This window comes from Leptonotus elevatus, chromosome 1 (genome assembly GCF_054856555.1).
Source record: "Leptonotus elevatus isolate MCC_2025b chromosome 1, RoL_Lele_1.0, whole genome shotgun sequence".
NCBI lineage: Eukaryota > Metazoa > Chordata > Actinopteri > Syngnathiformes > Syngnathidae > Leptonotus > Leptonotus elevatus.
The window spans coordinates 27,383,893-27,672,250 of record NC_141239.1 but is presented as its reverse complement, the minus strand read 5'-3'; the positions used below and the strand labels follow the sequence as shown (position 1 = coordinate 27,672,250).

The following is a 288,358-nucleotide window of genomic DNA, read 5'->3' as shown; positions in this document are numbered from 1 at the left end:
GGTTCTGGGTTCAAATCTCGACTCAAACTCTTATTAACCTGTCTCATACACATATGAGCACTTCTTATTAGGGCTGGCACGATTGAACATATTGAATCGGCCATTATACCGATAATCCCATCGATTATCCAAGTAATCACATACAACATTTTTTTGTGTAATACAAATACAAATATGCAGTGAGGTGCAGGTGTTCATTTTGGCCGGCTTGGGGTCTCCATCCACACATTCTACAATGTAGTATTTGCAACTTTGGTAAGTGACGTGGAAATCAGTGAATGAGAGTGGAGAGTTGTCTGTGCTGAGTGAACCAAAAGTGAACAGCGATATGATTATCTGATTTGAGATTTTATTGCTATAAGCTGCCTCAAATTTTGCATAGTTTTACACACCAGTCAAAATCACACAGTGCAAAGCGATATGTTATGCAGCATTTCTTTCTGTAAGTTTCTTTTAAAGACATCAGATTGTATGCATGCACGGAAGACAGATTGCCATTCACCAACTTGGTAAAAAAATTAATAAAAAAATCTTATCATCAAACGCTGAAGACGAAACCTTTAGTGCAAAACATTCAGGGTTGTCCCAGAGAGATTTGAGCCCTGGTGGCTTCTCGCTTTTTCTGCTCAGTTTTCAAGTCTGTGTGCGGCTCAGAATTTCAAATGAGACACTGAGACATTGGCGCCGCTCCACTGTAACACAGCATCTTGGATGCCAGGATCATATTAGTATTTTATTCATTTCCCAGCGCTGTAGGGGCTATTTCATGCAGTAATGACTTTTGCTTGGAGGAAAAACTAAACTGACGTTGGCACATTTGTCCTGTTATTCTCAATCCCTGATTGTGTGTGTGAATTTTTTTTTTTTCGCGTTTGTAATTCATCCAATTACACATTTACAGCACTGCAGAGTTGCCCATATGACAGCGGCCCAGTTTCTGTTTTCAGTCTTTGGAGGAAATGTGATCTTCCTCAATGGCTGCTGATGGTAATTATCGTTACAGCATTGTATTGATCTAATGGGCTGACTGTGCAAAGCCCCAAAGAGAAGAAAAGGGATCCTTTATACATGCAATTATATTTGTAATACATGGCCTTTGCGAATATGTCACAGCCAAAAAGAGTATCTGCAGATTAAAACTGAACAGTTCAAATGGAAAACTGGAATTTAAGGCATTCATTCACACGTGCCATTATATATGGTACATACAGGCCACTACTTTAGGTACACCATCCATACATTTAATACAGTACTCATTAGGGTTGCAGGTGAGCTGGAGCCTATCCCAGCAGCATGACGCGGGAAAGCAACAATGAATCGACACACAGACAGCGAGGAGACAAGAGACTATATACACGCACACGAATGACAAAACGAGACACACCTGGGGCAAAACACGAGTGGCTGAGGGCACTGATTGGTTGACAAGAGTTGGGGCAGGATTACACTTAACAAGGCCAAGGGAGACATACAAGTAAAAATCAGAACACAGCAGATGACAGAAACTTAAAGACTCATGACAAAATCAAACAGAACAAATTAAGTCTCCGTCCACATGAAAGCCAATTTCAATGTATCCAAGTTTCTTAGTGTTTAGGCCGTTCGTCCACACGATGGGGCGGTTTCGGAGCTTGAAACCGATCACTTTTGAAACCGGGCTCCAGAGTGGAAAGATTTCAAAACGCGCCCCGTGCGCGTCCGTCTGGACGCCATATGCAGGATACTCCTCCAGTGATGACGTAATGGTCGCAGCTCGATGACGTAGGCGCCATTTCTTGCGCGACTGCTCGCGTATCGTCAGTCTGTCAACAACAATGACGGATAGCCGCGTCGTAGTCGTTTTGCGCAGCCTCCTTATGCTTTTGCAACAAAATATTTTGCTTCTTTATTCCCACGTCCAACAAGCAGTGTCGTACTTAAATCACCCGCCATTGTCACTTCTCCTGTGTTTGTCTTTTTCATGTTGTTTTGATACATGCAAAGCCATGTTTGTTCTGTAGATTGCAATAAAGTTTGGCAATACATTTATTCGTCGTTTTCACAGATTCTTCTTCTACGCTTTCCTTTAACTCCCTGTGACTGCGCTGCAGCGCCACTCCAGACTTGGCATATACATTACAGCCGTTAAACGTCCTCAGCGTCTTCTTTTGGACACATGCCAGTCTTGAAATGCTTCTGTGTGTACAAGATTTGTTTGAGGAACCAAGCCGGCTTTGCTTACGTCAGGACGGGGGTTAAATCTGAACCATGACAAAAGTAAAATAAAAAACGAATCAAAACCTAACTCAAACCATGACATAATTAAATAGAAAGTAAATACTTTAATAGTTTGTGCATCATGATTTAATGCTGCAATCCAATTCATGTGCTGCTCCTTTTGGTGTGCCCACAATGGCCACTGAAAGGCAGCATAATGCAGACACAAAGTAGTACTTCGACTACTTCTTTACGATGCTCTAATATTAGACATTTTTCATAGAGGATAAATAATGCACTATACCTATATGTCTACATGTGTTGCTTCTCCGTTTGTGTTCAAATATTTGTTGTTTCTGAAACTGTAACTGTCGATGTTATCGATTCGAAACCCCAGCCTCAGAACTTTGAGGCAGATATGCTAACCACTCGGCAATGTAATTTAACAAGATAGCGTAACTAACATAATTGGCTGTTCAAGTCATTCTGAGCATTGATTTCTATTCTGTTCTTCAAATGGTCAGCAGGGGGCTACTGACAGCTGAAGACCACACGCTTCATTTGATGATTTATCGCTTCCATCTGGGATAAAGTTGGCAATAAAGGTAGAATGTTATTGTGACTGGCACCATCATCTTGTCAGTGCCCCATCCAGACTTAAGACCTGCCGAGACCTGCCACTTATTTTCTCTACGGCTTCGCACAGTGGGCAGAATGCAACTGTATGGCATTGTGTTGTTGTACCTTCAAGGGCTCTACGCATAAAGGATTCATCATCACGATGGTTCTGCTACTGTTCTCTTTACCTTTACAGCTTTGAAACAAACCTGTGTGTGTGTTTTGAAAAAGTTATATTGTAGTCCGAAATTATACCTGTGGGGTATTTGAGTGTGTATTATACCTTAAGGGACAGAAATGGACTTGCTATATCTGTTGACTTTACGGCGGAAAAGCTGTTTTAGGGCAAAGATACACCTCTAAAGGCAAACAATAACCAAGTGTTCAAACCGATTACTTTAGCTCAGGACATTGCTGGTGTCAAGTTGTCTTAACAGTGCATACAATGACTTCAGTTCTTCAATGTATTATTGCTTTCCATGTCAAAAGTAAATAAAATAAATGTTTATTTGGCTTTATCTTCAAATTGGATTTTGTTGGGGTTATGAGAACAGTAGAAGTTTTCTAGTAGTGCGTCAAATAAAAACGGTTGAGAATCACTGACTCCACAGTGTTCTTTCTTTATTTTTTTTTTTTATTTGATTTTTTTTTTTTTGCTTTATTGTCACATCCGAAAGTGGTCGTCCTGACTGCTCAGTAGAATAGGACTAAAGCAACAGGTCAACAATAAAAATGAAATAAATTGTACCTTCCACCTTCTTGGCACACATTTTATTGCTTTTACGTGTTATTACAAGGGTTCCTCTCTCTCTCTCTCTCTCTCTCTCTCTCTCTCTCTCTCTCTCTCTCTCTCTCTCTCTCTCTCTCGCTCTCTCTCTCTCATATATTTCCATTCTTTTGGGGACCATGCCTTCAGTTTCTTGGCCCATATCCGGTGGAACTTCCTCCCTGTGGACATCTGTAGCATTTCGTCTCAGACTCCTTCAATCCACTCTCATCTGTTCAAACTGGCCTTCAATCAATAACTTCACCACCATAACTTACTCTATTCTTTGTATAATTATTCTCTTAACTGCATGATTGATTTTTTGTTCCATGTACAGCACTATGTATGCAGCGATGGGTGTTTTAAAGATATACAGTAAATAAAGTTGAGTTGAATTGAGATAACCTTGGGTTTCTTGAAAGTTCTTATATACATTTCAGTTTTTTTTTTCTTCAGTATTTGTATAAAGAACACTTATGGACCATTTGTATCCTCTGCTGTATGTCAGCATTATCATCATACATTGACTTCTTTATACACTTCTGGAATTTGGAATGAATGACTTCCGTTTCCTACGGTAGTGATTCTCAAGTCTGTTTATTTAATGCTAACAAACAATGCATAATGCCATAAACGGACGAATGAATAGCCTTGGTGTTGTGGTGTTATAACACTTTCAAGGTTTCCATTGCTGTTTGTAAACACAGCATTCAAAACTGAGGGCTCTAAGGAAGCCGAGGACAGCAGCCAACCGAGAACGAGCATGAAACCAGCCCACCAATCAGGAGTGGGGGTTTGCACAGAGGAATTTGCATATGCAGACAAGATACAGGAATCAAACTCCTAACAAGTCTGCGGAAACGATATTTGCATATGGAGGGATGCATATGTTGAGTCTCCGCCCAGAAACGTCCCGGACAGGCCAAAACAAATCCTTCGAATTAAGCAATGGATGTTTGAACACATATAGTGGCACAACATAGACAGATGATTAATGATTCTTATAGGCATATGTATTCTTTAATTTCTGCCAAGAACTACTAATATTACTGTGGCTTACTTAGCTTTGTTGTGCATATCTGTATGGTACGAAACCCAGATGGCCAAGACGCAAACACCGGAAAGATGATTTTAGTTACAAGTCTTTTGTGTTGCGATTGTGGTCATCAGATTGAGTATCATTTTTGGTGAACACATAAGCCTCCAAACCCTATTGGAGTTCAACGCTGGTTATTTTGGTGGAACTTGGAGAGAAAGTTTCTTTATGTAGTCCCAGGTGTAAAACGTTTGAGAAGCGGTGTCCAGTGGGAATTGTTGCAAAACCCAGTCAAATTGGATGGATCGTAATCGACCTTCGTGGTTGCACTGTATCTGAATGTCTGGCTCACCTCTGGCTGTGTAACCGCCTCATTCTGGGACTGTGCTCTAAATCAATATGTCTCAATGAATCCTGCTGGCATTTAATGTCTTACATGCGGTGTGACTAGTGACAAGTTTTAGGAGGTCACAGCGGTTGTTGGCCACAACTTTATCGTCTGGAATCCCTAATTGACACGGCCCGTAATGAAGAATCTCTATTAACGACACACACATCCCAGCTTGTTTTTGCTGCCAGCCTGATGTCCTTGTATTGTCCAGGTTCCCCCATAAATGTTGGGAATTAGCATTGGATATGCATTTGGCTCCTCTCCAAGTCCTCACCAAACACCGCAAACTCCGTCTGACGCTCAAGTTGCTTTGCATAATCAAAGCTCACCTGTCAAGCATCGCATGAAGGCAACTCCGCGGGACAATAGACGCGCCCGCGCTGTGCAGCTGCAAGGTCAGCCACCCCGTCGGCAGTCACTTCTATAAGCACGGAGGTACAGTGTCGGTGTAATTGGCAATATCAGACGGATATAAGCTCAGCTGCCAAGGCTGCTGGCCCTTTCATTACTCCAAAGCCGCCTGTTGATTTCGGCCATCCGTGACATATACACTATTTGTTTTGGAATGGCTTTCCAACACTGGCGTTGTTTGGAGTTTTCGTAGCAGACGTTTCATGTTTGTGACGCTGCCAGGTGAGGGGAGGGAAGTTCTGACAGCTTAATTGAAAACTGCTGCCACCTCACACGCGGCAAAACAATGTGTTTGTAAAATCGCAGGCCACAATATTAAGTATATCTTTACAGTCCGATGATATCCAATACAAGTGCTGCCTTGTATTTAATTTTCTTAAGCAGGAGTGCATAATACAATAATGGTCCTCATTCACGAGCAGTGCGTATGCGCAAATGTCATACAAACATTTGACACACATATCTGTGATTCATCAATATGTGCTGACTCTGCAGACAAATTTAGAACCTCGGATCAACTTTAGAAATAATGTTACATCTGTGGAGTGAGATCAGGTGGTCCTTGTCCTCCTCCACTTTCCTTTTTTCTTCTCTGGTCCGCTATCATTTTCTTTTCAAATCACTTTTTCTGCACCTGAGCCACAGTCTGGACCTCAGGTGACACTGACTGCATTGACAGCTGTGGTGATGGGCCCAGGTGTCCAGGTGTCTTTTTTTTGTTTGTCATCGACACGCCAGTGGACACATTTCAAGTATTGTTTTCTTCGCGTCCAACACTGACAAGATAACTTTTTCCCCTTTGGTAACATTTTGGTTTGATGGTGTATCATGTGATTTTATTAATATTAATAAAATATGTGCCTTGGCTTAGGTTGGTAAACGCTGCCTTCTAACACCATGCTGCCCCCACAGGTCAGTCTTGGTATTATGTGTATATGCTGTTAGGCTTCTTCCGTATACCTTACGCTGAAAGAGCAAAAAGCACACACGTTGAATTTCTCCTTGTTATGTGTGGTGTTTTTCACATTTTGTCAATCGGTTAAAATGATAAAAATCAGTATGTGTGTACACTTTAGTACAGATGGATCCAACCTTCTGCGTCCATGAATTTCTACTATCATCGCATCTGTTGCACGTATTTAGTGTCATATTCACCTTTGGGATGGGATGCAATGCAAAGCAATATCTCACACTTACCATGCCTCTCGCCCTTATCATAATTAGATCTACAGCTCAATGCTCCTGTCGTACATCTTACGTCGCCACCACTTTCCATATCGAGCCTCGGTCCTTCCCACCTGTGCATCGATGACCATCGACCGCCTGTCGATTCTACCGATTGTTTCGCACTGAGCCGTGTGTTTAAGGATGTGCTGAATGGATTATGTACTTTTCCCGTGATGCTGTAATTTAAGAGGGTCACTGAGGTGAGAGTCAGTTATGTTTTCTATTCACTGCATAGTGTTTCTTACTTCACTGTAATGCATTTATTACCATAATAATAAGATTAATTATCATATCTTTATGTAGTGGAACGCTCATCTCGGCCTGTTTTATACATTATTGGATGGCTTCTCAATATTGTGAAGACTGGTCAAGGAGCTGTCCTTGTCAAGTTCCTGCTAAGGCTAAGTAGAGATCCTAATCTTCACCTTGTATCTTGTAAGCGCAGACAATATCCAGGAGAGGCATTTGGGTGGTCTGCTTTCTCCCCAAGAAGGTGCGATGCATATACGACAAGCAGGGTTGGGAGGGTTACTTTTAAAATGTAATCCATTACAGTTACAAGTTACCTGCTAAAAAATGTAGTTCGTAACATAATCCAAGTACCATAATATTAAAGTAATGTAACTGGATTACTTTTGGATTACTCCAATGTGGAGTATGCTCATGAAGAAAAAATAAATATCACCACAATATATATTCTATACAATGTACTCTCTCTCATTGTATAAATTGTAATCCCGAGAAGTAATCCCCAATTTTAATAAATGTACCTGTCAACTGATTACATGTTTTTTTCCCTGTAACTGTCATGGAATACAGTTACTTTTTTTTTGCAATCTGATTACGTAACGGCGGTACATGTATTCCGTTACTCCCCAAGCCTAACGACAAGGCGCCAGTAAGTGTGTTAATGACAGCGAGTACAAGCATGCATCGAAAAAGGACAAAGGCCCGGATTTTTCCTCACCTCTCGTGTCTTGTCTGGGTGACATAAGGACCCTTTAAAAACACGTGCATCATAAGAGATGCACAATGGCACAAAGAGTTGGTGAATGAGAACCATTGTGTTGTTAACATTCAGTCGTGTACTCCCCAAACTGCGGCTGTACTTCAGCCAATGACTTGAATTTCAATCAGTCCTGTAAGTGCTTAAAATGCAGCGTATTGTATAATTGGAATAGCCACAAATGCAAATCAATGGAGTGTAAAGTCAGTGGTTAATTAGACAGCGAGGACTCCTGGTTGAATGATGTGCAATTGTTTCGGGGATATCAGGGGGATACATGAAGCTGCAGTGAGGGAAATTAAGCATTTTCTATTGAGTGGAAAATGATTATTTTAGTTTGGGACAATATCAGAGTGATTTAAATGACTCCCCCAATGCATTAAGCAAATAAAGCAGATGCTGAAACGTTGAAATCAGAAAAGGTCGCAGGATGCAGACACATTTTACATTCTGCCGAGTGTCACTCTTTGGCTCCTGATTGATTTTGCGACATTTTGGATTCACAGGGTGCTTTTGTGAATTTGATTTAGCTGACAGAGCACCTGCAATCAGGAAGGTCATAATCAATTTTTCGTGTTTATGTGCACACAGCAGCACACGTGTTTTAGTGCGCCGGTTTCAAAGGACACATCCTCTGCAAATGAGAGAGGCTTAATGGCCACCATATTGTACTCACTCATGCACAGATATTGACCATGCTCTTAATGACATTTCATTTTTCACATCACTCTCCGTTTTCCATCTTTCTCCTGCTCACCTTAACCCAGGAGAATTGTGAAGTCTACCCGCTCACACATTACGAGAAAAGAAGTAGCCTAGATGTTGACAGCTTGTGCGTGACAGTTGGAATCTGCTGTATACTTCTGCTCACTCATTCACATGGATATTGACGATCAAGTCCCCGGCATCATCTCGGCCCAGCGTGACTTGACACTCCTTTTGGCTTTAAATGTGAATCTGGATACTACACTTGTACACTGTTACTGTAATGATTTCGGGAATAACCGGAGAGTGGATCCCACAAACGCAGAGACACAAAGGGTGTGGATTGACAAATTTAATTGTACACAACGGAATTCTACGACACAAAGCGCTGGGCGAAGCCAGGAGAAGAACAGTTAACAAAAGTCGCTTACAAAGTATGCAAGGAAAACAAAGTAACAAAAACACACCCGAGGGCTGAAGAAACGCACAACGCGAATAAGAAAAAACAAAATACAAAACGAGCTATACAAAGCGGATAAACTAAAAGCGACGTGGGAAAAACAACACGTGGATACCAATCACTCAAGTGTAAAGCTGAGGCAACTACGGAGCAAAAAAGGCTCAACGCGTGGTTAACAAGCACTCAGGCGATAAGCCGAGGAAACAACAACATAAAACTACGTGTCAAAAAGACTCGCGTGAGAAACTGGAAACAAGAAACGAAGCTAGAGATAGGAATTTGGAACACGAAGTAAGCATAACGCTCTTGGGCAAGGACGTAGCCAGGTCAATGCTCCGAGGAGGAGTGTCGGCAGTTCCAGTCCTTATAAAGCGTTGATTTGTGAATGAGAAACAGGTGCGGCGCAGGAGGACACGCCCCTCTACTCAATCAGAGACTGGAAAAAAAAACACAACGCAATGAAAGCACAACCATAACAATTACAACAGCGGCCCTAATTTTCTCCTTAGTTTGTACTTTTCCACTCTTTTGTCATTTAATATTTGTCGTGTGTCGTGCTAACCTGTTTCCAGTTTTTTTGTCCGTGACATTCTATGATGCAGGGTATCGGCACTTCTTGGGTGCACCTTCCAAGGCAGCTCAAGGGTTGCTTCCTTACTTTATTTATTTGACACTTTCCACCATTTTTTTGCACCATTGCAGCCTTTTGGCCACTGTATTTTGTTGAGCGGATGCTAATACCGCGATGACCTTCGCTGAAGTCAAGTGAAGCTAGAGAGGACTGAATGGGAGAACGGAACCAGTCCATCTGTATGTGTGTTACGCCACAATGCACAAACTGTCGGACGTTATAAAACTGCACTTGTTTGTTCACATTCAAACTCAGCTTGCAGCCAACTTGAGTGACATCCTGCATGCTGTGATCGTGAGATTGATTATAATTTCAGCATCCTAGCCGTAGACTTGACTAGCCAAAATACGATTACTATGGTCCTCACACACTTAACGCACATGCAAGAGGAACCAATAGGGCAGTGCAATTCTTTAAAAAAATTCACAATTATATGATGTCAAAACGGCATGTACTGGGTAACGCCTCTGTTCCGACGTCAGTTGGGTCAATAATGTGGCCCAGTCAAAACGGGGCCAGATCTCATTTGGACACTTGCCAAAAACAGTGCAGACATTCAACCCTAAAAATTTATCAGATTTGAGGAGGAATCTAATTGGAATCAGATATGCCTGCAGTCTGCACGCAGCCTTTGATCTTGGGGCCCTTGTGCAGGTCACTCGAGACATCGATCTTGCTTTTTTTCTCTCATCAACTAGCAGCTTGACACAAAAAGAATTCTCTCCTGCATGCTAAATGCCGATGTAAAGGGAGCGCTTTTATGTTTTAATTGGAAAATAATATTTTATTTTGTCATTTATAAGTGTTTTGTTATTAGTTTACTTATTGTCTTTTATGTACAGCACTTTGTGGTTAAAGTGCTTCTCTTGTGTATATAATGTTTCTCTTCTCATGTTCGACTTTTCTTCTCCTCACATTCAACACCCCATGGCCTTATTCTGACGTAAGTGTCCTAAAGAAATGTCACCCAAGACGACGCATTGACTTCCAAGTACTTGTGTGACTCATTTTCCAGACAATATTGGTCCAATTTTTCATTGTACGACCATTGGAACACTCCAATTCTGAGGTACCACTGCAGTTGATCCCCCCCCCCCCCTCATCTCCTGTTGATGATCAATTTTCATGTTCTTGTGCTCCACAGTCCATCACCTTGATGAAGAGCCACGCGCAACTAAAAGATCAACCGGTACGACCCCGCGGAACATTCATCAAGAGCCCGGGAGTAATAATCAGAGCAAAGCAAGCTGTTACTTCGCTTCCAAGAAAAAAGCTGACAGAGTACACCACGTGACGAGGCGCTGCGAGGCAGACTGATACGAGACTACCCTGGCGGACACGCTGCACCTTTCTGTGCACTCATTGAGCTCCCGGAGCTCTGCTAATAATTCATACGAGCGTCTGGAAGATGAAGCGCAGTGTGGCTGCGGGCACGGCCCTTCAATCTTAAGAGTTGTGCTTGGAGAGATGGGCCCGAACCTGTGCGCAAAGATGATCTGTACATCATCACAAGCCCTCTCAGCGTGCACCTGATTACTGTTCACCTGGGCTGTCAATGTCAGAAGCACTGGTGTTCAATTTAACATGACAGGCAGCGCAATTATAAACATAAGCCACCGTTGGACTATATAATATAGGCACAATAATGTGAGTCCCTGAAGCCAAGGCTCCCGCGCCTCTCATTATAGCAGAGACGGGACTGGATGGGAGTGATACTGCACATAAACTGGACCGTGAAATAAGAGCGGTACAGCTAGTTTATTGCGTGAGGATGAGATGGGCGCAACTGATTTTCACTCATTGAGCAGCTGTGTGATGCGAAGCATCTAGCCCAAAAAAAAACAACAACACACACACCTCCACTCACGGCTACCATCAAGCCGGGAGAGATGATAAGCAAAAAATGATCCATTAAGATGAAAACATGTTGTCACATCACCAACAAAAGCTTTGGAAAACTGCAAAATGGGAACCCTTTTTCCTCTATATAGCAATCGTAAACATGCAGTCAATAATGATTCCAAAGAAGACGGTGAATCAACCTCATTTAATTCAGTGGGATTTATGCACGGGTGCATTGTGTGTAATCTTGAAGCAATTGAGGTCAAATCAAGTTCACAATAGACCAATGAACGGCCTTTCCTTACATTCCAATGGGAAAAGATGATTTGAGATAAAAGTGTGGTAACGATTCAACTTAAAATTCATATCTCAAGGCAACTGTATTGTGACACTGCAACGGAAGCAGGAGTTTATGCTCAATTCACCTATTTTTTTATGTTTATCTCCTCAATTAGTCAAGCAAATTTAATCTGGTTGGAATATTCCTCAGTTAAAACATTTTAACAGTACTATACTTTGACCTTCCAGAAATATTCAAATGTATTTTTATCTAGTTTTGTAACTTTTTTTTTTGTCTGCAAGCCATCAATGTTTAACTGGGAAAAAAATCCAAGGTCTTGGCCAAGATCAGGGTCATCTGCATGAATAAAATCCCCATCAACCGATGTGCAGTGATGAGACATTTTCATGCTGGGTTGAAGACTCCCGAGAGCAAGGATCCCGTGAGCCCATTTTATTATAAGTCAAGCAACAACAACACTGGTAGTATTTCCCCATAAACAAATGAATTTGGAAAGCATGCTAACATATCCTAACTAATTTCCACAAAGGTTAAATAATCAGTTGTTTCAGTGAAACCACTGTGTTGACAAAGATTTCAATATTAATATATTAGGTGACAGTGATATGCCTGTAAGGTATAACACCGCCACAAAGATGCTAATTGTTAGCCCATGCCTATTGAGTTTCCCTTTATTTTAGCATTAAGCTAGCAGAGGTTATGTATATTTTTAAATACACAATGTAAATTTCAGTCTTTGTTTAGTTTGACAGTAGTGGAGCCTGGGGCGAGTTGTATCATGGGTAAGTTGTCACATTGCAATTTTCTTCTCCACCAGAGGGCGCAATGAAAATGTGGAATACTAGTTTTGTCCGTATAAATGGTCAGGGGTTGTGTTGTGTTTGAAAAGAGAATAGCACATTGTGAGCTGACATGAGTGCCAGTTATCTGTTTTGCACAACCCAAAGTAAAAAAATTCAACTTCATATATTTTGAAACAGGCGTTGTACATAGACAAATTCTAGCAGCAAATCATGTCATTAGAGAGATTCAGGCATCTTGTCATGCCTCAGTCACTGCTCTCTTTTAACCCATTAAGGCCTAAAGTGCCTGGCAAACCATGCCTCTAAAATCTATGGGTGACTTTTGAATCACCCCTGAAAACCTGAAGTTTTCCTGGAAATTCAACAATATTAAAAATAATTGATATCTCAGTTACTGAAGCAGATAGAAACATAATTCCCAAAACATTTTAGAGCTTACACCTGTGGCGTTCACACAAACCTAAGTTTATTATTATAAACCTTCCAATATATATTTTTAAATCAACAATTAAATGTCACATCTGCGGCTGTATAATTCCAAATATATTTACCTTCAACACTGGAGCGCAGTTGTAATAACCTCGGGGGATCGGGGTAATTATTCGCCATCTGTTCCGTTACAAAGCCGTCAAAATTGTCAACATCCTCAATGTCTACAAACATATTTCTTAACAATATGTCAACTGTCGACTCGTTACACTGATTCAAATTCCTCCTGCAGCGTCGCCAATCGCGTCATTTATTTAATAATTCCCGCAAATCTGCGTCAACCATAAACACTTGAATAAAATTCCAGGACATGCTATGAGGCCCACGTCACCCTATCGTGCATATTCTGATGTACTTAATCAACTAAGAGACTAATAATTGGTCAAAACACAACAAAATGACATATCCACTCTGCCGGGTTTAAAGGGAGAAGAACACAGGAGCGTTCACGGCTTTAACGAGAGACGCGCGGTCACACACTGCCGGTCTTAATGGGTTAAGCTAACATTAAACTAGAGCAAGCATTAGCTAACATGGTAGTTTGGGGCAACTTGTCTCAGTCATTTTGGGGTTTGTTGTCACATATACAAAGAATGGGCCAATGAAAAATGCACCTCTGGCAATTCAGTTTACATACGCCAGAATTGCCCTTCAGATGATGAGTCTGAAGAGTGAGGAAATTAATTTGCCAGGTTTTGATTTTCCAGAACTACAGTATGCCCACATGTCAGGACTGTTTTAAATTTCATGATGAACCATCCATTCGTTAACCGAAATGCTTCATTTTTTTTTTTAAAAATTCCATTTAATCTCAAATTTCCAGTTTAAGGGAAGCAAAACTGGCATTTGAGGCTGAGAGCTATGATCTACATGCCAGCAGTTCCTAAGGACTCTAATCTATTTCATAATATTTGATGTTTAAAGTTTGCTCAATGATTATGGTAAATTTTCAAGATGAATGCTAAACAATGTATCTGGCTGTAAAAACAAACAAAAAACAGGAGAAAAAGGATAATTTTGTCCTTGTTTTATGAGTTGAAAAATCCAATGTGACATCTTACCCCATATAGTGTGACTACTTACCCATTGGTGGGGCAACATGTCACATGTTCACTATCTCTATTTGATGGCTTCTAACTCTGCACTTACACAAAGTATGAAAATGGCATGAATACAAAAAATATATATCTAAGACTTTGGTCTTTCATCTGGTATACATTTTGTTTGTCTCTGATTGATTCCAATAAATATATATATGTATACAAAGTGATACAACTAGCCCCAGTCTCCCCTAACCTTCAACTGGGAGTAGCAATAAACAGATTGAAGCCTATTTTTGAAGACTAGTTACTAATTCTACCTGCTTGTTGTGAAGTGAGTTGAGTCCCTGCTACCATATAGTGTTCCTATTTTGGGTTTGCCTTCACAAATCAAGGCAAAAAAACAAACAAATTGTCTCATATTGGCAAAAACTTGGATCACTCGTATCTCAAGGCATCACTGTATTTAGTGTAAGCACCAACAGTGACTGAAGGGTTGTCTTTTAGCATGACTTTTTTCACATTAAGTTTTGTGAGACGAAAAACAAACAACAGTAATGGTTTTTCCATCGATCCAATCAAAGTATACTTTAACAATAACATACTGGATTTGAGTCCTGATTTGACAGGTCGCAAGAAAACATTCTTTATTAGAAAGTATAAACTATTTGTGGCCACCTAAGAACACACATCCAAACCGATGAATCATTGCAAAAGAAAATCAATTTTACACCCTCTCTGTATTTTTTCCATTCGTCATAGCAGCGAAAGCCTTTTTCTCCCGCCGTCTTCTCTTACTTACTCGTCTCTCTCAGCATGTCATTGCAGTCTGGGTGACAGTCCCACAGGTGCAGAGTGCAGATTGCTTCAACTTTACGTGTTGAGGCAATTCTGTGCGCCTGTTCGCTTATCCGCCCTCCCTCCCTCCCTCCCTCCCTCCCTCCCTCCCCCGTGCTCTGCTTGCAGGTCAGATTGCAGCACGTCAGGTGACTGTTATGGCAGAATAGCAGCGTCCTGCCTCCGGCGCCATCCCGGGGTGGCTGAACCGGGCCTGGTGTCGGCCATAGGTGGAGGAGCCGTGCAGCACCTCAGCTCATTTTGATTAATGTACCTCTCTCTGCCCCTGAGTGAGCAATTATCAGAGGGTAGGCAAAGTCGTTCATCACTGTAACCCAACGCCGGCTTCGCTTCCACCGACGAAAGTCATACCTGCGGGGCTACCGGTGCACGTCCTATACCTCCTCCTCCCCACCCGCCATGCCCCCTTGTTTCACCGGGAAGGTCCAGCAACAGAAGGTGAGAAGGTCAGTTTGAGATGGTTCAGTTCTCAGAAGATCTTGTAGAACTTTGGACAAAAGGTAATTTACAATAACTTTGGCTTGTTTTTGTATGTGTGTCTTACCATATCAGAAAACATTTGTGGAGTGAAGTGACTAACTTTTTCTGACAAATTTTTTTCAAGAGCTTTGTTTTTTTAGGTATTTTTTTTCTGTTTTTCTGAATATTTTTTTCTGTCAAATAAATATGCCGAAAAACAGGCTGAAAAAAAATTCCGAAAAACAGAGGGGGGGAATTACGGAAGCGTATTGCATTCACTTGAAGAAAATAAAAGTCCTGTTTTTCAGACTAATTTTTGGGGGGAGCTTTGTTTTTTTAAACATGACCATCTTATTGCATATGGAGGTATACAAGTGTCGGTTATTAGCGAGTCTGCTACAAGTCACTTGGAGTTCAGAGGTTAAAAAAATAAAAGAAAAATCCGAAAAACAGAACACCAGCTCTGTTTTTCGGGAAAAAAAATTATTTGTATTTTGGGGGGGGGGGGGGGATTCTGTTATTTTGAATTAAAAAATAATCTGGTTTTTTTTATATATTTTTTCCCTGTTTTTTGGAATAAACATGTTTCTGTTATTTTGAATTTAAAAAAATCTGGGTTTTTTCGAAAAAAAATTCCTGTTTTTTTAAATATTTTTTTTCTGTTTTTTTAAATACTTTTTTTTCCATTTTTCTGAATATTTTTTTACCAGCCTGTTTTAAAAATATTCAGTAAAATAGAAAAAAATATTCAGAAAAACAGAAAAGAAAAGAAAAATACTCAACAAAAATAAAGCTCCCCCAAAAAATTTGTCAGAAAAATAGGAGTTTTTTTTCCCAAGTGAATACAATACACTTCCGTAGGAAATAATAATTTAAAAAAAACCTAATAAAAATTATTTGAAAAAAAAAACAGGAAAAAAAAGTATTAAAAAAACTGAAAAAAATATATTCCGAAAAACAGAGCTGCTACTCAGTTTTTTTTTGAGTATTTTTATTTATTTTTTACCTCTGAACTCCAAGTGACTTGTTGCAGACTCGCTAATAGCGGAAGCAGACACTTTCCTGCATACCTCCATATGCAATAAGATGGTCATGTTTACTGACTGGCTCTCAATAAAGGAATGAATGTGTATACTGTATTGTGGTTTGTTCTCTAATCTCTGAGGGAAAACAGAAAATAAATACTCAAAAAACAAAGCTCCCCCCAAAAATTAGTCAGAAAAACAAGATTATTTTTTTCAAGTGAATGCAATACGCTTTCGTAGAATATATATATATTTTTAAAGAAAAAAATATATTCAAAAAAATGAATGCAATACGCTTCCGTAACTAACCAAGGAAGAAAATGAAAAAAATCGAAGTCCTGATCCAGAAATGTTTTTAAATAAGCATTCTAGACATCTAGAAATGTGTCATATGATAACAGTATTCTGCTCTGGGAATCTTTAAATCTTTTCACACTGATGTCACACTTACTTCCAGGTGGCAAAAGATGGATCTTTCTCAGATGGCACCGTTGGTAAAAAAAAAGACCCTAGCACAGTCGTGCCCAAGTCCGGTCCCCAAGAACCCCTATCCAGCCTGTTTTTCATGTCTCCCTTTTTCAGCGCAGCTGAATCTAATGTTCAGCTAATCAGCAAGTTTTGCAAAAGGCTGATGACGATCCTGATCATAAATCAGGTGTGTTAGTGGAGAGACATGTGGCACTATGGTAAAAGTAAATATACAGAAATAGTTGTCCCCACCCCAATATTTCATTTCCATTTATGTTTTTAAGCCATTTTCAACTGAGATAACTACTGTTTAGTGTCTATTTGATACCAAAGTGCAATATACGTTTTCGCCAGTAGATGGTGCTTAGAAGCTTGCGTATCAAAGAGCAGTGTATGACTGACGGCGGTCGAGGAAGACGAGTCCGTAGATGATGACGCATGACATGGTCGCACACCGCGAACGCTGTTTAACTTGTGTATTATTGTGCTTTGACAGGTAAGATATATTCTAAGTAGAATGTAAATGATAGACAGTAGTAGAAAGTGATTATAAGTGTTTGAGAATGTCACACATGTCGAGCTCGATTGTAAATGTATATGTTTAAGAGCTTGTAGAAGTGACGTACGATGCATACTTGTAATGGCGGACATGAAGTCCGAGGCGAACGCCAACATGAACACGATGTCCGTTTGTGTTGAAATAAGAGAAGTTATTGAAACTACTGCTGAGTAACGCATATGATGCATGTGAAGAATAACAGAAGCCTATGTTTAGCATACGTGTCATGTAATGAGACACTAGTCACGAGTGTTACTTGTATGAGTGAGCTACATGCTAAGCGAAGCGTATTTATTCTAGATTGAGCCAATGAGCACACGTATAGGTTTGTATCAGCGCTAATTAATTTACTAGCCAGTGATGGATGCCATAACTGTCCACATTTTGTGGTTTGGATTAATGAGGAACTATATATTTTCTTGTTAACCAATAGAAAATATATTTGAGCATTAATAGTTAAGAGAAGAGTATAATGGTGAAAACTAGTGAATTAAAAGAGTAAAAGGAGATATTAGAAGAGTAAAACAGATTCTTGGAACAGGATTTAAAAACACAATTAGGTGTTGGCCCATCATTCTCGTCTGTGTAACAGACACATGGAAAACAGGCGGAAAGGGGCTCTTGAGGACCGAACTTGGGCACCCCTACCTTAGCATATGTCATTTAAACAAATGACATATTCAAATTTCAAAGAATAGTCAATGAATATCCGAGGGTTTGAATACTTTTGACTCCTTATTGCTGCTAAACAAACAAAACAAAAACACTGAAACTTTTTTTTAAATATGTTTAAGAGAACAGATCATGCGAGGGATTACATTTCATCATGCACAATTAGATTTCAAGGTCAACTAAAACAAAAGGTAAAAAAGTTACTAAAATATATACCAATCTAATAAATGATTGCAGATTTGGAATCCTTGTTAAATTCACTTTTCAACAATACCGTTTTTGTGATGATTGACCCAATAGTCCCTGAAATAGAACGGTTCAAAGAAAGATGGCCATGCCTCTTTTTGGCAAAATATTATTATTATTGTGTACAATACCACCTCCTACAGGACTGGAGTGAAATAGTATTCCCGAACATCATTATTTTTTAATAAAATAAGTGATGGCTTAGACGAATACCTCTGACACTGATTGTAAAATCAATTTTTGGGGGCAGAATATTCACCTTAGACTCACCTTAGTATTTCAAGCTTGTAAACGCTAACTGCGCTGAGTCCATTATCCCGATCCAATTGATATGTGCACATGACGGTGAGAACCATGAGCAGCCTGAAATTCACTTCACAAAAAGGGCGGCTATGCACTGTAACCTCAGTGTGTCGAGCATGACAAGCGCGTGAGCATCCATTGTCCATAGTTGTTAGAGGGACGTGCTCAGCATCCTAAGGTTCCCACACTGGCTTTAAGAAAACTATGGAAGCAGAACCTTAATAGTCCTCCTGCTGCTGATAATTGTTTTGTACCTGTAGGTATGGTTCATAAAGGTGTAATGGAAAGGCGCGACTTCGCGATTGAACTAAGTTGTGTGCAGAGTCGGGTAGTAACAAACTACATTTAGTCCATTACTTTTTGGATAAATTGCACCTATTAAAGTAAATGTAGTGCAAAACACTTTTTACTCAGCTCACTACTTATACTTTTATCGACAGGTTACTTGAGTCATTTTACTCAAAAGCAACAGTACTCTTACTTGAGTATACATTTTGGTTACTCTACCCCACTGGCTGTATAATCAATATTGCTCTACAATTTCAGTTACCAATCCAGTAGGAACTTAATCACCAAATATATCGCAGTTAGATGCTTATGCTGATCAAATTCTATATCTAACAGTAAAATATATAAAAACACACACACACTCTCTCTCATACCCACATACACACTGCTCCTGTTAGCATCCATTAGGGTGACTGACAGTTGGCCTCCGAGGTTGTGTTAGTATTCAGTGGACTTCAGTTTATTTCTGGCTGAACAAACTGACCTTCATTCTTGCAGAACCAATAACCGCAGCGGCCGCTCTATCTTTCGGAAACAGGAACAAAGCGACATGGCCGTATTCTCATTCAGAACATCACCGCATAGTCTGGAATAAATGAACATATGCCGACAAGACGTATGAGGAAGCAACAGGCCTGACTCCCGGGCCGCGGCACGCGGTGCGATTTCCCCGCACCCCCCGCGCGATAAAAAAAATGCAATTAACAAAAGTGTTGTTCCTCTCAGGAAAGCAACAACTTCTTTGGAGTTGACCTGAATCTTCAGGTCAACTAGCAGTTTGTCTTGAAGTACGATCGTGGCGGCTAATGGATTTGGATGATTGCCAGGCCCTGATTCGATTTTAATGCTGTCTAATGGCCGCACCGCTGATATATCACCAATGCAAACTCACTGAACAATTCTGTTTCGCTAATGATTTCCCGCTGGTTGCAGGCATGCCACTATCTGTTCAACAGTGGCTCCAAAAAGATGAAAGGAGCTTTTAAGTAATGTGTTTTGAGAGACAACCCAGTTATCTAATAACGCGATGCATCCTAGATGAGCAATGTTTGTCGTTTCAAATTCACCTGAGAGGGGAAGCAGGATGTTTTCCAGCCAAAATGTGATTGCACTAATTATATTATTTGTCTTTTTGACATGCTTCAGTGCATAATTGCTACTTTGTTTGACGGGTGAAAACTGTGGATTTTCCACGTGTGAAAGCTACTGCCAAAATAAAAAAATAAAAAAATCTATTCCTGTGACCTGGAAACGCTCGAGTCGCCGCACCAGCACCACCTTGTCCGCCCTCCATCGCTTTGCCTGAGCCCTATCTCGGTGTCTGCATCTCTCGCCGTTCCTTTGCCCCCTTTTCTAGCATCTCCTCCATCGCTTTATACATCAGTGCAATTTCCACACTGCCAGATGGAAATTGAGTGGGAGTACTGGGCTGCCGGATAAGATGGAGGTCTCTGACCAGACAAATATGAAAATTCAATTTCAGCCTCCCCTCCACCTGAAAAATGTGTGCCCTTCTCCACTCAGCATGCTCTCTTTTCACAGTCTATGCACTATCATGTCTCAAAAAGTGGATGGCAAAAATGCAGGGCAACCCACCCTCCATTATCAACCCCTATGGCTTGGTATCAACTGCTACTTTCAGTTTTATAGCTAATGTACTCACCAGATATTGGGTACACCTCTGCCCACAACCAATGAGATACTACACCACAACTTTATCAAACTAGTAGGGATGGGCGTGTACCGATACCAGCTTTATTTTAAGGTATCTGTACTTGTGAAGGCAGCTGATACCTCTTGTGGCCATTTCATGATTAGGAACTCGAAATGAGAAATTAGAAGAATAGACAACTGTCACTAATTTCATGCATTTTAAAGCTGGTCAATTCCACACAGTGGAGTCAGACTCCCAGTTTTAGCTGCCGCGTTTAAAGGAGAAGTCAACGTTAAACACTTCTTGACAATAATAGTTTATATGTGACCACAGACCTCACTAGTCTAAACATTGTTTAATTTTTGAAATATGAGTTATGAAGCAAAATCCAGCTGTTTTTCTCCATCTCCAGCTCACCTGTTTTCTGAAGCTGCCCTGTGATTGGTTGTTACCTGAGACCTGTGCAACGTTGATGTCATCTTCAGTCGACAGCAAGTGGCAAAATGGCCGCCCACTGAGATGGATAAAAACGGCTGGACCAGAATACCATATTGTCCCAAAAAAATTGGGGGTTAACTTCCCCTTTAACAGCTAGTATTGATTGGCAAACTTTTTTTAAAAAGAGCATTTATACTTGTAAAAAATTCCTCATACCTCATAAAATTGCCTATAGGCCTACATTAAGTTTAGCGATTCCGACAGCGCCCTTAAAACAACCCGCAACAGACTGTGTTCAGGCTCCACTATATTAGGCATTCTGTGTCCACAAATCTTCAGCAACGACAAGCATCTCCTTTGCTTTGACTTACAAAAGACACCGCTGTAAACCCGGCAAGGCCAAACATGAGTAAGCCGACAACCCCAGTGGGAGGTTTGACAGGGAAACAGAACAGCGACAAATCAAACTAACGGGATGAAAGCGTTGTGTAACAGGTGTCTGATTACCGTCTCCCTTTATAGCTCAGATGACATCTCCATTTCGTGCAGGTTCTATAAAGCACAGGGGTTTGTTGATAGCACCTTTTTATTGAGTAAAATTCGGATTACGTCAACCAACTCACCCGCTTATGGTTGATTCAGACACAAACTCTCAAAACAAAAACGAGACGCTTCCTGACACATCTGGCCGGCAAACTCTGAAGCCATCGACTTATTTTTGGAGGCTTGAGGAATCACGATACAGAGGAGCTGTAATCTTCTTGACTGACAGCGGCACACAATGCCTCTTCTCCACGCCCTAATCAGAAGACATCCGCTAAAAGCAACGCGATTCATGAGCGCAGAACACAGACAGCCAGCGAGGTAACAGAAATTGCGCTCAGAGATAAGGTGATGAAAGACTGTGAAGGTAGGATGAAAAAAACAACTTGTGCTTTGTTCTACCTTTTTGGGTTAGCTCAGTCATTTTTAGGCCTTTCCTATGTTTTTCTGTTGCTGGTGCCACATTGTAAAGCCCCCCCCCAAGTCCCAAATATTTAAACATACAATGATTTATTTTATTTTATTACACAAGGCCAAGCTTTTCCGCAGTTACATTGTAAGCAATCTTGAGTTTGTTAAGCTCAGTTGTGAACAGTAAAAAAAAAAAATTCCTTCACAATTCTTTACTCGCTATATGATTCGGCCATTTATGCACAAAATGTGAGCACATCATATTAGATTTATGTGTTTGCCGCATATCATTGGTACATAATAGCTTGAAATGTGGAGAAAGCTGTTTTGTAACTATGCCATGGCAATGTGGTGTCACTGTACACTGCTTAATAACAATCAATCCATCCATTTTCCAAACCGCTTATCCTCACGAGGGCATGCTGGAGCCTATCCCAGCTGTCAACGGGCGGTAGGTGGAGTACACTCATTCGTACACACAATCACACCTACGGCCTAGGGCCTACCATGCATGGTTTTGGAATGTGGGAGGAAATTAGAGCACCCGGAGTAAACCCTCGCAGACACAGGGAGAACATGCAAAATCCACACAGGAGGGCCGGAGCTGGAATTGAACCCTGTACCTCGGAACTGTGAGGCGGAGGCGCTAATCAGTGCACCACCATGCCGCCCACTTTATGACAATAAAAACAGAAAATGTCAATACTCATGAAACGTGTCTTCTTTGAGATGGCAGAACCACAACGACCCTTCCGTCTCCAGAGTTTTTGCCTCCAATTCAGATACAGCCACATGAGCTACCAAACAAAACAAACAAACAAACCCTAAATTAAAGACACCGCATGTTACGTGAGTACTGGTACAGGCACAGTTCTGTTGACTGTCATCTGAACGGGATGAACAAAACTCACTACCATTTATACTGGTTCTGATCATTTTAATGCACCTTCAAAAAATACATTCAAAAATGAATTTCATTGGGGCACGGAAGGAAAAACAGAAAACGGAAAAATCTTATTGGCTGTGTATCCCCGCCACGGTTCAGTTCGTATCTGTGCTCAAGGAATATTGTTTGGTTCCGTATGTGTTAGAAAAAGCTTAATTAAGTTAAGAGTGAATGTATATGTTCATATCATTATTATTAAAATGATTGTTACTTCATCTGTTCATTCATGTGACATGCCCACACACACACACCGCCACTTCTAATCTTTTTTACTCTAAACACCATCATAATGGATTTGAAATTAAACAAATGATGAGATGTGCTTTAACTACAGGCTTTCAGCTTTAATTCGAAGTTGTTTACAACCAAATCAGGTAAACTAGGGTGAACATATTTCAATTTCCAAAAACCTCGAGATACATAAAGGATAGTCATAGTTCACTCAAAGATGCCACATATTATATATTATATAGTAATACATCCTTCCTCTGTATGGGTAGAAAAAACAAACAAACAAAACCTCTCTTTTGAAATCTTACTTTAAATGTTCTAGGCCCAATCTTTTGATCTACTTTTCAAGCAGCCAGCCTGCACGATTGACTTTCCTTGTTTTAATATAATTTTGGGAAAAAAAATACCGTGACCATATCTCCGGTTTGGAAGTGTAGAGCGCTACCAGTGAGCTAAAATTCTGGATCACCGATGCAACTCAGCATCTCCTTTGAATGCGCAGGAAGAAAACAAGTAGAACCGTTTTAATGTACCTAACTTTTTCTTTAAAAAAAAAAACACTTTTTAAAATATTAAAATAATAACACACACACATACAAAACCTGCCCCCCGCCCCCTACATCCCTCGCGATTAACTTGAAAGCAGTCCGCGGTCTACCAGTTACGGCAACGCCACGGTGCAGTGCACTCCACCTCCCATTTGCCGCGCAAAGCATCAGTCAAATTCATCACGTTATTTGCAGAGGTGGGCACTTCTGTCTCTCTGTCAGCCCGTCATTGACGGATGTCCACATTTTTGTTGAGTGCTATATGACGCAAAGCCTCGAAAAAATGCATGCACTAAAAAGGACCATCTGTACTGACCCAGACAAAAACCTGCTTCAGGTGGTGCCCAGTCCGTGTATTTTTTCAAGGCTTTGCGTCATAAAGCACTCGCTAAAAACGTCGACTCTTGCTGAAAATGTGCATCCGACAACGTCAAAAATGAGAGAGACGGAAGAACACCTCTGGCTATTTGGTCCTGTGAAAAACATTGAAAACTGGATATTTTCATTCATTTATAAACATTTTAAAAAACACGGACAGGATGTAAAAAGTGGACAGATGAGTTTGGTTTTTCGTTTATTATAAATACAGTACATATATTTTTATAAATAAATGAATACATAATTTATCACACAATTTTCCGTAATTAATTGCGATTAATCACATTTTTCAACTTCTGCTTCTACTTTTGTCTTCAACGCTTGTAACAGATACTTACTTGAGTCAAATTTTAAAATTTATGTAAAATCATCAAATAGAAAGTATATTTATCATCAAGGACTTTTCTAACAGGTTTCTTTGGTACTTGAATAAAATACTTTTATAAAATACAACTGTTAAAGCAATTTACGATCAAAATGGACTCATCTTTACAGCCCATCTTTTTTCTCATAGAAGCAAATCTCAGAACTTCTCACTTAAAGGTCTAGTTGTGCTCACAAGCAGCACACTTCAGAAGGGTTGATTATGCCCCGTGGACAGAACTTGAGCAGGGCATTTTGCTCTGAGATGAAATATAGAGATACAGATAAATAAAACCGAGTTAATTGCGTTTAGTTTTTACGCTTCAAGGAATTTAAATTTAGATTCAAAGTTGACGCTTTAATTTTGACAGCTCTATATTTATATTAAAAAAAGAAAGAAAAAAAATCTAAACAAGCAGAAAACAAGATATGAATCAAATCTTAACCTTGGTGTGCCGTACTTTTTAGGCCTGTAAAGCTTTAGGTTGAGCTGAGCAAAACGAAAATACCTCCTGTTGTGTTCAGGCTAACATTGAACAATGCTGTGCAAATGCTAATTAAAAGACTTCTGTGAGTGATTAGCATTGTCAAGCTTCTGACCACGGGTCCAATTTCTTTTGCTCATTGTTTTGATAGTGAAAGAATATTTCATGGCTTGCTAGTGAATTAAACAAATGTGCGGTCTGCATACAATACAAAGGACTCTTGGCAAATAACCAATAAAACAACATATTTTATTATTCACTTTGTTACGTGTATAAAAACAGAGTATATTCATTAAAAACAAATGATATGAAGGTACGCTGCCAAATCTGTGTGTGTGTGTGGGGGGGGGGGGGGGGGCTATACAAATTGAGTAAACACCAAGGTGTAACTTGACATACTGGGAGTCTATCCATATTTTTATTCCAGTGTGAAGCCACATAATGAGCTTACGCTGTGCATGTGTGTCGACAATCCACAAAGTTTCATGGAAATTTCTATATTCTGAATAACTAAAATACAAACCCACCAAATTACTAGTTTTGACAAACTCCAGAAAAAATTGTGAGCCAATCTATTGCAAGGATTCTCCTTCTATAAGAAATGAAAGTCATTTTCAGGAGGAAATTGGGTGTTCTTAGAAAATCCACTAAAAAGTAAGTATGATTTAAAAAGTGAATACAGACCGAATACAGACAGAGTATATTTAGGGACAAAAGGCATTTCCACCATAATCTTCGTTGTCAGGTTCTTATTTTGATGGTCTTCTGATGTAGAGAGGGACATGACCCTCAATCAATCAATTTTGTCACGCATAATAAAATGTAATAATTCGGTTGCAGCTTACACTGCCTCACATTCGCGGGCAGCCTTATGTCCAGGGGAAAAAAACAACAACAACAAAAAAAACCACCAGAGCTTTACACTGAACGGGAGCAAATTATATATTTTTTTGCCACAAAGGGCACAACAATGAGTGCCGCTTGCTAACGAGAACAGTCGTTTTCGTGCTATAGTTTGTATGCTAAAGGTGCAAAATTCTGCCCTTTAACTTCTGTCCTTTATTGAAGGACAATAAGTGACCTTAGTGATCCACACATCCACAGGTATAATCCATGAGGCTGGGAGAGTTTGGTCGCGGGGCTTAAGATGAGTAGATTGAGGCGGTTTTGTTCGAGAGCTTTCATTTAGCCAGAATAGCTCCGATAAGATGGTGCTGATTGCAAATCCCGCTGTTCTAGAAATAGCCCAACACACAAACCCTGCTTGTAATGCCTCATGCAGTCGCTCAGAATCATGTTTGCATTAGCAAAATATGACATTAACAGGACTCTTGAGGGGAGGGACCTCGCTTGTTTGCTCTGCAATCACGAGCAAATTCTAAAGTTGATGTAGTCTGATCTAAACGACTTATCTTCAGGTGTTGATCTTACAAATCCACGCGGGGATGCACACTAATGGCAACGCTCGTCTCCAGGCGGTCCCAGCTGGTGCATCCAAGTCTGATGGGGGACCAGTGTCCATCGACTCCTCGGTCACAGCCAAAAGAAGCAAGCAGGCGTCTCGTCATTGCAATGAGTCTATTGAGCTGGGGTAAGAGAGAAGACACAAATAATTAATTGCATGCATGGAGGAGGGTCTCGCCTTGTCAGAGAAGTTCAGATTTGTGAACCACAGTAATGACAAACTAATCCTTATGGATGGCTGGGTTGCACCATTTTGTATTTGAGATTATGAGGGAGAGAAATCTCAAAATGTTGGAAATTGGACAAATTTAACTATCAAACAGAATATGTATTTGGTAAACAGTGTATTAATCGCATTAGGTAGACAGTTCATGGAATGAATGAGGAACGGCATGAAAAAAAGAAAAAAAATCATCTGATCTTCAAATCTATCCATGCGGTGAGTCTGCATCGCTCGCGGCGCATTTCTTGTATATTTGTTAATCTTTTTTTTTTTTCCCACCAAAAGCTATTTCTCAGTCCTGTGTTTGCTGTTTTATAGTTGGAGTGTCATAAAAGCAAAACACAGCAGCACTGTTCTGCCCATTTTCACTGCTTTTTGATCGGAAACTTCTTCTTTTTTTTATGAAACCAATTTACTGCTTGTTCTCAACGAAAGACAAAGTGAGACAACCTTTTCAACTCTTTCTTGTGGTAGTTGTCACTGAAGACAACGTTCTTGACAGATCAATCAAAATGCTCTCAAACTAAACCTCTGCTTTGAAAACAGCTGGCATTGAATGAGTTATGTGAGCAAGCTGACAGCAACTCATTCTGCAATGGCAGTGTTTCCCACACCATGTTAATACTTGGGCGGACCACCCAAGTAAACTGGCCACCACCCAAGTAGATTTCAAGAAAATGTAATTCAAATATATTAAAAAACAAAACAAAAACATGGCACGACCAGATATACCGCATATAACATTAGTTTGCCGTCACTTACTTGTGGATCATGAACTTAGAGGAGACGCAAGTAGCAGGACTGGGATGTAAGTGTAAGATGTGTGCATTATTGATGATACATTGTATACTAGATATAAATCAGTTTAAGTAAATGTGTAACAGTATTTTTTTTTAGTTGAGAGCAAAATGCCTTTATAAAATTGTATCATTTCATTACACAGAAATGCCTTGTAAGAGATTGAATTTTGTGTTTGTTATTTGAATGTTCTGTAAATGTTTGCTGCGGAAGCAACACCAACATCACTGTCGTGATTATTGCTCCCTGTTCTCAGCCAATTCAGGGTACAGCATCTGCATCTCGACACTCATCGATTACGTTCTCGTCATCGGGAATATCCAATTACGCATCATCAGCTCAGTGTCTGATAAGTGTCCCTCATTTCCCTTGAACCCTCTCTTCATAATGATTGACTCACCCCAACCCAACCCTTAAATCCCTTTCACACTGCCCGCCAACTGTGCAAATAGAAATCTTTCAAAAGCCTCTCATTGGATCACACGCATTAATCGCTAATGTACACGCATTAATCGCTAATACTAAATGCTATCTTGGTTGACTGTTCAACAGCGCTAAACAAGGCAATGCATGTCTACAAAAGTAGGGCCTTTGTTCTTGTTGATCTGTACAAGACAAAACGCCACAGACAGAATGTCCATCCAATTATCATCCTATATATAATATTGTACAACAAATACTCTTGGGTGTGAGGTAAGACAGCAGCTTTGGCAAAAATGTCTATTACGTAGTAAAAGGGCAAACACAGGTTGCCCTAAACGACTTCCATGTGCTTGTGCTTCCATGTTTGACCCTGGCTATCGGGTTATTGCCGCTTTTGCGAGGCAATTCCACTATTGTCAAATCGTCTGGGGATCAGAGTGCTTCATAACACTGAAACGTACTTATACTATCACTGAAATGCACTTGCGAGTGAACAATGGCAGCGTCTGGATATATTCCACACATTGCTTGGCAAAAAATTCAGAGGTCAGTGTGGATTAAGTAGCTCAAATGAAAAATCTTCTCATTTTGTTACAGTGCGGCTGAACTTGGCTGCGTAATCTCGTCTTTGCTACAACAAAGGTTGTATTGAAATCCCACGATACGCGTGTGCCAGCGGGGAAACTGCGAAAACTGTGCATCTAAAAATTAAAATATATTATGCAATGTCTGCATGGCATCTCGAAATTACACTTCTTAAAGTGGTCAAATGTTCCTTAAACATGCTAGTGCGGAACCTCCACTGTCTTGCAAATAGGTTGGAAATATTCATCCATTTTCTATAGTGCTTAACAGTGCTTATCCTCATTCAGGATGTGGGTGACCTATTGCCTATCCCAAATGACTTTGGGCAAGAGGCGGGGTATTCCCTAGATTGCTGACTAGCCATTTGTACGGCATGTAAAAGTACCGTACAAACAAAACTGACCATTCAGTCACTTTCACACGGACAATTTATAACCTTCAATGAGCCTGACATGTGGCTGCTCTGTCCATCCTCATCTGGATTTTGAACATGTGCCACCATCGTATCACCAGGTAAGAGTTGAGTGTGCTAACGTCTAGGCCAGGGGTGTCCAAACTTTTTCCTCCGAGGGCCAAATATAGAAAAAAAGAAGGATGCAAGGGCCATTTAGATATATATATATTTTTTTTTAACTTTGATCTAACCAGCACAGCAAAATCAGTCAGTCAAAAAATTGCAAATGGTTTATATATTACAGTGTTTTTGAAAACCTGCTACCTGGACAGCTTTCTATATGGGAAATAGTTTAGGATTTTACAAGATTTAGGGATTGTCGAGACCCGGGTTTGACTGGCCTGCATTGTGCAGCACTGAACAACTGACGAATCCCATCTCGACATTCGGAAGCAAAAGACAAGCAATCTGTTATAAGATGTCAGTTTTCAAAGCAGTTTCTAGGGAGTCTTCCATGTGGTATTTTGATTATTTGGACCTTTGCATAGAGCAGAAAATGGAGGGAAAACAATTTTTGCTTGTAGAAATTCCTTATCTGTATACACCAAAGTGTTCTGAAGAGAAATTATACTACTTGTTTGATTTTGAATAGTTCATTTGCATATTTACAAAAGGTCTATACAGTATATAAAACAAATGTATTAGTAGGAGATGTGACTTTTAGTATGTCTTTAAAATGGATGGCGGGCCACAAATGGCCCCCAGGCCATAGTTTGGACACCAGTGCTCTAGGCTAAAAGTACATCCATTGCACTTGAATATGTCTAAAATGTGCGAAGAAGTCACAACATTTAGCGAAAACCAACACAAATAAAAGGAGAAAAAATTCAAGCCCTGGCAGATAGATGTGCTAACCATGAAATTTCTGTCTCGTTGAAAAGCTAAAGCTAAAAATAATAGCAGCTATCAATAATGACTTACATGGTAGTGCTGACCTTTCAGTATGCTGAGTGGTAAGAAATGAGAAACAGTTTTGAGCCAGGCCAAAGCAACGAGTGTAGAAGGTGTAGCCGCAGTCTCCCGAACACAAAACAGAACACGTGTTGACACACAACTGGCAGAAGACGTCACAGCAGTGGTCCGAGCAAAACCTCCAGTCATGGCGCGTGCAGCAGCAGCCGTTCGCATGGTGTTCCTCCTCACTTTGTTGCTTGCAAGTGTGCGAGCCCATGGCGCTGCCTGTTAAACGCACTCTTAGACACCAGGAGGCGGGATATTGAAGGAACTCACTATCTGGAAAAAATCTCTTGTTTGGATGTCCGGAAACACAGCGGAGAGTAGAGAAATTCAATGGAGAGAAAATGTTGATGGTTGGCTGGCTGGCAGGCAGCAAACGTTGCCTCATATTGCAAATAAAGTCTGACGGCGCATTGTCGAAGTCACACAGCGTATACCTCCTGAGGTCTTATCCAAGTCCGCTTTGACGTCATTCGCTGGATGTGTGACGAGTCTTAGGATCAGCTCCGCGAGAAAGTCAGCTGTTCGTTAAGGCATGACAACCTCAAATGTTAACATCAATTGTGTAACTCGACCAAAGTCAGATAAAGACACTCTTTTAACGTCACTGAACCGTTGCAATAGTACGAATGACACGTGAGATGCAATTTTTTTTTTGAAAATACAGACTGCTACTAACATAGTGAATAGAAGAAGCATATACAGAGTTGTCAATGCAGATCTGTCAAATCTCATTCTCAATCTCTCCATTGCTAATCACATTAGAAGTGTGCAGTAAGAAAATCTTTCCATTACTAACAGTATTAGAAGAGGAACTTCCTGTCTCATTTTCCGTCTCTCTTCCTGCAGTCTCAGCCAAGTCCCCGCTCGAGCTAAAAAGCCTGAATTGAACCGTCATGCTACTGCTTGGCAGCTCTTAGGGAATTTATAAAACATTTTTCAAAGCTCTATTGGCTGTCAGTGATGTGACAAGATACACAAGATGTACGGCATGAGCGGAAACCCTTGGGAGGGCGGTCGTCTGAAAGCAACGGTTGTTTAGGTATACATTTGCGGCGCGAATCAATACAGCTAGAGGACACTGGCCACGATTGATGAATTTATGAACTCGTTGAAGAACACGACATCACAGTGCACTCATTCTCCCGTTCTTGACGTAGACCGCTTGTGACTAGGGGAAATCAAGTTTTCAGAAAAAGGATCTTGTTCTCAAGTCTTCCAGTGACAGAACAGTTTGGACGACAAACTTGAAAATTTCTCCCTGTGGGACAAAACTGCCGTTTGTTGAAGCTGTGTATGACAGCGCTGACTTTTTGAACCCAAGTGTTACTCTAAATGTATTCATGCAATTTAGAAAGCATCTGAATATTGCCTCAGAAGTTCAGTGAAAACTGAAAATGCAATCATTGGTGACGTTGGCATATCATAAGAGACCTCAGTGAAACCCCATTCTGGATTTTATTTGGGTAAATTGATGAGTGACCAGTGTTCTGGAATGCTTTGTTTTGTTCTAGAGCAGTGGTTTTTAACCTTGGAGGTACTGAGCCCCATCAGTTTCCGATTCACTAAACTGAAAAATAAAACTGTGATTTAAAGTTGACTTTTTTTATTTTTTATTTTTACAATAATATATTCTATGCAGCCCCACTAGTCTAATTATGGTATTCTGGTTAAAATTGTGTTAGTGGAATAAGAGTTAAGCAGCAAAATCCAGCCGTTTTTATCCATTTCAGGGGGCGGCCATTTTGCCACTTGCTGTTGACTAAAAGTGAGTCCTCCGATTGCAAATACTGAACTTATTGATTATCCCACGGATAAAAGCGTTAAAATACTTGAATTTAAGGGTGAAATGTGGGGTTTTGGTTCTCTTGACAAAGTTACTGTACTTGCTGATTCTGGTGCTGACGATTGTTTTATCGATCCTGGCCTAGTTAAGTTTTTTGAAGTGTCCTACTTTTCGTTTGTGTAAGCCGCGTCGGGTGTTGGACTTGGACGGACGTTTCCTAGCAGATGCTAAAAGGATTTGCGTCTCACAGCCGGTAAACTGAGGCCTCTACCTGTTTCTGCGCACCCATGGTCACATATAGCCCTGGATTTTGTCACGGGGTTGCCGGCATCACAGGGGAACACGATGATTCTCACTGTGGTGGACAGATTTTCGAAGATGGCCCATTTAATCGCCTTGTCATGCCTTGCGTCAGCCCTGATGACCGCCAAGCTACTAATCGAGCATCTTTTTCAGGATTCATGGACTACCTGTAGACATTGTCAGACTGCGGTCCCCAGTTTGTTTCTCATGTCTGGAAGAAGTTTTGCTCTGTTTTGGGCTCCACGGCCAGTTTGTCTTACGGCTACCATCCCCAGACCGAACGGGCTAATCGGGACATGGAATCCACCCTTTGTTGCGTCTGTCTCCGCCACCCCACATCCTGGTCGTTGCATCTCTCCTGGGTGGAGTATGCCCACAACTCCTTGGTCTCTTCCGCAACGGGCCGCTCCTCGTTCATGGCAGCTTACAGGTATCAGCCACCCTTGTTTCCCACCTAGGAACACAAGATAGCCGTACCATCAGTCCAGAATCACCTGAGGGCCCATAGTGTTTGGCAGAAGACGTTGGTACGCACGGCAGTCCGAAACCAAGCCATTGCCGACTGATGCAGACTACCAGCCAGGCCAGAAAGTGTGGTTGTCCACCTGTGACCTACATTCAAAGAAGCTGGAGCCACGATTCATCGGTCCCTTCAAGATCCTGTCCTGGGTCAACCCCGTCTCAGGGAAACTTTAACTCCTACCTACCATGAAGGTACACCCCGTAGTCCTCACTTGTGTTGTTGTAAGTCCAGTTTGAGCCTGATCTGCAGTGGCGCCCATGAGACTCTGCACAGCTGCTGCCCATCAGCAATTATTCTTGGGTATTTAAGAGGCAGCTTCTATCCTGTTGTCGGACTATTCGTTTGCTCATGCCTCAGTCAAAGATAGCCTCGACTCCTAGAGCTCGTTTGCGACCTCGACTTTGTCTCTTGCCATTGCAAGCTCTTTCTGCTGAAATTTTTGCTTGTGTGCTGAGTTTTTATTGTAAAAAATATATTTTTGTGAATTCACTTGTCCTCATTTTTGGGATCCACTAAAACCTTACACCGATGAAATGCCATCACTCGCAACGCGCGTTCCCTCACAAGCCTGGGCTGCTCAGTGGGACACGGGCTTAACTGACAAAAGTAATAAAATGTTAAATGTAAAATAGTGATACCTTGAGACATCTTCAGGCATATGAAGACATCTTTGGATAATCTTCATATTTCCAAAACATCTCAAATTCATATTTCCAAGGCATCTTAAGACTCGAGTCTCAAGACGTCTCAATACATGTCTAAAATCACATCTTATAGACATGTCTTGAATTAAGAAGACATCTCAAAAATATGTCTTAAGACAGAACTTAAGATGTCTTGAGACACATTGATGGCTGGGTATGCATACATTCAGTTATACATGTGAATTCATATTCTACATATTCATCTAACCACTTTATTTTTTTGGGCTCAACATAGTATAAATTAATTACAATAATAAAATTATGACGTAGGCCTACCATCACAACAGTCAACAGTGTTTTGACCTGCTGAGTGACTCACTAAAACCCCCGGGGTTCAAATTGAACCCAGGCTAAGAAGCACTGTTTTAGAGATGTTTTCAAAGCATGTATAGCATAGCAGTTATGTTTAATGACATTCATACTCAGCCATCAATGTGTCTCAAGACATCTAAAGTTATGCCTTTAGACATGTTTTTGAGATGTCTTGAGATGTCTTCTAAAGTCAAGACATGTCTATAAGATGTGTCTATAGACATGTATTGAGACGTCTTGATAAATCAAGATGTCTATATGCCATGTCTATAGACTCGAGTCTTAAGATGCCCTAAGATGTCTTGGAAATATGAATGTCTTGAGATGTCTCAAGATATCTTGAGATGTCTCAAGATATCTTGAGATGTCTCAAGATTATCTTAAGATGTCTTCAAACGTCTGAAGATGTCTTTTACTGTATCACTATTTTACTGTTCCTCTTTATATTTAACATTTTATTACCAGTACTTTTGTCAGTTAAGACCGTGTCTCACTGAGCAGCGAAGGCTTGCGAGGGCGCGCGCATTGCGAGTGATGGCATTTCGTCGGGTCTTTTTCAAGACTGATAAACATTGCCAAGAGTGTTTGCCAGAACCGTATCACCCATTTTTCTGCTTGCAACCCGTTTTTATAGTGGCAAATATATTTTTTTTAACATGTTCAAAATTTGATGGCGACAAGAAAAACGGAGCACAAAAATGGTTGCGGAAGGTCTGTCGAACATCTTGAATGAAATCTGACGAAACAAACTCGCTACGTGTACGGACCCTCGCAAGCCTGAGTTGCTGAGTGAGACATGGGCTTAACTGACAAAAGTAATAAAATGATAAATTTAACTGATTAAGAGGAACAGTGAATAGTGATACCATAAAAGACATTTAATCCTCACACTGACTAATGTCAAAAAAGAATGAAAAGCCATGTTACACAGCATATACAGAATGCTAATGTTTGTTACCGCTGAACATATTTGGTGAGCATACATTAATTTGCATCTTGCTACTAGTTTTCTTGTAATTACAGTATTTTGATTGAGGCAGAACCTAGAAAGACATTTTACGATCAACACATTCAAATTGAACATTTATTAAATGGCAACATTTTCAACTGTTTGACAGGGTATGAACACAGAGAATCCAACAATATGTTTTTTTCCCCTACCTTGTAACTGGACATGTTGAAAGCAAGGTGAAACTGGATCTAACCCTAAAAACTTTGATACGCAAAATAATAACAAATAATAATAATAACAATAACAACGATAATGACAACAACTATAATAATATAACGAGAGTCAAAGCAAAACTGCTTTATGTGTGTTTTGTCAAAAATATTCGCTAGCTATGGTGCAAAAAAGTTTGATCAAAAGAAAGTGAGAAAAATACAAATATTAGATATTCTAAATATAAAGATGCAACAAATAATTATTCATATTTTTAGTCAATAGTATCAACTGCAAAAATATAAAATATTACACAAAATAGCTTAACATACACAGTACAAAATAATACACATATATTGCATATAAGAAACAACAATCACGTGCTGTCAACATCAGTTCAGACGATTGTTTTTTGTCTGAATATTGCTCACACTCTCCACACTTCACTGTAACAGAAACAATCACTCAACAACAGTCACGTATATTGGCTTTTATAAAAAAAAAAAAAATATATATATATGAACAAATACTTACTCTTATACTGATTCTTTAATCTTCACTCTAACTTCAACCTATAAAATATCTGTATGTGAGCAGCATGAACGCAAGAAATAATGAATCATTTTGTCAACAACAGTTCAGAATACTGGCTTTTGTCATAACTGTATTGAGAAATACTTACTAGTACTGCATCTTCATACTTCCTTGTAACTTTAAAATAACATGTATAACACAACACCAAAAAATAATCACATCAGTTCAGCCTACTGGCACAAGTTAGTCATCCAAGTTGACCAGATTTATGCAATGTAAGCGGCACTGCTATTTTGTGAGCACCAAAAAGTTGGACAACTGCCCTGAGTACTCAACAGTACTACACAACATCTTACTGAACCTGCTCCCTCATACACACGCGCACAAGCACAACGTGAGATAAAACAACACCCGAAACATGCATTTGTTTGAGGGTAACTCAAAGTAACACGACAGAAATGCTCTACTTTATATTGCAATAGCTATTGTTGTTAGCTAGCTATTAGCCAGAGGACGTGGGTGAGAGACAAACTGTTTGATTCCCACCCGCCTTGACTCAAAAACCACGTTCGTAACCACAAGAATTTAAATGTGTTTGTTTGTAGCCCACGGTAAAGCGATACAAATACTCACTTTTACACTGAATTAGCATACTGTAGCTAGTTAGCGAACACTGCCACAACAGTGATGGCAGCTGTACCTTGCACTTTGTTATCTCGGAGTATTTCAAACAGATACACAGTACGAAGAAATAATTATTTTACTCACCTTTCCATTCACCGTACGGTTGCCGTCTGGATTGTCGAACTGCATGAAAAACATTAGAAAAATTATAACATTATATAAGGTCTTACAGCAAAATATCAATTGATCGTTATCATCATAATACTGCCATTGAAACAAGATAGCTTGACCATTTCTTTGAGTCATCCAAATCATGTCTCAAGACACCTTAAGATATGCATGTCTTAAGTCAAATGAAATATGTCTTAAGCTGCCTTAAGACGTTCAATGTCTTCAAAACAACAAACATCTGTTTGGGGGGGCATCCCATGTGCTGCTCTGTCAAGGAATGGTGTCTTCAAATTTTTGTCTTAAGATGTCTTGATGTTCCAAAATGTCTTGGGATGTCTTGATTTTGCTTAAGACATGTTGAGACACGTTGATGACTGAGTATGTTATGGTTGTTTACCTCGTAAATGACATGTCTTTCACAGAATCCTCATGGGGCTGTGTGCTCACAGATTTTGTTACAGCATCAGACAAACCATTTCAATCACATTCCAACAAAGATATTTTTCAAGATTTGTGATGAAGTCCCATGGAGACTGAAGCCTTTGTATGAACACTTCACCCACATCTTATAAGAAGCCATTACTTTCCAATGATCGTTTTGGGTTGTTGTTGTTTTTTGTTTTGGTGTCCGTGTTTTTTTTTTTGTTATTTCCTTGCGATTTTACTCCTTGATGCTATCGAATTTGTTAGCAACTCCTTACTATTGCTAGATTTCAGCTTGAAGTTAAAAGAACAGCCATTTCTATTGAGTTATTTTTCCCAAAATAAATGGTTCCGGCAATGAAAAATCCTTGTGAGTAAGAAAAAAAGAACAAAAGAAACCCCCACAAACACACTAAAAGATTGCTTGGTATTCGCACTTGTTGTCCAGCCTTCTCTCGGGAGCCGTGCTCATCGCGCTCAATCAAGGAGCGCATCTGTCCACACGGCAGCTCTCCTGACGTTTCATCATTTCCCTGCCTTCACCGCTCTGACTGTCATGCCAGTCTCCTCCTTCCGCACGAGCTCTCCGTTTTTGACACAGCCAAACACAAATGTCAGCCGGGCCGAAGTGACAGGTGAGTGACAATGAAGCAGATCTGACCTTGACGAGTTCCCAGTTTGAAGTGACAGTAATAAAAGGCTGGAGTGAGCTATTGTTGGCCCTGGGGCATCCATTAATGAATGACATGAAACGGGACAGGCAGAGGAAGGGTGGGGGACGAGGGGGGCGGGGATGAAATGATGGAGGACAGGTGACAGCAGCCCACGCATGAGCCTCAGGGGTGCGCAGAAGGTTCACTCTTAAACATGCGCTTAATGGCGCATGCCCACACCTGCCTGTGCCCGCTAATGTGCACAAGAAATGTTGTGAGGTGTCAAAACACACAACCCAGACAAGCCTTTGCCACCCAAAGACATTTTGGTGAAGGGTGTGTTTACACTAGAATACATTGCCCGCCATTTCATTTCATTATTTATATGCTAAGTCGTCCCTTTAGCACCTCACAGCATTTCCCACTGACTATGACTCTCCTGCCCGATCATGCACTGATACGAACGGCAATAACTATTGTCTTAATCCGCAGCTGCAGAGCATCCTGGTTGAATTGTCGAAAGCTACTTTGAGGCATTGTGGCATCGTAATGTATCTTCTACTGCAGCGCTGTTCTTATGAATTTAACATCATTTGTTAGTCTTTTCAACCAATCGTGGGGTCAATTTGGATAATGAATTGATAGTGGTGATAAGTGTCAGACTTGCTAATGGAACGAAGTGCTTAACCTCCGTAATCCCAATGCACCCTTCACTTAATGTCAGGATAATTAGATTACTGCCGCTAATACTTTATTTGCCCACAGATACCAGGTTTGACATACAGCTGTGGTCAGTTAAATGTATCTACGTTCATTATGGGCACGAACGTCTTCAATTGGGGGCTACTGTGATTTATTCCAACTCTTATTTTTGCATGGCGTGATGTTTACGCATGCACATTTTCAATGGTTTTTAAAATCAGATATTGTGATAGAATTTTTGACCCAATTTTTTTTAAACTGAGTTTGAGTACAAGTACTTATATTTGAGTACTTGCCAATAGGCTACTGAGTACAGGTAGTCCTCAATTTACAAACATAATGGGTTCCGAAAGGTTGTTTGTAAGTCGAATTTGTTTGTAAGTCGAATCACATGAAATTTTGTTTCAAAATAAAATTGTATAATTTTTTAAAATAAAATTATAAAAATATGTAAACAAAAATAAAATAAACAATTACATTATATATCTTACATACTTTCTATTAGGGATGCGCTGAAATGAAAATGTTTGTCCGAAACCGAAAATGAAGAACGCTTGGCTGAAAACCGAAACGGGGGGGGGAGGAAATTATGCCAATTTTTACTATCATTGCATTTATTATAATTAATAAAAATTATAATATTATTATAAAATATGTATTTCACACTGGCATTTTAACAAAGCACAATATAAATTGAAATGTGCCCGCACCGCAGACATGTTGGCTCATGGTACATTAAACACCAAACGAGGGTTGAGCATTTTCTGGCGGTGCGATTGCACCTTATAGTCAATGTAGTTTGCAGAGGCGGGCACGGATGTGTGCGGCGGGACAAGGTGCGGCGCACTTAAAATCGGCACATTCACATATTTACCGTTTAAAAATAAATAAATACATTTGTTCGCACAAGTTAATCGGCTTCGGAGATAAGCGGTAAGTGTAAGTAGTTGAAATGCGCAAATGGCGCGGTGCTGCTCGGCGGGGTTGTGGCAGAGAGGGGCACTACAGTACAATACTGTAATATAATGTATGATGTGGCGCGCACTTAAATATTAACTTGCACGCAAAATACAGCTTTTATGGACATCAGTCAGCCATTGTTCGTATCTGCGAATGTTCGTAACTAGAGGACTACTTGTACCGATACTTGATAATGCCATTACACTTTATATTGGTAAATGGTAAATGGACTGCTTTATATATAGCGCTTTTATCTACACCAGCCAAGAAGTTTTCTAGAAAATTTATCGTGTTTTCAAGACTATAAGGCACATTTAAAAGTCTTAAAATTGTCTTATGTGTGCACCGAGTTCCGGAGATATTTTTCTTCAAGACAACCCTCGGGGCAAATTTTTCACGGTTCTGATTGGTGGACTGGTTCACGCTTGTTGCTAGTTGGCTGCTGGCTTGTATTAAGGTACTGTGGCGGACGGAGGGAGGAAGGCAGAAGAGAGTTGCAGCTGCATGTACTCGAATGTGGAGATGGAACGAGAAAGTGAGTAAAAAGAGAAAATAAAACGCCAAATTGCAGTGTGACTTCCTGTCTTCTGTACATCATTTCGTCTACCGCATTTGGACCCCACCTTTTTGGCGACTCGAACACCGGCCGAAACCGAGCAGGAACGGATAACAAAATAGTGCCGGTATTTTGCATTGTGCAAAACAACATTGGTTTGGCTAAGAAACTCCGGAAAATGGCGTCAGCTAAGAGACATGCTTACGAGGCACAATTTGAACTGCGAGCTATCAGTTACGCCGTTGTACGTGGGAATAGCGCAGTCGCGAGATAATTCCACCTCAATGAATCCATGGTTCGGAGTCATAGTCATAGTTTAGTGCCTTGCTCAAGGACACGCCGACATGGTCACCAGGGGTGAGGATTGAACCCACAACCTCACAGATGGGATATGACCACTCTACCACTGGACCACGTAAACTGTGGGTACAGATTACTAAACGGGGAACAGATTAGTAAACTGTGGATATAAATTAGCAACAACAACAACAAAAAATCATACCCTGGCAGCTGAGGGGCTCCGTAAATTTGACAGTACACTTCAGCTGGGAGTGCATACTTGAGATATATATATATATATACACTTTTAGTTATTTTGCAAACTCACTTTATCAAGTTGTCATATATACAAAAGCACAATTAAATACACCGTTCTCTGGCGGTTAAAGATTGAGGCAGTCACAATACTCAAAATGCTGTTCTCAGGAATAAAAGTTCCCATGAAGTCCCATGTTGGATTATTAAAATCACATCACTTTTATACGCGGGCTATGACATCTGCGACGTTCTCCCTTAACATCCTTTGGGATGATAGCTCAAGACAATCGATGACACTTTAACGATATAGTTTAAACAATATAAAACAGGGGAGATTTATTCAACCATGGCTAGATATCATATGGCAGCGGCTGTGTGATATAAGAGGGGGCACGCTGCGTTACAGGCGACTCCCACATTTCATTGCAAATGACGAGACGGTCGTATTTCATCCCGGCCGGCCCTCCCCGAGGGCCCGGCTACAGCGCCCCGCTACTCTACATCATTCCTATCAACGGAAAGGGAAGCCAGGACTAATTGGCAGGTAGTTTGTCAAATTCAGGGCTGACATAGGGAAGACAAAGAGTCTTGGTGCATAGAAGTGAAACAGCTTGTGTCAATTTTGGTCGGTGGAGCACCGCAATGCGGGTTAAGCTTCATTAACGGCAAACTGTCAACCCAAACTTTGTCACCTGTAATTTCGTGACTTAATGGTTGTCAAATTTGCACTCTAGTGGTTTTTGCTGGTCCTCCCAACTCACTAATGTTATTTGTGTCACTCACCGTGTTAGACGCTGTAAAAATGCCATCCATTTACTTTTACTTTTTAAGTTTGGAATATTTGTATGTTGGGGGTGTTCCATTCAGGGTCTTATATTGTTGATTCTGATATGATCATCCATTAGTGAGAGATGATATTTTCGATGCAATAATGTAATAGTCATGTGGTTGTTACATAAGCAGAGAAAAAATCCATTGAAATCGGAAGTCCGATTTTTCTTGTTAGATTTTTTTTCAATTTATCCATCCGTATAGAAGACCACATGTATGTGGTAAGAAAAAGAAAAGAAAAAAAAAAGACCACATGCACACCTGTTGGTATCTGTCACTATCCCATTTATGCCCTTTACGTAATTCTATCAAATCTCAGTTGGCACAGTTCAACAGGTCTCCAAATTATGTACATATAAGTTCCAGTAGAAACAATAACCAAATTAAATAATAATCAATATAAAGGCATTTTACTCAGCAAAACCGGTCATTATCTGTCGGGGAAAACTCAACGTCAATAAACAGTTCATAAACGTTAAGTTTATCTTTGCATCCGTGGTTCAAACAATAAAGCAAATTCGTATTTTGCCAACTGGTTAAAATAAACATTTAATTAACAGTAATTCTAAGATGTTTAACATAACTTTAGATCTTACAATGTAGCTGGCAAACTCATCACTGGCATTCCAGTATCTCAAAACCGGATTGGTCAAAACTGTTATTTACTTCCTACTTTGTAACATGGGTCTGACGTCTGATTGGATACAAACTGATTACTTCAAAACAAGGTAACCAGGGGGCGGGGTTTGCTCAGAAAATTGGGCAAACATTTAACTTAAAAGCTATTTAGCTCCCCCTAGCGGCCTGCCAAGTAATTGCTCAATAAGTCATGAACAATGGAGCCGTTATAGTGGCTGTATATTAACTGCAAATATCGCGATACATGAGAAGGCGTATCGATAATCTATCGGGAGATAGTCACGCTCTTACTCATAATTATAACAATATTAAGCATAACTGTCTGTAGTACCCCTAAATGCTATTGGAATTGTTTTCAACCTTAACATTCATGAGCTGTGAAACAGAAAGGAAACTAAACTCGAATTGAAAATGTATCCACCATCACTTGCTAGAAATGCTACGTGCAAGCAGTAATTTGAACGTGAATAATTGCTAGCATGTGCCCTGGGATTGGCTGGAGACAAGTTGTGGGTGTAAGTGGATGGATGGATGATGGTGCTATTTTGAACATGCATTTTAAATATTCCTCTCCTTAATTTTGTCACATAGATTTTAACATGCAGCACTCGTCTCCAAGTTAAACTTGTCGGACGATGGCCATTCATGTACAGCCGGGTCTTGGCGGTGTCATGGGACACTTGTCGGCCAGCTCTAACATGAAAGTAAACACGCATCTTTCTGGCTATCCTGATATGGCCTTGGACTGTCTGGATGAACAGATGCGTGCGTGCACACAGGCCGTCAATGTAGATCTCTGGAGTGCCCTGTCAAGTATTGATAAAAATGGAGACGTTCCTGCGACATGTGGCATCGAGACATTGTTCAATTTTCAGTGGCTTGTGCGGAATTTATTGTTACTTTACTGCATCTTGAAGCAATTGAGGGAAAATGGAGTGCACTATTTGGCTGCAACAAGCTGGGGTGCTGTTGATTCAGTCCTGGATATGGACCAAACTTAGCAACCGCAGAGCCATGTGGGCAGTGATGAGATCTCAAACAGCTGCACCTCTTTTTATAATTTGGGATGTGGTTGTGTTCAGATTAGCGTTAACCAATCACATTCAAACTCATGTTAAATTGGAGGCAGAACGCATCTGCCACCATGTTAAGAGCGTCTGATTAACCCCAAGTTCAGATGTTCTTGGAGGCTTTTCCTGACACTTTTGTGGCCAGCACAAGCCAAGTGGGGGGGAAAAAACATGGCACAACAGTGACATTACCAAGAACTGGACGTGTTATTTAGATAAACTTCACTGATCTTACATTTTAAATATTTTTCCCCTTATAAGAGTTCAGTTTGTGTTTCAAAAACCTGCCGTTTGAACAGGGGTGTGTAGACTTTTTTTAAGAAAATGGATGGATAATAATAAAAAAAACCATAAAAAGGTAAGCATTAAAACTAATGAATGAATCATTAATTTTATTTTTGGATCAAGGATATATCATCACATCATATGTCCAACCTCAACCACGCAGCAATATGTTCACCTCAAATGCCATCCTGTGTCCTCTTTCCGAATCTGCTTTGACCCTTTCAGCCAGATCGACACCGACTCTATCATCACCTGTCGTGCCTTGACGCTGAAAGCTGCGATGGAAAGGTGCCACGGAACGCTTTATATAGAGACTGATGTCATCTGTCATACTTTGATGCGCTCTTCAAAGTGATGGACAAATGCCCAGAGTACGCCTCGGGACCGTGTCATCAAGACGTCTCTTTGAAGGAGTGTTTCTGGCGCTTGACAACCTTGCCTCGTTTCTCTCCCTTTCCGTCTTGGCTGAGGAGATCGATTATGATTGGTTTGTGTGCAAGCGTTGGGATTGACTTGGTAATGCCTGTCGACGTGGCGATCAAGAGAGCAGGCTGAAGCAGCTGCTCGTAATGAAGAGCAAGATAACCGTTTGTTAGCTAGCGACAGTAGAGACCCCTGAGACCCTGCTGATTATTAAGATCACTAATGGCAACAGGGTCGCCCTGTCTGCAGGCTGGGTGTCTTTCCTCTAAAAAGCTAATGCTTCTCACAGTTCTCAGTGATTCACAATTCACCGAAAGACTCACCTATCCACATCACCAAGTGTATTTTTTTTCTGCTTATGTAAGATGCCACAAGATGGTGGCAAAAAGGCGAACGTGAAGGGAGTTGTTAGTGGAAGTTACAGAGAGTCTATTATGTTTTTCATCAGGGTGTCTTGTTAATTTGATCAAATCATCTGACTATGTAACTCATTCACTGCCATTGACGGCTATAGACGTCAAAAATTCATTTGAACTATTTCTATTCGTTTAACATTTTTTTTCCACTTTTGTTAACAAGAGTGTGAAAACCTAGATTTTTTTTATTGTGCATTTAGAACAGATATAAAATTTTTGATTAAATTGTGAGTTAAGTAGTGAAGTCATGCGATTAATTCCAATTATAAAATTTTTAATAATATTATTTTCTTAAATCGCGGCAGGCGATTATTTTTTTATTGTAATTAATCACGACTTCAATAATTAAGATTAATCACAAATTTTATATCTGTTCTCAATGTATTTTTTTTTTCAAACTCTTACTAACAAACATCGAAAAAGTGTAAAACTAATAGAAATAGTTCAAATGAATTTTTGATGTCTATAGCCGTCAATGGCAGTGAATGAGTTAAGCATAATGTAATGTTATAAAGCCCGTATCCCACTGAGTGGTGAGTGTTTGCGAAGGTAGTGATTGTTGATTTTTGTCAGTTTGTGTAAATTCGCAAACGTTCACTAGACATTTGGCATATAGCACTGCGACTATTAAATCTTGGCGAACTTTTTTCCAATCGTTTGGGAACTTGATCGAACCCTGATGAAAAATCATCATTCCACACTTGCAAACAGTAGCAAATATTCGCCACTCAGTGTGATACGTGCTTTATGGATGAGTTTGAAATGATATTAAAGGATCTTTGTGCATTCAGTCACTTTTTTACTCGCGACTGCCACCTCTGGCGCAGAGCGTAACTGCAGCATCTATGTCAGGCTCGTTCATGGTGCGCGTGCGAGTACGTGCACGATCTTAAAACAACAGCCACAGTTGACAAACGAAGATATGACTTCAAAACGGTAAGAAAAACTCCGCCTCTCCCTTTCCCAAAGAAATTGTGGACTACTATAAAGAGAAGATAAAACCTGATAGGTGCAGTCAGAGTAAAAAAGTCAGGGCTCTTTGTACTCTTCTGGACATTGGTGGAGCATGCATGATGTAGAAAAAGCTTTAATATGACTTTTTTAAATGGCACAATGCACCTTCAACTCATCCACTGACAGCCATTTTCATAGGAGAGTACCCCATATTGACAGCAATTTTAGAGCATTTTGACAGATCTTTAAAGACCCACAGAATACAGTGATCCCTCGCTACTTCACGGTTCACTTATTGCAGATTTTTATTTGGGTCCATAACTCATACATGGCGTGGTTTACCTGAAGTTGTACCTCGATATTTCGTGTTGTTTTTTTTTTATTATCCCCCGCTGCCCCCCAATAGTATCCCATAAATGTATTGATTTATGCTGCTATTTTTGTCCCTTTTTATAATATTTCAGTAAATATAAACAGCTCATTCTTTAATTCAACACAATCTATTACATGTTTAAACAAAATAATATCATATTTGGTAAAACCATGATTAGTTTTAAAAAGAAATTGACATTTTTCTTCTTTTCTTAGCAAGTCAGTGTTCCATCACTGGCCATCACCAGAAACAAATGTTATTTGTGTTTTTATGTACTTTGAGGGATGCATGGGTAAGATGTAACCAAAATTATTATTTACAGAATTTTATTTATCTTTGCATTAAATGTATTTTATTTTTATTTAGGTGAAAAAACACCTCTGGTTCTGGTCAATTACAGCTTTGTTATTGTGATTTATGTTGTTTTTGATACGCCTTTGCCATGTTTCTAAATTTAAAGAAGGAGATGAATAAAAAGTGAATATTTTTCATCCGTAATTGTTTGAAATGTGTCCGTATCAGCTGTTTACATAATGTTGCATAATGTGTCTGGCCCGGCTACATTTCTTGATTGGAAAATTTGGTACAACTGAATTAGTAATAGTGTGCCGCACGATTCACGTCACCACACTTAATTAATATTCATGATGATAGCGACTGACGCAAGGGGGATCAAAATCGGCGGGTCCGTCATGCTAGACTCATGTAAACAGACTATGAGCGAGATTTCTACTGACTTAAACCTACTAATTCTGTCCAAGGATGATGTCCCCGGTGCCAAATTCACTGATTTAGATGTTGAAGAACATAGGGGAGACTGGGGCTAATTGTATCACTTTTTATACTTTTATATATTTTTTGGAATCAATACATCATATATAAACAAAATGTATACCAGATGAAAGACCAAAGTCTTAGGTATATTTTTTGTATTCATGTCATTTTCATACTTTGTGTCAGTGCAGAGTTATAAGCCATCAAATAGAGGGACTGAATATGTGACATGTTGCCCCACCAATGGGTAAGTTGTCACACTATATGGGGTAAGATGTCACACTGGATTTTGCAACTAATAAAACAAGGACAATGTATCCTTTTCCTGTTTATTTGTTTGTTTTTGTTTGTTTTTTACAGCCCGAGAATTTTTTTAATCATTGATCTTGAAATTTTTATTTGAGCAAACTTTAACATAAAATATAGTGAAATAGATTAGAGTCCTTAGGAGCTGCTGGCATGTAGGTCCTAACTCTCAGACTCAAATGCCTGGTTTGCTTCCCTTAAACTGAGAGAGAGAAAAAAAAGCATTTTGGTTAATGGATAGATGGTTCATCATGAAACTTAAACCAATTCTGACATGTGGGCATATTGTCGTTCCAACAACTGGAAAATCCATTTTTAAACAATGAAACAAAACCTGGCAAACTAATTTCCTCACTTTTTAGGCTCGTCATCTGAAGAACAATTCTGGCAAACGAAAACAGAGTATTACAGCATTTTTCATTGGCCCATTCTTTGCATATGTGACAACAAACCCCAAAATGAATGGGACAAGTTGCCCCAAACTACCATGCTGCCTGATACTTGCTCTAGTTTAAAGTTAGCTTAAAACAGAGCAGTGACTGAGGCAATCACTCCTCTAACGAGTCCACACAGAATTTGTCTAGTATGTACGTTGCCTGTTTCATAATATATGAAGTTGAAAATGATTACCTTGGATTTTGCAAAACAGATAACTGGCACTCATCTCAGCTCATAATGTGATATTCTCTTCTCAGACAGTACACAACCCCTGACCATTTAAACGAACAAAACTAGTATTCCACTTTTTCACTGCGCCCTCTGGTAGACAAGAAAATTGCAAGGTGACATTTTACCCATGATACAACTCGCCCCGCGGTCTCCCCTACTAATGTTCAATTGAAGAGATGGTTTGAGTGTAGAGGAAAAATATGGGAAAAAGAGCTGACTCGATCCAGAGGTAAAGTTTTTTTTCTCTTTCAAAACATCGCCCTTCACAACTGACGGACAGTTATCCTTTACCACCATACTACTATTTATATAAAAGGCCCCCAAAAAAATCAGGCAGTAAGAAAGACAGATCCAAGCAACAGTGGCAAAGCCATTTTAGCATTTTTCCTCATCATTCATTATTGTCGTCCGGCATTCGGGGTAGTGCCAAACACCAATCAAAAAGTTAGGAAAATCACTTACCTCTTCGGGGACGGCGGTTGCCAGCAAGGGATCAGGATTGTCATCTGTAGGAGCATGCATAGCCCCCAACAAAATGTTTACTACACATCTCACTGGCGTTAAACTGGTCTTTTGGACATCTGCACAAGTTCACCCCGTTCACATTTATCCTTCTGAGTTTTTGGCTTCGGGAAATGATTTTTTTTTTAAACACCTCCTTTATGTTTGGACGGTCGAAGTGTCCGGAGTTGTTTCTGCAAGTTCCATAGCAGCAGTGTGTTAGAGTAGACAATATTTGTATTCTACTCTTTGCATGTTCAATTAACTGAATGGTGAGATTCTGGTGAAGAAGTCCCTTTGCAAAGGTAATTAGTCAGAAGCTTCTGATCACACAATTGAAGTCACCCAAGCAGTGTTCTGTTCAAAAGTGTGCTCCTCCTTCAGCCCACAGTACATTTATTTGCAACTCAGTGAATACAAGAAAATCCCCCTTCTCCTCCCATCAGCAAGTTCAGCAAGTTCCCATAGGTATAAATCAGATTAGAGAAAAACAATAATACATCAGCCTGTCCTTGGATTCTTCAACCGACTGAGACCGGCACTAGGCTAAACTCCCTTGTAGATAATAGTAGAAGAGAAACCCGTTGCCCTTCTTTTCTCATGAGAGACAGATAAGAATACAATACTATTCATTGAGCCATACTGAGTTAACATAATTATACCTACATCTACACAGTTATAACTAAATTCAAAATGGTTAAAATATAAATTGAAACTGAAAAACAATGTTAATAATTCAACAAATGTTTACTCAAATGTGTATTTTTCATGAGATGAGCGAGAACAAAAACAAGCAGCGCTAGCATGGGTTGTTTGCAAACGCGCTTCTATGTCGACCCCCTTCCACGTCACACGGCATTGCGGTCTAAAAATAGCACTCATGCGGCATCCTATTGAATAGCCCTTCTGGATTGTGTTATCTGACAATATAAGCACTCAATCACAAAAAAAAAAAGGATATAAGCCTTTTCCCTTTCTTAGTAATGGCTTGAGTTGAAGGTCAGTGGCTTTTTTTTACATGCTCCTCCGTCACTCCATAAATCCTATAACATGCTTGCAACACACACTTTCTACTCCTTCCCGTGTCACATATTCTGTTTATATGTTTTCATGACAGTGGCTTACAAACCTGAATTTCACGGACAAGCTGGGCGAGAGCGAGTAGTAAAGTATCATGCTTTAGTGTGTATGGAGTTGAGTAAAGTAGCATTTGTAGACTGTGCTCCTTACGCATGCAAAGGCTTAAATCAAACTGATTTAATTTCTGTTTATAAGTAAAGTTCCACAATATGCATTGTTTTGCATAGTGTGTTTATCAATTAAATGCTGTGTTCAATATGCTGTTGATGTTTGTTGCTACCCCTTGTCCAGTGCTTCCTTGGGGAAAAAATTGAAAATTTAAACAATAGAACACACTCTTTCTCTCTCTCTTTTTTTTTTTTTTTTTTTTTTTTTACCTTGAACCACTGTGGACCTTTCCCTTATTGTTAATACAAGTTATACAACTAAATACATTTAATAATACCAAAGTTAAAGGACCACATCTCTTGGTACATTGTTACACATTCTCCACATTAATTGATTCTCCCTTATCTTTTGACGAGAGGTTAAACAAATGGTTAAATATAGCTATAGATTTGTGGTGATGTTTTTTTTCTTCCTGAATTGCTTTTATGTTGTGAACCTCACCTGAGTTTATTAAATTCTACTGCCTGATACATCAACAAGGTCGTTGTATTGATCAGCCATTGTTATGGGTGTTCTGTACATTCATCTCACTTTTTTTTTTTACCTGGCCACTCTACCTCATAGTGGACAATTTAGTCCTTGAGAATTGTTATTCCACTTGAACTTGGGTCACTGGAATGAAAAACACATCCTTTAAAAAAAATTACAATCAAAATAAGAACACAATTCCGCAACATTGCAGTATCCGCGTGGCATCTGTCTCTTGAGTTATTACACTGTTAGAGGTATTAAAGAAAAGTTCCAAATAAATGGAATAAGAGACACACAGTTGCTGAATTTAACACTGCTGAAAGTTAGTTTGTGTGGGTGAGTGTTTGTGTTTGGAAGGCATGCCTAACTGGAGCTTGCTTGGCATCCGGTCCGCCCCCTTGCCCATTCATCAAAAGGACCAGCGCTCTGGTGAATGAGGAGATTTATACACCACGGAAAATAGGTGTAGAATTAGCTCAGATTTATGAGTGCAGGCCGCAATGGCGAAGCGCTAGCAGCTGCTACTTGACATTTCAACAGAGAATATTGGAGACGGCTGGAAACAGGAAATTGGAACAACAAGGCTGAGGAATGACTCCGACCACAAATGGTCCGGAATTGGAAAAGTTCAGGTGGGATCATTTCTGGCTAGATTGAGTCTAAACTACCTTTCTTCATAAAGAAGACAATAATTGGCTGTAATGCACGCTATGGCCACATCTGGCTACCCCACTTCTTACCCAAAGTCAGCTGGGATCTGTTCAAGATCACTCGCAACTAAGAGCAACAAGCGCTCAGGAAGCTGGATTGATGGAGGAATTTATTGTTAATTTTCTCAACTGTACAGTGGCATATGCTTGTACTGTGTGTTGGTGACATAACGAGCAGGCCTTTTGTCCACCACATCTCCATCAACTTGTCATCACTGACGTGTGACTCATCACCGGGGGAGGCCAGTCAGCTCTTGGCCTTGAGCCATCTACATTGGATCCGCATCTAACTCACGAGGTCCTTTTTTCAGTTACCATTAGTTGGCTTCTTCCCTGCTTTCCACTGATTTATCCATGGTGATGCCCCCCCCCACCCCCCCATCCTGTTAGCCATCTGTGAACATTAACACACAGGAGGCTACTGTCAGGCAGGTTGAGCCCCTGTTGCTGCCGCTGCTGCAGTTCTAGCTTTCCACGCCAACATAGCAAGGCTTTCAAAATGAGCTCACTGACAACGTTCCTGTCAAATGTGCTTTTTGGTGGAGATGAGGCCAGAGGTGAAGCAGCTGGGGAGCCTATTGTGGATCTTTACCTTTTGCTGATGCGGCAGCAGGTCAGGAAGACGAGGAGAGTACAGTGAAGTCCTTTTGTGAAGAAACACACTCTAAGCCCAACCAGTAGGGATGGGAATCGAAAACCGGTTCTTGTTGAGAATCGGCTCCCAGTGTTTCAATTCCTTGGCATGGTTTGCCGTTTTTGCTAACGATTCTCTTATCGGTTCCGTGTGGGACGATGACGTCACAACGCGCACGACATTTCCGTGCGCGCCGAGCAACAAACATAGCGCCACACTCGAAAGTTTGTTGACATCTTTCAATAAAAGCTAACAACAGGCCAACTTGCAATGTTTACAAATTGGATATTTCGTCTAAGGGAGGAAACACTAGCACTGTGCAAACGCATTTGCACACACAGCATGCGATGACTGTCTGTCGTGTTTGTGAGCGCTCCGGAGTCTCGGTGGGATCAACACAGCAGCAACGCCCGCCAGCTATGCAAGCGTTCTCTCCTATCAACACTCCAGGAACTGGTAGTAACTATATTAGCGCCAGTTTGCCTAAAAGCCGCGGCCCGCAAGTGTTGTTATTTTTTTCCCATCAGGGTTCATTCAAGGTTGCAAAACGTGCAAAGATGTACATAACGAACCATGACTTAAAAGCAACACTTTCTACTTCCACACGACCACACTGACTCTGCTCACGGGAGTCACACACCAGTCTATTGGAGTTGGGCATTATTGTCACAAAATAATCTAGGTTATTTTGTAGATTTCTACAGAAGATAATAAAAAAAAAAATGGTTGTGTTATTTTCAAATCTTTTTTCTTTTCTTTTTTTTCTGCAGACCCCATTGAGGAGTCCTCGAATGTGGACCTTAAAACTTCACTTCACAACTAAGACATAAAAAAAAGTGGATGTTAATCTGTTTATTCATCTTTTTTCCAAATAAAGAATCAATAAGAGAATTGAATCGTTAAGCAGAATTGAAAACGGAAACGGAATCGTAAAAATCCTATCAATCCCAATCCCTACCAACCAGCGAATGGAAAGTGAGGCTTTCTGCTTTTCTGGCAGACCACTACACTCTGAGTCCAAAATATCTCTGCCCAGAACAAAAGTAAACAAATTGGCAATCCACATTTGTACGCAGGCTGTTAAGTAGGGAGGGAGCATGACATGCCTGTCGTGATGAACTGATACCACTTTTTTTTTTTTTTTGAAGATCAAATACAAGAGCATACATTTATGTACGGATACTTGATAATGCCATTCCTTTTTCCACCTGTGTTTTCAAATGAAAATATTGTTCAAAACACAAACTTTTCTTGAACATGGCACAAGCAACTTTTCACAATAACCTATAATGAGACTAGCAACTTGTCATGACTGATATTTCAACATCCAACTGCCTGTTTTCCAATCAGTTTTGCCACACATTTCACTTCAATGTAGCCTGTCACACAAGGTATTTCGGTCGTGTGGTTACTCAGTCTGATCAGTAGGGGGCACTATGTGACAGGAGTAAATTCAGTAGATAAGAAATAAGAAACGAAGAATAACGTCGACTCTGGTGTATATACTACGATTAGCAATATGGATGCCATGTGTACCTCTGCGTGTTAACTCCAAAATAAACCGACTCAAAGAAATACAAGAACACCAGTATGAACTAAAACTGTGACAAGACAACCTAAGTGATACTTTATCACACATGCCGCACTGCAGTGGCTACGTACGTGATGGGAGCACGGCTGGCTCATTCGGAGCCGAGCAGTGCAGAACGGAGCTTGAGAAATTTGGCTGGACGGCCAGCTACTGCACTGGGAGGAGTTCAGCATGCATTTTACAGTTGACTTACAAAGTGTCTGACATGGCTTCTACTGTATATGCCTGGAGGTTATGTCGGGCTGGTAAAGTGGTATCGCTGTGTTAATATGAGAGCTTTTTTTTTTTTTCTAAGGTCAAAGTATGAGTTCAGACATGCAGTAATGGCAACATCCAGCCTAGCCTTAAGGCAAATTTTGCCTACCTTGTCATATGGCTAACTTTATTGATACTTAACAAGGAAGGTGAGTAGACTAGGATGGGCTGGTCGCCGTGCGGGGACGGGGCGAGAGTTGGCTGGCTTGGCAAAACGTGGGCAACTTGACTGAGACAAAGATGGGCTAGCTTTGGCAGTGAGGACGAAGAAGACGTGGACGACTTAACTATGACGAGGGCTTAGCTTGATGCGACGAGAAACACAGACTCCCCCACACGTGACATCGACAATGCTCCCACACAGACGGGACAAACACAACAACAGACTAAGGCTAAGGCCCCGTCCAGACGGAAGCAAAGCCGGCTTCGTTCCTCAAACAAATCTCGTACACACGGAAGCATTTCAAGACTTGCGTGTGTCCAAAAGAACACGCTGAGGACGTTTAACCGCTGTAATGTATATGCCAAGTCTGGAGTGGCACTGTAGCGCAGCCACAGGGAGTTAACGGAAAGCGAAGAAGACAAATACTTTTTTCCCCCCCTAACTTTATTTCAATCTACAGAACAAACACGGTTTTGCATGTATCAAAACAACGTGAAAAAGACGAACACAGGAGAACTGACAATGGCGGGTGATTTAAGTACGACACCGCTTGTTGAACGTGGGAATAAAGAAGCAAAATATTTTGCTGCAAAAGCATAATCAAGCTAAGGAGGCTGCGCAAAACGACTACGACACGGCCTTTGTTGTTGACAGACTGACGCTTCGCGCGCAGTTACGCGAGAATTGGCGCCTACGTCATCAATCTGCGACAACGCGTCGTCATCGAGCTGCGACCATTACGTCATCGCTGGAGGAGTATCCTGCAAATGGTGTCCAGACGGATGCGCACGGGGCGCGTTTTGAAATCTTTCCACTCTGGAGCCCGGTTTCAAAAGTGATCGGTTTCAAGCTCCGAAACCGCGCCATCGTGTGGACGAACGGCCTAAATGGTGAGAAACTTGTGAGGATACATTGAAACTGGCGTTCATGTGGGCGGGGCCTAATTCACCAACACTAATGAGACACACCTGAGGAACACAATAGGCTGAGGGCACTGATTGGTCACACACACATTGGGAAGGGAAAAACACACAGGTGGAGGTGATCAGACATAACGAGACAAAGGGAAAGACTAGGAATACACATGACAAACACCAACCACAGACAAAAACAACACCGAAAACTAAACAAAAACCCAAACACACAGAACCAAAACATGACACTGACATTTTTAGCAATTTTGTGGACATATAGTAATTTTCTGCCTCTCTTCTTCTTTTTTGGGGGGGACATTTTTGGGTTATTTTTTTTTGTTTACTTTTTTTCTGCCCTTTTTGCTATAAATTTTCTGACATTTTTGCCTTTTCAAACATTTTCGTTCCTAAATAAAGTTTCTGACTTTTTGTGTGCATTTTATCGTAATTTTCCGTCTTTCTTTTTTATTTGGAACATTTTACGTTTACGTTTTGAATGTTTTATGAGTTTTTGTCTTCCTTTTTGACATTTATGGTCACTTTTTGGTTATTTTTAGGTATTTAAAAAAAACTTTTGTCTCTTTTTCTGACAACTTAAACATTTGGACTATGACATTTTAAAAATATTTAATTATTATTATTATTATTATTTATCCAAACTATTAATTCACCTAAAAAATATTTTGTCAAAAAAAATTTTTTTTTTTAAAAACTAATTTTTACAAAAAAATTGGGGGGGAGAACCTCAAGGATCCACAGGAGAGGGACTAAAGAGCCACATGTGGCTCCAGATTTGCAGGTTGCAGACCCCTGGTATTTGCAGATGTGTTCAAGAACAAAAGCAGCAATAATAGTTAGCTGTATTGTATGTGACGTGAATGTTTGTATTAAAGATTCTATCCGTGTGTGCAGTTTAAATGTAATAGCCTACACTGTACCTAACGTAAAAAACAATAATTGATGGTTATTTTTCCCTCACAGACTATCAAGGAAATTTTGTCAAAGAGCCATTCCTAGGAATCATGCATTTATGTGTTTAATATGTTAAAGTCTGATCCCTTCATGTAATCTATCCGAAATCTCAAAATGGTTGCATCAAATAGAATTGATGAGGGCTCACTTCAGAGGCTGCTGAAGCCTCCAGGCTGTTTTCCTGCAGGTCGGGGGGTGGGCGTAACATATCGCCTGATGAAGGGGATCAGATCAGAATCTGCTCTGTTACTTGCCTGAGGGGACAAATCCCGCATGTGTGAAGCCGGAATGCGATCGAGGGATCGATCAATTCCCAACTGCTGGGCCTGTTCTTGCGACAAAGACGGCCACGGGCCTGCTTTTCGGTTACGTTTTATGGACTTGCGGGACACGATTGCCTGTTGGCGCTGTACCAAATTTATGCGGGAGCCATATTAGGGTGGCTGAGTAAAAGGTCCGACTGTTCGCCCCTTGGGAGTGACAAAAGTAGTGAAGTCCCTGCAGCTGCCGCAATTTCAAAGCCCTCCATGTCCGCCTGACGTCACAATGACACTAATTATGTTTTTGACATAATCACTTCATAAGAGCTCTCAGTGATTAGCTCAAGTGGCTTATCTAATGAAAATGATGTCTTGCTTTGTTAACCTTGTGTGGCTTTGGCACTCAGGTGTTAAATAGCGGCCGACGTGAGGCGCATGCAAAAAGGCTGTCAACCTTTATCTCGCCGCGCTCGTGCTCTTGTAACTAAGTTATGGCCGCATCTGCTTTACAGTCGACTTTACGGTGGCCGTATGAAAATCAATATGGCACCTTACGAGAAGAAAAAAAAAACGGACAAATACTGTCAATAAAACATTAATGGCTCATCTATTCTCCTTTTATTCTTGACAGAGTCCGTTTTTCAAGCCTTATTTGCTGAGAAGGACCGTGCCGCTTGCATTTCAATGTCGTTCACAAGAGCAGGCCTAATTTTCTTCTCATGGCTGGCATTAGAATGCAATCGCAAAACGGGTGAGACATTATGTGTTTGTTGATGACTAATTAGTAGTACATGCCAGTCGCTGCGTTTCAGACAAACACTGCGCGCTTGACCCAACCTGACAGAGCTCATTTTACAGTCATCCAATTCCATTTTGTAATCATGTCAACAAATAAGAGCACAATCAAGCTTTCGCAGTATACTGTCAGTGGAATAACTCTGATGTTGTCAAATTCAGGAACAAAATAGTTGTAAAAAATATGCCTGGAAAGGTGCACAAATCGTTGAATCTTGAACCACCCTCATGTGCTATACAGCGTATTTCTTATTGGGTTGAAGATGAAATCTGGTCACTGATTTTTCTTTGACTTGTGGCTTTTCACTTTTTACCGATTCTAAAATGATGGATGACACTAGATGTCATTTTGGGAATGTGCTCTTTTCTCAGGGTAAAAATACACCCCCAAAGTCTCACAACACTTCTCTGAGTTTTCTTGGACTTAAGCATGTATACTGTATCTTGGGTTACCAATGGATTAACTGTTCCCAGACGGAGACTTAACACTGTGATGTCATTTTCAATTTACAGTAAGTACAAGTACAGTTGTACTTAAAAGTTGACATGTTCCGTGTTTATATAGCAAGAACACAATATTCTATGGGCCTTGCAAGATCAGTCCAAATCCAGTAAAACGGCTGGTATTGAAAGGGGTTGCTCCAATGAAAATGGCTGGGATTAAATGAGTTAACGGACGCATGAATAGTTTACCAAAATTCACATGCACATCTCGACTCATGTCAACTTCAACCTCTAAAAATATCAAAACAATTGCCACAGTATTTGGGATTTTATGGGCATTAGGGAACTTGCATCTACAATACTATGAACCCAGTTTACCCATACATGTTGATCGAAAATTCAGGCTGAGCATTTTGTTGTTTTCTTGCTTTTCAGTGCTAAACGTCTTTTGGGAAAGAAAATAATTTTGTTCTTGTTCTGTGGATGGCAGCCCCAACAATGCCTGATCCCTCCCACTGGCGCATTGCCGCATCCAGCACATTTGTTTACATTATATCGCAGCCCACTCCCCTAAAAACCTCATAAATCACGCTGACAGCGCAAAGTTAGTGGGGCAACTCAATTGCCACACTTTTAGTCAACTAATACTGTATAATGGCAGCCATACAGAGTAATCATTCAAAGCCATTGATCTGATTGCAAGCTCTCAGCCTTGTGTTTCGCCGTGCACTTTAATTCACCTTAAAGCAACTGTATACATAAGAAAAGGAGTAATTGATTTTTTTCTGGATTCCCCCTATAGTGACATGTCATTTATTTTTCAAGCCACTGTCATAAATTCTAATTGACTGGAGTAAATTTGATTCCGTTGACCAAGGTGAAGTTAGTCAAATGTTATATAATGGAAGGACATCAGCTACTGAAAAAAACACACAAACACATATATATATATATATATATATATATATATATATTAGGGTGGGAAATTGTTTAATGTCTCACGATTCGATTCCGATTTTTGGGTGTGCGATTAGATTCAGAATCGATTTTTGATTGAGAAAGATTTTTTATTCAAAATGATTTGATTGACAATGATTTTTGCTTCAATTTATAGATGTGCAAGGAATTGTAAGGATCTACTCCAGTCTGTCTTGCTAATGCTAATTAGCGTGCCACTCGCAGCACTTTTATCACTCAAAAGTACGGCTCCACGCTGCAAAAAAACAACTTTTATTGGAATAACTTGATCGTGATTTTTTCCTTCTGCTCTCTAATGTGGCTACAACTTAACAGCGTATCAGACCTCGTGGAACCACACTGCCCCTCGGTGGCCAAATCTATTACAACATGAACAGCATTCCCAATAAAGGCACACACAAACAAAGGGAAGACAGTATAAAATAATTTAATTAAAATCGATTTTGGGACATTTAAAATCAATTCTGAATCGTACTTATGGGAATCGATTTTTTTGGCACGTCCGCCTTCCTGGGAGGGAGTTTGCATGTTCTCCCCGTGCTTGCGTGGGTTTCCTCCGGGTACTCCGGTTTCCTCCCACATTCCAAAGACTTGCATGGCAGGCTAATTGAACACTCCAAATTGTCCATAGGTGTGATTGTGAGTATGGATGGTTGTTTGTCTCCGTGTACCCTGCGATTGGCGGGCAAGCAGTTCAGGGTGTACCCAGCCTACTGCTCGAAGCCAGTTGGGATAGGCTTCTGTGCCCCCAGCGACCCTTGTGAGGACAAGCGGTTAAGAAAATGGATGGATATACTGAATCTGTATGTGAACATTCATACTATTGAAAATACATTCAAAAAATATTGATCAGTAATTCATCATAATAAATCAAAGTAATTCATTCTACATCGCGAGCTGCAACCGCTGCATACAACTATGACGAGCAACTAAAGTCGGTCCATAGTCATTGCAACTGTTTTGCATATTATTGGAAGTTTGGGGGAAATCATTTCCTTTGTAAATCTCACACTCAGAGGGTCACCCTCCCATCCATAACAACAGCAGGAGGTCCACTGAGACCCCCACACTCCCCACCTCAGACAGGATTTCAGCATCTTTTCTGTTGAGGGTTTTTAAGGTGTGCTGCAACAGCATCTTACACAAAGGTGACTCAGGCATGGTTGACTTCCGCAGGGAAGAAATTCGCCAGTTAAAACCGCCGTGAAATTGTAAGAAACCTCTGGCTTATATATCTCTTTTTATCCCACCTAATCTTTTGCGGGCCCAGGGTCTTTTTTTATAATGCCATACTATTCCATTTCGTGCAGAGGAAGGAGGGGCGTGGATGGGTTTATGGGCTCAACATTTTGCCAAGTGGGAAAGTAATGAGGCAAAATGATTTTTGCTCTGCATGGGGAAAAAAAACAGCTTTTAATTACCTTCTGAAAGAAATGCATTACAGATGACAAAGATGACCTTTTTCAGAAGGTCATCTAAAACCATCCGGGGTGTACTTCTCAACACTTTTTCCTGTTACCATTTCCGTGTTGTCCTCCATAATCTTAGCTGTCACGTGAATTGCTCAGGATGTACTCGTTCATCCATATGTGATCATTATTATTACATGCGCCCGCAAGTTTATGTTTCGCTGGTATTTGCGGTGATGACGGCACCTGCAGTGCTGGAGAGGTGAGTCTATTTACATCAAACGGCGGAGGGAATTGTGAACAGTTTAAAAAAAAGCAGTCAGTTTTGCCACAAACTAAAAAAAAAAAAAATGTTAGGACAAGCCTCCAAGAACTTCTACATGGTTGCTAGATTTGTTAATCATTGCTTCTTAGAAATAGTTGCTCAAGGGTTTGGAGAAGTTTATACTTATATACAGTATATAGCAAGACTTAGTCAGCTTGTTATGTTGTATGCCTTAGTTCTGCCCAGAAGTAAATGTTTTAACCCTTTATCCTTTTTGTGTTTTGACCAAAAGAGACCTTCTATTAAGAGTTTGGACATTATTTGGAGAAAGAAAATGCTGTATTTAGTTGTTTGTGCTTATGCTCAGTGAGAATTGGCAAATCTGCAAGCACACTGTAATAAATATGTACTCTTTTAAATCTATTTCACTACTAAATGATCACAGCCATCTCCCTCAATGATCCGATGCCGGGGAGATAAGAGAGACAAATAAAAAAGAAAAAATATATATTTCTGAAATAACATCTTCATAAGAAATCAGTCACGGGGGAAGCGAGTTATAAAAGGGGAGAGACATCTTGCAGCAAACAAATGTCATTCCATCGAGTGCCGTGTGTCGGATTGATGAAAAGAAAGGTGATGAAACAGGCGGAGAAATTGGTCCTGGAGTGCTGCTTTGCCACATAACGTACAGATATAAATGCACCTGCGTGACTTTGTATTGTCCATCACATTTAATGCGTGTGTGTCGGAATAGCACTCGGCGTGTTGCTGAAATGGCCCCGCAGCAAAGCGCACAATCAATCCCAGTAATGTTGCGGCTTTCAGGTGACGTCTTGAATGAAACGCGGGCAGGGCGTCTGTGGCTTTAAGACTTTTCAATTTGCAGCGGCTTTCCGCTCGGCGGCGGGGGATCAATGCGAAACGACTGGAAAATTGCTAATGTTATTTACATCAAAGTGAGACTGGAGGAGACCAATTATGTTGGTGAGTCGAGGCAATATTCTTAAGTGGCTTGTCTCCTGGGTAAAGATGCCCTAATATTTTCAAATCATTATTGGGGTTATTTTCTTCTTCCAAAAGAAACTCAAGAGACATCACAGGTGTTAGATAGAACGCTATATTTTATGAAGCACGTCTGCACAGGTTAATGAGATTCCATAGGAAAGATGTATCAAACATGTCTTTACAATAATAATTATACTAATTTATCATTGAGAAAGGTATTCATTTAACAATATGTTTATTTTGGTGTGTTGTCTTTGCCTTTATACACGTTCAATGTGGTGTGAAAGTACTATACAATTATACCGTAATGACGTGACTAAATAAAATGTGAACAATTTAACATTTCACCACATTATTTGCTTCAATTCATTGTACATTGAGCTTGTATGTGCGCCTTGGCCACCTGGGGGCAGCATTGTACATACATGGAGACACACTCGAAGAGGAGTTTCACACCAGACTCAGCATCGACGCCATTCAGAGTTTTCTGCAGAGTTCTGCAGATTCCTGATAACGATGCTGATCATTACAGTCTGCTGTGTTGGTGGAAGGAAACATCTAAAAGGACTCTGGCCCTTAAGGACCAGGATTGCCCACCCCTGCTCCACACGGTTTTGTTCTCGGTCATTTGTATCCTTGGCAGTGACTCCTTCATTTCCAATAAATACTGTGCTATAATTATATGTTTAATGTGCGAGAAACAAACATACAGGTAGATAGTGTGAGTTAAACAGCGGAGCTAAAGTAAAAAAAAAAAATGCTGGTAGAATTTCTGATTGCTGGTACTTTAGGGCGTCAACAGCCACATTGGCTGGTGATAAAAAAAAAAGTTAATTTAGAACCCCACTAGTCTAAACACGGCATTTTAATTACGGTAATATTGTGTCTGTGGAATAGGAGTTTAGCAGCAGAATCCAGCTGTTTTTATCTTTCACAGGGTGTGGCCATTTTGCATCACAGCTCAGGTAACAACCAATCACGACTCAGCTTGAGAAAACAGGTAAGCCGTGATTGGTCGTTCCTGAAGCCCATGTCACACTCATCTCATCAGGGTTTGTTTGAGTTTGCATCGTTCGCTCAACGTTCACCTCCAGTTTTATTTTTTATTTTTTTACACAAATTTCTTTGAGACTAGAAAACCCATTAAAACCCGAGGCGAACATTGTGAACTTGAATGAACAATGACACAAGGAAATGTAATATTTTTTCTTCTTGTTGCAATTAGATTTTGAACATGTTCAAACTATTCCATTAAAACTTTAGGCGAACGTTTGCGAACCTTGAACAAACCCTGTCGGGAGAGTGCATTTGCTATCTTCGTCGACACTCGCAAACGTTCTCCCCTCAGAGTGATATGGGCTTGAACCCTGATCAACTGTGCAGGTGGCAAAATGGCCGCCCTCTGAGATGGTTAAAAATGGTTGGATTTTCCTGCTTAATTCATATTAAACCAACACAATATTAATCAGAATGGCATGTTTTGACTAGTGGGGCTGCATAGAACATATTGTAAAGAAAATGTTTAGGTTGACGGTTTTATGATGCCTGTTCTGACCCTGAATGTTCTACTTCCCTATGGGGGAGCATTGTGTGTGACCATCCTAGAAACGACTTTTGTTTGAGGTTTTAAGTAGGCCTATATTTTTCATGCAGGTCTTATATTGCATGTCATGATGGAATATGGCAAGGTACACTTTATAGATTTGATGTAGTGTATAGCAGTCTTAGTGAACAGAGAGACGGTATCCTGTGTGCTTTGCAAGCAAGGAATATACTTTTTACTGACTCTACTCAGAGTCTCATCTTTCCATCTACCGGCAGCAGTTTGGTTGTATTTTTCATGTTTCCATTTGCAGTTACAACTGTCTCAAGCAAAGGCCTGCGAGTTGATCTGTTGCCAGGGAGGGACCCGATGTTGTCTGCGAGCAAGCCACCGCCGATGAGGCGTTAAGACCGATGTAGCAACTAGAGAGGGAGCGTGGCCTCCTTTGCCAAGGAGAACGCATCCAATTAGGCAACCCGCAACGGCAGCGCCAGTGCAAATGTCAGCCAGAGGAGTGTGGACAATTAAGAGGGAAGCTAAAGCGAAAGCGCTGACTGCTTTTCATCTTACACTTGAAACAGTTGATCTCTCACATGTGACAAATGGTGTACGTTTCCTGTCCTTATTGTTTGCTTTCACTCTCCCAGACCCTACATACGCAAGTGAGGCGCCTCTCAAATGCAACTCATTTCAATCAAATCAGCGGAGCTGATGCAAATTGGGTGGCTGGTGAAAGGGCATGATGCTTGTTCCCAATCTCCACAGCACTGATTTTGTCACATTTCCACCAACTGCTTCTCCCGGAATTCAACTTTATGCACTTACATCTACTTTTCAGGCAGGATTAAAATGCAAAGTACACGTGTGAAGTTAATGAAGTGAAATTGTTGTTACCTGCTTCGATTGCCCAGGAATCAAGTCACCTGTCTGAAGCACTAGGGGTCATGGTTCCAACGGGCACCAGGTTGCTCCCAAAGACCACATGAGTAGCCTGTGGGCCTGTTCTCAAAGAAGCTCACCAATAATGGGGCATTGTGATTTCCAAGGAATGTTGCAGATGTAGCCTTTGAAAGTGTAAATACTTTAAGAGATTTAGAGAACTAAATAACTGCATTTTGATATGTATCTGTTTAATACCTCGTTAAATCATTCTTGCTAATTATTGTGTCAGTTTTGGCTACGAGCCAACACGAGGATGCCAAAGCATTCAAGCTCATTGTCGGAGATGTTCTCAAGCAATTTTCAACACTAACAAATTTGTGTGATAATAACAAGGTGAAGACAGACCACTCGCATCAATTTTAAAAAAAAAAAAAAAATTTAATTGACCATATCTGGACATACAAGGTTTGTGCCCACCAGCGAGGATTCATTTCTTTAAAAGGATAATGCTCTCACTTTCCCTAGTAAAGCAGCATATTAATACCACCAAATATGTTCAGCTTGTCGTGACACCACCATCATACGTTGTTTTCATTCCCCCATGCACAGGCTTGGGGAGTAACGGAATACATGTACAGCCGTCACGTATTCAGATTACAATTTTTTTTAACTGCATTATGTTACAGTTACAGGAAAAAACATGTAATCAGATTACAGGTACATTTATTAAAAATGGGGATTACAATTTCTACGATGAGAGAGTGCGAAAGAGAGAGAGAGAGAGAGAGAGAGAGACACACACACACACACACACAGAGAGAGAGGCACACACACACACACACACAGAGAGAGAGAGAGAGAGAGAGAGAGAGAGAGAGAGAGAGAGAGAGAGAGAGACAGAGACAGAGACAGAGACAGAGACAGAGCGAGACAGAGTGAGAGAGAGCGCGTGCACGCCCGCGCGAGTGATGCCGTTGCTACACGTCAGGGAAGTGGGAACGAACGAATTTTGACTAGTCGTGTCCTCCACACCACACGCGGGCAGTTTGAAAAAGCTTCACGGACGGGAAGAGGAAATGGCGACCGGTATTCACTGGAACTTACTCGGAGCGAAAGTTTGAGATGAGAGTCCAGCGGCATGCTACGCGCTGTAGCTTCTTGCTAGCCCGCTAGCCCGCTAGCCCGCTAGCCTACAACCATAATGTGAGTTACACCGTCCAAACAAATCTTCCTCCCACCAATTCACTATTTAAACATCATACACAACATATACACGGCTAAACTTGTGACAGGGATAAAAGTTAATTTTGCAGTTGATGTCACGCATCGTCATCCTCATTGGATGACTCTATCTATCTATCTATCTATCTATCTATCTATCTATCTATCTATCTATCTATCTATCTATCTATCTATCTCCGTCCGTCCATCTTGAGCATACTCAATATTGGAGTAATTCAAAAGTATTCCAGTTACATCACTTTAATATTATGGTACCTGGATTACGTTAATAACTACATTTTATAGCAGGTAATTTGTAAGGGATTACATTTTAAAAGTAACCCTCCCAACCCTGCCGATGCATGACTTGTAGCATCAGCCAACCTCTGTTTCCACTGCACTACAACACTCATAGAGACAGAACACCTGCCCTTGCGGCCCCCAGAGCGCCGTCCCCCAGCAGCTTGCTAATGTCAGCCTGTCTGATATTCACAGTGGGAGGTGGTGGCGGCGGCGAAACCTCCAAGACGGCGGCAATTTTCCACAGCACGCCAACGAGGCTGGAGAGCAATCTGCCAGCCCAAGAGTCTCATAATCAGTACATCATTATCGGGAGGGGGGTGGCTGGTCCTCTGGGCGGCGAAGGAGATGGGACATTTGGATGACACCATCCACTGGAAGCAATGAGACAATAAAGCACTACAAAGAAGATGTGAAGAAGGACAGCGAGAGGTGACATCCCACCAGTGGAGCTACCACCTGTTTACACTTTGAACAGCAGCAGCTCTTAGCATGCTGCCTGGCCCTGATGTTCCTTAATAACTAAACATAATGGATTTGTGTGTGTGTGTGCCTGGAATCATGGCGCTTTGAAGCGCATCTTCATTGCCCTCAAATGTATTTTTCATTAAGTTCAAAGAGGCCAAAAGTAGATATTACATCCCGTATTTCCCCATGTGTTTTTAGCAGACGCCAGGTGTCTTCAACAGGCCGAACTCCGGCCCAGATTTGTATCCTTTCCCTATAGACCTAAATTATCATTGCGGCTCAACAGTCCATTTTTAACTCTTTATTTTGAGGTTTCCTCTTTCAAAATTATTCAGAAAAGATCTTATTGTATGAGTGTTTGACTATACTTGCATACAGTTTCCAATATTTGAATGCTTAACTGATCGCAAGCATTCCGACTTGATAAGTGATAGACTTTTTGTTTGTTTGTGTGTTTGTTTGTTTGTCTGTCACTTTTCTGCTATTCAGCAGTGAACTGACAATACTAGCACAGTTACGCTTATGCTTAGCAACAATAGCTGTAGTAAAGTGCTCCATAAAGTTGAGTTGAGCCGAGTTGAGAGATGGACAGACGCAATTTGTTTGTCTGTTAGCTGTTTAGCTGCAATTTGGCGGCTTACTGAGAATGCTAACAAGTCAATATTTGTATGCTTAACTGATTTAAAAAAAACTTTCAGACTGTTCAGTAAGACATGGACAGACTCTGTTTGTTTGTATGCCGCTAATCAGTAGCTAGCTGACAATACTAATATAGTATATTATGGTTGCCAATACTGATGATAATGCTGACAAAACTACTGTGCCAATATTTCTTTAACTCATTGAGACAGACATCTTACAGTTGGCTAGCAACCAGCAATTGTTCATTTGTTAAGTGATAGGCGGCGGCTAACTGACAATTTCCTTCAGGCAACCTTTTAAGAGCTGCTGCTCGTTTGTCAGTTGGTGCAGTTTAGCTGCTCGTGGATGGCGAATTGACAGTACAAAGTGTGCAATTGCAAATAACTGGTTATAAAACTTTCGGAGTCTTTGTAGAGATGGGCACATGCAATTTGCTTGTCTTGGCCGCTAATCCACATTGCCAAAAATTGAAAGTTTAATTGATGAGAAAATATGTGGTTAAAGACAAGTATTGATTGTCTGCTAGCCGTTTAACCGCTAGTTGCCAACTAAAATATTATAAAACTTTCAAATTAGAGAAAGACAGAAATTTTTGTCTGTTAGCCTTTAGTTGCCAGCTAACTGACTCTACTACTTGGTTACTTTTGAATGCTTTACTGATTATAAAATGCTCAGGCATAGAGTCAGATCAGTTTTCTTTGTTTCTTAGCAGCGAAAAGGTGGTTAACTGACAATACTTCAATACAATTGGCAGACATCTTGTTGAAAGACTGACGGCAGTGCAGTTTGTGAGTCACTTAGCCGCTAGTCTGCGCCAGCTCACAATGTTTTCATACAGGAACCAATATTTGAATAGGCTACTTAAATACGGATTATAAAACGTTCAGACATCAGACATTGTTTGTTTTTGTTCGTTATCGTCTTGTCACTGTTTGTTGTTATCCACTTGTCAGCAATTGCTACTGTGAATTATAATGGCAGAGTCAGGAAAATGTAAATTAAGAACACAAATACCAGGAGAACGGGACTTATTTTTGTGCTTCTTATTTCTGGGGAGGAATTTAGGACAGGGAAATGCCAAGTAATAGAAATAGCCTGATTGTGTAACTAATATACTGGATGTGTGTTTGTTTGGATTGTTTTGTAAATGCTTGAGGCACTTTAGAATGCCTTGTTCATCCATCCATTCATTTTCTATCATGCTTGTTCTCATAACTGCTGTGGTTGAGCCGGAGCATATCCCAGCTAACTTTGGATGAGAGGTACTGGTTTACTCCCTGGACTGGTCGCCAGCCAATCACCAGGCATATTGGCCTTTAGACAGACACCAAACAACACTAGAACCAAAACCGCTAGTCCACTGAGCTTGCCTTGTTCTAAATCATTTTACTTTCAAATAGAAACTTTACTTTCTTCCTCCTCGTTTTGTATTCCGCCAGGCTCCTTTGAGTTAGGCTATTTCCTGCTTGTTTAATAATCATTGGCAGTTATGGGCATTACTCCAGGATCATCTCTGCAAATACAGCATAGAGCTTTCACAACCACACACAATCATTGCTTAATCCTCGAAGGCATTTAAAATGTTTTTGAGGACTTACTTGTTCATTGAGGGATTCTTTTTTTAAATTCAAATCCAGGCTAAAACGCAATCACAGCAATCCAAATAGGAAGGAGGGGGATTCATACCTGTGTCTGCCGCATGGTGGCAGTAGCGTACAGAGCTTCTGTGGCTATCAAACCATAATAAAATGCACTTTTAGTGCATATAAGTGCATGATGATGCATTCTTAGCACGGTGAAATTTAAGAGAAGTCGTTTATCTTCACCTAAAGTTGGAAACCAACACTTAAAAACGCAATTAAATGACTAAGGAGTAGTTCATTTGATGGTTACTCCTTTATATTTGTCTTTCTCACCCTTTAGCCAGGGCACATGCTTTACATGAGAACAATCTAAGATCACTCAAACGTCACAAAAAAAATTGATTAGGGAAATAATGAATAGACGGTCTCAAATTTAGATACATTGTGAAATCTGAACATGTTTAATTGAACACAAAGCTGAAACATTTGCAAACCGTTACTTATTCTGTTGTATGAATGGCAACAGGTGGATACTCATGTTTATTGTACCTTCTGTCATATAAAAGAGCATTCATGCTGCCCATCACTATATATCGCTAGTATAGATAGATGAACAAGCATATACTGTATTTTTGATTAATATATAGTTTTTTTTTGGGGGGGGGGGCAAATTAAACAAAATTGGATAATTTTCCTCGGTTGCACCGATGATCACTTACAGCGCCCTGGTTGAAATAAAAAAATAACACACAGGTTAATTATGTACGTTCTGCAATCTTGTGGAGAACACTTAATTGTTCTGCCTGTCCGTATACGTAGTAGGCATAGATAGATGCATTATTTGTAGTCAATATACTAATTCCTGGACCAATTGTTGAAACTGGATAATTTCTCTCTCAGCTCAGTGGTCAGTAATCACTCTAACTTATTCATACGTAAGTGGTCAGTATAAATGCGTTCAAAGTGACATTCAAGAGCGCGTTTCAAAATTCAATTGGGCTCACGCTGCCTGGCTCTTCCCATACCTTGCGTGCGTGCGCGTGTGTGCGCGCGCGCCAGCCGGGTCTCTCCCTCATCACCAGTCTGACGCACAAGAGCAGCCGCGACGGCAGCACAGCAGCGTCAAGCGACAGAAGCAGAAGCACCAGCCAGGACGCTTGTCTCTCTCCCCGGGAGTGTGCGTGCGTACGTGCGGCCGCTCCAGAGCAACACGTTTCCTGCGTGGGGACGCGGAAAGAAGCGCTCCGGAGTCCAGACTGTGGCGGCGGTAGTGGAGGTGCCGCAACAGCAGCAGCAGCAGCAGCAGCATCAGCAGCAACGCCGGACCATGGCAGCTTCTGGACGGGTCAGGAAGGTGTGGGTCTCCTGTTGGATTCTGCTCTCGGCGATGTGCTTCTGCACCAGGGCTCAAGGTAAGATGTGCAATTAGTGATTTATTTGAAATGAAAGTGTCTTGCAGGATATAATGAAGTTTGGAATGCTTTTTTTTGTGCCAGTGAAGTCTCCACTGAAAGACTCGCAATACTCACTCACTGCCACAGCATTAGGTACAGCTGTGCTGACCAATTTGATGAGATGTGATATAGTGCAAATCATCCCTTTACAAATACCGTAGGGGTATTAAAATGTGCCTTTTAATGTTGTGGTGGTGGAGTGCACTCTTGAGTTGTCCCAATGTTCATGTCACTATTGAGATGAGCCAAAATATGTGATAGAATGACACATAACCATTAAATGCCACTCGTAATTAAAGTATTGTCTTTAAATCATATAAAGACAAGTTGAGCTGTACCTAATGAAGGGGCCAGTGACTATGTAAATATCCATATGTGTGTATACTAGTAGATACGAATCATTCAAAAAAAGATTTTTCCTCCCTAAAAAAAAATATCCACAGCCCCTGTTTCACTATTTCAATATTAGATTTCTTGATTGCTTAACATAATGTATTTTTGCTCAAGTGAGATCTATAAAGCCCAGAAACCCGTTTCTCAGTGAGAAAGCTCAATAAACTGTCGCTCTGATTGTAGATGGAGCCTCACTTTCTGCCCAGAGGCCACCTTAATGGCCTCGCAGAAGCGGCCATAATATTGCCAGAGTACAACTATGAGCAGGGTTATTATTTGAAAACTGCATTACGTTTTGTCTAATGACCATTCTTTAAGCACATGCGTCGCAGAATGAATGATTACATCACACATGCAGGGCAGTATATGTGAATGTAGAATATGAACTGCTGTAATTCACAGTAAGCGTGTGCTTTATGAGCACTAAGAGGTAATTAGATATAAAATGGACAGCCAGTCAGGTCATTTGTGGCCTTTCGTGTCATGATAAAAAAGCCAATGAGTGGTAACCCCCCCGTTAAATACAATAAAATGTACATTACTTCCAGCTGTTGCAAGAATTGAAGGTAAGTTTGTTGAGGCTGTGGGCCTATGCATGTTGGATGTACAGTGGACCTTTAATATCTCAGGGTGTCTTATTTGGAATCAGAACTTTCACATGAGACATTATTTCTGATGCCACTAAAGGATGAACTGAAGTGTGCATTCTTTGCAACACTGAAATAAAAAACAAAAACTGTACAGCACGCGAGAAGAGAAAAATATCTACATGAAGTTAAGTACTCAAGTGTCTTTGTCCAGCATTAGCAAGGGTTTCAACGTGTCATGCTAGTCAGACATTATTGCCAATGCCTTGTGTCCGTCTGCAATGTTTTACATCACGACAGGTATACTGCCATGTTAGCTTCTTGACGCTACCTCGCTAGTTGCCGACTGGCAACCCCGATGTGTGTGTTACTTAGGTAGTATTACATTTTAAGTTACACTTGTGTGACAGTTGGGGGTGTTAAAAAAAATAGATTCGGCAATATATCGCGATATTACGGCGCGCAATTCTCGAATCGATTCGATATGCTGCCGAATCGATTTTTAAACATGCATTTTTTATGGGAATATTCAAAAAACGTCTTACTTAGGGTTAGGATTCACACATTAAGCATGGAAGAATGTTATATTAATGGCACATTAAGCCATAATATTTTATTTCAGTGCTGTTCAAAGTTCAAACATGAAACAGACTGCAACCTGTTTGTTAAATGCAGTGGCTCACTTATAAGTCTGAATTTTCAGATAAATACATTTTCATACAAATCTTACAGTGTACATGTACAAGTTAACTGATTAGTATTTTTTTTGAGTAAAAAAAAAAAAGAAGAAAAATCGCAATAATCTATTTTTAGATTTGTATCGGGATTAATTGGTATTGAATCGAATCGTGACCTATGAATCGTGACACGAATTGAATCGCTAGGTACTAGGCAATTCACACCTCTAGTGACAGTTTATCTCAACTATCAGAAATGAATGACATTTCAATAAAAGTTAGATAAGAGCTATACCCTTCCTCATTTGTTATTAAAGTTAAGAATGTTAATTAAAACATAAATGTAAGCTTTAAAGGACCGTTTTGAATCTGGAACTAAAGACCAATTTTTTTAATGTTTTTTTTTTGTGTGTCTCCTCTGCTATATACACATACCCACTTTTCAGAGATTGTTTATTGGAACCCCAATGTCTAAATTTTTCACAAAATGTAACTATTCACTGTCAGGCTCAGTCTGATATCTCGAATGAAAATTGCAAATCTGTGTACCGACATGAGATGTCTGGTGTAGGACCAAGACTGACCACTATGGGGCAACACAATGCCACATAAGGCACCCAGGCTACCAGAAATGCAAAGAAGAAGAGAAGTATTGTGGCAGAAGAAGAAACTGAAGAAGTTAGGCTAACTGTTAGCGCATCTCTTTTGGTTGCAAACTCTTCTCTTGACATTTTTACTGTGGCAAATGACTTGATCAACACGTTATACAAACACAATATAACCAGTTGCTCCTCTTTTTGTGTCTGGCAACATTGCAAGATTCAGGTCCAATTTCTGTTTGCCTAGCGTTCTGCCTCACGTCGCAATTGCGACATCCGTGACTCGACCGCACTCAATGTTGACTGCGCAAGGGGCTTGCTTGAACAGGTAACATTTACGACTGCTCATCCAGATTGTTGAGTTGGAAAAATCGCTCTTAACATCTCAAATAATCAGTCAGGATAATCGTTCAGGACATCTGACAGTCAGGCCTTTTCTTAGATTTCAAGGCAGGGGAAATGCTGTATGTATGTGTGTGTGCCTATGGTTAAGTCTTAATTGACATCAAGAGAGAATTTTGTTTTGAAATTGACATCATGGAACCAATTGTGTTTGACTATAGATAGTCCACTACATTCCTGTTCGGTGTAATGCTTTTAATAGAAAGAGGAATTCTCCCCGACCTACAAGACAGACATGTGTTTAATGTATTCGATAGCCAGAAGACATGTTATTAGTTAATTCATACAAGAGGTGGCTTGTCTGTCTTCCCGTCGCCATTCTCAGTGCGCCAAAGTGCTAAAAGCAGCATAATCCCTTTGCTTGTTTGTCTTCGAGCAGGTTGCATTGCTCCAAAGTGCTCCCAACCTTATCTGAAAGGAGTCTCTGGCGTCTCTTAATATTCAGGGCACAGTTCCTCTCGCCGTTATTACCCCCCCCCCCCCTTTTTTTTTTTAAGGTAACACGCCAGTGAGTCAGTGAGGAACTGTTGAGTGCCTCTGGGCTTCTTCACAGGGTTTTACCTCCTTCCCCATAAAACAGACCTCTTTCGCATCCTTTGAGTTTGCTTGCATGTCTCCTTGCCATTCACCTGTCTGTCTGGTCCTTCCTCGTAAAATGATTCGCTCTCTGCTCGCACAGTCACGACTTGGGTGAAGAAACGCTTGCTATTCTATTTCACAGTCACAGAGATCTTGTCTGCTTAAGTGGGGCGCAGATCTCTTCCTCGTGGGGAATGCGTGTTTGCAAATGCAAAATGCCGGTGTATAAAGTCAGCTCTGCATCCTTCCTGGGGAGCGAAGGATGCCAAAAATTAGGCACATGAGGTGCCGCCGCCCTCCCCCCGAGGAGCCTGAGGTGGCATGTGCTTGTTTTCGAGCAGCTTCCTACTGCGTTTGACACTGCTGCCTGCGTCGACGCAGTAGAGGACACCCGACAGAGTCCACCACGTTTGTCTTGCCTTAAGCGCCTCTCAGCAGGCCATTGGAAGACTCATTGAGTCCCAATCTCGCGTCTGTGTGCCAGCTAATAGATGTGAGGGCAGGTGGGTAGCGTGACTGATGGTGGGAAATAGAGATTAACTTGATTACTTGATAATCGATCAGGGTTCTCAGTTCATGATGGAGTTCTGTTCTTATGGAGGTCATTTGGAAGTGACACGCTCACGCAGTAGTAAAGTGATCATTTCAGTTAACATTAGTATAAAAAAACACTTCTATGCAGTGGTGTAGTCCAGGGTATACGTGGGGTATATGGAGTATACCCACTTCTAAATTCCCCCTGATGCACACCGTTCAGCCACGGCCTACCCTCCTCTGCCTCTAATTGGTTGCCCCCCCCCCCCCTGCCTACACTGATTAGATGTCGAAAACGATGGTGACCAAGACATTTAGCTCAGGTGAACCGATTTGCCCTCGTACACGGGATACTTGATCACGACGTGGGTTCGATTTCCGGGGTGGACGCGTTTTATAGTAGCTATAAGCTGCTACTTAATTTTAAATTAAATTATTAAATTAAATTAAAATTAAAACGCAAGAATGGGGACAATTAGTTTAAGATTCAGCACAAAATAATACTGAAGTCTAACGAGACTTTTCACTATTTTTGTCCATTGTTCACTAAATATTGTAATACAATTTTATGTGGCGCCCTATAAATTATAATTTAAAAATTTATAAATTGGCTATACCTTTTAAAAAAATAGGTAAATTGATTATAATATGACATAATTCATTTAATTCATTCAGAATATTATTTGTGTGCTTGTGTAATTATTTTGATACACCTTTAAGAGACACACAAAGTGACTTCTGGGAATGTGAGTCCAGAGTGAAGAATGAATGGAAAACTGTTTGACACCACTGAACCGGGGATTGGAATAAAAGTTGGATATCATCATATGCTTTGGGCCTCCTCTATAGGAAGATAACCCTCTCAGGTACATCACAATACCTGAACTCAAAATTGGGAAATCTTATTGAAGGTTGAAAAAGATGATCAAAAATGAGTTATTGTCCCTGTAGATGTCATACCCCAATTAGTTGCTGGTGCGTCTTCCACTTATGGTAAACAAACGCATCTCCTTTCCCATGAGGGAAATAGGCTGTGACAGTTTATTGGCACTATTATTCACACAAGGACGGTAAGGAGTTAACTGCTGAGCCCATTGGCACACTGTTGCTAACCAAATCAGCAGCTGTTAAAGCCAATGTTTTTTTTAGCGGTCCCTATGCGGATGATATAATCGATTTATTGGTGCCTTTAACATCAAGTTATAATTACAGTAAACATTGGTATAAAAAACATTTCTCGTTAATAAATTGAAAAAAAAAAACAGTACGGCGTAAACCAAGTGTGCCTTCTACTTCGAAATTTCATTTGTCTGTACCATTGTGTATCTGGGACCCACAATGCAAGAGAACACTCTCCAATACATCGTAAAATCTGAACTGAAGAGAGGAACTCTTGTTGAAAGAGTCTTCCTTCAAAATAAGCTTGCAAAAAAGAAATACGGTATTTCTGACAATATTTTCTGTCCCTCTGATAGACACCATGCCCTAGTTAGCAGGCGGATGCCTTATCCACTTAAGATAAATAAATGCCTCTCTTTTCGCATTAGAACAAACGAACGGCTGTGACTATCTCAATCCGTAGACACTATTATTCACACAAAGGCAGTAAAGTGGTAACTACTGAGCCCATTTGTACTCTGTTGCTAATCAAAACAGCAGAAGTGACAGAAGAAGAAGTGTGGAGTTTTAACGCACGTCCTACACGAGTTGCCTTCACAATTTTGTAGGACTCCATGTTTATAACCATGTGAAGCTACATACGACATTTATCAGTTCCACCCAGTCTTGTTTAGTTGTTGTGTTTTTGCTGCATATCCCCATGAAAGTCACTTTTGTTTGGACCTTGAGATTGATTTTGTTTCGTGACCATGCTCATAACTCAAAAATCTTGTATTTCAAATCATCTTTACTCGTTGAAAAAAATTGAAATACTATTAATCCCTTCCAACAACCCGCAAAACACACAAAAACAATTGTAATGTATTTTTGGGAGAGGAAAATAGCACACAATTGTACATTGTACTTTATAAAACATATAGTGTTTACATTATTAAATATAATGTAAAGAATTAAACAGTTTGTTTATTATAATTAATCCATTGTGACACCTGGTGTGTGTTGGAGATGGCCACTAGGGGCAGTGTAAAGCACTCATGAAGACACAAACAAAGATGACTTTCACAATTTCTGTAAGCATCTCAGTAAGCTGTTGCAATATTGAGCATTTTTTGCAGAGCAAAAATAATTTATACCTTTGAATATTGTTATGCTGTAACCCTAAGGCTGGTTACAGGCTTATATCATCGCAATTATCGATGCCTTTTGTTAGCCAGTCGATATAACATTTGCATTGTGTGTTCGAATTGAAATTCTCTTTTTTGTTAGCTTTGTAGCAAACATCAACTGGGACTGGCAACAAACAGCTTGAAGCCTCTTTTGAAAAAAAAAAAAGTCACTATCTGTATTGAGTTGAGTTCACTGCCACGATACCGTGCTTGTATATTGAATTTTGGTTCGCAAATCAAAGAAGAAGAAAAAACAGCCAAAATACAACTCATATCTTGAAAACATCATAAGTCGGCTCACTTGTATATAAAATAAACCGTTGTATAGATTACGGATCTATCATTTCGAGCCAGCTTGTATATAATGCTTGACTGATAAGTCTACGTCAAGGCCCAGAATATGTAAAGTATGTTACTCTGTTGGTTCTCGTAGCTTGTGTACTCATTCACTGCCATTGACGGCTATGGACGTCAAAAAATCATTTTAACTATTCCTATTAGTTTAATGTTATTTTTTTTAAACTTTTGTTAACATGAGTATGAAAACCTAGACAAAAGAATTATTGTACATTTCGAACAGATATCAAATTTGTGATTAATCGTGAGTTAACTAGTAAAGTCATGCGATTAATTACGATGACTAATATTTATTGCCTGACGCCCCTAATTTTAAATATTTTTTTCTTTTTTAAAATCCTTTTATTTAAAAAAAGGAAAGAATAAAAGATTATAATAAATTTGGGGCGTCAGATGATAATTTTTTAAATTGTAATTAATCACATGACTTCACTAGTTAACTCACGATTAATCACTAATTTTATATCTGTTCTAAATGTACAATAAAAACAATTCTAGGGTTTCTTACTCTTGTTAACAAAAGTAGAAAAGAACGTTAAACTAATAGAAATAGTTCAAATGAATTTATGGCAGTGAACGAGTTCAAATCAAGTGTAAGTGGTTATGACACAACATCAGTAGTGTTGAATGTGGATTTGAAACCGATGCAGTATGATAGTCATCAGAGTCAGAGATGAACAACAATGTAATACTGACTATCTTGTGAGTCTTTGCCTCCGGATTTATTACCAGGTTCAGATCATAGAATTGTGTGATGCTTTGTCTTTCTCTACATCTCAGCAGTGTGTGTATCCCCTCGAACCTCCTCGGAGTCAAAACTATCCCTTTGCCAACTGCCGAGTTTGTGCCCGCATGTTCGGCGGCGCTTATGTTCCTGTCTATTGAGCTTTAATCTAGATAGCCGCCTTGACTTTCTGCCAAGCGGCTGCTGCCATAATTTTCTGGACGTGCATTATTATGCAGCCTGACAGCTGTCAGCCATTTCCAAATCTGTAAATCTTATGATAATCCGCCATGCTTACACACAAAAAAGCATTTGTTTAAAACACTCACAATCCGCGTGTGATTAAAACTGCCCGCCTTGGATCATAATTCCTGTACATGACGGGCTCGCAAACACACCCGCAGACAGATAGAAAAATCAATGGGTACAAAATTATCCTGCGCCATCAAGAGAAATAGAATACAGTTTTGATAGAATCAAAGGCATCCCCTCGTTCCACAAAGACTGATGACAAACCCACCCACACGAGCACAAACACTTTCCCAAGTAATAGAAAGCGCTTGCATGCCACAAATAGACCATCCATCCATGCCACATTGGCCCCCGGCATCTGATTGGAGACATGATACTACAGCCCTAAAGGTGATGAAATTATTGTTTGGGTTTTTCAGTACTTTTATTACATGACAATTGTCATGTGACTAACAAGTGGGTGTGTGCTGCTGTAACTTGGGAACGATGATACCGCACGCTGCGCATCATATGTGTGGGTGAGTGATTAAAAAAAAAAAAAAAAAGAAGATGTTTGAATTAGAGTAGCATCATAGCAAGGCAAAGCATGCTGATTGCTCATGTTGGCCTTGTGGATTTACACGCCGCTAAGTAGCAACATTCCGATTTTTAGATATGGGTCATAGCAGCATTAGGAAATCTGGTACGCTCAGATCACAATAAGGACTGCTCCAAATGTGGATAAAAATCGCTCATGAATTGAATAGATGCCCAACGTATACTGTAGATCAGCTCGACTGTCAGCGTGAGACTGATGTCATTGAAATATGATTGATGCCATACACACACATGGGATTTCACCGCATTTTCCAAAATACTTAAGTCACTCAGAAATTGTATATTATTGAGGGACTATGTTTGTCCTGCATACCATTCCAAATCCACAAAAAAAGAGGCCGACTCTTGTTTGTATTATGGAGCAGTATAGGACCCGGTTTAGGTGCAACTAAGCCTTGTCTGCCATCTATTGGTGAATGGATATTCATAGTTCAGCACTTGCAAATTTGCGGATCTTTTTATAATATTTTGTTTATTCCAAATTGTTTCTCACCATTTACCCTCCATTTGTCATGGAAAATGTATATTGAATGTTTATCAGTATTTTGTGAAGAATTCTTTGGGTTTGTAGAATTATATTTTTCTTCAGGGTGGGGGTGGGGGATGGCCCCCGGGCCGCCATTATCCCATCCCTGTTACAAGTACTTATGCCCATTAAGTTAGAAAAATGATTGGAATAAACTAATGGGAAGTCATTCCCAATCAATCCCACTGAATAATTTTGTATTTATTTCTGTATCTGTAAGTGTTTCATGTATTCAGTAAAAATAAACACAGTGATTCAGTCACGTTACTTGAAAATGCACAATATTAGTAAGATATGTTTTACAAACAACTGAACTCTCTTATCTAATATTCGATAACTGACCGTTGATGCAGGTGAAATGATCTGCTCAAAACAGCTGTGAGGTGGACCGATACGAGAAGTAAAAAAACCGCTGTGGATTATACTGGATACTGTGGCAAATGTATCCACGTTTGGAAGAGACCTAATGGAACTGGTGTTGTTAGACTCTGCGTTGTGTATGGTTGAGATGCTGCACACCACGCTTGTTCCGGAGTTGCACGTTGTTTATTTTCCGTAGCCTACCTGACAAATTAATTCCTGCGCTCAGATTGAGGCCATTTAACGTGTCCCGACACATATTCAAGTGACACAGGAATAAGTTAGAATAGCCTACCTAAATAAACTTGTGGTTGGAAAATGCTAACCTTCTTACCTCCTCCATTGGAAAGTTAACGAAAGGGCAAAATTAACTTCAAGGGGGCAGTCGCATTAATTAATGCAGTTAAGAGTACTACATGCTGAAATTAATATTCTACATGACATATTTTTTCTAATTAGGAAGAAATAATGTGATACATACAGTATTTGGAAGAGCCTAATTGACCTCGTTGAACTAATTCCAATCAGAGGATATCCAGATACATGTTTTTATTTCTCATTGCACTGCCGTGACTCGTTTCCACATTGTGTGTCTCGGGTGCAGACAATCTGACTTGTGTGACTTGAACCAGACATGGAAAACCCAATAAGGGGGCGGCCATCGCTTGTATATGGCTGTCATGCAGTGTTTACTTTTCCTGCTGTTGTGGCAGAATGCAGTTAATTGTATATGTTTACTGCTCCGGGAACAGCGAGCAGGTAAAGTTTGACTTAAATGCTTGTTTTCTCCCTTCCACATGGCTGCAAAGAGCAGCAAGTGGCTTGCTGCGCCTCAGGTGAAACGCAGAGGCAGCTTGACTTCCAAATCTGCTCCACTACCTTGTGTGTCTTCCACGCTCGCCTTCCCTTTCTGCTTGCCTGCCTGCTTGCTTGCTTGCTTACTATCTCTCTCTAGCTCGCCTCCCCCTGCTGTCAAAATGCCATCTCCACATGTTTATTCATGTTGCCACGGGATACTTTATTCACCAAGACGGAACGTATTGCAGCAAAATCATTACCCCCAAAAAATATCGGGCTCACTGACAGGAGGGCTATAAATTAATGAATGAAAAAAAAAAAAGGGAAGCCGGCTGTATTGCAACTGAAAAGGAACCGGCGCTTTCAACCTATTTAAGGGTGACAAATGATTGCAATCTCCCTAATTGTGGAAGAACAATACGGCTGCTGCGCTGTCAACACTTCTTAGCTTTAGGAGGCCTTTAATTGGCTTAGCCAAGCAGCAAAACTGTGTACATAGTTCATAATGGAAATGTAATCAAATTAAGTTGAACCGTAGGGTTTTGGCATTCGCCCTTTGCCGAACAATCGGCCAACGGGTTATGATGGTGGGGGGGGGGGAGCAAATAGTAGCGCCTCACACCGAGCGTCTGTCATTTTGCCACATTAGGGATGCCGGCTGAATTTGTTGCTCACCGTGGAGGAGTTTCCTTGTGCTGTCTTATTATTCCCTTGTCAATTTGCACAGAGAAAGCCATCATAACTCAAAGCTAACCTCAGAAAAACAATAGAATGTACAAGCAGCAGTTTGCGGGTAAAATCATCATCCACATATGACATGCTTTTTGGAAAAAGACCATTCTGTTTTTTTGTTTTTTACTTGTGGTGCCTTGAGATACGAGTGACCCATCTTACAAAGTTTTGAGCTGCCATTCGGCTAATTCTTTGCTTTGATTTGATCCTTACTTATATCAAACAAGTACAATAAAAGTAAACAAAAAAGCTTATACAAAGTGTTCGGGCAGAAGGAAGCCAAAGCTTGACTTGCAGTATAAACACAAAATTGAAATACAAGCGCTGTATGGTGGCAGTGAACTGAACTGAACTCACTTGACGATAACAAGCAATTCTTCAAAAAAGAGGCTTCACGCTGTTTAATGCCACTTCAAGGAGAAGTTTATTGGCTAACTAAACATAAAACAAAGAATGCTATCATTTCACCTTGTGTATTCCAAACTAATAAATAACTCCTCCTTAAAGTGACAGTGTGTAATAAGCGACCGCTAGATGTCGCTTTATTATAGAATGCAGCTGAAACGCATGCATTTCGAAGTACGCACACTACGGTGGCTCAGAGAGACCACACTTTGCAAGTCTACCACCAGTTCTTATTTTGTGTGAGACAAACGAGCATTTCGGTGAGCGACGGCTACTTGGCAGCCGGTGTGAAGCCCGGTGAGTGACCCCGAAAGACCATGCGAGCAGGATTTAGCCGGAGCAGCTAACAAGATCAGCTAGCGGGAGAAGCTACTTAAAAAAATAAAAAATAAAAAAAAGCGGCGGTGGACCCATTGGGTCCGACACTCGATGCAAGCGCCACCAGGGATAACTACGTTCACAAAGTTGTCTTTTGGGCATCCATAGAAGGAAGATGGCGCCAAAAAATGGCAGCCTCTTTTAAGGTGAGACTCCAGCCATGTAATATAATTAGTGATTACTAAAAAAAAATAAAATAATGTACGTTGAAAAGAAAGAAAGAAAATCTAGAGACAAAACAACAATAAACAACTTAGGTTCAAATTTGTCTGCTGGCCTTTGTTTTTTATTTTTTAAATATTAAAAACATTGCATTTTGTTATGTGATATTTTTTTTATGATTACGCATGACGGCAACACAACTATACCCCCCCCCCCAAAAAAACCTGTTAAACAACCTGCCAGACTGCCACACCGGCATCTACTAACGTCAGATTTACATACGCAAGTGTGAACAATAACAAGTCTAATAAAGTGCTTCTAAATAGTTCCAATTTTCTTGTGTAGCGTCATCAGTTTCTACTGATATTTATTATTTATTCATTCGTATTCTGTACGCCGGCTCCCTCAGTGTATGACGAGTTACGTCAACGTGCGCATGCGGAGACTGACACGTGATCAGCATGGTTTGTTGCTGAGCTCTGATTGGTTCGAATGCTCAACAAAATCTGTCAGTCAGGGAGTTCCGGCAAGAAATTCTAACCACTTTCACCCCTGGTTCTAATGCTATAAAAACTTGGAACCTACCAAAAGAAAGATTAGAGTCTCTTATTTCATCAGGAAAAAAGTATGTTTCTATCTGTTTCCGTTTTGCAGCAATTAGCATTAGAATATAGCTAAGTTTCATCATTATTCACAAATCAGTTTAAAACAGTGGGGGAAATAGCTTTTTTTTGCAAGATGGCCCTGGTTGATCTCTTATACTCTGCTGTCACTTGCTGGCTGTTTTTTTTGTAATAACTACCAATATTTAAAATGTTTTTATAGGTTTTGGGGAGCAAATGAGTTAAACAATAGAACGGGTCGCATTGACCCATGAGCATTGTTAAGAAACAAACACAATGGAGGGTTGAACCAGAATGCATTAACAGTCTAATTCTTATTACTCAATGATTATATAAAGTGGGCTACAATATTATAGAATGCTATTTTCGCTTATTAAAAAACACATGGCAGAAATATAGGTTATTTTTGTGGCAGGGAAGCTGGAACAGATTTGTGGCATTTCCATTGATTTCAATGAGGAATAATTATTTGAGATGCAAGTGTTTGGAGTTACAAGCTTGGTTATGGAACAAATCAAACTTGTATCTCAAGGCACCACTGTACCGTGCTGCTAAGTGAGCAAGTTCACTACAATCACGTCGTCGAGAGTGATTGTTGTTTGTGTGTGTGCTGTTTACTGATGAGCGTGGAGGAAGAGGCACAACACCGTGGTCACGGGTGCCAGTGTGGGGTTTCAGGTCGCATATCAATTCCCTCTATGCCTGAAGGAAGTCCTATCTGTCTCAAACCAAATAAGACTGTAACTCTTCCGCTATCAAGAACAAAAGTCTCAGAGAAGCACTGCCGAGCAATGACAGAGAGAGGAAATTATCTCCAACATTGTGGAGAAGCGGGAGGACTCCATGCAAAGCGTCTGTGCTCATTTGATTTGTCTAATAACATCTCGACAAGGGAGTAAAGATGTTGCGCTGCTTCATCAATGCATCACTCGAAGAAGCCATTTGAAAGCACTCTGAAAATGGTGTCATTACTTTCATCCTAGGAGTGGAGGAATTGTTTTCCGAGGCAGCGTTCTTGGACCGTGCATCTGTCTGCAAAACCCCCTCAAGCTGTTCCATGTAAACATTTAGACAACACAAAGACAACTTGAGCAAAAAAAAGTGAGGTGAGAAACAATGCGGCATAATGTGAGCCGTGAATCTCTGCTTTCATTCTGCCTGGCCCTCGTGGGGACCGGCGAGTGAGTGTATTCTTGTGAATAAAACGGCAAAAGAGGCAGCGGTAGGCGGGAGAAATTGTTGTGGGCCCAATTTATCTCTCTTTGCCAGTAAAACAACCGCTGGTACCAATCTATTTTCTTTGTACGTTTGCGGGATTTAACTCATATCTTGATCTTTCGCTCCATTTTTATGCTGACCTTAAAGCAAGCCCGGGAAAAAACAACTTCCACGGTGTCAAATAGACTCTTCCAGCTTGCTCCTTCATGCTCGGCTTGTCTTATTCCCACTAACAAGGCACCGCTTTGGCCTGGAACAGACATAGTGAGATGTCACTTAGTTTGGTTTTAAAGCTATACGTCTCAACATAAAACTCAGCATTGATGTCGATCAACAGTTTGTGCAAGGACGATAAAGAAGCTACTATGAAGAGAGAGGAGACTGCCCCAAAAAACGAACACACGGATTTGGTCATATAATAAGTGGGGGGTCTGAATAAGGCCTTATATTACTGTCTTATTTTATTTTATTTATTATTGGTTTTTTTTAGCAGGGGCACAGTGGTAAGTAATTGTTCCTCTCATTTTCACAATACAGTTCTAATAAATGGTACTACAATGTTTGATTGTGCAAGTTTTGATGCAGCATAAACATGATGAGCAAGTTATACAGCGTAAATGCTAAAAATGGCAAGCTAATGTTTAAGACGGCAGTAACAGGATTATCAGCAAATTTTGTCTTCCCGCATGTTGTGGTTATCGAGGCAGAATTTGCAGTTCATTGAATTTGTCGCCTTGAAATCCCTCAGCTTGCTGAACTTGCAGTCACTCATCCCCAAAACAGAATTTGATACCTTTTTTCACTACCATCGTTTACTTACACGAGTCACACTCGTTATCAGGATTTGTCTCAGGTTTTTGGGGAAAAGTAAGCAAGTAAGTAAGAGTTGTTTGCAAGAGTTATGTGAAACCTGTGGTTTCCTGCCACTACCCTAAGACACGCCTCTTTTCATGCATATTCAAAAATAAAAGTGGTCATTTGAAAAGGTGGTCACTGTCTGTAATCGTTATTTTAACCACGCTTCTATCATCGCTAAATACATTTTTGGGGACTGTTGCGCCAGTAACAGCCAATGAGTGTTGAGAACGTACTATTACATCACACTCAGGGCATCACAGAGCTGACATATAGCCAAATAAAGTAAAAAAAAAAGAAGAAGAAAAGAAGACAATCACGCACACACACAGTAGTGTTGTGGAGCGTCGGGACTTTAAGGGAATTTATGAGGATTCGCTGGAGCATCTCATCCACACAAGCACTCAAGTTAAAGAGTGTGGCCAGACACAGTAGAAGAAACAATTTGGCTTTAATAGTGGCTCAGTTCCGATTTGCAAAACTCATTCAGTCCGCCTGATATTAACAGACACAGTCCGTCCCTTCATAGGACCTTTTAGCTGACAACATGCCTGATGTAAAATACACAAACTCAGCACGTAACTAATTATTGCATACAGTCTGATAGGTCGGTCGGTACTGACCCACTCAGTGACGATTCCAGTGACGAACGAAAACCCACTTCCGTCGGTGCACAGTCCATCAGTTTTTTTTTAAGTTCCGCGTCTTTAGTGACAGACTTACGGACCTTCCGTCTTTACTGCACACCTCTGGTCATTTGCCACCAAGCTCTCACACCTGCCTTCTTCTTTGGTGTTAAGCTTGTCTTTTTCAAAATATATATAAAAAAAAAAAGGCAAATATAATGTTCGTACTTGTGAGTAGATTACTTGCACTGGAATTTTAGGGGCAGTCTAAAAAGAACTGTGGTTACAGCCAAAAGCGATTTTAATGCAGTAAAAACATTGTTAAAGGTAAAATAGATGGGTTGTTTTGATATACATATTGTTTTTCGTATTTTGAAGTTCCAAACCGCACGCAACGGTAAATGGTAATGTTGTAGATTCCACAGTGGAGTTAGAATACATGCTCACACAGCACAAGAAGGTATACTCAGTCGAGTCACTGCTGTGTCACTATAATTTTCTGTGATCTTGCTGTGTTTTTACCATCTTGACCAGAAAGATGAATTTCAAACAGAATTTCATACCCACAAGTGAGCCATCTCAGATGAGCTACTGTGAGAAGTTGTAAATCTATCAAGAATAACGTTCACCACTAAACCACTGAATTGACGATACAAAAAGGGACACTATGTGCTTATCATTACAATAACAAGTGAGTGCAAGCTTATAAACAAACCCTTGATGAGACCACTCTCCCTTTTTCCGACAACAGCCTCTTTTCTTTTTCTTTTTTCTTTTTAGGAATTTGTTGTGATATTAGAAAGGATGCTTTGACTCAGGCTTTGTACTTCTACTTGATTAGATTTGACATACTGAAGGGTGCAGTCAATTGTGATTAAAAAAAAAAAAAAAAAAAACTGCCCTTTTACAAACATGTTGTCGACTTGATTTCCACGTTCAAACAAACATTCTACACTCAAACATAGATGAAATATCAAAACGTACATAGTGACACTAGGCGTCCAAGCGATGCTGGAGATCTCTAACGGCCGGGAAGTGGGCCACAGGTTGGGATCCGAAACCCACTTGGTTGTTCTGAATGGAAGGCAGCTCCTTGAACGACTACACAACTAGTTACAGTACTTGGTAGCCATGACGACCAAGCCACAATGTTAAGCATGACCAGGTGTTGCTTGGAGGACAAAATAATGGCAGAGCTGTGTTGTGTGGTGGTCACCAGTTGGCAGGGCGTGTTAATCAGACAGTTTGGAGCATTTGTCCCATCCGAGGACATATTCCCTTCTGGAGTGGCATAACCCAATGCTCACAGTCTGTAAAGGGGGGGGGGGGGGGGGGGCTTATGCAGTTTCTCATCTCAAAAGCTGCCGTTTGTCACCTACAATTGATTCTTTATAGTGTTTTTTTGCCACCTTATTTTTCTTGCCCAACATCAAACTACGCTAATAACTTTCCAGTGCACACATTCACTGTAAACAAACAGCTTGAGGTGCCGATGTGCTAATCTTTGCAAAAACACAATTTCGGCCAGCAGGTAGCTCTTTTTTTTTTTTTGTGTGAACTTTTTGTATTCGCAGACTTGTCACCGTAACGCCGGCATCTCTTTGAACACACTTGTAGTATATCTTTTTGATGCGTCCTTGCCCCAAACATCAGTGGCGTGTCAGTTTAGAGGCATGACAGTGACGGGAGCTGACAGAAGCGGCGACGCTGTCCGCTGGCATGTGCCATATGTGGCTTCACGTCATACTGTACATGAGAAAGAGAGAGAGCGCATCGGGTTTGAGGTTAAAAACAGGAGGAACTCAAAATGCTCAGTTTGAGTTTGATGAGTTTTTGATGAGCAATGAGTTTTTCTTACCTCATTTGAAGTCACGTCTTCGTTTGTCAACTGTGGCTGTCGCTTTAAGATCGCGCACCATGAACGAGCCTGACACAGATGCTGCAGTTACGTTTTGGGCCAGAGGTGGCAGTTGCGAGTAAAAAAAGTGACAAATAGCACAAAGATCCTTTAATATTGTAACATAATATTGTACAAACAGTTTTTGTCACACTGTTCTTGTTGGTGCGCCATTCTTGGCCACCTGGGGGCAGTATAAGACAGACATAAATAATAAAAATAGATAAACTGTTCATTGAGTCATCTCAACTCCTCTCAACTCGTTAGTATGACACTAATTTTGGCCATTCTTTACAGTGGTTAAATAATATGCCTCAGCACTGTTTGATTGTCTGTCTACCTGTGTTGCTGCACTGTTTATGTTCAGTACTTTGTAGATGCAATAAAGCTAGTGGGCAGAAATGCTAAGCTATGTGGTTGTTTAAAATACACAAAGTCTTTGTTGCTTAATTTGACTGTAAACTGCAAGTGTCCCTAAGCAGGTTGAAACCTCTTTTTTGCAGGATTCTCCATTATGTGCCCAAGTTCTGCTCAACATCAGTTGTGTTGAGTTTCGTGCCACATTTTAGTCAAAGCAAAAAACAAAAACAAAAATCGGCCAAATGATGGTTTGTATCTTTAAAAATGGAGTCACTTGAATCTGTCTGCATTAAGAAGAGTAAATGCTTATGTAAGTGTAGCAAGTCATATTATGTGCTGTAACTAGCTTGGTAAATTGACACTCTTTCAAACCTTGTATTTTCTTCCAAAAAATAGAATGTCATAAGATTGAGCCAGCCTAATTAAAACGCACAGTGCTGCAGAAAAGCAATTTGACAGCATGAATGATGGACATTATTCAAGTGTCAGGTACATATTTAAATCAATATAGCCCAGCGGTGCCTATTTGAAACTGGCTATTCAACCAATTTCAACATTCTTTGAGAATGAATCGGCGCAAGGCCACGTGTTTTGACAATGACGCATAAATCTGACAATACCCAAATTTGGAGCGTCATGGATTTTTGCCTCAAATGATTTTGGGCGAGAGCTTCTCGGAGGTCCAACGAGAGCCTGCGATGCGTATGTGAATGCAAGTCATACTGACAAGAATGGAAAAGTTCCTGTTGAAGGAAACATTGCCCATTTGTTTGTGTTTGCAAGGCAGCTTGACGGACTAACCCAATAACAGAAGAATTAATTTATTTATAATGGCGCATGTACGCGAATACATTCTCCTCGTCTGACACGCATTTGGAGTGCACGTATGCACGCGAGTGATTTCATTATGGTTAAATGGAGCTTTTCATGAAAAAGCAGCCGCCGCTTTTTTGGCCGCTTAAAGTGAAGCCACGTGAAAAGACAAAATCAGCTTTTTCCAGCAGCGTGACGCGACGGCCCTTTTTCCAACCGATTCAAGCCGTCTCGCTGCCACATCAAAATAGCTGCCAACTTCACTCAGGTGTTGTGGGGGGAGACGGAGAATGAATATTGTGATGGACATTGTGAATGAAGCACAGGTGTAGGGGAGGGTGGTGGCGGCAAAAAAAATGGGAGTGGGGTAGAGCTCAGCGTGCTGAACAGTAGCATAAATCCCAAATTCTGTGCGGATCTGACGGTAGCTAGGAAACAGCTGACAGTCAAATGGGGGGATCAACGGGATTAGTGCACCCATATTGAGCACAAACACAGACCCGCACCCTCCCTCCACTCCATTTTGTCCACTGCCAGACTTAACCCGTGATTCTGTCAAAAACTCTTGAGATTGGAACATTTTGGTAAAAATACGCATATTAAATTACTCAAACCGGTTGTATTTTTCCAGTTTGTCAATATTTGCCCTGCAACCCACACATTTAACCTATTAGAACCGCAGCCTGACACAAAACTTGCAAATAAATGCATTTGATTTCACAAAGCTGTTCTCAAGGAAAATATGTCCGGTGCTGTATTTGACTCTAAGCCAAAAATGAAGAATGAAGGAGACTGTTGTCACATATTAAGACCCAGCCAGTACTTGCTAGAAATTTCAGCAACTTTTTTCAGCTACATATTTTGCACTCCAACTAAAACCAACACTTTTAAAATGTATCTGAATGAACAAAGGATATGGGAGATTGTCACAAGTAGGACAAAGCCAGTACTTCCTGCAAGTTCGTTCATGTTGCTTTCCACCTATTTGCAGCCTCCCTGGCTTGGTTTTCTCACATCTTTTCATCAATTTTGAAACACTTGGACACTGGAATTAATTATTTTCCATTTCTATTTGTGAGCCCAACTGCTATTTTTTGTGTTTTTGTTTTTTGGAGGCAGATGCTAATTACGATTTTGTCAGAATCAAATTCAGATGGCAGATTAATTGGCGGATAAATAAATAAAAATATTCTTGGTCCCTTAACACTTACAACTATATGAATTGCATGCAGAACATTTGAATATGTTGCATTACTTCATCATTTGTAACAAGGAAATTTGTGAAGAATCAGCTGTTTTTTCCCCTCTATTTTTTCTCATTGGGGGGCGAAATTTAAATGTCATAAGCCTTTAGCCAAAAAGCTAATCAAGCAATTCGGTCTATTTATTAATTTTTTAAAATGTATTTATTTATTTATTTGATTAGATTTTTTTATTAGTGCGTAGACATTTAAATGTCATAGCTTTGTTTTTATGTTGTACTGTACTTTGTTAATGCAGAATGAAAAGGGACCCCAAAAAATCAGCTGGTTTTATTCAAATAGTTAATCAAGCTAACCGGCCGAATTTCTATGTTTCTATAGGAAAGCTAGTTTATAAATGTAAACATATCTGAGATTGACAAGCATTACAGAATAAATGATCTTTGACCTTACCTAGGTGGCATTTCACTGGTGTGGTCAACCTGTTTACCACAATTGATTTGGCTCTTACATGCTCTCAAGGACATGTAGAAAATGTCAATAGTAGCAATTTAAGATGAGAAACAAGATGAAGGCCATTCGAACGCACGATCCACACAAAAAAATTCAAATGCGAGTCACCCGAACAACAACAATAAAAAAAAAAGACATTGCATCTGAGTGAGGGGGATTTAAATGTCAGAGGCAATCAGCGCAGCCGTTGGTGATCTGAGTGAGATTTCCTGTCACTGGCCCTCCAGACACAGCCTCTTTAATTCTGCAGGGGGCTGCCATGTCCCCAATACCGCGGCCTCTGTCGTCTCTCGTCTTTGTATACCTAAACAAACCCGAGTCTTAGCATCCCTCTGTTGGTGTGTGTATGCTCCGGGAGGACCTCTGACAATGCTACCACCCCCCCACCGCCGGAGAGGAGTTGGACATGTGAACGCACTCCGCACTGACACAATGCCCCCCCCCCCCCCCCCCGCAAGAGAGTCAAGCCAGATCAGATATGCGTCACATGTGACATATACATTTGATGGCTCCGCACTGATTTGTGATGCTTGACTTGGGAGCAAGACAGCTGCAAGACTGTCACAGTAGTTGGAACCTCAAACGTATGTATATACAATAGAACCTGAAATGGAAGTGACTTCTTACGGCTGCTTGCAAGCAGCACATTTTGCACATGTGCGTGAGTATATTTATTCTTGTTTACTTTGATTTTATGTTAACTTGAATGGCACTTAGTTCATGATTACCATAGAACCTGAAATTGAACTTGTTGCTTTTGACTGCTTGCAAATCTACAGCAGACTCTCCATAGCATATGTTAACAACTAGAGTTTGATTGACAACCAACAACGATCTTTTTCGCTATAATGTGACCAGTTAATTACTTAACTCACAGGAAGCTTGTCTAGCCATCAAGTTTGAGAGCGTGCGAGAACTTGATTGCACCTCTCTCTCCCCCGCATTGAAAATGTCAGCATGCTAAATAATCCACATTTTAAATTCTGATTCTGAATGAACTTTTTTGATCACCAGCCAATGTGGCTGGTGTCTCTCAAAAGTTGCCAGCCAATCAGAACTTTCACCAGACAATTTATTTTATTTTATATTTTTTACTAGGGTTGTCATGTTAGAACTTTTTTCACTACCGATATTGCTGCCTAGAGTACTGTCGGATACCAATATCAATCCGATACGATATCAGCAGGAATGATACATGCTGTTGTGTGTGGTCTTTTTTCAACTGCGAGTTAGGCATCGTTTGAATTTGGACAATTCCTGTTTAACAATCAAATGACACATTTGAGGATTTGGACCATTTTATATCAAGCAAGGTCTCGTGATTTATAACTATTCAAAACATATCATTTAATTTGATAATAATTGCACCTCTATTTGCAAAAGTTGTCCATGCTACTGCAGTCATTTTTAGTCACGTTTAGTCGAGTCATCTTTATTTATATAGCGCTTTTATAATGGTGTGGCTAACTGCCTTTTATACTTGCATGACAGTTAAATGTGTTCAAATGTTAAAACGTGTTGACAGTAAAAGTTTGATGCGAGGGCAACTTTTGAAACAAGCTAATTAACTTTCCATTGTTTCCTCTAGGAACTTTAATTTTGAATTGGAAAAAAAATGGGAAAGATTCGTTTGGGATTTGTATTTTAGACTTTGCCTATTACCTCAGGCTACATTTCCGCGTCCTTGTCCATAAGGGTTACACCTTTTTCTTGGTTAAGTCATTTCAATTTGGAGTAGAGCAGGGAGGGGGCTGTCAAATAATAATTTCCACTCCATCAAAGGAAATATTTGAGCACACTTTTTTATTGTAGCCATGTATTTCGCCTGAAGGTTCAGTCAACGAGTTGAAGGGACTCTATCAGTTTAATGAAGTTGCTCAGGCGGATGTTTAATTTAATGGGGGGAAAAAACAAGTTTATTTCCATTTTGGTAGTCAGTCACTCAATGGGCCAACATGATTAGATCATAAAGAGAAAAAAAAATACCCCAAAATATTTCTGTGAGTGCCTACTGTGCAGAAATGAGTTTTTTAAAGAGGCAAAATCAGGTGAGTGGGTTTGAAGCTTATAAAAATGCACAAAGAAGTATAACCATTATGCTTGGCCACAATCATTCAAGCACAGCAGCTACTTTCTCCGCCTTTTATTCATTTATTATTTTATCTTCCTCGCCGGGCCCCCGGAACTTGATGATCTCATTTCACTGCACAAGCTCCTGTTATTGCTATAAATGTTGTAAAGTGGACGCAGCATTTCTGTTGTGCATTAGCGAGGAATAGTGACGAGGAGAACAGCAGCCTTCCAAACGCACACACATGCACACACGCGCAGCAGTGCTGACATGCAAACGCAAAGGGTGGTGGTGTTTAAAAGCTTTAATCACACCGCTGCTCCGAGCCCCAATGTGGCAGTGCACTCTGCATCATTGAAGGCTTGTTTTATTAATGTTGTCCAGAGTGAAGTACGGTGGTATAGTGGGATGGTGGGGTTGCTGTGGGGTGTGGTGTTGGTGGTGGCGGTGGTGGGGTGTGGGAATGCATTGTGCTCTTGATTTAAAGTGGGGTGGAGCAGAAACAATGGCCATGAAAAAAACATGGAAAGGCTGTGTGCCGCAGCCCACATGCTTTATAAAAGCAGGCACTGAGGCCAAAATGACGCATGACAAAGTGGATGCTCGGTGCGGAAACATGCAGGAGCTCTTCGCCATTGTCAACAAATGCGTTTGTTTTAGCACAGTAGTTGTAAAATACAAACATACTCTGAGTGTAATGTGAAAAAACAAAAAACAAAAAAAAAACTGTTGCTTAACCTTGTTTGTGCAAAACAATAGGTCCATAGAAGTCCAAAACAATCCGTTACAGGAATTTGTTATGATTTTCAATGAGGACGAACCATTAAATATGGATTTTTCCATTTTCAAAATATGACAACTTTAATAGGCTCTTTGCACATCTACTACTTCTTGAACTCAGTACCACTTCTTAATTTCCTGTCTTTCATGATTGGAAAAATTGATTAATCCAGGTGTGGCTGACCTCGGTAACCACAACGACAATGGCCAGACACACCTGGATTAATCAGTTTGTCCAATCATGAAAGACAGAAAATGAAGGAGTGGTATTCAGTTCAGGAAGTAGTGGATGTGTGCAAAGAGCCTATTCAGTGATGGGGGAGTCATATGATTTGACTTGAGTCAGACCCAAGTTACCATTTGTACAACTTGTGACTTGCTTGCCAAAAAGCTGGGAAATGACTTGCCATGACTTGGTATCTGTCTCAACTCACCTTAAACTTGAACTACAGGGCTTGAACGGGTCATCTTGTTGTTTATGGCTGGAAATGTTCATTTTGACAAAATGTGATTTTTTTCAGGGAGGAAAGAAAACAATTTGTTTCATTAGTGCCACATGTCAAGCCATTTAGCGTTGTGACGCAATTGCTACAAGTTGCTAGTGTGAAGTTGTTACATTGAACACCGACAGCAACGGAAGGAGCCCCGAGGACGCCAATTATGTTGTTGATGAATTTGCAAAGAGGATAAGAACGAATTTCACCGTTTGCATCGATCATTCCGAGTATATCGAGTATATTATTATCTCAGTATTGTGAATGACTTTTGACAACGGCAAGCTGAGTACATCGGACCAAACGGACCAATCACAAGAGATGATCCGCGCGACATTCTACGGCCAGCAACAATTTGTGACGTGTGCGCGGCATGTGTGCGGCAATCATGTGATGCGATGCGGCAGATGTCGCCTGCGCAAACGTGGAAGTAGAAAGAGGCCTTTAGCCTCTTTCAATGCTAGCAGTAATAGCTTTTGGTAGTATTGCCAAACTTGTTTGGAAATGGCCTTGCATGAATGTGAATATCAGTGAAATACAAAAAAAGAAGAAGAAACCAACGCAACTAACGCTGCATTTAATCAGCTTCTCCCGCGCTCTTCACATGGTGCCAAAGCTATAAACAAATGCCACTGGTGGTTTTATAGTGTAATCATTCAGACTGTTTAAACTGTTGCTGTTGCACTTGCGTGAATTATTTATTTATATGAAAAGACAAACTATTCATGTTAGAGCTACCTAAAAATAAATGACAAAGCTGTTTACTTTTTATGTATTAATTTTTATTTGTGAATGTTTGATTTATGAGCAGTGGCGGAGCCAGACTTTTATGAATGGGAGGGGGGGCAAGGATACTTAGCAGTGACGTGCGGTCAGGATAGGCAAGGTTGACACTGCCTACCCCGGGCTGAACTGAAAGTTGAAACCGTTTGGCTTTTTCTATTTGTTTTAATTATTTCTTTCATTTCAGAAAGCCTACACTACCTATAGGTTTAAAAGTGACATTTGGTGATTTTCATACCTCAATTTAAAATTACTCTTTACTTTGTCTGGCCTGCAGGCAAAAATTATACTGAAGGCACACCACTACTGTGCTTTCCCCAGCCCTGTCCGCGTAGCGATGTGTGTTTGCGCATGCGTGGTCAGTTTCCCAGTAGAAAAGTCCTTTACGCACATAGGCAGATTGCGGTAAGATGACGCCACTGTTGAGTGCTCTCCTTTTCACAGTTACACAATATACTGTATGTGATTCTAAATATCGCTATAACATGCTATAATTTGGTATGCGTGTACACGTTGTGAACCTAAACATGACCTTAAAGTGGAAGTCAACCTTAAACATTTCTTGACAATAATATGTTATATGTGACCTCACTAGTCTAAACATGACTTTCTGATGAATATTGCATTTATGGAATATGAATTATGAAGCAAAACCCAGCCGTTTTTATTCATCTCAGGTGGCGGCCATTTTGCCACTTGCTGTTGACTGAAGATGACATCACAGTTGCTCAGGGCTCAGGCAACGATTAATTTCAATAATATACAAAAAAAAGTTCTATCACATCAACATTATTATTTTTTTTATAATCGTATTTCGAATAATCACTATTTATATTACAGGAGGCTAACTGTTGGTTGCACGTGCTTCAAAATGCAACCTTAGGTCATTGCATTCTATTAGTTCACCACTAGATGGGCCTGAATTCTACGCTCTGTCTCTCTACTACGTTCAAATTACAAACCCTGTCTTGAGGAAAAGCCTACTAGAACATCTGAATTCAATTTGGGAACTTTGAATGGTGGCATATAACATGAGTTTGAATGCAGCACCAATTAAAAGAGGGTGTGCGCACTTGTGCAACCACATTATCTTTATCTCAATTGTTTATAGTTACTTCCATCACCATGTTTTGGGGTTATTGAGTTGTACAGGTTATAGGTCACATGGTGGAAAGTTGCTGTCATTTTTGAACGTCACAAAATCCTGGTATTTGAGCAGGGGTGCGTAGACCCCCCCTCCTCTGCACTGTATAAGCAATGGACCGTTAGTACTTCCTTGTGTCAGTTTGTCATAAGAGGCTAATGGAAGTGGCGAGTGGGCGAAGTTGCATCCTATGTAAGCGTGATGAGTAATTGCCCTCATTAGCGACCAGCGTTCACACCGCATTCGCTGCACACTTAACCAGCTGACATGAGATGTTATGAGGCAGGATATTGCGGTCGGCCGGGAGACAAAAGAGTTGTAATTAATTCTCCCTTAAATGCTCGGACTTGTATATGTAAAATATTGGTGCAGTGGCATTTATTGCACATATTTCCCTTTGGGAAAGAGAAAGGCGGGTGCTGTCGCACTGATTACTTTTCTTTTCATATGTCACCAAATGAGGATGCACGTGCAGTCGATGGAAATCAGAAGCCATTGTTGTTTGACAGTAGGCACCTTTACTGTGATTGCGCGTGTTAGTAATTTGGGAGATGAGAGCAGGCAGATTGCTCCAGCCTCGCCACATTAAAAAATGCCTCCGTGAATGACACTTGGGTCTAATGAGTATGAATACATACATATAAAACTAAATAGGCACGGGGCCGCCCTGTCGCTGCCGATGGGGAATGACAGTCGCGTCGGCTTGGCCGCCGCTGATGAGAGAGCAAACTGTTGTCCCTGGAGATGGAGCGTGCCGCGGGATCAGACGCAACAACCTCTCACTCATAAACACACACATACACACACGTGGTAGTTTCCACCATTTAAAATGCTGATTTACATAGGTGAGAAAAGTGCTCACACAGTACTATAGTAGAAGTGCAAATACCTATGTAGAAGTTAAATTTAGTAATTTAATCCAGTATGGATTTTTTTTTTTTTTTTAGGCAAATGCCAATTCCAATTTTTGGCAAAATAACATTCTGATAACTAATTAATCAGCCGATTAACTCATTCACTGCCATTGACGGCTATAGACGTCAACAAAAATTTATTTTAACAATTTCTATAAATTTTTTACATTTAGACCAGAAATAAAATTTGTGATTAATCATGAGTTAACTATTGAAGTCATGCGATTAATTACAAATTTAAAAAAATAACGCCCTAATTTTAATAATTTCTTTTTTTGAAAAAAGATTATTTAAAAAAAGAAAAGATTATTAAAAATTGTGTTTTTGAAAAAAAGATTACTTTAAAAAGATTATTATAAATTAGGTCGTCAGGCGATAATTTTTTTTTTTTGTAATTAATCACATGACTTCAATAGTTAACTAAGGATTAATCACAAATGTTATATCTGTTCTAAATGTACAATTTGTTTTCATACTCTTGTTAAAAGTGGAAAAAATGTTTAACTAACAGAAATAGTTCTAATGAATTTTTGACGTCCAAAGTCGTCAATGGCAGTGAATGAGTTAATTACAAAAATATATACATAAATATGTTTTTTTCTTTTTAGTGGTGAATGTTATGCTTAAATTAATTAATTCTTGACTTCCCAGAGAAGTTCAGTGAGTTGGCTCCAGTGTGGGCGTTAAATGGTGAAATCAGTTTGAAATTCCTCATTCGTGGTCAAAATGGTACAAATGCAGATAGAACACCACAATCAAACTGAATTAAAACATTTCATGATGCTGGATGAAACAATGAGACCAAAAGATGGTCTAAATACATGTATTAAGGCCTGTAAGTGGGGGTCTCGGTTTATGACCGTTCCTTGCCCCAATTAGGAATTCATTGTATCATGTATTCAGATGTCAATTGACCTTCAAAAGTCAAACAAGGAAAACGTGTTTAACTTCTAAGACCAAAGATGAAAAAATGTCTTATAATTTTTTTTAATTTCAATGTTAGGCCTGGACTGAATTAGATTTTAATATTTAATTGGTTGGGTTTTACATGAGTTTGTTCACTTGCTGTCCTTTGACCAAAATGTTCAGGTAAAATATGACTCTAAAGTATCACAACCATTTTTATTTACTAATTCATTTAAAAAATCTCTATTATCAGGCGTGTACCGGAATTGAATGTGTTTGTTTAAAGCTCTACTAATAAACTAATTAACTTTTCAACCTTCAATTCTTATTTTCATAATTCTGCCAATGAATCATTGAAATACAGCTAGATTAATGAGACCTTTGTCATTGCCTGAGGGGGTCTGTATTATTTTTACTTCCACTAAACAACTTTGAGGAGGATGGTGGGGTCACTGCCACACACACCCAAAAAAAAACCTACAAATGTGCAGACTGCTTTACGGCATACGTCACGTCCCCCTTTCCGCATTTGTTCCAAAGATGCAACCCACCCAGCAAAAATTGGTTAAAATGACGTTGAAAAGACGTCACTAGTGCCCGTCCAAAAGACATCTGAATTTGGTTGAAAGGTGAAAAGACGTCCTTAAAAAGACGTCCTTTTACAGCCTAAATTTGATTGAAAAGTTAACCAAAAAGTCTAAATTTGGTTGCCAGGATATCCCTAAATTATTCATAAATTGTAATTGTTACGATCTAATAAAATATTTAAGCACAAAGTCATGACTAGATTTTCAATAAGAATCAGACATTAAAAAAAAAAAGTAGTTATTGTCAACATTACTATAAATAACAACTACATCATTTTATAACTTTTCCCCAAAAATATTAAAACATAATTTTTAAGAACATTATACAAACATTAAAACACTTGAAAATATAAACCTTTAAAAATATAATTTCCTTTTATTAAAATATATATTTTTTAAATTAATTAATGTGTTTTTTTGGGGTGTAGCCTATGCACCCCCAGACTGTGCAGGGGCAAGTTTCAGATGGTCAGCCATGGCATTATATATTTCTTGTTTTGTGGCCTTCCATCGCACTTTTTGACAGCAGCTGTAAACACAAAAAAACAAAACAAACACAAAAAGCATTTATTCCTGAAAACTGACATATAGGTTTTTCGTAGATTGGCGCACGTGTGCTGGACGTAAAAACGGGCACATTTAAATTTTAGAGTTAACGCAACACAAAACTGTTAATAGACGGGTGCGCCTTTCTGGTCTTTCCGGCGAACACAGCTACCGCTCCTCCAGCGCATCTGACAAACAGAAGGCAGACTGCCACTGGCTTTAGCGGGCGCATCTCAATTTTCGTGCTGGGGCAAGTGAGTCCAGCGTGTTGTCCATAATGAAAGATATGATAAATATTGGAGCTGTAGTAGTTAGTTGCACACCATTGTTATCTACTACATCAATCGGAATGACAAAATGTGTTTTTGTTGATTTTTGGTGAATATTTTGGAAATTTTTTGTCCTTTAAATGTCCTCAAATTGTCCATATGGACAATATTAATAAATGATAAATAAATAATAAATATTGGAGCTGTAGTAGTTAGTTGCATACCATTGCTATCTACTACAGCAATCGGAATGAGAAAATTTGCTTTTGTTGATTTTTGGTGAATATTTTGGAACATTTTGTCCCTTAAATGTCCTCAAATTGTCCATAATGAAAGATATGATAAATATTGGAGATGTAGTAGTTAGTTGCATACCATTGCTATCTACTACACCAATCAGAATGAGAAAATGTTTTTTTGTTGGTGAATATTTTTTAGCATTTATGGTCCTTTTTGCTCCTTAAATGTCCCAAACTTGTCCATAATGAAATATATGATAAATATTGGAGCTGCAGTCAGATAAAAAAAAAAAAACAACCTGTATGGTGATTTGATGATATGTCACTCTGGAGAATGTAATTTGTAGACGGTCCCTAAATTAGACGGTGGGAGTGAATATCAAACATCGAACGTCAAGCCAACTTTTTCTCGCTGACTAAATCTAGATTGCCCAAAAGGAAGTCCATTTTGAAGTGCGCATCTTGTGATGTTTGTGCATTTGATGGAGGCGCAAGGAAACAGATCGGCCGCCGCGGGCAGACGAGTGAGGTCATCTTATTTCAAATTTGACAAAAGCGTGGGACATCAATCTGAATCATAGTAGGAATCAATTCATTGAACGGATCATCCTATAAATATTTTTAATACGTCACCCCCTGACCATTGAGTGCAAGGTTCAATTCACGATCTTGTGTGTGTGTGTGGTCTTGTTTTTATGACATAGTGGGGCCAACATGCGAGGATTTCACGGAGTTGTGGGGCCCACCCGTCCATGTGGGGTCGTTTTGCTGGGCCCCACAAGTTTAGACCTCTTTTTTGAGGGTCTACACTTGGTTTTAGAGTTTAGGTTTGAATTTGGTTATGGTTGGGGTTAGAGGAAGGGGCTAGGAATTGCATTATGTCAATGATATGGCCCCACAAAAATAGTAAAACAAACCTGTGTGTGTGTGTGTGTGTGTGTGTGCGTGCGTGTGTGTGTGTGTTTGTGTGTGTGTGTTTGCGTGAGTGCGTGTGCCCATGTGTGTGTTTGTGTGTGCTTGGTGTGTAGTGATTCAAGGTAAAGGGTAGCAGGGGAGTCAATTTTCACTCCCGTCCCATGAAAAAAATCGGAGGGAAAAATAGCATGAATGAATGAATACATAAATAAATAAAATTATGTACCGTCCCGCTCCCGATGAAAATGACTACTGTTGCGTCATGTTCCCATTCAGAACGACTCCCACTTTGAAGGTCTGCTGCATCTTAAAAAACAAAACAAAAAACAACAACAACAACGCAATGAAATTACACAGAATACATTAAATCTGAGGCGGGAAAATATGGTAGCTTTCGGAGCTAACAACGCAGAAGTCAATGAAACCAGTTAGCTATGGCTACTAAATAACGACAAAGCGATAGTGTCGTTATTGGGTTCACAAGGTTGACACTAAATTATTAACTAATTAGTATGCTAGCTACTAATTTAAACGCAGTGTTTGAACACATACAATGAGCCATAACGTGTGGTGCTAGTTATCCAAGCACTGTAGCATAATGTTCAGTTGAATTAAACTGCCTCCAGACACGTTTAGCTTGACGCACGTCCTACGTTGAAGAATGCATTCTTAACTATTTTCTCATTAGCATTACATTAACACAGTAGTCAACATTACAAGACCCCAAACGTAATACTTACATCTTTCTCTTGTTCTTTTCTTTCTCATTTCTTCTTTCGTCTGTGTCCAGTCCAATCCACTAACGTCCGCCGAAACGACAGGTGCCGATATTGCCGTTTTGCGCATGCGCCATGTGTGAGGGAGAACCTGTTCAGTGAAGGTGGCTGCTACCGTGCCTGCCAAAATCCTCATGAGTAATATTAAACAAACAACAAACTACCATTCACACTCACATTGTAAAAATAGTTATAATATTAAGTACATACATACATAAAATACATTATGACATACGAAGTGGAACTGGAGGGAGACAAGGGTCTACTAAAAGTATTACAGTGCATACCATACCATGGACTTATATGTTATGATAATTAATTAACGCAACAAGTCATGATTGGCTTCAAAGAGGCTATTTGGAAAATTGTATGAGCTCTCTAGCCTACCAGCAATCCTGTACCCATTACTCTCACGTGATCCCAGTAAATTTAGACCTCATTGGACAAGCAACTTAATTTTTGGGCTAAATTTGGACCACATTCAGCTATATACAACCCAATTTCAAACAACTATTTTTTGGCTATTGGACGGGTTATAACACGACCCAGTTTTCAACGTCCATTTTTGGACAAAATCAAGTCTAAGGCGGACGGACTGGATTTAGCCCAAAATTAAACGTCCAAAAGACATTTGGTGCTGGGTGGGAAGTCGCGCCGAACGTCTACTCGCGATTACTGTTGTCATGGAGAAGCTGCAAAACAACCTGTCTGAGGAAACCAAAAAATAAAAAATAATTAAAAGGGAGCCTACCTAGATAAAAGCACAGTACAGGATTAATATTGTCAAAGACGAGGTGGGATTTCCAACCGACGCTGCCTTTGCGGGACTTGGCTCTTTTCCTGCCAGACTAGTAGGTGGGTTACCATGCTCAAATCAAAATGATTATGCTAATGTTAGCTATCGGAAATTTGCGTGGTAGCAATGAAAGCCACCAGCTTGATCGTTCGCCCTTCCACACTGACCCGACCAGCCACGCACTATGACTATGGTTACTATTTTTTAAGTGGTTATGTGCTGCTTTGAAGATCCACTTTTTCTTTTATTGCTCAGTTCCTTAGACCCCAGTATTAGATTTCGCAGAGGCATATTTTGTTGAATTACAGGTATAATTCTTTAATCAACATTTTACTTTCTTTGCTTTGCGCAACGCCCACGAAACATACAGATAGGTTTTAAGCCGATTTTTAAAATGGACTCTAAATTTCACAGGTTGCTAGATCTCTGCGTTTGGTCACACAAGCCATAAATTCTTGAATAAACATTTGAAACAAAATGGGGGGTCCTTCCTGCAAGAAATCGTGGAAGAGGAGGGAAGCAGAGAGGTTAGAGGAAAGGAGGAGGAAAAGAAAAAAAAGCGCCACAGCGGGTCACAAACCCGCACCCTGTTGCTTTTTGGGGCGAGTGCACTATCCACTACACCATCCATTCATTTAAATACATCAGCGCAAATGTTTTACTTGTAGTTTACACCAGTGTCAGCCAATCGATTTTAATATAGCCAATTATCATTTCATTGCACGTTGGCATTGCAAATGTGAAGAATGATTGATTGCTTTGAATTCATTTGGACAGAATGTTTATTTTTTTTCCTAAAAGAGCTCAGTATTGTTCATTCGGTAATGTCATCATCATTGCTCTTTTTTTCTTTTTTTTTTGTATGTGAATGAGTATGTGTATGTGTATGTGGGTGCGTGCGTGCGTGCGTGTATTCGTTAGCTCACCAAAAACCTATAAAAAAAAAATCCCATACTGTTCACCTAAACCGAACACTGCCGTCAGGAGACCCGAGGAAGGACCAAAGAAAACAAAGGTAGGTGAAATCCAGCACCGACCAGACACCACCCACCGGGCCACCAACCAGAGTTCTTCACCAACCCCAGAAACATCTAAATTCCAACAAATCCCAAAAATCAGGGAGACCTCAAGAGACCAAAGGAGATACTGCGGAAAGGAAGGAAGGACAAACGAAGCAGAGTGAGATCCACAGACACCAGCCTCCATCGATTCAATGACTTGAGGAAGAAGCAGATTGCGTCTGAGTTTCGATAGATGCTGGTGTGGTGGATCTGGCATGCATGAAAGGCACCCCACCGGTCCACAGCCCCCGCTCCCCCCACGACCCCCCCGCCCCCCATCCACCCCCGCCATCCATCACCAACCCAGCCCCAGCCGGCCCCAGACACCCCCCCACCCCCCCCCCCCGACCCCACCCTGACCAACCGGCAGCCCCCGACCCCCAGCCACCGGGGACCCCCCGCACCCAGGCATCAGCGCCGGACAGCGGAGCGGAGAGGGCACCTGCGCCCACCCCACCCCACCCCCCCGCCGCGTGGAGGGACGGAACACCGGGGGCAGAAGGGGAGATGGGGGCACCGGAGGACGGCCGGCACCCCCGAACCCCAGGCCCAGCGGGGAAAGGCCACGGTCGTCACTCCAGCGTTCTTAGTGAAAGCTAACCCCTGTTACTGAGTCCGCCAGCTCGCCGACTGGCGAACTCTACCCCTAAACCTTGAATGTGACCCCACCCAGTGTGTGTGTGTGGTACATTAAAATTGGGAGCAGGTGAACCGGAGCAGAGGGAAATGATATCCCCACGCTCTGATCCACCCGCCTCCCAGGTATGTCAGTGAGTGTATGTGGTGCATTAAAAAAATAAATGGGGGGGGGGGGGGGAGGGGCGGCGGGGACACGGACAGGGGACCGCAGCACTGCTCTATACTGCGGTCCCCAACCGATGGCACCCCCCTCCCCCCACGAGGGTGACGAGGGAGAAGGGACAGGGAGGCGGAGGACGGGCGGGGAGAGGCGAGGAGGTAGAGGCAGCAAGGGGGAAGAAGGGGGGAGGGGAGAGAGAACCACGGGGCACCCCGGCGGCCCACAGGCCCCGAACCATGTCGCCGGGCCCAGAGCGACGGACCGCGCCGGAGCGGCGCCGCCCCGGACACCAGGGAGAGCCCCGCAACGCAGCACCCCCCAAGAGACCCAGGGAACGGCCAAGACGCAGCCGCCACCCAGCAGCCAACAGAGGGGCAGACCCGCCCACGCCCAGCCAGGGGGGGCAGCACCTATAGAATTAACCCACTGGCATGCAGTGAATCCGAATATTGACCCTTAGTGCCCATTGGAGGCGAATCTGCTCGATCCCGCTGGCAGCAGCCGGGTTCCTGACTATAAAAACACACAACCATTAGTTACAAATTGCCAAATACAGAAACATCAATGCAAGTTATAACGCTGCTGTGGCTCTCGCTAACAGGCAGAATTAAGTAACCAGGTTTAGGTTAAAAAATTCTATATACATCGACCATGTTTCTTTAAATTTTAACATTTGGTTTTTATTTGAGGCAGATATTTTTTCCATTAAAATGTGATTTATGAGGAGGTTAGACCATTGGTCGATATTCAGAGTTTGTTTATTTTTCCAGTTAACAAGAATTGTTTTTTTGCGATAGTAAGGGCTACAAGTATAGATTGAAATTATTTATGTGGTAAGTCAGTTGTTGTTAAGTCACCTAGCAAACACAAGTTTGGAGAGAACGGTATCCTACAGTCCAAGACAGCGGAAAGTTTTTCTAAGACTTTAGTCCAGAAATACATAACCGGAGTACATAACCATAAAGCATGAAAATAAGTGTCTGTAGTGTTTTGTAAACACTGGAGACAAATGTCGGAGTCTGAGAGTCCCATTTTCTTCATCATATATTGAGTAATGTATGTTCTATGAATAATTTTATATTGGATAAGTTGTAAATTTGTGTGTTTTGTCATTTTAAAAACGTTTTCACAAACTTGAATCCAAAAGTCAGATTCCGGAGCTATAGACAAGTTTGTTTCCCATTTTGAGATGGGTAAAGATGTTTTATCAGTATATGAAAGTAACTTATATATTTTTGAGAGTTTTTTTGTTGTTGTCGGAGAAAGCTTGATAATATCTTTAGCTAAAACAGGTGGTTGGAGCGTACGTGTTGGAATTTGTTTCTTTATCTTACTTTTAACTTGCATATAATGTAAAAAATTTCCGTTTTTTATTTTGTATTTTTGGAGCAAGGATGTATATGATATAAACATATTATCTGAGAAGAGATGGTGGAGATGTGTAATTCCTTTCTGCTCCCACACACCTAAATAAAACGATTGGTTGTTAAGTTGAAACTCGGGGTTATGCCATAGGGGAGAAAGCCCGCAGGGCTCCACTTTTTGTAATTTCTAGTGCCTTCCACCAGGCAGTCAGGGTGGCGGAAATCATTGGATTTTTAAAACAATTATGTCGCTTAATCGATGTTGTAATAAAGAGTAAATCTAGAAGTCTGAGGTTATTACAATCCTCCTGTTCTAGTTCCAGCCAACAGTTAGTATCTCTGTTGGGTTGTGCCCATAAAATGATATATTGTAGCTGGTTAGCTATATAGTAATGCATAAAATTTGGTGCCTCTAGACCTCCTTTGGATTTATTTTTCTGAAGAGTAGATAGACTAATCTTTGCTTTTTTTTTATTCCAGTAAAATTTTGTAACGGCTGAGTCCAACAACTGGAACCAGTTAGCCGTAGGTTTAAATGGAATCATTGAGAAAAAAATAGTTTATTTTGGGTAAAACTTTCATTTTAATAGTGGCTATTCGTCCTATTAGAGAAATAGGAAGATTATTCCAGCGCTCCAAGTCACTATAAATGCTATCCAGAACTGGAGTAAAGTTTAAATGAATTAAATCAGTTAATTTAGGTGAGATTTTTATGCCTAAGTATTTTAAATTACCTATAGGAAATGAGTAGTGTGGGTCCTGGCTTGTAGGGTTCCATTAATTTTCTGTAATAGGTAGAAGTGTTGATTTTGTCCAGTTAATAGAATAATCTGATAAGTGTGAGAATTTAGTTATTAAGTTAAATACTTCCCCTAACGAAATAGCAGGCTTTTCTAAATAAAGTAAAATATCATCGCCATATAGATTAATTTTATGTTCTGTTACCCCAGAGTGAATTCCTTGAATCCTTCTTTCCTGGCGTATGGCTAAATGGACAAAATGTTTATTGATAAAGGGCTGCTTTTGTCATTATCCCATGGAGGGAGGTCTCAGAGAAAGTGGGCGTGCGTTTAGTCCGCAGAGGCGGTGCGGGGGTGGGGCCACACGCAATGACGTCAAACCGTGCCAACAGCTTGTTTTCTCAGGTTGGGAGGGGCTGGTGCTTGGAGAGCAGAATTACCTAGAATTGAGGAAAACACAACTTTGGTCATGTTTTTGGTGAGGAATTAGCAAACATGGCTACAAGCTGCAAAAGCCTTCTTGTTTATGTTTAACAAATTGAAAACAATTATAAATCATGCTGTTTCGACTAAGTACTCTCTCAAATTTTCTCCATTGTCAATAATGTACATGTATAGGATTGTCGTCCGAGAAACGTTTCGCGCCTTCAAAAGTCTTAGCCTATCTGCTATCCATTTGTATACACAGATCTGTGGTTTACGGTAAAGAAGGTAAGATCACCAACCAACGTCTGCTGTTAATATAGGCCTACTTGAGAAACATTACAGTATTGTCGTAAGACCAAATTTAAAATAGATGAATTACCTCATCGTTATACATCCTTCACACAGCCACTGCAAACATAAATGTATTTCAATCCAACTCCAGACTATTGGGAGATGAGGATTTCACGACGGTATGTGCTGGTCCTCACGGGAAATCCGGTCTTCATTCAAGGCAAAACACTACCGCTTTTGTCCATTGGTGCCACCATAATCAATGAAAACGGAAACGACTTTTGTGCTGCTACATTTGAAAAAATGTAAGCTAGAAGACGAAGCGCAGTGCCCTAGTGCTTAGCACATCTGCCTCACAGTTCTGGCTGCTGCCTTCCTGTGAGAAGTTTACAGTTTTTAGGCTATGTCGTCACAGGGGTTCGTGCAGTGTACACTTTTTTTAGCCACAGTGACCCAGATGAATGGGATTTCATGTTCCCTGCTCAAGTTTTTGCATAAAATTGCCAACATCCAATCACATGTGCATAAAATAGCGCAGTGTTGTGTTCAATTTAGTTTAAACAAGCGGGCACATTTACATTCCGCTGTCAACTAAGTGGTTCTGTTTCCAGTGGTGAATTATGGTGCCATTTCATTACTCTACAAATAACTCAGGGGCATGACAATATGCCAATTTATCCCTGTGAGGTTGCGGTGTGACATTTAAGCACAGACGTCGCCTTACATGCCCCTTCTTATAATGAACACCTGTGTACGAGTAAGTCTTCACATTGTTCGGAATGTGCTTTATGTTGAAGTGTTTTTTTCTAACACCCCTTCCCCACTCTCCATTAGCAATGTACATTTCCTCATGACGAGCAGCCACTTTGTCATCCGTCACGTGCAGACGCTTTCACGTTGACGCTTTCATTTGTCTTTTTAACGGGTAGCGGAAAGTGTGACCTCGCTAAAAAGAAAACCCATCAGAGAAACTTGTGAGAGGCAAACAAGAATATGCAAATGTGTTCATCTGTTTCCCTCGGCGGTCCACAATTTTAATTGATTAATTGAAGTTGTTTATTTGATTGGTTGCAGCTCAATAATCCACAATCTTATTTGTCAGGCTGTTGAGTTTAGTCAACCCCCCCCCCCCCCAACCCCCCCCCCCCCTCCCCCCACACACCCCCGTCCGCTTCTTTAGTTTCCCTCTCCTGAACTTTGCAGTTTGAATTGCAGGCAGCAGCAATCCCTCAAAGATTTGCGCGAGGCTTTTAATGAGCGACAAGCAGACGGAGGTAACCTTGGCGAGTGTTCTCTGGCAGCCACTTGAGGAGCAAGGGTCCGGACGCCGGCCATGATGGACGCAGTGGCGCTAACCTTGAGCCGGGCGCATGCGGAGCACCGGCTCGGTATTTAAGGGCGGCGAGGCGAACGTGCAGAGCGCCTGACTTAACTGGGTTAGGCGGCGCCTTTGGACGCAGGCCATCAAAGTGAAACTCATTAGCAGGCGAAACAACCTTGAGAGCTGAAAACAACAGTGGTAGTGGCAACACTTAACCGTCTATCTCCCCCCACCCTCATCTTCGAATCATTTAGTTTCTTATTATTATTTTTATTCCGCTAACTATGTAATTCGCCTTTCAAGGAGATATTTTATGCATTTACAAATACATTTCACAAATTAAAATATTTCCCAGGTGTCTCTGACATGTTTCAGGCAAAATATGATCAAGGATCAAGGAGTATTTAGAGGGCTGGTCTATCTCAAGCAAATGAGCCACTGCTCATACTGCTCCCACCATCAACTACTGTGTTTTCATGACATCTTGGTGCTAAAAGCGGTTCTACCGACTACGGGCCTTATTTTCGTGCCCAGCACAGCCTAGCACAAAGCACAGTCTAACCATGTGCATGTGTGGACTTTTCTTTCTTTTGGCATTTTGCTAGTCTAGCGCTTAAGAAGGGAACGCAGCTGACTCCTGGCCAATCGAAGCGGCTCCCCTCATTAATCCATTAAAATTCTGTGCAGAGAGACGCGTGGGGTGACTGCGGTCTACATGGTGAACGGACTTGCTGTAGTCCATGCAGGAGATCAGTGTGCGCAAAGTACATTTACAGTAAAAGCAACTGCAACAACATCTCCACTTGCAGATGATGTACTCAGCCGTGCATGTGACGTGGGTAATAGGAGACCGCCTTGCGCCGACTGATTCTGTGTCTGTGTATGACTAACAACTCCACCCCTTAGCACCCATAGTTGTGCCGCGCAGTTAAAATTATTAAAATATTTTTAAGATGATAATAATAATTAGGGATGGGTGAGTACCAATTACAGGTGTCAGCATCGGGCCGATACCAGGCCTTTATTACAAGTTACTGGTATTTGTGATGGCAGCTGATACCAGCAATAGCAGCGTGACGAGTCAGCCAGTATAAGCAAATGTAATATTCTTTGCTACAACATCATCAGGACTCTCAAATCTCACGCATTTAGCGTGTAACACACTGGTGCTGGGCTGATTTAGGGGGCAGAGGTCGCAAACTGTTGAGCCCGATGGGACGAGCGTCAGTTTTGAATGTTGTTTACAACGGATTTTTTTCTTTGGAGCCTACGTTTAAATCCACTGTGTTACACCACAAGTTAGACCTGGTTTTAGGTAGTATAAAATCTATTCTACTTTTGGTCACCAAATTGCCAGATTCGCCTGAGGTGTCCGATAGAATATGCTAAAACGCCTAACAAGGCGTTGCGTGGTCTACCAAATTCAGGAACACGCTAAACAAGACTTGCTTTGGCATGAAAATGAAGATGTGCTTGTTTTTACACCGAGTACAGTCTACCATCTGTCATCAAATTGTCTGGTGTGCCAGCTCCATCTGCCGGAATGCCCAGGAAGGTGCAATGCAGTCGCAAACCTGGTAAACTCGACTTGTCCCGGGACGAAAATGAAGATGGGCCTGTTTTTACGGCAAGCACGGGCATCTGTCTACAAAAGTAAGGCCCTATACCCACTACTGAAAGGAATTTAAGTAGTAAGAGAAGTGTCAAAATTCCCACATGGACACTTGGATGTCCTTTAACAGCTGTACATTTTGCCTATTAATTTTGTGCTCATAAACAGTCTGTTCAAGATCGTTTCCCCAGCAGCTCAGAAGTACTTTGTTGGAAATTAGTTAGGCGTTCCAGACAGATAAAAGCACTGCATGTTGCCCTTGAAAAGTTTGAGAGCTTCAAGAAGCAACCTAACGAAAGCACACATTGCTTGGTGAAGAACCACTTGATCGGATGACCTCATTTGCGTGTTATTTATACTCCGCGACATGTAGAGTGTGTGTACATAATGCAGGTTGATGTTTTTGACTTTAACTCTTTCAAAGGAGGATTGCCTGTATGCTTAAAATTTGAAGCAAAGCCTTGGTTGTCTGGATGAGGACTTTGCCAAGGGCTGCTATGCAGTGGTCAGGGGCCATTTCGGCATTATTGAATAATAAATACATTGAAATGCGTTTCTGTGGCGGCTGATCCCTGTTGTACGCGCTCACGACGCCAAAGAGACAGCAGCTGGTACCTTGTATTCCCTGTAATGGCCTGTATATATGCAGGGTTTCATATTTCAATCACCGCAAGCACAGAAGAAATTGGGGGTTTAAGATGAAGTGGAAATTGGAAAGTGGCTGTCGCATCTGCGTGAGCAAAGACATTCAAATCACCCACCAGCGTTCAAAGTTCAAGCCACAAGTCCTTTCTGCGCCTGCGCCTCAGCCCAAATGATTTCCCTGCAAAGGTCGCACCGGGGACGGGAGGTTTTGAGGAAGTATTTCATAATAGGCCCCCGTAATCAATGATTCATCATCGGAAATATTAACGAGGCATAAATGATGTATTTGACTGTGATGAGGTAGATCTACAATCGCATCGTTAAATGTCACCGGGCTGTTCATTCACGGTAATAAGGTATTTGTAATAATTAATGCGTCGTGTTCTCGGACTGTAAAATCTGTAGCTAAGAACGATGCGCCCGCTGCACATTCATTTGTTTTTCGGTAATTGTGCCGCCGGAACGCCGATTTTTCGCCGTCCATTGCTGACTGTCGCCGGCGTCGCCTCGTCGCTCCCCCCCTGCTACATTAACTGAATATTCATTACGCGGCTAATAGTGGCGCCTTTTGAAGAGGAATGATCATATTTAATTTTCTTGCCTAAGAGCCAGCAAAAAATAGGGTGGTGGGTTTTGGGGTTAGATAAGGCGATGCCTGGCGTCGATGGAGAGTTGACAATTGGGGTCACCGGTTGCGGTGAGAGGATGAGTCTCTCCATTGCAATATGATTATATCAATTTGTCTGTCTGATAGCATTGATTGACCCTGGGTGTCCACAACGCTGCCATTGCTCAGTGCCGGCACTCTCTCTAGAAGGAAGCATAGAGGAAGCATTCTTCTGTTCAGCCCTTCACTGTTGACAAGAAATGGGTAGGATCAGAGTTAGCGTGCAAAAAAAAAAACAACCCTAGAAAATCCTCAACCGGTGACCGTGGCCGTAACTCTTCGTACCGGCAGGCCACAGTCTCCCGGCTGCGTTTATCGCTTTATTGATTAGCATCACGCGGCAGTAATTTGCCGGGACTTGTGGGGACGTGATTGAAGATCCGCAAAGCAACGCGGCCAAGTTGGCGGCGGGTTGATGAACACGCATTGACATACATGCGCGGCTCCTCACTGTGGGGAGGCGTTCCTGTCATCCACATCAATGGCCTTAAATCTTCCAAGCTAACCTTTTTAAAGCTCTCGGATCCTCACGGCCGGATGGATAATTGATTGTGTTTGGTCTAATGGGATTAAGAGGCAGCAGCGGCCTTGAGCCGGACCCAGAGAGGCTGATAGTAATCATTGCGCCAATGAAGTGTGGATGGTGCTGAAGGTGTGCGAGAGTGACAACATGAGATGGGGTTACAGTCAAAGCAAAAAAGCAGCACTTTTCAGAAAAAAGGCTAGATAGATAGCTGCGGGTCTGTTGCTCAGTCCATCCCTAATTAGCTCTATGAGAAAACGAGAGAGCGGATGGTATCCCCAAGTGAAAAGCTTGTTAGCGTAAGAGATGCTATCTGGCGGCTATTGGTTTTGGCTGCTCGCTCCATGAGTCACTGCAGCCAGATGAAAGTGCCGTGGAAATTAGAGCCAAGGTGGAGAGGACCCTTTCGCCCTCTTATCACCCGGGACAGAGACTGCTGTCCCAGCCGGACTTATCAGCCTCATCCCGTTTGAACGTGTCGCTTTGCTTGGCTGGGTTTCTTCTCAGAATTATTTTTAACTCCCGTTCTCACTCGGGATCAAAGGGAAGCAGTAGTGTTGGTTTGTTTTAGTGCGGGAGTAATTTGCCAGAGTATTTTTTTTAAATGTGAGTCACTGCAACTTCCGCTAGATATTCTCCTTTCATGCACATCATAAGTCATGAAAGAGAAGTAGCAAAACACACGTCTATCCTCCATTTTCAAGTGAGCTTGACCTCAATAAGATGCTGCCTTTATTTGTACATGCTAACATTTAGAAAACAATGTTTCTATCCATCTGTTTTGATTGTGAACGGAAAATAACTCACTTAAGATTTCCAAGATTATAAAAGTTTGTATAGAACATGTATAATATTCGGTGGACATGTATTTCTATGCCTACATAGGGTGAGCAGATGTCCCTTGTTTTACTGGGACAGTTTCATTTGAGCCTTGTGTCCTAGGTACAAGAGGATTTCGCAAGCCCCATTGTCGGCGTTTTAGCGCAGTCAGCAAGCCAACTGCTTGGGGCCATGTGTATGCCAATCACACAGTTGTTATAGCAATTCATACAGCAAATCTAATTACATCTAATCGCTAACACGCATGATTTTGTCATACTGGAACTACAACTATGGCCTGCTTCGGTTTCTAAGAATCATGTGAAATGTAGTCCTGCTAGCCAAATGCTGCAATCACCGGTCAGACCTAACGCAAGCTTAGCTTTTCTAGCGACATATTTCCAATGTTACAATGAGGGACCGGCGCAATGGAAAAGGCACAGCCAGGTTTCAATAGGTGCCGGGACAGAGCAAAAAAGATTGGATAAAGGTGAGTGCTTTGACTTGTTTAGCACTGCTGAACTGTCAACCAAGATAGCATTTAGCATTAGCTAAAGTAATAACATAACCACCGGTCACCAGATTGACTATTGATTAAATTTGTTATGATTTTGTTCCTTGTGAGAATTGATTGTATACAGTACTTGATTTTCACCAAAATTGTACTGTCCCAGTTTTTACTTTTGAAAATCTGGTCACCATATGCGTACATATTTTGGTTTGGTGCTTATTCAGATGAATGTATGTATGAATTTTAATGTTGCTAAACCAAGACCAGACTATTATTCTCTTTTGCACAACAGTGCTACTACAAACTCACACATCCCCAATCAATAGGAATCCTTTGATGCTAGTTGAAATTAGTTTGTGTGCGGTGCCCCCCCCCCCCCCCCCCCCCACACAAGCACAAAGCTGTCAACAGAAGTCCTCCTCCCCCGTAACAGCACAGCAGCACCTGCCCCTCCATCAGTGTCGCATGCAGCCGGGTAGGCCTCACGGGGTTAACAAGGTCGCTCGCTGCCGGATTGCTATTCAGTGCTAACGCCATCCAACTCGTTTTTGTCGCGCGCCAATAGATGGAACGGTGGCCTTTTCTATCGGAACGCCTTTTCACTTTGGCTTCCAATGTGCCGGGTCAGGATTAACCGTTGCCACTGCAATGGTGCTTTGCCACCTTCCTGTAGCGGGAGGCAGGATGTAGCGTCTGTACTTGTGACTCAGTGGCTGCCTGCCTTGGTGTGAATGAAAGATGACAAGAGAGCAGGAAGTCAAATGAATCGATGCAGTCGTTGGACACTTCATTAGGTACAACTGCACAAAATATCTATCACAAGGGTGTGATACTGTACATGATGAATCGTTTCTGTGCAATATTATAATGACTTTCAAAGGACTGTAATGTACTATTACTGTCTCTGAATGGTAATGCATTGCACTACTTTGGTGTTACTTCAGAGTAATGAGTCATTGGAACTACCGTGGAATTCTAGAGTATGACATTTAACTTTAATACATTGATGGCCTTTAGCAAGACCACAATACCAGAACAGTGCATTACAAATGAGTCAATATCACCAGAAGGTGCCCTTGAGACTTCCCCACCTTCACCCCGAAAGTGGAGATTTTTCATAAAAGTTAATTTTACAAATGATATTGGTCAAGCTCCCACACTCTTTAAAAAGTTGAAGACAGACAATGTACATGCAAACAGCACAGTATGTGAGCTTGCTGTCAGGGTGGACATGAGTGGCTAATACTGGCATTTAATGAGCACATGGTGGACATTTGCAACATTATTCCAGTAGCAAGTGGACTCTCTACTGTTGAACAAATATATTTTGAATATGAAAAAGGTTTTTTAAAACAGTAACACTCTGGACAACTTGACAAAATCCAACTAAAATGAGATTCAAACCTTCTGAGGCAGATGTGCCAACCAGTAATTAACCATGTTGCTCAGATTGACGCAGTCCAATTCTGTATTAGTGCAAACTAGAACCTACAACAAATTGATTTATTAATATCTCTTGACAGTGTCAGTCAATAATACAGTAATGAGGAAAAAAAATAGCTTTCTAAAGCCAGATTCTAGTTTATGCAGCTCTTTAAATGGGTCTCATTAGCTAATGCATGTATTTATGTATGAATCTATATATGCGGTGTATAAATTGGTATGCTTGTGGGAGTATGACAGCAATGGGGATTTGCGTTGCGCTTTAAAAATCCTCCCGACGGAGCCACATGTCATTCTGACCTGGCTGCCTGCCTTCTCCTTTCAAGGAGACGACAGGTGAGGGGTTGCTATAGTTACCTTGGGGAACAGTTGGAGAGATTCTTTTTATATTTCTATTTTTTCCCAGGTCGCCATAAACATTGATTTTTAACACCACGTGTGTTCGTAATGCTGTTTAAGTGATAGGCGGTTGCGCCATATGGATGCAGCAGGTGTCACAGCTATGAGTCTGTGCCTTTTCTCGGCCCGGAGAGACATCCCATAGAGCTGCGTTGTCCCTACAACCGCCAGATGCTGCCTGGGTTTGCTCGTGCCGACGCTCTCCGCCTCCCTTCCCCGTCGTTGGCCGCATCAAACATGCCGTCCGTCTCCCTGCGCAGCTCTAAATCTCTTTAATTCCATCATCTGTTGCCCATTGAGAGCAGCAATTTAGTCTTTACGCAGCATTTTAGTGAGCCATTAAAAATTCTGCGAGGTTGCCACGGCCTGGCCTCGTAGCAGAAGAGATGGCCCGTCGTCCAACTGGGTCTCAGTCTAACCTCTACATTGCTGTCCCCCGCGGGCACATGCGGCCATAAAGAGAGTGTTTGAACAACTCGGCCCGGCTACATAGAGAATACATTACATCCGACCAAGTTGCCAACTCGGCATCTCCGTCCAGGGGGGCTGGCTGCTCTTGGCTGTCTTTTTATTTTGACTAAGGCTGCATTTACAGAAGAACGGTGTAGTAAAAAAATAACACCTGAGGACAGTAACCTTTCAAAATGCTTGTGTTTTCCATTTTTCACTGTCCTGTGTCAAAGGTCCTTATGTGGAATCGGTCGTTGAAGTCAGCTTCAGAAGCAGGACGATGGTTGTGCGAAAAGATTGCAATTAATCATTGCGGGGCCGCGGTTGTGAAGTTTAACACTGCTTCTTCTATTACTTTGTCGCAATGTGGCAAGTGTCGTGAACAGCAGATTTTTGCTATTCTCTGTCAGGCTCGGGCCCTATAACCTGTGAATTGCAAAATCATCCGTGAATAATTGATGCTCTGTGAAAAAAGAAATGGGCGAAATAGTAGGACATTGTGTAAAAAAATAATGCAAATAAGGGGGGAAACGGGTAAAAAAAGAAAGAAAATAAGTAAGGTTTACTGTGAAAAAAGGAAAACAATCTGCAATATAGCTCCAGCACATCAGCGACCCTAATGAGGATAAGCAGTACAAAAAATGCATGGATGCATGATTAACAAATTCCAAACCACCACTATAAGGATTCCACCTTGCATCACACGAGACCTTACCATGACAATTTACCAAGTTTGCTTGGTTTTTTTGTGAAAGGCACAGGCAGATTTATTAGGGCTCTGCCATTACCTCGCAAATTTGCAGAAATTATGTGCGAAAGGAGTTACTGCTACATTGCGTGCCAGAATACCAGCTGATATGATGTTGTTGGTGATAGAACCAAAATGATGGCTGCTCATTGGTCAGTCAGATTTGACATAATAATTGACAACACATGTCCAAAAATGGCAAAACATAAACATTTGTTTGTATTCATCGCCTTCTTAAAAAAAATGACCCCAGAGATGTCTGGGATGAGCAACCACAGTTTTTCGTCAGTGCTACTGGACATTTATCAGAATTTTGTGAAGAATATTTTGGCTTTATAAAAGTCAGAGGGGGGTATTAGTCAAGGGGCCGCAGTTGCCCACCTGTGGCCTAAGTCATATTTTGACAAAAAATATCTCCTCGGGGAAGTAATGTAATTATTAATAAATATGACATTATCAGTATTTGGTATTTGGTTTTCTGAAGAAAAAAAAAACATTATTTTAGGAAGGTGACAATATAATCTGCAGTCTCCATTTTGCTGCAGCGGTTTTCGTTTCTGCAGGCATCAGTCTTTAGTTGAATATGTTTTTCCTCCTTAACAAAAATTGTTTTCTCCTTAACAACATGCTTATTGCATTGCTTCCCTCTATACAACTTGCAAGTAAAAAAATAAACAATGTGCAAATGTACAATGGAAAAGGAGCAATTATCTCCCCTCTGAATCTTCCTTCTTCAGTTTGCCAGACATTTTCCGATCCTGCTTCACTGGATTCTGTGTGAAATTCACAGGCAAATAAAATTCTAGCTTTATGTGTCTCTGATGTAGCAAATGTTGATGGTTCCTGTGTAAAAGGGGCTGCTGAAATAAACATTCCATGCCAGAACTCTCTTTCTTTTTAATCCAAAAGTTATACTCTATTCAAGTGTACTTGGATTGACAATTTGGGTTATAGGATTAACGTTGGTCACTGAAGGTGCACCCTTTGCCTTTTAATTTAAAACAGCTCCTCGGGCTATCATCAGGGGTACTTGAAAGTTTTGAATGGTGCACAGTGAACTTTGCTCAGCGGCTGAATCTTATATCTTCAAGCCGCACAGAAAGGCCAGTTCAATTGCTGATGTGATTATTGTTGTTGTAATTATGACTTTACTGCTGCATCAGTCAAGGTTAGTGATAGACTATGGCATGTTCAGTCCCAGCTGGAGATACCAAATGATAAATTATAAATGTGGGTTAGGTTGCCATCGGAATGGAACCATGTTGTAAACACTGGGGACCACTTGTATCTGGCTTCCATATGAGATTTGAACTGAACAAATGTGGATAGGAAGTCTTTATTCATAAGCACTGCGGCATGGACTCGTATTTTATATAATTTCCAGCCATTCCGCCATTACTTTTAACTCTGATTGGAAGCCGTCTGTGCTCACTTAAAGTCTTATCTCCCAGATGGCGCGTGACACCCACACTCAAAACAATGACAGACCTAGCTTGTGCAAGAGAACTTGCAGTTAACACATACCCGGTCGCAATTGTTTGCATCATTAGACTAACCTGAATCTGCTCAAGTTTAATGGCCTGGCAGTATTGGGTCAAGGGTCCTCCGAGGTTAGGTTTTACTCCAACTAATTGAGGGCTGGATGACTGGCGTTGACTTTCAGCTTCTCTGGCCAGCTCGTTTCCTCCTGGAAAGGTGAAAGAGGGGCTCCATCTTTAGTAGGGTGAATGTGATTGGCATGTCTTAATCAGCAGGTTGCCGGGCGCAAGGAGAGACACCTGATCCGTACTACTCCCCGCTTTGGGCTACAGATCTTCTTCACACTTCTACCCTCTCCAATCCCAGCTGGAGATACCAAATGATAAAATAACAATTGCAATACACCATGGTCTTATCTAGACTTACTTTGAAGTATTGTCACCGCGACCGGATGAGAGATCAGTGTCAAGCGTCGCCGGAAGGCATAACATAACCCGGGAATGTTCCCGTATTGAGTCACAAAGATGGGCTTCATCATCAAACATGGAATGAATCATTACTTTATCCCCAGCACTGAATGAATCATTCGCTTTTGGACTGTTTAAGTGCGTTTTCTTGGCATGGTGTTCCTATCACCTTGCTTTTAGTAGTTTGGATTCAGAACACATTATTCCCACCGGGCCATCTCAAAACTGGAGCCTCTATTCATCTGTTTGATGAGATTATTATTGGTAAATATTTCCCATCTACTTATTTACTCTGGTATCTCATTGGCAGCAGCCAGTTCACAGCTGGGACTGCGTTTTTCCCCACCATGTATCTCATGGACAAATACAAACACTGGTGTTATTTGCTGGTGAGATGATCAACACTCGTGATGTAGCAAACAATGATGCAATGCAGATCGGCAGCCTGAGGTGAACAGGGAGATGTCCGACTCTTTAGCCCCTTTTTTGCTTTAAGGACATCTTGCTAACAGCTGTCCTTCCACATGTCAGGCCCTAATCCCAAACTGCCCGGCACCTTTGACACTCTGAAAGCAACAACATGTGGCCCCTCTCTCAAAGGACGCGGTAGATGCCGGATTATTTTGTCGCGTGGCGGCTCATCTGCAGCCCTCTCACCCACCCGGTCAGCCTCCGAGGTGGATTAGAGGCTTGATAATCTGACTGTGTGTGGTGACACATGTCAGCCGGTGAATGTCTGGAGAGCGGCGTGAATTAGACATGTCGGGGTAATCCTGGCAACACGGTCATATGAATTTGGAGGCCCGTATTGCGTGTACACGGGGCCCGTGGGCTTCCTTGACATTACCTCTCTGACATTACCTCCTCGGCTCAAGGCCAGTCCGGGATTCTTGTCACATCCTTCCACGGGAAAGACTCACATTTTCATTATTATGAGCCAGTGGCACCGCACAACCTTTCTGCTCTCTTCCTCTGCCTCCCTTTTCCCCCTCTTCATCGTTGTGTCAATCATCCCGGTGCTGTCACTCTAGATATGTCTCTCGAACTAAGCTGTCTCTGAGCTGAGATCCAGACACACTTGAAAGAGCCTGCTAGACTACTTTTACACACGTCAAATCGGAGCCAAATTTCTCTCCTTTCTACCGCTGACTTTTTTACGCCGGAATTCCTTTTATATATTACCGATGTCATTTGCAATATAATAAGTTGCCCCGTGCAGGCTTCGTATTTGATGAAGGCTCCACACGTGGAACAAAGTACACATAGCCGGGGAATTGGAAAGTGCAAATAATTCCCTCATGTGGAAAGGCTGCAATTAACTGGGGGATGTCAGCCTTTGTAAAATATAATTGAGTTCACGACGAAAGCAACATCTCTAATCCGGCCGATGGAGCTCTGTCAGTCAGCTTTCCTCGCATCCGGCTCCCCCACCAGCCACAAACGCTCTCTCGTGCTTGTTTGTGTCTGAGTCTCCACTGAACTTTGTGGACACTAATGCTCTGGCAGCTCTTTAATGCGTGGTGAGCTGGGCGGCTCTTTGCATGCCCAATGAGACGTCGCACACTCCGCGGGAGACACTGGACATCTGTTAGTGTGGTCGGCGCGGAAATGGGGTGTTGCACTGCTGCGTGTTGTCAAACACCTGTGTGACTACATGACATTGCATCTGTTATTGAGATTGCATGCTGTAACGGATATCAGCAGGAAACAGCAAAACTATGTAAGCTTTTACTGCACTTTAATTCATTTTGGCACAAAACAATACTTTGATGGCCTGGCATAGAACCAAATAGCTAAAAAGACAGCTCACCATTACAATAAATGCCGTTGCTGTAATTAGTGGCAGTACAGTACTTGTTTCTATCCATTTTGGGGTTATGAGAGACAATAATTATGCTCAGATCTTAATACACTGTAAACAACGATTTTGGAGAGAAGTAAATATAATCCACAAAAATCATCTCAAATTTACCTGATTACTTTAGAAAGCAAATAAATTATCAAATACAGGGTACATTTAACTTACACTATCTTTTATGTAACAGTATAAAGTGTTAACGATAAAAACTGAATAAAACATAAAACAACACAGAAAAATGTAGTAAAATATACCCAACTGCCACCGGTCTGCACCACAATATACACATGCGTCATCACTGAGTTTTAACGAGCACATAATGTGGTCAGGTGAAATGTTTTTTTTTTTATAAACTAAAAATTATTTTAGCGAAATTTCACATACACAAATCTAATGTTAGTCATTCAAAACTATTGTTTTCAGTTTTTGAAATGGAAACCCAATTGTCTAATATTAAAGTATACCAACAAGGAAGCGATAAGAACTGTTGCTTTATGCTCTTTTTATTTTATTTTATTTTGTATGTTTTTATTTAAAATTACCCCTGGCTTATTATTTTGTTCTCTCTGTATTAATAACTTATTTGCTCCTAATTGTTCAATAAAAAAGTTATATGAAAAAAAAAAATCTGTAATGTAGTTTGTCTGATTGGAGTTGCCGTAGTGTGACGTCATCGGCTAGCGGAAGTCTTCCGCCCAGAGGAGGAATGATTAGTATTTTCAGGCTAAACAGCCAATCAGAGTGATCTCCATTTTGTGCACTGCAAATTGTTACCCTACATTTATTGTGTAAATTCTATATATATATATATTTTTTTCAGTGTGCTCGACTCGGTAGCTCACATAGGCTATATGAAGGCGGGAGATTGTTGGCATGTGCAGGACACAGCCAATACTTGCTAAAAAATATCTGCTTGTCCATTAATGTTGCCTTGGATGTCGTCTGTTGCTTCAAACTCATGATAACAATTCCAGAATCATTGAACTTGTGTTGTTCTATTGATGTTTTTCACCATACATACCTGGAACTATGGCCAAAATGATCAACGTTGGTTTCGTCTGACTGTAAAACACATGCTTTTGAGAGGCTTCACTTGTGTTTTTGCTGTAAGACTCTCCTCAGTAGTTCAGTCAGTGGTACATTTATACAAAAAAAAATCTACTGAATAATTGTTGTGTTTTTGAAAGGTTCCATATCCATACTCACATTCATAATACGCCAGATGGAACATTTCTCCTTACTGAGACCTCAATTTCCCACGTTTTTGTAAAAACGTGTCTCGTTCTGACTGATCCTTTCCATGCTCCATACTTTTCTCAGTTTCCCGGCAGCACACACATCTTTAAATGGAAAACCAATTGCCCAAAACAGCGGCAAAGAGAGCAGAACTGGCTACTGTATTATGTAAAAGTGCCCTGAATCTGAATTCTTCAGTTTAACCCATTAAGGCCGGGAGCGCGTGACCGCACTTCTCCCTTTAAACCCGGGAGTGCGGATATGTCATTTTGTTGTGTTTTGACCGGTTCTTGGTCTCTCAGCCGCCATAATGCATCAGAATATGCACGATAGGGTGACGTGGGCCTCATAGCATGTCCTGGAATTTTATTCGAGGGTATATGGTTGACGCAGATTCACGGGAGTTATGAAAATAAATGACACGATTGACGACGGCGCGGGAGGACTTCGAATCAGTGTAACGAGTCGACGGTGACATACTGTTAAGAAATGTGTTTGTAGACAATGAGGATGTTGCAAATTTTGACGGCTTTGTAACGGAACGGACGACGAATAATTACCCCGATCCCCCGAGGTTATACAACTGCGCTCCAGTGTTGAAAGTAAATATATTTGGAATTATACACCCGCAGATGTGACATTTGTGTGTTGACTTAAAAATATATATTGAAGATTTATAATAATAAACTTAGGTTTGTGTGAACGCCACGTGTAAGCTCTAAAATGTTTTTGGAATTATGTTTCTATCTGCTTCAGGAGCTGAGATATCAATTATTTTTTAATATATATATATCTATATATATTTTTTTTTATAAAGAGCTCAGTATTGTTCATTCGGAAATGTCATCATCATTGCTCTTTTAAAAAAAAATAAAATTTTTTTTTTTTTTTTTATATATATATATATATATTTTTTTTTGTATGTGGGTGAGTATGTGTATGTGCGTGCGTGCGTGCATGCGTGTATTTGTTAGCTCACCAAAAACCTATTAGAAAAAATCCCATACCTGTTTCCTCCTCAGGTTATTGAATCGGTGGAGGCTGGTGTCTCGGATCTCACGCGGCTTCGTCTGTCCTTCCTTCCTTTTCTCGGTCTCTCCGTTGGTCTCTTGAGGCCTCCCTGATTTTATGTTTTTTGGATTTGTTGGGGTCTGGATGTTTCTTGGGCTGGGGAGGAGTTCTGGTGGGGGGTGTCTGGTCGGTGCTGGATTTCACCTTCCTTGGTTTTCTTCGGTCCCCTCGGGTCTCCTGGTGTTCGATTTAGGTGAACGGTATGAGATTTTTTTTTTCTAATAGGTTTTCTGGTGAGCTAACAAACACACGCACGCACGCACGCACGCACGCACGCACGCACACACACATACTCACCCACACACACAAAAAAAAAAAAATGTATGTATGTATGTATGTATATATGTATATATGTATGTATATATGTGTATATATATATATATATATATATTTAAAAAAAAAAAAAAAAAAAAAAAGAGCAATGATGATGACATTTCCGAATGAACAATACTGAGCTCTATAGAACAAAGAAAAGAGAAAAGGAGAGAAAAAGAGAAAAAAAAAAAAAAAAAAAAAAAAAAAAAAAAATCCCATACCGTTCACCTAAACCGAACACCGCCGTCAGGAGACCCGAGGGGACCAAAGAAAACCAAGGAAGGTGAAATCCAGCACCGACCAGACACCACTCACCGGGCCACCCACCAGAATTCTTCCCCAACCCAAGAAACATCTAAATTCCAACAAATCCAAAAAAAAAAAAAAATCAGGGAGACCTCAAGAGACCGAAGGAGAGACTGAGGAAAGGAAGGAAGGACAGACGAAGCCGAGTGAGATCCACAGACACCAGCCTCCACCGATTCAATGACCTGAGGAGGAAGCAGATTGTGTCTGTGTTTCGATAGATGCTGGTGTGGTGGATCTGGCATGCATGAAAATTATTTTTTAATATTGTTGACTTTCCAGGAAAGGTTTTCGGAGGTGACTCAAGAGTCACTAATAGGTTTTAGAGGCATGTTTTGCCAGGCGCTTTAGGCCTTAATGGGTTGATTAAAACATTTCAGAAATCAGATATCTCAAATATTACTGACCTAAAAAAAAAAAAACTTGCACAAAGTCTTCAGAAAAGTGAAAGCTGTTGGCTTATCAACTCCATACTGTCACATTACCTTCTCTTTTGGGTACAATGGCCCAATGTCCCAATTCTTTTGCAGTCATGCGTCAGCACTCATTTTGATTGGCCAATGAGTCTATCTGAGTCAAAAGGCCTTTTCATGCTCTCAAAGATTCTGTATTACCTTAATCATCATTGCGCTTGTGAGGAGCACCTCGGAGAAATCCTTGTCGAGCTGCCAGACATTTTAAACGCTCATATTTTCCCTGTCATGGCAAAAAAGAGATGAGTGCTGACCTTTGGTGTGTCTGGATAAATGAGTCCTATTACAGAACAATCATTTTCCGTCCTCTTTAATTCCCCTCCACCGGTCGAGTAAAACGTCACATGCTTCAGGCGCTGCTCTTTGGCCTTTTCCATAATGAACTCTTACTGAGCGGCAATAGATTGAGTCACACACACCACTATTTTATTGTTAAAATCTTGTCACTTTTTTTTCCCTTCTCTGTCACATGACTGGGACTATTCTGTGACATGCACACACCCTTCCAATGGCTAGCTGTTAGTGAGGATAAATGACTGACAAGAGGCACTTAAATTTGCTTGAGATTGATAAACTGTCTTTACTAATCAGTCTACAATAGAGACCGGCCACCTCGGCATGTGGCTGAAGGGCCCTTGGGGCCGAAATGAATTGTGACCAGCTATCAACCTCAGTCGCTGTGCTGTCAGTGGAGGCTATGCCTCTCCACCCCAGACAAAATCTCACTGGTCCTCTTCAAAGCCCTTATCTGCTAAGAAAGGCATGATGTGTAGGGCTTGATGGTCAGCTTCCTCATCCCGCTTCAAAGTCTGCCTCATGCTTTTCTCGATGAAATTTGACAACATGTTCTTCTAAATGAAACCGAGCTAGCGTGGGTGAGTAAAGCAATAAAACACAATGTACTTTCTTTGACCCGCTGAAGACATTCTGTACAATCCAATGTAATCATCAAGACTGTTGTCTTTACAAATATAGTGATGCTTTGTTTTATTTTGATACAGTTGGAGAATTATTCATTTAACAGCATGTTTTTCGGTTACACTCATTATGATGCAAAGCAGTTCTACACCAACGGTACCTACAGCCCAAACAGTAAACATTCTCACATTTATTTACTTTGTTACTTTGTTGTACTTGTACTCATTAGTGACCTTGACTAAGGCCCCTGTTCAAGCTGAAGAAAACAGTTTGAAGCAAGAAGTTCCAACCACCATGATTAGCGGATGGTAATAAGTGAACATTTGGGTTTCATTGAACCGTAACACATTTTCCCACATCCATTTGGGTGTGCTCTTGCAAAAATGTAGCCAGGCTTGGATGTTTTTCTTTGGAAGGTAAAGCATCCATCTTGACACTCTACAGCATAGCTCAGACATACTGTATGAAGAAGACGGGAGATTGTTGCCACAGATGCGAGACAGCTAGTACTTGCCAGAAATTCTGCTGCTTCTTCAATGCTGCTGTCTCTTTTCCTGAGTAGTTTTCTTCTCATCTTTTGGAGGGACATCCACTTCTTGATAATGCCACAGTTGTGTCTTATTTTCTTCACTTTATGATGATGGTCTACACTGTGTTTTGTTTTTTGTTTTAATCCCTCTCCTGACTGATACCTTGGAACAATCAGATTCTTCTGCTGTGGACGCTCTCTGTAAGCTATAACGTATGCTGTAAGATGTGACTGCAAAAATGTCAGGAAAAGACTACTAGAACATCTGAACTTTATTGGGAGCTAATCAGATAAACTTGAAATGGTGGCAGCATGTGTCCTGTCCCTCATTTAACATGAGATTGAATGGCGAATATAAATTTGTATTTCTGATCACAGCCACATCCCCACTTTGTAATTAAGTAACTGTAACCGTAACTAAGCAACTGATTGTATCTAAGTACAGGCTTGGGGAGTAACAGAATACATGTACCACCATTACGTAATCAGATTACAATTTTTTTTAACTGTATTCTGTTACAGTTACAGGAAAAAAAATATGTAATCAGATTACAGGTACATTTATTAAAATGGGGTTTACTTCGAGGGATTAAAATTTCTACGATGAGAGAGAGCGAGGGTGAGAGAGAGTGCGAAAGAGAGAGAGACAGAGGACGGGAGGAGGAAATGGCGACCGGTATTCACTGGAACTTACTCGTCTTGATGAAGCAGCGAAAACTTGAGCTGAGAGTCCAGCGGCATGCTACGCGCTGTAGCTTCTTGCTAGCTAGCCCGCTAGCCTACATAATACTCAACAACCATAATGTGAGTTACACCTTCCAAACAAATCTTCCTCCCACCAATTCACTATTTAAACATCATACACAACATATACACGGCTAAACTTGTGACTGGGATAAGATGACTATCTATCTATCTGTCTGTCTGTTTGTCTAAACTGTGAGGTGTGGATGCTTTCAGTGACAGTTCGAAAACAGCATATGCCAATCAATCAATCAATCAATCCATCCATCCATCAATCAATCAATCAATCAATCAATCAATCAATAAGCAAATCTATAGCCGACATACTTTTTAATTACGCAAGGATTTGTTATAGGAAGCTATTTGTAGGCTCCCCGGGTCCCTATCAGCCCCACGGGGGCAGATTGTATAGAATATATATTGTGGTGATATTTATTTTTATTTTGTCTTCATGAACATACTCTGTATTAGAGTAATCCAATGTAATCAAGTTACATTACTTTAATATGGTACTTGGATTATGTTACTAATTACATTTTTTAGCAGGTAACTGGTAACTATAACGGAATACATTTTAAAAGTAACCCTCCCAACCCTGTCTAAGTTACTGTAACTATGTACAAAATCACTGTAACTAACTATGCAACTGTAGCTGAGTAAATGTAACCAAACAACTAACAAGGAAACTAACTGTAATTAAGTAATTAACTGTACCAAAGTACTGTAACTGTTACCAAGTAACTGTACTCACTAAGTAACTGTAACCAAGACTGCGTGATGCCCAATTTGGATTTTTTGTTAAATCCGATCTTTTTATATACCGTTCACATTACAAAAACAAATGCGACATCTATTGTGAACGCAACTCGCATGCGCAAAGAGCACACGTCGGTGACGTACACCCAAAACAACGACGTCACGTTGCGGTGTTCACGGAAGTAAATATTGTCCTGCTGAGGCAAGTGACTTTTATCAGTGTCATATGCAAATTTAGTTGTGCCCGCTACAGATTGGTGGACTAGTGGACTCGTTTTGCGGACGTGTTGGAAGTTCGATTGTCTTGTCTGCATACATTATGCAAATTCAGCTGTGCGAACGCCTGCGCTCCTGGTTGGTGGACTGTTTTCACGCTCGCTCCTGGTTGGCTGCTATCCTCGGCTTCCTCGTGCATCAGTTTTGGATGTGCTGTTTACAAACAGCAACACAAATCCGTCTGACTTATTTTTTCATCTCATGTCGCCAGAGTAGCAAGGTTGGAAGAGGTAATAGAAATATTTGAGGGAAATGAGGGGACATTCTTCGACCGCCTCATTTCATTGAGAAGTCTACCAAAGATGACGTCGCGTCATCGCCGTTCGTGATGAACCGTCTGCAGGGCTTAATTTCTACTATCGCCACACGTCAACTTTATGCTCACGGTTTTTGGTTCAGTTCGGTTTTCAGTCAATTAGGTCTTGGAGTTAAAAGTGAAAGTGTATATTATTCAGTATTCATAGCTAATTGTTATTATTATTATTGTTGTATTTATGCTTGTGGCAGGCATGACAAATAGCTGCTCAATTTGAGCGCAAAAGGTTAAACAAACTTGTTTCCGTCTGTTGCCATTCATACAACAGACCAACAATTACTAAATAAGTCTTATTTGATGGGCATAAAACAAAGATGCGTCATAATTTATATCTAATATGGATAGAGTAATGATTATCTCGTGTATTATTACTCTCTCTACATGATGTGTGTATGAGCTCAACTCATGCTTTAGTCATCTCTTCATTCATGTTCTTTTAACACCACCACACTGGACTTCAAATGAAACGGACAAGATGTGCTTTCATATATATATACGTATATATATATATATATATATATACGTATATATATATATGTATATATACGTATATATATATATGTATATATACGTATATATATATATACGTATATATATATATGTATATATACGTATATATATATATACGTATATATATATATGTATATATACGTATATATATATATACGTATATATATATATGTATATATACATATATATACATATATATACATATTATGTATAGATTGCAGGTATGCTCTGCAGTCAATCTGTAGAGTCAATAAATGCCCCTGGCCAGTAGGCTACATGAGAAAATACAGTAACCAAGCAGGTTTGTTTGTGAATGTAAATAACCCTAAAAATCATACAATACGGCGCCCCAACGCCCTGAATGGAGCTCAAAGAGCAGCTTTGTATGTATGGGGTGGGTGGGGATTGAAATGATGCATGTGTGTGTGTGCGTGCGTGTGTGTGTGTGTGCGTGTGTGTGTGTGTGAGTGAGTGATTTTTGGGCACGCATGATCCTCGTGACTGCGAGCCGCATCCACGGGCAGGGAGCACTGAGCCCCTTCCGTCAGCACATCACATAAAAGCAGCAGGCTTTGCAGGATTGCATTGCAAACTGGGGGTTTAATTCTGTCCCTCTCTCTCTCTCTCTCTGTTGTTTTCTTTCCTCTCGGTGACGACAGGTTCTACTGCCATTGTGAGGGCCGCACAAAGGAGTCGACCATTATCACAGGCGTAATCGACTATTACAGTTCCTCTCCTACTTAGAGCGCTCGTTAGCTGCCAAGCAAAAAAAAAGAAAAAAAGCCTTCGGAATTGGGCAGCGTGTCCTGTGTCTACAATGGGCTGCATGGTGGAGCCAACCAAAACCAGCAGCTTGTAAATTGGATCCCGTGGCACAGCGTCAGCTTGACTGCCATTGAAACAGCCAACACAGCCCCAAACTGGCCTGGGACTCTAAAACACCTGGCTGTGGTCGATCACAGGATACCATTGGAAGCGAATTACAAGGTTTAGCTAGCGTGGTAATTAGCAAGAGCAGAAACTGTTTAGAAATGAATGACTCTGAGCATCAAAAAACTTTTATTGCATTGCACAAGTAATTAGATTTGTCAAATTCCTTGCTTGTGCCACACACATGATTAAAAATGAACCAATAAAATCAGATCAGCAAGCGGAAAAGTAAACCAAAGCACTTGCTTAAAACGCAGCCTATCTGAAGAATGCAAATAATCACGAAAAGCCTTCCTCTCTTCTATTTAAGGAAAATACACCATATGCTACAACAGCTTCCTTTCATTCTTCTGGAAAGATTTTCAACACGATATTTGTGCCTGCATACATTTTTGGCCACTCATCCTAAAACGCAAACAACACATTTCAGTCCAAAAACGTCTTTGTATGAAGTGGATTCAGGGTGAACCAGCTGACCAAGTCTAACCCCTGAGGAAAAATTAATTGGGTAACAAGGAATAATTATTAATCAGTGTCTAAATTTGACAATATAATCACCTCAGAAAGTTCTAGTCAGCACCATTTCGGACCATTTGACAGTCATACCTGCAACCATTATTGTTGTAGTAGTAATACTATTGATGGACATCAGCGCAGCGATTGTTATAAACATTGTTTTTCCTCATCCTTCAACCACAATTCAACTGTCTTTTAGCTGTTTTTAGCTTATTTTCCTAAAAAAACATCTGACATCTAATGACTTGCGTATTTTACAAAGAACCCAACAAAGCACATTCACGACTTCCCACTAACATCAGATCATGCAACATCTGGCCTGTAAAATACTTTATATATATTTTTATTTTATATATTTTTTTAATATTTATATTATTATTATTATATAATATCTATATTATTTTATATTATATTTATTTTATATTTTAACTCCCAGATTCCCAACTTATTTTGACACCAACCCTAACTATAACCCAATACCCAATACGTGCTGAACCTTATTCCCAAAACCCACAACGATCCTCATCTTTAACCTGAACCCAAATCCCCAACAAGTACACTAGCGCTAAATCCCAAAGTTTTATGGCTGCCGGACACCAAGCAACATGATCAAATAGCACTACTCTTACAGGAAAATTTCTGGCTTCAATGGAATAGAGTTCTCGCTCTAGCTCTACCATCTGACTCTATCTCACTCAACCGGTCAAGGGAGACAGCCACACAGTCTTGATTCTGTTCTGTGTATGGTTTATTTTTATGTTTTATTGATCCATGTAAGGCAATTGGGAACAGATTTTAATTTGCCATGCCCCTCTCTCTCTCTCTCTCTCTCTCTCTCTCTCTCTCTCTCTCTCTCTCTCTCTCTCTCTCTCTCTCTCTCGGCTATGGCACTTTAGCGTGGCTGGCTAAATCTCAGTCCTGAGAGGGTGAGTGTGGTGGTATGCATGGTGAACAGCGAGTGAAGATATAGGGGGTTATTGCCAATGAGTGTTTTACAGCGGACACGGACCAGTGAATTTGAGTGTTTTCTTTCCTTCCCGTTTGATGGGGCAGTTTTCCCTTGCTCATGTGTGATTCAATTAGAATTTAATGAGGAGCCCGACGTTGTGGCGAAAACGGCGTGCCCATATATGGTGATGTCCATACGGTGCATCTTTTCCAGTTGTGCTGCCATGCAGCGCTCTGCATGAGCTGCCATTTGAACAGCCTTTAGTTGCTTTAGGGACAATAAAACCACAGCCCCGGGTGCCGCCGCCTCTATCCTCAGATTGATTCAGTCAACCACAATCGTATCAGTCTGACGCTTGGTTAAATGGATTTGTGAGATTATGTACCTGTAGTCTGGATGTGTTATTACTTCATGTCCTGGGCTTTAAAGTCTGCACTGCAATGAGCATTCTCCCGCAGTACTTGTTGTCCGAGTATATTATTGATGCAGATGAGCGTAGATGTCATAAATGATTGCAGCCATCGGCTTCAGGCTACAAATAAAGGCCAGGTGGGAGTCCGGGCTTTCAATGCACTGCTGGGGACAAAACTGTTATGTCTGCATTTGTGTGTGCACGCATGTGTGTGCACAATGTTACCTTTGCTTCGACTACCGCATTCAGGAAGGATTGGGGGGGTTGTGCTCCTAACAAATATCCACTTGCGGCGGAGAAATTACGGGCGACAGCAATCACTTTACATTGCCCGAACTCGGCAGATGGAGCGTGTTGTACATCAAAAATAAACACACTGTTGAACGTCGGTGATTTTTAAGCTCCACTCCTGTTGAAGTGGGGTTGGGGGGGGGGGGGGTTGAAAAAAAGTCAAGGAGAAAACAAGATTAGGCAGGGCTTTGTTCCGGGATGCCCGCTGACTGCATTGATGGATTTAAGGAGGAGAATTAATCTCTGGATCGAAGTTAACACCATATCATCCGTTTATTTTAAAACACTTCAATCCACCCTTTGGTCGTCCCTCTGCTCTTCCTCTACTTTTAAGGAGCTGTGGTCAAATGGGATTAGGCGGCACTGGCTCACATATGGCCTCATCCCAGTTGGGATGTAATCCCGCTACCAACAACTCTTCTTGTTGACTTTTTATCAAGTGCTAATGCTGGCAAACAGCACTATCGACTCCGTTCCTTCAGGCGGTATGGACTTTTTGACGATATTTATCTGGGGAACAAGCTCTCGTTGTCTCTCCGAAATTGTCGTCTCTCCACTATATTTGGTGCACTTGAGTTGGGGTGGGGACAAAATGGACTTGTGAGGAGATTACAGCGATGGAAGTAGATCAACAACAATGTACGGATTACAGGCAGGATTTGTGTGAGGAACACATGATATCCTCTCTCATCCCTTTATCAGATTGGCCATGATGGAGAGTCGGTGGCGGGCGCGACCAGGAAAGGAGAAGGGGAATGGGTTTGGATTCATTTCCACACATCTCAGCCGCTAGTGACAAATGCACCTCATGACTCGCAGAGACAAACAACACTGCTTCGAGGCAAATGCTTTCTCTCTAAAAGGAAGTAAAAGAATCATATATGAAGGCCATTTCCATTACAATAATTGCCGTGGAACTAAATCAACAATTTCCTGTAATTGAGTCACAGTAACATAGAATAGCACGGCAATTTTACTGAGTGGCATTTCCAGGACCATTTGTCCTCATCAACATTGATTTGTTAATTTTCAGCATTTGGTTCCATGCTGCCTGCCACATGTTGGGCTGAAGATGATTTTAGTAAGAAATGCGACTAAACGTTCCATCTGGATCATGCTGCTGCCATCATAAAACCTTTAAGTGTACAGTCAGTGATTAAGAAACATTTTAAAATGCATAACTGGCATTATAGTAAAAAAAAATAGCTGACCACGTCTTAAAAAAAGAGTCCAAATGTTAATTTTAGTGATTCATTTCATTATTTTTTTTTTAAGTGTTGTAGTTACACTTTATGAAAAAGTACTGTAGGCCTACTACTAATGAAGTAGCCAAAAATACATCAAATGTTTGTGTGCAAAAAGTCCTGCAAAATTCTCGCATTTGGAATTGATTCTTTTTTTTTTCTTTGAGCTTTTTGAGATACAAGCCATCGTTCACATTCAAACTCAACTCAGTTCGCAACCAGCAGCAGTTTGTCAGATAGTAACAATTCTTCAAAAAGGCTCTTCAAGCTGTTTACAAGCTCACAGTCAAAGTTGACTGCCATAATAAACATAAAACAAAGAGAATAATTACACACATTGTATTTAAAACGACCACGACACCATGTTTTACACTGAATATGATTTGAATAATAATCATAATAAATTGCATTTGTAATGCACTTTATATTTCAACAATCTCAAAGTGCTACAGAGTAAAAAAAATAAAAAGAGTTTTGCAAAAAGAAAAATCTTAAAGCCCATTTGAAAACATCAATAGGCGGTCGGGGAGAGCATTCCACAGGCTGGGAACCACCGAGAAGAAGGACCGTAGAAGTAGGCAAGTACACAAAAGGTTGCCTTTCCACAAAACACCATACACAACTGAACCACTAAATCTGATTTGTTAATTTTTTTACAATAATGGAAGTACATCCAATTTCTGAGACTCAAACATCAATATCATACAAACTTAAATAGTCTCGACACTACAGGCAGTTTTTTGTTGCCTCCCAGTGATGACAATAAAAGCACTTTCACTCACGGAGGCAGCAGTTCCTACACAGCATTGTGTGTATGTGGCACATCACCCAACCCCAAATACCCCAAATACATTTTCACACTTCACAAATGAGCACTTATACGTTTGAAAAAATGAAAGTAGTAAACTACCTTAGTGGCACATCTTCATATCTTATTTTGTCAATATTTTTCCAAAGTCAAACTGCTTCCGTTTTCTACTATTTACTGTGAAAAATCCTGGCTGCAATGCAATCTACTTTAGTGTGGAACTATTTTCAAGCAGATTAGTGAACATAACATTTTGCCGCAGCAGGAGGGGCTGTTGGCATTTCATATCTCGCCAGTGAGGGAAATTTACGTTAATCTGCAAGGACAGAAAATCTATTGTTGCTCTCCCGTCAAGGCAGAAATCGGCAACACGTCCGTCAGTTATCTGTGCTGACCAACATTGGACACACAGTCATCCGCTTGTGCAGCGCTCTCCTCCCACATCTTTTTTGTGGCAATCCCACGCCTTTTTCTTCCGGTTTTTTTTTTCAAACTGTGGCACGACCTTGAAGTTCCAATACCCTAAAAGTAGACCATCTGGATCCATTTGCACAACAACTTGTCCTTTTTAATGTTGCCGTCAAATGGAGCCGATCCCGGCTGACTTTAGCGAGAGAGAGAGAGACGGAGAGACCGAGAACCAGAGACCTGGACTGGTCACGCGTATTCTCACTGATGGCCAATTGAAAGTCTATGAAGCTAACATTCATGTTTTGGGAATGTGGAACGACGCCAGAGTAGCAAAACATGTAGACTGCTATAAATGAGCTTCTTGCACTTGCGGCTGACTGGTTAGCTGCCAAATGCTTGTCAAGCTCCACTGTAGTGTGTGTGTGTGTGTGTGTCTTATTGATTTGCATCACATCTAGTTCAGTTTACACTCATGTGACAACGAGACGCGTAATGTTTAGTACCCCCTCCTCATTTGTAATGAGAGTTAAGAGAGGGTTTCATTAGGATGCACAAATCATTGAATTTGCACTTAACTTACTTCGGGTTTGTGTGGAAAAGGTTCTGATCCAACTTGATGTTTGTAAACCACATGCAATGTATGCAAAGTATGTATGTTTGGCATAAACAGAGTTGAGTCGCAGAGGGAATGGCCGCACTGTTTGACGTCTTTCGGTCGTGTCTCTAGTCTCAGGTTGATTTTTGTGTTTCAGTGCCAGGGTGAGCATTAGCGCAGGGCGTGGCCTCCTGCAGCGCAAAGGGCAGCCAAGGTGATTGCTCCTCGCTCACCTCTGTTTGTCCAGCTGATTATTGTCGCCTTAATTCTGTGAATTCTGTTTATTCTGCTTTTGTTGACCTAACTTATATGTTTACTGTAAGTGCAGCTGCTTTATCAGTATTGTTATACAATTTTTTTTTTCTTCTGGTAGTTTGCTTTGATTTGGAATCTGCAATCACAGCTCGCCGTTCATAATAGTTTCATCTGACAAAAAGCTGGGTAGGGATTCCACTTGTTTGATTTTTTTGGGGTGAAACCAACCCATGTTTTACTGCTCTTTACTAAAAATTGAAAACGATAGAAACAGCCTTGTGTCTGGTGAAAGTAGAGCGTGAACTCTTACAGAACGCAATATTCTTGTCTCTTCAGTTTTGAAAGATTAGTCAAAGTGCTCTAAAAGAGCTGGCACTGAAAGGGTCAATGAACATTTCATGATGGTGACGGTTTGGACTCTTGATCTCCGTGGGAGATTTTGTTTTGAGCCGTGTCAGAGAGCAGATTGTGAACTACTTAGCATGTAAAGACTCTTGATGCTCCTTCCGATGATATGAGACGCGTCGGGGGAAGTGCGAGACAAACGGCAGTGCGAAGATGTGAAACGGAGAGAGGCAATAGAGTGCGACGGCGAGGCAAGGAAAGCGATCCCGCCAAAGAGGATACACCGTGACAATTACGGGGGAGCGAGCCCGCCGTGTCAGAGTGGAACCCTATTTTCTGCCAGCTGTCCATTCCCCTGCGCGTGAGGCAGTAAGTACCTTGTTTCTATCTTCCCCCAGATGTCATTGTGGCCACGACGCCACAATGGCGGCCCTGACGAGGAGCGAATGCAATTGCTCTCTCTTAATAAAATCTCACAGTTCCCATTACAGTGCGACACAATGGGCCTCTCGCCCGGCCGCTGATTGAGTTCCTCCTCGGCGAGCTGTAATGGCCACCGAGCCCTGCTTTTACCCTTCTTGTTCAACTCCTTCCTTTGTTTCGCCGCCGCTATTTGTCACACGCTGACTGTTGGCTCGTCTCTCCGCTCGCCGGTCCCTCTCCTTGTTTCCACCTTGATGGCGCTTTTTTCACACTGCTAGGAAGGAGAGCGAAACCCCGTTTCTTTGGCGGCTATCGATCTGATCAATAAGTGGAGCCGTTACCCCACATCGCCAGGGTGGTCGTGAAGTTTGAGTGTGTAGGTTTTCTTTTTTCTTTTTTAATATCATAAGGTATTTGGGAATTTGCTGGTAACAGCTTTCAAAAGTAGGTTACACTGTGGGAAAGGGAAAATATGTTTTGTATAAATTTGTCTCTGGAAGTGCTTCAGCTTTTAATAAAAATAGATCTTGAAGAATCACCCCTAACTTGGAGTTGAAACATTAAATATTTATCGAAACTAAGTTCTCCAAACTGCTGTAGAGAGTTAACTAAAAAGTATGATTGTTGCCAGTGAAATTGAAGTCCACCATACAGCATACTTACACAGTAAATTCTGAGGAGTAAATATGTGGTTCTTTATTGAACATATAAACACAAAGATAACACATTACAAGTCTAAAATATAAATTGAAGTAAAAATAAAAATAAAAAATAGGAAGAAAGAAAAAAGTTTATATGTTGACTCTATTAAGAAGAGTGGGACCAAATAGACTCAATTTTAGAGTATTTACACTTGGAAGAGAGTAAAATATAGAATTGAAAATAAATAAATAAAAGTCACTCAATGGTTGAAGTACGAACTCACGCCCTTCAGCCTGGGAGACAGCCGATCTACTCCCTGAGCCACGCAGCTCCTGCTGTGAGTTACACTTAGTTGGGTGTGACAATCAATGGTACTTTATATCGCTCGTGTCAGCTGGACTCTTCTTAACTCCAATAAACATCGTTTTTTTTTTGGTCTCCTCTTGGAGATAAGCAAACAGTAGGAGGGGTGTAGCTCAGGTGGTCAGGTGGCAGTCTCCCAAGATGAAGGTCGTGTGTTTGTTCCTCAACACTTGAGTGGCTTTTATTGATTTCCAATTATTTTAGAGTTTACTGTGTAGGATTACGCAATATGTACGACACTAATAAAATAAAAAATAAAAAAACAAGCATTGTCTCTCTAATGTAGTCTGTGCGAGTCTCCTTCTAACTAAACGGGAGCTAGTTCATGACGTACAAATATTTACCATTGCTTGGAAAATCAAGTACACAAATACCCTTGGATTATGAGCCACATGCTGCTTCACCAAGTCTAAATGCATTCATGCAGTTTCCATTTAGACGTTTCAAGTTTTTTTAAGCAAATTTAGCGAAAATGCACAAAACGAATATGCAACTTATCCCCGTTTCCATTTGAAATTTTGTTACGGATGTCTATTTTCCATTGAATATGGCATCAATGTCGCTGCTTTTATTATTTCCAGAAAGACAAACAATCCATTTATTGAGTCGCTTGTTGCATCTCAGTCAAATCTCAGGTCAGGCCCTGCTGCGCGGAGATTGCATTTTCTCCAGGCAATCCGGCTTTCTCCTACTCTCCAAAACTTTGCATTTTAGGGTAATTGAAGACTCAAAATCGTCCTAAGCTGTAAATGCGATTGCTTTTCGTGCCAAAAGTCAGCTGGAGTTTCCTCCAGCTCACCAGCAACCCTAATGAGGACAAGCACCACAGAAAACTGATGGATGGACATAATTGTTGCTAGCATGTTCACACCAACTCCTAGAAATAGCACAACTGCAATCCCCCTGTAGCAGGTGGCAAGCCATTAGAGACCTTTTGATTACTGCCTTCCGAAGATGTGAGTCAGGTAAACCGTGCCGCACCCCGCTGCTGTGCGACGTTGATAAAGGTCAGAAGCTGCTGGCATCCCCCCTACCCAGATCCTCACCTACGCTCTTCCCCTTTTAGCACTCCCTGGGAGGGACACATACGGGGAAAGAAAAGTTCAAGAAAGTCTCTTGGTGGCTTCACGCTGAGCCATGCGTGTATTCACCCCAGGGTGACATGTACAGCATCTTTAAACACACGGCAAGTGAGTTATGCCATGGTTTATTTTTTTATTTTTTGCTATTCAATTTTTCTTTTTCTTTTTATTTTTTTTTCTCTCAAAAAGAGCTCAGTATTGTTCATTCGGTAATGTCATCATCATTGCTCTTTTAAATTTTTCAATAAGACTGTGCCATCCAACCTTGTTTTATTTCTGGAAGGGATCATTTTAGATGTTCAAACTTGGCAGAGTGTGTAAGAGTGAGAAGCAATACTCGTGTGTAATGGAGTGCCTTCTGTGATGCTTCCTAGTCTTGAAATCAACTGCATAGGTCATATTTAAATGACCTAATTCAGTGTAGGCATAATAATCAATGAGGGATTTGGGCATTTTGGTGGCAGCACAAACCAAATTTGTTGGAATCTGCAGTAGTTGCACTAATGTTTGCCAGGGCTGTCAACATTTTGCCAAACCCTGGAGTGAGACTTTAGTCGGCCCGGTTGGGGGGTGGATGCTTTTTAACGACATGTCAAAGCGTTCAAATGTGCACTTGATGATTGCAATGCGTCCAATTGCCCAACATTTTCTGCACATTTTAAGAATTTCCAGGGCATTTTTTTTATGATGGGGGCTAAAATGCCTGATTTTGCGGCCAATTTTTCAAAAATTTGCGATAAAAGTTGCCATTTTTTTGCTGTTACTCAAACACTTTTTTTACTGTGAATATTACGTGGATTTTTAAAATTACGCATCACCTTTAATGATAATAAGCAGCATAACTTAACACATTTTCACTTTAAAGTGTAAAAAAAAATTGGGGCTTGCAAACTGAAAAGCTCATCATTGAACAAGTTCACATAACTTGGAAAAGTGCAAATAATTTCTTAAAATCAAAATAATTTCATTGAAATATATATATATATATATATATATATATATATATATATATATATATATATATATATATATATATATATATTACTGAGCTCTTTTAGAAAAAGAAAAAGAAATATATATATATATATATATATATATATTAGTATAGTATGGTGATATATTTTCAGTTTCTAATTCTACACATTTAAAGACATGTTTAATGATTGATTTATGTAAAAAAATAAAGCCCCACTCCAGGTTTAACATGCATCATTCGCATACAAATGTTATATAACTGCGCACCGATTCTCACCGTAATTTGTTCCGTGCTCCCGACAGATTCCGTCGCCTCTGTGAGTGTGATTTGCCGAGACTGTCGAATTGTGGTGCGTTGTCTTTTGTTATGTACTTCCGCAAGCAACATTAAGTCGACCAATAAGACAAGCCGATTCTGTATCGTCATAAGTTGTCGTAAGTTGTCATATAAAGGTCATTGTTGTTCATTAATTCCATTGACATTTTATTTTTGGCACTCACGCTATTACGGGAGAAAGTGCGTCCCTTGACTACATTGACATTTCTAAATACAGGATGATTCTGTATTATATATTACGGTGGGCAACCGTACATATGGGTTACAGTCTAGACACTTACTGCTTAAATAGCATACTCAAAGAATTGATTACTGTACTTACTCACCAATCAATTTGACGCAAGGGACTGAAATCTTAACTATCAATTTACCGACTGAGTTCTATTGCCCAGAACAGTGATAGCAAGGCCTGCCTAATAATGTGTCCAGGTGAGTGTCTTATTCGACTGAGCTGTCGCGGTGTCGAATCGGCTGGGTGCTGTTAGATCCCTCCAACAGTGACAAATCTGCTAAAGTTTTCAAATCGCTGAGCCGCGTCGACAGCGCCACAGGGCAGGGGGTCCGTCCCGATACGTCGCGGCGACAGGCGGCTCACGCTGATAGTAATTCCTCCATTGCTTACGCTTGATGCATGCGATGCATTTCATTGAGAAGGGACGCACGGGGAGTGGGAGGGAGAGAGAGGGTGATTGAGGGAAACAAACATGCACACCTCCATGAACACACTTTTAGTGAACTGACAAACTTCTAAGCAAACTACCTTTCAAGTTTGATTTCAGTTATTTCTTTTTTTTATATTGGCACATTTGAAACTCTTCAAGTAATGACTTTTTTGCGGTGGGGTGGTCTGTCAAGGAACCATATTTGGTAACTTTGTTGTTCAAGATGGAACCTGCATGCAGAGTTTTCAATGATTATATTGAGTGAAATACTGGATATTTTTAAGTTACGACAGCGTATTAGGGTCACCTAGCGAGGAAGAAAAAAGACAAGATGAGATATCAAGTTGTCATGATGAGATCTAAAGACATCATCGCGAGAGCAGTTGACAAGAGAGTCCTGAAGTAGGATTAAAGTCAACTGGTTACGTTGAGTATGTATTAATAGTTGTCTTTGAAGCAGAGATATCAATAAAAGTAAGCTTCATGGTGCTTTACACAATGTTTCAATGTATTTGTAAATGTTAGACTTATAGTAGGACTCGACAGTATATTTGTATTCAAGTTCATTTTGCAAACAATTATCGGCTCACTTATCGGTTATCGATATTGGCACTTTCTAAATTATAGGTTTATCGGTATCGGTTGAAAATAGTATTATCGTGCATCCCTTAATAGAATAATTCATGTTGAGCAAATTACAATTGAATGTTGTAATGGAGTCTTAAATTTATCACAGTAAATATATTACATATTAAATAGTTAACATTTTATAATCTAAAAATTTAATGTATTGCAGACCAAATTACTGATATGGATTTGTAAAATTAGATACTCGTCCCACAAATCAAGACATCACATCTATTCAGTGTACTCATTAAGGTAGGCCTACAAGAAAATACAAATGCATATTATAGAGCAGTTTATGATTGAATATGGTCCAGTTTTAGTAACTTACTATGCATAACTTTTTAGTTTTGTATTATACTCCAGAAAAAGTTTAGGGTTTCAAGTTTTGAAGTATTTCTGTAGTGCTTTTTACAACTCAAAGCTCATTATATAAAAATCCATCAAGTGTTTACTGTTGCCTTATGGAAGGTACCCTGAAGTCCCATTTTATGTTTTGTTTTTGTGCAAATATGAGAAGTGAGAGTACAAAAGACAATTATGTACGCTTTCGCTTTGAATGTAAACACCTTATAATACATACAAAACTGTAATCCTCACTAATATGTTGAACCTGCCTTATACACTGCTGCAATGTGATGCATTAAGAACAAAGGAGGATGCATAATATATGTGAGAATCAAATGGGAAGCACATAAAGGAGCGCAGAATAATAATCCATAATTTTTATCAAACACTCAGGGCAGTGCGGCACAAAGCAGTCTGTGTATCCAGTAAACATGACATCCTGTGGCAGATTAGAGGAATGTTGGTGAGAAGAGATCACCTCGATGGAGGAGTGCGTCCTAACACGTCTAAATGAGATATGGGCACGCGTTACGTGATAAGAAGCCACATGTGGAAAAAAAAATGGGTCAATTGTTCTGCGGGTTTAGCGTGTGATTAAGAAGATTATGTTCCTCCAGTGAATAACAATGGCAAAGTCAGACAGCGGACCCGCTTGTGCTCAGCCACTCCATCAGCCAGCCTGATCCTCATTCTGTCCTTTCACCAGCGTTCCCACTTTCATGTTTTGCAGCGATGGGACTTTAAGCTCCTCTTGTCTTCTATGCTGGAACTGAACATTAACAAAGAACAGTGTAATTTGCTTCATCCCAACACCAAAAGGCACTTTAATGAAGGTTTGCATGTGTCTTGTGCCACCTCCTTCGCTTCTGTTTGTTGTTTTTTCCCCCCGTGTGATTAGAACAGGGGCACTTAGGCCGGAGCCAGCGGACTGCTATTGATTGATCAAACCTGGCCTTTCAGTCCGGGAGAAGGAGGGGGGTTTCCACGCAGTCTCCTGTGATTCACTAATGAAAGGGAGGCGAAGCTTGGCTGCTCGCTTTGATCCATGCGGGATTAAAATAGTGTTGCTTATGGCAGAAGAAAGATCCGGGCTGTCTGTTTCACCGTCTGATATACTGCTGGGAAAAGATATAGTTTGCTCTGCTCTTGGAGTCTGAGACTGGGTCAGTATGCAGTGGAGCCAGAGCCACTCATTCACTGGATCCTCAAATAGTGTTCACTCCTTTTGTAGATATTAAAGGAGGTTGTGCAATTTCTGACTGTTCCTTATTGCTTTTTGCAAGGCTGTGTGTGGGTTTCCTGTTGAGCTTCACAATCTAAACCAGGTCCAAATCTGAAGCTGCAGCAAACACTCTGCTTTTTTTCAAACAGAAAGACCCTATTTTAGTTTTGCTCAACACTGTCAAAGGCTCCAGCTTTGTCTCTCATAGACGAGACTCAGCAACTGAAGACTAGTTTGTCCCAAGAACCTGACAATTCTCAATGCATTGGACCACTACCATAACAATCTATGAATGGATTGTCAAAGCTGCGTGTCGGTAGCGCATTGACCGACGCTCCATTCACGTCTAAGTCGGTGCGTGTTGTCGAGTCGCGCCGGGAGTGACGTCATGCAGCTGGCAAATTTGGCCCAGCCTTGTGAATTTGGACACAGGCTTAGTGAGGTTGATTTCAATGTTTTGTGGTAAATAGCGCCAGCTCCTGTGCAGGAGCGGCATAACAATTAGTAGGCGTCTAATTGATAAAAATGCTGGCAGGCATTTGGCGCCTGCGGGGTCCAATCACATTTGAGCAGGGGCACGGGCCACCCCGGCAACCCCTCGGGCTCCGCCAGTGGTCCACAGGGGGATGAAGCATGGAACAAAAAGTACCAGAGCTCATTTGTCTGAGCCTGGTCTAGGGTCCAGAGTTCCCAGGAGATTAATGTTTATGGGAGTCTTCTGTATGTTGGTATCTTGGTCTGAGCCAAAACAAAACCTTACCAGGACAAAACTGTGGACTTTTGACTATATGCCTCGGTGATTGCCCTCCAGTATACGTTCTCAGTTCTCAATGCTCCATGCTTTCTAGGTTCCACAGTTCCCATCTGATCTACAGGTCTCAGTTCCTTCAATGCTGCATCTTCATGGGAGTCTTTGGAATTTTGATCGCTTAGTCTGTTGGTCTGACCCATCACTAAGGATCCATTAGCTCCCAAAGCCCTACTTGGGGCACATTGTGCAGAGAAAATTAACGTTGAGGAATTGCTTTAAAATAAATTACAGAAATGACCAAATTCAGACACGTACATGTTTATCAGTGACGTTTTGATCCTATGTTTATTATTGTGGTTCTACTTAAAGGGAAAGACAACCTTAAATATTTCTCTACAATAAAATGTTATATGTATCCTAGTCTAAACATGACATTCGGATTAATATTACACTTGTGGAACATAAATTATAAGGCAAAATTCAGCCGTTTTTATCCATTTTAGGAGGCGGCCATTTTGTCACTTGCTGTCGACTGAAGTTGACGTCAGTGTTGCTCAGGCAACGACCAATCACAGCTCACCTGTTTTCTGAAGCTGCGTTGTGATTGGTTGTTACCCGAGACCCAAGCAACTGTGATGTCATCTTCAGACAACAAGTGGCAAAATGGCCGCCTTCTGATATTGGTAAAAACTGCTGGATTTTGCTGCTTAACTCATATTCCAATAATGCAATATTAACCAAAAGACTTTATTTAGATTAATGAGGCTGCATAAAACATATTATTGTCATTTTTGGTTTGACTTCCCCTTTAACAGTGAAGTGTACTGACATGTATTTCTACTGCGATGGTTATCTTACATAGATTTAAGGGGTGCAAGATATAAGAAAACTTTTTCCAAAAGTGCCTCCATAATATGAAACCTTTTATCAAATTAAAACCTCCAGCTCGTGGTAAGGATCTCCTACAGTTGGTCACTTGACTAAACATTTTCAGTGAGTTTGTGCTTTCATTTCAAGCCTACTAAAACATCTGATTAGCTGACCCGAGACGTTTCTATAAAAGCGCCTCAGACGAAGGGAGGGGGTATTTTGGACTGAAGCCCCTAATCAAATTGGAAGCGCGTCTTCAATAATTAAAGCAGATTTTCAGCGAGCGAAAACATTTTGGAGGGAGACGGCGAGGTGGAAGGCTTTGATATAGTCAATGGGGGCTTCATAAAAGTTTTACATGTAGAGGGAGTAATTGACATTTTTCACACGCTAGCTGGTGGTAAAGCGCATACGCTTTGCCAAGTGGGCCGTCAAGTTTTCGTAACCCTCTTTGTCTCCAACCTTCTTCTCCTCTGCCTCCCCCTCACATCACACACCAACACATACTGTCCAGTGCATTTTCCTTCATCTTGCTCCGATGTTATGGATTTTTCTCGGAGCTTGCTTGAAAAATTCCATCAATTGAGCCGTGCCATGAAATATCTGTAAGAATCAAGATGCCTGTCGTCGTTTTGAGAGCCCGGCATGATGCAGAAACCACGGCGCAACAGTTGATTTATGCACACAGCTATCTTAATTCATTGCATGTGTACTCAGCTGACGTGAAGGCAAGCACTTTAGGTGATGAAGCCGCCCACCACAAACACTTACGACCTCAAGCTGTGAGTCCAGTGTGTTACGTGATGCTCCATTGACCGTACCTTTTTACTCTTATCTATGGCAATCTCTATTTAGCTGCTATAGTGGCGCTATAGGATATGTAGTCGCCAGTGGGTCTACGTGACTGACCTGAAAATTCATTAGTTACATTTGCATCTAACTGAGCTCAATATGAGCACTGAATTAAAAATGTAATTCTCAGTTTTTGATTGACGCTTTTGGAGAGAAACCCACCTCCTACATCAGCCTGTTTTGTCATTAAGATTCATGCATAATTGACTGCGATATTGACAATCTTCTAATTAAAAAAAAAAACTGAAAGCAAGTAAGACAGGCACTCAGTAGAGCGTAGAAGAAAAATGAGTGGCAAGTTTGTTTTTTTGTCCGTAGGTAAGCAGGCAACCTCCTGGTTTATGGCGCACGATCGAAGATGTTACATTAGAAATAGGCAATCTATTACTCATTTTGGGGCATGAGGAACAATAGTACCAGACTCAAATGGTAAACAGAAAAATAAAAAATAAAAAATCATGTCTGTATGTCCACTCGCATGCCAGATGTGAGAAATAATGCAAGCCGCTTGAAATATATTCACCAATGGCATTCTGCAATGGGATGAGAGGCTTGACTGTGACTTGCAACACCACATTTTTTAAAGAAATTATTTTAAGTCTGAAGAAATCCTTTTTTGTTTGGCAGTTAGCAAGGTACTTAAAGTTGCATGGTATGTTACACTTTGTTAAGCTCTTTGTTTTTACGCTAGTTTGTGTTTTTGTTATTTTATGATATGTTGCCTTTATGCTACATTACATTACACACAATGTTGTGTGTATGCTATGCTGTGTTATGCTACATCATAGGTGTCAAACTCCTGCAGGTTTTGGATGTGTCCCTTCTCCAACACAGCTGATATATGATCAGCTCATCAGCAAGCTCTGCATAACCCCGATAACGGCCCTCGAGGACCGGAGTTTGACACCTATGTGCTACATCATGTTACGGCACTTTATTATTATATATTGCGTATAGTATTGTGCTGCATCGTATTACGCTATGCCGTCTTAGCAGGGGTGAAAGTAGACCGGAATGGTCCAGTAAAAAAATTGTTCCGGCCTGGCAACTGTCAAAACCCGCCAGGCTGCCACCCAAGAAGAAAAAATCTACTAACGTCAGATTTACATACACAACAAGTCACCAAAAGTGGGGGGAGCGTCAGGCGGCACGATTGCATATCACGCGGTCGGGCGCATGCGTGCGTGCGTGGGGCGGCGTGGAGGACGCATTTGGAGACACGGTGCGGTGCGGCGAAAATTCGCATATTCGCCAAAGTTAAATTTTTTTAACTTTCTTCCCATTTCGCCTCGCGGCCTGATAGGCTGAAATATGTGCCATATTGGCTTCGGGGATGGACTACGTCACACACAGCGTCTTGTCTGTTGTCACATGCTTGCAACAACACGGGCAGACACTTAATACCCCCGAAAAAAATGTGTCCCCTCCTGCGGGTACAACGCATGTTTTTCAATAAATACATAAAAACACACGTGGGCTTTGTTTTGAAACAAAAAAAATGTATTTATCGCGGCGAAGCAAAAGAAAAGCAAGCATTCGCGCTGCATTCAATGACCAAACACGCAGTAGGAAATCTCAGACATACATATAAAAAGCTCAGACGACTGAATGTTACTGTTTTTCCGTTTTGTTCCAGATGTTTGAAGTTTAAATATCTGTTTACGAGGAACCTTTTCGAAGAATCTCCACTTTTCTGCGGTAAAAGTTATAATATCCCAATGCAATTTTTGTACGGGGGTAAATACTTTTGTCACGACAGCGGAACGCTTCCCCCTATTTTGGTGTGGACATAGCATAAAGTGCTTCTGAAATGTTCCAGTGTGCTTGTGTAGCGTAATCCGTTTCCAACGATATCGATTATTTATTTATCCCAGTTCTGTCCACCGGCTCCGTTCTCTGTGTATCTGACGAGTCACGTCGATGTGTGCACGTCGGTGTTTTTTGTTATCTGCTATTTTTCACATCATTAAAAAAAAATTATAATAATTCTGGCTGCGCAGCGACCTTTATGTCAGGGAGTTCTGGCAAGAAATTCTAGCCACTTTCACCCCTAGACTATGTCGAGTTACAGTACATTGTATTAGGCCATGTCAAGTTAGTGTTCGTCACGTTATGTTACATTTTCTTCAAGTGCATGTTTTATACTATATGTTACACTATGTTATGTTTTTCTTTCGTTTATGTTGCACAAAGCTATGTTACACTACATTATATTGCACTACGTCGAACTACTGCCTGTTATGTAACGGCTAATCATGGCTCACCTGTTTTCTGGGTTTGGGCAACAAAATGAGCCACGATTGCTCGTTTCCTGTTTCCTGAGCACGGGTGATGTCGTCTTCAGTCCACAGCAAGTGGAAAATGTGTTTTTAAAGGTATTAACTCTTTGACTGCCATAAACGTTATAAAACGTTTAGCATAAACCTAGGGAAGGGCGCCGAGGACGTTAAAAGACGTCCCCTATGTTTTTTTTTTTTTTTTCAAAAACGGGTGCAGGAAAGCCTTGGGCAGCTGTGCTGAAAGAATCAGGCTGATCTGATTAGTCAAAGACTCGTTTTGGCCCCTAGAGGGCAGCGATGACTCTCTTTGCACAAGGTTGGATGGGCCGCCCACCGTGGGCGTCAGTAGAAGACGTGAGGCGGAGCTAGAGTGTTGAGGAGACAATGGCTGATCCAAGCCACAATGGCTTGACCAAGCAACCGGTTACAAGCAGCTCAGCTTGAGCATTTTTTTCAAAGACGGAAAGCATCAATCAATACTAAAAAGCGCATTGATGTCAACGATGATGATGACAACGAGCTCTACGCCAAAGTTGGAAGCTTTGGCGTGACTGTTATGAACACGTAGTAAGCCTCACGGCTAAGCGCGGCTAGCGCGGCTAGCGCTGCTAAGGCCGGAAAACGCGCACAATAGCCGGCCGGGTACTTCTACACAATCGGACATTCGATCGGGCGATGGAGAGTTGGCATCGACCAATGCAGATTGATGATGATGATGAAGATGAAGCTCTACGCCAACGTGACTGTTATGAACACGTAGTAAGCCCCACCGGCAAAGCGCGGCTAGCGCGGCTAGCGCTGCTAAGGCCGGAAAACGCGGAGCTGCACAAGCGGACATTCGATCGGACAATGAAGAGTACCCCGAGTCCAATGCATATTCATCGGAGGAGCGGGTACAGTCTGATCACGGAGAAGACACTGTTTCTGGACTACGATGCCACCATGAATGGAGTGGATAAAATGGATCAGAACATCTCCTACCAACCCGGTATAGCAACTGAAGGACACGGGGAAGCGAGACGTAACACCACCGTAACGTAACCGTAGCATGATCCTGATATTAGACTTGATGACACACTGCAGTATATACTTGCTATTCCCCGGAAAAAAACGGCCGGCAAGAAAGTGGCGCACGCGAAGAGGCAATCTTGTGCAAATGCTGTTGCGTCTCCTTGCACGCAGGAGAGTGTTACAAAAAGAAAAACTGTCGTTGAAACATCCACATATTTGTAAATAGCACCACAGTTGCACACATTTGTAAATAGTTTGCCAAATTGTTGTCAAATTGTTACACTGTTGAATGTAAATAAACGTATTTTGCTATCAAAAAACACTTTTTCATTCTTGGTGGTAGTGTTTTATAGAAGTAAAGCACTATTTAGGTGTTTGTGGCATCATTCATGGACAAAAAGAAGTGTCAAATTCACTAGAATGCATGAAATAATATTGTTTCACTAAAAGCTTGATTTCTCCGTATTTTGGTCCAACACAGGCGAAATTGGGTCAAACTAACCATTTTCTATTGTTGATTACTAAAGAACGGAATAAGGTAGAAACAAACTCTTTTTTTCTGATGAAAGATGAAAGTCCAATCTTTCATTTGGTAGTACGTGTGTTTCCATAGTCCAAACAGAACATTTTCTGTGGACCTTGAAAATCAGTCAAAATGCTTAAATCGGCTGGCACTGGCGGCATCCCTTTTCTGAAAACGTCTGGCAGTCAAAGAGTTAATTGTACATGAAAAATAATGAATTGATCACATTATAGACTAAATTTGATCTTCTTACTGCTGAAAATGGCTTAATGAGTCAAGTATCCCTTGACTCATTAAGGCCTAAAGCGCCTGGCAAAACATGTCTCTAACTTTAGAGTCACCCCCGAAAAAGTTTTCCTGGACATTCAACAATATTAAAAATTATTTATATCTCAACTACTGAAGCAGATAGAAACATAATTCCCAAAACATTTCAGAGCTTACACCTGTGGCGTTCACACAAATTTTATTATTATAAACCTTCAATATATATATATATATTTTTAAATCAACAAACAAATGTCGCATCTGTTGTAATAACCTCGGGAATCGAATATATATATATATTCGTCATCCGTTTCGTTACAAAGCCGTTGAAATTTTCAACATCCTCATTGTCTACAAACATATTTCTGAACAATATGCCACTGTCGACTTGTTACACTGATTCAAATTCCTCCCACGCCATTGTCAATTATTTCATAACTCCCGCAAATCTGTGTAAGCCATAAATGCTCGAATACAATTTCAGGACATGCTACGAGGCCCACGTCACCCTCTTGTGTATATTCTGATACATTTCACCAGCTGAGAGACCAAGAATTGATCAAAACAAAACAAAATGGCTATTCTGCTCACTCAGTTTTAAAGGGAGAATAGCGCTGGAGCGCTCCCGGCTCTAACGGTAGAAATGCGTTTGCGCCCTCCCGGCCTTAATGGGTTAAATAGTCTGGTTCTTAGTTCTGGTCCCGCGCCTTGAGAACTAACGTTAAGGCAGTCTGATAACGACCTACCAAGCTAGTCTAAGCGAATAAACTTTCGGCAGTTATTAACGAGTGGTATGGCTAACTTTTTATGGAGAAAAGTTTAAAAAAATGTTGCCAAACATGTCTCCACCTTGAAATATGCTACATGATGGAGCTACAGAGTTTCAAATAAGCCCATGGCGCTCTTGAAATAGTACAACATTAAGGCCTAAACATTCCAAATGCTAACGAGGCCAATTAACTGAGTACATTAGCTTTGGTAAAGAATGGCTTCGTCAACAGTATTGTTTGTAAACTGATATTTCATGTTAATGTCTGGCTTCAGTAACTAAGGAATACTATAATGAGAAAAAAAATACATTCGCTCAAAATAAGGTACTTACGGTCAGATCAAGTTGATACTCAAATGGAAATCCGCTGTGCCGTGCTTGCCTCCAGGAAATGACGCCACTTTATCCCGAATAGTACTTGATTATTTTTTTTTTAACATTGAGTTACTGTCCAATAAAATTGAGTTGACTTGTTTGGTAATTACACATACTTAAAACAAATCGCTACTAATAGTGCATTCTGTTTTTACGCAACGTTGTGTGATGCAAGTTGTGTTATGCTCACGTTACACTACGTCATGTTACAACACTTTTTATTAGGCCGCTTTGTATTATGCCATGTAGTCTTAGGCTACGTCAAGTTACGCTTCGTAAGCTCATCCTAACGTTCATGGAATTCCAATTTTGTAGTGTTTTTGTGATCCTGCTAACTAACCATCAGCGATGAAAATAGTACCTCTTGCCTTTCCACGTTTACCTTTTCTCCACTTCTTGTCGTGGATCTCATTAGATGGTGCAGGCATACCTACTGTAAAGTTATGGCTCTTGAGTGCACCCGCTCCCACCAGGGAAGAGTTGGGTTTTTTGTTCTCGAGATGTGATAGCCGTCGGCATAAGCTGTTACGTTTTCTAATCTCTCTCCCCGAGTGTTGTGCGCGATAACAAACTGCGAATGGCATCCGGCTGACAGACAAAGAGTCTCTCTGCCACTACCTGCTCATTAGTCGGCGTTTTTCCATGAGACAGTCCCGCCTGTTTATCCGTGCTAAAACGGCTAACATTCTGATTCCTGTATGCTTCTGACAGCTCCTGTGTGCAGGCTTGATGTACAGAACGCGGAGTGGCGATTGCAAACTGTCCAAAGAGAAAACCATTTCGAACGGCTTCATTTTCTGTCACTCAGCTAAATGCGATCGTAATGTATGCGGTGGGGGGAGGCAAGCGTCGTTGTTTTTAAATCCTATTACCCGGAGTATTTGCCTGCTCCTCTCAGCCGTCCCTCCTTTAACTTTCTACCTGTTAAGACTTTTTTTTAGCATACGCTGTTATCTCGAAGGCTTTTCAACAGCCTGTCACATCCGCTCACAGCTCTGCCGTTTTTTCAAAAAGCTGTCTCCCGCTCCCTGCCGCTTGCGTTGCCTGCTGGGAGTCTGCAGGTGTAGTCAAAGCCGGACAACTGTGGAGAGGGAAAAGGAAAGGGCGGAACGCGATGGTCATCGAGATGGATGGATGGCGAGGGAGAGTGAAGGCTAGCTTTTTGAATGAAAGACTAATGGTTACCGCCTTGCTAAGACCATTATTTATTCTTTTCTTCTGTTTCCAGAAGCTGATTTTATTGATTTTTCTAAGCTGACACACAGCCACAGTCGCACCTTCCATCGTCCTATGGATTGGAATTGATTGCCTCGAGGCTCGCATGTCCTGTAAATATTTGCAAGGCTCTATTGATTCCATTAGTGGCTGGCGATACTATATGGTATGTGACAATGGTGTGGATGGCTGCTGTTCTTCAGACTAAACTAATGCTTGGAGGTAGCTTCCCCCCCCCCCTCCCCATCCTCTCAGTGCATTAAGGTCTTGTTTCACACGTGTAAAGCCGCCCACATGGCGCCCTTGAACAATTACGGTCAGCCACAGTTTTTGAAGAGGGGCGCGATAAAGACCTCCCAGCCTTCGAATTAGAAATTGTATTTATCTTCAAAGAAGGCGTCATTACTTTACTGCTGTTTCTCACTTGAAGCCGGAGGGATTGAAACAGTGCGAGAGACTATTATTCTTTGCAATTGGAAGCAAAAAGTGGTAGGTGGAAGTAGGGATTGTGTTTGACCTGCATGGAAACCACAGCCTTAATTCATTTACCGGCTACTGATTTTCCACCAGACTGTGTTATTTTTAAAATTTAGCACATTCCATCCAGATTTTTCCCTTTCAGAAGTAATGGAAAATCGTTTTTTCCCTCTCCGGTGTCAATCTGTTGCCATCTTGCCAACCTAATCCAGAACCCACACATTTGAAGAACATAGGAGATTGTTGTCACGTGCAGGACACAGACAGAAATTTCCAGAAATGACTGCAACTCATTGAATGTTAGTTATTTAGGTAGTTTGTTAGGTTGATTATATAACATTTCTGCATGTACATTTGAGAGTCTTCATGATGTTTTTCTTATACTACTAAGTGTTGCACCCCTAGCCCTTTGCCCAGGATAAGATGATCATGAGATTGTTGTCACATGTAGGACACAAAATTCATGAAAGTCCTTTAATCTTGCTTTGGATGTCATTAGATTCTCTTTTAAAATGTTCCATTTCGATAAATTCTGTAAAGCAAATGTTGCTTCACGAGCATAAGGCTTGGAATAATTATTTTGCAAGAAAATGAAATTGTGTTATTTTGATGCGGTTTTGGTTACATAGATATCTTTTAGAATTACGGCCCAAAAAATTGGTTTCATGGGACCCTAAAATATGTTCATGTGTGCTTATGGGAGGATAGCCCAGTCATTCTGAAGAATATGAAAAATGGTCACATGTAGGCTACTGCCAACACTTGCCAGAAATTCCTGCAAAGTCAAACCTTTGGATGTGCTCCCTTTAGGAATGATCCATTGGGAAAGGGTCTGAAAAGTGTTGACTCATACTCATAACAGTTCAAATTTAAATATATGAAGATTTTGAGAGTTTGTTGTCATGTGTGGGACACAATTCCTGCAATTCTTTATGTGGCTGTATTTTTGAATATTTGAAAAGTATAAGCTTTGGATGTACTGACCTCCTTTTTTTGGAATGATACATTGAGAGTGGGTCCTTAAAATGTAACTGTTGCCCCACAGTCAACATATGAAGGATCTGGTAGATTGTTGTCACATGTAGGAAACAGCCAGTACTTGACAGAAATTTCTGCAGTTCTTTTGATGTACTGTATCTGTAAATATGTGTCCAACTTTGGGATGGGCTCACCTACTCCTTTTGGAATGAACTATTGGGAAACCGTCTTTAAAGTAATGTTGCTCTCGTGTGCCCAAGCGCAATACAGGCGATGCACAGTGGAAGTCCAACCTCCAAACACACCAGCCTCCTGAATATTCTAGAGGGGAAAACAAAGGCTATTTTCATGTGGCATAGTGGGAAACAAGCCCCCCGCCCCATCCCCTGGCCCCCCTAAAAGCCTTCATGACTTTTTAATCTGTGGCTCAGGGCTCTGCGGCCAGCGGTTGCAGAGTGGACCCTGCTGCCAGAGCGCTGCACCGCAGGGGGAATCAAACCCGCCCCGTTCGAATCTGCGGCCTGTCAAAGCAGTCAGGCATGGAGGCAGCGGATGGGTGGCATCAAAAGGTGAGGGAGGAAAAAAGACTTGGCAGAGGAAGATAGCAGTTTGCCACCGAGGAGAGTGAATGATGGAAGGTGGCCATTGGGGGGGGGTGTCATTATTGTAAAAGGAAAATGAATAAAAGAGGATACAGCCCTGCACCAAAATATCAATTTCTGGAGTGAAAAACAGTTGCTTCCATGTACCAGATGTGTCTGTTTATGTGTGTGGGGGTTTGGAAGCGGCGTTTGGAAGTGATGGATTGTTACAGCGTACCAAACAGAGCGGGAGAGGTGGGTGGCGGGTTTTATTGGCGAGCTGGATAGGGTTTTGTGATGAACAATGGTCACGAGTGAATTGGTCATTGTCAGAGCCCTCCGGAACCCGCTGAATGAGCTCGAGCGGGATGGCGGGGGGAGTCGGACTGGTCTCGTAATAGATGGAGGCAGGCGATCCCGCTGAAGCCGGAGCGGCGGGGCTCCGCTGGGAAACGGGCCTCATGGGGGATCCGTGTTCTTCCAACACGTTCGGCTTGTGAGATCAGAGAGCGCTCATTCATAGGTGCGCTCTCTCTCCCGCACGCACGCACCCACGCACGCGCAAGATTCAAGAAAACATTACATCAAAAGAACCGCTCCGGTGGGCGTCCTGACACCTCGGGCGGGACCCAGTATCCGGGGGGCGAGCCCTATCGCCCCGCCGGACGGGTCCCATATGCCCGCCGGGGTCCTGGTGGGGTGGGTGGGGGCTTGGTGGGCCGGTGCGCCTCCTGCCCCCGCCCGGTTGGGGGGGGCCCCGCGGGTCACACCTCTTAACTCACTACACTAGGTTTGCACAATACACTTTTATAGACATATAGGGCACATAACACACTTTGGGGGGTGGGGTAGGGTGGAAACACCGTCTTCACCCTACAACTCCCCTCCAATTTTAATACACCACACAACTTGTGGGTGGGGGGGGGGGCTTGGGGGCTTGGGGGGGTGCCATCGGTTGGGGGCCGCAGTATAGAGCAGTGCTGCGGTCCCCTGTCCGTGTCGCCACCCGCCCCCCCCCCCCCCCCCCCCCGCCCTATCTATTTTTTTTAATGCACCACATACACTCAGCAACATGCTTGGGTGGCGGGTGGATCGGAGCGTGGGAATATCATTTCCATCGGCTCCGGTTCACCTGCTCCTAATTTTAATGCACCACACACACACACTTGTATATACACTGGGTGGGGTCACATTCACGGTTTAGGGGTAGAGTTCGCCAGTCCGCGAGCTGGCGGACTCAGTAACAGGGGTTAATTTTCACAAAGAACGCTGGGGTGACGACCGGGGCCTTCCCCCGCTGGGCCTGGGGTTCGGGGGTGTCGGCCGCCCTCCGGTGCCCCCATCTCCCCCTTCTGCCCCCGGTGTTCCGTCCTTCCACACGGCGGGGGGTGGGGTGGGCGCGGCTGCCCTCTCCGCTCCGCTGTCCGGCCCCTCTTCGGCGCCGGTGCCTGGGTGCGGGTGGTCCCCGGGGGCTGGGGGTCGGGGGTTGGGGGGCTGCCGGTTGGTCGGGGTGGGGTCGGGGGGGGGGGGGGCGGCTTTGTTGGGGGGGGCGGTGGTGGGGGTTGCGGGGTGGGGGGGTGCTGGGGGTGGGGGGTGTCTGGGGGATTGGGGGCATGGGGGCGGCTGGGGCTGGGTTGGGGTGGGTGGCGGGGGGTGGATGGGGGGCGGGGGGTGGTGGGGGGGCGGGGGTTGGGGGCCGGTGGGGTGCCTGGTGGGCCTGCAGTGCCCCGTCCTGCTGCGTTGGGCCGGGGGCGCGGGCCGTGTTGGGGCGGGGGGCGCTCCTGCTCCTGGGTTTGCTCTCCCCCCCTGGTGGGGCCCGGGGGTCGTCCTTTGGCGCTGCCGCGGCCTGGGGGGCCCTGAGGTGTTGCGCTTGCTCTGTTCCGGCGGGGGTCGACGGCTCCCCTCTTTGGTGGAGATTTTCATGCATGCCAGATCCACCACACCAGCATCTACCGAAACTCAGACACAATCTGTTTCCTCCTCAGGTTATTGAATCGGTGGAGGCTGGTGTCTCGGATCTCACGCGGCTTCGTCTGTCCTTCCTTCCTTTTCTCGGTCTCTCCGTTGGTCTCTTGAGGCCTCCCTGACTTTATGTTTTTTGGATTTGTTGGGGTCTGGATGTTTCTTGGGCTGGGGAGGAGTTCTGGTGGGGGGTGTCTGGTCGGTGCTGGATTTCACCTTCCTTGGTTTTCTTCGGTCCCCTCGGGTCTCCTGGTGTTCGATTTAGGTGAACGGTATAAGATTTTTTTTTTCTAATAGGTTTTCTGGTGAGCTAACAAACACACGCACGCACGCACGCACACACACATACTCACCCACACACACAAAAAAAAAAAAAAAAAGGTATGTATGTATGTATGTATATATGTATATATGTATGTATATATGTGTATATATATATATATATATATTTAAAAAAAAAAAAAAAAAAAAAAAAAAAAAAAAAAAAAAAAAAAAAGAGCAATGATGATGACATTTCCGAATGAACAATACTGAGCTCTTAAGAAGAAAAGGAAGAAAAAAAAAAAAAAAAAAAAAAAAAAAAAAAAAAAAAACATTGCACAGATAGCATGATGGCTAATGACGACCTGTTAACCCATCGCTAACGATTTTCCTTAACTCTACCAGCGACATGATTGACTTTGATCTCCCTATTGGGCTCTTTAATCTCATGTGGAATTCGGATGGCATGCATCAACATCACGCACTCGTCTACGAACATTGGCGGCTGGATTCAGTGAGGAAGTTTGAATCTGAGTCCTGCATCAGATCAGGCGCTCATTACCACTGAGCTAACCATTATTTAATACGATAAAGGACAGGCGGTAAAGCTGTTTACTGTTACTATTACAGTAATTCAGTTTGGGAATCTGAAATGTTTCAAATGTGGTTTATTCATGAATAACGCATGAGCTCGAACTGCTCACACTCAAACTTTGTTAAATATGAATCGACTTTGTTGTCACTTTATGATGCCGTGTTCCCAAAACTTTTTTTTTTAACTTTGATTCCAGAATTCAGTCAGATTAGTTGAAAACGTGGAACATTACAAAACCATAGAACATATTTGACTTACCTCCATATGCAATCGCTCACCCTAACAAAAAACTCAACTGAGACTGAATTATTAAAATAATAAATTTTTAGAAAAAACAAAACAGTGTATTAAATATATTTAAAAATGAAAAGGCAGATTTTTTATTCTGAATATCGTAAAATATAATAAAATAAACACATCCGGTGAATTATATTTGAAATAATTTTGCAAATAGAAAGCCCACATCTACACTGTAAAAAAAACAATAAAAAAACCTAGAAGAACAGGATTCCGATGTTTATTTTATTAGATTTTACAGATTTTCCTATATTTTTTAAATATTTAATTTTCAAAAATAGACTGTGATCTTATATGCTGAATGTAAAATAACATGAAATCACTAAAACTGTGAAAACTAGTGTTGTTCCGATACCAGTATCGGGAGAGGCACCAATACTGCATAAAAACAGTGGCATCGGCAAGTACTAACAAGTAACATGCCGATACCATTATGACTGACGCTAATATAGGACTTTGGATGCAGCATCTTGAGTTATGCACGACATTGACTGATGTGCCGACCCAAGATATCATATCGGCCCTTGAATGCTTTGAACCAATGGCAGGACAGCTTTTTCATGTTGAGAGAAAAAAAAAACGTAGGTATCGGTATGGTATCGGCATCGGCCGATACTGCAAAGCTAGGTATCGGAATCGGGGGCCAAAAAACGGTATCGGCACAACACTAGTGAAAACACACAATATTTATGTTCTTTTAACCAAGAAACGCATTAGAAATACATATATTTCTGTAAATAATCGGTAAATAAAGAGCATCTACATCATCTTAATATGACTGTCTCATTGTCATTTAATTGTAATTTCAATGCTTCTTACATAGGCCATTACATTATAGGTAGCACTGACTGACTGCCCGTCTTTCTTAAGGTAAGTAAGGGTATGACCAAGTTACAATAATTTAATACCAAAAGTAGAAAAACTTTAATCCTCAAATAGAAACAATAACACTGTAACTACATTACACTTTGTCTACAACACACTAAAAAGGGCATAACACAATTACAAGTGTTACTAGTTAAACTGCACTTTACAGAAACACATAACATAAAACAAACATTAACAGCAATACAATCACAACAAATCACAATTTTTTTCATTCCTTCCCACACTTTGATGTTTGAAGTGGTTTTACAATAAATTCTTTGTAAATTGATTATGTTTTTTTTAATTGAAAATTTCTCTCTCTCTCTCTCTCTCTCTCTCTCTCTCTCTCTCTCTCTCTCTCTCTATATATATATATATATATATATATATATATATATATATATATGTATAAAGATCAGAAAAAAGATCATCCAGTGAATGATTAAGCACACACTTAAGCAGTTATCAATAATTAAAAAAAAAAACATGCTAACTAAAGCTTTGACACATACTGTACAGTAGTACTTCACACACCCCAAAGAGCAAAATGGAAAGAAAAAAAAGGACGATTAAACATGTCATTTATTCACCACGCGAAAAGAGTGGTAATAAATAAAACAGACGATTTATTAAAATCCGGAGTGGTAATCCACTGCGTTATATGTGTATTAAAGCACATTACTTAGCATGGCGTGCGAGCATGCAAGTGCTTCTCGTAAAACGGCTAAGTGCCTACAGGCACTTCAAAGGCGGCAGTGAGCACTATCTCCCTTAGTGTCTCGCTAATGGGGCTGATGTAAATATGTTCATTTGTGAGTCTTTCCCACCAATTTAGCATTGCTCATATTGTAGATGAAGATTATCCAGGGATTATGTGTTTTGGGGGAAGAGGAGGTGGGGATGTGTTTTTCCGCGTGGCTTATGCATGCAGTAATGTGGAATTAGGTTGTAGGAAAAGAAATTGCCGCTCTTCCCTTGCTTCCTGGCACCCAGTCAGCTTGTCATTTGAAGCCATATTCATTTTCTAAAAGTGAGAGTTTAGCGTTTGTGATGCTAATAACAAGCTATAATATAACTTGTTTTGTGGAGGGCTGCATTAAGCCTTCAGAAATGACTACCCCCGCTGCTTGCGACCATAATGGCATATTTTGCACCGGCGCCCGCTCGTATTTCAGCCGCTGATTGCAGGCAACTACAGTCAAATTTCTGTACTTTGGAGGTCTTCGGAGGCGGGGAAAAGTTCACAGAATTACCAACAATTGACGTTTTTTTTCCCTTTTTTATTTTTTCTTTTTTTTACTCCCCGTTGCACTTAAGAGAAGCAGCAGAAGCGGCAGGACATTTCAATAACATAGCGCTGAATACATTAACCTGATGGAAGATGGAGTTCCCGTATTTAAATTTATGTAATGTCTAACGATAACCTCCGGGATACACCTGACACTAAAACTGCTGCGCTTGTAATTTCTTTTAATATATATATAAAGGCCTCGTGCATATTTATTAGAGCGATTCCCAAAATAGAGCTAACCTTGGCTTTTTTTTTTTCCTTTTTTTTTTTTTTTAACACACTCAGAAAACTTCTCAAATGGACGCGGTGGGCTCTGGGCTTCTTAATCTTCCTCCCCTTGACTCGAATGGAAACGCTGCCAACGTCGTGGCAGAAAACAGTCGACGTTAGCTGGAGTGCAGGCTTAAGAAGTTAATTAGAAAAACATCACGTTAGATAGCATTGTTGGTGCCAGCTTGACTTGGTGCCAGTGTTTTAAGTCTCTAACAAGGAGCATTGTTTTTGTTTTTTGTGGGCCCGCAGGACAAAGAAATTGCTTTTCTTCCTTCGATTTATTATAAAGGGGCTTTAATTATTAGGGCCCCAGCACTTGATGGTGCCCTCATGGAATTGATGTTTCTTATTATTCTTGCGTCCAATGAATGGCCTTTTTGGTGCCTCAGCATTCCTGAAAAGTCACAGACTTTTGCGACCATCTTAGTAAAAATATCTACAGTAGTATGGAAAAGGTAGCCCCTAAAACCAGTTTAATTTTCTATCATAACAGGGCAGCAAAAAAAGTTAAAAGGATCCTTGTCCAAAATTGAACATGATTTTGGATTGAAGAAGACAGTTTGTTGCAATTCCTGGGCTGGTATTTTGACAGACTCCTACTCAGGAATTCACCCAAATGAGGCCCAATCGGCAGAAAGTAACCAAGACCAGTGGCTCTCAACCTTTTTTTTTTCTGAACATTTTTTTTTCAGCCAACTACCCCCTAACCAGTGAAAAACATTTTTAGTTAGAAAAAAAAAAATAAATAGTGCAGTATCATCGTTGTCTGATTTATTAAACTTTGGAACTTCATTTGTACTTGGTCTCTCTTGAACTATTTAGAAATCAAGACAAAAAAAACTTATTTTTTACAGGAAATAATTAACTAAGCTACAAATAAAGATTTGTGCACATAAAAAAAACCTTCACCATTAAGTGTCCTCTTTTGGGATCATAGTAAAGATCTGTTCTCAAAATTTTTAATCAAATTTTCAAACGATTGACAGGTGATCCTAGATGGCATATGACAGTTTGGGTCGAACCATTCTGGTTTGAGGAGACTAGGTTTTTAGGACAGTGAAATTGAATAGCCTACTGAATATAAATTGTATATTATTAACTTAGATTATCCTGAAATATTAACATATTGTAATAATTATTTCTAAAGGATTTTTGCATAAAACATTGAGAATTACACCTTGTGCATTGTGTAAAACACCCACAATATGTTGCTTTTCAGCTATGCTAATGGCAATTAGCATCTGTTTTGTGGTGCTATCGTCCTTTAAGCCCGTATCTCACTGAGCGGCACAGGTTTGCTCGGGTGCACGCAAGTGTGAGAGAGTGCAGAGAGTGTAGTGTCTATGTGCTAAGTGGCTACATGCTCGCACCCTCGCAAGCCTTCTCTGCTCAGTGAGATAAAAGGCATGAAGAAACGGATTGCACACAAATGGCGCAATGACATGTAAAAAGACAACACAACAGCCATATATGCTTTATCTTCTGTGAAGAATGACTAATTGTTATTTATGTTGAAACTGTATATTGTGTGCTAGTCTTCCTCAATAAAATAGACATTACAACAATTCTGGTAGTTTTCATGGCGGAAAGGCTGGAACTAATTAATGACATTTCCATTAGTTTCAATAGGAATAGATGATTTGAGATACAAGTGTTTTTAGTCGTGAACATGGAAATTAAACTATTTTAATGCACTGCTCAACTTGAATATAAATCATAATGTAAAAATGTTGCTAAAAACATTGCCAGCACCGCTAACAAAGTTATGCTAATCGATATAACTGACTGACGTGAGTGAAAAAACACAGTGGCTGATTAAATTGTTTGTGAGATGAAGAGTCATTACAGGCCGTGGTGGAAAAAGATCGATTGCTTTTGTCTAAACGCGGAAAACGTCTCCCGGTGTGGCCTGGTGGAATAGCTGTCATCCATACTCATTATTTTCAATCTGCAGCTTATTTGATTTCACACTTTCACCAAATATGATGAAGCACTATGCGGAATGACAAGCATGCCTTTCGCTTCGCACGCTTCTCATTCAGCATTCACCCTAACGCGGTTACGGCTGGCTCTCTTTGAAACGGGTTCAAGGGCATATGTGTCACCTTGGGGGGATGCGCAGGTAGCATGCGACCTCACTGTGAACCCGTCCCGGGGCTCAAATTGTTGGAGGGTGAAGTAGCGGTCAGAGAGCTCGTCTGCAATGTCTTGGAGAACGGCTGCCATGTGACAAGCTCCTTTTTTTTCTCGGAGCTCTCATGCTCCAGAGATCAGCTTTTGGGAACAAGGAGTCACCACTCCCACAGGACCATGATTGTGTTGTCCAACAAAAGTTTGAAAAACTTCAAACTTCTATTTCCCATGGATGACAGGGGACATCATATATCTTGTTAGAACTAGAATACGTTATATCCCATTTTTCACTTCATTTCATAAGGATTTTTTTCCAGCAGTTGTCTTAGACCTTTGACTGATTTTTAATTTTTCAATATAAGCAAAACCTACCAAAATAAAGAGCAGGCTCTCTTCTTTCAACCCCACCCCCCAAAAAAATAATTCTGCTTTTTTCCGTTCTTTAGTAATCAGTGACAGAACAGGGGTTGGTTTTACCCAATATTGGTTTCTGACCAAAAAAGCAGATCAAATGTCATTTTTTCCCCTTTTGTGACACCTCAAACTGTACAACAGCTATAAGCTTTTAATGGATTATTATTAATTTTTTTTTACAAATATACAACTAAAAAGCACACCGTAAACAATGCTGACTCATCAAATGGCTTGAGCTGGCCATTAGTAACTTTCTTTACCATGGCGTTCATTATTCACTCCATGAACAGTGTCATCATTTTTTACGGTTAACGCACACTTTATACTTATCTGCCGTGATACGTACTCAGCTTATACACCCTAAAAACAGATTGGTCAAATTAACCACAAAAAAAAAGGTTGAACTTGACCAATCTGGTAGTGAGGTAATATGGTAGTTATGTGTCCGATAGATCCTTTGGTTAAAACAACCACTCTAGAATGGTAGGTGTTTTAAATCAATTAATATAATATAATTAATATATTGGTGATTGGGCCAACCAATACAAATTGGTCATTCTGACCAAGATATTGGTTAATCTGTTAGAGGCTGACATTTTTTCGTAAATCACAGTATTCCCTCAAAAAGTACCACTGAACGTCACACGCACCTAAAGTGGGGTGAAATTCGTTCTCCGCATTTGACCCATCCCCTGAGGGAGCAGTGAGCAGCAGCCCCCCAATTCCAACCCTTAATGCTGAGTGTCAAGCAGGGAGGGAAAAGGGTCCCATTTATATAGACTGCCGGTGGCATTTTGCATTGTTCGTTAGCAATAAGCTAATTGGTCCTAAGACAAAGTTATGTGGTTGTTTTAAATACACAGCATGTAATTCTCTTTGTTCTGTTTAGTTTTACATCAAACTTCAACTGGGAGTGGCAATAAGCAGTACGGAGCATCTATTTTAAAGAGTTGCTGCTTGTTAAGTTGAGTTCATTGCCACAGAGTTTTGCTTGCAAATCTAAGCAAAATAACGCTACTGTTTCTGTTTTCAAATGTAGGGAATATACTTGAAAAAGAAAATACTCAAGTAAATCTAGCTAAGTACAGCAGCAACAACTGCTACCACTCAAAACCCGCCACATCAATACTGTATGCTCTTTAATGACGATGAAATTGACTTTTTGTTTGTGTATTTTTCTTCTGTTTATGCATTATAAAAACACACAGTACACCTTAGACTCAATTATAATCGTTCCTGCTGCTCGCTGCTCCTGATGCTTTATTAGAACCCGTACACCAAGACCCCTTTCACCCGCCTCCAGTTTAGTGGATGATGCACATCACAGGAGACGTCTGTCCTGTGTAAGAGGTAAATAACGCACTGTCAGGGCGCATTCTCCGTTCACACCTGGGCCGAGGCGGGCAGACAGTCAGTCAGCTTGTGTAAATGTAATAAAAAGGAGATAATACGTCTCCTCGCTGTCAGCTGCTTTCCACTATTAGCATTTACTGCCTGCGTTTGCCACTCGCCGCTCAGGCGCCGGTGCACTCTGCCACGCCGATAAGAATCACAATCAGCAGCCCTCGCTGGCGCATATATTACAATGGCAGCCTCCCTGATACCTTCCACACACACACACACACACATAAAAAATGACATCAGCATGCCAGCATTAGCGCTCCAATTGGGAGATTCAAAGGGATTTGGCTGAGGAGAAAAGCGGATGGGACATGGCACTGTGAGTCCATGCGTTCTCCTTAAAGAAACAGCCAGACAGCCAGACAGCCAGACAGCCAGACAGCCACAAGCCGCATTCACACAGGCGAGATGGGTTATGCGGCAATAAAGAACGCGGCCAGTAGCTCCGTCTCCTCACAAGACTTGACAACATTGCAGGTGATCATCTCCATCCCGGCGCGTGTGAAATAATGTTTCCCCGACTATACCATCTACTAATTAGGATCTCATTATCCCGCCTAGTGTAAACAATCCCGGCAGATGGCATAGCACGCAGTATTAACTCTAATGACCCGGGGCCCTGTGGAATTAACATTTCAGCGCGTTTGTTTATTTTCCTCCATTAGTCTTTGCCCTACTTTCTAAATTCACCCAGGCCCGCTTCCAACCTTCCCATGCCTTGAAGAAAAAACATCCCCCCCCCCCCAACCCACCACCACCCCCAACACTTATTCCCGATGCTGCTTTCGCTCCCTTTTTTTATTTATTTGCTATGTCTTACTTGCAGCCATTTAGCTACTGGTTTCTCGTAATTTTCATCACTTTCAAACAATGTCAAAGGAATTCGGTAAACATTTTTACTTATCATCTTGAACGGGGTTCATAACGAATTTGAGCATTATCCGCCGCTTCCGATCTATGCCAGCAAAAGCCTGATATGTTGGTGTGTGCTAGGAGAGAATTTTTCCTCCCGATCTTCTCAGAAAAGTTCGGGCTAGACAGCCGTAGATGTGACATTGCGACTACATTTGACTTTAAAAACATTTCTGACTCTATTGCAACTGTATTTTTTTCTGTAGCTTTTATTTGTTTTTCAATTCTATTTTCCACCCTTGAAACTCAAACTTGGGTTTGTTCCTGAATTTTGTTGCATCTGCATTATATAATGACAAGAAATAATAGCATAACATTATTTTGAAATTCAACTGTTAATCTACTTTTTAAATTAAATACCTACTAAGTGCAGTCATTGGAAAACAGTTGTACTTATTTACCCAAACATTACAAAATAATACATTTTAGTGCTAGATTATATTAGTAGTAGTAGTAGCCCCTCACTAACCCTCACACCCAATTGCCCCTTCCTACCTTCAACTTGATGGTGTCTAGCCCGCGAAATATTAATCAGAACATGAGCCAGTCCATGGCGGGAAAAAGGTTGAGGACCGACCACCAGGTTAGCACGTGCATCCCTGTCAAGAGGTCCTCCTTGGGGATTTGCATGTTCTCTTTCTCCGTGCGTGGAGACCAAGCGCTATGGAAAAGGGATGGATGGATTTGTTAGTCACTACTCAACATTCATACAATAATAATCATCCATGGGCAGTCGATAATGAGTGGAGCATTTTTCTATTGTTTGCTCTTACGAAGGTCTTAAATCTTCCCTCCTCCAGACAAATGCTGATACTCTCATCTACAGATGTTTAGGCGGCAGCTTCCCAAGTATACATCAAGGTCTGCCTGCGCACTCATTAATCGACAACAATCGTGTTCTCTACCCAGGAGCCCGAATCGCTAATTGCACTGTCGTTCCTATCATGGAGACTTCCCCCGGTGCTTCGTAGACTGTCAGTGACTCACAAGACAAGTGGATGGAGGACATAATGAGAGGATAAAAACTTAATGTAAAGGAGAATGATATTGTGCTACCAGGAAAGATGGAGAAATTTCCAAATAAAAGGATAGTTTTGTATCACTGGAGTGTTTAAGCGATATACTCAGATGGGCAATAGAAGAATTCCATAACTGGAAAGCCGTCGTCATGCGCCTTTTGAGCATGCCGCCGGGTGAAATTTGTGTCCAGATAATTTAATCTGCTGCCCATTGACTGGCCTTGCGCTCTCGTCTTCACTTCTAATTAAATCTCCATTTGTCTGCCTGATGATACTGCCTCTAATTGTGCTGCTGCCGCATCAGATAGACGCACCTAAGCACGCACACACACACACACACACCGACCTCACAATGAGAATCACAGAGCTGTATGCCAGACTTCAATTAATCGCATCAGTTACACATCAACAAACCTGTGGCGATCCGCTAAAGCCAGCTAGGAGCCAGGCGGGGGTTTCAGGCACGGGGCCTTAGAAGAGACATCGAAAATATGCAGTCAGCTCAACACCTTATTAGGCAAGGAATCATTTTTTTGGGTAGCTTAAGTGGCTGTTCTAATTGGACCCTGAACACCTCACCATTAGGAAGGACAACCATGGGAGTTTTTAAAGTGCCGCTAAGTGAAGAAAGCTAACGATAATAAAGAAAAATGTATAATACAATATGACAAGATGCAGTAAAATCGAATAATTGCCACCGTAATGCAGTCTATCCATCATTTTCCTGTAAAATTTGTCCTCATTACGGTTGTAGGTAAGTTGAAACCTATCGCAGCTGACTTTGGGTGCGAGGCGTGGGAGGGTTGGAGGGTACACCCTGGATTGGTCAACAGTGAATCGCAAAGCACATGTGTTGTAGACAAATAAGCATTAACAACTATGGACAATTTAGAGTCTTTAAAAAAAAAGCGTAGAGGGACGACATGAAATCTATAATTACTGTTTTTTTCATACAAATATTAACTGTAATGATGACTCTACTACTGCGTTAGCATAGGTTAATGATAGACTATGGCATGTTCTGACTTAGAAATTCAGGTGGCGTCCCCCCCCTTAGTAATGGAACTCCGCTGTAAGCAAAGGACATTGACAGTGTACATGAACATAACTTGCAGGCTCTATGCATAACCTTCATCCTCATGTGCATCAGGTCACCCGTGAGAATTTAGCACTTTCATTTAGCCTCTCCAATTGGACTTTAACATGCAAGAAGGGTCACGGCGAGCCACTCGTGATGAGGGTTACGCAGCAGTCACGGCAGCAACCTTGGCCCTCGTCACAAAATGGTGATTTAACACCTCCCTTACGGCCGCGTGTATGAGTGCATAGCAAGCAAAAACACGCATTACAAAGTATAAGGAGCTTGCCGCTTGAGGACATGCACACACGGCCTCGTTCACGCCTCCGAACCTGAGAGCGGGTCTGAAGGTCAGGACGCTCCGTCACTCTGTCACGGTGACAAGAGCCTTGCCTCGATTTACACCCCATCACTGGGAAACGTTCGGACACGGAGCGACAAATTACAAGAGGACAAAATAGGGAAGACAGAAAGAACAAGAAGAGTGCGGGGGCGACGGCGAGGCTGAGGTGAAGTGACCCATTAGAACAGGCGCCAAACAAGTCGGATCAGCCCTGAAAGACAACAGTAAGATGGAGAGCCTCCATAGGGTTTGACATTCATTTCCACAAATGGCCCACGGATCAGCATTTGCGCGGACAACGTAATTACGTAAATAACGTCATTTCTGCTTTTAACTTACTACATGAAATAAAAGACATTATATTCATGTCACTCACCACGCTAATTAAAGTACAGAGTAGTCGGTTTCGTGTGGCTCTTTGCTGCGAGCGTCATGTTTGTTTTCACCGGCTTTAGTATTTCCGGTGGCTTACACGCCAGACGCACGGACTTAATAGGCACAAACGGTGGCGTTTTGGCTGTAGACGAACGTGAAAATGCTGCGGAGAAATCAATGTATTCAAGCGAGGCTCCTTTAGCGAGTACGACGGAGCTGTGCATACAAGTCATTACTATATAGACCAAGATTCCTTGTGAATTCAAATAAGCAAAAAAGAAGAAAAGAAGACGAAGAAAAAAATTGAGAGCATGCGCGCAGCGAGAATTTGGATTATGAAAGGGGCAACCCAGAGGTCTTATAAGAGCACATTCGGGTTATTGCACATGTTTACATGGCCTTACAAAGCCCCAATATTGCCAATATTCGGGTTTTAAAAGCACTATTGCCTGCATGTAAACATAGTCATTGACCTTCTTGAAGCCCGGGATGAGGTACTAGAAACAACAAAATACTTGGTAGTACTTGATTTTGTCAATTGAAATGTACCAATAGCCATGATGAAAGAGGTACTTTGTCGGGAAAAAGTGCAGTGAGACAATAGTCGGGTGAAAGAAATAACAAGAAACTTCAACAAGAAGAAGATCCTGCAATGATTCAACCGGCAGTGGCGGTGGCTCCCCTTAGACGCATCATTTTGGTCAAAAGCGATCATGCGACGCCGTGGGCTCCCCCAGTACAGGTGCCTAAGGATTAAACGGGGGGCATGAAGAGCTCTCTACTGAAGGAGTGCAGCGGAAATCAAGGAAGACAAAAAGCAGAGCGTGAACTCCAAGCTGTGAGTTTGCACGCCGGTGTGGAGCAACGGGGAACCCGACAGGCTTTTTTGCACTGCTAAGCTGCCCTGCTGCTGTTTGTCTTGGTCTCATAGCCTTGAGCATTGTGTGTGTGTGTGTGTGGTTGTGTGCGTGCAACAGGGCAGCTTCCCAGAGCTACGTCACCACTGGCGTCAAAATCTGCCGCAGTCTTATTATTAAGCCAAGTTAATGTGCAGTGTTAAGTTCTAATTAACAGTAAGTATTGATGAAAAACACCTGTAAAACCCAAATAGTGTGCTTTCTTATGCCACATGATCACATATTCTTGCGCCATAGCGCTAGCTAGTTCACTGCTCACCTTTTCATAAGATAAAGCAACTGTGTTATTCATAAAAAAATATATACACTGTCTTGTAAATGTGTTGACCTTTTAAAACATTTTGTGTGTTTACAACCACAAAGTAAATATATTTTATTGAGGTTTCATTTCATAGCCCAAGTCAACGTAGTGCAGGATTGGTAGGTGGAAGGAAAATGATATAATGTTTCAACACCAAAGGAAGGATTACTATTAGTCATGCATTTCATAAATTTGGTCTTTATGGAAGATTAGCAAGAAGAAAGCCATTGTTGAAAAAAGTCACAAGGAGTCCCGTTTTCAGTTTGCCAAAAGCCACATAGGGGATATTTTCCTCTTCCTATTCATGAATTTTAATGCCAACTCCAGGCATATGCAGGACGATCCAAATTAGCATTGTTATGCCTTGGTGGAGGTCTGTGCAGTCCTGATTTCCATTCTTCACGCCAAATGTGCCGCGTTGGTGTTCCCCTGGCCTGCTCTGCCTGCTCCCCTGGCCAGGGAAGCTTCCCCTCCCACTTCCGATCTGCTCAACCGCATCCGTTTGCTTCCATCAGTTGTGGCGGGAATTCCCGGCTACTCCTCGAGATTTTCCATGCGTTTCCAAGCCTGAAGTGGTCATCATGCACCTGCCAAAGCCTCTGCCGTCCGCCCATTCATCACCAGAATGAAGGAAGTGACAGTCCTTCCATTTCGTTTTCCTCATCTTGTCTTGCCGTCTTTGTAGTGACACAATGCAGCCTCTTTTCATCGTGCTGGCGAATCTATCAACACGTAAATAGGTCAGTGTTGTGTAAGCCTCAGTATACAGTATATTCCATTTGTAGCTTCAAAAAACGATTCACAGCTTAGATGCAGCGATGACGGTGAAACAAGCAGCGCCACGTACATCTGACATGTTTAATATTTGCAGAGCGGTCTACTACTCGCGCGCATCTGCATAAGCAAAAATAGACGCCGAGTTTTCATGTTTACATGTGCAGAACGGCAAATACGTAATGGTGGCGTGTCAATCAGCGGTTCACAGAGGCAATAAAAAGAAGATGAGAACGAGGAGGGTCAGACAATTTTTTTAGGTTAGTTTAAATGCATGCCTATTGCATCTCTGATGTTGAAAGCGGTCACAGGAAAGTGGAACTCACCAGATTCACCATTTACCATCATGTGGCATATATTTGTTGCTCGGCAGGACCTTAAAAGTACAAATGCTACTGAATCAGGTAACCACAGTGATCAGAGTGAGCTCAATTTACACCCATTCTGCCATTTTCAGCAAAGTAGTATACTCGTTGTAATGCTCTCAAGATGATCAAATGCCAGGACAGGCATATGTGTGATCTAAATGGAGGCATATTGAACCCCCTGTATGATTAAGTGTTGACATACAGTATGCCAAGTTTCCCGCGGGAAACTATAAGAAAATAACTCCGCCTCGAACACATCAGTCGGAATGACAATGACAAACCACAATAGAAGCAAACAAAGGGTATCCTATATTTACTTGGCATTATTTTGTCTGAGTGCAAACTGGATGCAGCGAGAAAAAGAAGCGCTTCAGCTGCTAGGTGCAGACCGGAGTAGGACGGCAACCAGAGTTACGGCACGGACATTAGAAAATGTGTTCATTTGTTGCCACACCTTGCTGTGTGTCCTCCGAAATTACAGAGAAATGAAATAGAAATAGTACCTGGTAGTTCCTGCTTTTGCCAATGGAAATTGGTCACTAGTGGAATAGTGAGCCATGTGGAAACGGTACTCAAAAACACAGGTAAGTATGCACACTTTTATTAAGATTGAAGAAAAATTGCCTGTTTTGAATACCTGCTTCCAATTGGGGCTAATTTGAGCAAATCCCCTAGTTGGGGTTTGTCTAAATACAAATAAGTAAATAATGGGATTAGTCTGAAATGTTAAAATATATCACTTCCTGTTTGATTTCACGCTTGCGGGTCCTGTGATAAATGACCTACTGACTGGATTTTACATCAATTAGTGAAACTGCCGTTGGGAATTTTTTTTTTTTTACTTTCCATGTTCAGAAAACTAAAACGTTTATTATGTCATTGTTGATGTTAAATTTGGCAAATAACCTTGGCAATTTAACGTTGCCCAACTGTCTCAGACAACTACGTGATATTGGGTCATCAGTAGGACTCGGTGGAAATACAAATCCTGGAGCTACCTAAGCCAAAATGATTGACTGGTATGTGAACTTAAGGCATGTTCACCCAGTTTTTTGTCAAAATATGTAGTGTCACGAGTGAGTTTTGGTGTGCTTGTGTTGGCCGCACCAACTATATGTAAATGTTCACCAGGTTACATAAAAATGTAATTATTGAATTAATATCGCTCCGACAGCATCAGTCATTATCAATGCAAAGTACATTCTCGATCCAGCTTGCGTATCTCGTTCGACTCCGTTTCCTAAAGGTGCATATCCCACTAAGGGTTGCCGGGATTTATACGAGAGACTTGATAGCCGCAGGCAAAAGCTGTAGCATTATCTGATCTCTCCTTGCTGAGTGTTGCACGAGCACAAACTGCAAATGACATCAGAGAGATAGACTGAGCTGCTTTCTGACAGGACCTGCTCATTAGGCTCAGAACCAAAGGTGTGTCTCTTGGAGATATGTTTTTTTTGGGGGGTGGGGTCTGCCAAACTAACCAATGCCCCACAACTAACTTTATGTGTGTTTGGGACATTTGTATATACGGTTTGCGATTTCCACCCGGGCCTCATTTTCTTACGGGTCCCGCAAAGAGGTCATGGTTAGGCAATGATGTGCAACGTACTACTTCTGGGAAGTGTGCTCATGAGGTCAACAGATGTCTGGGCAGAGCATGGGGAGAGTAATGGAGTCACTGAACCGGAGACGGAGTGTTTGCTGTTTCCTGATATTGAAGTCTTTAGAGTCCTGTGTGGTGCCCTTTGTCTTGCATTTTGGATGCCAAACTTTGACTTTAACCAGTGACCTTAGACAAATACTTTTTTGGTACCAAGTCCCTGAGGAAAATCCTCGGGTACCGATGGGACGACCTCACACATTGGCCATCTGAGACGGCTTTTTTTCTGCCTGTTTATTGACTCAAGATCCTTTGTGTAAAGTACAAAACTCTGGATTAGGATTGAAGTCTACTCAGGAATTTGCCGGCTTGCAACACAATATCAGAAGCCTAACAGAGCCATCCACTACTTAAGACTCACTGCCTAGTGCCCGCCCTTCCTTGTGTCGAAAGCGATTGTCTGTCATTCATCTAATTATCTTAACGGGGTAAGCTGAGTTCTTTGTGTGAACGCACACTTCAGACAGAGCAGCAGTTTCCCTCTTTGGCGAGTTAAAATAATAACCCCCAATTATACTCTTATATGGCTGAATGTAGTGTAAAAGCAGCTATTGTGTCATGTCCTTGTTTTGTGGGCGATGTGTTTGTGCTGGACAAAATGGGGACTGAATGCAGTTTCCCGTTGGGGAGTGTTTGGAGCCATTTGTGTGCATGAATGACTGCCGTTGTGACACACAGAGGTGCACATTCATTCTTATTTACAGTTGCAATCAGGTTTAATTTTCCGTACCGGTGTTCCGGCTGAGCACGGCTGCCCACACGTAGTCCCAATTCCGCCACACCACCCTCTGCTTTCACCACCATAAATCTTAAGGTGCTAACTTATTTGTGGAAACAGGGCGGGAGAAGGTTTCCAGCAATCAACAATAGCTTGGCCCTACGGGGCCCGGGATTTGTCCCTTGGCGCTGCCGTGGCCTGGGGGGTTGTGCTTGCTTTCTCCTGGCCCCGGAGTCGACGGCTCCCCTCTTTGGTGGAGATTTTCATGCATGCCAGATCCACCACACCAGCATCTATCGAAATTCAAACACAATCTGCTTCTTCCTCTGGTCGTTGAATCGGTGGAGGCTGATGTCTGTGGATCTCACTCTGCTTCATCTATCCTTCCTTCCTTTCCTCAGTCTCTCCTTTGGTCTCTTGAGGTCTCCCTGATTTGTTGGAATTTAGATGTTTCTGGGGTTGGTGAAGGACTCTGGTTGGTAACCCGGTGGTAGTAGGTAATGTCTGGTCGGTGCTGGATTTCACTTTCCTTTCTTTTCTTTGATCCTTCCTCGGGTCTCCTGACAACCTCACGACTCTAGCTGGATTCTGAAGTATTCGGTTTAGGTGAACGGTATGGGATTTTTAATAGGTTTTAGGGGAACTAATGAGTACACACTCACATGCATGCACACACACACAAATACTCACCCACATACAAAAGAAAAAAATAAAACGGGGGGGGCAATGATGATAACATGTCATATCGGTAAAATTACCGAATGAACAATACTGAGCTCTCTCTGTAAAAAAAATAAAAATAAAAATACAAATACAAATAAAAAGCAATAGCTCGGCCCACGTGTGCCCGCAACCAGGCGTGCCGCGGGCCTTGGTGGCTCACTATTTGTATGGGGTCTAATTAGCACACACACACTCACACACATCCCAACTAAACACAGGCGCGATCAGCTTGGTGTCGCCCATGGCTGGCAAGGCAGACGGATCAATATGTCTGATCAGGCCTTTTTCATCAAGTGAAATGAAAGCGCTTTGTCTTCACCTTAAAGGCTGTGTGTGTGTGTGCACTTGTGTGTGTGGAAGGGAGCCCATATAATGTGGCTGCATTAGGGAACTATAAAGATAAATAACAGCAGGCACAAAGCATAAGTCATCCTGTCAGAGAAAGAGGTTTTAAGACCGGGAAACTTTGTGTTTTTACTAAGCAGGCCCTACCACTCCAATCCCTTACAGACACCTCTTCACTTGCAAGCATCCTCTTTTTCTTCATGCAGAGGTTATTTTGAGCATTATTAAGTAGGGCCATGCTAAATCAATCCATGCCTTTTGCTACTACCTACTATAGCTAGTAAGCTATTTACTAACTCACTATCATTAAGGTCATCATATTTCTACATAATTTGCCATCTATCTTGTTATCTTGCTATCTATTGATATAGCTTTGTAGTTATCACGCTAGCTAGCTATTAAAAGGAGTTGTTTTTTTTATATACTGGCTAGTAGGGGTACTAATTGCCTAGTGCCTGGCGATTCGATCCGTATCACGATTCATAGGTCACGAATTCGATTCGATACAGATTAATCCCGATATGAATCAATAAGTCTATTATTGTCTTTTTTTTTTACTCAAATTTAGAAAATACTAATCAGTAAACTTGTACATGTACACTGTAAGATTTGTATGAAAATGTATTTATGTATCTAAGACTTCAGTCTTAAAGTGTAAACCCTAACCCTAAGTAAGATGTTTTGTTGAATATGTCTGTGAAAAATGTATGTTTAATCATCTATACGGCCGCATATTGAATCGATACGAGAATTGCGCGCTGTAATATCGCGATATATTGCCAAATCTATTATTTTTAACACCCCTACTGGCTAGTATAAAACATTTGACTATTATCTAGCTATAATTTTTCTGCAATGCTCTCAGCTAGCTGGCTGCTATCTGTCCATCTATAGCTGCATGTAATTATTTCATTAGCTGGCAATTAGAAGAAAAAAAATTAAATGCTGGTGGGCTAACAAATTATTTTAGCGGTCTATCGCTCTTCTATTTAGCTATCAACTAACTAGCTAGATCTGTCTACCTTCTCGACTGTAGGTAGCTTGAAGTAGCTAGCAAAATAGTTAAAAAATGCTGGCAAGTTGCATTTTATCAATCAATCAATCATTTAGCTATCTCGCTGTTGAGCTATCATTTATCTAGCCCATCAACTCGCTATCATATAGCTATCGGCCCATCTACTGTATATAGCTATCTATTTACAATATCTTGTTAGCTGGCTAGTAAAAGCAAGTTTTTATTTATTTTATTTTATTTGTTATCGTCAACAGAGGTCATGTTGTGCTTCATAAGAATGCTAAGCACATTGAGTTTCCTTGTTTATGAAACGTGCTATAGAAATAAACTTGCCTTGCCTTGCAAACTTGTTGAGAGTAAGTCAACAGTCTATCCGAGCTGACTTTGGGCAAGAAGCAGGGTACACCTAGGACTGGTTGCCAGAAAATTGCAGGGTCCATAGACTAGAATAGTCTTTATTGTCATCACGGCTCGAGACTGCAACCAATATGCTCAGCTCTGCGGTCAACTTTTCCGTCTGTTTTGGTAAAAAAAAAAATCATCCAGTCGCACTAGCGTGAGTGCATGTTTGAATGCTCCCTGTGCAGTCTCACTGTTTAAAACATGGTTGAAAGTGGCAGTCTTATTTGGCCTGTCTCCTCCTCCTGCACACCGCCGCTGCAATTAGAGAACGCTAGCTCCTTTTCTATGGGTGTGAATGATTGGAATAAACGATAAAACAATATGCCTTTTTCAACAAACTCACACCAAATATGGTCATACCGCCAAAAATTAAATAGTGCGACTAAATCCTCAGTTGGTTGCAAAAATTAGTGTAGAGCCCGGGTCATTATAATACACAACATAATTGGAATTTAGAATCCTTATTAAAAGTTTTTCAGAATTTGAGAGGAAAAACTGAGATTCACACAATTTAGATACAGATTGTTATGACAGTCACTCATGGCATTGTGGGTTCAGTTTATTGTTTGACACCCGTGACCGTGCGCAGGATAAATACTGTAGAAAATAGATGGATGATTGGATTGATTGTTTTTGTAACTTTTTACAAGCTCTTGGAGGGGTATCATTTTTCAACGTATCACAGCAAAAGTCATACATATGCAGGAGGTGGGTGACAAAATGATGGTGTAGAATTTGGAGCTAATCCAAATTAGAATTGCTGGGCCTTGGCGATGGTCTTGCGCTCTACTGAGTGCCATTCTACTTTTTCATTATTTCCTCAGCTTTTCCGCTTCCTCTTGCCAAAGCCGTCGTGCGAACGTGTCCGCCCGTGTGTGCTTCATTTACACTTTCCTCTGCTTTGCGCAAATTGCCCCTCGCTGCCACTTTGGCCAGAACATATCCATTAGAAATAAAAGAATAAGCCACTTTTTTCTTCTTCTCATCTTGCAGTAACAACTTATTCCGAGTGCCTTTTGGCAGGGTGCTCCTCTGCTGACCTTCAAGGTCTCAATCAGTGCAGCGGAGGAAGGAGAAAAAATGGAAATGGCTCACTTGGAGACCTCATTTCCCGAGAATTGCCGCAATTGTGTTGGGGTTACCAAACTGGCCAGCCTCTTCCTTACCCTGCGTCCACTCTTTGTGTCTCGTAGATGACGTGCCGCCTTATTTCAAGATGGAGCCCCCGCAAATCCAGGTTCACCTGGAGGGCAACCGTCTGGTCCTCACCTGCATGGCGGAGGGCAGTTGGCCGCTGGAGTTCAAGTGGATCTTCAACAGCACCGAGCTCACGCGATTTTCCTTGGAATACAGGTAAGCAATATCTCAATAACTTAATCACGGTAAACAAACTTTCATTGTTTGCCTGCTATTATTAGCTTCCTGTAGCTGCATTTTATCGTAAATAATAGCTCCCATGCAGAACTCATCACACTATGAATTTATTCTTCTCAAATTAACTATAGTGTGAAAACCAAGTTAGGGTCAATATTGCAATATTACAACAACAAAAAATGTGTGCTGTTACGGATTTAGTTTCTGACTTAATGAAAAAATATTTGTGAAGTTGCAGAATTTAAAATGATTTAAAAAATGTTCGTTTTTCTGCAAAAAGGCACTAATATTCATTCAATATTCAATAATTGTAATGTTACCAAAATTAAAAACAATGATAATTTTTTAAAACTAAAATTAAAAATAAGGAAGTGAAGTTGAGAATATATTTAATATATTTATAACATTCAATTTGTAATACCACATAAATAAATAAAAAATATTACCAGGAAAACATTTATGAGCAAAAAGCTTTCAGAAAATAAGTTGCTATGCTGCTAAAATTAAATCCTATTAGTAAAATATCATTTTTGCAGAAAAGATTTTATTTTGTAGAAAATAAAGACAATTACTTTTGAATATTACTTAATGAAAAAAGAAGTTGTATTTTTACACCTTTTTTTTATTGCATTAATATATATAATGTAGTGTATTCATGAAAACTAATTTGTAATTTAACGTGTAAAAAAAACCCTCATGTTCCTATTAGTATGATAAATTGTTAATTATAAGAATACAAATTTTATTACCAGAATTTTTTTTTCCCAGGAATAAATATGTATATTTATGACATTCAATTAATAATTTTACATGAAAAAAAATGCATTAATATGATCAGGATAAATTGGAACATTTTAAGAGAGTAAATTGGTATTTGTAGTTGTACCAGTCAAAATGGTAGATTTATAAGTAGTGCTGTCAAAGTTAAAGCGTTAACTGATTAATTAATCACAAAAATTATCACATTAATCATGAATTAACTCAGATTAATCGCACTATTAATTTTGACCACAGATTAGCCTTTAGCGTGACAGCGGATGGCTACGTTTAAGGTAGCACGGGTAAAATAAACATAATTACATGCATCAAAGTAAAGCATTTAATAAATGTTTGTGTATCACATTTAGAATATTTGTTAATATCAAAATATTGGGGTCATTTTTTTCCATTTTAAATTATGCAAGAAATTCATTGATTAGAAAAAGATGAGGATGAGCGTTTTTGAAGAATTCCTTATAACATTAAATGTCAAAAGAATTAACACATAAACGGTGCTCTTCAAATTTGGCGGGGAATTTTTTTAAATAAAAAAAGTGATTTTATTAAGCGATTAATCGCGATTAATCAAGCTTCCAAGATGTGATTAATGTGATTTAAAAAATTTAATCGTTTGACAGCTCTATTTATAAGAATAAAGATGAATATTTTTCAACCCTTCTGATTAAAAACTTATTATTCAACTGCTGTATTAATAGAAATGGCTTCTATTAATATCTTCCTGCAGTGGCGTTTAATTGTAACTAATAGCTCCCATTCGGAGCTTGTGTCTTTGTAATGTTTTTGTGTGAATTTCATCCCTGAGACTGACCATCTTGTGTTCTGGTCATTGTAGAATGTATTCAGATTTGTATCTCTCGTTGCATTCAACATGCATGAGATGTTTCCTCTCCCTCCACAACAATCACAAAGCATCCTTTTTTTTTCTTCCCATAAATCATATAGTGTGAGTGTGGGTGTGCCGCCATGCTCCGTCAGCAGTAAGACACTGTTTTAGCGGCCACTGAGTTCTTGTGGACACATACAGTATGTGCACTTGTTTTGATATAGCTTGTGTCAGCTTCTGCTTAAGAGAATGAATTATTCCCACAAACAAATAAAAAAGGTAAAACAACCTTCCACGCATGCTAACAAGGGCTCTCTGCGAATGTCGTGACTGCTGGATTTCCTCAAAGTATCATGTCATGACTTTTTCTACTGTCGTCATAATTTTACAAGGGAAAAATTTTATTGCCAGAATTAACTTTATATATTAACAAAATAGTTATGCTTAAAGAAATGCCAGGAGAAATCATTTGTAAATACAGTAGAGTGTTCACTCACTTTTCGCAGGTGTTATTTATTTATTTATTTATTTATTTTTTGGGTCGGGAGCAAGTTACGCTTCTACTGAGCCATAACAAAGCAATGCATTTTGAACACAAATACAAATCAGTGAATCGGCGATAAGTGAACCGTGACGTATCGAGGGACCGCTGTATACAACAATAAATATCTGTTATTTTACAGCAATGACTGTCATTTTTATGAGTTTTTACACAGATTAATTTACAAATGAAAAACATATTTGTAATTGAATAAGAATTGTTTATGTTTAGGCAAAAAACATGCAATAGTGTAAGACTAGTCATAATTTTCTAAGGATTAAATAAAATATATATTAGCATGATAAATTCCAAATATAATGGGAATTTGTATTTTAAGAGATTTTTTGCATGTGTTACTACAGGAATTACGACATATATTACAAATACATACGTTTTAAATTTACAATAATTAATTTGTAACATTTTCAGTTAGAAAAAAAGCTTGCAGTATGACAAGAATCACATCATGGAAATTGTGTAATGTTTGGTAATTAGTTTGTTAATTTATAAGTTTTATTAAGTCCTATTTTTTTCAGATCTGTTCCTGCGATGAAATTTGTATTATTACAAGAATAAAATCATATTGTTTTAAAGCAGGGGTGGCCAAGTTCGGTCCCCGAGAGCCACTATCCAGCCTGTTTTCCATGTTTCTCTCCACTAACGCACCTGATTCATGATCAGGATCGTTATCAGGCTTCTGCAAAGCTTGCTGATGAGCTGATCATTAGATTCAGCTGCGCTGAAGGAGGGAGACATGGAAAACTGGCTGGATCGAACTTAGCCACCCCTTTTTTGTGTGTACCTCTGGAGTAAAATTTAGCATATATTGTAAAGTTTGATAAATATATGGTGTTCCCATTTTTGCGTCTTGTCTTGTTTTTGGCAAAATATTTCCGCTAGTTAATTTTAATACTCGTCGCGAAGATTTCTGCGCCGGTGCGTCGTGACAGGTATGGTGGTCACGTGAAAGTAGTGAGCTGGCTCTCCGAATCGCCAAGCAGAATGACGGCACTATATATTAGGCAACTAAAAAGGGCGGGATAGTGAATGAGGGGTTAGGGGATAAAGGTGGACAGTTGGACACAGCCACGGTTTGATGGACCAAAAAATCATCCAAAAATGCCGTGCTTAATCTGGAGGGTCGGTTGAGCGGAGACAGCTTTCAACGAGATGACGTCACGGCTTCGCTCCTTGTCGGTAAATATGGCTCGAGCAGTAGCAGTCATGGCATCTCGACAAATATGTTCCGGGAGCTATTATAAGCTTGCTTTAATGCAACCAGTGTAACAAAAAACATGTTGGAATGCAGTTTTTCTTGATAAACCATATGTATTTCTATTTATGACTACCACAGGTACTCTTTACAAGAAAAAATGAATGCAATGTATTACCAGACAACATTTGTAATGTTGGCAGAATGAACAAGGAAAATTACGATAATGACATTTTTGTGGGAAAATACCTTTTTATTATTTTGTGAATAATGTTGGTCAGTCATATTGTAGTTTTTATTTAGTTTCCACAATACATTTGTACAGTTCTGGTAATAATGTACTTTTTTTTGGAGTGTAGAGAATAAAGAATGTGTGACATTTTAGTGACTAATAAGTGCTGTGTGTCGTGATGAAAACATTGACTGGGGCTCTCAGGGGACAGCTAGTGATTACCATCACTAGCCCCACGTCCACATTGGCGCCCCCCCCCCCCCTTCCTCCTTCTCCGTGTTTTTTCCTGCCTGTTGTGATCCTCGCCGTTTGGCACTGCACACCCCTGGCTCTGACTCTGCGGCCAGCCCCTCTGCTTGCTATTCCTCTCCAGTCCTGATCAAAGAAGCCAACTGGAATCCATTTAATCAGACCCCCGCCATCACGATGAATTTCACCGAAAGCGGTGGCGGTTGGGTGACGCTGGGGCCAAAGTCCTCAATGGCAAGTGTGACCAGTGCAAGCAATTAAAAAGTGGAGTCAGCTGCCAGGTCAGGAAAATATGATGTACTTGCCGTTTACCATGAATGCATCGCGTGTGGGAAGTCCATGCAATTCCATTCAATGCAGGAGGAATTCCATCATGCCAGCGCCACTGCTCAATGTTCGGTGAATTGCTCCTCTGTATTAGCTATAAAATGCAACATGTTTGTTTTGGGGCCTGCACTCAAGATATTCAGTGTGGAGAATCCCGTGACAAATGTGGCTGTCAGTCTGGTCGATGGTGATGGATGAGTGGCACTCATAGTATGTGATATTGTATAATTGTATGATATAGTATGTTATGTCGTGTTGTGTTTAGGTACCTGATCCCCTCGCTGGACCGGTCCCACGCAGGCCACTACCGCTGCATCGTCAGGAACCGAGTGGGGGCCATCATGCAGTGCAGCACTGAAGTGAGGGTGGCCTGTAAGTGTGCCGCTTCTCTTCCCAACATTCACACTTATTCATTGATTGCGTATATACCATATGTATATATTATACATACATTGTATTATAGTTGTGTATGTACATGTATATATTTTTGTGTATATATGTATGTATATATGTACAGTATGCATCCTTATTGAACATATGTGACAGAAGAAGCCCGGAACATACATTGTATAATGTGTACTATACATTTAAGCTATTCATGTATACACATTAATCAACAGGAAGTGTCCCATATAATAAAACATGACATACATTCACACAAAAATCTAAACGCAACACTTTTGTTTTTGCTCCAATTATTTATGAGATGAACTTAAAGATTCTACATACACAATATCACAATTTCTCTCAATTACTGTTCACAAACCAGTCTGAATCTGTGATAGTGAACACTTTCAACCAGTCAGGACTGACTTGTTATCTGAGTCCCCAGAACCCCCCCCCCCCCCTTCCAATAAAATAAAACTGCACCTTTAAGAGTGGCCTTTTATTGTGGGCAGTCTAAGGCACACCTGTGCATTAATCATGGTATCTAATCAGCATCTTGATATGGCACACTTGTGAGGTGGGATGGATTATCTCGGCAAAGGAGAAGTGCTCATTATCACAGATGTAGATTGGTTGGTGAACAATATTTGAGAGAAATGGGGGTATTGTGTATGTGGAAGAAGTTTGAGGTCTTTGAGTTCATCTATAAAAAAAAAAAATGGGAGCACAAACAAAAGTGTTGAGTATACATATATATATATTATGCATTCACACAGCCTATACATAACAACTATACATTCCTGCATGTGACTGGGGATGAAGAGGAGGACTCGTGAAATTCTCGTCACGCACACACTATCGGATGAGTCGTTGTGACATAAGGAGATTAGCATGACAATCACACAAACACACAATAACGCCACATGCTTTTTTTCTCCTCCTATAGCTCTAACCCTCACAGGCCACTTGATTAGGTACACCTCCTGATTGTGCCCCTGTGCCCTCCCGTAGACATGAGCAGCTTCGTGGAGGGCGAGCGTTCTCAGACGGTGTCGCAGGGCGATGGCGCCCTCATCCACGCGCCCCGCATCCACAGCTTCCCCAAGCCTCAGATCACGTGGTTCCGCGACGGACGCAAGATCCCTTCCAGCAGCCGCATGTAAGCGCCACCCCAACACCTGCCAGGCCGCAGCACATCCGCCGGCCTCAACTTTGTAGTGTGTGTTTGTTTCCTTTCTGCACGCGATTGTGAGAAGCATTTCTGACGGAACCATCCCACAGAGATAAAGTGGGTTATTATATAGCGCATCTATTGACTGTGCGAGTGCAATGATTGAAGGCTCGGCACGCAGGCTTATATGGCAGCGGGGGAACCAATTAGAGCCAATTGGACAAAAGGCCCTCAATTGATGCTATGTTTGACTGACAGCTCTCACCCTCCACTGGGTTTGTGTGTGCAAGTGTGTGCGCTATGTATTTCTGCATGTTTGTCTCAACCGTGGCACGAGTTTGCTTGGAGGATGTATTCATATTGGAACCTTAAAGGCACTGTCCGTAGTTTTGACCATTTCTGTTTGTCAACAAACAATTCAAAACGGACCCCTCCCATGGTTCAACCCATACGAGCTCAACGTTCACGCCCCCCCGCCTCTGACCGCACTCAGCCAAGCAAGCTGCGAGAGTGATTGACGAGGTATCTTGCAAATGGTCACATTACTGATCCGAGATCACCGACAGGGATAATAGTTCGAAAGGACATTCGCCTTGTAACGATGGTGAAATAATCAGGACAAGTGTGGAGCTAACAACAGCCAATAGCGCGCTTAGCTTCCCCAAAAAACAGTCTGTGATGCCTTCACGGCCCGTCCAGAGCGTCGGAAACTGCCCAACCCGCAACCCACCCCCAATGGTTGCTACAGCCTTTTGGCTTAGCTTCACTTATTGCCAGGTGTTAATATAAGGATATAAAAAAAAGTTGGACCCTTGTTCTATATTGCCGAGTTACCCTTGTCAATGTGACTTAACCTAGCATGTCGCTAAATCAGCAAGCTAACATTTTCTTTTCTGTTTGGCACTCCCCTGTCGAATAGCAAGCAGGCCAACTCTCTGCGTCGCTCTTCAGAACTCGGAAACGGGTAAATGCCAAGCCAATATTTACTCTCGTTTTTGACCGTGCATTATCCGCTGCACGTTTTGTTGTCACAAAAAATCACCACCACGCATTAACGGAAGCCCAGAGAGGTGTAGATTGAGAAGGAGTTCATGTTTAAACCAGAGCTTTTAAAAACATTTTAGAATTTTGATTAATCACGATTAATCCCTTAATAAAAAAGCCTTTTTTAATCAATATTTTTTTCCCGCCAAATTTGAAGAGCACCGGTTTTGTACTAATTATTTTGACATTGAATGTTATGAGGACGTCTTCAACATTTTTTGATCCACTGCACACACTCATCCTCCTCTTTTTCTAATCAATGAATTACTTGCATAATTAAAAATGGGGAAAAAAATGACCCCAATATTTTGACATGAACAAATATTCTAAATGTCATACGCAAACATTTAATAAATGCTTTACTTTAATGTATGTAATTGTGTTTATTGCTCAAACAACCTGTGCTACCTTAAACGTAGCCATCCGCTGTCACGCTAAAGGATAATCTATGGTCAAAATGAATCTGTGTTAATTCATGATTAATGCGATATTTTTTTTGTGATTAATTAATCAGTTAATTCTTTAACTTTTGACAACATTAGTTTAAACATCCTGTATATAAGAAGTATTTATTTTTTAGTCAAAACGTTGCACAGTGCCTTTAAAAAGTTATCATTTTAAATAGCCTACAAAATATTTGTAAATTTGAAGAAATGGTACAACTTCTCAAGCAACAGCCAGTCCGTTTTCAGAGGGGCGGCCAGCATGACACAATGATTAAGGGGTGGCATGTAAGGTGACTTTTTTTGTTTGATGTTTTTACAATAGTGCAACATTACCATACAGCGGCTTTAAAACTATGACAATACTTTACAGTGACATTTTGATCAGAAGTTTATTGCCATGTTTTTAGTTGACATTAACTATCAAAATTAACACAAAATTAGCATCAATGTTGCAGTCGAAACTTTTTTTGCAATAGTTATTTGAGCACAAAATGGTGGAGCAAAACATGTAGAAACAGAATGCAATGCTCTTTGGCATATATTATTTATCCTCTCCAAGGAGTGACTAATATTACAGCAGCCAAATTAATTTTAGAGGCTGTTTCGGGTAATTAGTGTTTTGTAAGTACAATAGTGTTGAGTGCTGTTTTTCTCTACATTGCAAAAAAGAAAATAACATTTTTTTGATTTTCCAATTATTTCGATGGGGAAAGATGATTCACGATACGAGTTTTGAGTTATGAGTACGGGGACGGAACAAACACTTAATTTATCATGGGACAACATTCTGTATATTATCCAAAGTAATTGCAGGAGGGATTTTTATGAGAGAAAAAATACACAATTAATTATTATTGCTCTTTTTTATTTTAAGATGCAACATTTTGAAAGGCAGCTTTTATTTATCGTTTAGATTTATTACTTACTTTTGGAAATAAAATGTCATTTTGGAATTCATTTGTAATTTTATGACATAACACTTTTAATATAATATGAACATTTGAACAGTTGGGTTTTTAGGAGTGATTTGAAGTTGCTGATGGTTTTTGGGAGTGGGGTTCCAGAGGGCGGGGTTTGTCATGGCAACAAATGTGTGACATATTGCGAGTTTAGCATGCAGCTTCCGCCACAGCAAGGATTTCCTATTTTAAGCATCAAAAGTCACAATAACCAACCAGGATTCTACCTTTGCCACAATGCGACACGGCATCCTTGTTAAGATAAGCCATTTTCAAATCCAGCCGGTACTCGTTTGCTGCCTTCAACATGATTAGGGAACGGGGATTTTGGATGCCAAACTGAGCTCTGATTTGAATATACAGTACAAGTCAAGCCAAACTAAACCAAAAGTCTGACTTATGGTTTGAAAATGAAGGGAAATTATAATTTTACACTCAATAGTTTACAATAATATTTACAATATGACTAGGAGAGAAACGTGTAATATTACCAGTATGAAGTCATAATTTTTCAATATATTAACTCTTTGACTGCCATAAACGTTATAAAACGTTTAGCATAAACCCAGGGAAGGGCGCCGAGGACGTTAAAAGACGTCCCCTATGTTTTTTTTTTTTTTTTTTCAAAAACGGGTGCAGGAAAGCCTTGGGCAGCTGTGCTGAAAGAATCAGGCTGATCTGATTAGTCAAAGACTCGTTTTGGCCCCTAGAGGGCAGCGATGACTCTCTTTGCACAAGGTTGGATGGGCCGCCCACCGTGGGCGTCAGTAGAAGACGTGAGGCGGAGCTAGAGTGTTGAGGAGACAATGGCTGATCCAAGCCACAATGGCTTGACCAAGCAACCGGTTACAAGCAGCTCAGCTTGAGCATTTTTTTCAAAGACGGAAAGCATCAATCAATACTAAAAAGCGCATTGATGTCAACGATGATGATGACAACGAGCTCTACGCCAAAGTTGGAAGCTTTGGCGTGACTGTTATGAACACGTAGTAAGCCTCACGGCTAAGCGCGGCTAGCGCGGCTAGCGCGGCTAGCGCTGCTAAGGCCGGAAAACGCGCACAATAGCCGGCCGGGTACTTCTACACAATCGGACATTCGATCGGGCGATGGAGAGTTGGCATCGACCAATGCAGATTGATGATGATGATGAAGATGAAGCTCTACGCCAACGTGACTGTTATGAACACGTAGTAAGCCCCACCGGCAAAGCGCGGCTAGCGCGGCTAGCGCTGCTAAGGCCGGAAAACGCGGAGCTGCACAAGCGGACATTCGATCGGACAATGAAGAGTACCCCGAGTCCAATGCATATTCATCGAAGGAGCGGGTACAGTCTGATCACGGAGAAGACACTGTTTCTGGACTACGATGCCACCATGAATGGAGTGGATAAAATGGATCTCCTACCACCCGGTATAGCAACTGAAGGACACGGGGAAGCGAGACGTAACGAAACCGTAGCATGATCCTGATATTAGACTTGATGACACACTGCAGTATATACTTGCTATTCCCCGGAAAAAAACGGCCTGCAAGAAAGTGGCGCACGCGAAGAGGCAATCTGTTGTGCAAATGCTGTTGCGTCTCTTTGCACGCAGGAGAGTGTTACAAAAAGAAAAACTGTCGTTGAAACATCCACATATTTGTAAATAGCACCACAGTTGCACACATTTGTAAATAGTTTGCCAAATTGTTGTCAAATTGTTACACTGTTGAATGTAAATAAACGTATTTTGCTATCAAAAAACACTTTTTCATTCTTGGTGGTAGTGTTTTATAGAAGTAAAGCACTATTTAGGTGTTTGTGGCATCATTCATGGACAAAAAGAAGTGTCAAATTCACTAGAATGCATGAAATAATATCGTTTCACTAAAAGCTTGATTTCTCCGTGTTTTGGTCCAACACAGGCGAAATTGGGTCAAACTAACCATTTTCTATTGTTGATTACTAAAGAACGGAATAAGGTAGAAACAAACTCTTTTTTTCTGATGAAAGATGAAAGTCCAATCTTTCATTTGGTAGTACGTGTGTTTCCATAGTCCAAACAGAACATTTTCTGTGGACCTTGAAAATCAGTCAAAATGCTTAAATCGGCTGGCACTGGCGGCATCCCTTTTCTGAAAACGTCTGGCAGTCAAAGAGTTAAGAGAAAATGCAAAATGGGCCATGTTGTAAGATTGGTCCCAGTTCATAAAAAAATGTGATGTATTTATTTTAATTTATGATTTTTAAAAAGTGTAATGTTACGAGAATAAAATAACATGGTAATGTTACCAGAATAAATTCATAATATTACCAAAATGTAGTTGGTTTGCAGGCTCAATGCTTGTTCGTACGTGCTTCAGTCTCCCCGAAGAGCCTTTCTTACTCAGGCCAGCATTCACCTGGGATTCATTTATCCATCCACACAAATAGTGGAAGCTGTGCCAACTCTCGGAGCTGCTCATGCATTATTTAAATGGCAGTAGGTGGGCGCTGGCTTCAATGACGCCAGCAGTTTGAGCCTTCTTCTTTTGCATGGGCAACAGCTTAGACTGTAAGACGTCAATGAGGGACAAATGTGACCACAGTGTAGCCTGAAGGAAAAACGTGGAAAAAGTGTCATGCTACCAAAATAATTCATAATTTTTTTGTGCACGTAACTATTATTATTATTTTTTCCATAATTTACTTTTGAATTATTTTAGGATTTAACAACAATAAGTTTACAATTTTACGGGAATTTGCAATTTTACAAAAACATGCATATGGAAGAAAAACAATATATATATTTTTTAATAATTCATATAATTTTACCAGAAAACAAATCGCAGTTTAACAAAAATGAAATGATAATGCCGTCATGAACATTTGTAATTTATTTTGTCATACAGTATTCCACACATATTACAAATCACGTAACATGGGTTTTACAGACCACACATGATTCCAATTGACGAAATACGCAGTATAAGTAGCAACCAGGTTTTAAGGAATTTAATTAATTTTTTTTACAGAATATTTGTATTCAAACTGATTTTTGTTTATTGTATCATACATGAATGTCATGTATGTTGTACAATACTTTTTTTCAGTCACACTTTTTCCATTGTTTGGCCCGTCCTGTGACTTATACTCAGGTGACTTGGATATATGAAAAATAGAGCATGGCCTAACACCCAAAATCTCTCTTCCCTAATCTTGTGACTTAGCTGTGCATTACCGCCACCTTCTTTCCACAATTAGGAAATGAGTATTTTGGGTGCGAGTACGAGCGCTTCTGTTCTTGGTCTCAGTTTTGTTAGATACATTTCCCAAAAATGTGCGACTTGGAAGCGAATTGAATGTTTTTTTTTCTTTTTACAATGTGTTTTTAATTGGTGCAATTTTTATTCAGGAGTTACATCTAGTCAGAAAAAGTAATTATTTGGAAGACGAGTTTTTACTTTTACTTGAGCCATATTATTCCAAAGTAATAGTACTCTTACTTGAGTGCAATTTTTAGCTATTCTACACATCTCTGGAGGTCAATGATGTTTAAGTGTGAGTTGAAATGGCCTTTTTTCAGTACGGCCTGTCTTTAATACCACGACTGACGCAGCAGACGAGACACATTTCACCGTCTGTTTGCTCGCTTTGCTTTAATCCGCATTGATATGCACAAGCGTAGATGTGAATGTGTGTGTTCGTGTGTGTGTCAGTCCCTAATTGTCCAGGAGTGTGTGTCTGTCTGTGTATGTGTGTGTTTGTTTATCCTGCACCGATCAGGCAGATGCTGGCAGTTTTGTCGAGCCTAATCTGGCTGTGTGCTTAGCGTCAGCTCTCATTTAATGGGCTCCTCTCACATGAGACCGTCAACCCGAAACAGCATCCAACCGTCCTTGTGTAGGAGTCTGTAGTCACACGCACACACAAAAGGCAATAGAAAGGGAATGACTGCAAGAGTTGTTTCTTCTGCTGTTTTTCATGTCTTCATGATTTGCAATGGAATGAAAAAAAGGAACAAAAAGACATTTAGACAGGCTGGTAATGCAATCCATCACAGTCGTTTTTAAAATACTGTATACAGAATGTGTGTGTGTGTGTTTGCTTAATTGGGAACTTCATCTGCTTGGCCAATTAGCGGCCATCTGTTGCAGTCATCTATTCATGTAGACTCATACGCCGAGTATTAGAGCAACATTTGAACGAAAATAATTGCTCACTATGCAATTTTGTACCGTAAGAACAAAGTTTGTTCACAAGGAAAAAATGCTAACGTCAACAGAATTATCTGGTAGCATAATAAGAAGAAGGTTGTGATGTTAAAATGGAAAAATCTTGTCGGAATAAACTTATGATGAAAATTAATTTGTATCTTATGAGAAATATATCTATATCTATATATATATATATATATATATATATATATATATATATATATATATATATATATATATATATATATATATTAGGGTTGTTAGAAAAAATCGATTCTGCAATATATCGCGATCTTACAGTGCACAATTCTCGAATCGATTCGATATGCGGCCGAATAAATTTTTAAACATCCATTTTTTATGGGAATATTCAACAAAACGTCTTACTTAGGGTTAGGATTCACACATTAGCATGGAAGAATGTTCTATTAATGAAACATTAAGCCTTAATATTTGATTTCAGTGCTGTTCAAACATGAAACAGACTGCAACCTGTTTGTTAAATGCAGTGGCTCACTTATAAGCCTGAATTTGCAGATAAATAAATACATTTTCATACAAATCTTACAGTGTACATGTACACGTTTACTGATTAGTATTTTCTAAATTTGAGTAAAAAAAAAATCACAATAATCAATTTATAGTTTTGCATCGGGATTAATCGGTATTGAATCGTGACCTATGAATCGTGATACGAATCGAATCAGTAGGTACTAGGCAATTCACACCCCTAATATATATATATATATATATATATTAATAAGACTTCTTAAAATCTTAAAATATTTCTTATGGAAATGTATGTATATTTTTACAAGATAAAGTGCAATATTGCAGGAATAAAATTGTAATTTTACAAGACCCTTTTTTTTTAACTATTATGAAAATTATTAGTCATTTTTTTAAATGAAAAACCATCATGTTTAGGAGAATAAATGTGTTTTTTGAGAAAAACTAAATATGATAAATTTGTAATTTACTCGAACACATTTTGTGTGCTGTGAGAATGAATTCATAATCTTGCAAGAATAAAATAAGTATTCATAACAAGACAATTTTGACCGGAATAAACTTGTGGAGATCCTATTGCAGTTACTCTACGCAAACGCTCATTTCTACCTGCGCTAGTCTTGAAGAATATCATAAGAAAGTAAACTTCGGCCATATGCACAGTTAGACTTGAGCTTTGTGCTAGACTTGTACTGGGCACGAAAACAGGGCTTAATGTACCTGTATTACAAGAAAACGCTTGTCAAAACAAAAGTAAGGTCCATGTTCAGAAGAATTTGATGTCAGAGAACTACTGTATGAGGTGCTAAAGTGCTTTAATTTCAACATCCAGTACTTTTTTTGCATATGTTTGGAGACAGTAAAGAAAATCTTCAGTAATCAAACACTTTTACCGTGTTTTGTTGTCTTTTTTTGTTAGCGCCATCACCCTAGACAACACGCTGGTCATCCTGTCCACGGTGGCGCCCGACGCCGGCCGCTACTACGCGCAGGCCGTCAACGACAAGAATGGCGAGAATAAAACGAGTCAACCCGTCACGCTCGCCGTGGAGAGTAAGTGCACGTGCTGCGCTATGCTACTTCGCCCACCCGTCGCTCACGAGCGCTTTGTTGGCAACATTCGCATGTTGTTGGCGTGATAGAAAACATTGCTCACATTCTCCATTTTCTACTTCACAATGTACTTCTGATGGTTCGGCATAAAGGCTTGATTAATTTTGTTTTAAAAAAGGGAGTTTTGATTTTTCTAGAGATGTTTTTGCACAAACTGAACAGGGGCTCGGGACCAAGCCCTGCTGCAAATAGCACAAAAAAAGAAGACTAATTTTCGCACCACCCACCTATACTCAACAAAAATATAAACACAACACTTTTGTTTTTGCTCCCATTTTTTTTTTTTTTTAGATGAACTCAAAGATCTAAAACTTGTTCCATCTACACAATATCACCATTTCTCTCAAATATTGTTCACAAACCAATCTACATCTGATCCAATGGTCAGTTTTTCACTATTATTTGATCATTACGATTATTCTCGTGCCTTTTCCTGTATGCTGCTATTTATTTGTTACAGTGTGCATCCTCTCTCATGTAACCAAAGGGAACATCATAACACTGCTAGAAACAGCACTCTGCATAATGCATTGAAGTTACACCCTAATAAAGAACACGGAAATTCCAAGACGTTTTGTGAGTCTGAAAATGTGCCGCCCGTCCGTCCGTGATAAACAGACGCCTCGCTGAAGGTGCAAATAAAAGGCGAGTATTATTTTATCTCTTCATTAGATTTATAGCCGGTGGGCCTCTGTTAAAGGTTTTATTGTGGGCAGGTCACAATTTTATTTCACGCATTTATAACAGACATAACGGAAGCCAAAATTGACATCTTCTATTTCAGTTTAGGACCGGCCTCTTTTTTCACGTAGTTGATGAGCCAAATTTGCATACAATATATTTACCGGTAGGGAAGACCACTTTTTATATATTTCTTGGAATCAATACATCATATATAAACAAAATGTTTACCAGATAAAAGACTAAAGTTTTAGGTATATTTTTTTGTATTCATGTCATGTTCATACTTTGTGTCAGTGCAGAGCTATAAGCCATCAAATAGAGGGAGCGAACATGACATGTTGCCCCAACAATTGCTAAGTTGTCACACCATATGGGGTAAGATGTCACACTGGATTTTGCAACTAATAAAACAAGGACTAAAATAGCCTTATTCTCCTGTTTTTTTGTTGTTTGTTTTTACAGCCAGAGAAATTGTTTATCATTGATCTTGAAAATTTTCCATTGCCATTGAGTAAACTTTTACCTAAAATATTATGAAATAGATTAAAGTCCTAAGGAACTGCTAGCATGTAGGTCATAGCTCTCAGCCTCAAATACCTGCTTTGCTTCCCTTAAACTGGAAATTTGAGAACAAATTGAATTAAAAATAAATAACTAAAGCATTTTGGTTCATGGATGGATGGTTCATCATGAAACTTAAACCAGTCCTGACGTGGACATAATGTAGTTCCAACAACTGGAAAATCAGTTTTTAAACAATGAAACAAAACCTGGCAAACTATTTTCCTCACTCTTCAGACTTATCATCTGAAGAACAATTCTGGCATACATAAACAGTAACCAGAGGACCATTTTTCATTGGCCCATTTTTTGCACATGTGACAACAAACCCCAAAATGACTGAGACAAGTTGCCACAAACTAGCATGTTGGCTAATTCTTGCGCTAGTTTAAAGTTAGCTTAAAACAGAGCAGTGACTGAGGCACGACAAGTTGCCTGAATCGCTCCTCTAACAAGTCCACTTGATTTGCTATTAGAATTTGTGTATGCATGATGCCTGTTTCAAAATATATGAAGTTGCAAAATTTTACTTTGGGTTGTGCAAAACAGATAACTGGCTATTCTCTTCTCAGACACTACACAACCCTTGGCCATTTATACGAACACAACTAGTATTCCACTTTTCCGTTGCAATGTGACAACTTACCCGTCTTCCCTCCATATAATACAAGTACATTGCTTACCTATGCGTAGACAAACGTTTGTCTTCTGATGAGGGATTCTAGGCTATGTGGTCATCCAGAGCCTACAATAATCTGCGTTTATTTCGATTTTTTTTAGGGCTTCTAATTACTGTGTGGTCATCTGCATAGCTCTATCCAGAGCCTGCATTTATATGAGTTAGTATTGATTTGAGTTGATTTTTTGAGGAATTCATCTGAATTACAAAGTAGTAGTATATGAAGAATACTGATGACAACATAGCTTTTTCCAGAGCCACCGTTTCATGGTTTGGATTGTTGTCATTTTCAGAGAGATTCCATTACGATGTGGGTGGCTACGTAGCTTAATGCAAAGCCTACATTTATACATATTAGTTTTGTTGTTTGTGTGTGTGTAATTCATCTTATATACAATATGTGTACGGCCGGATAGCTTTACCGGAGCTACCATTTTTGTTTGTTGGGTTTCAGTTGATTGTTTTGAGAAATTCATCCATCAATGTGGACAACTGCATAGCATTATCTACAGCCATTTATATAGGCGTTAGTTTTGATATTTGTTGTATTTTTGAAGACTTAATCTTAACAAATACAAACAGACTCCTAGCTTTATCCACAGCCTGCATTTATGGAAGTTAGTTTTCATTTTTGTAGATTTTTGAGGGATTCACATGAGTGTAGAAACAGAAGTTAGAACCTGCATGTTTTTATGTTAATTTCTGTCCATTTAATTGACATCATGTGCACATAAATTTTAGCAAAAGCCTGCATTCATTTTGGTTGATGTAAATTTTTGAAGGACTCCAATTACTATGCATGGGTGACCGCATAGCTTTAGTAAAAGCTTACATTTATCTGACTTATCTTAGATTTTTGTTGATTGATGTGGCTTTCAAATGGCGGCTAGATCTCATTGGGTGTTCTTAATGAAGTGTCCAGTCAGTGGACTGTTACCGTGTTGTGATGCTGGAGTTCGACTTGCGTTTCGAGCCCGTGATTCACGTCAGTGTTTGTCGTGCCGTGCTGTGTGTGCGTGACGCAGTGGTGTGTGGAGATCAAATATCAGCGCACATCACCAGACCCGACCTTGCAGATCACACAAGCGTGTTAAGCATCTGAAAGTCAATACGTTCTCTCTTTTTTTTTTTTTGTAGTTCCGCTGCTGCATTTGTTCATTTTAGCCATTCTGTAGAGGGATGGAATGCAGATGCGCAGTTTGCAGGGAGTGGCCTTCTCTAAAGAAAGCATACAGATAAGGCCTACAAAACATTTGACTTTTTTTCCCACCATTTTGGAAGTGCCTTGACTTATCAGTTCACTTCTCCTTGACAATCCTTGTAACTAAAAAACACTCATATCTCAAATACATTTCCCCATTTGAAACACATGGAAATGTTATTCATTCCTTCCAGCTAGCACATTATTTTCTAACATGTTTTTTAATCTGAAAAACAGCACTCTACAGTGTTGTACTTTGTGTAAACATGCAGTAAGAATATAATTCATCAGGGGGCAGTATAATACATACAGACATACTAGTTGTAGAGTGATGAAACACAGAAGAAGACCGTCACAACTAGGGGTGTGAATTGCCGAGTACCTGGCGATTCGATTTGTATCACGATTCATAAGTCACGATTCGATTCGATGCCGATGAATCCCGATACGAATCTATAAATTGATTATTGCCTTTCTTTTTAACAAAAATGTTGAAAATACAAATTAGTAAACTTGTACATGTACACTATAAGATTTGTATGAAAATGTATTTATTTATCTGCAAATTCAGGTTTATAACTGAGCCGCTGCATTTAACAAACAGGTTGCAGTCTGTTTCATGTTTGAACAGCACTCAAATAAAAATATTAAGGCTTAATGTTCCATTAATATAACATTCTTCCATGCTTAATGTGTGAATCCTAACCCTTAATAAGACGTTTTGTTGAATATTTCCATAACAATTTGATGTTTAAAAATCGATTCGGCCGCATACTGAATAGATTCGAGAATTGCGTGCTGTAATATTGCCGAATCAATTTTTTCTAACACCCCGAGTCACAACTAAGCTGTGATGATATTCGTCGCTTCTCGCAGAGGATCAAGAACATATGTCTACGAGAATTGTTGTATGGTTTTTAACGGGCGGAACTTTGGACGCCAAAGCAGAGACGTACAAAATAAGAGCGTAAAACAAACAATGATTTATTAAAACAAGGGAGCATGACACTGAACAAGAAAAATAACCACAAACGAAAATCTACAGCAGGAAAATATTGCCATGGAAAAACAGGTGGACGCGTCAAGGAATTTTGAGCATCCGTCAGTCGTCAACACCTTCCGTCATTGTCAGTCCATCAGCATTTCAAGCCGACTCGCATCGTAATCGTAATCGTCAATCCAAACAAAAACCCACTTCTGACAATGCTTAGTTCGTCAATTTTTCGATGTTTCCCGTCAACAAAATAGACGTCCGCCATTGGTGGATTGACAGACCTTCTGTCTGGAAAGCCTGCCCCTGTGGAAAAACTAATAGCAACAGGAACGAAACAACTAAGGCAGATGATCAGAGCCAAGGCAGGAGCTAGGCGGTGTAAATGACAAATACTAAACGGGAAAAAAACTGTGAGAAAAGAAAGATAACGGAAGTGCAATAATAAATGCTAAGGAACTCAACCCAATAAGAGCTAAACACTCTAGAGATAATAAACACAAATAGCGCAAGGAAAAAAAGCTTAATTTCTCAATTTTAGAAGTCTGACAATTAAGCGGTTCAAACAAGATCCAAAACAACACAAGTGTAGATGACAAGGTAAAAGACACAAAATGTAAACTACACACATTTAGAAATGAAGACCAGAAGTTTGTGTTAGGGTAATGAAAGGGAGTAACAAGATGTCACCTCCAAATTCAACTCTGGTTCCATTAGCCCGTTTACAGTGTTTTGCATTGTTAGCATTAATCATTCACTGCCTTTGACAAGCATACAGCACTTAGCAATAATGTCTTTGATGATATTTCAAACAACTGTACTGATGCTAAACTACCAGCAGATGACATCAATCCCACATTTTAGATTTGAGATCAGCAGTTTGTGAGTCGACTGGGAAAAAAGGCTGCATTTTGTACAAGCTACCTTTTTCCTACTGATTATTATAAAAGAACGGAAAATGGCAGAATCCGACTTTTTTATAAACTGGTGAAAGTGAATCCATTCTTTCGTTTTCTATTCTTTCAGCACTATTTCCTGCGGGTCTTGAAAATGTCAAAATGCTCTAAAATGTCACCAAAATTTTTTTTTGCAGTGACAAAAATTGGTGTTGTTCCGATACCGTTTTTTGGCTCCTGATTTCGATACCCAGCTTTGCAGTATCGGCCGATGCTGATACCTAAGTTTTATTTTTTCTCAACATGAAAAAGCTGTCCTGCCATTGGTTCAGAGCATTCAAGGGCCAATAGGATATGTTAGCTCGGCATGCAGTGAACATGTCACACATCAGTGAATGTCATGCATGAGAAAGACAGAAGATGCTGCATCCAAACTCCTATATTAGCGTCAGAATAAATGGTATCGGTGAGTACTACCAAGTAACATGCCGTTTTAATGCAGTATCAGGGCCTCTGCCGATACCAGTATCGGTATCGGAACAACACTAATAAAAATACAACAAAATACTTGTTAAAACTGTTTGTATGTCCTGACAATAAAATTGTATGTATTTTATTTATTTTTTTATCTTTCCCTCTCTGGTAGGCTACTACTCGTTTATGTTTTAGTTCAAACCAGTAACATTTCATTTTTGGGAATACTAATCTATAATAATACTAATCATGAACAAATCATGTTAGCGATAGCTAATAATGCAGCTGCCTTAGCGTACACTGTGCAGGCGTATTATTGAGCTGGGGGCATTTCTTTGGGCAGAGGCGCAAGGTGAGGCTATATTCAAGTCTTGATAGCAGCTTCAAGACTACATATTTCAGCTTTAAAGACAGAGTTAATGTTTTTCATGGTTAGATACACATTAGTTTTATATTAACTTTTATTATAAACTCGAGTGGGAGTGGCTATTAGCAGCTTGAAGTGATGTTCTTTTTTGAAGAAATGTTCACTATCTGCCAAATTGCTGCTTGTTGTGCAGTTTCACGCCACGATAGCATAACTGACATTTCTGCTTCCAACTCAAGGCGAATGACGCCGTCGTATTTCCAAATACTCGAAAGTCGAGGTGCCACTGTATATGAAATGGAACGTAGATAAACAATGCAGCTAAACTCTCCTTTGACACGGGCAGGTGTAAATAGTACGCTGACATTCATAAGTAAGACTTTACCTGGTGGGTTCAGCTCGTTGTCGTCTCCCATTTAATTAGGAGATTACACACTTGAGCTCTTCTCCACGCCGAGACTTTATAAACTACTGCCCCACGTTCATTACTGTCAGGCAGCCTGTCACAATAAAAGGAGCTGGAGTCGAACGGAGGCTTTTGTTTGTGTCACCCACAAACACTTTAGGGCTTAATTTATAAGCTCTGTTTAGTTAATGTGCCATGTGTTCTGTAAGGGTAATGTGAAGCCATGGCAACACATCAAGTAGATTATCAGGAGCTATACAGTATGTAACGTAGGGAGAAGCTGTAGTGTACAACTGTTTGCAATATTTTGGCGGGCTTATTTAACGACACGAGGGACAAAAAAAAAATCGGAACAGCTCGCACTTCTTCGCAACAACCTCAGAGGAGCTGAACTCCAACTGTCTTGAGAAGTTTGCTCTATATTATTTATTTGGTTGTTACTAACAACTATGAGATTCATTTTTCAAAAATAATTTCCAGTTTGATACATTTTTGTTGGAACTTCATTTGGACGCATGCCGCCATTGTTATTTACGTCAGCAAGTTTAGCCTCGTAGCGTTCCTAAAGAAACAACATGTGATCGGGAGAGTCATCCTCCCCCACGCCGTACTCTCTTCATTCACCAGACGCATTCAAGAGTTTTGATCGTCCCTTTAGGAACGCTACGAGGCTTACCTTGCTTTCTTTAGAAGCGTTTCACATTACTTGGCAGAGAGCCCGCCGCCATTCTACGTCACTACGCACTGAATGCGGTGCGACGTATAAATAACAATGGCGGCGTACGTCCAAATAAAGTTTCTACAAAATGTATTAAACTGGAAATGATTTTTGAGAAATGAGTCTCATAGTTATGTTAGTAACCAAATAAAAACTTGTCATGACAGTCGGGGTTCCTTTTCAAAGACACACTTGTTCTTCATAATATATCTTTCTGGGTTCATGAATTCACAAAAACTCTCTGATGTACACTATATTGTTATTCACAAGGTGAAGACATAACAAGAAAAAGAGTAGTGAAGCATAAATATATATTTCTATTTATTTTTATACATAATTTTTTTTAGGAATTTCGGTGCTACCGTTGCATAATTTTTTTAATTATTTTTATTGATTTCTGAGGGATTAAATTTTAAAGTTTTAGAATTTTCAAGGAACATTACTGACTGCAGAATCAAGGTTGAACAACTTCAGATTTGTTTGTAGTTGAAAGTGAACTGATGATAATCAATAACATCACTGATGATTTTTTCGGTGGACACCTCCACGGCTTCACAAACAGTGGGAACTTGGACAACTAACTCCAATTCATGTAACACAACGGCACTGCCGCTACTCGTTACAATGTTAAATATGATGAAGGGAAATGAGCAAATGCTTGCATGTTTTTTTTTTTTTTATATATCTGAAGAATTCATTGGACAATTGAAAGCAAAAATATTATCATTTTTTTACCAGAAAAAAAATGGAATATCAAAAATCTGAAGTTGTAGTTTTTCTTTAATTTTGTACAAGTGCTTATACTAGACTAGTTTATTATTAATAGTTTATCATAATTTTACAGGACATTTTTCACTTTTTCCCTAATTTGTAACCATCCTGATGACTGGTTGTAATCGTGGTTATAAATAGTAAAGGGGTTCACTTAAAAGGAGGGTTAAATAGGATGCTGAGAAGCTTTCATAGTACAAAATAACCGAATTAGCCCACTTGGATCAATCAAAACATGAAGCACCTCTCGTCTGCTGTGCCGTTAAATATTTAATCTTATTTAAAGAGACAGCCCGGCCGGGTTGCCGCCAAGTTTCTAATAAGCTCAAATTGCAATTTACTTGTGGAAGTTTGTGCTGGATCCACTTCACATATTTGGCAGCAGTTCAAATTGGTCATGGGAATTTTGATTAAACATGCTTAGCAGATGACTGTCAAACTTCATCAGGTCAGCATGTAATTGTTATTTCTTGCTGTGGCGTGGTAGCCGAAACTTTGACATCATCGATTAATCAACTTCCACTTTGTAGTGGTTCAACCCCTAATACAAATACTGGAACTGAGACTCTGGATGCTTAATAGGTGGCAATTCCCACAAGGTAAGCAGAGCTGCAATGGGTTTTGTTGGATGCACATGTTAGAATTAGCTAACAGCATCATCGGCTAATTTCTTAAGTGTGAGGTGAAGTTGTCGACATAATTGCAGTGCAGGCAATGTGTACATGTGCCACAATCAGTACACGCAGTATATTGTATCAACAGCTGCATTGATTAAAATATTTAAAATAAATCTTCCCTCTTCCAAGCACATAATTACTTTATCTAAAATACTTAACTACTTAATTATAATAAATAATCCCTCTTTGACAATTTTTTTAAATTTCAATTTCAATTTTTTTTTGTATTTTATGTTGTTTTCATTCCCTTTACAAACATTTATTTTCATCGATTTGATTATGATACTGTGTTTCCAAGTCATGCTGTATTTAATTTCATTTTGCATGTCTGCTTTAAAAGGCACACTTCCAGTCCTATATAGCTTTTAAAGGAAAAACCTACTTTAACCTCTCATCAAACAAGTCACATGTACTCAGTCATCTCAAACACATCATTGGCTGTCGGGAGTGGGGTGGGGGGCTGTGGGGTGGTCACTCTGGGGAGGTGGTGGAAAATGAGACGAGATCAGGAGAGAGATCACTGATTGAGGGCAGCGAATTGATGGTCGGTCGGAGGCGCGCTGAAAGGCGCTGAGTGATGGCGCTGCATTTAATCGCCGTGTGTGTTTGTCTCAATTATGCTACATAATGGCTTCTAACACATGGACCAGCAACCAGCACAGGAAACGTCGTTTGCACCGAGGGGAAGACCAGCAGCACGAAGAGGAAGGGAGAAAAGTGCAAAGTAAAGACCGGCCTTGTTAATAACAGCTGGGAATAGTGACTAAATGTCAGGATGCTTGTATGTGGTCGTACTCGATGACGCACACGCGTTTAATTTCACCTGCTGAATGCTTTATGGATTTTTTTTGGTCTTTGTGTGTGTGTGTGGGATAGATGTGGGAGGACCGGCGGATCCCATCGCCCCCTCCATCATCGTCCCCCCCAAGAACACAAGCGTGACCGTGGGGAGGAATGAAGCCATCTTGGAGTGCGTCGCCAACGCCAGGTAGCACACACACACATGCAAACACATATTTTAGACAATTTCAGAAGCTTCACAGTAGTGAACTGCATTTTCAAATAACTATTCTAGCACAAAATCTTCAAGGCCTCTGGTAGCAAGCAGGAGAAAAAAGAAAAGAAAAGCAGCCTACCACAACAGCTTAATTTTATTTAGAGTTCATCAGAGGCACTTGAAATGGTGACAGATGTGTGCAGACTCCCATTTAACTTTTGTTTGAAGTACTGGTAACTTTGTAAGTACATGCTTAAACCTCACAAGTCACAATTTGGCAAATTTCATAATTTTTTCAAAAATCTATACCTTTTGGTCAGTCCACACAATGTAATTTCTCTCTCTCTCTCTCTCTCTCTCTCTCTCTCTCTCTCTATATATATATATATATATATCCCTCACTCCATCTATCTATCTAGCTCTCTCACTATCTATCTCTTTCTATCTCTCTCTATCCATCCTTCTATCCATCTTTGACCTTCACCACTGTATCAGCTATTTTGTGGGTCACTGTTGGGGTCCGAGGGGGAGCACGAGCGGGACCCAAGTGCAGACACAAAAGCAGAGGCAGGTTAGCGTCCGGGCAGTTTAATGAGCCCACAATTAGTCAGGGAGGCACAGAATAGAGTCCAAGCAGGAGGTGCGGCATCCGGGGAACAGGAGAGCAGGCAGGCAGATGAGAGTCCAGACACAACTGGAGCGAATTGGGGATGACCTGGGCAAGAGTAGACAAACGGGTGAGCAACAAAGCATTTTACAATGTGACGAAAGAGCTAGATTCGACTGACTGAGCAACAAGACAAGACGATCTGGCGCTGAGGTGCGGTCCAGGGCTGGTTTATGTAGGTTGGTGGTGATTGCCAACACCTGGCCTTGCCTCAGCTGTGCCTCCTTCCCCTAACGAGCAGCAACAAGCACACACACAAGAACAAAAAGGCAAAAGGGGAAAATGTGAAGCGCAGGGCTCATGGGGAGGCGGCAGGAGCCCTAACAGTACCTCCCAGGCGCCCGACGACAGTTGAAGTCCCGGATGAGGGACTTGTCCAGGATCCGGCTACACTTTTTGGGCCCACTCAACCAGGTATTGGAACCCACGGCCCCGGCGGCGGACATCCAAAAGATTGACTGTGTAGGCAGGATGTCCGTCCAACATTCGAGGAGGGGCAGGCGCAGGGGGAGGCGCAGGGGGAGGCGCAGGGAGAGTCGCAGGGGATGGCGGAGCTCGAAGACTGGTTGAGTAAAAGGCTTTATCCGGGAAACATGGAGTGTGGGGTGGACACAGAGGCGTACAGTGCAGGGGTTGACCACTTGTTCGATGTCATAGGGACAAATGAAGCGCGGAGCCAGTTTCCTGGAATCCACCCTCAAAGAGAGGTCCTTTGTACTAAGCCAGACCTTCTGTCCCACTGTGTAGGTGAGTGCTGACGCCGTTTGGCCTGTTTCTCTGACCTTGCTGAGGCACGGAGCAGGGCTGCGCGGGCACATCTCCAGGTGCTGGAACAATGCCTCATGTGGGCCTGCACGGATGAGACCGCCAGGCCTTTCTCTTGGGAGGGGAACAAAGGAGGCTGGTACCCTAGAGAACAGTAAAAGGGAGAAATGCTCAGGGAGGCATTAGGCAGAGAGTTGTGCATACTCGATCCATGGTAGTTGAGTGCTCCAAGTGGAAGGTTGCTGTGGGACATGCATCGTAGGGCGGATTCCAGATGCTGATTGGCACGTTCTTTTTGTCCGTTGGTTTGTCTTCATCTGAGACCACATCCTGTGGGATGCCGTGGAGGCGAAACACGTGCTAGATCAGCAAGTTGCCTGTTTCTGCGGCGAAGGGGAGTTTGGCCAGGGCAATAAAGTGGGCAGCTTTGGCGAACCTGTCGATGATACTGAGTATGGCGGTGTTACCCTTGGACGGAGGAAGGCCCGTGACAAAGTTGAGAGCTATGTGGGACCAGGGTCTGGGACACACAAGGTTCTTGGTGACCCACCTCTGGGATCCGGTTGTCGGGGAGTAAGAAGGGCAGATAATACAGGCGGCCAGGGACTCTTAAATATACTTCTCCATTGTTTCTCTTTCCAGCTGTGAGAGGTTATAGAGCCGACCCATGGGAAGTGTGGCGCCGGGCAGCAGGTTGATGGCGCAGTCGTTGGACCGGTGGGGTGGCAAGGCAGCTGCACGGTCCTTGTAGAAGACCAGTCCGAGGCCGTGGTAACAAGCAGGGACAGAAGTGAGGTCTGGCTCCTTGACACAAGGGGCGGGTACTCGGGCTGACTAAACAGTGCTCCTGGCAGAAGGTACTCCAGGCAGTGAGCTTAGGAGTGGTCCAGTCTATTTCGGGGTTTTGTTTCTTGAGCCATGGTAACCTTAGAACTAGGGGTGATTGGGGACACTCAAAAACAAACAAACTGATCTCCTCGCAGTGGTTGCCTGAGAGACGAAGCGAAATGGGTGTGGTCTGCTGCGTGACCTGAAACAGCAACTGGCCATTAAGCGCCGTGGTTTTGAACGGGGTTGGCAATAGACGAATTTCTATCTTCATTTCCTTCACCAGGTTGTGATCGATAAAGCTCTCATCTGCGCCACAATCAATCAAAGCGGACATGACTCTGGGCTGGTCTTTATGGAGCAACGTGGCTGAGAGCTGCAAAAAGGAGCTGTAGGTCTGGCTCACCAATACCTCTCATATTGGTGAGCCCCTCCCCTTTTTCCGGCTTAACGGAACATGTCTGGACGAAGTGGCCATGCTGAGCGCAGTACAGGCAAAAGCGATTCTCTGCCTCCTCTCCTGCCTAGACAACTTGGGGCCTCCCCAACTGCATAGGCTCCGGGCATCGGAGGAGGACGGGGCTAGGAATTGCGGTTTGGTGGGCTGTGTGCGATGGGGAGAGGTAAGGCGAGAGGGCGGAACTGGGCGGCACTGTCTTTGGCGCTCCCTGAGGCGGCAATCGATCCAGGTGGCCAATGCAATTAGCTGGTCATGGCTGGATGGTTCTTCACGAGAGGCCAACTCGTCCTTGAGGGACTCATTGAGGGCATGGAGGAACACTTCTTGGAGCGCTTCGTCGTTGAACTTGCTCTCTGCTACAAGCGTTCGGAACTCCACGGAGAGTTCAGCCACGCTCCGGGAGCCTTGGCGGAGAGACCTTAGACGCTTGGCCGCCTCTTTACCACGTACCAGGTGATCAAAAACTTTACGCATCTCCTCCATGAAGTCGAAATACGTGGAACAGGCAACTAATTGCCGCTCCCACTCTGCGGACCCCCATGCGAGCGCGGCAACCCGGAGACAGCCAATGAGGTAGGCTATTTTGGCTCGGTCCGAGCTATACGTGTAGGGTTGCTGTTCAAAGACCAGGGAGCACTGCACCAGGAATGCCGAGGTCCCCGTCATACGTGAGGGGGCAGGCACGAATGCTTCCCTGGTGACCTGAAAGGGTGAGGCATGAGCGGGTGCGTGCATAAGCGGGGAGGAGGGCTGACCGGAAACCTGCAGCGTTGCCAATTGACTTTGGACCGAGAAAATTCCTTGACCTTACCGAGGAGGACGTGGAGGGCTTGGTCATGCTGCTCCAATAGGAGCCCTTGCGCAGCCAGGCTGTGTCGTGCGGGATCAGTATCTGCGGGGTCCATTTGGTCAGATCGTACTGTTAGGGTTCGAGAGAGTGCACGAGCGGGACCCAAGTGTAGACACAAAAGCAGAGGCAGGTTAGCGTGTGAGCAGTTTAATGAGCCCTCAATTAGTCACGGGGGCAGGAAATGGAGTCCAAGCACGAGGCTTGGGATCCAGGGAACAGCAGGCAGGCTAGCAGACAGGGGAGCAGGTTGACAGACGAGAGTCCAGACACAACTGGAGCGAAGAAAAAAAAGGCAAAAGGGGAAAACGAGAAGGGCAGGGCTCATGGGGGGACGGCGGGAGCCCTAACAGTCACGAGTTTTGTTGCTTTTCCATTGAAAGTTGGTATCTGTTCCATTTTGCACGTTCCTGACTATTATCTGCATGTAAAGACTCAATGAGAAGCCGGACATACCACTTTGCACTCTGGGAACTGCATAACCTTGGAAGTGAATTCAAATGTATGTTTTTAAGTTGTTCTTTTTTTCATCATCTGGCAGGCCGCTCGTCAAAATGAGCATCACGTGGAGGAAAAACGATGCAGTGGTCCACGCGGGGATCCGAGATTTCGGCCGTCGTCTGGTCATCAGCCAGCCGACAATCGGCGACGGCGGCTATTACGAGTGCGAAGCGGCGCTCCGCAGCAGCAGCGTGCCTTCGGTCACTGCCGGAGCTTTTCTGCACGTGCTCGGTATGTATGTCGTCATGTGGATTCCCAACGTACAATACAATACCGTTCCAATGGCATTAGTGTAAAAGCATAGCGTAAGCACATAATTTCTTGAATGAAACAGTTTGTGGATCATGATAAGTCTTGGATTTAGTGCTGCTCCTTCATGTGTGCACCCCTTGCCGCACAAGTAACTAAGTAAATACAACAATTTAATTAATTACATACAACAACGTCGATGTTTGTTTCCTTAGCCCTTGTGTGGTGTTTTGCATTGTGCGTTTACATCAAGCCAGTGGATGTTTTGTAAAAATAAGTTTCATATACATTTCAGTTTTCTTCTCAGATCTGCAGGTTTTTTGTTGTTGTTACGCAGTTTCTTGTAAAAGTCCTGCTTTTTCTTGTAATAATACGAGACATTATTTTCATAATCACCGCAATAGTACGACCTTTTCTCATATTAGAATGTACAGAATTATTATTTTATAAATGTAATTCCATCAAATTGTTTTTACAGATAGTATTTTATTCTCAGTTACAAAAATTCAAACTTTATCATAATATTATAACATAATCATAAATTTTAGTCATGTGAAATCTTTCATGTTGTTTTTTTTTTATCGCACATTATTTCTCATAGAACTACACGTTTTCTCCTGACAATGTTATTTCATTCATTAATTCATATTAAAAGTTTCTTTCCCGTAAAATGTTGGCTTTTTCCTCATAGCATTACTTTTTTTAGGGATGTTTGATACAATCTTTTTTCAGACCGATACCAGTAAGTACACAAATCTTGAGTAGTCACGGATAACAAGTACAGATTCCACTAATACTTTTGATACATAAAATCCACCCATAAAATGACAATGTTAAAGAAAGACCTACACACGCCAATATTAAATTTTTCCCTAAAATTGCATGAAATTAATGGATATTTTTCTATTCTAATTTCTAGTTCCTGATTGTAAAACGGCCACAAGAGGGCGCCGTCATGAGTACGATTGCTTGAATTATCAATACTCGCCAATCCCGACTTAAAAAAAAATATTTTCTCTGTAACCCTTAAACTGTCTTTTTTGCTTTAAAAGTATCTTTAAATATTTGTTGATGGCTCAACAGTTGCTTGTTTTATTTCCTGCTTGTACCAGAATATCCTTTATTTGTGAAAGAGCCACCGAGTCACATCACTGCAGAGATGGAGAAGGTGGTGGACATCCCCTGTCAGGCTCGAGGTCTGTTCTCTTTGTGTCTCATCAAGCTGTCAAGTCCAATATGAAGAAAAAAGAAGTTAACTTTTTTTTTTTGGGGTGTGTGTGTGTAGGCACACCTCAGCCAGACATCGTCTGGTACAAGGATGCCGCGGCCATCAGCCCGTTGAAGATACCCCGGTACAAAATCCTGATGGGAGGCAGCCTGCAGATCAACGGCCTTCTGCCCGACGACACGGGAATGTTCCAGTGCTTCGCCCGCAATCTGGCCGGAGAGATCCAGACCAACACCTACCTCGCTGTCACCAGTCAGTACTTTTTTTCTTTTGTAACTTATTGTGAGTCACCATACTAAACATAAACCTACACCAAAATATGTATACAGCAAGTACCTTTGTTATGGCTCAGATTTTTTTTTCTTTTTTTTAAAGAGCTCAGTATTGTTCATTCGGTAATGTCATCATCATTGCTCTTTTTTTTCTTTTCTTTTTTTATATATATATATTTTATTTTATTTTTTGTATGTGGGTGAGTATGTGTATGTGCGTGCGTGCGTGCGTGTATTTGTTAGCTCACCAAAAACCTATTAGAAAAAAATCCCATACCGTTCACCTAAACCGAACACCGCCGTCAGGAGACCCGAGGGGACCAAAGAAAACAAAGGAAAGTGAAATCCAGCACCGACCAGACACGACCCACCGGGCCACCCACCAGAATTCTTCCCAAACCCCAGAAACATCCAAACTCCAACAAATCCAAAAAATAATAAAAAAAATCAGGGAGACCTCAAGAGGCTCAGATTTGATGTCACTGAAAAGTTTCATTTGTACTGCAGATGGCAATCATGTGCATTTAAAAAGGTATTTTGTTGTAAATTATACAGCTAATTTCTCATTATATTATAGGTTTTAAAAAATCTAACAATCAATATTGAATCGATTTTTCCTTTTCAAGCCTGAAATCGATTCATAAATGATTCGATTATTTTGATATCTCGTTTTCCCATAAAATCTTAAGAAAATAGAATTTTAATGGCCATTTTTTTTCGTAACACTGTTTTCTTGAAATGTACTGTTCACATTAATTTAAAAGTATCACCTTACATTTATGAAAGACCTGATTTACTGCACTTTAAGACAATTCAGAATCTTTATCATTTATATTGACAATTATTGAATTTGAATTATGAAATCGTTTTCGTCTCATCCTTGTTGATGGCAATGTTTATGTGAGACTTAAGTGATTATAACATGTTACTTTCATTAATAAACTAAATCATTTAACCATTTACTGCTAAATTTAATTTGTAATTTAATGTTTGTGGACTTTTTTTTATCATGTCCTCAATATTTAATGTGGTGAATCGAATTGGAAAAAAAATCTAAATCGAATCGAAATGAACTCTTGTGAATTGAAATCGAATTGATTGAGAAAATTAGAATCGATTCCCAGCCCTATTAAATTACAACCTTTTCTAACATCTATAATAGTGTTGGTCCGATACCGATACTGGTATCGGCAGATGCCCCGATACTGCATTAAAACAGTGGTATCGGTGAGTACTAACAAGTAACATGCCGATACCATTAATTCTGACGCTAATATAGGACTTTGGATGCAGCATCTTGTGTCTTGCTCATGCACGACATTTACTGATGAGTGACGTGTTCACTGCATGCCGACCCAAAATATCCAATTGGCCCTTGAATGCTCTAAAGCAAGGGCAAGGCAGCTTTTTCATTTTGAGAAAAAAAAACTTAGGTGTCGGTATGGTATCGGCATTGGCCGATACTGCAAAGCTGGGTATCGGAATCGGGGGCCAAAAAACGGTATCGGAACAACACTAATCTATATATGAATGTCTTCATTCTAATAAAGTTACATTTTGGGGGTTAATAGTTTAACTTTTTACCAAAAAAAAAGATGATCTTTCATTGTCATGAACTTAAAAACAATATATGTTTTGTTTTGTTTTTTAATAAACTTCCAACATTCTTTCTCAAAATTAAAACTTATTCAGGTAAAAAGAAAAAATCCACATTTTTTCCCTCATAATATAACAACTTTTTCCTCAAAGATTTTTTCTTGCAATATGACTTTATATCATTAAGTTGAAAATGTTCACAAAATATTTCGACCTTTTACCATAAAAATACACTTTTCACAAAACACTTTATTCTTGTAAGACAGTATTTTTTCTTTTGTAATACAGTTGTTTTCTTGTAATATTAACATTTTTTTTTTTTCAGATTTTATTTTCGGGAAGTCAACCCAAAAATGTTCTTTACAATAATATGCTCTATGCATCCCCACTATTCTAAACACGGTATTCTGACTAATACTTTTGTGAAATATGAATGAAGCCGCAACATCCAGATAAAACCCAGTTTTTATCCATTTCAGTGGGCGGCCATTTTGCCCTTTGCTGTCGACTGAAAATGACATCACAGTTGCTCAGGTAACAACCAGTCACGACTCACCTGTTTTCTGAAGCTGAGATGTGATTGCTCATTGCCTGAGCAACTGTGATGTCATTTTCAGTTGACAGCAAGTGTCAAAATGGCCGCCCACTGAGGTAGATAAAAAACGCTGGATTTTTTTGCCTAACTGATATTCCACAAATCATTATTAATCAGAATATCCTGTCTAGACAAGTGTGGCACATACAACAAATTATAGTAAAGAAAATGTTTGGGCTTTTTCTTATAAAAACAAAAACAAAACTATAGTTTCGTGAAAATGGCTAAATTACTGTAGTTAGATGTTTTTCCTTATGCAATTGCAAATGTTTGCCCATAAAACTAGGTTGTTGTTTTTTTTCTTGCAAGAATACAATTTGGCACATTAAACAAAAGATAATTAAACCTCATATGTTTAAACACTATCATGCTCAACCAAACCATATAATTTTTTTTTTTTTTGTTTGTTTTTTTTTTTTGTTTTTTTTTTTGTTTTTTTTTTAAATAAGATTATATAATTTAATATAATATAATTTTGTTTAACGAAAGTCCTCTAGCTTCATTCTAATATGCAAGTAATGGAAACACTATAGACGAGCTAACATTAGCATAAATGTTACATAATTAGATCCCTTCAAACAAGTGCTACTTGAACACAAATGGAGCAGCCGCAGTACATTACAGGTGCTCTGACAGTTTCCTCGCAATGAGAGACCTGACAGATGCCGCTCTCTTTTTTTTCCGTCAAGTCTATTAAAGCTGCCATCTGCTTTGTTAAGAGGGGACTCCTTTTAGGCTTGTCATCATCACCTCTCTTTCCTCATCGAGTGTACGTGTATGTGTGTTTTCACCTGTGTGTGTGTGTGTGTGTGTGTGTGTCAGGCATCGCTCCCAACATTACTGCCGGCCCGGCTGACAGCGCTGTGATTGACAGCATGTCAGTCATCCTGCACTGCGAGACGTCCGGAGCCCCGCGGCCAGCCATCACCTGGCAGAAAGGTGCGCAAATCAAATGCCCGCTCTCTTTCCCTCAATCTTTACCCTCAATTTAAGTACAGTAATGTGGTAACTTGACGTACTGTATCTGAAGCCTACTACTTGAAACGACTGTTTTGCCACTTGAAAACGTGTAAGGCGGACCACTCGTAAGTTACTGTAACTGCATTTTCCAGGTGAACGTGTCCTGGCCAGCGGCTCGGTCCAGCTGCCCAGGTTCACCTTGCTGGAGTCGGGCAGCCTGCTCATCAGTCCGTCCCACCTCTCTGACGCCGGAACATACACCTGCATGGCCAGCAACTCCAGAGGCATTGATGAAGCTTCCGCCGACCTGGTGGTGTGGGGTGAGAAGGAAATTATTCGAAATATGTTGTCAAAGCTTGTAGAAGTTAAACATTCCATTCAAAACCAGAAAACAACTACTGCGAAATGCTAATCATTAGCAAGGAATGTGTAGATGTAGCAGTCTACTCCTTCTACAAAACTAGCCAATTAGCAGCTTGGGTAATGTAGCTATCTACTGTATATCTTCACTCATACATTAGGTCCTCTTATGACGCTAGTCAGTTGGCAGCTCGTTAGCGCGAGAAGCCAACCTGGCTAGCAGTGTACCACTTGCTCCACAACACACTTTCGACAGAGCAAGTGTGTCGACACAGCCAGTCATCAGCCACCAAGGAAAGCTAGCGTAGTAAAATGATGTTCTTTCTACAAAGCGTGTCAGTTGGTCGCTAGTTCATCAGTAGCTCGCCATTTGTAGGATGCACATTGCTGTATATGTGACGTCTTTGCTCGCTGACTTTCCTAAACAGATAGGCAGCTATTCTTTGGGCAGGTATCCTGTTAATGTGTAGCATAAGAGGCTAACGTAGCAATCTACGTCTTCACTCAGTGCTCTGCTCTTTTACGAAACTAGTCACTCAGCAGCTAGCCAGTAGCTGGCTAGCCTTAGAAGATATAATAATCATTTTTATTCCGTGCTCTTTCTAGAAAAAACTGTAAGTTAGCAGATAGTGATACAATGGTTAGCATGAGAAGTTAATGGAATGGTTTACATATTCATTCGTTACTCTTTCGACAAACCCAGGGTGCAGTTGGAAATTCAATCCGATGCTGTAACGCTACTATCAGCATGTGAGTGTTGAAAGTGCGCTCTGGGTGCCCGCAGATTAAGACACTTGAATAACGGTAACTCTTTGAGTTTCCGAACGATCCGAGTGGAACACTTGGAGTACATTTCCCAACACACCCGAAAGTAGTCAACTAGTCAGCAGTCAGCTAGTGTGGGTAGCTAGTAGCTACTGTAGCAGGCTAAATCGTCACTTGATGCTACAAGGCTAGTTAGTTAGCTAGCCACTCATTAGCTAGAGTGAGAAGCTAACGTATAAATCTGCATCTTCACTCTTGTGCCAGTTGTCTGCTAACACAAGAAGCTAACGTTGCAATCGAGATTCACTCATCCCACTTCACTTCTTTGACAAAGCTATCTGGTCCTCGGCTAGCTTGTGAAACACTCGTTGGCTGGCGTGAGAAGTTTACAAAGCAAAGCAAAAAGTTGTGACATAAATACTCTAATATTAAATGTTGCTAAAAGTTTTACAATTTGGGGTGTCATTATTTTGACTATTGCCTTTATTGGGTTCAACTTGGAATGTCTTTGAAAAGAATGTAAAATAGTCGACTTACTTGAACTAAGGCACACTTTGAATCAGAATGCATTACAGTCCAATCCAATAAAACGCTCCCCTCTTTCCCACGCTCCGCGTGTGCGCGTGTGTATGTGTGTGTGTAGCCCGCACCCGGATCACCAAGCCGCCGCAGGACCAGAGTGTCATCAAGGGGACTAAGGCGGTTATGGCCTGCGGCGTCACCCACGACCCCAGCGTCAGCATCAGGTAACGAGAATAAAGTTTGCCTCGCACTTCATCATTGTCGTATGTGTGGAAAACAAGTGTGGCTTATCACAGCTGCATTTAATGAGTTTGTGAAATCAGCACTCGATCTCGTCAGCGTCGAGCCCACCCTCTGATGACCTCCTGTGGGATGCAACTCTTACAGTTGCATATGATGCCGTGTGTGTGTGTGTTGCAAAGTGGGTGAGTTTTGGGGTGGGGGGGCTGCTGTCTACGGAGCCCAGTGATTAGAGTGTCTGTCACCTGTGGGCCCAGTGGCATCGATCGTGTGGTGGTGGTAAACAGAGGAATATGTAAACAGAGTAATAACTTCAGACGGCGCCTTTAATTAAACGCAACGCCAAGGAGATTAGCTGCAGAGCCCCAACAGTCACAATTAATCACTGCATCTCCGACTGCGTGTGCACACGTGCGCCTTTGCGCTTGTAGGGGAGGCATGTGTATGTGTGTGGATTAGAATATTAAATTTATTTAAAAAATAAATAAATTATTATTATTATTTTATTAGGGATGGTGAGTACTTGTACCAGTTATCGGTGCCGATACCAACCTTGTTTTAAGGTAGGCTATTGGTACTCGCGACAGTAATTAATACACTAAATATCGGCCACTTTCTTGTGGCCCCTTAACGATCAGGAACTACAAATTAGAGGAATAATAAATTGCCATTAATTTCATGCAATTTTATTTTGGGAATATAAAGGTCTTTTTTGGGGGGGCGGATCTTATGTACGAGTGGCATCAGTATTTGGTGTCAGTATCGGTGACTACTCAAGAGTTACTTATCGGTATCGGTCTGAAAAAAGGTATCGAACAGCCTTTATTATTATTATTATTATTATTATTATATGAATAATAATCATAACGTTGTTGTCAATAGTAGCATTGTTATTCATAAACATTTTATTGGGGTTTCTTGTAAAAAAGAAAAAAAGAAGTTTTGTTATGTAGGCCTATTCTAAATAATAACAATAGTAACAATTAGAAGGAGGTGATGAAAAGATAGTTGTATCATCATCAATATTTTTATGATTAACTCATTCACTGCCATTGACGGCTATAGACATAAAAAATTAATTTGAACTATTTGTTACATTTTTTTTCCCACTTTTGTTAACAAGAGTATGAAAACCTTGAAAAAAATATATTTTACATTTAGAACAATGAAATTTGTGATTAATCTTGAGTTAACTAGTCATGTGATTAATTACAATAAAAAATTGTAATCGCATTATGCCCCTAATTAAAAAAAGAAAGAAAAGATTATAAAAAATTAGGGGAGTCAGACGATTACATTTTTAAAATTGTAATTAATCGATTAATCACAAATTTTATAAATGCACAATAAAAAAAAATCTAGATTTTCATACTCTTGTTAACAAAAGTGGAAAAAATGTGAAACTAATATAGTTCAAATGAATTTTTGACGTCTATAGCCGTCAATGGCAGTGAATGAGTTAATTGAAAGTTTTTCCATCCATCCATTTTCTTAAGCGCTTGTCCTCACAAGGGTCGCGGGGGGCACTGGAGCCTATCCCAGCTGGCTTCGGGGAATAGGCTGGGTACAACCTGAACTGGTTGCCAACCAATCTTGAAGGTTTTTCATGATTTTTTTATTTTGTTAATCTCTTATTGTTTTCAAAATCAGAATCATCTTTATTGGCCAAGAGTGTAGAAATACACAAGGAATTTGTCTTCGGTACTATGAGCCTCTCAAGTATTGCAGAACAAAAGCACAATACATTTTAGGATGTGACGCAAACTGTTAGTAGTGACAGTAAGTCTTTACGTAATGTACAGTAACCCCCATTGGTGCTTTAGTACCCAACAATGACCGCTGTGCAAGTGATGCGGAGAGCAAAAATAGAGAGAAAATAAGTGACCAGTAGTGCAGTAGTGATAGTAATTACAATGCAGTGACAGTTGTCAGATGTCAATGCACAATTTAAAGTAATCACAGTAGTGCTGTAATTATGATACAACAACAAATGTGCAACAATGCATAAGTCCTTGAGCCAGTGTCTACTGGTGTAGAATATGAATCAGCACTGAAGCTACAATAATCAATACTGTCACAAAGGGATGTGGAAAATCGGCAAACAATTCACAAAAAGCCACTATGAAATTGAGTCCATTGTTTAGGGACATAATGGCAACAGGGAAGAAGCTTTTGAAATGTTGCTGGGTTTTGCGTGCAAAGTTAGTGCCTACCTGAAGTAAAGAGCTGGAGGAGGTGGTAACAGGATGTTATTATTGTTGGCATTATAGATTATCTTATTGAGTTTGAGTTGCAGTAACATTAAAAAGATGGCTGCACTAGATTTAGTACAATTCTAGTCTCCCTCTGTAGTCCCTATAAAATAAAATACCAAAGCAAGTTAAAATTACATACAAAGTACCAAATACATAGTGCTGTATCATCAAATTACAAGTCTTATAAAAGTGCGGGATTATAAAAAATACTAATAATTAAATCTATAACAAGCATAAAATACATGTCACTGAGGTAGTAGTCGTAGTAGTTCCGTTATTGTAGCCATCAAACGGTACCCACGAGGGTATCGTCTGATGTACGTACTCAAGTACTAGGAGTGTGAACAGTTGAGAAGCTATAAAAGTTTTTTTTTTTTTAAGGTAGTCGGGTAGCCCGTTCCACTCTTTAATAGCTTTATAAGAAAAGGCTGACTGAGAATCATTATTGTTTTTATTTATTTATTTTTCATTACTACAATTATTATTATTATGTATTTTCTAATTTAAAAAAATCTATACCGTAATGATCAATTATCATTGTTATTATTAATATTAGCATAATAATAAATATTTTATTACAAACGTCCAGTGTATTAAATAGTAGTAGTAGTAGAAGTATTAGTAGTACTTGCATTAAAATCATTGTTGTTATTATGAGTATTATGAATTGTAATATTATTATCATTATTTTTATTTATACGTATATGTTTTTTTTCCAAACATGTGTATAGGTTATATTTGTATTAGATATATTTTTCCTTTTCTTTTTTATATATATGTGCATGTTTGAGAAATAAAATAAAATTCATTCATTCATTCATATAATTAGATTTTCTTTTTTACCATTTTATTTTTTAAGCAATACAGCAAGTATTTCGACTGAACTGGTGGACCTTAAATCTTTGACATCAGTTGTATATTTCGAATAAGTGAGAAGAGCATGTGGCATCCTATCAGTCGGAAGCTTGCTGGCTTTCGCAGTCTTTGTCTTTACTCCATAAAGTTCGTTAGTCATTGACATCCCTGAGCCTTTTTGTTTTGTTTTTTGCAGAATATACATGTTTTATGCAAATAATAGAATATATGTTATAGAAATTGTGTGTGGGTTTTTTTATCTTTTTTTGTGGCTCCAGCTATGTGTGGGAGAAGAGCGGCACTACGCTGGACGTGAAGGCGTCGGCCCGCCTGCGACTGGATGCCGAAGGCACCCTCCACATTTCCCAGACGTGGTCCGGCGACATTGGAACGTACACCTGCCGCGTCACCTCCGTGGGCGGAAACGACTCCCGCAGCTCCCACCTCAGAGTCAGGTGCGCTTCTTTTGCAAAAAAAAACCGGATGTTCACCCACAGCAGCCACAATATTAGGCACACTGGCCGAAGTCTTAATGAGATCCGATAGCAGAAATTCCCACTTTACAAAAAGCACTTAAACATCACCGGGGAAATCAAAATGTATTGTGAAAGATAAGTTAACAGCTAAAAGGAAATTTTATCCAAGAAATTACAAGCTGATCTGATAAAATGTATGTAAGTGTGGGTGAACATTCTCCTTGGGATTTTCCATATATTACTTTTTAATTGCGACCAAATGCGCAATCTGAATTGGTGCCCAATTAAATTTGATTTCACATTACAGCTTGTGATCCAGCATGCACTTGGGAAATGTATTTTACATAACGTCTTGATAGAGATCAGATCATTTAAAAAAAAAAAAAATCACATATTAAAGAGAAGTTTTTGGTTCCTTTTTACTGCTGCCACATATTTTTCAAATTACTGTTAGAATTATTTATAGCTTCATTTATTCTTTATATAATTTACAGAAATACATATACTGTATATGACACGTTATTTCGTTACATTTTGTTTCCTAATATTTTACTTCACTTATGTATTTTTTAATAATCTGATCAGTCAACGACACAAGGTATCCAGTATGAGATGTCATAAGACAGTGGAAGTGTACCTAATGAAGTGTCCGAATAGTCAAACCTCCATCACACTTATTTAACCAACGCGCCTCGTCTTGTCTGCATCTAGGCAACTCCCTCATGCTCCCGAAAACCCCATCGCGATGCTGAGCAGGATGGAGAAGCGCGCCATCAACCTGACGTGGGCTCAGGCCTTTGACGGCAACAGCCCGCTCATCCGCTACATTCTGGAAGTGTCCGAGAACAGTGAGTGAATCCTCTTTAAAGTCACCGCACGCTTCCCCGACGAGGGAATGCCCGCAGGGTCGCTTTATGTATGAGGACAACTGACAAGTCATTAACGGCAAAATGAAACACGCAAGGACGCAAAATGAATCTTATTCGTTTTTGAAAGTGTAATTGAATTCCAGTCTGGACCAGTGGCTACACAGTAAAAGGCTATTTGTGGTATTGCGCGTTTGATAGTCTGGAATGAAATGACATAATATTAATATAAGAGAATAAGGGGTGTTAAAAAAAAGCCGAATCGATTTTTAAACATCCATTTTTTTATGGGAATATTCAACAAAACGTCTTACTTAGGGTTAGGATTCACATATTAATCATGGAAGAATGTTATATTAATGGAACATTAAGCCTTAATAATTTAATTAATCGGTATCGAATTGAATGGTGACCTATGAATCGTGATACGAATCGAATCGCCAGGTACTAGGCAATTCACACCCCGAATTACAATCACATATTTATTTGTCTTAAGACAACAAATCCAGGAAAAAGCATCCTAGAATATTATTAAATTTCTCCCACGTAACTTCAGTTTGCATAAGATTGGTTAATTCTGCACACAGCCACATAAGTAATCAGAGGCACTTAAAATGGTGGCAGTTGTTTGAAAATTGAAATGATTATCTTGATTACATTATTTACATTGAAAAAAGTTGGCATTCGAACTAGGGTACGTCAACTTTTTTTATATGCACTCAAAATGTTTGCCCCCCAGTTTGCAGCCTGGACTTTTTTTGTTAACTTGCACAGACCTTTCATGTCAAGATTCTGCAGTTGCGTAAATAAACAGCCGCCGTGTGAGGAAATTTACAACAATTGATAAGTTTTCACTTTTTCTTCTATTTGTCAGATGCTCCGTGGACGGTGCTGCTTGCCGACATCGACCCGGAGTCCAATGGGGTGGCGGTGGGCGGCCTCATCCCAGCGCGCTCCTATCAATTTCGCCTGTGCGCTGTCAACGATGTCGGCCGAGGACAGTTCAGCAAAGAGAGTGAGCGGTGAGTTTTGGCGAACAGACAAGGAAATGATTCAAATCAAATTAAAGAGCTGCGCTGTTGCGGTTAAGATTACCAACTCTACATTTATTATTTCAGTCATTTGGAAAGCAATAGGCCTAACTACTGTATATGGATGGATGGATGGATGGATGGAGGGAGGGAGATTTTAACTGTCCAAAAAAAAAAAACCCGCGATAAAAGGGGACTTACTGTAACAGTAGTACAGTAGTGGAAATAAGCATGCTGCAGGATGGTCCCTTTCAAGATAAAACCATGAATAAGGCCGAATTTGGGCTTTGTGAATCCTTGATGGGAGCGCTGACCCAGCTCCATCCGGCTGCCTTCTATTAACTCGCTGCTCATCCTCCTGAGCCCGCCGACCACGCTGAAGGCTTGAAAAGAAGGGAAAGCATCACACGGACTGGAATGTGGCGCCAAATTCTCCTGCCCGTCCACATGAAAGAAACTCCGGATTTGCAACGCGCACACACCCTACCTGCCAGAGTAACCAATTTAGTGCCTCCACACACACCTGAAGCAAGATACGCCTTCACGAGCGGCCCACCGTGGATGCGGCTTTAACCATGGGCATGAGCGCACCCCGAGGAAGGGCACTGAGCTTTTTTACTTTTTGATCCCGAATGCTTTGGCTCACTCGCTCCAGAGCCGCACCGAGGAGGGGAGAAATTGAGATGTCATCTTAAATTGACTTAAGAGAGGGGGGAGAAGTCCGCCCAGATGGCGGCCTACTCTTTCTGGCGATGTCTCCATTGTGTTGCTCTATTTTGACCGACGCTACGTTGATTGTCTCACCGTCTACACACACACGCACAGAAAAAAAACACGCTTTCAGGTGATGTCTATGATGAAATGTGATGGAAATCCTGTGGCAGCAACAATGACGGCAGCCTATTCACTTGCTTTATCGTAGAGATCCATTATGCTTGAAATAATCTAATCTGTCGTCCTCAAAAGCACCTGTAATAACTGTACGGGCAATTTTTAAGCGGCTCAATTAAAGTGTCAAATTAAATCAATGACAGTGAAACTAAAATTAAGGCAGCATGGTGTTCTAGTGGTTCGTACGTCTGCCTCGCAAGTTCTTTGGTTCGGGGTTTGAATCTTATCTACGGCCTTCCTGTGTCATAAATTTGTGCTTGTTTGGGGTTTGGCCACATGCAACAAAGTATATAGCTTGTAGCATGTAATGATATCTGGAATGTTGTGCTTGCTCATGGACAGCTTGGTAGACTAGTGGTTAGTATGGGCGACTCACAGAATCTTGAGGAATCTTATAGTACAATCTGGAATCCAATCCCTTGAACGTTGGCTATGTTTATGGAATGGTAAAATATGTATATTACATTACAGTTCATATTTGATGTTATTTATATTATATTTCATAACCAATTACCTAATTTTTTTATTTGTATTGTTTACAATAAATAAATTACAATACCATTGGATAAATGACTACATTATTATTATTAGATTAAAAAATACCCTAACCCTAACCCTAATAAAAGTAAGAAACGAATAAATATATAAAATGTCCAAAATAGTTTATTTCAATAATTTAACTCATTTTGTGTTTTTTGTAAATACATTTATTTGAAGTAATCAATTTAACAGCATAAATGCTTGTTGAATGTATCTGTAAAGTTTGGTTTAATATTGTTTATTTTATTAACTCGTTTACTGCCAATGACGGCTATAAACGTAAAAAATTAATTTCAACTATTTCTATTAGTTTAACATTTTTTTCCACTTTTGTCAACAAGAATATGAAAACCTATCATTTTTTTTATTGTACATTTAGAACAGATATGAAATGTGATTAATCGCGAGTTAACTAGTGAAGTCATGAGATTAATTACGATTAAAAACTTTAATCTCCTGACGCCCTAAATTTTTAATAATATTTTCTTTCTTTCTTTTTTAATTCATTCACTGCCGTTGATGGCTATAAACGTCAATTTTTTTTTTTTAACTATTTCTATTAGTTTAACTTCCCCCCCCCCCCCGCTTTTATTAACAAGAGTATAAAAACCTAGAATCTTTTTATTGTAAATTTAGAACAGATATAAAATGTGTGATTAATCGTGAGTTAACTATTGAAGTTATGCGATTAATTACAATTTAAAAAAATAACCGCCTTTTGCCCCTAATTTTTAACAATATTTTTAAAATATTAATTTATGGCAGTGAATGAGTTAATTACAATAAATTGGTTAACCAATAATTTAAAAATAAATGCATTTTATTCGACAATTTTTTAGATATAAACATTTAAACAAATGCAACAATAACAGGACTGTTGAAAATGTAAATGATCAGTGGTCCAGAGTGAAGAACGCAGCAGTCCATTCTTTGCTTATGATGCTCGCCAATCTAACGTCTTGCATCCTGGCATATTTGTTTGACCTTTGAGGCCTAATTTCAACCTTTCTCCCCAGGCTAACCCTTCCAGAGGAACCCCCCAGCGCGCCCCCTCAGACGGTGATTGCCAGCGGCCGCACCAATCAGTCCATCATGATCCAGTGGCAGCCGCCCCCCGAGAGCCACCAGAATGGCCCGCTCCAGGGCTACGTCATCAGGTGTGAGAACCATGGCAACCCGGCGGCCAGCTACCATTTCAATGTGATAATAACCCGTGTGCCAGCTCCTCTCCGCCGCCAATTAGATTCCTCTGGCTTCTTTTGCCAGCTGTCATTACTCTCCTTTGCACCTTTTTTAGCTGCTGCAATTACATGTCTTTTTAATGCAGCTAACCAGTTGAATTTGTAACGCAAAACATTCCTATTGCAAATCTTTCATCATTGAAATGAATGGAAATGCCATTAAATGTGTTCCAGCACCCCAAAAAACGTCAAGTACAAAAATATAGGATATTGACCATGTTTGAGCATACAGGCTTAAACTTCAGCTGGAAGTGGCAATAAAAAGCTCGAAACAAGTATTTGGACACTTTTTGGAAGAATTGTTCACTATCTTCCAAACTGCTGCTTGTTATGAACTTCGCAGCCACCATAGCTAGCTGGAGATTATTACACACATTTTTTTCTATTACTGTACTTATATCGACCCCCCCCCCCCCCCCCCCCCCCCTAATCCCACCACCGATCACTGGCCAGGTATTGTCTGTCCGGGCTTCCCGTGGACTGTCAGATAAAGAACATCACCAGCTCGGACCAGAGCAGCCTGATTTTGGAGGACCTCATCATATGGACCAACTACGAGATTGAGGTGGCGGCCTACAACGGGGCGGGCAGGGGCGTCTACAGCCACAAGGTGACCGAGTGGACGCTGCAAGGAGGTGAGCGGCTCACAGGTGGAAAAACTACCACTTACACCCTGGACTGGTTGCCGGCCAATCACAAGGCCAGGAAGGCTCGCGTTACAAGTCAAACCTCGAACCTCAGAACTTTGAGGCTGATTGATTTGTTAACCACGAGACCACTGTGATGTGATTCATCATTTACTGAGAAATTAAGGACATACGGCTCAAAAGTCAAAATAGTTTTCCAACAATTGTAAAGAACCATGTTCGACAAATGTGCTCATAGGAATGCAGTAGAATTTAATATCAAAAGTAGCATTATTTTGAAGAGGTTACTTTAAAATCCAACAAGCCCTTAAACACAAAAGGGATTCACATGCCCATAGTTGACAAATATTAATGAATTCCCTGTCCGAACCACAAGAGGGCAAGGAAAAACTTAAAAAAATAAAATAAATTTAAATAAAAACTTCAGGGAAAAAATAAGAAACCTTGAGAAGAGACCGCAAATGTGGAAATCCACCTTCCCGGATGACCAGGCTGCAATGGATGCTGAATGGGCAACAATTTACACAGTATGTGATGCTAAAAAATATGAACTAGAATAGTGTGAAAGTCCACTTAATAAGTTGAAGCACTGATGGAAGTGGATCCTCATTAAAACCAGGCCGGATTGGCCGGTGCAGAAATCTCCCTGGCAGCAACTAGCACAATACGTTACGATGAATACCATATGTACTTGTTTTACGGCATATTTGCATAATGCATATTTGCTGTGTTGTGTACTTTAATTGTCATTTTAGCTATATAAGAGTTTCAAATGATTCAAAACAGCTCCCAGTAGGATGCAGTGCATTTCTACTACCACAATAAGTTTTAATGAATCCAATTTGCAATGCTAAATGTGTCTTCCATGTGTTGTATGCTTCATTAATTGATTGAATTAATGAATTTTAGCAACATGAACATGTGAAATAATGAGAAACTTCTGTCAATATGACTTGGTACAGTTCTACAACCACACTAAGTCGCATTTGCACTTGCTGTATGGCTGTGATTCTATGCCAATGTTTTTGCGTGTTGATATTTTATTTTAGCTCCATGTCAGCATCAAATTAGTGGAAACAGCTATGAGTATTGAACTGAATGGAAAGCTTACATTAACATGCATTTCTTTGCTCCCAGTGGAGTTGTGGTGCTTGTATGTATGTTACTTGTATGTTACCAAGCGGAAAGTCCTAAAAGGCTCTCGCATCTCCCAATTTCCTGTCATGTTAAATCCACACGACGAGCAGCACTGACTCCAGAGATCCTCTCCCAGCAGGAAACTGAAAGTGATTCCATTTTACGTTTCGTTCCACACCTTGCTCACGTTCACTTATCACCGGCAGACAGTTAGTAGGTGGCGTGCGGCACGTTATGGCACCGGCTGAGTTTTGGAGAGTGGACTTGTATACAAACGTTTGGTTGGAAATGTTTGCAGTATCAAACTTTCAATGACCTACTTAAACCAAATACGCTCGACAAATTATGGTAATGTGAGGTAGCGTCAAGCAAACAGACATTCTACAAAAAAATGCATGAAGACTTTGCCGTTAAAAACGCAATTCGAAAGTAAAGAAGTTGTGAGTTATAGTCGTATTTTTTATGGATACATTTTAAGATGATTTTCTAGCATTTAATAGTGCAAGGAGCCATATTGGTAGCTTGAACTTGAGTTGCCACATGCTTTGCAGTAATAATAATTAACAATTATAATAATAACCAACACAATCATTATCATCATCATCATCATCCTCATAATTATACTAATCATAATAATGACAATAACAAAAAGTACTGTAAAATAATACTATCATTCTTTTTACATATTAAATATTCAAAATAATTATAAGACACATTAGAAAATTGTGTTAAAATCCAATACACATATCGTCTTTAAAAAATAATTTTAAAAAATTGCAAAATACATCTATATTGAATTCATTCATTCAGCATAATCATAATAAAGATTAGAAATAATTATATTGTGCATGTTATATTAGTTTTTATATATAATATACTTGTTGTTTTGTTAGTTATTTTATATATTAAATACATATACTGTACAGTACATTTACTAATGAATTGTTTTACAAATATTAAAAAAGTAAAAAAAAAAATTGAAAATTGTTGTATTACTTGCATTTTTGTTTTAATAAATTGAAAAGAAAAGGTCCGGTTAAAACAAATTGCCAAAATTTTTGATGTACTAGTTTGAAGTGATGACAAAAATGTTAAAATCCGTGGTGTGGTGGCCATCAGGACTTTTGGGACATTCCCAAACGGCCAGGTAATTCCAGGCTGAAATGGGCAAGCATCATGGCCAGCCCAAACATGAACACCTCGACCTCTTCCCCTTCCGCACCTCCCATTGATTAATAGTTTATTTTTTGGGCATGTATTTAATTTCTCTAAAAGTAAAAAAAAAACATAGAAAATGCTACTACTGTAAATCCTGCACCAACAGGCTCTAATGTGTGTACTCTAATGCCACCATCAAAAGTATCACATTTGCTGTTGTGTTTTATTAAAAAAGTCGACTTGATTCCTAGAAAGTACAAAAGACATCAACATCCTATTTTCCCGCTTCATTCCATTGCCAAGTATAAATATTAATTTCATCATCCCGGTTGTCTGTCGATGAAACGCACCAGACATATTTTAGAGCTCAAAATCAAAATTGCGGAAAGGGAGCCATAATGTGCATTTAGGTTCAAAGAGAATCAAGGATGGGACCGCGCTGACTGGTCAGTTGTCCTCATTAACGACTCGACTTTCTCGGCGCCTTCTTTTGCGGCCTTGCGTCAGAAGAGACATGTTGGCTTCAAAGAAACGCGCTGCAGGGTTCACCTGGAAGGCGCCTGAGGCAACAACGCGCACACGCAGGCCGATGAGACACAATCTGTCAAATTTGGGCTTTCTCTGCCTCGCCCTAATCTTTTTTTCCCTTGCTCAGTGCCCACGGTGCCACCGGGTAACGTGCAAGCTGAGCCGGTCAACTCCACCACGTTGCGCTTCACATGGAGCGCCCCCAGCCCGCAGTTCGTCAACGGAATTAATCAGGGATACAAGGTGAGCGGCCACTAGTGAGTCGCCACTAGAGGGGACTAGTGGTCCAAAAGGTAGAGTGGCAAGTCAAATATACAATATGTCAAGAAAATGTTGTTAGACTAATGTTGTATTTATTGAGATCTAAAATCTATTGGGGGGGGGGGGGGTTCCCAAGAAGAAAAGAACCAATCTTGGGAGTAAAAAGTAAAAGACAAAAAAGTTCAAATCTTTTGAAAGAAAGAGGTTTACTCATTGAGAGTAGTTTTACATTAATAAAAGTTGGGTTGTAAAGAAAAATATTTTCTCAATAATATATATATATATACACAAGGAGTCCATTTTTATTTATTTTTTTATTTTTGGGGATTTTTTTCCCCAAAAAAGTTATGATTTTGAGAGGGGAAAATAAAAAGTCTTACTCAATTAGAATAGTCTTACATTAAAAAGTGTTGTTGTTGGGTTTTTTTTTTAAGGAAAATATTTTTTCAATAAAAAAGCTTTATCTTACAAAGTGATTTTTTTTTTTAAGTATTTTTTTTCAGTTTCAGTCAGTTTTTTTTTTTGCAAGTACAATTTTTTAATCTTTATCTTTTGAGAGAGAAAAAAAGTCTTACTCATTAAAAATAGTCTTACATTAAAAAGGAAAATAACATTTTTTCAAAACCTATTTGAATGAATGTCATTTTATCACCCCCAGTAAAATGAATCTTAAAAAAAACATGCAACATCATGTCCCTTTACCATCCTCCAGTTGTTAGCGTGGGAACCTGGGCGGGCCAGCGAAGTCACCATGGTGACGGCGCGACCCAACTTCCAAGACAGCGTCCACGTGGGCTACATCTCGGGCCTGAAAAAGTTCACTGAGTACTACACGTCGGTGCTGTGTTTCACCACGCCGGGGGACGGCCCGCGCAGCCCGCCTCAACGGCTGCGCACTCTCGAGGACAGTAAGTGACCCCGCCCGCACGTCTAATGTGATGGCAGGTCTTTTTGCATTACAGTAAAATTAATATTTCTCAGCCCCCGGTGCTGTGGGACACCTGAGCTTCACCGACATCTTGGATACCTCCCTCAAAGTCAGCTGGAAGGAGCCTCAGGAGAAAAATGGTCTTCTCACAGGTGAGTTTTTTTTTTTTTATAGAAATAATCCTTCCTAACCTACATGCTGCATAGTAAAGACGTGTGTTTATTTTTGGAGGCTATCGCATCTCGTGGGAGGAGTTTAACAGGACCAACACACGTGTGACGCACTACCTGCCTAACCTGACTCAGGAGTACAAGGTGACGGGCCTCACTGCGCTCACCACCTACACCATCCAGGTGGCCGCCATGACCTCCAAGGGACAAGGCCAGCTGTCTGCCTCCACCATCTCCTCGGGTGTTCCACCAGGTCAGCGCCTAGAGTAGAAAGGCAATGCTTTGTAGCACAATTTCAAACAATTATCAAGTATCTTTATAAATTAGCCAGTTTTGAGTGACCCGCCTTTTTCATTTTAATTGAACCAACCCTCATCCCACCCCATTTACTGGTGGGCAAATAGAGTCTGGACTTTGTTTCCATGATGACAAGGGGCAGAGCAACAACTTTAAGACTATAGAGGCTTGGCAAGATAAAAATAAAAAGTTTTATGCTTAGAAGACAAAAAAATATTAATATAACAATAATGATGTTGGTGATGATGATGATGATCATCATCAACAAGGAACAGTTAGTGACTGTAGATATAATATAATATAATTATTTGTCATGATGAAATGATTGTTTTGGTGTGAGTGGAAGGGGGGTAGTGGAGCCATAGGAATCTTAGGAGAATAAAATGATGGGTGTTTTTTTGTTGTTTTAATATGAAAAAATATAAGTCATCTTTATAAAATGTAATAAAAAAATTTGGGGGGGAAAATGTATTTTGATTTAAAAAGAAAAAGAAAAAATATATATATTTCTTCCAGATATTCTCTTTTAAAACACTTGTTAAATGCAGTTTTATGAAAAAGAAAGTATGAAAATTCCCAGTTTAATACAGTATCTCTGATGATTATTTTTTGCCTGCTCTGCTGTCTTTCGTCTCCCACCGCAGAGCTGCCCGGCCCCCCGACCAACTTGGCCGTCTCGAACGTGGGCGCCCGCTCCGTCAGCCTGCAGTTCAAGCCGGGCTACGACGGGAAGACGTCCATTTCCCGCTGGCAGGTGGAAGCCCAGGTAGGCCGCGCGCTCCATCCGGGACGCCAACCCATCCCGTCCTGTCTCGTCCCATCACGTCCAATAGGCTGACGTCATGCGGACAGAAAACTGTCCATGTTAATGAGTTTGTCCACATGCATCGCAGATCGGCATTATTGGGGAGAATGAAGAGTGGCTGATTGTTCACCAGCTGCCTAATGAGCCTGATGCCCGTGCAATGGAGGTGCTGGATCTCAACCCTTACACCTTTTACAGGTGAACATAGCATACCCCATATATTTTGAGTTTCAAACAAATGCGATGTTTGCAGTTTTGACTTTTGTTTTTTAAATTCAGTTGGTTTGAATTAGTTTTTAGAGAAGGTTTGTTACTTTTTATTTGTTGTATTTTTTCGTAAATGTGATATGTCGTTTTTCTTAGTTTTAGTGTTAGCTTTAGTTTTTTTAATACATGCAGTATATGTCGATTGCGAGATTTTTTTTTTTTTAAGTCACAGAGTATCGTGTAATTAAAGTAAACTAAACTACAATTGGGCGGCACGGTGGCTGGCTGGTTAGCACGTCCGCCTCCCAGTGCTGAGGACATGAGATAGAGTCCGGGCTTTGGCCTTCTTGGGTGGAGTTTGCATATTCGCCCCATGCTTGCGTGGGTTTTCTCCGGGTACTTCGGTTTCCTCCCACATTCCAAAGACATGCATGGCAGGTTATTTGAACACTCCAAATTGTCAATAGGTGTGATTGTGAGTGTGGATGGTTGTTCGTCTCGGTGTGCCCTGCGATTGGCTGGCAACCAGTTCAGCTGGGATAGGCTCCAGCGCCCCCTGCGACCTTTGTGAGGACAAGCGGTTAAGAAAATGGATGGATGGATAAACTACAATTGACTATTTGACCTTCCATCGTCTGAAAGCTCATGCATGATATTAATTGACAAAGACGAATACAAGACATTTTTGCTATCATTTGAGTTAGTTTTTGTTATTTTTACAAATGTACGTATAGTAGATGCAATTTCGTTGGTTAGTTTTAGTTTTTAAAAACATTTTATTTTATATTTATTTCCGAAAATGTTTTGTCAATGTGGATGACCTTATGGCTTTTTCCAGATCTTGTATTCATCTGGTTTGGATTTTTTTGAGGGATTAACAATAACTGTGCAGATGAAACATTGGAAAACTATGTGGATGACTACATATCTTAATCCAGATTATGCATTTCTTTGGGTTTGTTAAGATTTTTGTCCTTTTTTTGTGTTTCTATGTAGACAGCTGCATATCTTTATGCAGAACCAACATTTATCCTGGTTAGTTCTAATTTGATTTAGGGATTAAATGCCGGCCCTATGCAGACAACAAAGTAGCTTTATTGCTGAAAATGTTTGCATTACCATCGTGTGGCTTTGCCTCCACTTTTGTCACTTGACGACACGGTTTCATCGGTGTAGGTTCAGAATGCGGCAGGTTAACATTGTGGGTACGAGCCCCCCCAGCCAAACTTCTCGAAAGATCCAGACCCTGCAGGCCCCTCCGGACATCTCACCCGCCAATGTCACCCTGCGCACAGCTAGCGAGACCAGTTTGTGGCTCCGCTGGGTGGTACGTTTCCACCGCTCGTCTTTTTGTTGTTGTTGTTGTTCTTTACGATGAAGCCTCATGATGATGCAATAACCCGACACGCTCCTGGTCATAGCCTCTTCCCGAATGGGAGTACAACGGCAATCCCGATCTGGTGGGCTATCGCATCCAGTACTCCAAAGCCGGCTCCAAAGGAGGCGTCCTCTCGCACGTCATCATGGACCGGCTGGAGAGGGAGTTCACCATCGAGGACCTGGAGGAATGGACTGAGTACGAGGTCCAAGTACAGGCTGTCAATGGGATCGGGTCCGGACCCTGGAGCCAACCGGTCCACGGGAGAACCAGAGAGTCCGGTGAGGAAGACTGATCCCTTACGACGCTTTTGGGTTGACTTTGAGTTGACTCCCCATTGTTGCTTCAGTGCCTTCCAGCGGTCCCACCAATGTGTCGGCCTTTGCCACCACCTCCAGCAGGATCCTGGTGCGCTGGGGCCAGGTTCCAGAGACGGATCGCAATGGACTCATCCTCGGATACAAAGTCAGCAAATATCAATATCGCCATGTATATTGTGACATTATACCGCATGCCAAGATACAGTTATTGAGATATCAAGATGTTGATATTGGCAAACATGTAACAATAACTATGTGCAGTTAGTTTCGATTTCCATTAATACTTCATGAATTACTATGCAGACGACCTCATAGCTTTATCCGACGCCTCCGTTTTTCATGCTGTACAGAATATAGTATTCACCACCAAAGCACTTCTACTGTGCAGGTTATTTACAAGGAGAAGGACTCAGACTCAGCTCCAAGCTTCTGGACAGTGGAGGGCAACACCAGCCACAGTGTCCTTCTGTCGGGTCTGGGCAAGTACGTCCTCTATGAAATCCGGGTGCTTGCCTTCACCCGCATCGGCGATGGGAGGAGCAGCGCGCCGTCCATCTTGGAAAGGACCCTAGATGATGGTCATTAGAAAACCTTCCACTACCTGTTTTGTTTTAAAAGACACTTGTGATGCTAACCCTCAATCTTGATGGCAATGTCAATCAAAGTGTGTGCTAAAAATATTCACTTAAAAAAACAAAACAAATTTTCTCTCATTTTTATTATATCTATAATTTGCTAATGACACTAAATTGCTGTAATATCTCTAACTGACTTTGTGGCATTACAGTGCCAGGCCCTCCAGTTGGCATCCTGTTCCCCGAAGTGAGAACCACCTCCGTCAGGCTCATCTGGCAACCCCCATCTCAACCGAACGGCATCATCCTGGGTGAGTTAAGACGCGGACGCCAAAGTTGTGTTTTCCTCCATTCGCCCCTGTATGAGAAATTCTAGGTTATTCTGCTCTCCAAGCACCAGCCCCTCCCAATCTGAGAAAACGAGCTGTTGGCACGGTTTGACGTCATTGCGTGCGGCCCCACCCCCGCACCGCCTCTGCGGACTAAACGCACGCCCACTTTCTCTGAGACCTCCCTCCATGGGATAATGACAAAAGTAGCCTTTATCAATAAACATTCTGTACAAATCAATTCAAAGCAATCAATTATTCTTCACATTTGCAATGCCAACGTGCAATGAAATGACAATTGGCTATCTTAAAATCGATTGGCTGACACTGGCGTAAACTACAAGTAAAACATTTGCGCTGATGAATTTAAATGAATGGATGGTGTAGTGGATAGTGCGCTTGCCCCAGAAGCAACAGGGTGCGGGTTGCGACCCGCAGTAGTGCTTTTTTTCCCTCCTCCTTCTTTCCTCTAACCTCTCTGCTTCCCTCCTCTTCCACGATTTCTTGCGGCAAGGACCCGTTTTGTTTCAAATGTTTATTCAAGAATTGATGGCTTGTGTGACCAAACGCAGAGATCTAGCAACCCATTTTAAAAATCGGCTTAAAATGTATGTTTCGTGGGCGTTGTGCGAATTAGCTGGTTCGGACAACATCATGAGAGGGGCGCGGCAGCCACAGAGGGAGAGGCAGGTTTTTACTAAACATTTGACTTCCGGGTAAAAAAAATAACTACCAAAATAACTCATATTTCATACGAAATTACATAGTGATTGTGTCAAAGGTAAGATTTCATCATGATATGCCTATAGTTAACTGTGAAGGGCTTAAAATACCATGGTGTAGTCCCTTTAACTGCAAATTTGGTCAGGCCACCTGCGTAAAAACTGATCTCTGTCATTAACTTAAAACCCAGTAGATACTGTTGGTGTTCCACACGGTTCTATACTAGGTCCGCATATTTTTACATTTTATTTGAAAGCAGGGCCCAAACTTTTTCCATTTTGTCCAGGAACCCCTTAAAGGAGAGAAATTATGGACCCTTCATAATACTGACACCAATTAACCATAACTACCATGTTAGCCATAGGAATTACAAATTTTCCATTGAGGAAAATGGTATAATGTTAGGACGAGAAATATTTTTTTTTATTTGAAGAAGTTGTAATTTTGTGAGGATGTCACATTTTTTTACTTGATTTTCAAAAATAAATGTCCTAATCTTCAAAAGAACATATTCATTTTATTGAGATAAGAATAAATAAATAAATCATACACTGCATACAACAATAAAAGTGTATTTTTTTCTAAAGAAAGTAATATAATTTTAATACTAGAAGAAAATCATAAAAATAAAAAATAAATTTAAAAAAACGAGTTCATTCTACATCTTTTAAACCGGACAAGATGTTTTAATCTCTAAAACAAATAGAGCTATACTGTATTCTCAAATAAATATGCCTTTTATTCTTAAATAAAACAAAACACTTTCTTAATGAGATGTCACAATCGTCTCAGAGCTTTTAAAGGCCAAATGCTAAGGTAGTGTTGAGTAATTGGTTTATTTCATTGGCATGCTGGGCCACGTATTTAGATATTCACTTTTTAATACAATACGACAATTTATTGCAAATTAATTTGTGAACCGTTAAGCTGTAGCTTGGGGACCCCAGTTTAAGGACGATAAATGTCACAGTTACATGTCGTTACAGTAGTCATTAAAATCTTGGCTTGCCTCTTTCTGACTTACAGTAATATTGCCTATATGACATCCTCGCAGCCTATCAGATCACATACAGGAGAAACTCGTCCAGCAGTAGCGCCGCCACCGTCGATGTCCTGAGCCCCAGCGCACGGCAGTACACGGCGGCGGCCCTCAAGCCTGAAACGGTGTACATCTTTCGCCTCAGCGCACAAACACGTAAAGGCTGGGGCGAGGCCGCAGAGGCCTTGGTGGTCACAACAGAAAAACGAGGTAAGATCCTTGCCACGACTTTAAATAAAATAGAGAAACACATGTGTGGAATTCACGCTTCTTTCCGTCCCTCTCGTCAGTCCGACCTCAACCCACTAGCCGGCCCGTTGCACCTCAACGGGAAGTGCAGGCTCGCCGAGTGCTGTTATCATGGGAACCGGGCAGCGATGGCCTCTCTCCGGTGCGTTACTACACCGTGCAGTACCGAGAGCTGCCAGACAACAACTGGACGGTCCACTCAACGTCAGTCAGTCACGAGATCAACTCCTACTCGGTGGACAGGTACGTTGGCGGCGTCCACCATGACGGGATAATTACTCTTTTACAATAATTATAATGCTCAAAAGGGATTACAGTTATGCCTTAGGCTACCAGTTTTAGTTTTAGTTTTAGTCATTCTGTAACTCAAAACACTCAAAATTCAAATCATCTTCGCCAATTCAAATGAATAGAAATGCCATTAATCAGTTCCAGTCTCTCCCTAAATAAACAAAAAAATACTGTTATTTGTAATGTGTTTTTTAATCGGGAAAATAGCACTATAATGTTATACTTTATCAAAGATATAGTTATAAATATAATGTAAAGAATTCATTACATAGTTTGTGCATCACGAGTAATCATTATGAATCCTCTTGGTATGTGTATAATAATGTCATGTAGTAAAAAAGACTGACATCAAACTGACTCAGTAAATTGCAATAATAATATTTTTTTTGCAAGTATTATTATATTGTCTGTCCATATGTGTTGCTGCACCATGTGTTCAACATCTATTCCTTAAAGGGAAAGTCAAGTCAAAAATGTTCTTTACAATAATGCTCTATGCGGCTCCACTAGTCTAAACACAGCATTATGATTAATATTATGCTTGCGTAATATAAATTAATCAGCAACATATAACTGTTTTAATCTGTCTCTGAAGGTGGCCATTTTGTTGAATGAAAATGACGTCACAGTGCCTAAGGGCTCAGCTTGCGAATGTCACACAATCGAACAAAAAAACTGGTGAGCCGTGATTAGTTGTGAGCTGAGTTGAGTTCACTGCCACCATACGCCACTTGTATCTCAAGGCACCCCTGCATTGTAAAAGGCCACCGTGGCACTTAGTCATTTGGCTTCAACATAGAATTGGGCCCAAAATGATTAAAACACTGGCAACATTTTTAGTTAGAGAAAAACGCTTCTTGTCTTTTTGAAAGGTTGAAACCCTTCACGTCGTACCAGTTCCGCGTGAAGGCCACCAATGACATCGGAGACAGCGAATACAGTCAGGAGAGCGAGGCCGTCACCACGCTGCAAGACGGTGAGAACGCTGGTCGAAAGCCATGATTGTAGTCCTTCCCACGTTGCTGGGACTACAAATGCTCCTCACTGTCTATCCATCCATTTTCTATCACACTTAGCCATTCACACTCGCATTCACATTCAAATTAAGGAGAACATCCAAACCTCACGCAGGATGGCCCCTGCCGTAATTCAAACTCCTCCCACTTTCCCAAAACATCCATGTTAGGTTGAACGAAGACTTCAAATTGTACTGAGTTGTGATGAGAGCCTGTGCCCGGTGATTGGCTGGCGAGCTGTCCAGGATTGACGCTGCCTCTCGCCCAAAGTCAGCCGGGATGGGCTCCAGCACATCATCACGACACAAGCCCCCTATTGGTTGTGAATGCCGTTACCTGGGGTCTTCATGTTTTCGTCTTCTGTGTGCTTAAGAATGCTTTGATGTGGGCCGTTCACAGTGAATACCTGATGCCCGCAGGGCCTCTGTTCGCTTTGAAGCTGCTTCCAAAACCCAAGCATTCTCATGCGCTCTCTTTTGTGTAGTTTTAAGAAAAACAATAATAATATATCTTCTTCTTTTTTTATAGCCCCGGAAAAAGCCCCCACCATTCTGTCTGTGACACCGCACACCACCACATCTGTGTTGGTCCGTTGGCAGGTAATGGGAGTAATAATAAATCCGTTGACATGTTTATATCAAATTCGGATCATGACGATCATGCTTTTTGTTTGTAGTCTCCCTCTGAGGATCACATCAATGGCGTCCTGCTGGGATTCAGGGTACGCTACAGAGAGTTGTACTACGACCGACTGCAAAGCTTCACAGTACATACCGTCAACAGTCCGTCCCCCAGCTGGGCCGATCTCACCGGTGAGTGTTTATTTGCTAACCTTGAAAGTCGTATAATTGGCAAATAAAATATAAATCGGTGTAGGGTTAGGGGAGATGATGCCATCGAAGTCACATAAAACTTGTCGTCATACATGACATCATAAAATATGAGGTTTTGGTCAAGTAAAAGTTTTCACTCCTGATTTTAGGACCCGATTATTTTCTGAGCAGATAGAGAGGAAAAGACTAGGGGTGGGACTCGATTCCAATTTTTGGGTCTGCGATTCGATTCAAAATGGATTTTCTATTAAAAACGCCTTTTGTTTCAAAATGATTTGATTGACAATTATTTTTGCTTGGAATTGTAATGTCTACTCCAGTCTGACTCACTAATGCTAATTAGCGCGCTACTCGCTAATGCTAATTAGCGCGCTACTCGCGGCATTTTAATCACTCAAAAGAACGGCTCCACACTGCAAAAAAACAACTTTTATTGGAATAACTTGATCGTGTCTTTCAATTTAACAGTGTATTAGACCGCGTGGAACCACACTGCCCCTAAGTGGCCAAATCAGGTACAACATGAACAGCGCTCCCAATAAAGGCACACACAGACAAAGGCAAGACAATATAAAATAATTTGAATAAAATCGATTTTGGGACATTTAAAATTTATTCTGAATCGTACTAAATGAGAATCGCGATTCTTATGAGAATTGATTTTTTGGCACACCCCTAGAATAGACCCTCTTAACACACCCCGCACCACTGTATCATTGCTGGGATCATCATTTTCTAGACATCTGACAATCAGGCCTTTGCTGACTTTGTAGAGTGAGAAAATGCTCAAATTTGCCCGGATAGTGTGTGTGTGCGTGCGTGCGTGTGTGTTTGTGCGTGCGTGTGTATGTGTTCCACTTCAGGATTTGCAATCGTAAATATTGAACCGGTTTAACATTTTCGATAGTCAGACAGAACCATGTTGGAATAATCCCTCTAACACACCCGCAAACCACATAATAATGGCTCAACATAATCTTCTACAGACATCCGAGAATTGGGCTTTGGCTGAATTTGATCCGAGGCAGTAAAAATTATCAAAATGGCCGATTCTCAGTATGCTTTAAAACTTCAATAAAGAAGTACAACATCTTTACATCCACATATTCATTTAATATGAGCAAGCAAGAAAAGTGTGTTCCCTAATGCCTTGAACACAACCTCTTCCCACAGCTCCTTACAGCATCAGGAACTTGAGCGAATCCTCCCTCACCCAGTATGAACTTGACAGTAAGTTTTAAATCTCCTTTTATGGGCGCCTCCCCCCCCCCCCCTTCCCTTTCCTCCCTCCATCTGTTTGTGTGCCATATACTGTATTTCATTACCCACAGTGCTCATCCCACACAGTTGTTGATTCTCATGTATGTATGTGACTTTAATCTCCACAATCTGCCCTGTCATTATATTCCATGTTTTCAGCCTTTTTAATCACCCCCCCAAAAAAATTGAAATAAAAAACTCGTCCCCGCAACAACCCTATCCTTTCATCAGCCCGCTTTTATATATTCCCACCACCAGTGTATGATGTCGTCTCGCCACAGGCGCTATCGCTATCGTGTCTCCCTAGACTTCTTTTATCTTGGCTCCCCTCGCAGATTTGAGTAAACACAAGCGCTACGAGATCCGAATGAGCGCGTACAACGCAGTTGGGGAGGGTCCGAGCAGTGCGCCACAGGAGGTGTTTGTGGGCGAGGCAGGTGTGTCTTATCTCATTTTGCTGGACACACTTTTGAATTTTTATTTGTATTTTTTCTTTATTGTGACTACTAATTCAATTGTGTTCCGCAATGTCATAGTCCCAACAGCACCACCCCAAAACGTCGTGGTCCAGTCCTCCACCGCCACCCAGCTTGATGTCACATGGGACCCCCCGCCACTGGATGCGCAGAATGGGGACATTCAGGGTTATAAGGTATCATCTGCTCATCTTGCTCCAAACGGGGCAAACTTGCATCATTCCCCGCGAGGGGCTGCAATATTATGAGGCTTTTTCAAGTTGGAAACTTTGTGGTTAGCACATCCCCCTCCCAGTTCATAGGTTGGGGGTTTGAATCCCTGCTCCGGCCTTCATGTGACGGGTTTGCATGTTCATCCTTTCCTTGCTTGTGTTTTCTCCAGCTTCCTCCCACATGCCAAAAATATGTATGGTAGATTCACTGGTGACTAATTATTCATTGGTGTAAATAAATGTGAGTTTGATTGCTTATTTATGCAAATGTAGCCTGTGATTGGCTGGCAACGAGTCCAGGGCACCCAAGGCACCGGTGAGGATAAGCGATGGATGGATGGATGGATGGATGGATGGATGGATGGATGGATGGATGGATGGATGGATGGATGGATTATACAAAATTGAAAGTTGGCTTTGAGACCTCGTATGTACTTGGCAAAAACATTTTTTGAATGGGACTTTCTCTGTATTTTTGGATGGGGTTTGACTAAGTAATATTTAACTAGGGTTGCAGGTTTGGAAACTTTCCATGGGAATAAGTTATTTTCAAAATTGAACGTTGGCTCTTATTAGAGGACTTAAATATTTTTAGGGAATTTGGGGATTTTTTTAAACGTTTTTTTTGATAATGGGTTGAATAATTTTTTACTTTGGTCACAAAATTCCAGAAATTTTCAAAGTAGAAAATGTCCTACGGAATTAATGGGAATAACTGATACTACATAATTCATGCCAATAATATTTTTGTATAACCCTTACCAAAAAACAAGTTTCTCCAAGTAGACTTAAACATGAATTTTTTTGAAAGGTATGGGAGCTCTTTTCATTTAGCATCGGTTATTTTGTATTGTGTGTAGTTTTGGTAATTTTTGAATTGACTGCAAAGAGTAATATTTAACTCAACAGGCATGTTTTTGTTCATCAATGAAATAATTGATTGTTCGATCAAATATTTAAAACTTGATAAAGTTGTACTTACAATATAAATTCTCTTGAAATGTTTTGCTGTTTAATTGTATTTATTTTTGCATGGAATCGGATTTCTTTTGAAAAAAATATTATGTTTGTGTATTCAATGTATTTATGTTTATTATTATTCCCATAGTTTCCCCTCTTAGCTTCTCATAGAAATGAAAATGAAAATGCCCACCTCTTTGCACACCTATTCTTGACGCATGGCCTAAAATCTTTTCATGTTTCCGTAGATTTACTTCTGGGAGTTTCAGCTGCAGAATGAGACAGAGCGCCTGCGTACGCTCTTCCTGCCTGAGCTGGGCGTGAAGCTGAAGAACCTGACTGGCTACACCACCTACATGATCAGTTTGGCCGCCTTCAACGCGGCCGGCGATGGCCCCCGATCGGTACCCACCAGAGGGCGCACTCAGCAAGCCGGTGAGCCTCATGGGACAGTCGCCAAGCCACAATAAAAGATCATGCTCATTGCAGTAAACTTAATCAAGACCTGTTGAGACAGTTCCTAGTGTGGTAGCTTATGTTTTTTTAAAGCACAATATTATAGAGTGCTATTTTACTTGTTGAAAACACTTTAAAAAGTATTTGTTGGGGACACAGTCAGTCTAAAAATAGATTCCATATTATTTCCATGGGCTAGTAAAAAACCGAGCCACGGGCTGTGCACACAATATAGTGCCGCATCCTGACACGGACGTGACTTAATGCGGATGATTAAAAAAGTTTTAGAAGTGGAAGCCACGGGAGAAATGAATCGTACGCGGTGTGTGAATTCAAGGCCGACGCTGTGAAACACGTCTTTTGTCCACGACACCTGCACGGCGCCATTGTGTAAAACACGATGCTCGGCTCAAGGTTATGCCACTATCTATTCACAGCGTGTGCGCCTGTGTGGTGAGGGAAATAAATAAATGAAACAGAACAACAACCTTCAGCCTTTACCAAATTTAAAGCGCTCTTATTTACTGGAGTTGTTCTCACTGGTTTCCATCTCTGTCCTGCCAAAATAAGCCACCGAGCATTGGTGTAAAACATCGCATGTTGATTAGCATTTGGCTCCCAATTGCACAAAAGCATCTTTCTTCATTAGATGACACGCACGAACATAAAAACTATTTAGCGCATCGGGCTGTGTCGCAATCAACAGTTTTTGGCTCGCCGCAGCACCACAGGGCTTCTGGGAAGAGAGCCAATGCAAAAAAAAAAGAAAGAAAGAAGCTTTTGTTAATTTTTATGCACCAAAATCCCCATACTTAGGAGGATCAAGAAGCTCAAGTGTCAATGAAGGTCACATGATCTGTTAGCCTTTTCTTTAAACTCACTTTGCTTGAAGAACAAACTTTTACTTGAAGCCACTGTAAAGTGAAAAGAAATGTTTTGTAAATTTGACACACCACGTCGAAGAATTCTGCCACGTTTTAATGATTAGAATAAAATCACCACGTATATAAAATTAGGCTTCCAAATCATGAAAAATGAAGCTATTATCTCCGCTCTGAAATGCTGTGGGTGTGTGCTATAAATGCGCCGAAACCATACCCCGCTTTGTTGTCAGCTGTCGATCAAATACCACTTCTATGACCTGGAAAAATGGATGCTGTTTCGTTTCGCATCTTACTTATGCCTCAAACGCTACATGCTTGAGCCACAAACATATATGTGCTTAAAGTCTCCGGTGGCTGGAATATATCCTCGCTGTCTTGCCCATTATTTTATTTTTTTTACGTTTATGGAATGAAACTGAATGCAGACATCCCAAAAACGTTTTTTGTTTTTTTTTGGGCTTAAGTGTTTTTCACAGGACAGTGACAATATGCTTGTAAGTTGTTATAGAACTTTTCCACACAGCGACAATAAGGCACTCTAAAGCGACTATGCCAGCGCGAAGCCCCTGTCAACACACTGTCAGTCAAAAAAACTCTTCTCTCATCCACCTGTGAACTCACAGCCAACAATGAGGCACTCTAATGTGGCCAATCCACACACTGACGGTCAAGTTGGACGAATCAAAAGGAAAACAAATCCCCTTCCTCCTCCTACTTCCATCTTTCTCTGCATGGCATGCGTGCACTCATGGCCAACAACATGGCACTCTTCAGCAGTCATGCCAGTGGACTGATAATTGTGTTTTCCTAACTGCCCATTGCAATTGCGTCAGATAACCGCTGAATGTGAACACTCAAGTTTTGGGGTAAAAAAAAAAAAATCAGGAAAACTGAATTGGTGAAAAACAGTTACACAATTGAGTAGGACATCCATTTTCAGTCTTTGCAAATTTTCAGCAATTATCTTCCAACATGTTTAATGTATTTGGAAACAAAACTCTTTAACACACATACTGTATATGTGGGAGGACTTTTGCCACCTCTGCTGCTTTGCCTTAACACTAAAGCCTCACATTTATCCAAATGTCTCTTTTCAAAGCCCCCAGCGCTCCCAGCTTCATCCACTTCGGCGAGCTGACCACCACTTCCGTCAACGTGTCATGGGGTGAGCCCAAGCGGGCCAACGGCATCGTGGAGGGCTACCGCCTGGTTTACGAGCCGTGCACTCCAGTAGACGGTGAGGAACTCATTAAGTCCGGCCGGGCTTTCCCCGCAGCACTTTCCCTGTGATTTAGCGCCTCTCTAGACCGCGGGGTCACTGTCATGCTCACGCTCTCTGTCTTTTTACAGACGGAGAGCATATGCGCGCGTTTATGACACGGCCGAGAATGTACGATGTATTCTCGTAAAAACGCATGTGTGGTAATAGATCATGCGCAGCTCACTCGCTCTCTCTCCGTAAGGGGAACATGACTAATAGCTGGTTAAGTGCGACCGCCGGAACCAGATTGTTAAGTAATTGGGGGCAGAGGTGAAATGCTGAGCTGAGGTTGCTATGGGCTCTCAGCTAATTGTTTCAACGCGAAATATCCATTGGGTGTAGTTTTCCTGATTAGGGATGGGCATTTTGATAAAGCTCCTTGATGGACTATGGGAGACATTAGCACAAAATTAAGTGGTTAGTTGTGTTGCTCCTCGATTTCTAGCAGAATGCAGCATCTAGAGTCTCTTCTGTACAGACTCCTCTGCTCGCACTCCAGGTGTCAGTAAGATAGTGACAGTGGACGTGAAAGGCAGTGCCCACCTGTGGATGAAAATCAAGGACCTGGCCGACGGCGTCACCTACAACTTCCGCATCCGCGCCAAAACGCTCACCTATGGGCCCGAGGTGGAGACCAACATCACCACGGGGCCCGGAGAAGGTAAAAAAAAAGACACATAGGAAGGGGGGGTGTCCATTTTGCCAACACTTTCTCACCACATTATTACCTCCCCCAAGGATCACCTGGCCCTCCTGGAGAACCCTTTATTTCCCGCTACGGCTCCGCCCTCACGCTTCACTGGACCAGTGGCGATCAAGGCCGCGCGCCCATCACGCGATATGTCATTGAAGCAAGACCGTCCGGTAAGTCAAAGACTGAAAGTTATTGACACCTCCCCCAAAGGTTTATAAATGTCAATATCAATCGTTTACATTGTAAATATACCACAAACTATGATCCCAAAACTCTTAAATATAATTTCATTTTACGACATTACCTTTAAAACTCACTTCACTGCCAGACGTTTAAGAACATTTCAAAATTTTCAATTTTCATTTTCACCATGCTAACATTTCAATAATTATAAATAAACCCAAATCTGCCAAATGACAGAATAGACTCTCTCCTTTCTGAATGTTCCTGTTCTTTTATAAGCCACAGTAGAAAAATGTAGGTTGCACAAAATGCAGCCATGGACTCTTAAACTGTGTTTATTTTCGTATAAAATGGGGCAATGATGTCATCTACTGGTGGTTATGCTTCAGTAAAGTTGTTTCCAAGTTTAACATTTGCAGTGGAGCATGATCAGATTCTCCCCCATCAAGCCCCGTTGAAAAAAAATTTAATTGGCAAGTATACTTGCCAAAAGGTACTGAATGAGTTTTTAAAAATAAAAGTTTTGTTGTGTTCCAAGGAGGAAAACCGTAACAAAAAGTGCACGCAACAACGCAGAAATTACTTTAACAAAAAGTGCTTGCACCAAAATGGCAAGGAGAAGAACTTAACGTGCTTACACAAAAAGGCAAGAGGGAGAATACAAGAATCGCTATACTAGAAAACTTACAAGGGCAAGGCAAGATCGTAGTACAAGGCGAGATGAGAATCGAGGTCGAGAAACAATCGAGACAACCGGTAGCTGGTTGGACTGCCTCTTAATTACGCCGACTGATTGGATGAATAAAAAAACTGCTGTGTGAGTCATGTTGGCGCCCCTTGTGGTCAACTGGCTGCAACACAACAACAAACAACATCTGAGCGCAGCCTGACAGGTCAGATCATGACAACCGCACTGTAAGTCTTTGGCAATAAAATACCACAAGTTGGCAATCATGACATCAAAGCACTGAGTGATAGAATAGCATTCCGATCTCTCGCTATCTTGTTGCATCTCTTAAAGCGATTAGGTGAATTGTTCAGCGAAAAGAAAATCAGCAAATAGGCAAATGAGTAAAAAAAGAAAAAAAGGCAGGGAAACACTGTATTAGTAATAGTTTCTTTAACCAATCAGATAGCAAAATTGTCACAGATAACAATAGCATCAGCATTTTTCTGTCCGCTGATTGATTGGTCAGAACAAAACACATCTGGACTGATCTGCATTAATTCATTCACTGCCATTGACGGCTATAGACGTCAAAAATGTATTTGAACTATTTCTATTAGTTTAACATTTTTTCCACTTTTGTTAACAAGAGTATGAAAACGTAAAAAATGTGTAATTGTACATTTAGAACAGATATAAAATATAATTTTTATTTTTATTTTAAATTCATATAAAAGAAAGTGTTGCTGATTATTATTAACTCATTCACTGCCATTGACGGCTATAGACAACAAAAATTCATTTGAACTATTTCTATTAGTTTAACATGTTTTTACTATTGAAGTCATGTGATTAATTACAATTAAAACATTTAATCGGACAACGCCCCTAATTTTTAATCCTTTCTTTTCTGTTTTTAAATCGCGCCAGGCAATAATTTTTTTTAATTGTAATTATTCACATGGCTTCAATAGTAAAAACATGTTAAACTAATAGAAATAGTTAAAATGAATTTTTGACATCTATAGCCATCAATGGCAGTGAATGAGTTAATAATAATCAGCAACTCTTGTCAATTTGATGTTTTTTACTTAAACTGGGGGCCCAGGTATCAAATGCATGCTTTCCTGATGTTGTGTTGAAGATGAAGGATTGTGGGACATCTTCATCAAAGACATCCCTAAAGAAGTCACGTCCTACACGCTCAACCTGGACATGCTGCGAGAGGGCGTTACGTACGATTTCCGCGTCATCGCCGTCAACGACTACGGCTACGGCTCGCCCAGCCTGCCCTCGCCATCCATATCAGGCAAGCCAAATAAAAAGCCAAATAACCAACTAGCGGCGTGTAAATCATCTAAGTAAGTCTCAGTGGATGCTGTTGTTTGTTTCCAGCCCAGAAAGTGTCGCCGTTCTATGAAGAGTGGTGGTTCCTGGTGGTGATCGCACTGGTGGGCCTCATCTTCATTTTGCTGCTGGTTTTTGTCCTGATCATCCGCGGACAGAGCAAAAAATACACCAAAAAGACTGACTCAGGTAGGAGTTTTCCTGTCAAAAGCGTTGTTTAGTTTTGTACCCTTTACAATCATACAGTTCAATCATATAGTTGAAAACATAATTTCTTAAGTTTTTTTTTTTAAGACGGAACAGACACTAGAAAGTAGGGGTGTGAATTGCCTAGTACCTGGCAATTCAATTCATATCACGATTCGATTCGATTAATCCCGATACGAATCTATTAATTGATTATTGCGATTTTTGTTTTGTTTTGTTTTTTTTACTCATATTTAGAAAATACAAATCAGTAAACTAGTACATGTACACTGTAAGATTTGTATGAAAATTTATTTTTGTATCTGATAATTCAGGCTTATAACTGAGCCACTGCATTTAACAAACAAGTTTCATGTCTGAACAGCACTGAAATAAAATATTAACATTAACACACTTCCATGCTAAGTGAGACGTTTTGTTGAATATTCCCACTAAAAAATGGATGATAAAAAATCGATTCGGCCGCATATCGAATCGATTCGAGAATTGCGCGGTGTAATATCGCGATATATTGCCGAATCGATTTTTTCTAACACCCCTACTAGAAAGTAGCAAAAGACTCCCAAGTTGCGTTACACATCTATACATCCATTTTCTATACTGTTCCTCCTGATTAGGGTCGTGAGAGCCTCTCCATTTGTGCGTGTGAATGGCTCTTTGTCTATAAAGCGAGTGCCTTTCAATTGGCTGGCGACAAGTACCCCGCCTCCCACCCAAGGTCCGCTGGGATAGGGTCTAAATCGCCTGCGATCCTAATAAGGACGCGAGATGCGCAATAGAAAATGGATGGCTTCATGGATGTTAATGAAACTGCGAGCAAGGGCTTCAAAAGCAAGGGGTGTTTATCATAGTTAGGACTCATGTAATTTCCTCCATTTGTGATGGATTGGTGAAAAATAAACTCTTGGTCTTCCCGTTGCATGGGGACCACCGGTCTGAATGGTGGGAAGGTAGTCTTGCCTCGCCGTTGAGCTTAGTCAGCATTTAAGCAACCGAGGGCTGCAAACAAACCAGCGTCGCCTGGACTCGTGTTTGTGTTTGTGCGAGACCATAAAGAGGACTTTAACCCCTTTGGACCCCTCTCCAACTACTGTGAGCCCGCATTCACCCGCTGTTTGCTTTACCAAAGGCCGGGACCCAGTGAAGTGTGCTCAAAGCAGCATTTTTGCACTATGTAAACAGTTGGAAAGTACACAAAAAAAGGCTTTTTCGAGCCTACGCAACCTCCATGACCAACAAACAATGCATTTCATGGGTCTATTTGTAGATTGTACTCCCAATAATTTTTAAAAACGCATCTGGCCTCGAATTGAATGAGTTATTCTTTGACAGCAGCGTAGTTGAAAAGCCTCCGCATTGGTTTGTCCTGCCAGAAAAAGAAGTCCTTAACCTTATTGGAGGGTCGAATCTTTAACAATGGTTTATTTCAACTGCTCATAGGCATATGCAAATTCAAGTTATTATCCTCGCTAAGGTTACGCGGTTATTTTGTTATCAAGTTTACACAAAATATGTCTTTCATTAAACTTTGCAAAGAAGTCGGCAAGGGAGAAACCATCAAATGTTGAAATAGATTGAATTTGAATTATTTAAAAGGTTACAGTGCAATTTAATAAAACACATAGAAATTCACGAGTTAAAAACGCCAGAATTAGTCAGAAGGCTATTTTCCATCTGTAGTCCCCTGGCCATGATGTTAAAAATAATAATAATAATACAGAAATATAAGTACAGCATACACACACAATTAGTAAATAGTAGATTTTTTCGATGCTTGGCAATTTGCAATTTTTTTCCAGTACATGAATCTTAGGATGTGTTTACACACTTGTGTTGACTTGCTTGTTTAGTGTCTACCAGGTTTCAGATAACAAGCTGCAGTTTCTGAGCAATTGTATTTGTGTTGGGTTTATTGAAACATAATTCAGGCCTTTACATTGATCATGAATGACTTCCAGAAATTCACAAAAGATAAAGAACTGAAACCACCTGCAAAAAGTGAAAACCTGCACGACACGGCTCCAGGAAGGTTTATAATGGCCTATATATACCATAGGATGGCGCCAAAGCACTACCATTCTGTTAGACATGGCTTTGGCTCATTTAATAGAAGCTCCTCCCCTTATTTTAGCAAGGTTTCTTGGTACCAACATGCCACAAGATGATGCCAAAGCACTACTTTTGCATGAAACAGGGCTTTGGTTCATAGGTTAAAAAAAAAAAAAGTGTGTATATATTTATATATATATATATATATATATATATATATATATATATATATTAGTGCTGTCAAAGTTTAAACTCACTAATTAATCACAAAAAAATTATTGCATTAATCATGTATTAACACAGATTGATCACACTATTAATTTTGAGCGCAGATGATCCTTTAGCTAACAGCGGATGGTTACGTTAAAGGTATCACAGGTTGTGTTTGTGCAATAAACATAACTACATGCATTGAAGTAAATCATTTAATAAATAGTATGACACTAAGAATATTTGTTTATGTCAAACTATTGGTGTCATTTTTTTTTTTTTACCCATTTTAAATTATGCAACTAATTAACTGATTAGAAAAAGAGGAGGATGAGCATGTGCAGTGGATAATTTCTTTTTTCCTCATAACATTAAATGTCAATTAAATTAGCACATAACAAGTGATCTTTACATTTGGCGGCCAAAAAATGCTGATAAAAAAGCCTTTTTAATTAAGCGATTAATCGTGATTAATCAAAATTCTAAGATGTGATTAATCTGCTTAAAATTTTAATTGTTTGACAATATATATATATATATATATATATATATATATATATATATGGCTGAAATAAGCAGAGGAACAGGACACTATTTAATTCACACTCATTTAGAACCCCTCTCTCTCCCCCTAGGCAACCACTCTAACTGCACAGCGCTGCCACTGACCCACGGCGAGATGGTGCGCCTGGACGAGGGGCGCTTCCCCTCGCTGGAGCTCAACAACCGGCGCCTCTCTGTGAAAAACTCCTTTTGTCGCAAGAACGGCATCTACACACGGTCAGTCGCCTGAATTCATTTCCTGCATTCACAAAAGTCCCCCGCTGGAACATCTCAAACGTAGTGTTTTCTTTTCTAATGATGAGATATGATTCCGACGGGGGATGAATTACACGCTGTTATGTCTTCCTCTCGTCCCTCACAATACTTCCTCTATCTGGAAAGAACAAACACAGCTGCTGATTTGGGTCCTCCTTCCGCTCCCATCGTTGATATTCAGCATATGAATGTAGCAATCATTGCTATAAGGAGGAGTGGCACAATAGCAGCTAATTAGCATTCATCGGATACAGCATGTCCTCTTTGTCTGTCCATCACAGCTTTGGACAAAGAGTGCTCTTGAGGCGATTAGTAGGACATTTGCCTAGTGGGCGTCACAGCGGATCTCCTACGTGCTGCAATGCTGGGACAATTAAGACGAGTATTGGTATGCGAGCACATCTTTCCAGTTGTCAGCTGGACTTTGTCAGGTTTGGTTATGTTTCGGTAAACAACAGATAAGAGTTGTTTCAAAATCCTTGTGAAGAAACTTGCTGACCCTTGGCGATAATGACGATGTGTTGTTTTTAGATCACAGTTCCTAAGACGTATTTAACTTGGAAAACCAAACGTTGTGAACATTTAGTTGACAATATGCAGCTTGTATGACATTGCAAATGTTCTTGAAATAACTCGACACGCAGCCAATAGTGTCAAAAACAACAAAAGTGAGTACACCCCTGTGTGAAAATGTCCAAATTGTGCCCAAAGTGTCAATATTTTGTGTTGCTAACAATATTTTCCAGCACTGCCTTAACCCTGTTGGGTAACCTTCATAGGGTGTCACTGGAAATTACAGAGGTGGTAGAGACCTCCACCTTGAAGTTTCCCCCAAGGATCTCAATAGTCTTTATGGCCGGTGTCACCTCTCGGTAGCCCCCGGGGACTTCATGAGTAACCTGCAGACCTGTCCTTAAATGTTTTTTTGTTTTTTTAACTCACCAGTGGTGGGACATTGCAATTTAATAGTAATTTCACAGTTCATTTGAAAATGTATAGTAAACGCTTGCAGAGATTTCTAGAAATTGACTCATTGACTCATTATTAATCGATTAAAAACTAAACGGCAAAAAAAAGTATACTTAAAAAAAATTAGTGCTGTTAAAGTTAAAGCGTTAACTCATAAATTAATCACAAAAAATATTGCATTAATCATGTATTAACGCAGATTAATCACACTATTAATTTTGAGCGCAGATGATCCTTTAGCTAACAGCGGATGGTTACGTTAAAGGTAGGTTGTGTTTGCGCAATAAACATAACTACATGCATTCAAGTAAAGCATTTAATAAATGTTTGCGTATGACATTCAGAATATTTGTTTTAGTTAAAATAATGGGGTCTTTTTTTTTTCATTTTAAAAGATGCAGGTAATTAACTGATCAGAAAAAGAGGAGGATGAGAGCGTGCAGTGGCTCAAAAATGTGGAAGACATTAAACGTTAAATGTCGAAAGAATTAACACTTAACAGGTGCTCTTCAAATTTGGCGGGCAACAAATGTTGATAAAAAGGCTTTTTAATAAAGTGATTGACCATGATTAATCCAAATTCTAAAATGTGATTAATCTGATTAAAAAATTTAATCGTTTGACAGCTCTAATAAATAACGTAATTTTAAAGGTAATTTGACCAATTTCGCATTTCAGAAGTGGGTATCAAACTGGTAGCCCTTCACATCAATCACTTTCAAAAAGGTTAATGACCCCCGGTTTAGGTCTTGCAGTCGTGTTTGAGGCCTTTTTTGTCATGTTGGAAAAGTGCCCTGAGACCTCGTTTTCATAGGGAAAGGAATGGATCATGTTGCCATTGATGGTTCCCTCAATGAAATGTAGCTGATTCATGCAGCACCAAACCACAACTCCAACCTCCTCACGTTGGATCCACTCGTTTGACACCATCTGATTCAAATTATTGAAATGATCTTGGTCTCACCAGACCACAGGGCATTGTTCCAGTAATACAATCGAGACAATGAGCATTTCTCTATTAATGAATTTTATTTCGTAAAATGAAAATTCTATTTCATGATGCGCCTACATTGCAATGGAAACAGATATGTGCAAAAAAACAATCCTATCCAGTGCTGGTTATAATCAATCGTTTGTTCATGTAAAGCAGCCGTAGGATGATGAGAGTTTGTACACTGTTGTCCTTGACCAAGGAGGCGATGAAAGCATGTCGTGATCCTCTTTGAAGTGCTCCAGCCTGCCACTGTACTCTTTGCTAATGAGTGGACCCCTAAGCAAAAGACAGAGGGGGGTGTCCCTGTGGGATATTTGAAAGGGGTGAAGGACCGAGGCACGAGTTCCTGCACAGTCGAACCAAGACGAAAAGTTTGAATAATTCAAAGCTGGCTGGCAGTATTTTGTAGCGTGATCTTGCATATGGCGTTCTTCCTTTTAAACATCCAACTCTCCTAACGTGTTTTCTTCCTTCAGTCCGCCCACTCCAGTAATCCCCTTTAACCTAAAAGGAGAAGTCCCTTTGTTGTGTCAAGCCTCTCACGGTCGCTGTCAAATGGCGTCTCCGGAAGCCATTGATTTAGTCCCTGTTTGCGTCTACATTTTGCATTACACCATGACTCTTTTTTTTTTTTAAACTCACTTTCATCAGTCAAGCTGCTCTGCTTTATAAATTAATATTACACTTGACATTGCAGTCCTTTTATGCTCCTCTGCTCTGCCCTTAATCATGCAACACTTTTTGCCTTGTACTTTACTCACGGAGCTACTTTAGGGAAAGTCTTTTCATACACACTCCTTTAAAGCGCAGTACACACATAAAGATAATTGTGATGAATTTGAGCATTTCTTTCCAAGTCGGCAATAGTCAGATTGTCGACCGTCTCTACAAATGTCTCCATAGGATTATCTTGACAGTTTATTGTGTGATGTGGTGTGGGTGTGTCGACAGATGTTCCCTCCCGAAATGTTAAAGATGTTATGAATATTTACAATTGGGTATTCCTTTGTGTGTGGTCAAGTTTGGCTTCTTCTTTTTACTTGCCAGCAGTCTGGATGCGCTATGGCACCATGATGCCCCTCACAGGTTGGTCTTGGTACTACAACAGACATGTCATTTGCTGTGTTGGTTATCTCAAGCATAGCACAAGCTTATTTTTTTCCAGCCTCATCATGTTTGGGTTCTCTCGCTTTAAAGAAAAGAGTTTAGAAATTAAAAATATGTCTGTGTGTGTGAACCCCACTTAAATAACAAGCACGCTGATGTAGCTCGCTTACAAGTGCACTGACCTTGTTGTCTGAGCTCACCAGACCCGCGAGTCAATGTTTACTGACCTTGAACACATCGTCAGCTCAGCAGACAGAGAAGAAAAGGAATCAGTCCTCTCATCTTCACATTAATGACTACAGGGGTGTTTTTCTACTTGAGCAGAGTTCATAAAAGGACTTGACGCTAATATAATGTTGTGTTCAACCGCTTTTCTTTTTAAGAGCATCTTCAGAGCACTGCTGCACCTTTGATCCAAAGTGCTGTTTTCGCTTAACACAACAGTTTAGTACTTTATTTCGGAGGATTAAATCAACCGTTCTGGGTGTAGTGCCAGACGTGTCAAACGTCAATGTGCACAATTCCAATTTGATGGCTGTATCATATATTTTTCCCCCCCACTGTCTATTTCCATGTACATTTTAAAGGGATACTAGACTCACTGAGCCATTTTCAACAGTAAGAAGATCCATATTTTGTCTGTCATTAATGTGATAACTTCATAATTTTTTCAGGAACAATTAATACCTTTTAAAAACAAATTTTGCCAATTGCTGTTGATTGAAGATGACATCACAGGTGCTCAAGAAACAGATAGCGACCAATCATGGCTCAATTTGCAGACCAAACCCAGAAAACAGGTACCTATTTTTTCATGTCATCTTCAGTCAACAGCAAGTCGAAAAATGTGTTTATAATGTTATTATTTTAACATGAAAAATAATGAAGTTATCAAATTAATTATGGACAAAATATTAACTTTTTACTGCTGAAAATGGCTATATGAGTCAAATATCGCTTTAAGATGCAAATCTGTGTTTATTTTAATGCTTAGGAGACCATCAGCTAGCTTAATGCTAACACATAGCAAACACCATAGATGAGCTAACAAATCTAGCATCACTATTTTGTTAGTATAAAGCTTTTTACATAACATATTTTACAAGCATTGGCAACACAGCTGAGCATATAATTATTGATCCTCTGAGAAAAAGCATGAAATTATGATGCACAAACTTTTTAATTCTTTACATTTTATTTAATTAGGTTATTACTGTAGTGTGTGTCTTTTTAAAAGTACAATATGTTTTTTTTTTTTAGAAGTACAATATTGTAGAGTGCATTTGTAATTTTAACAGACATGTTAGAAAAAATTGGGGGTGTTGAACCGATTAATGGCATTTGCACTCATTTTAGTGGGGAAAGACGTTTTGAAATTCCAGTTTTCTAAAATATGTAAATCCAGCCTGAGACAAGAGAGCCAGACGTGTGGAAGCCAAACCAGAAGGGAAGCAGACCAAAACGATCAAACTGCTGGTTCATATTAAAGAAATCAAAATCAAGGTGTAAAGTTGCGTTACTGTTAATCTGAATATAACGGAACCTACTAAACCAGCAAAATCTCCATGTTGACCATTTTGTACTTCCTCTGTCATACTTGGTTATTCCCACTGAAGCTCCTCTGGAATATGAAGATATGGAAGCTTTTCATCCATCATCTGTGAGTGGTGTCTGTCACAAGATTGACACAGTCTACTTATGTGTACTCAAGCATCAAAGTCGAGACATCTGAAGGAAAAGCTCCCATAGGAGGGAAAAGCAGGATTATGGAAAGACCTCATTTTACACATCCACCCGTCATGCGTCTTTCAGTTTGTGTTTGGCTTGCTTGCCATCTCTCTCACGCTCTCTGTCATCTGTCTCTTCTCTATCTTGTACGCCAGGTCGCCGCCAAGGCCCAGTCCTGGAAGTCTGCACTATTCCGACGAGGACGTCAGTACCAAATATAACGACCTGATTCCAGCAGAGAGCAGCAGCCTGACAGAGAAGCCCTCTGAGATCTCCGATTCTCAGGTAAGCAGTGACAAAAGGAAGCACTCAGACGAGGCAACCCATACCACGTTCCAGCACAACTGTCACAAAACAAAGAAAGTTGCAGTAATGCGGCGTTGTGCTACAGTAATGGCTCAGTGTGAGTAGGCCTTAAGAAAGCGCACGGTCGTTTATATGACGCTTAAGAACGCTTGAGGTCTGCGTTTTTGACTGATGTGAGCCCTGCATATCATATTCAAGCATGATCGACTTCACTTGGCCCCAGCAGAGATGCTAACTAAGTCTGGATAGTTTCACTGGTGTGACAATCAATGGTACTTTAACTCTAACATTTAATAAGCATGATTATTCGTGGATTTTCAAAATGCAGTATTTATTCAGCTACCAAACCTCAACTGTAAATATGACTTGAAAGAACAACCAAAAAGTAACATAGTAACTAAGTCAAATAATAGCAATGAAATAATAGCAATAATAATACCAACTTTGCACGCCTTAGCCTCATTGAGGCAGTGTGGTGTTGTGTATGCATGGCAGTGAATGAGTTAAGATGAAAGTACAAGAAGAAAGTTGTGATTTAGCCTTATTAAAATAACTCATAATTCAGAGATTAGGAATTAGATATGGCTGAATTACCTGTGTGTATGTGATCCTACAGTGTTTGTGTGTGAATATTCATCATTTGAAGGACTATCACTCCTGGAAGTTGATGCTAATTGCCATTAGCATGACAATGGGATTTTACATTGACTGCTAACATTAGCATCAACAATGTTTGTCAAGCAAAGTATGTCTTTATGTTCATATGTATTTTATTTAAATATACAATATGTGTAGTTAATTTTCTTTTATACCGGTATTTAGTATTAAAGTTAACGCTCACTGAAGGCACAAAAACATACATGTCGCAGATACGCTACTGACAACATGATGGATTCAGGGTACTTTCACAACATAGGAACTTGCAAACACACACCACAACTTTTGGCACTTTCATCATTTTTCCTGGGATTTAAATGTTGACTTTTTCTGATAGTGAGAAGCCAAAATCGCAATCACGATAACATTTCAATTATTTGGTGATACTTAAGTTTTGGATTGTTTGACTCGTGTCAGTGGACAATGCTCAAACTCTTGTGCACAGCATGTGTGCTCCATACCATACTGAAGTGCTGTGAGTGTGGCCTGGTTATGGCGAGCAGATATATCGCATGGGAATGGACCATGACCACCATTCCCATATGTCATGTTACATTGAAACATCCCGCTGTCTAATTATTTTGCTTCAAACAGGGAGAATGTAGCAGCTTTCCGGCGCCGCGGTAGGAGTTTGTGGCAGGTTGTGGGAGGAATAAGAGATTTTACCGAGAGACATTTGCAAATGGCTGAGGGGGAAGGCGATCGGTGCGCATCGGCCGCTTGGTCCGTTACCTGAACGCCTCCCACTGTTTATCTGCCACTCGTGCAAATAGATGTCACGTCAACATCTGTTGCAGCAAGAGGCCGAGCCGTTCGCCAGGCTCACACAAACGTGTAATGTGGAGACTAATTGCTCTCTTTTAAGTGTTTGTGTTTCTCAGCGCGCGCCCTACCTCAGAGCGCAATTAAGCTGCAACATTTCCCCGCATTAATCCTCCATGTTGTCTCACGCGCATCTGTGAGTTAGACGTTATATGCCCAATAGGAGCAATTATCTCTGCTCCATAGATATTAGATATTTGGATTCATACATCACAAGTTGTCCTCAAGCAATCAGGGATAATTGTGCGGTGGAAACACATTGCAGTGAACATCGCATTTCCACTGGAGGCCGGCAGCGCACCGCGCGAAACCAGCGCGGTGTTGGCGAGCGTTGCCATTTCAGTGTCGGAAGTGGACCGTGCGGAGCTGCTCGCGGCCCGAGCGCCTACGTTGGGCCAGAGCGAGCCTAGGACAAGACGTAAAACACCATGGCAGTTGATTGGGCGGTCGGTCCTGTGATGTCATCAGTAATGGATATCGCCGTGTTCGCCTTCTTCTTCGCTCCCACTGCTAACGGCGTGTATAGCCTCGAGGGCTTTCCGACGATAAGACATCATCCTTTTCGTCGCGGCGCCACAAAAAACAGAACGAGCAACCCATACCGGGCAGCGTCGTCCTCCATGGCTTCCGTGTTTTGGTTATGTGTTGTTTCCCGCGCTCGACTATTGTGTCGCAGCCGGTTATGAGTCACTCCCACCCAGCGTCCCAGATGCACATTGGAGGTGGAAACGCAGTGCGTGCGTGGGTTGGGCTGAGCTTACCCGCCAGCGAACAGTGCGGTGCGGTGCTGGGCTCCAGTGGAAATACGCTATTAGTCACGGTTCGGGATTCACAAATTTCAAGATTTTTTTTAAGTCTATCTTTGTTTATAGTCATTGTTTTTGTACTTTATTATTATTATTATTATTATTATTATTATTATTATTATTATTATTATTATTATTATTACTATTATTACTATTATTATTATTATTATTATTATTAGGGATGGGCGAGTACCGATACCAGGTATCTGTATTGGTGCCGATACCAGTATCGGCCGCCCTCTAGTGGAACTAGAAATTAGAGGAATAGAAAATTGACATTCATTTCATGCAATTTTAACGAAAAAATATTATTTTGGGATTTATAGCTCTTTCTTTAAAATGTGTCATTTTTGGGGTGTAATTGTATGTACTAGTGGTATCGGTATTGGTGTCTATCAGTATCGGTTTGAAAAAAAGTGGTATCGAACATTATTATTATTATTATTATTATTATTATAATTATTCAGGCAAAAGGTGTGACTGGTGCCAAGGAACTTCAGTGGTGCCTTGATTTAAGAGTGACCTGACAAATTTTTCAAGATACGAGCCGTCTTTCGTCCAATTTTTTTTTATGTGGCTTGCAAGCAACAAAAAAAACTCACTTCACTACAAGCAGTATTGTTGAAAAATGAGGCTTCAAGCTCTTAAATGCCACTTTAAAAAATTTTTTTTAAACATGCATATTTAAAACAGGTCACCTAGCTTAATGCTGCAGCATTATGGAAAACGCCAAATACGGCCTAGAATTGTGCCTATTTGACCAAGTTTTAGCGCTCTAAGCAAAAGACACAAACAAGCAATACATGTAAACAGACAATATTGCAATACTCACAGGTATATTCTTTATCCTCTGCGAAGAATGACCAGTATTACTGTGTCTGAGAGAGTAATTGTGACCAGCTCCTTTACAGTATGTATATCCATATGACTGTAATATACTGCTCCCAGTGGCCAAGAGTTGCAGAACAGAAGAAGCAGTACAATGTCTATTACATAAAAAAAGTGGAAAATGTATTTTATTAAATTTTTTACATTTTTTATCAATATATATATATATTATTTTTTCTCAGTGCTTTTACCTGTGACTTTCAACTAATTCATTCAACCCTACTCATTTGACCTGCCAGTCACAAATCCGAATTGTGTTTTTGCCTCAGCAGGGCAGCGACAGCGAGTACGAGATGGACCAGAGCCGTCAGAAGACGCACTCGTTTGTCAGCCACTACATCAGCGACCCCACCTACTACAACTCGTGGCGGCGGCAGCCCAAGGGCATGTCCCGGCCGCCGGCGTACGGCTACTCGCAGCCCGAGCCAATGGCTGAGCAGGAGTCGCGACAGCACCCGCCCCCTGTGCCCCCGCTGCCCCCTCTGCCGCCTCTGGTCCCTCAGAGCGCCCCGTCCCCGCAGCCGCAACCCCAGGGCCAGGGCACCCTGTTCAGGCCCAAAGGAAGCCGGACTCCCACCCCGTCCCTTCTGACCTCGGAACCCCCCAGCCAGCACGGCACCCTCTACCGGCCCCCCAGCAGCCTGGGCTGCGCCGCCGCCCCGCCGCCCACCGCGGGCTTCTCCTCTTTTGTTTGACGCGGTCTTTCAAAACGACACCCTGACAACGACTCTTTGCTTTTGTCTCCGATATTCGACATCACGGGCATCTTTCTCTTCTGCCGAGCGTGCGTGTGGTTAATCAACGTGATGTTTATTTAATGAAAAAGACAATCATTTCAAGGTTTTTATTTGTGACTGGAGAAGCTCCGAAAGACGAGCGCTGTTTCACTTTAAATGCCGTGTTATGGGTTTGAAACGAGAGCTTCATAGGTGAGGACACCCGCTCGGATTGGCTAAAAGAAGCGAAGGCCAATGTTTGCTCAACGAAAAAAAGGGCAAACGATGGTGAGAAACTCTGAAAAAGAGGCAGTGACAGTCACTGTGACCCGCTCGACTGCCTTCTCCTTTCTCTCACTCGGTCTGATCGTATGTACTCGTCTCATATTGTTTACCGGCTATTTATATGAATATGCTTCAAGCTGACTCGTCACTTTCAAGCATCGTGGCACCTTTTGCTCGTTTTTCCGGGGGCTCAGGGGTGGGGGGGGGGGGGTGCTGGGGATGTGTCGATTTGTGTGCTGCTGCAGTAGATAGCGATATGAACTATAACTTTTTTTTATTTTGTTTTATGATCTGTGTCTTGTTGCTGTTATCATCTTCATCACAGAAATTGAGTGAAAGAGCAAAAGCACAAGTCACGGTGGAGCAGGTGATGTTACAAACTTACAGCTGCTGTGTCGGAGGACTCGCGGGAATTTAGTAGGAAATGGTACAAAAGTTACATAGAGAATTGGATCTTTTTTTTTTAAGGAAAATCACTGCGCCTGGATTATAAAAAAAAAACGAAAACATGCTGCATAAAGTAGAGAAACAAGCAGCACGGTAATCTAGTGGTTAGCACATCTGCCTCACAGTTATAAGGTTTAAAATTGTGTTTGCCTGCATCATCACAACTTCCTGTTTCTGCCAGGTTGTTTCTGTAGCAAAAATATTTCATACAGAAACCGAAAATGCATTTTGGTGCATTTTATTCTCGATACATCCCTAATTAAAAAATGCATTCTTTTTTCTATTTTTAATTCATTTATTTTGAACCACAAGAGTGAACACATCTTGGACAATTTGAAATCCAATCCAAAATTTCAGTACCGTATTTTTTGTTTCACATTTTTAGATATAAAAAATTTCACATACGCGGTGCATCGTCATTAATTCCGATTATGTTTTTGTCTTACTATTTACGTCCCAAAACTTCTTTTTTTTCACATTTCTATGGCAATTCAGAAATGACATGATTGACTACCGGAGAAATTATAAGGATCAATTTACCAATTATTTGTTTGTTTCATGTTTTAAGAAATCTCTTAATGTTTTGAACTCCTGTCCCCATGCTAGTAATGCACAACTTCCTAAAGGTGACGTCTTGTACTTTAAAGAGCAAATGAATCACTTCTGCTTTTTGCAGCCAGGCCAGGACGTGCATTCAGCAATCCTTATGAATTGTAGAAAACTTTGTTGTTGTTTTTTTAAGCATTGCCCATGCAATTAACCCCACAAAGAAGATGCCATCACAGAGTTGTGTGAGGTTTTGTACAAAATCCTACCAAAATTCCCTTGAGGACAGATTTCAGAATGTGTTGTGAAAGCAAGAGGACAAAAAGACATTGATGTATGCTTACACATTTTTCTACGCAGCCTCACCGAGGACCTGACAGTCCCACTGTACAGTGTAAGTTTTCCCACTTCGTGTAATCTACAAAGTCATTCTAATGTGAACGCCACTATACTGTATACGTCGTCAGACATTATCAATCGATTGATGATAGCTCTCTAAAAATAAATTATTTTATTTTTCATGTGTCTCCTTCATATGCTGTGGGATGGATCCGACCTCTGTTCTATATTTTAAATGCGTTTGAGGGATGTTTAGGAGGAAGAAGCTGATGTGGTGCAGGCACGCCGAAGCTAATATAAAGGAGGGTTTGGGGGGGGGGGGGGGTCGGGGAGAAGAGAGCGCCAGGGTAATGGCCTTACTTTTGGCCGGAAAACATCGATCTGAAGCAAGGCAGAAGGAGAGCGGGAGGGAGGTGGAGGAGTGGACGGGGGAGTCTCTGGAAGGTTTTAAGGAAATGCTGTGTGACTGCTAATTTTGTCCTCTAACATCCGCCCATGAAAATGTTTGAATAGTTGGCTTAGAGGAGATTTTGTGAGTTTTCTTTCGACAATTTAAAACAGTGTCCTGGTGTCTTAACTTTCTTTGTCAAAATATCCTAGCAATCAAGAATTACTGTACACTTCATTTATACTCGGTCCATATCTGGACTTCACCACTGGATTATAACGTCATTCGTGTTTTTAAGACGACCCACTGAAATCAACAGGTGGTCTGTTCGGAAATATTTGACTAATATTTACACTTGGAAGAGAGTAAAATAAAGAATTTAATCACTCAAGGGTTAAGAAACAAACTCACGACCTTCAGCTTGGGAGACTGCCGCACTACCACCTGAGCTATGCCCCTTACGAAGATTTCAGCTGATGTGAGCAATTTACTTTTTTTTTTTTTTTTTTTTCTTTTTTTCTTTTTTTCTTCTTTTCTTAAGAGCTCAGTATTGTTCATTCGGAAATGTCATCATCATTGCTCTTTTTTCTTTTTTTTTTAAATATATATATATACATATATATATATATATATACATACATACATACATATATACATATATATATTTTTTTTTTGTGTGTGTGGGTGAGTATGTGTATGTGCGTGCGTGCGTGCGTGCGTGTGTGTATTTGTTAGCTCACCAGAAAACCTATTAGAAAAAAAAATCTCATACCGTTCACCTAAATCGAACACCAGGAGACCCGAGGGGACCGAAGAAAACCAAGGAAGGTGAAATCCAGCACCGACCAGACACCCCCCACCAGAACTCCTCCCCAGCCCAAGAAACATCCAGACCCCAACAAATCCAAAAAACATAAAATCAGGGAGGCCTCAAGAGACCAACGGAGAGACCGAGAAAAGGAAGGAAGGACAGACGAAGCCGCGTGAGATCCGCAGACACCAGCCTCCACCGATTCAATAACCTGAGGAGGAAACAGATTGTGTCTGAGTTTCGGTAGATGCTGGTGTGGTGGATCTGGCATGCATGAAAATCTCCACCAAAGAGGGGAGCCGTCGACCCCCGCCGGAACAGAGCAAGCGCAACACCTCAGGGCCCCCCAGGCCGCGGCAGCGCCAAAGGACGACCCCCGGGCCCCACCAGGGCCACCGGCCGGAGAGCAAACCCAGGAGCAGGAGCGCCCCCCGCCCCAACACGGCCCGCGCCCCCGGCCCAACGCAGCAGGACGGGGCACTGCAGGCCCACCAGGCACCCCACCGGCCCCCAACCCCCGCCCCCCCACGACCCCCCGCCCCCTATCCACCCCCGCCACCCACCCCAACCCAGCCCCAGCCGCCCCCACGCCCCCAATCCCCCAGACACCCCCCACCCCCAGCCCCCCCCCCCCCCCCCCCCCGCAACCCCCCCCCCCCCCCCAACAAAGCCGCCCCCCCCCGACCCCACCCCGACCAACCGGCAGCCCCCCAACCCCCGACCCCCAGCCCCCGGGGACCACCCGCACCCAGGCACCGGCGCCGAAGAGGGACCGGACAGCGGAGCGGAGAGGGCAGCCGCGCCCACCCCACCCCCCGCCGTGTGGAAGGACGGAACACCGGGGGCAGAAGGGGGAGATGGGGGCACCGGAGGGCGGCCGACACCCCCGAACCCCAGGCCCAGCGGGGAAAGGCCCCGGTCGTCACCCCAGCGTTCTTTGTGAAAATTAACCCCTGTTACTGAGTCCGCCAGCTCGCGGACTGGCAAACTCTACCCCTAAACCGTGAATGTGACCCCACCCAGTGTATATACAAGTGTGTGTGTGTGGTGCATTAAAATTAGGAGCAGGTGAACCGGAGCCGATGGAAATGATATACCCACGCTCCGATCCACCCGCCACCCAAGCATGTTGCTGAGTGTATGTGGTGCATTAAAAAAAATAGATAGGGCGGGGGGGGGGGCGTGTGGCGACACGGACAGGGGACCGCAGCACTGCTCTATACTGCGGCCCCCAACCGATGGCACCCCCACAAGCCCCCCCCCCCACCCACAAGTTGTGTGGTGTATTAAAATTGGAGGGGAGTTGTAGGGTGAAGACGGTGTTTCCACCCTACCCCACCCCCCAAAGTGTGTTATGTGCCCTATATGTCTATAAAAGTGTATTGTGCAAACCTAGTGTAGTGAGTTAAGAGGTGTGACCAGCGGGGCCCCCCCCAACCGGGCGGGGGCAGGAGGCGCACCGGCCCACCAAGCCCCCACCCACCCCACCAGGACCCCGGCGGGCATATGGGACCCGTCCGGCGGGGCGATAGGGCTCGCCCCCCGGATACTGGGTCCCGCCCGAGGTGTCAGGACGCCCACCGGAGCGGGGCGGGCACGACACCAAACCCCAGCCACCCCCGCCGGCCCCCATAGCACCGAGACCCGGGCCATGGATGGAGCCCCCGGCCCAGGGGAGGGGAAGGAAGGCGTACCGGGGAAGGGGAAGGGAGGAGGGAAGGGGACGACAAGAAGGGCAGGGGGCAGCGGCAGGGACGCAAGGAGAGGGGGAGAGGAGGAGGAAGGGCGACGAGGGAGAGGGGACAGGGAGGCGGAGGACGGGCGGGGAGAGGCGAGGAGGGAGAGGCAGGAAGGGGGAGGGGAGAGGGAACCACCGGGCACCCCGGCGGCCCACAGGCCCCGAACCGCGTCGCCGGGCCCAGAGCGACGGACCGCGCCGGAACGGCGCCGCCCCCGACACCAGGGAAAGCCCCGCAACGCAGCACCCCCCAAGAGACCCAGGGAACGGCCAAGACGCAGCCGCCACCTAGCAGCCAACAGAGGGGCAGACCCGCCCACTCCCCGCCAGGGGGGACAGCACCCACAGAATTAACCCACTGGCATGCCGTGAATCCGAATATCAACCCCTGGTGCCCATCGGAGGTGAATCCGCTCGATCCCGCTGGCAGCAGCCGGGTTCCTGACTATAGAAACACAACCATTAGTTACAAATTGCCTAATACAGAAACATCAATGCAAGTTATAACGCTGCTGTGGCTCTCGCTAACAGGCAGAATTAAAATCCAAGTTTAGGTTAAAAAATTCTATATACGTAGACCATGTTTCTTTAAATTTTGACATTTGGTTTTTATTTGAGGCAGATATTTTTTCCATTAAAATATGATTTATGAGGAGGTTAGACCATTGGTCGATATTCAAAGTTTGTTTATTTTTCCAGTTAACAAGAATTGTTTTTTTTGCGATAGTAAGGGCTACAAGTATAGATTGAAATTGTTTATGTGGTAAGTCAATTGTTGTTAAGTCACCTAGCAAACACAAGTTTGGAGAGAACGGTATCCTACAGTCCAAGACAGCGGAAAGTTTTTCTAAGACTTTAGTCCAGAAACACATAACCGGAGTACATAACCATAAAGCATGAAAATAAGTGTCTGTAGTGTTTTGTAAACACTGGAGACAAATGTCGGAGTCTGAGAGTCCCATTTTCTTCATCATATATTGAGTAATGTATGTTCTGTGAATAATTTTATATTGGATAAGTTGTAAATTTGTGTGTTTTGTCATTTTAAAAACATTTTCACAAACTTGAATCCAAAAGACAGATTCCGGAGCTATAGACAAGTCTGTTTCCCATTTTGAGATGGGTAAAGACGTTTTATCAGTATATGAAAGTAACTTATATATTTTTGAGAGTTTTTTTGTTGTTGTCGGAGAAAGCTTGGTAATATCTTTAGCTAAAACAGGCGGTTGGAGCGTACCCTGGAGTGTTGGAATTTGTTTCTTTATCATACTTTTAACTTGCAAATAATGTAAAAAGTTTCCGTTTTTTATTTTATATTTTTGGAGCAAGGATGTATATGATATAAACATATTATCTGAGAAGAGATGGTGGAGATGTGTAATTCCTTTCTGCTCCCACACATTCAAATAAAACGATTGGTTGTTAATTTGAAAGTCGGGGTTATGCCATAGGGGAGAAAGCCCGCTGGGCTCCACTTTGGCTTTTGTCATTTCTAGTGCCTTCCACCAGGCAGTCAGGGTGGCGGAAATCATTGGATTTTTAAAGCAGTTATGGCGCTTAATCGATGTTGTAATAAAGAGTAAATCTAGGAGTCTGAGGTTATTACAATCCTTCTGTTCTAGTTCCAGCCAACAGTTAGTATCTCTATTGGGTTGTGCCCATAAAATAATATATTGTAGCTGGTTGGCTATATAATAGTGCATAAAATTTGGTGCCTCTAGACCTCCTTTGGATTTATTTTTCTGAAGAGTAGATAGACTAATCTTTGCTTCTTTTTTTTTTCCCAGTAAAATTTTGTAACGGCTGAGTCCAACAACTGGAACCAGTTAGCCGTAGGTTTAAATGGAATCATTGAGAAAACATAGTTTATTTTGGGTAAAACTTTCATTTTAATAGTGGCTATTCGTCCTATTAGAGAAATAGGAAGATTATTCCAGCGCTCCAAGTCACTATAAATGCTATCCAGAAGTGGAGTGAAATTTAAATTAACTAAATCAGTTAATTTAGGTGAGATTTTTATGCCTAAGTATTTTAAATTACCTATAGGAAATGAGTAGTATGGGTCCTGGCTTGCAGGGTTCCATGAATTTTCTGTAATAGGTAGAAGTGTTGATTTTGTCCAGTTAATAGAATAGTCTGATAACTGTGAGAATTTAGTTATTAAGTTAAATACTTCCCCTAATGAAATAGCAGGCTTTTCTAAATAAAGTAAAATATCATCGGCATATAGATAAATTTTATGTTCTGTTACCCCAGAGTGAATTCCTTGTATCATTCTTTCCTGGCGTATGGCTAATGCAAGCGGTTCAATAAATATTGCAAATAATAAAGGCGACAGTGGGCATCCCTGTCTTGTGCCTCTCTGTAGAGTAAAACTCTTAGATATAATCCCATTAGTAGTAACAGTAGCTTTAGGAGAATCATATAATACTGACACCCAGTGAATAAATGACTTCCCAAAGCCAAATTTATTTAAAACAGCAAAGAGGAAGGACCAGTTAACTTTATCAAAAGCTTTTTCTGCATCCAATGATATAATAACTGCCTTTTTATCATGCCGCTGTGACATACTAATAAGGTTAAAGAGCCTTCTAATATTATTAGTAGAGTGACGCTCTTTAATAAAGCCTGTTTGGTCGCTATGAATGATTGTCGGGATTACTGTTTCTAATCTAGATGTAAAAGCCTTAGTGATAATTTTAATATCAGTGTTAATTAGTGAAATCGGACGGTAACTTGATGGAAGGGTGGGGTCTTTTTCTGGCTTTAATAAAAGTTTAATTGCTGCTGTATTCATGTGTGGGCATATGTGACCATTAGTTTTAATTTCTGTTACTACTCTTAAGAATAGTGGAGCAAGCATTGACCAGAAGTGCTTTAAAAATATAGCCGGATAACCATCCGGGCCGGGTGCTTTGCCATTTGGCATACTATCTAGAGCACTGTACAACTCGTTTATAGTAAGTGGTGCATCTAACATATCTTTATATTCAGTAGTTACCTGAGGTATACTTAAGCTACTGAGGAATGCCTCAATATGCTCTGGGTTAGGTTTATTAGTTTCTGAGTATAAGTTGTGATAATAATTATAAAAAATTTGATTAATTTCTTCTGGTGATTGTGTACATTCACCAGTTGTACCTTTAATAGCCGTTATAAGTGATTTTTCCCGATTACGTTGAAGTTGGTTTGCAAGAAATTTACCTGATTTGTTATTATATTCAAAGTTGTTGTATCTCAATTGTTGTATTATAAACTCTGTCTTTTTAGTTAACATATCGTCTAACTGTATTTTTGTATTTTGTAAGTCAGTCCATATTTGGTTATTTGGGTTTATTGCGTACTCATCCGTCAGTTGTTTAATTTTATCTTCCAAGTCTTTTTCTAATTTTTGATCCTGTTTCTTTTTATAAGATGAATATGATATAATTTTACCTCTAATTACTGCTTTCCCGGCTTCCCAGAGAAGAGCTGGAGATAGGTCTGGAGAGTCATTTATTTCCAAAAAGTCTGCCCATTCTTTTCTTATAATTTTGTCAAATTCTGCGTCGTTTAGTAGTGAGATGTTAAAACGCCATGTAGGTGGTGGTTTAAAGGTATAATCAACTTGTAGGGAAAGGGAGACTGGTGCATGGTCGCTAATAATAATAGGATGTATTTTTGTAACGGTTTTATCAGCAATAGAATTATTTGTAAGAAAAAAATAAATTCTTGAAAAGGACCGGTGCACAGCGGAAAAGAAGGTAAATTCCTTCTTATTTGGGTTTTTAAGTCTCCAGCTGTCGACGAGGCCAAAGTCATCCATATATTCCCCTATTACTTTTGTGGATTGTGATCGCCTTATACATGTTGTTTTATTAGAACGATCTATTAATGGATTTAAGGTTGTGTTAAAGTCTCCTCCAATAATAATAGTAGAGTTCGCTGCTAATTCAAACAGCTTAGAGAAAAATTCATGGAAAAAAACCGGATCATCATTATTAGGGGCATATAAATTACCGAATGTATATATTTTATTAAATATAGTCACCTGAATAATAATGTATCGGCCCTCTGGGTCTGTTATTGTATTATTTAGAGTAAAGAGTAAATTCTTATGTATGAGTATACAGACTCCCCTTTGTCTACTGTTATAAGGGGCAGAGTACGCTTGGCTAAAATTTTTATCAATAAGTAATTTTTCTTCAGATTTTTGTAGGTGGGTTTCTTGTAGGAGGCAAATATCTGCTTTTAATTTTAAGAGATGGTCTAAAGTTTTTATTCTTTTTGCCTGTGAGCGAGCGCCACAAACATTCCAGGAAACCAGAACTAATTTATGCATACAAATAATATAAACACAGTCCTATGTATATATCTGTATAGGCCATTTGCCACCACTGGCATGTTATAGGATAGAATCAAAGTGGTTAGGTGATTTATATAGTTTGTATAAAATATGAGGTAACGTATAAGGTAACATGTAAGGTAATGTGTAAGGTAACATGTAAGGTAACGTGTAAGGTAACGTGTAAGGTAACGTGTAAGTAAATAAAACAGTGCAAAAACGAGTAGGGCGGTGAAAGTGAAGGAAATTAACAGGGGATTAAACATAACAATACACCAGTAACCCCAGCGAGATTTATTTTTATTTTTTTATAAATATACTTTAGATATAGTTGTGTATTAATATTATATTTATAATATAGCCTAAACATAATAAGTATTCATGTTTTTGGTTTTATAACCACATATACAATATATGTATACACCTAGTAATCAAACTAAGTTTAGTTCCACCAATGCTAATTAGAACAGCCAGGGAGTGGAATTGGGGTTCCGGAATAGTTGGCCATCGATATATAACTTATCAACGGCTATCGTAGTCCGTTTACCCTCCTGCCTATTTTGTTTCATTATAGGAAACAGTACCTTTCGCCGCTCATTGATCTCTCTCGGGAATTGATCATTCATTCCAAATGAGGTCCCTTTAAGCTCCCGTCCTTTACTTTTAACAAATAATTTCTGTTTAAAATGCTCAAACTTGGCAATAATAGGACGGGGTTTGTTGCCTCTACGGGCTCCAAGCCGATGTACCCGGTCAAAAGAGATGTTATTTACCGTCTCCTGAGGAATTTTTAATGAATTCGTCATAAATTTTTTTATCTCAACCTCTGGGTTATCAGAGGTATTCTCAGATATACCTGAGAATATTAAATTATCCCGCATACTACGGGATTGTACATCTAAAACTGTTTCTTTTAGCGTTTTATTTTCTTTTTTCATAGTTTCCAGCTCGGCTGAAACAGTCGTGAGTGTAGAATGTAACTCGGCATTTTCCTGTTTAAGGACACTTACCTGCTGACTGATAAATTCCATGCTTACTTTTAATTCTTTGACGTCCTCGAGGATGAGGCCGAGGACGTCAAGTTTTTTATTTATGGACTCCAGCACACTGACCGAAACGTCCGTAGTGGTGGTGGTTAGGTCGTCCGTGTCCGTCGCTGAATCGTTTTTCCTCTTCTTCGAAGAAGGTTTCTTCGATGGTTTCTCGACGGCAGGGTCCTCCATCGCGCAGCTGTAAAAATATCCGTCGATGAAACGTTCAAGGTCCTCCACGTTGGGTGGTATTTCAGATCTGCCGGATGAAAGAGAGAAGAGAAAAGGCAAGATATATGATGGTTAAATTTGGATTAGTTTAGTATAATAGAGCTAGTTCTATCTTAGCAGCAGGGCGCCGCCATGTTAGGGTTTCTGGTCTCGCTGTAGGTCTCGCGATAGTCACAGCATCTCGTGAGCGACTTCCTCCCGTGAGCGACTTCCTCCCGTGAGCGACTTCCTCCCGTGAGCAATTTACTAACACACAGCAGGAGCTGTGTGGGTCAGGCAGCAGATCGGCAAACGTCTCCCAAGCTGAAGGTTGTCAGTTTGTTCCTCAACCCTTGAGTGTCTTTTATGTATTTTTTTTTCAATTCTTTATTTTACTCTCTTCCATGTGTAAATATTACTGAGTCCCGCTCTTAATAGAGTTAAATTTACTCTACAGAATTTACTGTGTAGCAAGGTTCCTTGCAAAATAAGCACGTTTATTGTCAAATGTAACGAAAAGCACACAAGTGCTCTCAGAAAAGCCATCAGCTGACGCTTGCTGACAAACGGCCTAAATTCCCGTGTTAGCAAATTCATCAAACAACAAAACCAAGGCAAGCGGTAGTCAAGGAAAAGCCACTTATTGTGAAAATGAACATTTTAAATGCCACCAGTCCTGATCCCACAGATTCACGGCAAGCTCTTCTTCTTAATTCCAGCAAATCAATGACTTTTCGAGGCAGGGTGATGTTCATCCCTTTGAGTCCAGACTGCAAATTGAATGATGCGCTCAAAGCCGAATTGAACAGTTCAGTCTGTACTCGCCTAACCAGACAAAATTGCTAATACTACAAATCAGTACCAGAATGCACTCTGGTACCTTCTCTGTCATTTAGCTTTCCCCCCCTCCCCATTGTTGACGCTACAGTCCCTCATTTTTGCTTGTGACAATCTTGATGAACCAAGTTGAAGTGCTAATTTTACAACACAGAGAAAATTAAAAACATGGAAATAGGCTCGTTTAGCAGAGTCCTTAGTTGTAAACGTCTGACTCGTGACATGACTTTTCTTCGTCATACATTCGTATGCTTGTCACGTTAACAGGGTCAGCACAGTCAGTCATGAATTAAATGTGGAATATTCTATTTTTACGGATGGCACGGCAGCTGCATGTTAATTTGTGTTTTGCATCGAGGTTAATGATATGCATACTTTATGAATACTCCAGGTGCATGTTTAAACCTGATTCATGAATCATCTGGATGGTGAGAAATGTTTGGACAATTCGTGAAGCTCCATTTGCAAACTCGACTGTTTGAACATAAAACTATTAACTGATAACTTTTGTGCTCTTTTTGTAATGCCCTAAAATGGCTGCTGAATAATGACACTATTTTTTATAATTAATCGCGATTAATCACATTTTTCTACTTCTGCCGCTACTTTTTTCTTCAAGGCAGTAAAGCAGTCAAGTAAACAGATGTTTACTTGAGTAAAATCCGAGAATGAAAGTAAAAATCATTAAATAGATCTGTTTGCAAAACAGTCGAAATGGACTCAGCTTTACAGGCCACCTTTTTTTATTTTAGAAACAATTTTCAGAACTTCTCGCTTACAGGTTTAGTTCTGCTTATAAGCACCACAATCCACTCCTATGGAGTTAACTTGAGCAAGGTATTTTGCTCTGAGATGATACACCAAAGGTATACAAATAATATGCTAATATTAATATAATAATATTTGAATTTGGCTCTGTGAAGTGTGCAAATGTCTTCTCCAACAAGCATCAAGCAAGTAAATCAGAAAGTAAAACTATCTATAGTCCATGTTTATTCATCTTCCTGCCAGTGATTCCTCCAAGTTTGGCTGCACACTTGAGTTAACTGAGTTAATTGTAAAAAAAAAAAAAAAAAAACACTTTAATGAATTTATTGATCTATGCTGATCCGTTGCACCACACAACTATATCTATCTATATATATATATATATATCTATATATATCTATATATATATATATATATATATATATATATATATAGATATATATAGGGTTGGGATGATTACTTTTAAAATGTAATCCATTACAGTTACAAGTTACCTGCTAAAAAATGTAGTTAGTAAGGTAATCTGAGTTCCATAATATTAAAGTAATGTAACTGCATTACTTTTGGATTAGTCCAATATTGACTATGCTCATGAAGACAAAATAAAAAAAATATCACCACAATATAGATTCTATACAATGTGCCCCTTGCTATTTGCAGCCTACAAATAGCAAAAATCCTGGTGTAATTAAAAAGCATGTAGGCTATTGATTGATTGATTGAAGGCCATATGCTGTTTTCAAACTGTCACTGAAAGCAACCACACCTCACAGTTGGATGGATCGATGGATCGATGGATGGATGGATCGATCCAATGAGGATGACGATGCGTGACATCAACATCAAAATGAACTTTTATCCCAGTCACAAGTTTAGCCGTGTATATGTTGTGTATGATGTTTAAATAGTGAATTGGTGGGAGGAAGATTTGTTTGGACGGTGTAACTGACATTATGGTTGTAGGCTAGCGGACTAGCTAGCAAGAAGCTACAGCGGGTAGCATGCCGCTGGACTCTCAGCTCAAACTTTCGCTTTGAGTAAATTCCAGTGAATACCGGTCGCCATTTCCTCCTCCTGTCCGTGAAGCTTTTTTTAAACTGCCCACGTGTGGAGGACACGACTAGTCAGTTTGTTCGTTCCCACCTCCCCGACTTGTAGCAACGGTCCCACTCACGCGGGCGAGCACACGCTCTCTCTCTTTCTCTCTCTCTCTCTTGCCCTCTTTCGCACTCTCTCATCGTAGAAATTGTAATCCCTCGAAGTAATCCCCATTTTTAATAAATGTACCTGTAATCTGATTACATGTTTTTTCCTGTAACTGCAATCGAATACAGTATTCCGTTACTCCCCAAGCCTGTATATATATATATGCATATATATATATATATATATATATATATATATATATATATATATATATATATATATATATATATATATATATGCTAGTCAGAGGAAGTCACTAGTACGTGATCAACATTTGACATTTCAAACCTGTGGGTTGAACAAATAATAATGCAAGTATTGTTTCTGCAGTTGCTGCAGGCAGGTAGTGTGTGTCCAAACAACCATTGACACATTTCTTTTGTCCTACCGCCAATCCTCATTTGCATTCAAATTCTCTTCACTGTCAGCAAGGCCTTCATAATGAGTGGCTCAGTCACGCGTGATGAAGCTGCAATAAACTGTAGTCAAACAAATGGTTTACTTCCACTTCCCATGGGCATGAATGCAGATTTTCTGACCTCCTTACGGTACCTTAGGACGAGCAGGATACTCAATGGCCCAAACATATACAGGGTACACCAAGACAAAATTTTACACGAATAAGACTATATTTGGTCCCAGTCTAAACAGAGTAAAATTGACACTTTTTGCATTAAATTGACATTTTCTCTGAATATTTCACTCTCTTCCAATTGTAAATTTTACTCGGTTTAAACTGGGACCAAATAGTCTTTTCAGAGTAAAATGTACTTTACAAAATGTACTATGTACTAACTTTTTATGAAACTTTTTTTTTTGTTTCACTAGGAAGATACTTATGGCAAAAACAAAGTAGATAGCTTTCTAATAAGATAGATCGTATGCTACCATTAGGATTAGCAAAGTAACCAGATAATAGGTTCAAAAATGTTCTTGTATAGATTAAGACAAGATTCCTCAGCTATAGCGTTAGCACGGAGGCACATGGCAAAATTTGACTACAAATCCCAATAGGTACACCCCCAGCCGCATCTTTTAATAGTTGGTGAAAATTTGGGCACAATATCTTTTTCCTAGGGTACTTTTGAAAGATGCAAGGACCAAAACTTTAAACTATTATTTTTCTCAAGACTAGGGATTTCAACACTAAAATTGCTGTAACTGCAGATTTTTTTTTAGGTATGTCCATGTATTATATCTAATTTTAAAGGGAATTATGTGTAAAATTCAAATATATCAATATTTCAATATATTTTTTTTTTTACACGAGAATGAGGACCCTTTTGCCAGATACTGTATTATGTACGATATATCAGTTTATTGCTGGCAGCAGGCTGAAACTTTGTACCTCCAAAAGATCCCAAACGTTTGTTCAATCACTAACACTACATCATCAAAGAGAGCTAGCTATTTTCAACACTTCAGATTGGTAAATAATGTGTAAAATAAATTAAAAAATGAATGAATAAATGAATGAATGAATGAATAACACCAACATGTGTGGGCTGACCAATGGTGTTAATTTTTGAAAATCTACAAATGTACCAAATTGTAACTTAAGAGGTTTTGCCCAACGCCAGCGATATATTAAAAAATATATGTATTTAGTTTATTTTACGCAGAATTTTTTGCCATAGGTTTGGTACATTTCTTGAAACTGAGATGACGTTTTCGAAACTGCAAGCTCATTTGGCCAAACAGACTTACATTTGTGAACAATCAGTTCATTAGCAAAAGCACATATCTATCCCAAAACTGACCACACATAATCCACTCCAAGTATTTCCCAAACAAGGAGTCGGTTCTGTCACAACTGCAAAGATCCTTCACAATTGCTTTGGCTCATCTGCATTCACTTAGTGCTTTTGCCAAAAGTAACTTGGATGATTTTGCACAACACCATGGATCATCTGCAAAAGCTCATATTTCTCCCAAAACAGCTCATCTATGTGTCAAAATCAAATTTCTATGTCATACGAGTAGTCCTTGCCCCCAAAATGCATTGTCCCTTTGACATTGTGTGAACACTGCAAGTCAAAATCATTAGATGTTTTCTCACAACAGTAGAGGTGCCGCGAACACAATACAATTATATATAAGACTGATTTTAGAAGAGCAGTTTTCAAAGTTTGCGGTTTGACATACTCCACTCACAGTCAAGGAAATTGCAACAGTTTTTATTCACACAGTTACTTACACATTAGAGTGCAACAAAAGAAAGTGTACGCCGAATTCCGCATATTTATGAAAAATTAATAACTAAAATTATACCTAGCGCACAGCATATATGAAGAACCAACTACTGTAAAATTTTTACTACACAGTAAATTCTGTCGAGTAAATTTGACTCTATTTAGAGTGGGAGCAAATAGACTCAGTTTTAGAGTAATATTTACCCTTGGAAGAGAGTAAAATAAAGAAGTGAAAAATAAAAAATAAAAGTCACTCAAGAGTTGAGGAACGATCTCACGACCTTCAGCTTGTAATCGACGCCCTGAGCAATAGAGTTCCTGCTGTGTGTTACTGTAGTAAGTATATCGCTCGTGTCAGCTGGAATCTTCATAACTCTGAGACCAAAAACATCTGGGAGCTAAGCAAACAGTAGAAGTGGCGTAGCTCAGGTGGTACTGCGGCCGTCTCCCAACCTGAAGGTTCCTCAACCCTTCAGTGACTATTTTTTTTTGGTCAATTCATTATTTTACTCTCTTCCAAGTGTAAATATTACTCTAAACTGAGTCTATTTGGTCCCACTAAAAATAGAGTCAAATTTACTCTACATAATTTACTGTATAGTCACTATCGTCAATTTCCCCCTCTTGGCCATCCATACGCTGCTCTCTGTTTGGCCAATGGTTTTCATCCGCGTCACAGCAAATGCAGCAAGGGGAAGAAAAAAAAACAGCGTGAATGCCTCTCAACCATCCTGTACACTGATCCCCTGTGATATGCTTGACTAATTTTGACAATTGAACCGTTGATTTGGCACATTATGACTTACACACTGAAATCCTGCTGACATGTTTTGGAGAGGACAGCCATTAGACTGAAAAACAACGAATCCAGTTCGAACAGCAAGATGTATTCATTTGGAAAATGTGTTAAATGTGGGCACATTTTAGGCTAAATGTACACAACCGTTTGCAAAGATCCACTGAGACAATTGAAACGTGTAATAAGACATTGGCAATTTGATAAAAGCAATGAGAAACGCCATTCAGTTGGCAGCAATTGTAAGGTGGGTTTAGGATTTGTCCATGGTATTTTGAAAATGTCATCTCAGTTTCAAGAAATGTGCCAAACCTATGGAGAAAAACTGTAATTGCTTCCAGCACTGGTGGCGTTTGTCCACAAAATATGACGTATTTGCCGTCCTTCCGGTGCTCTGTGTCTTTAAGGTGGGCTGCGATGGGCAGGAGGGCGTGGCCAAGCGAGCTGACTCCTGCAGGAGGTACGCACACACACACACACGCGCGACTTGACTTCATCCTGCTAACACATCGGTGCTCTTTTTGAGATAGGTGACAGCTTCACCGAGAAAGCCACTTTTGCCTTCCACGCGGCTCTGGCTTATACTTCCGAAGTGACCTTTTTGCTTTCTTTTTTTAAACATCTCATTTCATTGGAAGCGTGCATTCTCTTTCCCCTCTCCTCCATTGTTGAGCTGCTGGGGGCCTCAACGTGGGACCGGCTTCTTATGAATGGGATGCTAAGGTAAGAGTGCTCACCGTTTGGGATTAAAACTGCACATTTGACATCATTACTAGGTTTCAAAAAAATGATGTTGTTTGGGGATGTTTAGTCTAGGAGGAAGGGGGCGCAGTGTGGTGTGTGGGTGTGTGCGTGTGTGCGTGTGTAATATGGCAGCTGATGCTTTTGTGTTGGAGCTACTTATTGTTCTCCTGCCATGTACACACCCCTTGAAGCGCTGCTTTATGCATGTCATGGTACATTTAAAATCCAACTATCAGTCAATATTGAATGTGTGTCTTTCATTACGGGAAACGTGCACAAGTGCCAGTTTTCTCATTTAAAGTGATTTCAATGTTCAGATACCTTCCCTGTAAATGCAATTTACTCGTTTCGAAATGTTAATGGAGTCTCTTTCTGGCAAATCCAATCACCTTGTGTCATGCCATATTGGTGAGCCTTTAAACTTAATTGTACTATATCTACATTTTGTTGTTCAAGGCACTTTTTTATGTGGTAGCACCGGTTACAACAGAAAGAGTAACCAGATATAGCTCACCTTGTTTGTTTGCTTTAAATTAATTAGCTTGTCAGGAAGCCAGCTAAATTACAGAAAATATACATTTGTTTAGCCATGTCCATTACGTTTGAACAGCAGGCTTCCATGGCAAACTTAAGCATCAACAGTGTAGCTAGAAACAAGCTCGAGACAATCTTGTGAAGGGGGCTCCAGCCTTTTTCCCACCGCGAGCTACTTTTAGAAAAGCAAAATAGCAGCGAGCTCCTCACGTTTCACATTTATGGCCACATTTTTATTTGCCTTTACTTCAAACACAACAACAACAACAAAATGCATACATTGGCATATATATATTTTTTTCCAAAACCAAAATTATGTTAAATATGCATGCATGCTAGTGGTGCATTGGATCATAAAAGTCACGGTTTGGATAGGATTGTTTTTTCGGACCAGAAAAAAAGGTACATAGTATTTGATTTCTTTTGTAAAACACGTTTGCCCATTAAAAGAACACAAAAAACAAGGATTTAGGAACACAACTTTAAGTGTAACATGAAGCAGATACATTCTTATTTTATACATGGTCCGCCCATGTGTAAAATAAAAAAGGTATTAAAGGCTTAAAGCTGTGTTTCTAAAATCTAAACGGTTATATTTGACATTTTGAGTTGAATGTAGTTGTTTTTTTGTTTCTGTTTTTTTTAACATTTATTTAATGGGCAAACGTTTTTTATAAAATAAATGAATGCAAAGTTCTATTTAGCTTGTAATGAAAATACCTCAAAGTGCAATTGAAAGCACATGCCATTCCTTTAAACATGGAGAGTGAATTACAAAGTAGCTTTGGTCCAGAATACAAAAAGCAAGCCAGGTGCCAGCTGTCAAACTCATTTATGTTACCAGCCAGGCACCCGTTGCTAATGCTAACAGCTAGCTACAATGACAATACAATGACGCCGTAATTAACAAGCAATTTCTTGGCGTCCTAAATTAGCGATGGAATATGAGTTTGGGATAGCGTTGTTTTGATATTTGTCGCAACTACATAATGTCAATAAAAAGTACGATAAAGAAATCCTAAACATCGAAAAGGGAAGTCAAGCTAGCCATCGCGCCACGACATGGCCCAACTTCAGTCTACTAAGGCTATTTGCATTGCCGTCAATGTATTATTTTATTTGATAAACTTTATTTTGATGTTTGCCTTAGCTGTGTATATTTGATATATATATATTTGTTTACTTTAGATGTCCATTAGATGAATAAAATACACTGTATCAGACATTTGTGATTCATGTTGATGGCGAGATACAACAGATAACTTTGGCATCAACAGTATATGTACCTAATAAGTAAGGGTGTGCCAAAAAATAGATTCTCATAAGAATCGCGATTCTCATTAAGTCCGATTCAGAATCTATTTTAAATGTCTATTTTAATGATGTTATTTAAATTATTTTATAATGTCTTGCCTTTGTCTGTGTGTGCCTTTTATTTGGAACGCTGTTCATGTTGTACCCGGTTTGGCCACTGAGTGGCAGTGTGGTTCCACGCGGTCTATTACACTGTTAAATTGGAGCTACATTAGAGAGTAGAAGGAAAAAAAGTCACGATCAAGTTATTCCAATAAACGTTATTTTTTTTCAGCGTGGAGCCGTTCTTTTGAGTGATAAGAGTGCCGCGAGTAGCGCGCTAATTAGCATTAGCGAGTCAGACTGGAGTAGATCATTACGATTCCTTGAACATCTATAAATTGAAGCAAAAATCATTGTCAATCAAATCATTTTGAATCAAAAATCGTTCCTAATCGAAAATCGATTCTGAATTGAATCACAGACCCAAAAATCGGAATCGAATCGTGAGACATTCAAAGATTCCCACCCCTACTAATAAGCTATACATAGACAGACAGACAGATGATTTTATAGTTTTAAACTAGTGAGCCAGCGTCTATTCATACTGCAAGCAAGGTCCTTCAGCTTGCTTAATTAAGCCTATGCAATTTAGCAATCAAGCTTTGAATAGACATTTACTCGGGGTATAACAATAAAATACATTGGGCGAGTTGTTTCTGATTTTGGATAGCAAGATGCCACAGTTAAATTTAACAATCAAACTAGCTGAAAAAAGAAAACATTAGATAGACTTAATGTATCTACTGTATCAATCTGTCTGGGGCATCTAACAAGCAAGGCTCTTGCTCAGTATGTGACGTCATGTCATCTTTCCCCTCTCCAGTCCATCAGCACTTCACCTTTTCATGGGGACACGATGTAATCAGGCATCTTCGTGTGAGGCCTCCTTTGTTTTCACAACTTCCAGAGTGTTACCTTTGACCCGTCTTATCCAAACGACACATGGGGACCGGGGTCCTTTTGTGACATGTTAGTGGACGCCGTGATAGATTTAAATGGGTGAGACGGCCTCCTCGTGTGTCACCAGCTCAGCCTGTTTGCTTAGCCACCTAAGGATTTAGCCTGCAAACGAGCCTGTACATGTTTCTTCATCTTGCATTACAAATCACCTCAGCTCAGTGCTTGAAGGTAAAAGTTAACCTTGAGTTGCAGTGGGGTTTGTTTCCGTTTTATGGGCTGGATGCCTGGGTGTAGTTTACAATTTTCAGAAAAGCCTCTGAGACGGACCCTCAGCGTGTTATTTGTGGCATCCTGTGCATGAACATGCCTGTGTGCTCGTTGCGCACTGTGTGGCGTCCGGTCCCTTCACATTCCAGGAAATACCAACATAAACTGTTAGTTGTGATCCAAAAACGCCTCCCAGGATGCACTGTGTAACATGTGGGCGCATTTTGCCTCATTGGACATGAAGGTAAACTTCCTGGAGAAAATTCATTAGCTCAGTTTAACTCATTCACTGCCATTGACGCCTATAAACGTCAAACATTAATTGTAACTATTTCTATTAGTTTAACATTTTTCCCCCACTTTTGTTAACAAGAGTATGAAAACCTAGACATAAAAAAAAATTGAAAAAGAAAAAAAAAAGATTATTAAAAATTAGGGACGTCAGGCGATAATTTTTTTTATTATAATTAATCGCATGACTTCAATAGTTAACTCACGATTAATCACAAATTTTATATCTGTTCTAAATGTACAATAATTTTTTTTCTAGGTTTTCATACTCCTGTTAACAAAAGTGGAAGAAAATGTTAAACTAATAGAAATAGTTCAAATGAATTCTTTACGTCTATAACCGTCAATGGCAGTTAATGAGTTAATGACCAAAAAAGTGTTTTTTTACTCAACCCTCCAACATAAAACAACCTTATTGGTCGTTTTACCATGCACCAAAATACGACCAAATGTTACGTATTGTAGTTTAGCGACCTCTATCAGCCATGGTAAATAGCCAAAAAATAGTAATGGGACATTGAACCCGGGTCATCCGGTCGGAAGATGAACGTTTATCTTACTGAGCTAACAGGCAAGTAATGATCTTAGTGTTTTTTCTAGAGTTGACATGTATGTCAATTTGCCGTCACGGTCTAAAGCGGTTAGTATTAGGCTTTCAGTGAGGTAGTACAGTAGTACATGTTACGTCACTGTCTTCCGACAAGACGGACCGGGTTTGAGTCGCATTAGCTCCACTTATGGTTCAGTTACATTTAACATGGCCGATAGAGGTCGCTAAACTACAATACTTGGTTGTAATTCTGCTCATTTCAAAATGACCTATGTAGTCGTTTATTGTTTGAGGACTGTCTCTATTTTTGGGCATTTTTTAGATAAACGGCTTTGTTTTGGTTGTGTGTTTCTACAAACAACAGAAGAAAATACTAACATTTGAAAATAGAACATGGCGACCGCCGACCATTGCTATGATGCAGTGTTTAATGGAAAACAAATGAAACTGATTTAAAATACAAAATTATGCTAGCTTTATTAGGCCCTTTTATGGCGTTTTGCATTGTGCATTAGCATTAAGCTAGCTAACTTTCGTAAGACAAAGTTAATGTGATTTGGTTAAATACACAAGGTTCTTTGTTTTATGGTTCATTTCAAAGTGTAAACAACTGCTTGTTGTGAAGTTTGCTGCTACCATAGCTAACGACCGTTACTCATATTTTAGCTAAAGCTGAACAACGGTTTGTACCTCGTAATGCTCTCAAGTGAAAGCCTCCAGCCTCTTAGTATCCTGAACATGTTAACCTTTGAAGACAGGACAGGATGTCCATGGCAGATGACATTGTTTTGGCAACATAGTCACAAAGAACAAACCTTACCAGCTTTTACCAGATCATTGTCGTGGATACACACCTTTTAGTTTGTCATGAATCTGTTCGTAAAATCCCTTTTATGTTTTGTTTTATGATGTTTTTGTCCTGCTATGTTGTTGGTCTCACATGCCACTTATGTGAAAGGCTTTGACTGGTGCTTTTGTTTGGCGCCATTGTTTTGGTGTTTGCTGTTGTCATTGTGACCCAGCATTTGCTGGTTGGATCAGCTGAAAGGAAACATCGATTCTGTCATACCATCATGTGGTTCATGTCAAATTGCTGTCGTGGTAAGAAGTCAGTTTCAGCTCATCATTGAATGTTTAGTGCTTATAAGTCGAAACAAGTTGTTGGCAGTTTGTTTCCTTTCTGCAGCTCCATTTCACTCTGTAATTATGGCGCTTTGAAGCAACAGTCTATGGATGCCATCATTTCACTCGCATTCTTCCCGTCACGGATGGCAATGCGAGAACGGGTTTCCCACACCAGTCTGCAAGGTTCATGGTTCTCCTGAGACACCTTTCTCCTCTTGTCGTGGCTGACCACATGGTCACCAGGGAGGGGGCGTCTGGCAGCTCTCACTAGCATTCCAGCTAGCATGTGGCTTTCCAGCTTGAAATGTAATTTGCACCGCCACACCTGCCAGAGGCAAACCAAAGTCAAGGGGTCCACCTTGAGCTTTGTTATTCAAGCTTTGCTTTTTAATGGCAAATCGCAAAACTTCTGAAGCATGCGACATCAATTCACAAAACTTTAAAAAAACGGAACTATTTAGCAGTGCCCATCTCATCTAGTATACCTGGTTCAAGTTTGGTAGCAATTAGATGAACAGTTTATTTGCTTGCATCGCCTTTTCTGGCCCTCATGATGTTCTACGTTGTGTGGACCCGTGCAACAGAAAGCTTCATTATGACATGTTATAATGTGTTGATGGCGATACGAGCTGTATTTGTTTGCTTTGGGACCGTTTACACATGGAGGGCAGGCGCGGTCGATTTTTTTCCCGTGAGATGCGAGCTGCCACTCGCTCATTTTCTCCCTGCCCTTCCTGTGGACGTCACCCCCACCTCATTCCCACTCCTACAGACGTGCGTGACTGCAAGACTTTCTTGTCATTTTCATAATAGAAAGGCGCTGCTGTCATGTCTTATGTATAGAACCGGAACTCTGGCTTTCTTCTCTGCTGTCATGTAGAGAAGTGCAGGTCAGGCAGAAAGATGGACTGTGGTGTCTGGAGCTTGCGCGGCTGTAAATGTAGCACAGACGAGTCGTCTTCTCCTGGGGCATCAGAGGTCAGCCGCCACGCTACGTGCTGACTGGCTGCAGGCCCTCTCTCACCCAAGAATGCTTTCATTTGCTCGTTTAAAAGCTTTCAAATGGTCTCGACGACGCAGTCCCCGCATCCCCGCATATGATATGTCAATTGACTTTTCTCTTTCTTCTTGCAAGATCCTCTCCTCTTTGATGTGATTTTGGCAGGAGATAATTTTAGACGCAGCACAGTTCTTGTAATATCGTGGAAAATTCTGTGGAATTTAAGCGGGGCACCTTGGACGGCGGGATGAGGAAAGGTCTCGTCACATCAGCTCGCCAGGTCCGAATGGCGCTAAAACACTCTGATGTGAGTTTTAAGACACGGAGGTGTCATTATTTGAAAAACGATTTAACTTTTCATCATTTAACGTCTTCTACAGAGATTCTTCAGTGTGTGCAACACAGGTCACAATTTATTTGGACCATGTTCAGTTAGTCACTATTTCAAATGTGAAAATAGTAAAGCTTGTTTTATGCTTTGACGCATGTGTGTTCCGCGAGGTAATGAGACGTGCGGAATCAAATCGACAACTTTTGCAGGACTCACAGATTATAGGGAGGAGTGAACAAAACTTCACAACAATGGAAGTAGAAAACCGTTTAATTTTTTTATTCAATAACCTATCGACAACAACCGTTTGAGGTGAACAACCTACCTTCATTTTACAAAGTAAATGAAAGCAAAGAATCAGGAAGTAGAAAACACTTGTTTTACAACAGCTTTTGCACCGTCCATGTAGGTTACAAATTTTTGTAGGTGTGCGTTGTGTAAAATGTAGCCAATGCAAAGTGTGTGCATTTTGAAGAACGTACCTTAGAGAGACCACCCTTCACAAGTAGGGGTGGGACAATACGGGTAACTCACGATTCGATACTGTGACGATATGTGGCCCACAATAACGATGATATCACGATACACGATATCTACGATATTCGATGTATTGTCTGAAATCTTCTCGCCGATATATCACGATATGCAGTATGTGAGTGACAGTGAAATCGCCGATAGTGTCTAGACACCAGTTTTTCGCCACTGCTCTCACCTACTTTACCACCATTTAGGGGATTAGCGCCCCCACAAACAGGACAGGATAGATTAAGTACTGACAGTGACAGCAAAGGATCACAAAAATCACGGTTCGGATTAGATCAGGGATTTGAGTCGAATCATTTAAAAAAGATTTGTTTTTATCAGAAAACAAAAGATAAATTGATTTATTTTATGAAACACTTTTGCCCATTAAAAAAAATAAATAATAAAATCAACTCAAAAAGTCTAATTTGGTCATTTAGGATTTAGAACACAACTTTTAAGTGCAATAAGAGGCAGATACACTCTTATTTTATATCTGGTATTGTGGTTGTGGCTCAAGTTGTGCTCAACCCCTCCCCTCTCCTATGGTGGTGTTGCATATTTGTGATGTCATAATGCGCACGACCTTGTGCTCACAGAAGATGCAATATGGCGACATGGCAGTCGCCAATGTGGGCTTTCTTTTCTGTGTTGCATTTTTAAAACATGACTGTTTTGGCAAACTCAAAATGAGTTACTGGTTGTCTTTGAAGCAGAGACATCAATAAAATGCTGCTTCATGGTTCTTAACACAATGCTTCAATGTATTTGTACACTTTAGCACTTGAAAGTATATTTGTATTCAAGTTCATTTTTGCAAACAATTATCGGCTTATCTGTTACTGACATTGGCACTTCCTATATTATTGGTTTATCGTTTTCGGTTGAAAATAGCATTATCGTGCATCCCTAATAAAATAACATTGTATTAATGGCTTAAAGTTGTTGTCCTATAATCTAAATGTCACTATTTGACATATTGAGTTGAATGTTTTTATTTATTGGAAAAGGTGTTTTATAAAATAAAAAGACAAAGTTCTATTATCTTTTAAAATGAAAAAGACAAAGTGCAATTTAAGGCACATTCCCTTCCTTTATACATGGAGAGTGAATTACAAAGTAGCCTAGGCCCAGCATATAGAAAAAGTAAAGAAATCAAGACAGGTAGCTGTCACTCATTACTATTGCCAGCCCTTTTTTGCACTTCAGGGCAACCGTACCAGCCAGGCACTAATGCTAACACTAGCTGCTAGCCACTAACATCTGAGACTTGCGGCGTATCATACAATGACAACGTAAATAACTTGCGTTTTTTTAGCATCCTAAATTAGCGATTAAATATATTTTGGGGATGGGATTGTGATAAAGCTGGTAGCAAATAAGTAATTTAAATAAAAACTTCGGTATGTAAACCAACACATCGAAAAAGGAAGTCAACCTGGCGGTCACGTCGCCGCACAGGCCGACTTCAAAGTGAAAGCCCTCCAAGGCATTTGCATTGACATCAATGTATTGTTTGGTAAAGCTTTAGTTTTTAAGTTGGTGTAGGCTATGTGTTACGTTGAGTATGTTTCCAGCTTCATTGACATGTCTGAATGATGGGGTAAACCCATTATGTGCTTTGCGCTGGTGTGCCGTCATAAAATATCGATTCTGCTGTTAGTGTATCGATGTATTTATTGCAACAGAGAGCACAACAATACATTGCAATATCGGCAATTTTTAATTAAACTAAACAATTTGCTTATTATCAAAATAGTTGTAGATTAATCTGGTAATCTATTAGTTGTCAAGTAATCAGTTAATTGTTGCACCTCTATTGCCAACGTATATCACAATATAAACCCGAGTATAAAATAACTTACGGCAGAGTGCTAGCGATTTTACATCTACCTTTATAGTTGGGTACTAATTCAAATGAGAACTGAGAATGCTACTGTGCTCACTGCTCAAGCATGATGGCAACCTGAGTATAAAAAAAAAACTGTCAGGTGGTCAGCTACTATTCAAAATGACTAATGCTACTTTGTTAAAGGCTGACATGAAAAAAATGAAGACAGTTGAGATCATTTGGATGTGCTCTCTGTTTTTATTTTTGTTTTTCCCCCTATTGTGCAATGCCAAGCATCGGATCAAGACTCAGTTCTGGCACATACTGAAAGTGACTACAAGGTATAAAATGTGTTTGGGACATTAATTTATCAAACACGAACATGTAAGCTACCCGGGTTAAGCAAAATGGCAGACTTTCTTATTGCTTGAAGAAAACCTTTGTATATTTTTGTGAAACACTCATTTGCAGTAACACCTCTTCAACTGAGCTGTTTTGCTAGGCGGGAATGGGACTTTTGCTCAAAATGAGCCCCTTGTGTGGGTTTTTGGACTCCGAAGTAGCTGCTCTGTTTGTCAACAAGCTAACGACTGAGCTCTCTGGACCCATATGGGCCGTTTTTACTGGATAGTTAAACTGGGCCTTTGTTGTAAAATGGCCATCAGATGCTTGCGCTCTGTCTGTGCGACAGTTCCCTGCCTCCCTCCCTGACATAATGTGATTTCCCAGCTGAAATGAGATCTTCAGGCCAGCTAAACCGAGTTTGCTGGCTGATATCTGTCTTAAGAGGTGGCCATTTTGTCCGCTTAATGGCCGGATCTTGCGTGTACCATAGTAGTAGTCATCAATAGTACATGGCATGTTACTTTCATGGTTGTTGTTTTTTTGGACTCTATGTCTACTCTTGAAATGGCTGTGAATGACTTGCAAGCTAATTGTCTCCCCAGCCAGCCAGCCCACTAAACGTCCCACATGTCATTTCCCCCTCAGGTCATTCACTTATCCATCCAGGTCAATGACTTCAAATTGTCCAGACACAAAGCCCCGCCCCTCCTCTTCCACACACTCCCAGTCAGCAGAATGCACCCTGTACAAAGATGGCGCATCAATACTATCAGCGCAATGTACTTGAGTGCACGTCTGTCTCTTGCGTATTGGCACCTTTGAGTGCCAGAGCATCGACAGGAAGTCAAACGTTCAATGCAGGAAGTCAATATTTTCCTGTCAGTCCTAATAAATTCAAGCTATTGCTTGGATGTTTTATGAAGGATATTCATTGCGAGTGATTTGAGCCTTGAGTTTACAGCCTGTGCGTGCGTGCGTGTGTGCGTGTGTTTTTACAAAGACTTCCTCATGAGACGTCACATGAACATGCAAACGTGTGATTTATGGCCCCCTGTGTACTTACGTATATTGGTATTGCTCTGCTTGTTTCTCAGCCCACCCACTAAGTTAACAGGATCATATTTAAAGTGATTTTATCCTCATCCATAAAAACCAGGGTACGATATTTAATTGATAGTTAAGTGTTTATAAAAGCGTGTTCCCATGGCGCACATAGTCAAAGAAACTGGGATAAAGTCAAGTAAGTGCATCCATATCATAATTAGTCTTTCACGTCTTCATTTTAATGGGTATCATTGCTCACTGTGACTAACCCGAACCCGAATATTGGGTTACCCCTTTCATAACCGGAATACTGGTTCATATAATACCTCGAATCAACGGGGCATTGCTTTTCGTTGTGCGCATGCTCACAACCTCTACCTCGTCTCCTTTTCCTCTTCTTCGCTTATTTGCACTCGCAAGGAATCTTGGTATTTGTAGTAACGACTTGTATGCGCAGCGCCGTCCTACACGGGCCTCGCTTAAATACATTGATTTCTCCGCGGCGTTTTCACGTTATATTGTGCCTCCATGGCGAAAATGCCACCGTTTGTGACACGTTAACTATTCATGTGAGACAGACGCGACATCACTCGTAATTCTTAAACAATGTTTATCTCCAGCTTGCAGTGTTTAACAATACACGTCCGTGTAGGAACATTAGATGACACACACATGGTTCCGCTTTATCCAAATGAAGTAAGAAGCGCACTTCTGGAGCGAGTAGGAAACAGACTACTTTATTTAGTGTGGTGAGTGACATGAATATTATGTATTTTATTGACCGTTTAAAGTTAGAAGCGGAAATGACGTCTATTTCTGCCATGATGGTGTCCGCCCTTCACCCCCTTACATTGAGTTATTCTGAACGCCATGTACACGGGGGTATCGCTGTCAACTTGCGCATGTAAACGTGTTATTCCGATTGTTCCAGAAACCCGAATTCTGACCATAACCCGAACGTAGTCTGTGTGTCCATTTAAGGGACAGTTAGTCTACTCAGTGTCAACCCGAGTCGACAAACTCGCTTGTGAAAATTTCGGAAAGACCCTGGAGGACGAAAGTAACATTTATTTGCCATCTAAGTCCTTGGCATTCTTATTACAGCATTTTCAGTTCCCTGTTTGTTTACTAAACCAGACGTCACGGTTTCCTGACGCATTTCGCCAACCCCATTGTTTTATCCTGTTTTACGCAGCTCCTGCCCCGAGTTTGGGCCATACGTATTTCAGCCACCCAGTTATCATAGCAGTTAATATGAAATTTAGCTGATAAATTTATTTCTATTTACTTTCACGTTCATGTTAACAATTTTCAATGTGATCCGCACATAGCGCTAACAGGCATGTCACTTCCTGGTTCTATGTCTAAGAATCATGGAGACTTTAGTCTTACTAGCCTTATGCTGCAGTTGCCAGTCAGACCCAACGCAAGCTGAACTTTTCTGGCGGCATGTTTCCAATGTTACGATGCGGGACTGGCGTGATTTAAATGGCGGATGGTGAGTGCCTTGAATGTTTAGTGCTGTTGAACTGTCAACCAAGGATAGCATTTAGCATTAGCAACCACCAGATTGTCAGCAGATTGAAATTGATTAAAAGTAGTTTCTGGTGAGAATTTATTGTATATTTGTTCTTTAGCGAAATTGTAGTGTCCCGTTTTTTTATTTTGGTCACGCTATACTTAATCTTGAAAGCGTAACCTAAAAAAGATGCCAAATGCTATCTGATTCTTGTGAAAGGACGCAGATGCGCTGGTGTTTCTGTGGTGTGTCATCCGTGTTTGTAGTCAGCCCATGAGTGTTGTTAAAGAGTGTTTACAAAGTCAAGCCTCCCGTGCTGTGACCTCGCAGTTCCCACGCCAAATGCTGCCTTCTCAGGCTCCCCCCTCTATTTTTGTTCCCCGTCTTTCACAATCCACACCAACATGTACTGTATACGCGCTCGCATGTAGAAAGCTATAAATAAAACGGTGTGCGAATCGAATGTGCCGTGTAACAAACGTGAACTGTGTTGCTAGATTCAAGCCTGTCGGATTTGGGGCTGGGGAGGGAGGTGGTCATGTTTGAGATGGGAGACGAGTGGAACCGACTCACAAATAGGACTTTTGTCTCTCTTGCCCGTCTTGTTTTGCCGCCTGCAGTCTGTTTATGCCACCCAGAAGCTCCCGTTTTGCTGTATGTGAACTATTCCACCCCCCTTTTGGGGGGAGCACATGGAGCTGCAATAATAAACTTGTGACTATGAGAAAAGTGTGCTTTGGCAGGAAACAAGCCACATAGATGGAAAGTTGTTTTAGCATTTAGTCCAACATCACATTACTAAATTGTTTAGCTCCAAATGTATTTGATTCAAAGACGTAGCCTGCCGCATACGGAGACCATGTGGTGTGCCGCCTGAAGACAGGAAACACCGTTACGTACTGGAGGGCGTCTCCATGGAAACAAGGCAGGTGAGGGCATTGAACAGGAAGTCGAGGCTCGCTGTGTGCTGTTGAGGTGATGAAATAGCAAGAATGAGAGGCCTAGTGGGTATTTCGCATTGAGGGCAACCAGCAGAGGGCGCAGTGGTGAAAAAAAGCTTGTTTCCATTTGAAATGCTTAAGCGCTGGTTTTGCAAACGTTGCCTTCAAGTGTCGGAGACTCAGTTTTTTCTCAGCTGTGTGGGTCAGCAGAGCCCCAAGTTGCCAAGGGAACTGCATTGAGAGCCTAATGTCGCAAAGGGCGTCAGAGTTCTGTTCCCAAAGTGGCTTCTTGACCCGAATTTGATGTTTGTACATGCCGTTAGCTTATCACCTAACCAAGGCTAAAGTCAAGTTCCAACTACTGTAAATATTTGTTGTTGTTTTTTTAAAGAAAACAGCTCAATTTAATTGATGCTACCCATGGCAAGTTTGTCAAAAGATGTTTTTGACAAACCACGCAGTGGAAGAACTGTTACTACCACCACTGAAAACACCCAAACTAGAGCAGGCGGTCATGAACTTTGAACTGCAGTTAGGGAATGAAAATGTTGCCAATGTCAATTGTCAAGCTTTCAACGTGTCTCCAAGTTCGATATTTATGTATTTCTTTAGATTGAAAAATAATCAAGTATCTAAATGTGGACTTTACTATCAATTAATTGTATACATCTATCTTAAGATGACTCATGTACTTTTTATGTGCCCCATGAATTCTACCTAGAAAATGTGAAATGACCAGGAAAAATAATCCAAACAATCCCCATAGACTAATCTCACCTTCCTATTACTACGTAAGGCTTACCTAAGTGGTTGGTGGCCCACCATTTTGTTCCAAAGCATCAAAGCTAACCTCATTAGGTGGGTGGCACAAAAAACTTGGCGTGAATCTAATTGGGATGTCTTGCCAGCGAGTCAAAGAGTGTTGCACAATTAGTGACAACCTGGTGATCTGCAATCCAAAGGCGCCGGGAAAGATCTGCTTCGCCCTTGGTAGACCACCTTGGAAGCAAGCTCCGCTCTTTTCATGTGTTGTCTGATATGTCAGAGCTGTAAATGAGACGCCCCATGTGCCTGACCTGCAGGGCGCCCGCCACCTGAGAACGCGGTAACGGCGTCTAGCTGGCGATCTGCGTCGAGGTTTTCTTCTGTCTGGAATGGATGGCGTGTTTCAATAATGCAGACCTGTTGAATTTTACACATGTCAAAACAATGGCTCGGTGTCCTAATACTGTTGTCTCGTGCCATGTGTGAAGTTGGCGTCGTGATCTCGACCGCGTTTTCCTTCTCACATTCCTTGTGGTGTTGCCTAGCAGGTTTTGAGGTCACGTTGATGTTGGAAAAGCGCTGCGCAAGCATCGTGATCTTTGGGCTTCTTTACACATTCCTCGCAATGATTTGTATTTTCAAATACTGAGTGGTACTGAATATGATACCGAATTTAAATATGTTTCTTAAAATACTGACCATTTCATTCAAAGACCAGAGTTAAGTTGTGAAACTATGCTAGTAGTTTAAGAGTTACAGTCAATATTAAAACACTTTTTAGGCCATAAATGTAAAACAATCAAACGTCTAATGTATGTGTACCTTCCTCCGCCGCGTGACCACATATTCCAACGTCACACAGAGTTTGTAACCTCAAAATTGTGTACGCTGCGATTGTTGTAAACCGAACAACTCTGTAATCTGATCGTCTCTGTTTTGTCACATACAGAAGTTAATAACTGCTGAGCTAAAACAACAGCACCAGGCATATGGTCTTCATGAGTTCAGGATTTATAATAGTTTGGGATTTTTCATTATGGTTTGTTTTTATTTCGTTTAAATGGGTTTTTGGAGCGGCTTAGTTAGTTTTATTTGTTTTTGTTTTTTTGGAGGGAGATGCTTTCTTTTAGTTTTATTAATAGTTTTAAATGTACAGCAGAGCTGTCACTATTGAGTATTTTTAGAGTCAGTTATTTTATCGATTATTCCATCAATCAATCAAATAATCCGATAACATTTTTAGAATTGTATTGTATTAAAAAATATGTTTTTCTAATTATTATTTATTAACCATTGGTTGTTGTTTATTTGGTATTGAGATCTATCAATCGAGAGGGATTTATTTATGTTGTACTCAACAACCTTCAACTGATTCAATTGCTCATTCATAATGGACTACAGAAATCAAATGGCTCTAAATGATTACTCGATTTAAAATAATTGTCGATTAGTTGTCGATTAATCAATTAATTTTAACACCTCTAATATGTAATATTTTGAGTGCTATAGATAGAAAAACGTCAGTAAGTATTATGCAATAAAGTAAACTTTGACCTCTGTACAGTACAGCAATACCAAAATAAATAATGAACCCTGATAGCTCATGTATGATATTGTCAAAGTCGAATGAAAAGGACATTTTCCCTGTAATTATAGTTTGTTTTATAAGCATTTCACATCCTTAATGAAAATGCATTTATCAATTTTAATTTGAACCTTTTTGAACGTTTTTGTGAACTATAATAACCTTGATGAAGTCGTACCGCATTTGTGCAAACTGGAGGATATGTTTCTAAGTAGTACTAAATGTCTGTGCCTTTTTGCCAACGCCGTCTAATGTGGGCATAGGCTATTAGATCCCGGACACGATTCACCGGTCGACATGAAATGGGGGGGTTGTCTTTCAGCCACTTTGGTTTGAAGCAGACATTTCTCAAATTAATCTCGGCCTTGCACTTTGACAGACACCAACAAGGGAATTTTCTCAAATGAGCCCCATTTGGAAGCAAGTATCCTGTTTAGATAGGTGATGCTCAATTGGCAAAAGAGTTTTTGTCTGTTATCAAATGTGGACAGAACATGAATGTCAAATTTTGATCATTTCGGAGAGTGTTGGAAAGTTTAAAAATAATAAAATAAAAGTTTCACTGATCTGTATGATATTTGGCATCTATTATCACATGACGACGGGAAATCTGAAGAACCCACAGACGTCATTGAACAATTTGCTCAAATGTGCCCAGATCTTAAGCAGGAATCCTTGACAGATGGGCCGTACTATTTTGGCCAAATTCGAGACTTCTGTACTTTGATTCCCAAATAGGGAATTCTCTCATATGTGCCGCACAGAGAAGTAGTTGTCTTAGACAGATGAGCAATTAATGTCATAAACTGCTCAATTTGATTCTCATTTTGTGGGGTTCATTTATTGCTGTTTGCAGCTGTCATTGGAGATTGAGATTAAAGTTGTGACCTCTGAGTTTATATTGTATCTCCATTTTAGAGTGGCCATTAAAATGTCACTGTGCATTACTTAACACATAATGTTGTTTATATCATATTCTTTTTTTCTTTTTCTTTTTTTTTTTCAGGTTCCTGTGCTGACTGTTGAGGATTGTTTATCCAGGATTTCCGTCATCCCTCCGAGCTAAAAATAAATAAATAAAAAATCAGTTGCCATGCCTATCCTAAAGCAGCTGGTGGGCTCCTCCCAGAAGAACCGGCGTTCCCGCACAGACCTGACCCGGGAGATGATCAGCGCGCCGCTGGGCGACTTCCGCCACACCATGCACGTGGGCCGCAGCGGCGACGCTTTCGGCGACACCTCCTTCCTCAGCACGCGCTCGGGGGAACCCCCCGCCGATTCCGCCTCCTTTCCCAGTTCCCCCCGTCCGGGCTTGCTGTCGCGCACCTTCCGCAGCAGCAAGCGTTCCCAGTCCACCACCCGAGTGGACCAGCAGCGAGAGCTCCCCCTGGTGGTCTCCGAAGGATCACCGACATACGTCAAGAACGCCATGTCTTTGCCCTTCCTCAACGATGAGGTCAGTGGCGACGCCAAGAGTCTGTCCCCCAGTCCTTTAAAGCAGCTCAGCGAAAGCAACGGCAGGGACGCCGCGGCCACCGCAACCTACTTCCTGGAGCTGGACGAGCGACGTTTCGGGGAACCCGGCGAGCTCCCCGAGAGGTGGAGCCCCCCCGGAGGCGGAATGAAGCACGCCGAGTCGGTCATGTCCTTCCACGTGGACCTGGGCCCGTCCATGCTGGGGGACATCCTGGGCGTGATGGAGAAGGACGACGACGACCTCGGCTACGAGGAAGGCAAGAGCAGCGAGGGCCGCGCCTCGCCGCCACTCAGCTCCCACGGAGATGACGTGGACACAAGGACAATGACTGTGGCGGAGGAGGAGCAGGAAGCACCCCAGAGGACCGATACTGAGGCGCTCTACACCCCCCAGTACACCCCGGAGGTCCTCCCCAAACACTTGCGGCACCTAGACAGCTGCTCCGTGTCCAGCTCGGGTTCGGCGGCGCTGGACGAGAAGGCCCACGTGTACGCGGCCGACACGGACAGCGCCACCTTCAGCGCTCCGCCGGAAGAGGAGAGCCACTTCTCGTCTTTCTTGGACGACGACGACGATGATGAGATCCACGTATGAGAATCTCTGGAATGTTGTTTACGTAAGCAAGCATCCCTTGAGACGAGAGTTGGATAGTGGGAATCGTGAGGAATCTGTTTGTCTACTCTCGCTCTTTGAATATGGAACATTCCAGAAGAGGGACACTGAGGACAGCTTGGAATGGGAAACCGTTTTCCCCCAGCATCTCGTTTGACGTGCTCCCCCCTCAATTTGACCATCGCTTGGGGTATCATCTTCGCCATCGGAATATGAATGACAAGTGCCATTTCAGCTGCCAGGCTCCGCGTCGCCACTTCCTGCGGAATTCTTTTGTGTTTTCCCGCTTGCCAGCTGTACATTCCTGAAGTGGAAAGAAAGCCACTTCTACACGCAAGCAGAGGTGTGCAAGTGAGAAGAGTGTCTTCAAGCCGCAGTACCGTATTTCCCCAAATAGACACGTGCGCGCATGACAGCCAATCAGGATCTGAGAGACGATGCTATAGTTTTGGTTAGCATTAGCGTGCGTACACTTTAAACGTACATGTGTAAATATAGCATCCATTAACTGACTTGATTGTTCCTGATGAGAAACTTGGGGGGTGGGGAAGCACAGTGGATTCATGATTTGTAAAATGTGCCTCACAGTAAAATACTTCAGGGTTTGATTATCATTCATGTTCAAACCTGTGTTTGTGCGCATTTTTTCCATGGGTAGTAAGTACAATTTTAAGATGTCAGTTTATAGACCATAAAAGCTCATGCAAACATGATGGAAATGTATTTTTTAATGGCCAAGACATTATAATTACTATAATACTATTATGATTATTATTTTTGGCTCAATGTATATGCAATTGGCTGGTGGTGTATTCCGCCACTTGTCCAAAATGGATGGGAAAACAGAGAGGGTGTTAATTTGTTGTAAGTGGATGGTAGTATCGGAGTTAAGCGGCACCTTGATCCTGTCAGTCAATCAAAATGAACAAATAAATAAAAAACTATGAGAAATGGACTCGGTTCACACACAGCCATTAGGTAACTGCCAAGTCTATTTGTAGTCTGTTGCTAACCAAAACAGCAGCGCATACGAAAGCAAGTCTTGTAAAATAATTCCTTGATGATCTCTGTGTGGGGATGACTTCTTAAATGATGAGGTTGTGTCCCTGTTTGTTTCCCTGATTTTCTCCATAATTGTCACTTAGCTTTAAACTTCACATTCACTACCATTGTATTACCAAAACCAGTAACATTTTCCAATAATGCGCCCCCTTGGTTCTATTTGCAAAGACGCACTGTGAGTTGTCACTTCCTACCATAATACCGGTAATTAGGTTTATTCAGTGTCACCAACAGGCCCAATTAAATACAAATCTGTCAGTATTTGTTCTTATCTTTGTTTTGTGTTTGTTTGTGTGTACGCAGAAGCAGCCATATGCAACTTCTGGAGTCATCGCAGCTTGAATGTTGTCATGTTTCCAAAAATAAGGATTAGTTGTGCTGCTGCTTGGTGAAATGTGCCAAAATGTTATTATCATTATTCCGCCAAAACTGATTGGTAGATTGTCCCTTCCAAATATGTTTTATAGCTTCAAGAGGATAATCACTAAATAACTCCAACACTATAATATATACTTCTGATTGTTGTATGATTTTGTGTGAGTGGAAGTGGGATGTTTGTCTTATGCCTTACGGTTGTTGTCTCGACTGTATATTTACAGCTCTTCTTTCTTTCTTTCTTGTATTAGCCAGAATAACGTATATTTTTCAATAAAATAATTTGTGCTCATTCATAGTTGTATGTTTTGTTATCGCCTTAGCACGTTAGGTGATTTTGTCCTTGTATGACGAAGACGGACAAAAAACGTTTCCTGCAAGTGGGACCCTCGAACAAGGAAGGAAGGAAGGAAATAATCGAGTTGTGGCCGGACGTGCCTGGTAAGTATGAACTCACGTACTCTTAAGAGTGAGGAGTCATGAGTAAAGAAAGTGGTTGAAGGTTGTGCGATCATAAATTATGACACGGTTAAACATTTACAATTAATGACCGTCCTGACTTGTTTTCCACCACACATTTATTTGTGCCAGTCCAGCCTAGCTAAAAAGCATTGGCCAACATTTACAACTTCCTGTAGATGAATCGGTATTAGGTAGGCTATGCTAGATAGTTTGTTGTCCAATCAGATTTCAGATTTGATTGGTTTCTATCTCAATATGATCTGCCCAGTTCCACAATCCCGAATGCTGGGATTACGCTGTCAGAAGATTCACCACTCTCCGTTTTGGCGAGGCTCACAGTGACGTTGGCATTTTTCAGTCATCTGATTGGTTGGTCAGAGCAAGTACTCAAGTGGGATTCATAATTACTTGCAGGAGAAGATGAATGTCGGATCTCATTAAAAAATCCATTTCAAGATGAAAGAACTGACAATTGGACTGAAAAGCATTGGGTTTTGGATCGTTGCAATTTGTTTTGTGAGGATTATTTTGATTTCAAAATGTGTTGGAATTGTGTTTGACTACTACTGTATAACTATCTGCCTGGTTTGTATGCTAGCCACAGGCAAAAGCAATACATGTATGTTGTTTACACCGTGTAAATTGCAGAAACATCAGAAATGCCCGGATGTTCAGAATTGTCTGGTGTGTTTCCACCTGGAAATGGATTTATTCAGCATTTGCAGAGCTGCAACAACTAGCTAGCTTCGATTTCCCAGCACAGCTAGCTAAAATAGCCCTGAGAAGCAAAAGAAGAGGAAAGCAAATGTGGTCAGTTTGATGTGTTTTATTCGAATGTGCTTATCATATTAGAAGATAAAATATTGATTATCAACTGCTCTATTGTAGTAACTTGATGTCAAACTGCCCTCCAGCTCGCATTGCCAACGTCACAGCTCGCCTGTTTTCTGGGTTTGATATTGGGAATTTGGGCCATTCATATTTAGCTTATTTATTTTGAGGGTCAAAAATCCCACAAATTTAAAATCAATATAAATGTGGTGTTCTAATCCAACTCCCTTCGGTTGCTCGTACCACAGGCCGGGAATCCCCCATTAAAAAAATCCCCCCACAACCCCATTAGTCTCCCGGCCCCGGGTTTGGCAAACCCTGACATCAGATTTATTCCCTTGTTCAATCGTTCAAGCCCACTTTTGTGGACCTTCCATTTCGTGATGTCACATTACACCAGTATCCAATTTGTCAACAGGGGCTAAAAATGTCATTATTTTCACCCTGGTGATAACTGCAGCCCGTTTAAATTGATTTCTGGCGGTCAATACGCACCAGCTGCGCTATTAATCGTTCCGTTTGTCGCAGTTATTCTTCTTTATGCATTGCTAGTTTTTGTTTTATTGTCTTGTTTGCACATCTAATTTAGTGTCGTTGGATTGTTTGGCCTTTTTTTTCACCTTCCAATTTACAGGACAGCTTGTTGTCTACTGCCATCTAGCGGTGACTGGAAACTCCTGTCTGGTCTTTTAAAAGGAGTGGTTGTAAATTTGTCTTCATTCAAAGCCTCACAAATGTCACATCATATGCGAGCATTGATTTTGTAAAAAGTCTTGCGTCATTTATTGTAAAATGTTGTTACTCACAAATGACGCCATAGGATTTAAGTATGAGGCAACACTTTGTTCTTCACATTTACAACTTCTTCAAAAAAGAGAGAAAGAGAGAAAGAAAGAAAGCATCGTAACCCGGCTGTTTCTGTCCCCCGCTCAAGTATGATATTCACTTTGGGTTGTAGTTTCCCGCTGCCACCAATGGAAGGCGCTCTCTGACTTTAGGTGTATTACGTCAAGAGGCCCTCCTTTTTTCCTGCTAAATTCCATCAGCAGACTCGCGAGCCCTTCCAGGGACGACGGCATGCGGCAATCTGGAAAGAATTAAACAACCTGCCTGGTGTGTGGAAGGTGGGCGGGTGTAGTGGGAAGAGTGGGGGTGGAATATGAAGGAGAGAAAAAGAGACGGGAAGTGAAAAACTTTGGGAGGAGGCGGTGGGAGAAACAGAATACAAGTTTGTCCGTATACTGTACCGCCATTTTTTGCTTTTGTTGCTCTCTTTTTTACCCCTCCCTCACACATACACGCTCATACACACACCACAAAATCTAGACCACTCCCCTGGCTATTCCAGCATTTTATTTCTTTTTAAGTCTCGGGCAGCATTTTCGCAAGGCCTTTATTTTAATGGGTCATAAACAAACAACAATAAAGTGTGTGTGTGTGTGTGTGGGGGGGGGGGGGTGTCTCGGTGGTAAATCTCATCATGGGGACCGTTTTCTGGGTTTTTACTATCATTGTGGGGACCACGTGTCCTTGTGGGGACAATTTGGTGGTACCAGTGAGTCCAAACCTCTTTTTGAGGGTCAAAACTTGGTTTTAGAGTTTAGGTTTGAATTGGGTTTTGGTTGGGGTTAGGGTAAGGCAGTCAGTTGTGATGGTTAAAGTTATGGTAAGGGTCTGGGAAATGCATTATGTCAATGAGATGTCCCCACTAGAAATGTAAACCCAACGTGTGTGTGTGTGTTGTATTGTTTTTGTTACATAGTGGGGCCAACATTCTGGGATTTCACAGAGTTGTGGGACCCACCTGTCCACGTGGGGCCATTTTGCTGGGCCCCACAAGTTTAGACCTCTTTTTGAGGATCAAGACCTGGTTTTAGAGTTTAGGTTTGAATTGGGTTATGGTTGAGATTAATGTAAGGAATAAGGGTAGGCAATCATTTCTGATGGTTGGGGTTAGGGGGAGGGGCTAGGAAATGCGTTATGTCAATGAGATGGCCCCACAAAGATAGTAAAACAAACCTGTCCATGCGTGCCTGCCTGCATGTGTGAGCGTTTGTTTACATGTGCGTGTTATAGTATTCACCACTCTTGGGGAAAACACATCAGATCCTTGACTGTGTGTATGTGTGTGTGTTCTGATATTCAATACTCTTGGGGACAAAAATGACTTTACACAATCACAACTTGGAGGCATTTTGTAGTCTGGGGACCATAAATAAGGTTACCATAATATGAGTCGGTGCAAGCGTACGTGTTTGTGCGTGCATGTGTATATTCTGGTAGGGCCCGACGAGTCATCGAAATTTTATCGATTTCGATTTTGTCTTCTCTCGATCTGTTGTAAAACGTAATAATCGAAGAAAAACGATGTATGTGCAGAACGCCGCGGTGCGTTTACAAGTTTCCGACGTGAAAGTACTCTGAATGCACCATGTTCCTTTTAGCAAGCCCGTAGCAAATCAATGTGATTCTGCCATCTCTAAGTGTCCTTTAAGCTGCTTAATGACACTCCAGTTGGAGTTAACTGTAAAACTAAACGCCAAGAAGAATTACATCCACTGTATATCTAACATTAACTACAAAACATGCATCATTTTTAAAACATCGCCAACCTAGCGCTAGTGCTAAGATTAATGGAGGATCCCATTCAAATGCTAACCGGAAATTAGCATAGAAAATTCATACACAAGTGCTTGTTTCATGCAGCTGTCACTAGGTGGACAAGTAAACATAGTCATGATACGTAGTCGTATTACAAGCTTACGGTGCCAAAGTAAATCTAACATCCATCCATACTTCCACACTGCTTATAGTCAATGAAAATTTATAGAAAATGAAGTGGGTAAATGCAAATAACGGATACTACTCATTTGTAAATTTTCACAAAATTAACAAACCCGTAATTATTAATAACTATTTGACCAAAAAATAAAATAAAGGCCACCTCAAAGGATGCTGGATACTTCTTTCATCCCACACAAGGCTTGAACTAATCGGTGTTGCATAGCAGTTTGCGCTTTTGCAGGTCAAGATGTGCATTTTTAGCCTCATCAAAACACTGATATTTAAGTTTTTCCGAAAATTGACCGCCGGGGACAGCCCCAAAAAGCTTCGCTGGGAGGCTTACGTTACCTACAAGCGGCCGAAATGAGTTTCCTCCGCAGGGTGTCCAGGGTCTCCCAAAGAGATAGGGTGAGAAGCTCGGTCATCTGGGAGGGGCTCAGAGAAGAGCCGCTGCTCCTCCACGTTGAGAGGAGCCAGATGAGGTGGCTCGGGCATCTGGTTACGATGCCTCTCTGGAGAGTTTTTTCCGGGCATCTCCCACCGCTGGAGGGACTATGTCTCTCAGCTGGTCTGTGAACACCTTGGAATCCCACCGGAGGAGCGAGTTGAAGTGGCTGGGGAGAGGGAAGTCTGGGCTTCCCTGCTAAAGCTGCTGCCCTCGCGACCTGACCACGGATAAGCGGCAGATAATTGATGGATTAATTTAATGAGTTTCTGGAGAGGAAAAACGAATGCTACACATTTAGCAAACTTATGCTACACACTTAGCTAAATAGGCAACCTTGTGATTGTCACAGCATCCCGTAGCCTACGTCAGTTGGGAGGGGGGAAAAATCAGCTGAGAAAATTAAATGTATATTGATATTGATAAGCAATTGAGAAAAATGGATGGATATAATAAAGTAAATACATTTCATATTTGAAATTTTTGTTTGACTTTTGAAAACTGCACAATAAATGTTCTCAAAATATATTGTGGTATATCGGCATTATGATATAAAATAGCCTATTTTGTGATAGAAGACTCCCCCACAGCACTACCCACAGGTAAAATAATACTACTCAAAGGCACAAATTCTTCACAACTTTCTTCTGTTCTCATTGTGTGTACAAAATGGATGAACGGCACCACAATGCCCCTATGAGGCCAAATCACACAGGAACACCCGGTATTTATTCTGATTGCTATTTTACTATCTTCATATTTTACTTTCTTACCAATTTAATTTCTCGCTCTCCTTTTAAATCATATTACAAGCTTACAAGAGTTTTTAAGGCTTGCAGAACATTTCATTTTCTCAAAACTCAGGGAAATATCCAAGGACTTTTTATTTGTCATACCAACACACGTACACATACAATCCCTGAGCTCCCAGGTTAGCCCACTAAGTCCCCAGACTTGTGAAAATAACATAAGATAAAATAAATATGATACAAAATTGTAATGTAGTGCTTACATTGGAAAATGAAAATGCAAGAGGCTTGAATATTACATGAAAGTTACTTACAAGATTATTGTATACTTGACAAAAAGTATACAGAAGTGTTCAAGAATATAACGTTGACCATGAAGGGATCAATGGGCGAGGCTAAGATTCATAAGTTTGAGTAGTTAAGTTTGAAAACATAGAAAGATTTAAAATCCATGAATTTCAATCTCAATCAAAATAATTGTGCTTATTATTATTTTCCCATAATTTTCCAGCCCTATATTCTGGTATTCTGGGGCCAAAAATCTGTTCACACAAGCACATTTTAGGGACCACAAATCAGGTGGTTGTCTGTGTGTGTTATTCATCATTCTCGGGGAACGGAAATCTCTTTGCATAACCACATTTTGGGGGACCACAAATCAGGTCCCCATAATTTGGATGCAGGCATCTGTGAAGTTTTTCCTCATCGGGCTTGTTTCCATTTGTGTGTATTTGGCTTTGGTTGTTGTGTGCTGGAGATTGTGATGTTGTTTACAGAACACAAGTTGGAAGGTTTTGGTGCAATGAGTGTGAAAGCGCCAAGTGTGTGTTTGTGGTTTACATGCAAGAGTGACGCAACCCGAAGCCCCCCCCCCCCCCAAAAAAAAAAACGTGACGTCATGCACCATTTCATGACTACGAGATCTAGCAAACATATAGAATGATACAAACTGAGCCCAGATGTAGTTTACATACAGAAATTCATCTTCCAGTGTATCAGAGATGCTCATATTTTATTAAATCCCCCCACTCAACCCCCACCCTCGTGCTCTCCTCTGATAGATTTGACTGTATTTCAAATGCAATGGCACACTTAGTCGTTGGTTAAAGACAGAGAGGTAGCGGCGTTAGCTCCCCCGCCGTCATTTGTCTTTGTCAAGATTTCGCAACGTCGACAAGTTTCGTGTCACCAAACAAACTTTATCTTCAGGAAACACTTTCCAACTGCCCCCGCGCTTCACACCCCACTGTCCCTTCATGTCCTTTGAGATTAGCGCATTTCCTTAAATAGTCGACCACCAACAAATGAAATCATCCACAAATAGATGTTGCAACTGTAATTTGCTCAGGTCATATGGACAATATGCCACGGAGGAGGCGGGACTTCCAACTTCTGGGTTTTTACCCATCCACTTTGTTTCCGTTTCCGGTTTGCGACGTGTGGGCCACGTCCCAGTACTTGCGATTCCGCCTTTGTGCCTCTCGGTTGCGCGTTCCCGTCGACGGGTGCGAGGCTGCGAGTGTGTAGTGTCTGTCTCAGTGTCCGAAGCATTTCAGATAACCGAAACGCCCTCCCGCCGATGAGCGGGGGCGAAGGGGTGGGGGTGCGAGTGTTGGAACGGCGCAAATGTGTAAAACCCGGAAGTTGGAAGTCCGTGGCATCTACCCCATTATATACGTTTCCCCCACAATTTTTCAACAGTGCCACAAGATGGCGTCAAAGCACTTTTTAAAATTAGACAAGGCTATGTCCTGTAAATGAAGCTCCTCCCCTCACTTTAAAAATAGTTATTTGACCACAACATGCTACAAGATGCCACAAAGCTCGGGCTGAGTGAGAAAGAGGCGGAGTTTTACGACACTTCTCGGACAGTTAAAGTGTGTGAGAGCGTTAATAGATAAATTCTCAAGCTATTTTCAACTCTTCAAATTGGTCAATATTCTGTTAAAATTATGGACTGATGTTATCGATTTGTGGAATAATTTTTTTTTTTTTTTACTGTATTTGAATAATATATTACATAGTAGAAACATTTGCATCTCTTCCAACTCTACAGGTTGTATCCCATCATTATTTGATGCGATATTTATCGTAGCCTTGTTTTGTTTTTAACATGATTAAAAGCTTCCCATTTGACTTACTACAGTACAGTGTGCACTGCCGTCCTACCAGGAACAAAAAAAGCAACATTCCAGTGCCCATGTTGTCCTCTTCACCTCGGAAAGCCTGCAGACCACACTCACATACACACGCACACGCACACACACGGACGGAGGAGGGGTGAAGACGCCCCGGCAGATGCGAGTTGAAAAATGGAGTTCAACATAGCTCAGCTATGCGTTTTCTTACATACTGTACGTCTCAATACCAACAATGTAGTGACAGCTAATATTTCATGAGCACTTACATTATGACATAAACATTTAGGAGGGATTGTGTCATCACGTTCCTCCTCGGCCCGGCCTAAGTGTTGAAATTTATTTTTCCATCGTGCAAAACCACAGCTGCTAACCACTGGAAATGGGCTATAAATACTGTATACTCAGAACATATGGGAATATATGTTGGATAAGTTCACGTATCGTTGATTTTTGTTTTAATGGTGCCAAAACGTTTGCTGCTGACATTGGAATCCCTAGGCTGCCTCGTAATGCAAATATATAATTACATCAAAGGCAAGAATACACACTAAACTATTATTTGCTATATATACTACCTTTCAAAATGTTGTGCTCACCCAGACAGTTTGTTTTCTATGAAAATGCAATACAGTCGTTCCTCTATAAAAGGCCGCAATTCATGGAATTTTATTTTGCTATCTTGCAGGATTTTGCGTTGATTATTTTTCCACACTTTTAATGCACGCTCACTTAGGAGGAAAGAATGATTAAAAAAACGGAAGGTCCAAAGTTTGGGATCATTTTATAGTTGAAGGAAGATAAAGTGGGCAGCGCGTCCGCCTCCCAGTGCAG

General features: G+C 40.9%; 2 protein-coding genes across 6 annotated transcripts; both read left to right on the top strand.

Annotated features, from left to right (window-relative positions):
* The first annotated feature begins 66,835 nt into the window (after nucleotides 1-66,835).
* Nucleotides 66,836-245,513, top strand: sdk2a (sidekick cell adhesion molecule 2a). Of its 2 annotated transcripts, none has more exons than XM_086088184.1 (45): nucleotides 66,836-67,060; nucleotides 168,869-169,028; nucleotides 173,480-173,586; nucleotides 174,613-174,760; nucleotides 182,827-182,960; nucleotides 192,322-192,433; nucleotides 196,551-196,741; nucleotides 197,872-197,955; nucleotides 198,045-198,239; nucleotides 201,273-201,389; nucleotides 201,563-201,730; nucleotides 203,179-203,281; nucleotides 206,686-206,862; nucleotides 207,595-207,731; nucleotides 208,624-208,771; nucleotides 211,228-211,368; nucleotides 211,906-212,087; nucleotides 215,050-215,165; nucleotides 215,896-216,091; nucleotides 216,165-216,263; nucleotides 216,343-216,534; nucleotides 217,223-217,344; nucleotides 217,472-217,581; nucleotides 218,767-218,917; nucleotides 219,012-219,249; nucleotides 219,318-219,433; nucleotides 219,677-219,866; nucleotides 220,076-220,174; nucleotides 221,970-222,164; nucleotides 222,245-222,446; nucleotides 223,367-223,470; nucleotides 224,039-224,109; nucleotides 224,187-224,322; nucleotides 225,517-225,573; nucleotides 225,939-226,040; nucleotides 226,140-226,255; nucleotides 227,500-227,686; nucleotides 229,691-229,828; nucleotides 230,352-230,513; nucleotides 230,591-230,716; nucleotides 232,541-232,705; nucleotides 232,792-232,932; nucleotides 235,845-235,989; nucleotides 240,982-241,111; nucleotides 244,578-245,513. In XM_086088184.1, the coding sequence occupies exons 1-45, from the start codon at nucleotides 66,976-66,978 to the stop codon at nucleotides 244,998-245,000; spliced, it is 6,618 nt and encodes a 2,205-aa protein (XP_085944310.1). In that variant the 5' UTR covers nucleotides 66,836-66,975; the 3' UTR covers nucleotides 245,001-245,513. The 2 variants fall into 2 exon arrangements, with proteins under 2 accessions (XP_085944310.1, XP_085944318.1); XM_086088192.1 differs by lacking the exon at nucleotides 66,836-67,060 and adding an exon at nucleotides 129,902-129,974 and having other exon boundaries at nucleotides 230,331-230,513; nucleotides 244,575-245,513.
* Nucleotides 245,514-261,384: 15,871 nt separating this feature from the next.
* On the top strand, nucleotides 261,385-280,407 carry LOC147181453 (cdc42 effector protein 4-like). Of its 4 annotated transcripts, XM_086059499.1 has the most exons (3): nucleotides 266,565-266,682; nucleotides 267,872-268,013; nucleotides 277,596-280,407. In XM_086059499.1, the coding sequence occupies exon 3, from the start codon at nucleotides 277,683-277,685 to the stop codon at nucleotides 278,658-278,660; it is 978 nt and encodes a 325-aa protein (XP_085915625.1). In that variant the 5' UTR covers nucleotides 266,565-266,682; nucleotides 267,872-268,013; nucleotides 277,596-277,682; the 3' UTR covers nucleotides 278,661-280,407. The 4 variants fall into 4 exon arrangements, with proteins under 4 accessions (XP_085915607.1, XP_085915634.1, XP_085915616.1 ...); XM_086059481.1 differs by lacking the exons at nucleotides 266,565-266,682; nucleotides 267,872-268,013 and adding an exon at nucleotides 261,385-261,662; XM_086059508.1 differs by lacking the exons at nucleotides 266,565-266,682; nucleotides 267,872-268,013 and adding an exon at nucleotides 265,519-265,602.
* Nucleotides 280,408-288,358: the final 7,951 nt, after the last annotated feature.

Coding starts and splice junctions, on each gene's coding strand:
- LOC147181453 (XM_086059481.1), top strand. CDS start 277,683: ATGCCTATCCTAAAGCAGCTGGTGGGCTCCTCCCAGAAGAACCGGCGT.
- sdk2a (XM_086088184.1), top strand. CDS start 66,976: ATGGCAGCTTCTGGACGGGTCAGGAAGGTGTGGGTCTCCTGTTGGATT. Junction 219,867..220,075: donor GGAAAGGACCCTAGATGATG/GTCATTAGAAAA, acceptor GTGGCATTACAG/TGCCAGGCCCTCCAGTTGGC. Junction 232,706..232,791: donor GCCCTCGCCATCCATATCAG/GCAAGCCAAATA, acceptor GTTTGTTTCCAG/CCCAGAAAGTGTCGCCGTTC.